Raw genomic sequence first — 288,358 nt, 5'->3', positions numbered from 1 at the left:
TGTGGTACTATAGACTGTTAACGTACAGTTTTGACATGCGCATCTAGTACGAGGAATTTGGAACAGAGAGTTGCAGCACAAAGTGAGTGGATATTATAATAACAATGTACATATGTCTAGTAGTTAAAGATATAACTGAAATATGTACTTTTGAGATCTGCGTATTAAAATATCCTAAAAAGGATAACCCTATGCTTCTTGACTGGTTTTTGAATTCACCCTTTAATTTATTGTTAGTTTATCACTGATATTAGGATGAGAGAAAGAGCCTGATTACACACAAATACAGAAGCCTTCAGTGTCTGACAAATAACAATTTGTAAATGCCTAAAACGTGACAAATGCCACACATGAATAATGTGAAATCACTAGAGAACTCTCAGTCAAAACAAGGCCAGCACTTAGTCAGAGGCTTGTGTGCTGTTTTCAAAGAGGATCAGTGCTATTTTTCCAGTTCATGCTGCAATGGTCCAAAGAATAAGTGGAAGATCGACTGACAAATATATAACCACATTTCCTATCAGCCGACCATTTCCCAAGCTTTCCTTCCCTTCCCATATGTGTGCTGTATGAAAAATGGAAAATTCATAAGGTTGTTTTTATACAAAGCAAATCATGTACCACATATTCGGGCATATTTTGCTGGACAAACTTGTGTCCTGTGATACATGGGAGTATGAGAGTAGAGACACCAGGTGACTATGAATCAAACATTGACTAAATAATAAAATTCCACAGTGATAGCAGGATTTCCATTTAGGCCAACTTTGCTGACAACACACTCAGTCTTGCAGGGCTTCCTTTTCCCCCCTGACTTGCCGGTGACCTTTACTAGGGCAGGAATTCAGATGATTATTAATGCAATTCAGGCTTTGAGCATGTTCAAATAAGTGCATGCAACAACAGCAAGACATAAATGACTGATTATTTAAATGAAATGACTTTCATTCTGTTCCATCAAATTACAATGGTTGCCAAAGTGTCAGTTTGCCTTAAGGTATCACATTAGAAGAAAGAGGAAATGATTAAAGGAAAAAAGAATGGCATCAACTTATTTCAACAATCATGTTTAATTGACTTTTGTTTGCAACCAAGCTAGCCAAGGCCATTACTGGAGGCTAAACACCTTGATCTGATATTACAGACAGCCTGCTCACATAGTTTCAACTGTTTTTTTTAATTTTATTTATAGAATTAGGTTATTGTATTAAGTCTAATAATTAAAGTCTAAAGTTATTAGACTTTATTCTCCAAGAGCACAAGTGATATAACTTTACCTGGATCATTATAGTAAAAAAAATATTCAGTCCCTCAATCCCTCACTCTCTCAGGCCCTATTTACACCTGGTTTTAAGATACATTTTGTTCGATTGGAACACAAGTAGATGAGCGAGACACATACCTGCTTACGTCTGGTATTTTTTCTAATCTTTCAGACTTATATTGTGAAATAATCTTACACAATTTAGCATTTTCCACCTGTGATCGGATAGGGGAAAAAAAGTGCATCTTAATATCAGGTCTAAACAAAGCCTCATTCACGCATAAAGTCATAAAACTTGACATGGTGTTTGTTATTAATAACATTTGTGTGTGTGCAAGAAATGAAATTAGACATCATCATAATACACATTTGTCAGGGGGACATGAAACCATAAAATACAGTGGTGATCTTCAGGGTCATTGCCTCTGCTTTAGAAAACAGGGTTATAGTCAGACGAAGTGTCTCATTGAAATAGAACGCACAACAGACTAGGATAATCTTTGAGACTCACCAACATTGCTTTCTAGATTTGCCGTTGCCTTAAGGTTTAACTTGTCAAAGGCCTGACAAACTATTTTTCATTTAGTCTCCCCGTCTTCAGACCTCCTAGTTCTGGCCAGCAGCCACCGAGCCCCCAGCTACCTCCCAACCTGCATCTGTGCAGGGTACGCTGGGGCAGATAAACCAGATACAGTCAGCCTCCCCCGGCCTGGTGTGTGGAAGGAGGGCAGGGTGTTTGGGGGAGAGGGCCCTTACATCAGTACTATGATATTAGCTGACGGATGGCTTGTCCAGGGGTACTGACTGTGAGTAACAGACCGCCGTCCCCCCATACACAAGCACATGTGGTGTCAATTAAAAAAAAAAAAAAAAAAATTGTTTTTACCCACTGCCGGATGGAGAGGAAGGCTCTCTGGGCCATTGTTTTTTTGGCAGGACAAGTAGGCAGCAATTCAATTTCGTATCAGCGTTATGGCATTTTGATCACACCACTGTTTACTCACTTATAAACAAGTGAGTACATTAGAGGCTCAATGACGAACAACAAAAGGATGATAGGAACCGAAACGATCAAGCTTCTCTCTTCTGTATGAATATATGTATACTTTGGTTGATTTTCTGATTTTCAGTACGTTTCAATTTGTTTATACATAATAAACATACTACACGTGTTCATTTTAGTTCTGACTGGAGAAAAAAAAAAAAGGGAAATTGGTTTGTTTGCAAAGATGGAGTTCATGATACTAAGTGCATTGACAATGCCTGCCATAAACACATTAATCAGTAATCAGGTAACCAGCTGAAAATTTGTCAGCAAGTAGCGTACTTTACAAACTATGAGCTTGAATTTTAAAATATGAATTTAGAGAGGAGATGCTTTTTCTAGAGTGTATGAACTTTCAATCACGTTTTGCAGTTAAAGTTTGGGTAACTACTGAAGGCTATTGAGACCAATACTGTCTCTCTTCTAAATAATAGAAAGTCTGACATCCCAAAACAAATGACTAGTGATTCTTCCAAAAGCAACCGATTCATCACTTCCAATAATTGCTGATGTTTTCAATGGCCTTTTCATACGCAATAAAAAGTGGGAGTCACTGCTGTTCACATGTGCAAATATAGCACCTGTAAACATCAGGGGAAGTCCTTTACGCCGTTGTTAAATGAACCCACTCTTTTTCTTCACGGAGGCCTTGACAAGGGCTTAAATGTTTGGGAAACACTTCTGTCTTGTTGATACATAATGTATCACAACACATTGTAGGGTTCAGTGTGTTATTTGCGATGTTCGGTTACAGAAATCTGATATGGAAACAACCTCATGTTCTCCACTGTGCATGAGGGAATGAGCCAAGCTCATGGAAAGCACAGTTCTGCTCTTGAGCTTGTTTTGGTCATGAACTGGTGCCTGTAGGGCTCAGTTTATTGCACTGATTACCAATTCACATCGAGCAAATTTTATGTGGCAAATTAAGACAAAACAGAGGCTAAACGTTTCCGGGAAACTCTTTTTGTCCCGCGGTATTTATGGTGATATGGCAGGGAAGTCTTTCTGGATAATCTAAATTAAGCTTACAGTACTTGTCTCCCAAGTATTTGAGCATGAGCAAAATGTAGTTGAATTGGAGTGGCTAATAGTAAGCAATTTGTTTGCTTTGGAAACATATGAAATATGTTTGCCAAAGCTGTTCTTTCTTGGTTTTCAAATGCTGTTACGCATCTCAAATGGGAAAATATGATCACCGCAAACCATGTCAAATCACAGAAGTCTTAAAGTTACAGCAAAGTTGGACCTGAATCTAAGCCGACAGGTTATTTTTTATTTATTTTTTGAGTGTGTCAGTTAGGTCAAAATCTGAGGTCACACCTCTAGTCCAACTTCATAACAAAATATAATATATTGCGAACCACAAATCCACACCATTATAGGCTGAGGCACATCAATCAAAGGTCTGGCTCGTGAGGTAGGGTGGCTCCTCTGGTGTTCTGAGAATAAGGTAATGGAAACACCAACCCATGACGCAGACAGAAACGTCCTTGATGTAAGCGAAAGCCAGTTGTTCTGCCGCTCTGAACAGCTTTGCAATGAAAGGGCAGTGGGAGCCGAGTTGTTATTTTCTTGCACCAATGAGTGATTTGGTCATGGACCGATAAGATCTTTGGGACACTGCGATGGTTGAGTTGAGAAGATTTGAGAAACGAAGAGCTGAACCGTTTCTTCCACAAAGAATTGTGTTGTTCAAACCAAATATTACTCCACATTGGAAGCTTGGGAGACGGCGGTGGTCTAATGCTTACTTTCAGACAGCCTTCCTCTGTGAATGAAAACCCATGACGCAGGTAATAAGACTTTCCCTAACGCAAAACTGCATCCCCCTCCCCCTTCATGCTTTCCATCTGTTTTTCAGACTCTATTTCAAACTTGTTTAATTCAAGTTTGAGTGCAGGTTCATCAAGGAAAAAGTTCATGACCATTTCAGATCTTCCAACGCATGGTATATTTCTAGCAGCCTGGGCTTCATCTCCAAGTAAAACCAGGTTTGTGATGAATTCAAGCCAGTTGAGGAAAACATTGGAAAGGTTATTGAACATTCTGTAATCCACTCCCTTTATTTATCATGTGAAGGTCATTTGCAACTAAATAGACTTTGAAACGTGTAATGCAATGTAACGTGTTGATGTAATGTGAAGGTCAGAGCAATCTTTTATGAAACATATTTCAAACATTTCTTTTATTATAACACAGACGGGGCATTGCTTCAGAAAGAAAGCAAAAGAAACTGAATAGGTTAAATAAACCAAATTCCCTGATTCAAGGGGGAAAAAAATCCAATGGGTAGTTTCCATGGAAACAGTGTAAATAAGTTCCATTTCATTACCACTCTATGGCGAGGGAGACTTTCCTAGAGAGCACATGAGTGGAGCCGCCAGTTTTCAGTTCAAAAGGACTTACAGAATCTTGTGCCCTTCCCTCCTACGCTAACCTCTCCTGATGACACACCGTCTGTCATGACCTCATATTTTATTGACCACCTGCTTTGTTCAGGTCAACAGTCAAATGGTGACATTTGTGATATTTCTGTCCACGCCACCTGCAGTGGAGAAGAGGAAGTCGGGAATGATGGCCTCGCTCCTCGCTCATTCATCTAGTGCACCTTCCTCAGTTAGTTGTGAGCCAGCTCTGGGTCAAGGAAGTGCCCTGAAATCCAGTCTGTCCACCCAGCAAGAATGTAAAAAACAAGGAAAGGTCTCTGTCTGGGAGTGTGCCTGTAACTTTGCTTTGACACACTCTGATAACCTCCAGTCGAGAACTCTGAAAACAACAGCTGGGGTCAGATATTATTATATTATTATATTGTTATTTGAAAGAAGTCTTATATGATCGCCCAATCTAAATTCATTTAGTAAAAAATACAGTCAGTTTCTCTATTATTATATATTTTAAAATGTAATCTATTCCTGTGATGGAAAAGCGGAAATTGCAGGATGCTATGATGAATAGAATGTTCTTTATTGGAAGTCTCTATCTTTTTTTAGATTTGACTTGATTTACATTATATAATTCTTTAGTGTCACTTTTGATCAATCACTTTTGTAAAGTAAAAAGTAAACTTTTTGAACAGCGCTGAGCAAAAAATGTGAATGGGGTTATCATTTTTTTCTGATCATTTAATATTTTTGTTAAAAGCAAATTACTATTAAGATGTTTCTGATGTGAAGTGTTTGCCAAAATTCTGATTTTAAGAACCGGCAGCTTTTCAGTTCACTAGTGTAAACAAAGCACAAGACAGAAGATCAATGATCTGTCTGTGTGTCTGCCAAAATTTAAAAGCCAGAAAAAAGGGATACGATGTATTGCCATAATAATATTAATAATATGGTATGTCAAGCAGGTAATGCATGGCAAATATATTATGAAGCCTAATGTGTGGAGCAGGTAAAAAGACAACCCCAGGGGTCATTGACCGCTAGTACTACTGTACATCAATGCCTTTATCTGTACAGAGCACATTCTCCTCTGTGCCAAATCAAACACAGTCTCCCCCACCTCCGCATATACGGTACATAAAAAGAGAACTGTTCAAGCCCTCCACCTGCACTGCCATTCACTCTCATGCTGGAGGAACAGGGTCTGCCTAAAAACAATGAATCAGGTTGCAGTGCCTCAGGCTTGTATTGTTCCTACTAAATATGGGCCAATTCTTCAATTTTCAATTCGTCTTCTAAAATACTAAACCGACAAAAGCGCCCACTCTCAAATTCTGCTAGCTATTATGACCATGCATTGTCCGCACCCTGAAACACACATTGACACACAAACAGGCACACGCCCTCATACAGACACTCTAATTTTCACAACAAATGAAAGGGGACATCTTGCAGAGAAACTCTCTCACACATTCACACACATACAGTATACTGTTTTTATCCGTATAAAGGATATTGAGACTTGAATGGATTTTCACATCAGAGCGTTCAATCGAATGAAAAACGTCATGGTAAACGTGACGTCTCAAATGCATAAATAAACAAAAGACATTCACTGCGTTCATTGAAGTCAAACAGGCTACGTGGGATGAAACTAAACCTGACTATACAAAACAACAGTTAACAGATTAGTTGGGTTGAATCTCCCATTTCAAGACAATCATAGAGGGCCATAAAAGTCTATTATATAGGCATACTTCCATTGAATTTATGAACACGATCAGATTTTCACAAACCCTTTGAAATTCGATTTAGTAATGCCATCCTTCAAACACAGCTCAGTTGTTTGAAAAAGTAGGCTAAGTAAAGCACATGACCCAAAGTCCTCAGAGAGTCTTTTGTAGAAGATGAGAAAATATTGGTTCGAATTAAAATGAAAAGCAATCTTAACAATTTTCATACACCACCAAACTTTCACAGAACACCAAGTATTCAGCATGTCCACAAAACTTGTTCACTATGTTTGAAGTAATTAACATTACAATTTACAATGCCTAGTAACTTTTAAACATACTGTATAAATGTTTTTGGTGTTCCCCTTTTTCTTCTCATTCCATTTACTTTCAGTGATTCATTTTATGTGATCTGCTGTTATTTCTCTTTCCTTGAATGGATTTTATTTGTATGTTGGATAATACAAGGCAATAAGATACTCAGAAACAGGTAAAAGAACAAAAGAAAAGGCGTAGCCCTTGCCCCCCTCACTCCAGTGCGTTGCTTTTCACCAGAGACAGCAAATCCCCTCAGAAAAACAGACTTATGTAACCGCACGACACACCTGCAGAGAAAGCTTGAAAGCAATGTTTGAATGGCTGGACTTAAAAGACGACCTACACAAACTAAAATAATATGTAAATCAATATGGCCATGATCTATAATTCAAATAATTATAGATAATGATTTATAATTAAATCATCTATAATTGTTCAGAATGGACCTCTTCCATCGATTCTGTCATCAGTTTTGAGTTTATTTCAATGACCGTGAAAATAAAATAAAAAACTCTGGATTGTAACCTTGTATGCTTCATTCACTATAAGGGAATGTCTCATCTAGCAATGATGAAAGCCAAGCCAGCATAAAAAGAACAGAAGGGAAACACTCATGCAACCCTTTGACCCTTCAGTGTGTCCACATGTTGGACGTTGAGGTTATATGTGGTAATGCATTTAGCTTGGAATTTCTTGCCATCTAGTGGACAAAAAGGGACCTACTGCAAATGAAATACAACTATGAAGTCACAAGTGCACAGACAATAAAACTACTATTGTATATAAATTATGTATATAAAAGCTATTGTATATATTGTAGCAGTGAACATGCAGCATTAATGGTAAATAATTATAATAGTAAGATTCTCCTGATTCTTCTTCATTGAAACAAACTATAGTCTATTGTATAAGTCTAGTATCTATTTTTTATGCATTTTACAGTTTTCTTGATTGCTAGCATGAAATAGCATTAAATAATTCACAATTTTCTCACAATTATAAACACTATCTCAAAACTACACACCAGCTTGTACAAACCTCAAACTTTAATATTTTATTCCAAAGCAAATTTTATTTTGTTATAATCAAACTTCAGCTTCATTAAACACACAAAACCTAATGAATATGCAGACTACTACACTGCCTAAAGAATACTAGTGGGATCCATTTAAAAACTTGTGTATGAAGTTTTGTATAAACCGTAAACTGTGCAACTGCCTTTGTTAAGGCGACATTGCAGCTCTATTGAAAAACCTAGTTCCATTCTGATACTTCACTCGTACTGCGGCGCTAGACGCTATGGGGGAAAAACTCCTCTTTCTCAGAGGACTGAAGCCTTTACAATCAGACAGTGTAACTGCATGCACATTGGTTCATTCAGAAAATAATAAAACGAACCAGAGCTGCATGAGCCTATGGTGACGAAGCCCTTGCACCCTCCTGTTTTCTTCCTCCCAGGGATCTGTGAGGTAAAAAAAGCGGACTAAGCGCTCGGGGCAGTATAGCTCTAGAAGCTACTGTGAATACTGGGCCCGTTCCAAAAGCACCCTCACAAACAGCTGCTGTTATAGGGACAAAAATAAAAACATTTTCAAAAAGACAGCGCATTTCCCCTTCCAGTTATCACGATTGCATGGCTACTCAACACCTGAACTAATCCAACCCCTCGCCACACAGGCCGGGGCCCTGGCAGACCATCCCAGGAGTGTCAGACTGGGTTCTGGGGATTATAAAACAAAGATTCTCACTCCAGTTCGATCGAAGACCCCTGCAGTTCTGCGGCATGGTTTCCACCTCAGTGCAGGGCAAGAACAATCACATCTTGTGATCCGAGGTAAAAAAATTACTGGCAAAATGAGTTGTAGAGACGGTTCCAGCTCAGAGCAAATCAGGCTTCTACAGCCTTTACTTCCTCATCCCCAAAAAGGATGGTGGCTTCCGGCCCATCCTTGATCTCAGACACATGAACCGTGCCCTCATGAAACAGCCACTCAGAATGACTGCACTGAAGCAGATTCTCTCGCAAATATTTCCAAAGGACTGGTTATTTTCTCTGGATCTGAAAGATGCTTACATTCACATCCAGGTAGCTCACCATCACAGACGATTCTTGAGATTCGCCTTCGAGGGAGTGGCAAATCAGAATACTGTCCTGCCCTTCGGACTGTCCCTGGCTCCACGCACTTTTATGACGTGCATGGATGCAACCCTCTCCCATCTGAGGCAGGTAGGAGTCCACATTCTAAATTACCTCAGTGACTGGATCATCTTAGCCATGTCAGATGCCAAGCTAATATACCACAGGTGCCTCCTCCTCAGCCGAATAGAATGCCTGGGACTCAGGGTCAATTTTGCCAAGAGCTCTCTGTCTCCTAGCCAACAAACTTAGTTCCTGGAAGCAGTTTTCGCCTCAGTCCACATGAGGGCGCCAGAATGTGCACTGTCCATACAACAGCTCTCTGCATCTTTTTTAAATCTGAGCCTCTTGCCCTCTCTCTCAAGACGTTTCAAAAGATGCTTGGCCTCATTGCCTCTGCATTGCCAGTACTACAGCTGGGCCTGCTCCACATGAGACCCCTTCAGTACTGGCTGAAACCTCAGGGTCAGGGTGACCCAGGCCTGTGCAACAGCTCTGGCCCCTTGGAAAAACCCACAAGTGGTTCAAGCAAGATGTTACTATGGGCTTTATTCACAAAAGGAATGTTGTCTCGGTGGATGCATCGAACACGGGTTGGGGAGCTCTCTGTGAAAGCAGACTGACCTGCAGAAGGCTGGCTACACATCAACTGCCATTAGATGATAGCAGTATGTTGAGCCCTTCCTTACCGGACATGAAAAGAAAACATCACATGCTAGTCCGCTCAGACAGCATGACAGTGGTGTCCTAAATAAATTGTGTGGGTGTGCTCACCTTGAGCCACTACAGTCTGCAGACTTGAAAACCCTGTAGTTGATAACCGCTCTGCTACTTGCTTTTGCAACAGTTAAACAAGTTGGTGACTTGCAGGCTCTCTCAGTAAAACCTGCCTGTCTTGAGTTTGGGCCTAACGACTCCAAAGTCATCCTAAAACCAAGACATATACATTTCTAAGGTGCTCTACTCCACGTGCCAGGTTATTCCTCTCTCTCTATTACCTCCTTCTGAGATGGACCAGAAGTTTAACTTTCACTGCCCGGTTAGGGCACTGAAAATTTACATTGAGCATTCTGTCCCATTTTGGCAGTCGTAACAACATTTTGTATGTTTAAGTGGCCACACCAAAGGGTCCCTGGTCACAACGCAGAGGATCTCGATGGTTAGTTGATGCTATCGTGCTAGTGATTGAAGATGAGCTGCACCTGCGCCCCACCGCCAGCATCGAGTCCCACATAGGAGATGGAAGGATATAAAACTGGAGCGACGACCGTGAAGGACGAGAGAGGACCAGGCCTGGGACATTATTTAATGTGTTTGCTTTTTATTTATGCGCACCAGTTGTCCGTGAGGGGCTGGTGCGCCGTTTTGTATTTATTTTTGAATTATTAAAGTGTTTTGATTGTGCGCTGGTTCCCGCCTCCTTCTTCCCGATGATTACGAACGCAATATCGTTACACCCACCCATTCTGGTGTGCTCCAGCAGGCTTTGTTTTTTATTAACTGAATGAACCAATGGCCATGCAGTTACACTGCGTGATTGTAAAGGCTTCAGTCCGCAGAGAAAAAGGAGTTTTTCCCCCATAGCGTCGAGTGATGCAGTACTCGCTTGTTCCCGTATCCGAAGTTACGTAAATAACCTAGTATGTTATTGTGTCAGTTAACTGGCCAATGCAACCAATATGAATGGAAAAATTCAAAACATGTAAACAGAAAGATTTTGATGGATGGCTTTGCATGTAATGATTTACATGAAGAAAGAACGTAAAGAAGCTGTGAAAAGCTATGTCAATTTCACTGAGAATCAGCTCATCAGTTTTGAGCAAATAGTGTATTTCAAATTAGTAAACGTAATTTAATATATTATGTTCAATATTTAAAAAGTTTTTCTCAGTCGATTTGGTGCATTTCTCGAGTCATCCTTATTGTAAAACCCATCAGTTAGGCTACATTATCACGCAATCACCAACAGAGGGCAAAATTGCACTACTTTTCTGTTCGATTTGTTGACATCAGACATCTGTCTGTCTTTTTTTGCCTGCTTGTACCATATCCAGAATTTAACAATTCGTACAAACAGCACCACACAATGGATTACCTGCAAAACCTTAATAGAACTATTCAGAATTGTTAGTTAATCTCTCAAAAGTAAGTTATTATGTCAATGAACATATCAGGGCCATCAGAATAAAAAGCCCTTGTGTCATAATATTGTTCACAAACAAGATATTTAGTCAATAATAACACTCTGTTAGTATTACCTGATGTAAACTATGGCAGCAGTTTGGATGACAGTTACTGTATTGAAATACTGTATTGAAAAAAAACACACATTACTGTATGTGGGATATTGATTGAAAGAGACTGGATAGGATTCACAGTTAAACTTTACTAGTGGTCTGACAGACAGAAAACACCCCTTAGGTAGAACTTTACTTTTGCAAACAGCACCTCCAGAAGTGCCAGTCAGTCAGCCAACAGATTCTCATCTAATTCTCATCTTGCAGTGCAACATCAAGTGAATCATCTCCCAACTTCATATATGTGGATGAGGCTGGCTTCAACCTGACCAAAAGCAGAAGGCATGGTCAAAATGTCATCGGATCAGCCACAGAGCTACTGTTGTTTTGCCAGGCCAACAGGGAAGAAATACCCATTGTCAGACAAAGAGTAATAGACATTTGTAGAAAATATGCTTGGCAGTTTATGACAACTAGATCAACCATTTTGCATTTAATGACTTATACAATTAACTAATGCCTAGATGTTTTGGGAGTAAGACTGTTACACAGATAACTATAGTACATTTTGAGCAACATGACTTTAGCAACTGATGTAGGAAAGCGCAGACAAAAGTACATAGGCTAATCAACTGAATTTATGCACTAAAGCAATCGCATAATATCCTTTAGACACTGAGAGGTGCAGAGATGCGCTTGCTCAGTAGATGCCTATCAGTCACCATTTGGTAGTTTGTCACGTGACCTACCCTGCCAGTAGCGGTCCAATCTTTCCCTGGATGACACTGGCAGATCACGTGACCAGCTGCCAGCCAGAATCGAACTGTACAAGGCTGCTACAGTCTGTGCGCTCTGACGTGCTGCTTTGCTCTCCTCTCCATGCTGTTACATGCAGCTATTGTATTCGCCACGGGATTTTAGCGATTCGCTTCACTTTACCTCCCATGTTTCCAGCGACGAAGGAATGAAGAGCCTTTGCAATAAACGGTAATATATAAATATTTATATATATTTTCTATTTATAGGATTTTTTTACCCCCGGAATTCATTATAATGACATTCGATTTTGTTTTTTTCTTCCTGCTTCTGAATGTTGCATACCATAACAGTGATATTACGCAAGATCCAATGAACTGAAACGACACAACAGTGTCATTTTTAGGTGACTCACATAATGAACTAGGCCTATATGTATGATAAAGAAGTGTATTATAAATTTAAAGCTCGACTGACAGGGATTTCAAAAACCCACCATATTTAACAACATCTCTGTTATTTATGTCTTGTCGTTTGTTTTAATTTAGTCGACGCAAATCAAAATGCTCGTAAATTTGGTAGTTATTTTAAGAACCAGTTCATGAAAATGCAGGAGAGAAAGCAACAGAGCTCTTTCACTTTCAGCGGATCTTTTTTATTAGTTTATGGAATCTCCATATTCCAGAAACACATCTCCTATGTTTTCCTTTGTGACTGCATTTATAATTTTCATTTTCTTCTTTCTTAATGGCCATGTTTACATGCATATTTGCTTTTAATGATTTTTTATTTGGTGCTTATATGGTTTCTTTATTCTGCTTTAATGTTTGGAGGTATAAGAGAAGCACTCATTCATTATAGTGGAATATTCTGATTTTAGAGGAATATAATTCAGAATATTATGAACAAATTCCTATTATTTGGAGGTACTAGAAATGCACTCATTCTTAAACTAAAAGAGCGGTATAAATTGCTATAAGTAGAATGTAGAAAAACTTTAGTAGGCTATTGGCTTAAAGTGGTTGTGCATTTATACACATAACACTTACAGTGCATATTCAGATTCTGATAGGTTAATTGCAGTGAAATCAGGTGTTCTTAAGAATATCCACCATAACTGAATGTTTATATTGTTGCAATCAAAAAAAGTAACTGGTCAATATACAAAGATGGAGAGAAGCCAAGAGGAATTCACATTATGTGGTCTCATGGCTTACATTTTGCAATTAAATAATATCCAAACTTAATAAAATACAGAGGCATAAATAATCTCTTTTTGTCATAACATGCACACATATTTAGGAGTAAATAATGCTGTTTTGCCTTTCAGCACACAGATGTTCAGTAGATGGAAGTAGACCAATGACAGATCTCTGTGTAAGCTTTTGGGTGGGCTTCTTTATATATGTATTTAACAGTCATTTTTCCCGTATAGTACTCATTGTCAAACCCCAGGACTGTAAGTTGTGTTTTTATCCCCCATGTGCTCTGTGTGACCCAGTTTTCTGTTTATGGCTAATTGTCATTTGGTTTAGATGTGTCTTGTTAACTATCCTCATTCACCAATGTATAAGTTCATTCCTGTGTTTTCTTGTCCGGTCTACTTCATCCTTATGTGTGTCTCCTGCCTGTTCTGTCCTGGATTTACCCTTGTGTGGATTTATTAAACACTATTTCATTCATCTTCATCTTTGTGCTTTTATCTCACTGTAGCGCAAAACTCATACTGGCCTATCTCATTTACAGTAACTGTAGGTCAGAGCAGAAGAACTACAGTAAACAAACATTTCTGCTCTCAGCCTCAATTGTAACCTGTAAATTAGTGCATGCTGTTTATAATCCTTTAGTTAATTTTCCAAAATTTTTGTATTATCTTGTATTTTAAAATATGGGATACACCTTTTCAGTGATGTTCAGAAGAGAGATTTTACTGAACTGTATCCAGTATTACTGAAGCGTTGAGCGTTCATCTCAGGATTTGTACTCTGTTTATGGATTGTTGAGCCACTAAATATAACACTGCTCATCTTGCAGATGAATAAAGTGGTCACTGATAGGTGTACTGGTATGCAGACAGACTATTGACTATGGTGTAATGTCTGGTCCACATTGCAATCTGTTCAAAAACTGTTCAAGAGAGAATACAGAAAAATATCTGACTTTCTGAGTGAGGACAAAACATGATATAACTCTACTTTTTTTCTAGATTTTAACTGGTGATTTCAGTCATTTTTGGGTGCAATATGTATCAGAAACTCAGTGAACATATATATATATATATATATATTATTTTTTTTTTTAATAAATAAATAAACAAATAAATTCAAACACTGGCCAAAAATGAATACTGTCATAATTTACTCGCCCTCATTTAATTCCAAATTAATTCCACTTACAGTTGCTGGTCATACTGTATAATTATAAAATCATCAAAAAGTTTATTTATTTCACTAATTACATTCAAAAAGTTAAACTTTTATATTATATTCATTGATTTCACACAGACTGATATATTTCAGATGTTTATTTCTTTTAATTTTAATGATTATAACTGACAACTAAGGAAAATCCCAAATTCATTATCTCAGAAAATTAGAATATAACAAAAGGATTTTTAGAAATCTTGTCCAACTAAAAAGTATGAACATGAAAAGTATGAGCATGTACAGGACTCAATACTTAGTTGAGGCTCCTTTTGCCTGAATTACTGCACCAATGTTGCGTGGCATGGAGTCGATCAGTCTGTGGCACTGCTCAGGTGTTATGAGAGACCAGGCTGCTCTGATAGAACATAACTTTGGACCACTCAGCAGCAGTCCAGTCCTTTTTGAATTGAGATGCTTCTGACACTGTCTGTTGTTCAATAGTGTCTTGACACAAGGATTGCGACAGCTGAAACCCATGTCTTGCATTCGTCTGTGTGTAGTGGTTCTTGAAGCACTGACTCCAGCTGCAGTCCACTCTTTGTGAATCTCCCCCACATTTTTTAATGGGTTTTGTTTCACAATCCTCTCCAGGGTGCGGTTAACCCTATTGCTTGTACACTTTTTTTCTACCACATCTTTTCTTCCCTTCGCCTCTCTATTAATGTGCTTGGACACAGAGCTCTGTGAACAGCCAGCCTCTTTTGCAATGACCTTTTGTGTCTTACCTTCCTTGTGCAAGGTGTCAATGGTCATCTTTTGGACAACTGTCAAGTCAGCAGTCTTCCCCATGATTGTGTAGCCTACAGAACCAGACTGAGAGAAAATGTAAAGGCTTTGCAAGTGTTTTGAGTTAATTAGCTGATTAGAGTGTGGCACCAGGTGTCTTCGATATTGAACCTTTTCACACTATTCTAATTTTCTGAGATACTGAATTAGGTATTTTGCTTAGTTGTCAGTTATAAACATCAAAATTAAAAGAAATAAACATTTTGGATATATCAGTCTGTGTGTAACGAATGAATATAATATACAAGTTTCAATTATTGAATGGAATTAGTAAAATAAATCAACTTTTTGATGATTTTCTAATTATATGACCAGCACCTGTATTTTTCACCTTCGATATAAAAATAAAGATATTTTTTAATGAAATTTTAATGAAAGATTTCTGTTCCTCCTTTGAAGTCAATTCCACCAAAACTTTGGCGTTTCAGAAAGTTCATAAAGACATCATAAAAGTATCAATATGAATCAGTTGATTCATGTCTTTTGAAGAAATTCTATCTTGTTATGAACAGATTTAATTTAGTCTTTTTTTTTTACAAATAATCACTTGTCAATACTCATACAAATTTGAGCTCATCAAATATCATCAACACAGTAGCTCAACCGTACTCGATTGATACATGATAACAAATCTTATGGAAGCTCAAAAGTGAAATAGACTTTCAACTGAAGGACAGAAATTACTCCTGAGTATTGCTAAAAAATATATTTGTGTTTTGAAGAGGAACAAAAGTCATACAAGTTTGGAAGGACATGGTGGTGAGTAAATAAACATAGACTAGGCCTTTAAGTCAAAAAAAATATGTTTTTAAGCACCACATTTTTCTGCTGTTGAATTATACACTGCTGATAATCTACTCTGATGTCAGACCCCATTAAACTAAACATTTCCTAAAGGCAAAGAGAGCTCTGTGGATATATATTATAACTGTATATAATTGTAAATTAAAAATGAATTAATAAATGCTGTATATAAGCTTTTTATCCACCACCATCTATTTATTTAAAGGGGTGATTTTCACTTTTTTAACGTTAGTTAGTTTGTAATGTTGCTGTTTGAGCATAAACATTATCTGCAAAGTTGCAGCGCTGAAAGTTCAAAGCAAACAGAGATATATTCTTTTAAAATTCTGGCAGTTTAATGGCTACAGAAACGACTGGTAAGGGACTACAACGAGCTTCTTCCGAGGTTCGTTATGTCACAAACCCAGATAAACCCCGCCCCCGGATTACACGCAACAAAGGGGGCGAGACCATGTTCTGCTGCTTTAAAGAAGAGCAAGAGAAAACTATGGGTGCACGTTAAAATCGGTGCATATATGATTTGCGATTCTGTCTTCTAATGCATTCACAAGTTTCAACACCAATATTCTCAAGCAGCGGTTCTCAATCCTGTTCCTCGCGTCCCCCTGGTCTGCATCTCTCTCTCTCTCTCTCTCTCTCTGTCTATCATTCAGATCGTCAGATCAGCCCCAACAAACTGTTCATTTATACACTTATTTTCACAAAGCAACGAAAAGCATTATATATGGATGAGCATATGGTTGCTGTGCTGTATTAAAGCTTTAATCAGAATAAAACCGTATATTAAAAGCTAGCAGAAGCAGTAGCATTTACAAACAACAGGGCATCTAAAAGTAAGAGACAACGACAAACAAACATACCATTAAGAGCCGTGCATGCACAGGTTCTGTGCGATCCTCTTCATTAATATTCTTTGCCTCTCAATCGGGCTCAAGTTGATAAGCAATATAGAGGACGTCATCGTTTACAATACAACTCGAGGCGGTTTAGCGAATCACTACACACTGAGCCAGCTGAACAATCTCAGCCGTCACGTATTTCTGTGGGAGGGGCTTCATAATAACAGGAAATAAATCGAGGCATTTGTCAGAGAAGGGACAGATTGGTGTGGAATAAAGGTTAATTATGTAAAAAATAATGCATTTTAAAAAAAACGTACCATGAACACATGTTAGACTGCACCCTATAAACAGGTTGAAATTACTCTTCTCCCTGTTTCAAATTCATCATACTCGAACTTGCATCCTCAGAATGAACAACATAGCTCAGTGCATTGGCTGCTGGGCCATGATTCTGACCTCTCTTTTTAATTCACTAAAGTGATTACTTTGTGAGTTTGCTGTATAGATGTCACACAAGGGTTGGTGCTGAATAACGCAGTGAATAGCCTTCTGTAGAAGCAAAGAGACAGTTACTGTAGGACACTGATATGCTTACTGACGGGGTTGCTCTTGACAGTACTGAAAAATAACTGAAGCAAAAATATCTGTGGAGTATGGATTGGTATCTCATATAATATATTACACCTGGTCAATTTAAAAAAAAACAAAAAAAAAAAACACACATAATCAGAGTTATTTTTGTGAAGGCTGCTCTCATGATTTGTTTTATACAAATACTGCTTCCATTGAATTTGGAAGCATAATGCATTTATTGAATAATAATAAGAAAAAAACAGGATTTCTCTTAACTTTATATGATTATACTAAAAACAAAACAAAAAAGTTAAATAAGTTAGTACACTTATGTTAATAGTCATCCTATAGTTTAAACAATATAGAGCGTGCTAGCTTTGCCAAGGGGTCATGGGTTTGATTCCAAGGGAAAACAATACAAAGATGTAAGTAAAATTAATGCAGTGTTGATGAAAAAAAACGCATCTGCCAAGTGTGTTAGTATAAATGCAATGTAAATGAATTAATTTACATTGCACCGCTCGAGCAGCCAGGGACAGGAATTAGCCAATTTTCCACATGATTGGCCTGTTCAACAGGTCATCAGCATGGAAGTTGTTTACTGCGAGTGATGAAGACACAAAGTTCGCAATTTGTAATACATGTAGGCCAAAGTAAACTGTAGGAGAACCACAGGGCTCCATTAACGCTTGTCTGGGACAAGTTGATTTTTTAAACGGGCAAGTGTGAGAGAGTTTTACTTGTCCAACCAGACAAGAATCCTGATTAAAGGGCACCTATTATGCCCCTTTTTACAAGAATTTCCCCAGAATGTGTCTGTGAAGTTTCAGCTTAAAATACCAAAGAGATAATTTATGATATAATTTTCAAAATGCCTCTTTTGAGTGCAAGAAGAAACATGCCATTTTCGTGCCTGTATATTTAAATGCAAATTTAAAGGTGCCCTTTAAAATGTCAGTAACAAATGTAACTAGGGATGCACTGAAAATTGGCCCCCAAAAATTTTTGCACAAGGATGGTTGTGATTTTATTGCAAAAATTACTCGGTTATTAAGGTTGGGGGGAAATGTCATGCAGACAACACATATGCAATCATGCAGACATAAATCATTGCTTCAAACAAGCAGCTCTGTCCCTCACACACATGCAAACCTGTATCACATAATGTGGTAAATTTATTCATAGCATATGCTGTTTTAATTTTTTTTTAGCATGTGCGACACACATGCTGCACTTTACAGCCCTGTTATAAGTTGTCTAACTGCATTATTTTGTGTAGAATCCGGCTGTACCAATATTACATATAGAGGAAATGAATTTACTACTAGGACATGGCTTCAAAATGAGAGATAGTTTTCATTAAAGTTTGGTTCATTTGAATGTAGGTATTGCATATGTGTTTCATTCGACCACTTAAAGTATTACCAGATGCTTTTTGCATGCTTTCTTTTGGAGATCCTTAGCATTTCCTCTCCAGGATTTTGCTTTACATGAAAGCTATATATTCTTTCCTCAGACCTCTGTGGGGAGGTGTTCATATTATATATATATATATATATATATATATATATATATATATATATATATATATATATATATATATATATATATATATATATATATATTTTTTTTTTTTTTTTTTGTTGTTGTTGTTGTTGTTGATGTTGTTGTTGTTTTGTTTTTATGTATTTTATATTCTGTATAAACACTTGTTACTACCGTATGCTTGTGCCCAAACAACTTGCCACATTAATGATTGGTCTCAGTGTTGCCTACACTGTATTCGTGTGTGTGCGTTTTTGTGACATATCAGGACACAAAATTGCATAATGACAAGGGTATGGCATAGGTATTACAAGGAGAGGGTGACTGTTCAGCAGATTACCCCATGTCCCCATTTTTCAAAATGCATATAAATCACACAGAATGGAGTATACTGAAAATCTGAAATAGCAAAAAGTTTCCTGTGAGGGTTAGGGTTAGGTGTAGGGTGATAGAATATACAGTTTCTACAGTATAAAAACCATTACGCTTATGGGATGTCCCCACTTTTCACAAAAACAAACCTGTGCATGTGTTTGCGTGTGTGTAAGAGAAAACTCTCAGTCAGGACAAGGCTCCCCTCAGTGTGTTGAAGTGCTCTACATCTGTGAGCAAGTACGAGGCAGTGACGGCCCACCCAGATGGCGGTGCGAGTGATGCCAGTTGTCCTTGCTCAGACACTGACAACTGCTCTCCCCCTGACGACTGTTACTCTCCCCAGCTCTAAATGTTTAACTTCTTTCTCCCTTTCACGTCAGAATAGTAAATGTCAGCAGAGCAGACCTATATGATTATCCAAATTAGAACTCTTTCCTCAAACCAAAAACTTCATACCGTCCAGTCTTGGCTTTGCTTAAACCTTGACCTCTTTGTTTTTTTGCATAAAGGGAGCCAGTCTCTGTAGTCTTTTTTCCATAACCACACTATACTTAGTTTGGTCTTTAGGTTTCGGTGCACACCCAGGAGACTGGCCACCAAGGCCTGATGGTATAGTTGGAAATGAGTCTCGAAGGTGTAGTGCAATGTTTTGAGAATGAGAACTATTCGAGCCAATGTGATTGTTAAGCTCCTCCGCCAAACTAACACAATGAATATGTGACAAGCCTTAAAAAACAAGCTTCTGCCTACAGCTCTTGGCCAGGAAGCTGTTAAAATTGATTGACAAGTTATCAAATAGCATTCTTTCACATTTTTAGACACTTGTAATAAAGGTAGTATGATAATAACTAAAAGTAATGGTTTTTAGATATAAATATTATTATTAATAATAATAATTTCACACAAATATATAAAGAAAAATTTATTTTTACTTTCAAAACTGCCCTGGGGATGTCAAAAAGCTCAAAAGTCATGCGTGCATACTGCTCTTTAAAAATGCTGAAGACCCCTCTTATTATGTAAGTTTGCCAACAAACATAGTCCTCCTTCAGCACACATGAATAATTCATAGCTTCAGCCCACAGTGATCTACTCATGTTTACTGCAATATCATACAAGTTATTGTGTTCTTTTACCAAGATATTCTTTGAGTAAACAACAAACATCACTGTGACATCACTGCATGCTAACACTGATTCCAAATTGACATTTTATAATAACTGTATCATATAAACAAAGATTATTACATTTCATTATACTGTGTAATGTACAGCAGAATATGGATTTCAATGTTAATGTTAATGACATATTAATTCACTATTTGGAACTTTTCAAGTTAACATGTTGTAAAACATCTCACTGTTCTAAAACATACTTTAGGTTTTGTGAGAATCTGTTCTCTTCTCATATCGTTGGAGGCCAGTGGGTAGTGATTCCTAGGTCAGGCATGGAGTTTCACATCCAGCTGGGAAGACATTCAGCAGAAGGGCTGTCATTCCATATGCTGGTGAGAACTGAGACGATTGGAAAGCCAGTGTTTAGACTCTGGCTCACTAGAGAAATGGCTATTTATGGCACCTGGTGTAAGTGTAAACAGAGTTGGAAGAGATCGGCAGTCAGGCCTAAAATGGAAGTCCAGATGAATTAAATAGGCACTTTTACACTGACACAAGCGATCGAAATAAAATCCCCACCCAGTCTCCATTCAAACGAGAACATAATGGCCTAATTTCTGCCATTGTTCTTCAGGAAAAACTGAAACTAAACCAATTGATCCAATGAATTCAGCAACTTACCGCATTAGATTTTCAGGCTTCTGTTGTTTCAACAAATGTTGTTCATATTTTCATATTAACTATAATATATAATGATATGGATTATGATTATAGTATGAAGCTTATAACAGTATGTAATGCAAATGTTTTAGTTTACAAATTATCATTTTTAATTAAATGAAAATATGCCCCGTAAACATTTACAATTTGCATGGTCATTTCATTTGGAAATTGAAGGGAAATGTACTGATATGAATTTGGAGTGCAAAAGTGTAGGTAGCGGTACTTTCTTCCAATAAGACTATAAGTTGGATCTTATTGAAATCTCACTTGAATGAACAGATATCACACATGCAAAAGCACTACAGTGTTTCTGTAGCTCAATTGGTAGTGCATTGTGATATCAAGCGTAAGTTGTGGGTTCGATTCCCCGGGAACACATGATGGGTAAAAATTGATAGCCTGAATGCACTGTAAGTTGCTTTGGATAAAAGCTTCTGCTAAATGCATACATTTTTAATTTAATTTACCAGTAATTTAATTTAATTTTAATTTACTACAGGGGATACAATCCAGCAGGAAAATGTCCCTTATTGTACTTTGTACTTTTTAAAAATAGTGTTCTATAAAGTACAGCAGAATGTATTTGTGTGAAATAGTTTTGATGAAGTACTGTCAGCTGATTGGTCTGTATGAAATGCTTGCTCATCATTGTCCCCCTCTCTCTCTATCTGCCCTTGAAAGGGGATTGGTATGCAAACCGACCAACGGAGCTACTAAACCACAGTTTTTCTTCTCTCAGTCTCAAGTCAAATGCAGCAGCCCAAACTTAAACAGCAGATACTTTCCACATGTCAAAACTTTATATTAAAGATTATTTCAATAAAATGGCAGCAAGGTTCTTCTGAGGGTCTCTTGTCCCTCATTTTGTGGACTGTCATTTCAGTCATTTCATTTGTCAATCAAAAAGTCCCTAAAGCTCCTCAGAAAACAACTGCCAAAAGATTAAAAAAGGTGTTTTAATTATAAGATGTTTAATTATATTTTTTAATAAGAAACAAACAAACAAACAAAACCATAATTTAATCATTTAGGCCAAAGAGAGAGAGAGAGAGGGTGGAAAATAATTCAGTGGATGTCAAGGGAAAAAGTATGATGTGATCCCTTTAAGGCATACACAGATGGATGTAGAGGCAATGATGAATATAAGATATGAGAATAAAGCAAGGCTGAGTCTCTGTGACATGCGTAACATATTAGACTAACATAAAATACACACAAACTGAGGTTTGGAGAGGAAATACCTCACATAATTCAGATTTTCTGTTGGGTAGCTCTTAATTAATCTAAATTAGCACATGTTATGTATATGTTATAGTGTATATGGTATGACTGATGGGATCATTACATGTAAATATTTTCAGAAATGCACTGTTCTGAGCACTTTGTTCTGAATGACAGTCTTGAGGTTTATAATCTGAGTTTTCATCAAAGACTGCATAACCTAATCCTTTTGCCTTGTTTACTGCAAGGGTGACAGATGACGACACTGACTTCCTACGGAAGAGAAAAGGATTCTTTCTGATACTTATCCTTATGGAAGTGGATTATAGTGGAAGTGGAAAATGTTTGACTTCTTGGTTTATTTATGTAATTTTGGGATAAGGCCAGTTTTATTCAGTTTTCAGATCAGTTTTTTTGAAGGTGACCCTTTTGTGTACGGGTTGGCAAAAATCAGCAAAACTAGTTATACACAGAAATTATTTTACCGAAAATAAGTTTTCATTTATCCAAAAATATCAGCCCTTGTAACCATTTTTATTTATTTATATTCTTTAACTGGCATAGACAGATTTTAGTGAGAGGATATATAGTATAATATAATGGCAGTGGGTGATGAGAGAAAATGCTTAGTAAAGTCTTTTGTTTTTCTTCAGTTTTACAAACCGTGGTTTGGGGTTTTGAGCAAATTATTTTCTCATTGAGTAGTACAAAATTCATAAGCACAAAATAATTTCCTGTGGTTCTGCTGTTTTGCAAGCCATGGAAGCACAGTCTCTCTCAAACTATGTGTGCCTGAAGATGCCTATAAACACTTATTATACTTTTTCTATTCTTTTTTACGGGAAAAACCTCAGATTCTCTGTTCACTTGTAATCCTTGTGACGGTACTTTTGACAGCTTTATGATATGAGTAGGCTTCAAGAGACAGTGAGAGTGATGGAAAAATTGGGAAAGGGACATATAAGAAATATTATTCTGTGTAAATACACCAGGAAATGTCATCAGTGGTATACAAACACAACAAATGCACTTGTTAATTTGGCAGTGAGGGCAAGTGACTTTTAATTCAAAGAAATACAGCACTGTGATTTTAGTCTCTCCTGTTTAGTGAAGTTTTAAATGTCATACAGTATGGCATGATTTTTTTGATGGGCTGGAAATATTGAATATGACACATGTTGGTGTGTCATGCAGGGCTGTGTCCCACGGTGAGGGGATTCTAGTTGTGTGTGTAACAGACTCAGCAGACACACAGTGCTCTCAGACAGTTGAAGCCTGGCGGGAAGCTTTGTTCCCTTCTTTTGCCTCTGTGGTTCCCATGGGACTAATGTTTCTGAGACAGTCAAGGCCTTCATATGACCAACAGGATCTTCAAAACATTATGAGAGCTCAGGTTACCCAGTGCCAACAAGAGCTGATTTTGGACCAGTTTCTCAGTCTGAATGTGATGAATATGTTGCACTCAAGACCCGTGTCTGCTTTTTTTCCTGTGTTGCTGAGCTATCTTCAAATGACAAAGCAACTGTTTAATATTCATCTGTGCAAATGTATAGTCCTTAACAGAACATGAAATCTGTCTTCCAGATTGTTTAGCTTTTTGTCAGCATTCATTTCTCTCTTTGTCATTAATTGTTCTTTGTGTGATGTATTTCTAGATATTGACATGAAGAAGGACATTGAGGTGCTGATAGCAGAGGAACGTGCTGAGATCATCTCTAAATATAATAAGGTAAATTGTGCCATTTACCTTCACACTTTGGGCAGATATTCACTGAAATAGTATAGATCCTGTCATACATACTGTAACTTATTCAAGTTTGCCTATTTCCTTTAATGTATACCTTCAGGTAATGAATTATTTGTGCTAGAATTGGTATACTATAAAAGTTTTAAGAAATTAATACTTAAATTCAGCAAGGATGTATTAACACAGCCTTAGGGTGCTGTATACCTAAAACGCCAACGGGTAAATTTTACCCACGTACATATCAACTGTATTTATATGGCTAAAGAACATATTATTTCACTGTATTATGTTACTGTCTTCACAAAAAAGTGTCTAGAGTCATGAAATGATTATGTCTAGTCATCAACTATATTTTTGTCCTGTTGCTTTATGTAAAAAAAACAAAAATGTATGCAGGCTACACTATTCACTTTTCATAACAGTCAGTATTAAGCTAAACAAGCCAGCACTGACAACGAGAATTAAAAGGAAGTAAATAGATATTTGGGTGGTGTAATAAGCTATAATATATTGTCATTAATCAATATTTTAAAGATAACCTATGTTTTTTAAAATAAAAAATAGCCTTTGAGCAATTAATAATTCACCACATTGCATAGGATGATGCCATGACAGCCTCACCTAATTCATTATTATTTTGTTTAAAAAAATTATATAATTTATCATTTGAATTATACAAGAAGAACATCAAATAAACTTTGGGTAAAAGAGAAAAAGATAGAGAGAGAGAGAGAAAGAGAGAGAGAGAGAGAGAGAGAGAGAGAGAGAGAGAGAGAGAGAGAGAGAGAGGTTTTATTTCTTACATCAGATTTTTCTTCTTCAGGAAACAGGCAGACTAGAATAAAAAGCAACACAGAAGCGAACATTGACCAATAGAAATGGCAAAACAAAAAGTTAATCATTAATCAAAATGTTGAACAATTATGAGTAACATTAGGATAAAACGTCTAAATATGAAATATTGATCGCCGTCAGATGTTGAACTGACAGGACGCTCGTTACTTATCTCCCCACCATCAGACTCTCCGTCGCTCATGGCATTAAGTGCTTCTTCTTCAGCATTCATAAATCGCCTTCTTTTACTCATTTTGTCTTTATTTATGAAACTGATAACTGCCAATTCAGTGAGTGAAAGGCGTTGCCTAGCAATGTACTGTTTAAAACACAAGCGGCACGAAAATGACTGCACGATCATACAACCATTATATAGCGGGTAAATTTGACCCGCGCTGGCGCTTACAGGTATAAATACCCCGTTTTGCCTTCTGGTTTTATCTAAACAGTTTTAAACAAAAGGGGATCGTAAATCACACAATTTCAGTAAAAGTCAGTGACTGAGATACTTGAATGTTTTAATAAAAATATTTTATGTACGTTTTAAAAACTGCCACGGGGAAAATTTACCCCGTGGCGGTTCTAGTGATAAATTGATCAAAAGTCAAAAAAACAATGTTCTTTTTACCTTCATATTCATCAAAGAATGTGTCACGTTTTCATAAATAAATAAATGGTTCAAGTCAGCATATTAGAAAATTCAGCTTTGCCATCACAGGAAAAAATTACATTAAAAAAAATATTAATAAAGAAAGCTGTTATTTTAAATTGTAATACTATTTGACTGTTTTACTGAATTTTAATTGAATAAATGCAGCTTTGGTGAGCAACACCAACCTTTTCAATCGTAGTGTATGTACATAATGTTGATCATTAGCCTATTCTTATCATTAGCAGGGGAAAAACTGTCACGGATCACTGCTTTCTTTCCACTCTTCTCTCCACCATGGGGTTGAGAAGAGGACAGGAGAGCCGTGGCCATCCCCCGTTAGGGAATCAATCCACACCAACTGAAAAAAGCTTTTAAACTTCCGCTGTACTGTCAGGGTGCAAATTATGTTAAATAAGTGCTGAGCATTTAAATGTAAAGGCCCAAATTACAGCTATATATCATTGGATGTATAACGGGGTTAGGACACATTTGTTTGCATTTTGTAGTTTCACTAGAATGGTTAGCAGGCCACAGAAAATCGAAAGGGTAATGTGGAGAGCTGTGTGCCGGAGAGAACATTGCTGCTGACACTTTCCATAACTAAATCAGCCACTCAGCAACACATTGAAAATCAGTTTCAGCAGAGAACTTCCATTTATAACTCACAGACCAAATTAAAGCTTCTGCTCGACCATTGGAAATGCGTCCAGTATTACAGTAGATGCATCACTGGAGTGGGATATAGACAAAATCAGTCATGGCAAAAGTGATGGGGACGTTGATCCAGGTCACTGAAGTACACATGATAATGTGGATATTCAGACAACTACATCTGAAGACATTTAACTGCTTCCATTCAACAAAAATGTGTTGTTTTCATATATTTATTTGTGTAATTCAACTTCTTTTTTTAGTTTATAAAAATCTGCAACTTAGCCAAGTGCATAACCTTATTATTATTAAGATGTACATATTATTATTTTATAATTATATAGCATAGCATAACATACCATATATTATTATATTACCATTAGGCTCATGAAAATCAAATCTGATTCAGAGCTGCTACATTTAAAGTTGCTTCAGATTTGCCTGGAACTGGATGATGTGTGGCACCTTTGATAAACTCTGCATGATTTCTGTTCAGATGAGTCAAATGAAGTGTTCACTTGTGTATATTTCAGGGTAGAGACGCAGGAGTTCAGATCGATCCTTGGGAGGATGCAGACTACAGCATATACAGAGTCACAGATCGCTTTGGATTTCTTCAGTAAGTTGGCATGTTGGCAGGGGAAGGATGCATTTGTTCATTTGCTTTCAAAGCCCTCTTTTATTTTGTCTGAACAGTCACTCATGATGACAGTGTCTTTCTTTCATTGTATTATTATTATTTATTTATTTTTATCAGCATGGATTGTCTATCAACACATTTAATCATATGAAACAATCTGATTTTAGGAGTGAGCTATTGGAACTGAATTAGTTTTCACTGTCAAGGTTAGGTACAGTAAATTTGGGTACAGATGTACACTACTATCCAAAAGTGTCAGGTCTGTAAGATAGATAGATAGATAGATAGATAGATAGATAGATAGATAGATAGATAGATAGATAGATAGATAGATAGATAGATAGATAGATAGATAGATAGAGATCAAATCTTTGAATGGTAGTGTACACTGTGTGTTTGAATTAAGTCTTCAACTTATTTGTTTTTTTCCCACAGTGAAGAAGAATTACCCACACCCAGTGCCCTTGAAGAGAAGGTAATAAAGACACTCAAATGAAGCATAGCACGTGAATATACTATTCAAATAATATTTAGTAAAATCACAGACAAAAACACAAAAGAAGTCACAAAGGATCACAGATTGAATCAGTTGCAGTGTGGAGACTCTTACACTGAAAAAAATCTTATGTTGAATTTACTTAATTTTATTACGTCAAGGGGTTGCACGAAATAAATGTATCTAAATCCAGATACATTTTTTAAGTTGAGTGAACTTATATTTTATAAGTTGAGTTTACTTATATTTTATAAATTGGTTGTACTTATATTTTATACATTGAGTTTATTAATCTCTTTCAGTAATTTCAGATTAATTATATTCATAATTTTAGCTAAACTTTTTTGAGTAGAATTTACTCAAATTAATTGTGCAACCAGATCAATTTAATCGTTTAATTTCTACATAGTAAAATTAATTAGTATAGTCTCTTTCATTAATATTCAGACAAATAAAGCAAACCCAACATTTTCAACTCTAACTTTATTTTTCTGACCCAAGACATATTTTTGCTCTCCCAAACAAGAATGCCTGTAATGTAACTCAGTAGTCACCATTTCTCAGAGACCTCAATACATGGTACACCACACACAATGACGGTAACAATCAGTGAATAGTGTTTGAGTATAAATGGGTCATTTTGAGTAAAAAATGAACTTCAGGCGTCACAAAAATGAATGTCACTAAAACTAACATCAAAAGCAACCATAAAACTGTGTAAATACAACTCGAAAACTTAACATTTTTAATTATTCATGCCCCAGTGCATGATGGGAAATACACTGAAAAAAATGATTCATTGAATTTACTAAAAAAATTTTATGGTGGTTTAAGTGGTTGCAATCAATTTATTTTAGCTATATTTAAATAAACACAATTATTATCACCAAAATATAAAATTAACTTTCAGCTAAATTTGTTCAACTTAATATTTTCAAACTGAATTTAATTAATTCACATGGCTTGGATATAACACACGTGTAATTTGTTTAAAACCAATTAATATTTATTAATTAAAATCAAAAACTAAATTTAAATGGATTAAACTAGCACAATTGAATTACGCTTAATTTAATTGGGTCCATAATCATTTTTTTCAGTGTATGGTCTAACGGGCTTATGGTGACCTTCAGACACAGAGTATACATGAGTGTGTGGCAGACACAGCTGGGCTGTCTGGAGGTGTGCTCTCATGTCACATATTCATAGCTTGATGGCTGATGCATTTTCCTGCTGACATTTGTGCAGTTGTGTTGTAGCTCTTAAAGGTTGAAGACTAGGGGTGGAAAGAGTGAAAACTGTCCTCAGAACAGATGTTAACAGCAGCAGGGTGATCTGAATGCCTGTTCTGCATCTAATCCCAGAGTACTTGTACAAATGAGGAAAGAAATATTTCTTCCTTAGACAAAAACACAAGAGGGGTTTTTTTGTGTCGTATAGCTCATATTTATAATTGACTTTGAGGATTGTATGCGCTTGTGTGATATGCACCATATTCTTTCAGCTTTTTTCTATTAATTACTAATTAATCATCACTCATCCGAATTTTCATCTGTTTTTTTCTGTGTAGCAAAAACTGGTGGAGATTGAGAGGGTGCAGAAATGGTTGAAGATGCTGAAGAACTGGAGCAAGTACAGGAACAGTGACCGGGTGAGCTTCACCTGGAGAGGTTGTTTCTCACTGTTATGTAGCTCCATGGAGAACCAGAGTGATGCTTAAAACATTCATTTCCACTTACTCCTGGTGTCTTTGTGTAGATGATTAAGAGGGTGTATAAAGGCATCCCACTACAGCTGAGAGGACAGACCTGGGCCCTGCTACTGGATGTCGAGAAAGTCAAGAGCGACAATGCAGGAAAATATGAGGTACAGCATAAAAACAAGCATATATACACATTCACAACAAACTTATGGTCACTGTGTCGCCGCAAGTCTCCGCTGGCCTGTTTGGTGAGAGTGGGATTACTGGAGTGTTATTGGGATAGAGCTTTTTCAAAGGGATTAGTGTGTGATCTGAAAACAGACAGATGGCTGACACAAGGCATCGAAAGAGATAAAAGAGAACAAAACACAAGCAAATCAAACCTTCAGAGCCTCTGAGATTTTACAACAAGCAAAGAGGATTAGTAGCATCCACCTTGTCCCTAAGAAAGGTGCCCTGGTGGTGATATCCTTTATTGAATGTTTTACAGAAGTGGTTGTAAATGGATTACAAAGCAATTTAGATGGACTTGATTTGATTGGTCTCTCTCTCTCTCTCTCTCTTTCTCTCTTTCTTTACCTGACTACTGTAGATGTATTTTTAAAGAAAAAAATAGTTTTATTCATCATAGACACATTGAATTGATCCAAAGTGTCAGTAGACATTTGTAATGTTACTAAATAATTATATTTCCAAATATATGTTGTTATTTTAAACTTTTAATCTGACCCAGGTAGTGTATATATCATGAGCAGAAAAAAAAAATCATAAGAGAATAAAAGTAGTTACAGTATATAATAAACGAGATACTGTGAAGTCAGCTGTTCATTTTGGCAAAATAAACCCACTAAGTATTGTAGGTATAATATTACATAAATCTAGAAATGGTTGTCTTCTAATATCATTTTGTAATGCACGGTAGCTTGTCAGTATTTTGATTAGGTCATTTGTTTGATTGACAGAGAATGAAGGAGCAAGCCCAGCTGTACTCTCCAGAAATCAAACAGATTGACCTTGACATCAACAGGACCTTTCGAAACCACATCATGTTTATGGATCGATTCGGTGTAAAGTAAGTAACATATGCATGCATTAAATGTTCTATAATTAAATAAATGTAATTATGTGCCTTGTTGCATTGCAGCTCTGCAATAAAATTCATAGAAATAAAAATGACAGATACAATGTGTGTTCTACAGATACTTGTGCTAAACATCACTTGCTGCTTCTACTCTTGATTTGTTCCTCTTCTACATGTGCAACAAAAAACACTATTGTCTGTAAGCACGCTAACAAATAACCACAATTGGAACAGATTCTTCTGACATGCTTTCAGGCTTACTTTTTACCTGTTGAAGTCATTCAGCTGTTGAAGTTTCACATGACAGTAATGGCTCATATAACCTGTAACAAACTGCCCACTTCCACTTTTTGTCTGTTAGTGAGTATATGGATTTTATTGTCTTCCTATGACATTTTCATATATTGGTCATGTAGGAAACGTTGTCCTTGGACTGATTTTAGAAGTTTTTTATGCTATTGTAATTTACACAGTGTAAATGTATCTGTGTAAATACATCTAAATGCCACTTCAGATGCAGCTTGAGTACCACTTCTAGAGTGCAAAGATGTTGATAAAGTATTTTGTTGATACTGATTTCATTTGAATGGCAATAGTCCTATAGTGTCTTACTTTTATAATTGCATTTATTCAAAAATATATATGAATTTACATATATATAAATTCGATGTGTACATATGGTGAGGTTCGAAAATTTGCCCTTATAAATCACTTAATAAATCACCCCCATGTCGTTCCAAACCAGTAAAAGCTTTGTTCATTTTCGGAACCCAATTCAAGATATTTTGGATGAAAACCGGGAGGCTTGTGACTTGTCCCATTGACTGCTAAGTAACTTACACTGTCAAGGTCCAGAAAAATGAGGAAAGACATTGTCAGAATAGTCCATCTGCCACCAGTGGTTCAACCGTAGTGTTATGAAGCGTTGAGAATATTTTTTGTACACAAAGAAAACAAAAATAACAACTTTATTCAACAATTTGTCTCCTCTGTTTCTCTACCATAGTACCATTTTTGGAGAATATCCACTGGACTGCGTACACTTTTCTGTGTCTATGATGTCTTTCATACTTTTCTGAACCTTGACAGTGTAATTTCCTTGGCAGTAAATGGACAGTCACAAGCCTCTCGGTTTTCATCCAAAATATCTTAAATTGTGTTCCGAAAGACGAACTAAGCTTTTACGGCTTTGGAACAACATGGGGTAAGTGATTAATGACAAAATGTTTATTTTGGGGTGGAGTATCCCTTTAAACTTACCCCATACCTAAACTTTTAACTACCTTATTAACTACTAATAAACAGCAAATTAGGACTTTACTGGAGAAAAAGTCCCCAAACTAAAGTGTGACCGATATGACCATAAAATACAGAAACACATTTACAGAACCAGCACATGTACAGTACATTTGTTTATTGCTAAATTCAAAGATTTAGTCTATCAGCCTGTGTATGTGCTTAGGGTAGGTTCATCAACATCTTAGTCTCTCTTCACTGCTTCTGCCGATAGTCTCCAGAGCCGCTTTCTCAATTTTGATAGCTTGTTCCCCAAGCAGGCCAGAAAAGGGAGTGAGGATTTAATAGATTGCAGGCCTTAGAGAGCCAAGTGGAAAGTTTCGCTCATCTGTAGGGTGTCATTAATGCTCACACGTGAAGGGAGGGGCTCAACTTTAAATTGAAAGAACGAGTGCATCTTTGTGAAAAAAATATGGATGTTTGCTTCATGTGTTGCTGATGTGAGTTTGTTTCAGTGTGTACTTTCAGTAAAAGACAGAGTTTGAGCCTGACAACATTTTCTTCTCTTAACAGGCAACAGTCTTTGTTCCATGTGCTCTCTGCGTACTCTGTTTACAATACGGTAAGTGTGCAATCACATCCATTCTTAATGAAGAGAAGTTACGTAATTGCTGACTTTGTCTATTCTTTCCACAGGAAGTGAGTTACTGTCAGGGCATGAGTCAGATTGCTGCCATACTGTTAATGTTCATGAATGAAGAAGAAGCATTCTGGGCTTTGTCACAGCTCTTAACCAATCAGAAACATGCCATGCATGGTGAGCCCTCCTCATTTATTCTGCTTCTGGCTATGAGTTTTAATGTTTATTTGATTTATTTTAACATATTATATATGCTTCATGAGCATATGAGCATTTTTTAAGAAAGGCTACATTCATTTTGATAAAAAAAATACAGTTAAAAAGTTAAATTGAGAAATATCATTACAATTTAAAAAAAACTGTTACACAATTGATTCATGTAATGGCAGCAGCCATTACTCCAGGCTTCAGCGTCACATGATCCTTCAGAAATCATTATAATATGCTAATTTGCTGCTCAAGAAACATTTATTATTATTATAAAAGTTGAAAAGAGTCATGCTGATTCATTTTTTTTCACGATTATTAGATGAATAGAACATTTAAAATATTTTTTTAAGGATTTATTTGGAGAAAAAAAATCTTTCTAACATTTGAAATGCCTTTACTGTCACTTTTAAACAATTGATTTATTTCAAGACTAAAAGTCTTACCGAGTCCAGACTTTCTGAATGGTAGTGTACAGAACACTTGTGTATTTAACACAGGTTATTGTTGTAGTTCTAGTATTGGGAAACACGTGACACTGACATTTTCAACCCATGACAGGATTCTTTGTTCCTGGTTTTCCCAAACTTCAGCGTTTCCAAAACCACCACGACCAGATTCTCTCCAAACTTTTACCCAAACTAAAGAAGCATTTGGTAAGATTGCTGTGGCCACACAAGACTGCCAAATGAACTCAGAACCTATAAGATTAGCTAAGTTACTGTGAATATAGCTATTAGCTTCACGTGTGTCCATTTCTCTAATGCTGAGTTTTCTTCCCTTCTCATTCCTCAGGATAAGGAGCAGATGTTCAGTGGGATTTACAGCACGAAATGGTTCCTTCAATGTTTTATTGACCGGGTAAGTGTTTGATCTGAACAGATGCATTGTAACCAAACTGACAAGGGTGTTATTTAAGCAGTCATTAGTAGATAGGTAGAAATGATCAATCATATGCTTAGCTTAGATCTCAAAGCCAAAGAAATGATACATGAGCTGTGTGTTTTATAGTGTTGGTTCAGGTCACTGCAGACAATCCTAAAAGTGGTGATTCATGAGCTGAATGAAGGTGGAGTTTTGGCTTTCTTTGAATATAATTGTTGAGTCAGCTGTTGTGTAACTGTGATTATGTTCAACCATCGAGGGATGAAGCACTTCTGGATCTGCTCAAGTGAGAGGTGTTTATATGAAGAGATCCTGGCAGCTAAAAACTCCAAGAGGGTCTGGCTGCAGACTTGCACTTGCATTCTCAGACTTGCACTCTCAGACACTTGCACTTCCGCTAGTGACGTCACTTGCAGTCTTTATTTTTTATTTTATATATTTTTTTTAAACTTTTTGTTTGAATTTCCCAACACTTTATAACAGTAGCCAGGTGGCGAAGACAAGAAAAAAATAAACTAAATTACAATGTCACTTGCAATCGCTACTTGCACTCTCTGCTACCTGAGACACTTGCAATCGACACAAATCGTGCTTGTTGCCAACGGAGACTAGACGCTATGGTGGTGGATAAGTTTCGCGTTAAACATTTTTCCATATAGAATAAACTGTCTGCAAATCGTTTATTTCACACCATTAAGCTACATTATGCGTTTTATTTATAATGATTTTCTATAGGAGGAAAACGTTTAATGTATAATTTAACACACTGCGTTCTGTACTCGTCTGCTTGCATGCACGGAGCTGATCCTTTTAAAATCACTTAATGCATTTCATAATGCACGTTCATATTTGTTGGTCTGTATACGTTGAGTCAACAACATATAGGCTATGCCTGCTGAATTGTCTTTAACATCTTAGTCTGCTATTAGGCCACATTAAGCGTTCACATTGTGTTCATAGCCATATGCTTGTCTTGTTGTACATTAAATAATAACTATATATCGAATTTGGTCTTTTAATTGAACTTAACGTATCCTAATACATTATGCCATATTAAGTGTTTGTTTTTTTCTACAGGATGAAAACGCTTAACGAAAGACTTTGTGTAGTAGGCCTACTAATTTAGTTTTAATCGTTTAATCACCACGACAGCATCTTGTCTCCATTGGCAACATACACGATTTGTGTAGATTGCAAGTGACGTCACAGGTAGCGGAGAGTGCAAGTAGCGATTGTAAGTGACATTGTATTTTAGATTCTTTTTTCGTGTCTTCACCACCTGGCTACTGTTGTAAAATGTTGAAAGATTCAAACAAAAAGTTATCAATAAATAGAAGAAAATAATAATAACAATACAGACTGCAAGTGACGTCGCTAGCGGAAGCACAAGTGTCTGAGAATGCAAGTCTGAGAGTGCAAGTGCAAGTCTGCAGCCAGACCCTTCTCAAAAACTTTATCTTGAGGTGTTGAGTGGACATTCAGGTTTATTCAGGCAGAGATTTTGACTTGTATTTTAGTTGTGGACACAGAAGGGGGAACTGGGAATGGATGTCATCCGCAAAGCACCGATAAGAGTTTAATATAAAAGATCAGGTGTAGATACAGAAGAGTCTGAAGCCAAGCACTGATCATTGTAAGAGGCACCTGTAAGTAAAGAAACTGCTTACCTGGAGAAACTATAATATACAGTATGACCGTCTCTGCTAGCTTTGAGCTTTTATTAATTTTTTTTATTATTAATTTTTTTTTTACATTGGGTGTTTCTTCATATATAACACACTTTTCACACTCTCACTAGTTTATTTAAATAGACTAGGCATATATACAGTACAGACCAAAAGTTTGGAAACATTACTATTTTTTTATGTTTTTGAAAGAAGTTTTTTCTGCTCATCAAGCCTGCATTTATTTGATCAAAAATACAGAAAAAAAACAGTAATATTGTGAAATATTATTTCAACTTAAAATAACAGTTTTCTATTTGAATATACTTTAAAAACAAATTATTCCCATGATGCAAACCTGAATTTTCAGCATCATTACTCTAGCCTTCAGTGTCACATGTAACACCCAGTCTATCACATGATCATTTAGAAATCATTCTAATATTCTGATTTATTATGAGTGTTGGAAACAGTTCTGCTGTCTTATATATTTGATGAATAAAAGGTTAAAAAGAACTGCATTAATTCAAAAAAAAAAAAAAAATCTAATAATATATATTCTAATAATTTTTTTCCTGACTATCAATTTAACACATCCTTGCTGAATAAAAGTATTGATTTTATTTTAAAAAAGAAAGAAAAAGAAAAATTACTGACCCCAAATTACTGACCAGTAGTGTATATTGTTATTACAAAATATTTATATTTTAAAAACATAGCTTCTTTTATTATTATTTTAATTATTATTTTAAATTTATTTTATTTAATTTATTCATCAAAGTATCGTAAAAAAGTATCACATGTTCTGAAAAAATATTAAGCAGCAGAACTGTTTCCAACTTTGATAATGAATCATCATATTAGAATGATTTCTAAAGGATCATGTGATAATGATCCTAAAAATTCAGCTTTGCATTACAGAAATAAATGGTAATTTAAAGTATAATAAATTTAAAAACAATTATTTTAATTTGTAATAATGTATCACAACAATATACATTTTTTTTCTGTATTTTTGATCAAATAAATTCTGTATTTTTGATCAAATAAATGCAGGCTTGATGAGCAGAAGAAACTTCTTTCAAAAATATTAAAAATAGTAATGTTTCCAAACTTTTGGTCTGTACTGTATATATATAAATATATATATATATGTATATATATATATATATATATATATATATATATATATATATATATATATATATATATATATATATATATATATATATATATATATATATATATATATATTACATTCTTCAAAATGTCTTCTTCATACATAAGTAATTTATATGTTTTGTAAAATTATATAATTGTATTAAAATGTCTTTGTAATTGCTATTATATAATATAATTATAAATAAACTGAAATTATTCAGCCTTATTTGACCTATTTTTAGAATATTTCTATCTTTAATCATATTATTTTACAGTATTAAAGTTATTGAATATAAAGGTAAAATCCATAAACAGTAAAAATTGGTAAAATAAAGGGTGAAGGCATGGTAAATAGTTTCCAGTAGTTTAAATAGTTTAAAAGTTCTTCTTCTTCACTCTTTCTTTGTCAGTGACTCTTGAAAGAGGGAGCAGTGTGCAATTAGCAGGCAGACAAGGGTGTTTCAAAGTTAACTCTGCGCATACACACAATCCTGTGGGTTTGGACACTGTCAGCACTGCAGAATTTTGTCCAGCTCAGTTTCAGAGCTGTGCTTGTGGCCTGGCAGCAGTCTCGCTGAGGGACATTAGCTTTAGACCAGCAGAGGCCCTGGTTTAAATCTACAGTAGATTTGAGGATTAAAATCTTCTACACATTTATGTTTTCTTTATGCTGTGAGGACCTTTGTGCTGAGCAGTCGGTTTTAGTTTATCTACTTATTTGTCACCTTTTCCAGACCCCATTCACTCTGACCTTACGTCTGTGGGACGTCTTCATCCTAGAGGGTGAGAAAGTTCTGACAGCCATGGCTTACAACATCCTTCAGCTCCACAAAAGTGAGTTCCTCTTTTTACAATACTGAAATTAACAATAATTTAATCCAATAATTTACTTAATCTACACCATGTATAATGACAGCCTCACAGTGCCATTTAACTCAAAAGCGAATAGGCTTGATTGCCTTGGCATAAATGAAACCCTCTCAGCACATTATAGAAATCTGTTGACTGTAACTGAAGTTAATCATGTTCAGAACGACTGCTTAAGATGTCTCTGGAGGACCTGAGAGAGTTCCTGCAGGAGAAGATAGGAGAGTCCATCTACCTCAATGATGACATTGTCATAGAGCAACTTAAGGTTTCCATGTCTGAACTTCGCAAAATGAAGCTTGACCTCCCACCACCAGGTTCGGCCATTTTATTTGCATGATACTGTATGTTACTGAATGAAGCTGTATGAGTGTGATGTTATTTGAATTCTTCAGTCATTTAGGAAATCTCACTGTGAATCATTCTATGAAACAGCCCCTTTGTATCCCACATATGCATATGAAATTACTTAAACATTTTTTTTTTTTATTTTAGTTGACATAATTTTATAAGATAATAATGAATGATACAATACTTTTTTTAAGGAATACTTTTATTCAACAAGGACTCATTCGATCAAAATTAACAGTAATGACATTTATAATGTTACAAAAGATTTTAATTTTAAATACATGATGTTATTTGTAGCTTTCTATGAATCCTGAAAAAAAAAAAAAAAACTAGCTCAACTGTTTTCACTGTTAATAATAGTTTCCCATGCACCAAAATCAGCATAATATAATGATTTCTGAAAAATCATGTGAGACTGCAGTAATGGCTGCTAAAAAGTCAGTTTTGCATGACAGGGATAAATTATATTTTAAAACATAAAAATAGAAAAGAGTTATTTCAAATTGCAATAATATTTCACAATAATACTATTATTATTTTATTTATTTTTCAAATAATTTGATAAACATTAGAGACTTCTTGCTATTAAATTCTCTTTCTTATAAACATTTATTATTATACAACAGAAGTGTCAAATTAACTGTCTAACCTTTTTTAAGACAAGGCATAAACATATCACAACATTAGTAAAATGCAGTATTTTTTTGATGGCAATTTATTAGCACTTAAACAAATTGTTTACCTAATAAACTTGTTCTGAAATTAATTCTAAAATCAAGTCCAAAGTGCACCTGTGTCATAGAATGGCCAATTATAGTTGATCATTTTAACAGTAAAATACTCATTACTTCATTATTCATACTGTATATTTACATATTAAAACATATGCAGTGCTCCATCCACCTCAAAGCATAAATTATATATTTTTGGCCACAGCTAATGAGTTCATGTAAGGTCACCTACATTCTCAGTCCAGTCGAATTCATTATTTGTGTATTCACAGCTAAGCCTGATGAGTTTCCACGGAAGCCTCTGGGTCTGGAGCTGCCTGTCGTTCTGACTCCGGTCAGACGCCCCAAACCGAGCCCCTCAGGAGATACGCCCAACAAAGCCCAGCTCATCAAACGGCCACCTGCCTCTCTGCACATCTCTCTACAGCAGGAGTCCATCACGCTGGATGACAGCCTTTCACAGGAAAAGAAGCCTTACAAAGATGGAGGGACTGACAGCATGTCTCCCCTCCCCTCACCCGACCCCATTCTAGTGCACAGCCAGATTCCCCTCACACCTGATGGAATGATAGGAGCCCCTGAGGACGGCGGAGAATGGCCTCCTCCATATGAACCTCCTGTACCTGAGCCTAATGAGACCCACAACCAACGAGAGATGTATGACCCCACTTCACCTCCAATTGTGGATGATAAGAAGCCTTCACAAACATCTCAGAACTTGGAGCAGGACACTTCAGAGACAGCTGGAGGCAGTGTGGCGGGTGATTTACCATCACACAATTTCAAATCTGTTTCAGTGCAGCCTTTTGCCGTTTCCGGTTCTGAAAATTATGGGGATGTTGAAAGTCAAAATATGGACAGTTTTTCAAAGAGACTCTCCATATCATGTGAGATCTCCTCAACAGCGCGTGAGCTGTCAGAGTTACCAGCCAAACGAATCCCCACAGTGCATTCAGACCCTCTGTTTCAGCACCCGCCTCATTCCAGCCGGCACATGCCCAAATCAGAGACATTTTAAGATGCCAATTGACTTTTATTAAAACTGCCTGCCACATTTGACAGAGATAAAGTCTTCATAACAAAAGTGAGCTGGCTCACTGCTTAATACACAACTCCGCAACCGCCTTGCAACTTTTCTCTCGCACTCTTAGGGTTTGTACAGGACCGCCACTCAATTACACCACAACACCACTGATGTCTTTGCAATTTCTGTCTCCAAATTTAAGGAAATAGCTGTAATGAAAAAAGTATGATATGATAAGATATGTTTTGAACCACGCTATGCAATATGACTGATTTTCATTACAGCGATTTTCCACATTCAAATTCAAATCAACCATCAGTTAATATGCTATGGCTTGACAGAATATTGTCATTATTTGTTAATATCACAAACCACTCCGTGTTAAATAATACACTAGCTTATCCTTTCTGATTAGAAGGTAGAGAGATGTAGTCTGTGGTAATTTGAATGGTCATGATCAAAGTAGGCTCCGTTTGTCATGTGAATTGTTTATTGATACCAGCTTTATGGTAGGATGCCAAATTTGTCTACAAGCAAATATTTATTATTCTGATAGAAAAAAAAAATCACTTAATAGTTTAATGGAATGTGCAGCAGTTTGTCAGAGTAAGTTCATCTCAAAACGATTTGGCACAGTTTCATTGAGACAGCTGCAGTGTCTTTGTGATGGCAGCTGATGGCAATATTAAACATGGCTTTTAATAAGATTAAAGGGGGGGTGAAATGCTCGCTTTCACACAATATCCTGTTAATCTTGAGTACCTATAGAGTAGTACTGCATCCTTCAGAAGCTGTGACTTTACCATGAGGGAAAACAAACCATGTCTAACAGTCAGATTCAGCGTATATTTATGATCCAGAATCAGATCCAGAGGCTGAAATTTAACAAGAGCAGCATCAGCAACAACGTCTCTATGTGGTATGTACTGAAACTGTATATATTTGCTTAGCGGTTTTGGAAAATGAGTAAGTTCCACTTTGTCGTCTTTTTTTTTTTTTTTTTTAAGCTCTACATGTGGAAAGTGCAATTTGATGACAACATCGCATGTTGTTTACTTGATGTGCTTACGCGCCGATAGCTAAGTTAACAACACAGAGATATTTGAAGCAGTTTTACTCACCGCATGCGGTTCCAACACACGATCGTGGCCCTTTTTCGTGGGGACTGCATTATCCTTAAGAAATAAACGATGTGCAAATGCTCTCAGTGCTCTGCTATACTGGAGTGCGCGCTCTTCCGGCAGACGTGCCCTCAGGACCCATAAAAGGAAATTCCGCTCCATCTAACGTCACACAAAGCCATACTCGAAAAAAATTTCCGAAACTTGTGACAAACCGGAAAGGAGTATTTTTGGAACAGAAATACTCCTTCAAACGTACAACTTAATTTTTGAAACTTTGTCCATGTTTAGCATGGGAATCCAACTCTTTAACAGTGTAAAAAACTCAGTATGCATGAAATAGCATTTCACCCCCCCCCCCCCCCCCCCCCTAAACAATATTTTCCTGGTTGATTCTTAACACAACCTTCTGTACATTTGGCTTTTGTACTTGTTTTTCATTTGTGTAAACATTTTGTACATTTTGCTTTTTTGAGTATTTTATTTTAATGCTTATTCTAATGCTGTATTTGTATAAATGACTTAAATATCAGATTTGCTTTCTGATGGTCGCATCTAGCATAGGTTTACTTTTTTATAAACAGTTAACTGATCTTAGAAAGCTGTGCCTAGGAAGTGCTCCAGGTTTACTATTTCAAATGGTTTGACAGATTCAGATTCTGCTTTGAGGTGAGACGCAAATTGTTTTGCCAAACCATGTTTTTTATTACTGTAAACCAGTACAATTCTAATCTAAAAGAGAATAGCTTAGAAACAGTGAAAATAAGTATTCTTAACAGGTAATTATAAATTAATTACTTAACACATCTTTAAACAGGTTATCTAGGCATGTTTTCAAGCACTTTTATTGTCTCTCAGAATAACAGTGTAGACTGTAAGTTGAGCACTGTATTGCTATTATGCCATTGTAAGACATTGATGGTTTTAAATTCTGTTACAGTATGGACTCTGTCAGATGCCTCTGTAATGTCATGGTTATCAGCGCAGTATTTGAGTTATGGACAGTGTATATTCCTTTTTAAGGAGTTTTGAGAACTCCAACCAAAAGGCTTTGGTTTTATTCAGTATGTATATATTAAATATGGGCTATACCTATTTACATTGTTATTCTATGTTTAATTTAGATTTGCATAAATATAAGTTTTCTAATCTTCCTTGGACTGTAGAGATTTATTTAGAAAAACATACGACACAACAAATCAAGGCAATGCTCCGTTTGACCACAAGAGGGCTCTGTATACACACCGTTTGTTTTCAATAGATCTTTTGGTGTGTAAATGTCATTCATAAAAAAATAGACTACCTTTCAGTATACAGCAGACTCTGAAGTTTAGAATATCATTGTTGAAAGACATGCTCACCAAGAAATCAGTTTTTAGGTGTTCATTAGAAAGTCTGAATCTGTTCTTATCTGGAAACTGTTATCTGTATTGTTAGTGTGAAACATCATTTCAATATCATCTAGCTGTACAAAGATCAGTGCTGAAGGGGCACAAGTCTGTTGTTGATGTTGCTGTGATGAGGATGCGCTTTCCTCTGAAGAAGATCCGCAAGCAGTTCAAACTCCTTCTGCTGCTTGTTTTGCTTATGTTTGCCATTGGGTTCACGTATCTTCACATCAACCAAGGCAAAGACATCAAACTTCACTTCAACTATGAGAAAGGTCAGTATTAACTGCCCTAGCCTTGAATGGAGCATGGCACATTTCTCATCGAAGGACTGTAATGTCTACTGAAGCCTTAATAAACATATCTCTGATAGCTTTAAATGGGATTATGCACAAATATTCAATTGTGCGAAGTTGACTATGAAAATAAGACTATTCTTGCATATAAATTTTCTCTTTCTATCTGGTTTCAGAAGCAGGTTAATGAGCAAAGCAGTGCAGTAAAATTGAGCTGTCCATTGCTAAAGTGTATGATCTAAATTATGATTTTTCCTTTAGGTTACAGTTTAATTATCACTTATTTCTGCCCAGCTGACTGATAATTATTACTAAACTAATTTGTGGTCTGGTTTGTACAGCCATTAGTACTCCAGATAAGACTCAAAGCGGCTCTGTGCAAAGATGATTTACCTTTATGCCTTTTGAAGAGGAATTAAGTCTAACCCACTGGCACAATTTGATGAATAGTACCAATTCAGTGACGAGAGTTCCTCTTCCTTTAATTACTGTCAGGAATTATCACTTACCACACACAATTCTAAGAGAACAAGTGGCCTTTTACACATTTTCCTGATATACTTGTTTGTGTGTGTGTGTGTGTGTGTGTGTGTGTGTGTGTGTGTGTGTGTGATTTTGTGCTCTTGTTTTTGTGACATATCAGGACACAACTCATGTATAATGACATGGGTATGACACAGGTATTACAAGGAGAGGGTGATTTATGAGGATATAACCCATGTACTCATTTTTCAAAACGCTTATAAATCATACAGAATGAGTTTTTTTTTAAGAAAGTAAAAATGCACAAAGTTTCCTGTGAGGGTTAGGGTTAGGTGTAGGGTTGGTGAAGGGTGATAGAATATACAGTTTCTACAGTATAAAAACCATTACGCCTATGGGATGTCCCCACTTTTTACAAAAACAAACGTGTGTGTGTGTGTGTGTGTGTATGCGCGCACTGGAGAGGTTGATGTAAAATGCTTTTTACTTGTCCACAGTGTTATTCATACATAAATTCAATAATATGCATAAAATATCTACCATATAGTTAGAAATAATGTATTTCAGTACTCAGAGATTTTTATCTCTCGACTGAATAACACTGCCTTAACCTTGAAAAAAGATGTTTCAACAACAGTATTTAGATGTTAAATCCAATGTTCAGTTTAATACAGATGTTGAACTGGACAAGTTATGATATGCTGGTTCTCAAATAAACAGCACATTCACTAATTAATAAACTTAATCAAAAGCTCAGTTAAGTTTGCATGACCAAAGACCACACCCATATCCTCTCTAATGCCTCTCTAATACCTCATGCTTGCTCTGAGGAATTTTTTTACTTCTAATTTAGCTTTCTAGTCCAACTAATTTTTTTTTTAATCATTGCCTCTCATTAACTTTTACCTTGAGGCTCTATGTCCTTTGTTATAGAGGTGAAGTAATTATTGCAGATTAGGTGATTAACCATGACTGTATTTGAGAGAGGAATACATTTGTATATTTCTAATTATAGCATAAAGGCTCAAGGTTTTCTCCCCTTTGGTTTTCCACTGATTAAGATTTAAAAATGGAAGGTAGTTGCTTTGAATTGTGTGGCAGAAGTTGACAGGGAGAGAAATTACGGGTGCAGACTCTTTTAATCAATACATTAAAGAAATTTGTGTTAAGCTACTCGCAACACACAAGCTTATGCAAATGGGTGTTTTGGACATATGCCACTTGTTATCTGAAGTTTGACATTCTATAGGTGGGAAGTAAGAGCTGAGCTCTCAAATCTCTGTGGACAAAGGTCTTTTGGAGACACATTTGTTGTTACACTGAAAAACATCTTGGTTACGTATGTAATCCTCGTTCCCTGAAGGAGGCAATGGAGACGTTACGGATGGGATCTCGCCCGAGAGCCCAATCACCTTTGAGTGGTACAAAACAAGCCAATGGTACACAAAGTACCTTGGTCTGCGGAATTTGCATCGTGAGCTCCGCCCCGCAGAGTGGGTATATAAGGAGCAACGCAAGCAACTCGCATTCAAGTCTTCGCTGAGGTACCCTCTGAGGTACCCAGCCCGCAGGGTGGAAGTTTCAACGACAGAGCTGGCAAGGGGCTTGCCAAGGGGAAAGACACATGGTGCGGAGAGACTTACTGTGGACATACACACGTGGGATTACCCAGAAAAGGGAATCACAACACATGGAGGCACCTAGTCCCACACATGGCTAACCAAAGGGCATGTACGCAAGTGTTGGACATCAACAGTGCTGGAGGAACCCAGGGTTCTGACTGAGGAACTCACCTGAGGGGAATAGCGCACGCATCCAGTCCGCTGAGTGGAATGGCGCAGCAAGCGGATTGACACCGAGCAGGTCCTTACTGGCCCGAAGGGGCGAGTACCCGGGAGGACACGGGCTCTACACGGAGATTGTGTTAAGTGTCGCCCAGCCCGCAGCTCTACAGATGTCTGCTAGCAAGGCGCCATGTACCAGCGCCCAGGAGGAAGCTACGCTCCTAGTTGAATGAGCTCTCACCCATATGGGGCATGGCAGGTCTTGAGCCTGAAAAGCCAGGACAATAGCATCCACTATCCAGTGGGATAACCTCTGCTTGGAGACAGCCTTTCCCTTCTTCTGGCCTCCGTAACAGACAAAGAGCTGGTCTGAGATCCTAAGGCACCGAGTTCTGTCCACGTAGGTGCGGAGCGCACGTACTGGACAGAGCAGCGCCAGGGCTGGGTCTGCCTCCTCCAGGGGCAGCGCTTGCAAGTTCACCACCTGATCCCTAAAAGGAGTGGTGGGAACTTTGGGCAAGTACCCAGGCCGGGGTCTCAAGATATTGTGAGAGTTAGCCGGCCCGAATTCCAGGCATGCTTCATCAACTGAAAATGCCTGCAGGTCCCCAACCCTCTTCACTGAAGCCAAAGCCATCAGGAGCGCAGTTTTCAAAGATAGAAACTTTAGCTCTACTGAGAGCAAGGGTTCGAAGGGAGCTCTCTGCAGTGCTGATAGAACCACTGCGAGGTCTCAAGAGGGGACTTACTGAGGGCGAGGTGGATTGAGCCTCCTTGCTCCTCTCAGGAACCTGATGATCAGATCGTGCCTCCCAAGAGACTTACCTTCAACAGGGTCATGAGTGACAGCTGCTGCTGACGACAATTAACAGAGACGCCCGCAAACTAATCAGTGCAGACTCGAAACACACAGACTTGAGTGCAAAACACCTACAAAGTGCAAAACCCAGAGATCACGGTTTACCAACCATGACTGTTCCCCCCCCCCCACCTCTAAGAACGCCTCCTGGAGTTCCCAGAAGGGCCTACCTACTGATTGTAATAATCAATAAGGGAGTGATCCAATATGTCCCTAGCAGGTACCCAACTCCTCTCCTCCGGACCGTAACCTTCCCAGTCCACCAGGTACTGGAATCCTCGCCCCCTCCATCTCGAGTCCAGAATGCGATTAAACGAATATGTTGGTTCCCCATCTACGAGACACGGCGGCGGGGGAACCGGAGTAGGCGGATTAATACGTGCATAAAACACGGGTTTAATTTTGGACACATGAAAGGCGGGATTTATCCTCCTGTATGCTGGAGGTAGTTTGAGGCAGACTGTCACCGGACTAATGAATTTGGTGATAGTAAATGACCCAATAAATTTGGGAGCTAACTTGTTAGATACGGATCGCAGAGGAATGTTATTGATAGAAAGTCACACTTTTTAACCCACGATGTAAATGGGAGGCTTTAACCGGTGGCGATCGTCCTTGGCCTTAGTGCGCTCCCTCACTCGGAGCAGAGTCTCGCGGGCTCTGGTCCAGGTGCGGTGGCACCTCTGGACAAACGTGTGAGATGAGGGGACCGCGACTTCAGATTCCAGACTGGGAAAAACTGGTGGCTGGTAACCTAAGTTGCACTGAAATGGAGAAAGGCCCGTGGCTGACACTGGTAACAAATTGTGAGCGTACTCCACCATAGAGAGTTGTTGGCTCCAGGAAGACGGGTTCTTGGAGACCAAACATTGCAACGTCCTCTCTAAATCTTGGTTGACTCGCTCAGACTGCCCATTAATCTGGGGATGATACCCCGAAGACAGGCTAACCGACGCTCCTAGCAGCTTACAAAATTCTTTATAAATTGAGAACCCCTGTCAGAAACCACGTATACAGGGAGGCCATGAAGCCGAAAGATGTGATCTAGGACAGTGACCGCTGTCTCCTTGGCTGTCAGTAATTTAGGCAAGGAAATGAAATGTGCCCCCTTCGAGAACCAGTCCACTAGGGTAAAAACGACCGTCATGCCATTAGAGGGCGGGAGGGCGGTAACAAAATCTAGTGCGATGTGGGACCAGGGTCTCGAAGGGACAGACATCGGTTGAAGGAACCCATTAGGAGGTCGGTTAGATGACTTACCACTGGCACAAACTGAGCAAGCCAAAACAAAATCGTGGATGTCACGAGCCATAAGTGGCCACCAGAATCGTTGTTTAACTAACCCATTAGTTCGACTTATCCCTGGATGACGAGCAACGTTAGAGCAGTGACCCTACTGAATGACTTCGGTGGTCAACCGGGCGGAGGCATTACCCCTTCTAAGGCCGTCTTGACCTTCGACTCGACACTGCTCCTACCCCCACCTCTGATGCGTCAACCTCCACCACGAACTGCCATGTGGGGTCAGGGGCCACAAGGATGGGGGCCGAAATGAAGCGGCTTTTGAGGTTAGTTAACGCAGTCTCAGCTGTGTTTGACCACCTGAAAGGAGTACTGGGAGAGGTCAAGGCCGTCAGAGGTGAGGCTAGTTGGCTGAAATTGCGAATGAAACGCTGATAGAAATTGGCGAACCCCAGAAACCGCTATAGGGCTTTACGGGAATCTGGAGATGGCCTATCTATCACAGCCTTAACCTTGTCAGGGTCCATACGTATTCCCTCGGACGAGACGATATACCCTAGGAAGGGAACAGACTGTGCATGGAATACGCATTTCTCTGCCTTGACAAAAAGCTCATTCTCAAGTAATCTCTGGAGCACTCGTCTGACGTGTTGAACGTGTTCCTGGAGAGATGAAGAAAAAATCAGTATGCCATGCAGGTAAACATATATAAACTGATCTACCATATCTCTCAACACGTCATTAACGAGTGCTTGGAAAAATCCTGGCGAGTTGGAGAGCCTGAACGGCATCACCAAGTATTCAAAGTGCCCTCTAGGAGTGTTAAAGGCGGCTTTCCATTCATCCCCCTTCCTGGTGCGGACCAAATGATAAGCATTATGTAAATCAAATTTTGTGAATACGGATGCTCCCTGTAACCTTTCAAAAGCTGAAGACATAAGTGGCAATGGATAGGTGTTCTTTATCGTAATGTTGTTCAGCTCTCGGTAGTCAATACAAGGTCACAGAGAACCATCCTTCTTCCCACAAAAAAGAATCCCGGCCCCGCTGGAGAGGAGGAAGGGTGGATGAACCTAGATGCCAAGGAATCAGAAATGTATTTCTCCATGGCCTCCCTCTCCGGAATAGAAAGAGAGTATAGTTTGCCTTTAGGTGGAGACTTACCTGGCACTAAGTCTGCAGGACAGTCGTAGGGACGATGCAGAGGAAGAGTAGCAGCACGGGACTTACTGAACACCTCCTTCAGGTCCAGATACTCTGGGGGAATGTTTGATAATACCATGTTCTCCTTCTGAAAGATAGAGACAGGGACAACAGGACAAGCAGAAACCAGACAAGACTCATGACAACTTTCACTCCACAATGCGACAGTGTTGGAACCCCAATCCACTCGTGGATTATGTTTAATTAACCAGGGGTGACCTAAGACAATGGGAGCTACGGGGGAGTCCATGAGAAAAAAGGATATGGTTTCGCAATGATTGCCTGATGTGAGCAGAGTGATGGGTTCAGTATAGTGGGTGACGTGGGGCAGTTCCTGGCCATTGAGTGCGGTGACATGGATGGGAAGAGACACAGACAGGACAGGAATGTTCAGGTGATGTTCAAGGAGTGAGTTGATGAAATTACCTTCGGCTCCAGGAGTCCAGAAGGGTGTGACAGTCGTGAATGTGATTCTCCCACCGCAGTTTCAACAGAAGGAGAGTCGATTATGTTGTTGAGGACTTCCCAGCAGAGATCCCACCCGATAGTAGCCTCATTTTTACTACCAGGCTGGTTCTTTTACCGGGCAGGAATAGATGGAATGTCCTGAGCCTCCGCAATATAAACACAGTCCTTGGGACCTCCGCTGCTCTCTCTCCCTCCGGGACAGCCGATCTCTTCCCACCTGCATGGGTTCGTGGTCATCGACTGGACCGACCGTGTTCTCTCGAATCGAGCAGCCCCTTTTCCGGAGAGATGGGATGGCGTGTAGGACTGGTCTGTCTACCCAGACGTTTAAACCGGGCATCAACTCGAAGAGCCAGGTCGATAAGGCCGTTGAGTGTAGGGGGCAGCTTGAGGAGGTAGATCTCCTTCTGAATACGGTCGGCCATCCCATGCAGGAATCGATCCCACTGCAAAGCCTCGTTCCACTGGCACGCGGCCACCAGGGTGCGGAACTGGATGGAATAATCAGTGACTGAAGATCTCCCTTGATGCAGGTCTGAGAGCTGGTGGGCGGCTTCCCTGCCGGCCGCGGCTCGATCGAAGACCCGTTTCATTTTCTCCGAGAGGGTGCGGAACGAGGCTCAACACGGATGTTGGTTCTCCCACAATGCCGCCCCCATAGGGCGGCTTTGCCGGATAGTAAAGTCAGGGTAAACGCAACTTTCGACTCCTTGGTAGCGAAGGTGCGGGGCTGTAAAGCAAAGTTTATGTAATACTTAAGGAAAGTCTTGCAGAAATTTGGCTCACCGGAATAATTCTCTGGCGCCGGAAGTCATGGCTCTGGCCAGAAGTGATCCTGAAAGGTCTCCCGGGGGACGGGCAGTGCAGGCGGTGCGATGGGCGCAGTGGGAGAGGTGAGCTGGTGGATCTGCTGGATGAGCTCGGACACCTGTGTCACCAGCGCTTGGACAGTGCGTCCGGTGCTTGTGATGCTCTCCTGCTGCTGATCCATACGATTGACACTGTGGTGGATAAAGTCAGACAAGGAGGTGGTGCTCGCTGCTTCCATGATGTGAGAGCGTTTTGTGACGACTGGGTGAAGGAGAATCTGGAAGCAAGTGCGAGTATGAACAAAGTTTTAATTAAAGACAGAAACCAAACAAAGTGGACAACAAACAACGCGGGAAGAAGACACAATCCAAGATTGTGGAAGGCGGTGAGGAATCCAGATGGTGGTGGTGAGTTGGCAGCAGGAGAGGGTGGCACAAGAACTGCGGGGAATCGAGCTGAAGGTAAGTATTGATGCTTGTGATGGTTGCGATGAGTTGACGAGGTTCCGGGGGAAGACACGGACATCCAAACGCAGAACAACACAGAAAGCAAAGCACAGTAAACCGACATGAAACAACGCTCTCACAAACACAAGACGTGAGACAAGCCATTATATAGAGGGAGAGTAATTAGTGACAGCTGCTGCTGACGACAATTAACGGAGACGTCCACAAACTAATCAGTGCAGACGCGAAACACAGACTTCACCCACAAAGTGCAAAACCCAGAGATCACGGTTTACCAACTGTGACAGACAGTTGTTCAAGAAAAATGGACATCATCTGGTGTGAAAATTATAGATAATTAAAATCTTTTATATAAAAAAAAAACTTTATAGAAGCACATTATTAAGTCAAAATAAACTGTTGCATCTCGGATGCATTCTGCAGTAAAAACCCAACAAAGAACTGCATCTACAACTGCATATATATACATATATTATTTATTGTGCTGCTACAGGCAGGGTACATCCCTTTCCTGCTATTAAAAAAATTATCACATGTGGAAAAAACTAAACAAAAGAATTCACACAGGATTTATAATGGCTTCCAACAATTACCATTACAGACATTACAACCATCAACTTTTAACCATTAAATCCTTGAAAATGTTTTTCTGTAGTGTTTTGGGACATATTCCATTAGGATTTAGTGGTTTTATCAAGACACCAACCGAAGCCGACTAATTCCCAACAGAGACCAATAGACACAATTACAGTCTCCATAAAAACCAATACAATTTTTATTATAACCAGTAAAACTATTACAAATTCTATAAAGGTTTCTGTTTTTTGGTTGTTTTTTCAGCAGGGTAGTTTGATTTTCAGTTTGTTGAGTCTGGTGGATGAAAGCACAAATAAAGTTCAAATGTACATTCAGTTTCTGTTCAGAAGCTCAAAAACCACCAGAAGCCCCACCCTTCTTTACCTTCAACCTTTACCCTACCAAGAAGTGACTAGTCTTATGATTTCTGCCATTTCACACTGAAAGCTAAAGAGTCAGTATTTTGGAGATCAGTAGATGACACTGTAAATGAGGATTTTGGGGAAGTGTATTGAACAGAACACGTTTGATTTTTATTGTAATTGTAATTTACTTTTCAAAGTCAGAAAGTGAAAGTAAATTGAAGATCGTTGCAGCTTTTACAAGAACAGGAAATGTATTCAAAATCTGTGGAAGAGCTTTCTTGTCCTGTGTGCTGTGAAATCTTCAAGGATCCTGTTCTTCTGTCCTGCAGTCACAGTTTCTGTAAAGAGTGTCTTCAACAGTTCTGGAGAACCAAGAAAACTCAGGAGTGTCCCGTCTGCAGAAGAAGATCGTCAAGAGCAGAGCCTCCAAGTAATCTAGTATTAAAAAACTTGTGTGATTCACTGATAAAGGAGAGGAACGAGGGGCGCTCTTCAGGATCTGAGGAGATCTGCAGTTTACACAGTGAAAAACTCAAACTCTTCTGTCTGGAGGACACACAGCCGGTGTGTTTAGTGTGCAGAGACTCAGAGAAACATGTCAATCACACATTCAGACCCATCAGAGAAGCGGTCTCATCTCACAAGGTACGAGCAGAAAATGACTTTTATTTCATATGCTAAGCACAGTGCTTTGCTAGAAATATTTCCATATATTTATCCTTTACAAGTTCTTAATTATTAGCTACTTAAGTTTCACAGATTTGCTTCTTAACTTGTAGGAGGAAGTATATACAGCGCTGACATCTTTACAAAGCAAGCTCAAACATGCAGAAGAAATGAAAGCAGAGTGTGATAAAACCGTTCAACACATCAAGGTGAGGATATCGAGTAAAGACTCAAACATTCAGTTTATGATGGACATTAGTGGAGTGAGTGTTAATGCAGAGCTGACTGAAGTGAATGTGATGTGATTTCAGTCTCAAGCTGAGCACACCGAGCGTTAGATTAAAGAGGAGTTTGAGAAGCTTCATCAGTTTCTCAGAGATGAAGAAGAAGATAGAATCACTGCACTGAGGGAGGAAGAGGAGCAGAAGCAGCAGATGATGAAGGAGAAGCTGGAGGAGATGAACAGACACATCTCTGCTCTTTCACACACAATCAAAGACACGGAGCAGATGATGAAGGACAGTGATGCCTGCTTTCTGAAAGTGACAACTGAACACAAAACAACAATCATTTACCCAACTAATGATCAAATGATCAAATTCTATATGACAGGAAACCTGTTAAAAGTGTTTGATGAGATATTAAAAACTCTCTTGTTTTCCAGAACTTCAGCATAACGATGGAAAGGTGGATCTGAAATCAAGTCCAGTGCAGTTCTGATCCTGAATGTCCTTCCAGAGTCCAGATCTCATCACAGCCGGATCCACAGATGAGCTCTGGAGCTTTGATTCATGTGCCACATTACTTAAATAACCCGCGCTTCAGAGTCTGGAGGAAGATGCAGGAAACTCTCCAACACAGTGAGTCTCTAGAAAATCTGGCACCAGTACAAACGATTAAATACTGCAGATATAAACAAAGACAGAATGATTAACATTTGATAGAAATACATCTAATAATCACTGTAAGTACTATGAAATTTGTGGTGAATTTGAACTGTATTTCGTAAGATTATAGGATCATAATGCAAACTCATAATGAGTCTGTTCTTCAAGGTGTTTTTGTAAATAGGTTTGTATTTCTAATCCCATAATATTTTATCATCTTATCTGATTTCATTCTCTTTGCAGCTCCAATGACTCTAGATCCGAACACAGCAGGTTATTTCCTTACTCTCTCTTCTGATTTGACCAGTGTGTCTTACAGTGATGTACGTCAAAATCTTCCTGATAATCCAGAGAGGTTTGATAGGTATCCATGTGTTCTGGGATCTGAGGGCTTTAGCTCAGGAACACACTGCTGGGATGTGGAGGTTAGAGACACCACGTACTGGAGTGTTGGAATAACCACAGCATAAAACCAAAGGAAGGGAAAGGTTTTCTTTAACTATAATGTCTGGCGTGTGCGGTACAAGAACAGCAAATACAGCTCACAATCCCCAGATGAACCCTTCACTGGCTTAACAGTTAAAGAGAAGCTGCAGCGTGTGAGAGTTCAGCTGGACTGTGACAGAGGAAAGGTGTCCTTCTCTGATCCTCGAACTAACATCTGTCTCTGCTTATTCACAACAACCTTCACAGAGACTGTCTTTCCTTTCTTATATAATCGCTGCAAAACGTCCCCTCTGAGGATATTACCAGTTAAACTGATCGTAAGAACAGAAAATCACAGTTAAATCACATTCTTCTTTTAGATCAATTAAGGTACAATAATTAGTTGTTTACATTGTTTTGCATTTTATGATTCAATACTGGATATTCTGTATTAGGGAAACGAATGGATATTAAACGACACATATCTGAATATATATGAAATTATATTTTAAGGTAAATAACATACAAGCAAACTAACAGAAGTAGCAACAGATTTTTCTTTCTTCTGAATATAGACCTGCCCTGCGCAACATTTTTTCATTGTATTTTTGAAAAAGTACAAAAGTAGGGCAGGGCTTTGTTCTGTTCATCCGTTGTTGACTGGATCTTGAGTGATTTTTGGATTTGATTGATTGTGATTGGTATTACACTCAAATATGAATGTGATTGTAGTGTAGAGGAGTGACTGAGTAGAGGATCCAAACAGAATCAGGTCAAGATCCCAGCTCCATCACACCTGTCTGTAATGTTCCAGTAAACCTGAACGTCTAGAGGAGATTATTATAACTGTTTAATTACAGGAGTTAAACTCTGCACTAGACCTCCAGAACTTCAGGCGAAGGCACTCTGTGTGTGTTACAAACTTCTTACTTTCACAGTAATTTCATAGCTAGTCACAAATTAAATGTTTGAATTTGTCACACATCTGACATGACTAGATCAGAAATTTGGATATGAATATACAAGGTCCAAGGACCCAAACAAATGGGATCAACAATCACCAGGATGATGACTTCAAAACAATTAAACAAGTACATTTCTGACAGTTTCTGTTTGTTTGAACTCAGAGGGAGTGTCAGCCACACTAAAAAAGTTAACAGCTTAAGTCATTTGTGGATTAATGCGTATTAGAGATGCGAACCATTTAAAATGATTCAGTTCGATTTGGTGAAATGGTTCAAAAAGATCCGGTTACATCGAATGATTCGTTCGCGAACCGGATATCACAAAATGCTTTGTTTTGAACTCTCTCTCACAACAGACCCGGAAGAGAAGACAATGCTGAGTAAAGTCGTAGTTTTTGCTATTTTTGGACCAAAATGTATGTTCGATGCTTCAAAAATTCTAACCGACCCTCTGATGTCACATGGACTACTTTGATGATGTTTTTCTTACCTTTCTGGACATGGACAGTATACCGTACACACAAACTTTCAATGGAGGGACTGAGAGCTCTCTGACTAAATCTTAAATATCTTAAACTGTGTTCTCAAGATAAACGGAGATTTCACGGGTTTGGAACAACATGAGGGTGAGTTATTAATGACATAATTATGATTTTTGGGTGAACTAACCCTTTAATACATAAATGAACAGATGATCATGGCCATCACTCTTTGGAATTGATATGTAGATTTGGCTTCTATAAGTACATAAAAATGGATGAGGAGGAGGATGACCAGCCTGTTTTCTTCCTCAAGCCTTATGGTCTGTGTGCAGCTGGGATCTTAATAACAGATAAGAATTCAGCAGCTGTCTGCTCTCTTTAAAATCTCACCATCTGTAATGAGCCAAGCGACAAATGTCGCCCAGGGTTCAAAATTAACACAAACCAGACACCAAATGTAAGCAGAAATGGGCTTTGAGAAGTAAATTAAACATTTGGCCGCCAACTTTATTAGGATCATTATTACATGGTTAAGGCTACACTATTATTAAAATAGGCCTAGTGTTTGATTGTCACTTACAAAAAGACACATTTTCACTAAACATGGCCAAAATAATAAACAATAATGATTTACATTTATGCATTTTAGCAGACACTTTTATCCAAAGCGACTTATTTTCAGGCTATAATTATTATTATTTTTTACCAGTATGCATGTTCCCTAGGAATCAGACCCACTACTTTTGTGCTGCTAACACAATGCTCTACCACTGAGCCACAGGAACATGTTACTGGAAAATTGTGTCAGTGTAAAGTTCACATTGGACTATGTGGCAAATAGTTGATTTTGGACCTTGTCTGTTCATTTGGACAGCTGCAACATCCTGTGTGTAAAGGCTGGAATGGAAGTCCTGGAGATGATAATGATTAGCCGTAGATTTCCATCAACACTGCAGCAGCCTCACTGACTCTTCAATCATGTCATTAAGCAATTCCTGTTTCAGATTACCTGATTAATTTAAAAGGCTTTGGTTTTATGGGACTTAACTCTTCTGATAGATTTCCTGGAGGAGGAGGAAGGTGTCGACCCAGAGGAAACAATCAATCCCAGCAACCGACCAGTCAAGAGGATTAGTCCACCCTATCAAACGTCAAGAATTACAGCGTCCACTAGCCCCTCAAAGCCTGATAAATTAGACAGGGGTTCAAAGAGCTACATCTTTCAGCAGGGAAAGCAATTTGTTCAGTTAAAAGAGCAAGATGCAAGTAAAAGAACGAAAGAGGGAAGGTTTTATAAACACTCTCTGGTGGTTTATGATAAAATGACAGAAATAAGACAAAGGCTTAGGGTAAAGGCAAAGAGTCTCAGAGTGGGTCTCTAAATGAACAGATGGGAGGGAATGATGAGCAAGGGGGATCCCAAACACTTGCTCTGGTTCAGAGAGGGCGTTCTTTAACATGGCTTCTGCCTGACCCAGGACTGCCAGACAAGATTAAACTGACAAAAACTGCTAGCCCACATGTGAAAGGAAGAATCCACCTTTAAGCTTCCTCAAAAGTCCTCTCTCTATGTTTTGGCTAATCAGAATTTAGGTAATGCAGGCAAACCTTTGGTTGGGATCAGTTTGGAGAAAGAGATGTATGACAATTTTCAGAGATGTGTGACTAACACTAAAACCCATCCACCAGTAAGCAGACCAAAACCTTCTGTGAAAGTTTTTCCTGGTGTCTTCCTTTATCAATCTAGAAAGACCAAGAGGCTTGTGGAGTTGAGTTCAAAATGGAGGTCCTTAAAAACACAAACAGTTGCTTCTTTCCCCTGGCAGTTCCCCTTAATGGGCCTTAAAGGCACAATAAGTAACTTTTTGGGTATTTTATTATCTAAAATCAATATTTTTATTCATAAATATGCCCTCAATGGTGTACAAATACCTATGCCAATGTTTAAACTAATCCTTGTAAATGAAGAATTTATATACATGGGACGGGTAGGTCGACGGAGGCTTCCATGTAGTTCCGCCATCTTGCAAAACTATAATAGCAGAGAGGGACAAAAAGTACTAGCGCGTTTTCGGTCAGAGCCAGAAACGCAGGTGCAGAGCAGTGAGAGGCACTTGAAACTGCACCGGCAAGTTTAAAAGTCTGGATTGCATTCTTATTATGGACCATACATATGCCGCGCCACAGGAGAAGAAAACATAGTCGCCAAAACAGTCAAAAATAGAACGTAAAAGGAAACGTGACCGTAGATTACAGAAAACAAGAGTTAATGTCGGGGAAGCTTTTTCTAGGTGGAAAGAGCTAATGCTTGATAAAGATTTCAAAAGAGACGCTGAAGTGGCCAGTTTTCTTCTCGACAGGTAAGTCAGTGTTACAATCTATATTATAATATTTTTTTTTATATCTAACAATGCATATAATTCAGAAAATATAACGAATAAAGAAGACATAACTACTAATTACAATATTTCATGTTTTCCACAGTCAGTAATTCAAACTGTAACATTCGTTTGTTAGTTGTCATGTTGCAGTTTGTTTGAAATAACACACCTGTTCACCTGAAGGAAAACTCAACGAAGTGCTATTAGAAGACATCCTGTCAAAGCTTTTTGGTACATATCGCCTACCGTAGATGCAACGCGCATTTGAAAAAGCGAGGCGCTGGAGAGCAAAATTAGTTTGAATGCAAAATACAATTTCACCACTAGATGGGAGTAATTCCTACTTACTGTCCCTTTAAGAATTCCACCCAATCTGCCTTGTTAAAGCACAGTTATCCTTCCTTTCCTACAGAGCCTGGGCCTCTTAATAAGGGTGACCCTACTGCCTCTATATCAGATCCAGACAGCTTGCCCCCTTCAAGCTCAGAAAAGAGAGACCACCCTGGGTCAAACTCGTCTGAGAGAAGCGGGTCTCCGGAGGTGCAGTCAACAAAGGTCTTAGAGATTCTGGAGGGATCGGACAAGGCTCCTCAGAGCAGAGGCCTTGAAGAAGAAGAGGTGTAAGAGTATAGTTATGAGGAGGCTGAAGTGAGGCCACACTTGTCAGAAAAAGCCATAAATTGGCAGCGTACCTTCAGTGTGAACCATGTGGACTTTGAGGTGCTGAGGTCAGACTGGAATGACCTGAGATGTAACGTCTCGGGAAACCTTCAGCTCTCAGAGAACGAGGTCATTGACGTGATCTCACAGTACATGGAAAGGCTGAATGGGTGAAATGGAGGGTCGGTGAGATCTTAAAATGCAAATGAGGATATTTAAATGGCTAGTTGTAAAGTTGTACACCCAAAAATGTAAATTCTGTCATTATTTACCCCTTCTCGTGTTGATCCAAACCAGTATAATTTTCTTTGTATGATTTAATACCAGTATACTGCATATATTGTCAGTGCATTATAATATAATGTTTTCAAAATAAAAAAAATTTTTCTACCATAAACATTGACCATATTAATTATACACTCTCTCTCTCTCTCTCTCTCTCTCTCTATGAAGCCTTACAGTAATTGTTTATTTTTTATATATATTTTGATGACTTTACCCTCAGTGGGTTGTTAACCGCTATGACTGGATCAATGGCTCAATGAGTTGAACTTTGTGTGTGTGTGTGTGTGCTGGATCAACCAAGAACAAATTGTTCACAAATCGGACATGCATAGAAAGAGTTTACATTGAGTAAGGTTAAAGAGACAGCAGGAAAAACAGCCTTTTTAATACTATGAATAATTATAGATAAGGCAGAAAATAAATAAATAAATAAATATTTTAGGTGTAGACAGCTTATAATATGGACCACAGTGAAAGAAAAAAATGAATATGACCCCTTTAAATATATTTGTGGGTTTTTCCTGCTGAGCCTGCAGCTCAAGTGTAGAGCTATCTTTTCATTCTAACCCTGTACTGAAACATTGTTTTATTATAACAAATGGGAACGCTTTTTTTACTCCTGACACAACTAGAATATGAATATGTGAATATTCCACATTGTCTTCTTTAAATGCACTCTATTTACAGCAACTTTTTTTCCATTTTTGCCCACTGTTTCTTACCTCTCTATCGGGATCTACACTCTGGTCCGTATTGTAAGAGAAGCGGAGAGATTCAGCCAGGGGCAAACATTATTTGATGGAGCTGTTGTTGATGGAGGGATGGAAAAGAATGCTGTGCCTATCTGACTACATCTATGTGCTGTTGCAACGCAGTCGATATGAGGACAGAATTGAGAGCATCATACACCCTCCAAAAACCCACCCCTCAGCGGCTCTAGTACCCAAACACACACCACCACACCCTGGAGCACCAGCTGGGCCAAACCCCTGCTCTGCCAGCCATCCATGTTAGAATGGAGACATGATGTGATGGTACACTTTGTAGTACCAGGTATTTAAAACTAAGGCCAGGGCACGTCCAGGAAAAAAAGAAGACATATGTTCACCCTAAGCTTGAATGCAGTTTAACAAGTTTGATTAACGAGTTCACATCTACGTATATTAATGCAGTAAGGTTATGCGTATTTGGCGTGCTGTCCGGGTGGAGGGCTCCGAGCTCGGGATGTGGCCCGAACCCGGAGTACTCCCCCCCGGTTGTGGTAAGAGTAGATGGATCTATAAGTGAGGAGAAATGGGGTGGATGCGTAATGCTGAAAACTGTCAATGAACAGAGGTAGGTTCTGCTGTTATTTATACCTTGTCACAAGTTGATTACTGATTGGTCTCCACTTGTGTTAATCAGGTTAATGAACTGCGACTGCTCCTCCAGAACTTTGTTATAAAACAGCATTTTGTGAGTAGCATGGCAATGGCAGATTCATTTGAGTTGTCTTCTGTGAGAGTAAAGAATCAGGCTTACTGGGTGCAGCAGTTAATCTCAGATATGGAGCTCCTGCACCGTGAGACCAAAAATGAGAATTTCAGCGTGATCATCCTAGACTTCCATAGTGATGACATGGATGTGGAGAAGGCACTGAAGGAGAGCATTGTCCCCAGGTGAATACTGAGTTCTTGTGTCTTTCCACTTTTAGCCAAGTAACTGCAGAGCACAGTCCTTGCATACATCTTCACAAGAGGATTCCTCCATGAGAAGCTCTTCCCTCATGTGAGTCCTGTTTTTGGGCTCCCATACTGTTTGTACCTGAGGAAAGCAATCTTTTTCTTGGCTCTGTGTGTAGTAGGTATGAGTATTTGAGACGAAGGGCACTTCGAGAGATCTCCTGGTTTACAGACTCCATAGAGGTGTGAGAACATTAAAAGATAAAGCATTTATTTGTGAGTTTTCATTTCATTTTTGAGTTTTTAAATGGTACTTTTCTGTTGTAAATATGCACGATACCTGCGGTGATCAATGTTTGATAACAATATTTTTAAGTTATTGTGGAGCTCCCTAAAAAATTTGATTCCGTTGCCTTGATAAGTTTAATGAACAATAGTGCATTTTTTATAGTTGATTGATGAGCTCTCTTTTCCAGAATGGGAGCTTGTCTAAAAGGTGTTATTTGTTTTTAGTGTGTGGAGTTTTTAGACATTGAAAATTGACAACAACAACAAAAACATTTAAAGCATAACTGTAATTTAATAAGTCAAATATTTACACATTTTTGCCAAAAAGAAATTGGTTGCACAAAGCAAAACTCAGTATAAAGTATTTTGATCAGACAGTTGCTTAGACTGTGATCTGTCCTGTGACAAACAACTGTGGCTTAACTATAATTCAGAGAATGTGTCATTTAATAGCAATCCAATCAAGTCTCAGTTTCAGTGTTTGTGTAACTACCGTGTTTTGCCTCTCTCTGTCACATCTTATCTCAGGGTTCTACAGAACGTTCTAGAGGTAGAAAGGCTGCGACTGAGGAACTTTTACCACTATTTCCACTCCAAACGGGGCATGTGGAACATTCCTATTAAAAGCATAGTGCGAACTACGGGGGAGCTAGGGGGAGCTCAGCTCCCCTTAATAAGACATGGGCTCCCCTGAAAACGAGAAATGTGAAATTTTGGGGGGTCCCAAAAAATATTGACAATATGAATATTTTGAAGTGCAATTTCAGTTGTGCAATGTGATCATGATGGATTATTAAGTGTAAAATAGCAAAATATTATTCAATCATGCATGACGGCGATTAAAACCTAATTTACTTCAATAAAGATTACTATACATGCTATTCTTGTAATGAGCATCAATGTGTGGGGGCGCTGCGCTGCAAATTACCCGTTAGTACGTCATATATTCGTAGAAAAAAAATAAACGTTGGAGGCCATTTATCACGCGCAAAGTCCTTAATTCATTCTGCAGTTATAGCATCATAGCAATGGTAAAAAGAAAACAAGGCAGTTTAATTAATTTTGGTTTTTTTTTAAGAAATTGTGTAGTGATGACATTATAATAGCACGACTGATTCACTTGCTGCAAACACTTATTAGACCTCCCGCCGTGCGCCCACTGTGACAACCAAGAAGTTATCTCTGGCTGTAGATGGTAATAGCCAGTCAGAGGCCGGTGTAGCAGTCGATTCTGTTCCCCTCGAAATGTCTGTTTCCCCTCGGGTTGCCAGGTCCGTGTAATAAACCCAACCATATAGTTAATCAAACATTTTCCCAAAGTACTAGCATAAATTCCGCGGATTTGGCAACACTCCCGCATTCAAACCCACCGAACACACCTGGATGTAAGGAAAGCAAAAAGCGACACATTTCTTGCTACACTACAACATAGTAAAATGATTCTCACACTCTATTTTCTTATTCATCTTGCAGTTGTTCCGTCTTAACCTCTCGTCTTAAATTTATTTTCAAGTTTAGGATTTAGGACGGTACTTTTAACTATTTGACTTTCCGTACATCCAGTCATGCTTCTTGCGCACGCTAGTTCTGATCGTACGTATAGTAACTCGGCAACTACGCAAGAATTGTAGTATGTTTGCGTAAAGGGGAACAGAATCGACTGCTACACCGTTCACTATCCTAACCCCTCTTGCTCCGAGTCCTCATTCCCGTTAAACTGGAACAGCCAGCAGTGGAGAGACTGTAAGAACCGATATACATGGCTGTTTGTTAAAGATTGAAGCTTGAGGTGCATCTCTTGTAGGGATGCAAAAAACCTTCTTATGTCTGAAAAGTTACCTGGCACGCACTTGTTTGAGGAGTGGATTAATGGGGAAATAAGCAGCGCTGCTCAGAACAAGTTGCGAAAAAATATATATAAACAAAAAGGCTTTTTGTGGGTGGCTGTTTGTTTGCTGTCTGACCTATCAATTTGTGTCGATAAAGTATATACATATACAGTAATGCATATACAGTTGTAGCTGTTATGTATCTTTGTAAGTCAGTGTAAGTCCTTTTTTGAGGCACTCGTGTCGATAAAATATAATAATAGTGCATACACTTGTAGCTGTCCTTATTTGAGGCACACGCAAGCGCACAACCCCCCCCCCCCCAAAAAAAAAGTGGGCTCCCCCAGAGGACACGGTATAGCTCGAACACTGATTAAAAGACCATCTCAAGGATAACAGAAGAGCACAGAGGACCCTGTTGTTGTTTCTGGCTGGCTTAGTGTGCGTGGTGGCCATTTCTGCCCCACTCAGGGGGAACATGGACCTGCCACACTGTGTATGAAATGAGCATTGAAGTTTGATGAACAAAATTCTCTTAAGGGACTAACAGTGGATAATTGAAGGCACATGCACAAGAGACATTTTAAAATGCTTCATATATTCTGCAGTTTATCTCTTTATTTCCATCTTACTGAGTAGTTTAGAATAGAAGAGGTTTATTCAAAGTACTTATAATAAAGAGTTCCAAAATATAAAGAGTGATAGACTTATACAGTAATATAGAGAAGTTTTGATGAAGGAATTATTTCTGTGAAATTGTTTGTAGAGGTTTAGGTATGTACTTTTCCCTGTTAAAATTTCTGGTTTTGAAGAATAAATAAGGTGCATTAAAATGAATCTTGGTCAGATATTATTACAGCATAATCCCTCCCTACCACCACACGAGGGCATACTAACTACTAACAGGTGCTGGAATATTTCTCTAGTATTAGTATACCACTTTCTGGCCCATACTTAAAGTAAGCTGCTATTGTCTTTTAACCCAGTACTAGTCAGGGTCATTAATTATAACATGGTCCGCACAAGTTATGGCATTCCAAACACATGCACACACACACACACACACACACACACACAAACACACATGTTGGTATATGTGGTTTATGGGGACTCTCCATAGGCGTAATGGGTTTTATTCTGTACAAACTTTATTTTCTATTGCCCTACCCCAACCCTACACCTACTGTAAACCTAACCCTCACAGGAAACTTTTTGCATTTTTGGATTCTCAAAATAACTAATTCTGTATGATTTATAAGCATTTTGAATTAAGGGGACACTAAAAATGTCCTCATAAACCACCTCCTCATTGTAATACCTGTGTCATACCTATGTCATTATACAAATTTGTATAATGCACCCCCTGGCGCTCCCGAGGGAGGGATCTGGTGGTTCCGAAGGAAATCATCAATGAGAGAGCAATCCAAGACGTCCCGGGAGGGAACCCAGCTTCTCTCCCCAGGACCGTAACCCTCCCAATCCACTAGGAATTGATGGCCACGACGACGCATATCAAGAATCTTGCGTACAGTGTAGACTGATGTGCCAACGGCCTGAATAGGAGGAACGGAAATACAAGAAGGAGCGCGTACAACTGACTTTATGCAGGAAACGTGAAAAACCGGGTGAATCCGCCGGAGCTTAGGAGGTAGCCTCAATTTTACCGTGACAGGATTGATGACCTTGGAAATCTGAAAAGGTCCGATAAAGCTGGGAGCTAATTTACGAAACGGTGCCTGAAGAGGCAAATTGATAGTGGAAAGCCACACTCTTTGACCACACACGTACCTAGAACTCTTGACACAACGTTTATTTGCATTTCTTAGAACGCGAACCCTTGAACGACACAGAGATGCTCTCACCCGTCTCCAAGTACATTTACAGCGTTTAATAAAAGCCTGAACGGAAGGAACGTTGGACTCGGTCTCTTGCGAGGAGAATAGGGGGGGTTGGTATCCCAGACAACAGTGAAACGGCGACAGACGGGAGGACGGGAGCAAATTGTGAGCATATACATCCCAAGGTAATTGTTCGACCCACGAAGAGGGGTTCCGAAACGCCAGGCTGCACAAAAGTCGACCGATTATCTGGTTGGAGAAAATAGGAGGTTCTTATTAACGTTACACGGAGCGGATGAATAGGACAGAGCGCGCTTTACGAGCCTCTCAATACCCCAGACAGCGGTACCAATTATCATTATCTCCCGGGGCGTGGGGATGGCGTCTGAGGAGTCGAATAGGCGAGACAAGGAGTCTGGCTTAAATGTTTTTAGAGCCAGGTCGATAAGAGATCGTAAAATCGAAATGAGCGAAAACAATGACCAGCGTGCCTGACGTATTAAGTCTTTTGGCAGAACGAATGTATTCCAGATTTCTATGATCTGTCCAGACTATAAACGGAAAGGTAGAGCCCTCTAACCATTGTCTCCACTGGCCTAGAGCCAAACGGATGGCAAGGAGTTCATGATCCCCCACATCATAATTACGTTCCGCAGGCGAGAGGTGGCGAGAAAAAAAACGTGCACGGGTGAATTCTATTATCTGAGTCTGAATGCTGGGAGAGGACGCCCCCAACGCCCATCTCCGATGCATCACCCTCGACAATGAACTGTTTGGATACATCAGGAGTCATGAGAAAAGGCGCAGATGTAAATAAATGTTTTGAATGGTCAAAAGCCCGCTGAGCAGACTCTGTCTACCTAAAACTTGATTTGACCGAAGTGAGAGCAGTGAGAGGCGCGGCTATTTGGCTGAAATTGCGTATAAAGCGCCGATAGAAATTGGCGAACCCCAGAAAACATTGTAACGCTACTCGAGACTCAGGAATGGGCCACTCAGTAACGGCTTGTACCTTAACGGGATCCATGGTTATTCCCCCCGCAGAGATTACGGAACAAAGAAAGGTAATGGAGTGGGCATGAAACGTGCATATCTCGGCTTTTACGAACAGACAGTTCCCCATGAGGCGCTGGAGAACATGGCAAACATGTTGGACATGAACCCGGAGAGACGGAGAGAAAATTAGAATATCGTCTAAATAAACGAAGACGAAAACGTTAAGCATAGCTCTCAGTACATCGTTGACTAATGCCTGAAAGACTGCAGGTGCGTTTACAAGGCCGAACGGAAAAACCTGATATTCAATGTGCCCAAGTGGGGTATTGAAAGCAGTCTTCCATTTGTCCCCTTCCTTAATGCGGATCAGATGATACGCATTACGCAAATCTAACTTAGTGAAGATCCTCGCTCCCTGTAAAAGCTCGAACGTGGATGCCATAAGCGGCAAAGGATAACGATTTTTAACAGTAATCTTGTTAAGCCCCCGCTAATCGATGCAGGGTCATAGAGCGCCGTCTTTCTTCTTCACAAAGAAAAACCCCGCACCTGCAAGCGAAGAAGAGGCGACAATGGTTCCTGCAGCTAACGAATCTGACAGATAACTCTCAAGTGCTTTGCGTTCAGGACCAGATAGAGAATACAAACTACCACGAGGGGGCGAAGTACCGGGTAACAGATCAATACTGCAATCATAGGGACGGTGTGGAGGGAGAGAAGCAGCCCGGGACCGACTAAAGACCGCCCTCAGATCATGATATTCCTCCGGAACCCCAGTCATATCGGCTGGCTCCTCCTGAAAAACAGAGACAGGGGAGACAGAAGGGTTAGCGGATAACAGACAATTGTCATGACAAGACAGGCTCCACGAAAGAATACTATTACTAGACCAATCGAAGTGGGGATTGTATCTGCGTAACCAGGGGTGACCTAGAACTACCGGGGAGTAAGGGGAGTGAAAAACTAAAAAGGAAAGAGTCTCATGATGGTTACCTGAAACAGTTAGAGCTAACGGGATAGACTGAAGATCGATACTGGGCAGGGGGCTACCATCTAAGGCAAAAAGGAGTGTGGTCTGTTTACGGCTCCTCAAAGGAATACCTTGTTTACGAGCCCAAGCTTCGTCAAGGAAATTCTCCTCAGCGCCTGAGTCTATTAAAGCCTTGCATGAAACGGTGTTACCAACCCAGCTTAAGGTGATAGAAATGGTTGTGCAGGACGTGGACGAGGAGATCAAGGAAGTTGCGCTCGCCAGTACCCCCTCTTCTACTGGCAAGCGTTGGCTTTTACGGGGCAGTTCAAAACAAAGTGGTTGGCCGCTCCGCAGTACAGGCAATCCAGAGTCGATGGATTAGGCGCCATTCTCTCTCCTTTGCAGATATACGCAGACCGCCGAGCTGCATTGGCTCTGGAACAGGAATGGAGATGGGAGGAGACGACGCTGCAACCGTAGAAGAGGAGGTGGAGTCAGCGCCTCTGACGTGGCGACATAGTTCAAATCTCTTCTCCACGCGGATAGCGAGATCAATGAATGGGTCGAGACTCATAGGCAGCTCGCGGGCTATGACCTCATCCTTGACATGACCGCTAAGTCCCTCCAGGAAGCGTGCCGCAAGGGCTTTTTCGTTCCAACCGCAGATGGTCGAGAGTACGGAACTCTGTGGAGTAATCCACCACGGATCGTCCTCCCTGACGGAGTAAGGAAAGCAGGCGGGAAGCCTCCTCACCATGGGCTGAACGGTCGAATACCCGTAACATCTCATCCTTGAAAGTATCGAAGCGCATGGTATATTCCGCCCTTGCTTCCCACGCAGCTGCTCCCCAATTGCGGGCACGCCCAGTCAAAAGTGAAATGACATAGGCAACCCGGGCTCGCTCATGGGCATAGGTGACTGGTTGGAGGGAAAAAAACACCTCACATTGTGTGAGGAACGGACGACATTGAGTGGGCTGGTTAGCGGAACTTAGACTTCTCGTCCCCACGTACTGAGTGGCTGGAATGCACTGAGCACAGCTCAGGGAGATCGTCGACAGCGGAAGGGCTGGACATAGTAGAAGAGAGTTTAATAGGCAGTGATATGGTGTAGCTGACCTGAACCAGACTGTGACAGACTCTGACGAAATAATCCGGCAACTGGCAGGAAAGCAGAGGACATTAAATAGCAAGCAGGTTAGAGGGAGGAACAGGTGAAACGGATCAGCGAGAAAGTAACTAATGAGACACAGCTGAAGAGGGAAAAGTAAAGAATGAGGCACTAATCAGCGGAGGGAGGGAAAAGGAAAGGAAAAGCCAGAGAGAAGAACCAGGCTCATAACACAGAATGCAACTTATTAATCAATTAATCAATTGTGTGTCATCACATCAATTACAAAGAGTGATTTAATTAGCAGTATGTGTTTGCCTTGAGTCTTGACATCCATCATGTTTTATGGATAAGCTCTGGATGATTAATGTTAAAATGCCATCTCTCCTCAACATATCCCATACTTAACAAACCCTCCAACTTTGATTACTACTGCAATATGTCAAGCTAAATTACATTAAAATCCTATTCAGTGATAACCCTGTTAGTCTGCAAAGCCCGGTTAATAGTCTTTAAAGTAATTAAGCTTTCATCAGAAAGAGATTGTGTCCTCCATTCAACTCCCATATCAGTAAATCCACTTTATAGCCATGACATGTTTTGAAAAACTGCTACAAAAATACTTTGCAAATAACTGCCTCGGTGGAAACTGGCTCAGAGGTTTATGGGTGAGAGAAGCGGGTAGATGGAGCGCTGAATTAGCATAGTTCTGTTTTTCCCAAGAATGAGACTTCAGAGTGAATACTTGGCTTTATATTGTAGCTGTCACACAAGCCACTCTTATTCAGACCAGGCTGCTTGTCACTTTGTTTTAGTTATGGCTTGAAGTTGCAAGTGATGTCAAATGGCTAAATTGAGAGGTTGTGATGAGTAACCTGTCTGTCAGTCACAACTTGAGATCAGTAACTTGTCTGTCAGTCACAACTTGAGATCAAAACTAAATGAAGACACTGTTGTCCTCTGTAGAGCTGTTTGTTTCATAATTGGTGAATTTTGAAATATCAAAACTGTTATTGAACTGAATTAAATCATCATTGATCTGAAGCTGAATAACAACCCAGTTGTCTTCTATAGAACTGCTTGCAGTTGAATTTAACGTTTCATAATTGATGAACTTCTCAAATTTATTGAACAAAACTGAATCAAAACTGAACTGACGGAGCTAAATAATCACACTGTTTTCTTTTTAGAGCTAATTTACCTCAAGTTTGTCTCATTTGAAAAGAAAACTGTCTATATTGTATAAAGTGCTATATAAATAAAGATGACTTGACCCATTTTATATTATGAAGTCAATTGGTATTAATATGTGCAATTTAAATTAAAAATTAAGTTAAATTTTAATTTAATTGCCCCTAATTGAAAAATCATCCTTATATTCTGTGAAGCTGAGCTGAATAATGGGTGTTTTGGCAGTAGCGTGCTGGTGTTGCTCTTGAAGTTGAGTATTTGAAAACCTGGAATAGCGGCATCATGCAAAAATCAGCATGATGTATAACTTCTGATTAGGAAGACTGTTAAACTCCAGGAGCTTCTCATTCACAGAAGATCTAGAAGGTTCTATTGCACTCAGGTTATTGCCACAAGAGCCATTTGCTTTATGAGCCGCCCACTGTTTCAATTATATTAGTGAGTACGTTCTCTTTTTTTCTGGATATGGTGTAAACTTTAAATGACATATTACAAAGAGAAGAAAATTAGGCCACACTTTTTTCATATTTTCCTGTTGACTTGATTTGTGAAAGCAAAAGCTCTTCCACTTAGTTGAGCATTGTGTCTTAAATTAAGAGACGAATGGGATGCAGGAAGTTGTTATTATCATCACTCTGTGGTCTAACCTCTGGAGAGGGGAAGTCTTGGCAGAAATGGTCCATGTGCACAGTCACACACAACTAACAGGGCACCTCCCCTTTAGTTAGACATAGCAGTCAGCGCTCCATGTCCTCAATCAACAACCACTTCCAGTCCAGCACCTAGTAACACAAGGGCTGACTGACTCTGGCTCTTCAGCACACTCGTGCCATTGTGCCCTTTGTAAAATGATTGTATTGTGGAGCATGTGTCAGAGTTACTAGACCATTGTGTTCACACCATGTTAAATGAGCTAGGTTGATCACTCACTCATTAAGCAAATTAGTGTGGCTTCAATCAGGCTTGCAATTGAAAGGTTTATTTCAGCAGTTTCTTACGCTATTTTTTCTCTGTTGGAGAACACTTTTGAAAAAAAGAAATTGCCAGTTATTGAACACAACAAATGGATAATAAATCTTGAAGTTAAACAATGTGAACTGGTATTAAAGCTAGAGTTAGGTCATTTTAACTTTGCAAAGCAATGGCGTAAAGCTAATTGTTCTTTCTGGGAACTACTGTATAGATGATTTTTAAAGGTTTATTTAATATTTAATTTTATGTTTAGATATCTTTCTGTTTTTTGATGATTTTCTACAGTACACACGTGAACACTTTAGTAGAGGTCCATTGTATAGATGCAATTTACCCTACCAGGTACTCTTGAATTCCCCTCAGCAAATATTGCTTCAACATGCTCATCTCATTTTTAAGAGTATTTTGTGCCACATCTCCCAGAGCTTCTCTCTCTCCTTCTTTTTCATTGGCAGTGTTACGTCTTGTCAGGCCTATCACATTTGTATGGATTTCCCAGTCTCCCATCAGTGGTGTGCAGGAGCTCAGTTTCTCTACATAATGGCAGGGCACACACATTCCCCTCTTCCTCAGTCCGTAATGATGGTAGCAGATGAGAGCGTATGTTCATGGATGTGTGTCCATGGGAGCGTGCAGCTGCTTATGACGCATGCCATAGCCTCTCGGCTGCCAGTATATACATGGTTAGCTGTGGAAAAGGGAACTATAGCTCACCCGTACCCATATACAAACCCATCTGGCTGCAAAGCCAAAACTGAACAGCCACAGAGCTCCTAAACATCCATACCTGCCTTAGATTTGGGGTCTCTATAAAGACATATTTCTGTGTTTTTATACTGCACTATATTAGCTAATAATATGATCTGTAGCACATGTGAAATAACCTCAATTATACCAGACTGCCTCAGTTCAGGGCATATTCGTATGTGGTTATAAACATGTAGTTACATATATTCTGATTAGACTCAGTACTAGAAAAGTGCAAAAAAATATTGTTCAATAAACTGCTATTGATTGCTCTGAAGATCCCTCTTTTGTGTTTAGTAGGCAGTGGTAACAAACTAAGCTGAGAATCTGCTGCCGTAGCAAAAACAGTACATTGGCAGTGGTTCGAGCAAGCCATGGTTCACTTGACTGCATAAAGTGGCTATACAATGAGTTTGTTCACCCAAATAGCTCTAAGAGAAATACAGTTCAGGAACAATGTTATAAAAATGGCCCCAAAAAATCAGATGGCCAACATCTGGAGAGATATTTTGAGTCATCGTGGCACATATGAATGTGTTTACTGTACCTTATTAATGGTTTATCATTTAACTTGATGGAAAAAAAACATAAAAAAATAAATAAATAAATCAACACATCCTTTCTGATACCCAGTGAAAGAGAGATCCAGGGGTAAGGCATGGATTTTAAATCAAATAAAAAAAGAGGCGAAAAACCTCCTTCATCTGGGCTTGATAAATCAGTTGCCAAACATATGATATGCTCATTATTTTTACTGACTATCATCTTGCACTTTGTGTCTGAACGCTTGGCAAAGTATCAGTTCTGCATTTAAGATAAAACAGATAATATTTTATAACTCTGTGGGGATTTGTATATTCTTTATGAATTATACTGTACTTATGCTGTGGTGAGAAGAAATAGGTCACCCTTCAGTTGAGAGCCATGCATTTCAAATGACAACCTGCATGAGAATGTGCCAGCATTAGAGAAGTCATAGCTGAAAAAAAAAATCATGCTTATTGTAACATTAGAATTAAAACTTAATCAGCAAAAGATCGTCTTTAGGACTATAACTGACAATAAGAGAAAAGAAAAGCAATAAGCATAAATAGTTTAAATAATTGATCAAGGAAGACAAGATATTTTATATAATTTTTGCTTAAAATTCAAATGTGTGTGTGTGTGTCTCCTCCAGGTGACTTGGTCTTCCGTGGAATGCACCATATGCAGCGTTTAGATTCAGCAAGTCCCAGTCTTAGTCCAGGACGTTCCTTTCTGCCTGCAGTCCATCTCTTGGTCTTCAGACGCTCTTCACACACTCTGTTACTACCTACGCAGTCCACAGATGGAGTCACTGGAGAACCCCAACCTTGAGCCACCCAGGATAGCCCTCAGCAAAGAAAGGTGAGAACAATCGACCAAAACTTCTTTGAATCTTTTTTCCTTGAATAAATGCTGTTTTATGTACACTATTATTATTATTTTTTTTTTTAATAAATGAATACTTTTATATATAAATAAAATGAAAAATAAAAAATAAATCTTTTGGAAATAAATGCTGTTCTTTTGAATTTTTTTTTTTTTCAAAGAATCCTAAATAATTGTATTATGGTTTCCACAAACATATTAAGCAGCACAACTCTCTACCTCATTGATAATAATAAAAAATGCCTTCTGCACCAAATCGGCATATTTAAGGATTTCTGAAATAGTGACTGTTGAAACTCACCTTTGCCATCACAGGAATAAGTTCCATTTGAAAATTTATAAAAATAGAAAATTATTATAAAACTATAATTATATTTACTGTTTTCACTCTTATTTGATCAAATAAATGGAGACTTGGTGTGCATTTTTTTCAAAAAACATTACAAATCTTTACCAAACCTAAAATTTGAAAGGAATTACATTAGATTTCTACACAGTACAGCAGTTGTGAAAGCAAAGCAAACCTAATTAATTAGTCATCCTTGACTGACATGACTGGCATTTCTTTTATCCGGTCTTCTTTTTCTGGTGTTCTATCAGTAGTGATATTTTCTTTGAAATGAACCTTTTTCCCCCTACAGAATATAGACACACTGAATTTTACCTTCAGGTCTTTTTGAGGCGACTCTTACTCTGTGTGGAACCCTTGGTCTGGTTTCATGTCAGCTAATAAATACTAATGTTTTTAGCAGGTGGACACTTATGGTTGTGAGCATGCTTCACAATCACTGAGCTCCTGGCACAGATCCTTGAGAAGAAGAAAACCGTATTCCTTCTGTAATATCACACTGATTTGAATTCCAGCGAGACTGTGTCTGTTGAAGACAGCAGATGCTGTTAGACAAATTGTGATTAAGAATGAAATGCCAGGCTTGTTTTTTTTGTGGTGAAGAAAGACAGGATTGAAAGAGGCTGTGGCGGGCCAAATTCAGCAGCCTTTGTAATTTCACTGTCCTCATTTCTCTATGATCCAGTTTTGTGCCGCTGTTGATCTCCCCTGACCTTTGTTAGATTTAAGTGTGATTGTGTCTGTGCATTTTGACAAAGAGAAAGAGAGAGAGGTGAAGTGAGAGATGTTGGTAAATAACTGAGTCATACTGTCTCTCTCAGGCCTTTCCCACTTCTTCCTCCTCTGATGGAATGGATGCGAGTCGCTATGGTCCATGCGGAGCATCGCCGGAGCCTGTTAGTGGACAGTGATGATGTGAGACAGACGGCCAGACAGTTAACTCCCTGGACTGGACTGTGAACCTCGACAGCTCAAGTAAGATGCTCTTGTAGCTCAATTTGGTAGAGCATATTGCTGGCAACACCAAGGTCAAGGGTTTAATTTCCTCATACTGACAAAAATACTTCATATGTTAATTTGCTTTGGATATTGTAAATTAAGAAAAATAAAAATAATATATACATATACCGCAGCAACATGTCCAAAATTTCTGCTTCTCTCCATCTCTACCCAGGTTAACTTTGTACTTTTTAACTCTCCACCTCTCAGAGAATTTTGCAAAGTTATTGCCATATTTTTACTCACATTTTTAATATATATATATATATATATATATATATATATATATATATATATATATATATATATATATATATAATGAACTCTACATTCTTTTTCTCAGGCCAGAGTGCTGTTTCACCTCCTTTAAACGTCTAGATTCAAAGGCTGCCGCAGACAATTTTAATCTGGATCTTAGCTTTCGCACGTTCAACTGTGGCCGCACTGATCTGATTGGTCAGGCCATCCAGCTTCTGGGCCCAGATGGGGTGAACACGATGGATGACCAGGTGAACCCATAAAACCTGAACTTCTGAATTATACCGGAAATGTCTGACTTATAAGGATAGTTCACCCCAAAATTTTTTTATTTACTCAACCTCAAGTTGTTCCAAACCTGAATGTTTCTTTATTCTTTTGGAAACAAAAGATATTTTGAAGAATGTTGGTAACCAGTTTTTAGGTTTTTTTGTAGGTTTTTAACTTCTAGGTTTTTACAATAATAAAACTAACAGTCAAAAGAGAACATAAAAAGATAATGCATGATTTAATATTATAATATGAATGATGTTTCTAAATACTTCTCTTGATGATAATACTTTTTCTCTCTGTGTGGGTGTGTAGGGCATGACTCTCTGCAGGGGACGATGCTCTGGTGCATATGCTCAATGAAGCTGGAGCAAACCTGGACGAAGCGGTAATGACACTGTAGTGACTGTACTCCTTCAGTGTCTTTTTCACCTATTTATCTATACCAGAGTGTCCAATCCTGTTGTGTCTTGCCCCCCCCCCCCCCCCCCCCCCCACACACACACACCTGGAAATATGTCTAATTTTGTAGAAATTTATTAGCTAGTTCAGGTGTGTTTGATTAGGACTGAAACTGCACTCTGCAGGATATTGGCCCTCCAGGAGCAGGATAGGGCACTATTGATCTCTTACCTGTGGGCTCATTTAAGGTTAACACACTGTTGAATGGATGGTTTGTAGTAGTGTGTAGTAATACTCTAGGAACTCATACATATTCAGTAGCATTTTGTTGGTTTACCAAGAAATACTTGGAAAGTACTACATTTTTTCTTCTTCTCAGGTGCCCAACTGTTCACCAAAGCATCCCTCTGACCATCCTGAGAGCCGCAGTTGGGTGGCCCTTACCTTTGCTGTGCTGCATGGACACATATCTGTTTTGGAGGTGAACATGCACATTAGTTACATGCACAGTACTATTACTTAGGTACTATTTACTTTTTGCCGTGATTAAATAATAGTGTTTGTTATTACTGTAATAATACATTCATTTTAAAAATGACTTACAAAGGGGTATGTTTTGAGTTACACGCTTCTGTATTTTGACATTACAAACTGCAATTGGAGGACTATCACGATAAATGAACTTTGTTTGGCCTTTTCAGCTCCTGTTAGATGTTGGAGCAGATGTTGAGGGCACAGCCCTGAGAAACGGCCACCAAAGCTCAGCAGAAACACCCCTCCAGCTGGCATCAGCCGCAGGTGGGGAAAAACTAAATGCAAAGTCATCCTTCACACGTGCTTTCTATTACAGTTATGTTTGAATGTATTCATGACAGGGAAAACTTTAGCAGAGGCTATTTTCACCCTGGCACAAATAGTGGCAGATACCATTTGCAATGAAAATCTAAAATAATACAAACTACTATTCAAAAGTTGGGATCAGTTTTTGAGAGAAATTCATATTTTTATTCAGCTTTCTTTCATTCAGTGGATCAAAAGTAAAGACATCTGCTGTTCAAAGGACAAATGCTGTTCCTCTGAACTTCCTGTTTAACAAATATCTTGAAGAAAATGATCATGGTTTCCACAAAAATATTAAGCAGTTTTTAACCTTTATAATAATGAAAAATGTTTCTTGAGCAGCAAATCAGCATATTAGAATGATTTGTGAAGGATCATGTGACACTGAAGACTGGAGTGTGTGTGTGTGTGTGTGTGTGTTTGTGATTCAGGGAATTATGAGATGGTGAGTCTGCTGTTGTCCCGTGGCGCTGACCCAATGCTGCGGGTGCATCTGACATCATCACTCTTTGACGGCATGAACTGCTTCAGTCACGCAGCAGCGCATGGACACAAGTACTGACCCCTCAACTACTCAAACACATGCACGACAGGGAATAATACATAAAAAACTGGATGTTTTGAAGGTCTAAAAAAAACATAAAGAAACAAGTTTTCATAACTTAATGGGAATGTTAGCAAAAGATTCTAAGAACTTGTTTTTGTTCGCTGGGACTGATCAAGATTGAGTTGCATTATTATGTGATGGATGTTGTATTTTCCCTCAGGAATGTGTTGAGGAAGCTGTTGAGTCAGCCCCAGCGGCTGCAGGAGGACGTGCTTTCTCTGGAGGAGATCCTGGCAGAGGGATTTGAGGAGCAGGACAAGCAGAAAATGAAGGATGGAGAACATGCAAAGTCTGTCAGCGCTCCACGGCTGTGCAAGGGCCGTATCAGAGCCCTGCAGGAAGCCAGCCATCACAGCGCTGACCTGGACGTCACCATGGAGCTCAGGGCAATGGGTACACTCTGACCCATAAACAGTGAGATAGTTTTGGCATGTGCACAGCAAAGTGAGTTGATATCGATGATTACATGCTCAGTCAGCCCACAGAAAGAGATTTTTATTAGTGAACCTTTGATTAACATGCAATTTTTAGGCACTAAACAGAGGTCCTCTACTAAGATATCTAATACTAGGAACTTTTTCACCATTACAGCACAAGCACCAGTAGTTTTTAAAATAATAGTTGTGGTTTAACTTCAGTAGAATCATTTATTCTGAACCACTGGGATATATAATAGTGTAAAAAATTTAAGACAGAATTTGAAAGGAAGAAATTAATATTTTCATTCAGTATGGATGCATTAAATGGATCTAGAGTGACAGTAAAACATGTATAATGTTACATATTACATAAACATTTATAATGTGACATTTATATCTGATAAATGCTGCTCTTTTGAATGCTCTACCAATTAAAAAATCCTGATTTCCATAAAAATATTAAGCATCACAACTGTTTTCAACATTGATAATAAGAAGAATTGTTTCTTGGACACCAAATCAGCATATTTGAATGGTTTCATATGACAATGAAGACTGGAGTAATGGCTGCCATCACAGGAATAAAATATATTAACATAGAAAACAGTGCTTTTATTTTGTAATAATATTTCCCAATATTTCTGATTTTACTTTATTTTTTATCAAATAAACAGCCTTGGTGATCATATTAGACTTTAAAAACCTTAAACCCCAAACGTTAGGCTTTTGAGCGGTAGTTGCAATGAGATAATAAGTTTGTTTTAAGAAGCTTCTTGCTCTTTCTCAGGAGTGCCGTGGAAGCCACATGTATGGCTGGAGTCAGTGCGCAGTGGCCAGCTCCAGTCCAGGACTGATCTCACGCTTTCTCTCCTTAAAGACTTCACCATTATTGGGGCCAACTGAAAATATTGTATTTGAAATGTGTTTTCTTTAATACAGATTAAGAATATCCGTAAGCAGCTGGCAGTCATCTTCAGCCACTGTGTTTGCTCTACAGCCGCCCCATTTATTCTGGCAGTAAAGTACACATCTACAGCTCAGCTGGGTAATGCAGATACTTTACTTACATGCACACTATGTACTTTTGGAGTTGGTAAGATTCAATGTTTTGAATTTTTTTCTTTCTAACACTTACCAAGGCTGCATTTATTTGATGCAAAATTCAGTAAAAATGATATTTCTGAAATATTATTAAAATGTAAAAAACTGTTTTCTGTTTGAATTTTATTTTAAACTGTACTTTTTTTTTCAATGTTATTCAATGTTGCCCATCAACTGTTTAGATAATAAAATTTTTCATAATATCATCTTTTTTGTTCAAAAGAAGAAAGAAACCCTTACAGGTTTGGAAGAAGTGGAGGGAGAGTAAATGATGACAGAATTTTCATTCTGAAAGTGAACTTCTCCCTTAATTTTTGTAGAAACCGTGATTTTTTTTTTCAAGATTCTTGAAGAATAGACATTTCAAAAGAATATTTATTTTTTGTACATCAGTCAATCCTTGGGGAATAAGAGTATTCCATGCTGTCATAAAATTACTAGTAGCATACTATACGCAATTCAGCATCAACAAGTCTATGATTGTGAATATGTATCATGTCACCCTTACAGATGCTCATTTTCTGAATAACGCTGAGATGTCTGATGTGGTATTTGTGGTGAAGGGAAGGCCGTTTTATGCCCACAAAGTTCCGCTCATGTCTGCTTCACAGAGGTGGGTCTCTTACTGATTTGAATGTAGTACCTTATAATCAATTCTGTGATTGGTTATGCTGTATATATGCTCTTCTTTTTTCATATTAGTTTCAGAGGCTTGCTGAGCCTCTACAGATGTAATGGCACATCAGACAACATGGGCATTGAAATCACAGACATAAAATACAGCACCTTCCAAGTAATCAACAAACTTTGTTCTGAATATATGCAAGACAAACATATATGACGTAATGCCATTAAAATAGCTTCTCAATGCTTATTTCAGATGATGATGGCACATCTTTACTGTGGAAGAACCGGATGTTTAGACATGTCTGTGTCGGATTTGCTGGAGGTAGGAAAGACATGGATATATAGTACATTACTGTTTAAATATATTTCTGTAATCAAATTCAAACTGCTGGCTTTAAAATTGAAAATGAAACGGTCAACTTAAACTGGGATGCACTCGGTTATATCCTGTCCAGCTTCTGCCAGTGGCCCACTCATTCCAGCTTCCAGTTTTGAAGAGATACTGTGAAATCCTCTGCTCAGAGAGAATTAACCTCAACAACGTTGTGAGCATCTACCAGGCTTCCAAAGTATGTGCATACAGCTTACATAAACATATTCATAGTTCCAGCATCAAGCTTTAGTCCTCTGATGTCATCTGTTTGGTTGTGTGTTAAGGGGCAGGTGAGTGAGGCGGTGGAGCTGGCAGCGTTCTGTGAAGGCTTCTTCCTGCAGAAGATGGTTGATCTTCTGGACTGTGAGCAGTTTGAGGAGCTGCTGCTGGATCCCGATCCTCTGGATGGGCTTCAGTCTACACTGGCCTCACGGTTGCAGTCACTCTGTGGCCCGCATCGAGCTTGAGTGTATGAGGAAAACCATTACAGATGTGGCTTAAATGCTGATGGAAAACATGGTTAACAAAGCTCAGGTGTGCAGGCAGGCATGTGAAGCCCCACAGTGTTTAGAGATTTGTTAACCTTCATATTTCCTATTTTGTGTCAGTGGCAATGTTTCAATGGGATGTGTGAGCTGTTTATTAGTTTTAGTCTTAATTGGTAACATAATGTATAAAATAGTTTCCTAATTCCTTTTTTGGTCACAGATAATTAACTTATATGTGGATTTATAAGGTGTTTGACCATAACCCTGTATAGACTATTTTACAATCTACTTGAAGTGCCCATGTGCTTCAGAGAGGAAGTGTTGTAAACTGCAGTATTAGCGCCCTGCAGTGGTAAAAAGAGTCCTGCGCATTCATACGAATATTTCCACAAAATATGTACATACACGTAGTATTGTAGATAGTTTTATATTCTCACATCACTTTAAAGTGTAAATATATTTCTAATATTCAGTAAGGCAATGGTACGCAGAAAAATAAATTATTTTATATAACATCTTTCATGGAACAACTGAATGGCTAATAAACATGAAAAAATCATTTGTATTCTTTTGTGATCCTTGACATTTGTATGTAACATATTTAAAGATATTAAATAAGATATTTTGAACAGGTAGCATTTAAAATTAAAGCAAGCGAGCTGTGGAAGAAACACAGACCGTTTCTCAAGCATATAGACAGTAAAAGAATCGGACACAGCGACCCCATTGGATTCAATGGAGACAAATTAAGTCAATTAGAAGCACGCACTTGCTGGGGGACAAGCGTACTGGCAGACTCAAACAGAGCTTGATGAGGTAGATGTCACGTGAGCAACCTGTACGCCTTCTAATCGCTGTGCCAAGATAAATCTGAATCACCCACCGAATCAGAATTGTTTACGTGTGATGTTAACTCGGTAGTAGAGGAGGTTCTCACAATTCTGCACTGTTTTACCATGCCTGGAAGTTACTGCTGCGTTAAAAACTGCTCCAGTACCTCTCATGACACATATGGAAAACATAGGAACACAGTTTTTTTTTATGTTACACCAAGCGCAAAACAGCGGTATTTGGAGAAGCTCTCAAGCATCCAAAATATCGACCCACACGAGCTCCCTGCAGCAGCACAGAGACCTGGACCATTTACCTCCATGCACACATATGGACATTGGGAATTATATTGTTTTTGGTTTAAGTTACTACACAATGCAGGAGTTTAAAAGCCACAAGTCTTTGTAAAGTTACGAGGCTTTCTGCTGTGGCTGGGTCCATCTACAGCAGGTGAAGAAAACAGTGTTGTACTGGCCAAAGTAAGTTTATTCACATACGTTTTAGTGTATTGTAATTACATTGCATTTAGAATGCACTTCTTGACCAAAATGACAAAGTAATTAACTGCGACTGTTTCGTAAAGACTAGATTGTAACGAGATGTTCAATGTACACAAACATTTCCAACATGTTTTGATGTAGGCTAAAGCTCTGTATGTTTAGTTATAATTTGATTTTACTAGGTTTTTGTGTTGGGGGCTGCAAAGTGGACAAACCAGTTCTGGGTTAGCTAGGGTAGTTAAATGTGTGATTGCAAGATGTAAATGTCCTGGATAGATTAAAGCCATTACCAGCGTGAATGCAAGGTGACTCACATGGTAAACAATATAATCCCCAATGTCCATATGTGTGCACAGAGGTAAATTGTTCAGGTCTCTGTGCCACTGCAGGGAGCTCGTATGGGTCGATATTTTGGATGGATGCCTGAGAGCTTCTGAAGGCATTGGCCCTGGCAACCGATAGCGTATCCTACCATCATGGCCGACCGGCTCAGACCCCTCCCAAATCAACCCAAATCGCCACGTGACTCCTCACTCTCAATAAAATATGAAACCTTACCCCCATGGATTCAACGGAGACAAGTGAAGTCGATTAGAGGCACGCACTTCCTGGGGGTTTAGCGTACAACGCAGACTCAAACTGAGCTTGATAGTCGATGTGACGTGAGCAACCTCTCTGACAATTGTAAGTCTTCTAATAGCTGTGCAAAGAGAAATCTGAATCACCCACCAGAGCTTGCAAAGACGGCGAGCGTGAACGGGAGCAAATTTTTATGGACTCTATGGACTTCTCCCTTGACTTTATGCCTCCACGTCCCCCCGATAGCCCCATAGACAGTAAAAGATTGCCTGCGAGCTTCACCTCCTGTCCATATGGTAATTTCTCTACTGTGCGACAGAGAGTCGCAGGTTATGACGCAATCGTTAGCCTATTTTTACCATAACGTAAGATATAAGGTAATGGAGCCTTTCATACATTTTCGTGTTTCTTTAGAAATAATGAATGGACAAACGGAGTCTTTAAACGCCTCAGATGTAAAGTTATTTGCCGTCAAAATGACGCCAAAATGAATGGGAGTCAATGGAATGCTAACAGCAGGTGGGGGTCCGCCCAGGGGTGCTTCAAAAAAAGATGAAACCCTGCCCACGAACAAAGGTGTTTCATTCATTCATAACTCAGTTTGGACAAATTTTTCCTGTAGTTCATAGCTCCATACGTTCACAATGGAGCACTTCATAATTTTATTTTGATATATAGATTAGAATAAAGTATGTTTTGTTATAGCTTTTGGACCTTTCAAGGTCATCTTCCTCCATTTCAATACAAGTTGTTTTCCAAATTTAAAGAAATGCTTATATTACTGCACTGGCCATCGGAGGGAACCAACCGTGACATCACACGTGGTGGTACTGCAAGACGGCAGCGGCCTTGCTCCAGAAGCTATAAAAAAACATATTTTTTTCTTTAAAATTCTTACATTACGTAAGAATAATATATCACTTAATGTATCACGTTTGTTATATATGTTTTAATCGTTCTGACTCCTTCACTTTCACTTTAAGGTACGGTTTAAATCTAAAATGGTTATTTTACTTAAAGGTGGGGTAAGTGATTTCTGGAAGCCAATGTTGATATTTAAAATCACCAAACAAACATGCCCCTACCCCAAAAGGGTCTAGCCCCTATTTTGATAGCTCCACTCCACACATTATGAAGGAATCTGCTGTATTAAACTGTCGTCTGTCGTCTCACTATAAACACATGAACTTTATCTTTAGAACTACTCTGAGAGTTACTTCACCAGCAATTCACCATTTCTTTTGAGAGAACTATAGTCACATCACACACACACAAACATTCACAAACACACACAGAGAGAAGCTCAAAGTTCTTCATGAAATATCGAATGGAATCATGGCAGAACATCAACTACACTCTGAGTGTCTAAACAGGACAAATCAAGTTGGAAAGCTGCTCGCCATCTGCCATAGGGAGAGTTAACAGGGAAATAACCTGGGTTCTTAATGGAGTTGAGCGCACCTTAGGTACATAACTGCTTTGTGGTTGTAGAATGACTTTACAATCGTTAGCCCCAAGTAACTTACTCGTTTGACCGATGTTAAGGCAGAAAGAAGAGCAGTTTTGAGTGACATGGGTCACAGGACTGCCATTTGAAGTGTCTCTTGAGGGCCCTCAGGACTATGCAGGTGCATCTCAATAAATTAGAATGTTGTGGAAAAGTTAATTTATTTCAGTAATTCAACTCAAATTGTGAAACTCGTTTATTAAATAAATTCAATGAACACAGACTGACATAGTTTAAGTCTTTGGTTCTTTTAATTGTGATAATTTTTTGCACACATTTAGCAAAAATTCACTATTCCAACGAATTAAAATATGGTTATATGCCAATCAGAATGATTTGTCGCGATGACTGCCACATAAATCTTGAGTGTGGAAGGGGTATGGCCCTTGTCCAAAAACTCCTGAAGGAAGGTTAGCATGTGGGACACGTCACAAGAATATGGATCCAAACTTTGTGCTAAACACCAATCACAGGAGACTGACCATTTAAGGGAATAAAGACGTCTTGTAGACGGAGCTCTAGCCTCTAGAATGGTATTAGTGACTCTCATGGGGAGCTGGCTAGATTCTCGTTGAGGGACCAAATATGAAGACTCCACAGCTGCAGCTTGCGAGAGAGGGTCTCTCTTCAGTGGTATTGGCCACGGGCTGCAGACAGCAGCTGAATCAGTTCTGGGAACCAGCTCTTTCCTGAGTAGGGCCACTATGAGGAGTGAGCATTAATTCATTTAAATAGAATTTTCATAGGAATGAACTGAAAATGCTCGCTCTGCCAGCGGACATACACCGTTAGCCACAATAACATTCCTGTGTGTAATGCAGGTCACCTTCACCAAATGTGTTGATGACACCAAGGGTTGATGTTTCTTGTGAAGGTCCATATTTAACATGTTTTGGCTGTTGCACAGTCTGACATTAATGACAACTGAGATCCTACAGTGCAACATGAGGATCATGTCCTTGCAGTCTGACAAGCAACAATCATAAAGGACTATTATAAATCGCACAGTGCTTGCCTGGCTTTATGGTGTCCATCTTAATGTTACTTTTATTATTATTATGGCAGTTTGGATCCTGCCTCACTTGTGAAGCCTTCAGATGATGGCAATATATACAAAGACTTCAGATGACAGCAACTATAGAAAGACATGCAAAACTGCCAGATATTATTTATTGGGTCACACTTTATTTTAATGTCCAATTCTCACTATTAACTAACCATTAACTATGACTTTTGCCTCAATTAACTCCTAATTTGCTGCTTATTAATAGTTTATAAGGTAGTTGTTAAGTTTAGGGTATTGGGTATTATGGATGTCATGCATTATATGTACTTTATAAGCACTAATAAACAGCCAATATAGGCATGCTAATAAGCAACTAGTTATTAGTGAGAATCGGACCCTATACTAAAGTGTTACCATTTATTGTAGTCATTGCCTTAAAGCATTATTTAAAGCAGGTTATTTTCCACCTGCTTTGTATCGCTACTATGATGGTAATATATGTGAAAAAACAATGTTTACTGTAGTCCTGAGTATATAAAAAAGACAGGCCCCTTCATATTTTGAACTGTGTAAAGACTGTTGTCTGGAAACAAAGATAAGTATTTTGTCATTAACTTGCATTACTGGATTGCACAGTGTTCTGTGTAAATATGTTGTTAAACTCAGGTTCGCCAGCAGAGGGCAACCAAGCTTTACACTACGCATCAGTAACTGACTAATAGAACTGAAGTAGCATTCAGTAGGTGACTAGAGTGTCGGTGTGGTGTACACGCAACGGAGAGCGCTCCTTGTTAAACCTGTGTTTTTCATGTTATTTTAACAGGTAAGCTGACATTAATCATTACTGTAGTAATGCACAACAGTACTCTGTTCTCATAGAGTCGTAGTTCGCACCTGAGAAATTAAGAAATGTTAACTTTTACCGTGAATAATTGTGTCATACATAAAATGGTGGATGAGAGTATCAAGAAAGACTGCTAAATTTAAATTTAAGCAGGAGCAAAGTGATAAGTAAATGTCTAAAAACACATAGTTGAGTTGAGAATTCAAAATGAGGGATGATTCTGAATCAAGATGCCTACGAACATTAATTAGTTGTGTGTAGTGAGTGACATACAGCTTGAGTTCAGATAACACACGTGTCTGTGATAACTGTCGCCGTGATTTTGCCAAGTACGACATGCTCCTGGATCAACATCTTTTGTTGACCCTGGATCAACATTATTATTAAAAATATAGATTTAACCCAAACCCTACCCCTAAACCTAACCCTACCCATAATTTATTCCTAAAAGCAGTGGGAAATTATAGCTGATTAACAAGAGTGTAGAAGTACCTAACCCTGACTTTAAGCCTAAAACAGATATTTCCAGTAAAGTTATATCAGAATTCTGACTGGTTGATTGAAATGTTGATTCAGGATCAACAAGGATGTTGATTCATGAACATGTTGTACTTGGTGAAATCAGGCTCACCCTGTGATAACACATTAGCATAGTAAACCTTCATGTAGCATCACTCTGTCAGCCATTTAATAGAAAAATTAATTCAGTTTGTACTGTTAATAAGAATTCAAGTAAGATTCGGTGGTAAAATGTTTTATTAATAGTTTTGTCAGATTGTTATGGAAAACTTTGGTAAAATATAGTTCATGAACTAAAGTCAGTTCATTAGCATATTTCATAGAAGGTTAAAAGCTTTGATTAAAAATAATGAAAACAGTGATTTAAAATACAGTTTCATAAATAGTTATGTTTGAGTGTATACGTCACTTGCTTGCACTCCTTTTAAAGGAGTTAGTGATACTTTAGTGATGTTATTCATCCTATCTTTTATTTATACTTTGTGAGAGTTTTGTTACAATGTTAGTGGATTTATAGCAGGTATTGCTTGATAATTGAGTGGTATAGAGTGTAATGTGTCCGTTGCCATGTATCTGTGTAAACATTTGCGCTATCAGACATGTTGTTTATGATAGTCTGTTAAGGTAGCTGATTAATAGAACAGAAGTAGCATTGTGTCATCGTACGAACATCGCATCCTTCTTAAAAGTGTAACATTTACTCTTTCGGAGTTACGTATACTGAGATATGCCCATGTATTTGTCAGCAAAATTCTGCCAGATGATGCAAAACTGCAGATTTTAACTTAAAAAAAAAAAAACTTACCGCAATATATCGACATTGCCAGATGTCGTCAGTCACCTCTGCATATTTAAAGGATATTTTGGGATTGTAACCTTGAAACATGATTTTTCTGTCAACCTGCTTTGAAATGATATGTAATCATGACTGTAGTAATCGTTTTTTTTTTTTTTTTCAAACCATGGTTTCCATTTCTACTACAGTAGTAATATAGTAATGCTGGAGTAAAACTGTGGATAGTAGTTACTATGGTTTACTACTATGATGTACAGTCGTGGCAAAAAGTTTTGAGAATTACATAAATATTAGTTTTCATAAAGTTTGCTGCTAAACAGCTTTTAGATCTTTGTTTCAGTTGTTTCTGTGATGTACTGAAATATAATGACAAGTTCTTCATACGTTTCAAAGGCTTTTATCGACAATTATATGACATTTATGCAAAGAGTCAGTATTTGCAGTGTTGGCCCTTCTTTTTCAGGACCTCTGCAATTCGACTGGCCATGCTCTCAATCAACTTCTGGGCCAAATCCTGACTGATAGCAACCCATTCTTTCATAATCATTTCTTGGAGTTTGTCAGAATTAGTGGGTTTTTGTTTGTCCACCTGCCTCTTGAGGATTGACCACAAGTTCTCAATGTGATTAAGATCTGGGGAGTTTCCAGGCCATGGACCCAAAATTTCAACATTCTGGTCCCCGAGCCACTTAGTTATCACTTTTGCATTATGGCACAGTGCTCCATCGTGCTGGAAAATGCATTGTTCTTCACCAAACTGTTGTTGGAAGAAGTTGCTGTTGGAGGGTGTTTTGGTACCCTTCTTTATTCATGGCTGTGTTTTTGGGCAGAAATGTGAGTGAGCCCACTCCCTTGGATGAGAAGCAACCCCACACATGAATGGTGTCAGGATGCTTTTGTTGGATGACACAGGACTGATGGTAGCGCTCACCTTTTCTTCTCCGGACAAGCCTTTTTCCAGATGCCCCAAACAATCGGAAAGGGGCTTCTTCATCTGAGAATATGACTTTGCCCCAGTCCTCAGCAGTCCATTCATTATACTTTCTGCAGAAGATCAATCTGTCCCTGATGTTTTGTTTTGGAGAGAAGTGGCTTCTTTGCTGCCCTTCTTGACACCAGGCCATCTTCCAAAAGTCTTGGCCTCACTGTGCGTGCAGATGCGCTCACACCTGCCTGCTGCCATTCCTGAGCAAGCTCTGCACTGGTGGCACTCCGATCCCGCAGCTGAATCCTCTTTAGGAGACGATCCTGGCGCTGGACTTTCTTGGACGCCCTGAAGCCTTCTTTACAAGAATTGAACCTTTTTCCTTGAAGTTCTTGATGATCCTATAAATTGTTGATTTAGGTGCAATCTTAGTAGCCACAATATCCTTGCCTGTGAAGCCATTTTTATGCAACGCAATGATGGCTGCATGCGTTCCTTTGCAGGTCACCATGGTTAACAATGGAAGAACAATGATTTCAAGCATCACCCTCCTTTTAACATGTCAAGTCTGCCATTCTAACCCAATCAGCCTGACATAATGATCTCCAGCCTTGTGCTCGTCATCATTCTCACCGGAGTTAACAAGACGATTACTGAAATGATCTCAGCAGGTCATTTAATGACAGCAATGAATTGCGGAGGAAAGGTTTTTTGGGGATTAAGTTAATTTTAATGGAAAAAAGGACTTTGCAATTAATCTCTCTTCATAACATTCTGGAGTATATGTAAATTGCTATTATAAAACTTAAGCAGCAACTTTTACAATTTCCAATATTTATGTAATTCTCAAAACTTTTGGCAACGACTGTAGTAAGACTCAGTTATTTGGTTACTGTGGATTACTCCAGCTATCATAGTTAATCCATGTTTATTGTAGTAAAGCACACATTTTTTTTGTGAGAGAATGCAAAATATTTGAACCATATTTTTTCCACTTCGGAGCCCCTAAAGGGCCATGGAGTAAAGTACATCTCACATGTGGAATTATTAAATAATAACCCCAACAACCATCTTACACCAAAGGTTCTAATTTCATCTTTATATATTGTTACTCAAGTAATCTAAAAACATTAAAGTGTCCATAAATTTCTCATTAGGGACAAACTTTATATTTAACATAAAATCACAAATTTTCTAGAGAAAATACAATTATTATTTTCCAGAGATCACTTATCCTCAACTGTTTTGACTGATAATCTTACAAATGTTGATATTTAGATGAATAAATACATAAATGAATAAATACATAAAATAAATAGTCCATTCATCATGTGTTAAGAAATAAAACATAAGCTATAGGGGGTCATCTTGCCCCATCGCAGCCTACGTTTAAGAGAAAACAGCAACAAAAACAAAAAAAGTAAATCCCAAAGTCAATGGATTTATTTCTGTTGCAGTGAAGTTGTTCACAGTATAGTTACAAGGGGATACAATAGTGGCAATTCTATTTTTCCCACCCTGTATTAATCAAATCTGTAATACATTACAATCCAGCTTTGCTCCTTTTTTCTCCCGAAGTACAAAATAGGAAGGACAACAATGTGTATTGCTTAGAGTTCATCTCCGCTTATTCTCCATGCTGTATGTTCCCATAAGTGATCATGATATGAAATCCCAGAACCCCAGAGCATGATGCTGCAGAGCATGTGGCCAGATAGTGTTCACGTTAAGGGAGATAAGGGAAAAACAACCAACTGAAAATTAAGGCATGATAATGGGGGAAACAAGTCGATGATGAAAAATGTGAAGGGGAGGAGAAATTTAACATCCACATCATCATGCAAATTAAAGCTGAATGTCAGACATGCAATACGAGAGATAGTCAGGAGCAGCAGGATCCCCTTGATGGTTTTAAGAAAGTCTTTGTCCAAAGTTATCTATTTACAAAGTGATTTGAGCTCATCTACCTGTTTTAGACACACAATGAGATGAGTGACAAATATCAATACTTAATTATCCCTCACCTCCACTCTAAAGAGGCTAGTCTACATTCTTAGGGGCCATTTACATGACAACGTTTTCAGCCAAAAATGGGAAACTTTTTATGTGTTTTGACCGTTCGTTTACACAACAGCAGTGTTTTGTAAATGGACCGAAAACAGGTTTTAAAGTGCTTGTTCATGAAAACGTCACACTTATAGTTAGGGGTGCACAGATCGGCCGATCGTCAATGCACATCTTGTCAGTAAAGCCGGTTCTCTAATCGGCAGTAAATTCCCAAATAAACGCTGAAAATGAACGTGGATTTGCGCAGCTTCTCTGTTAACAAAGGCTCCATGTAGTAACAGCTGCTCTATGTGAAATCACGCACCTGAGGGAATTTACAGCTGATTAGAGAACCGGCTTTACTGACGAGATGCGCATAACGATCGGCCGATCGTGTTCGGTGCACCCCTACTTATAGCATGGGATATTTAATGTGCATCTTGTTAGTAAAGCCGGTCTGTAATCAGCGGTAAATCTCCATCACGTGTGGGTTTTCGCATGGAGCAGCATTTACTACACAGAGCCGTTATTCACTGTCAAGATACACGAAACGTGCAAAATATGATCGTAAACAATGGCTCTGTGTAGTTAATGCTGCTTCATGTGAAAGCACGTGATGGAGATTTACTGCTGATTACAGAACCGTCTTTACTGACAAGATGTGCATTAATATTGCATGTGATTTATTGTGTAGCCCTAGCGGACATGCATCATATACAACATATAATTGTCACTTCCCTAGAGGTACGGTTTACTAACAAGGCCTGGCATACGTACAGTAATAGTGTTTTGGCCTGTTTTCGCAGATGTGTAAATGCGTATCATTTTGAAAATGTTGTCATGTATACGTGAAACTTTTAAAAAATGCAAGGAAAATTTTGACAAATGACAAATTTTCCATTTTCGTTGTCATGTTAATGTATCCTTAAATTACTAGTAAATAATTTAACATATAACACAAGCTCTTTAATCGGTTCAAAGCCAGGAAAGAAAGAGTGCTTCATTCACAAAATCGGATAAGTGTTATGATCCTTCAAACAATCTGATAAGTCGCCCTGATGCAGACAATAAAATCTCCACCACCCAGTTCTGTATATATAAATATTCCAAACTGAATAAATAAAAAATGACAAAAACACATAAATAAGTTACAAAAAAAGGTAAGAGGTCTCTGAATCCTGCAGATGTTTCTCAATAAAAAGTAAACACAAAATAAATACAAATTGAAATTACATTAAACACAATCGTCATTCAAAACTAACATTTCATGAACGTTACATGAAAAAAAAAAGGATGTGGCAACACAATTCATCCAAGCAATGTCATTTATAGACATTTGTTACATAAGGAATATTTTCAGTCTGTACAACAGAATAGATCATTTACTGATGCCCCCCTCCCACCCGTGTCCCAGTCCACAGCCCACCCCAAAGTTCATCCCCACCATTTTTCAAATAGGTTATCCAGATCTTGTACAGCAATGACACTGAGTCCATAAAATGTTTTAAATTCTTAATTTCACAGAGAAAGAATATATTGAAAAGAATACAATCCAACCACGGTCCTCGAGGGCATCCAGAGTTCCATTCGCCATTTGTAACGATGTCCGGTTTTACTTCTGTTTATTTGTGTGTGCATCAGCAGAGGGAAGGAAAAAAGACGAGCAAGGGTAAAAACAAAACAAAAAAAGTATGTTTAAATGAAAAGTTGAATTGTGGGTTAGCTTAGTGAGAATTCATAAACCTCTTTATTTTAAGGCTTCACTCCAAATCCTCGGACATATGTGGCTGTATGTACAGTAGCTGCAGAAGGAAGGAGTTGAGGAATAGGTTGGAGCTCTTGTTGGTGTTTGGGGTGTTTAGATGCATCATAATGAGGAGTTTCCCTCAGCTGCTTGTACTGAACTTCCTGTGTAATGTGCCCTCCATCAATGTGCCATACATGAATCTTGTTGTGCAAGAGAAGGACTTGGGGCTTTAACACGTTTTCTGGATAATTCCTGGTAGCAGAAATAAATAAAGGCATCATAAAACAGAACATAACGAAACACAGTGAAGAACAAACAACACTGGAGAAAAAAAAATAGGCATGTGTCTCTGTAATTGCTTTTTATGAAGTGTCGGGTCAGTACAGTACTTCAATGTTCAATCCATAATATAAAACTTTGTAGAGGCTTGGTTAAAACCAGCTTGAGTCAACAACATTCTTTCAGTATCCTTTCACCATGACTGGATTATTTTATTCAATTTTATTTATTTTAAAACTAGTAATCTAGTATTTCTCCTGGTTTTAAGGCTGTTCCTGTGTCCCAACTGATGGTGCCATCTTGGCTTTGTCTTGGCCAGATGGGCATTTGGAGTCATTAGGCTCAGGGTCAAGTCTCTTGCTGTTGGCATGCTTGGGCGTGCCGTGTGGATGGGACACCTGCCCGTTCTTCTCGTCTGAAAAGAGCTGTTTAATTACGTCAAAGAAGTTACTCAATGGGCTGCCTGGGTGCATAGATGGGAGAAGAACAAGAAAACGAGAGAGACAGAGAACAAATACATGAACAATGAGGATCACAGACGAGGCAAGGTGAGATGATGAGAGGCAGAATGAGACTGCATTAACTGGAGACAATAAGCCATGTATTGGAACACACTGACACAAACACAGCACACATCTGCAGGCATGTTCAACTGTTTGAAAGTACAGTTGTATTATTGTTCAAAGGTCTTATTGGCTATCTGTGATTGAGTATCTGTGGCTGAACAGTCTCTATCTGATCTGTGATCATCACTGGATGGAATGGAATGGGTGTTGATTCATTACAAACAAAATCAAGGAAGATGGTCAAAGACTAGTTCTGAATTAGACATCATACCTCAAATTTAGGATATATATACCAAATTGTGTACATATACATAACTGGAGGATTTAGCAGATACTTTAAGCTATTTATACATTAGGGGTGTAAAAATGCATTGGTACACCTGATTGATTCAAAATGTGAATTGGACTACTCTGGTCATGCTGTGTGTACCTTAAAATAACTGTTGTTTTTTTTAAGAACAAACTTCATGCTGTATGTTTTTGTGAAGAACTGGTTCAGAGGAAACATTTTTTTTAGCAACTCTGACTTCTCTGGTCATGCTCTATTATTTTGATTCCATTTGTGAATAGGACTATACTGGCTGGATTGTATTTTTTTGACTAACTAAAAATAATCTCTTTATGAGAATCATTAGTTTGTAAATCTAACAACACTAGTCATGATATATGCTTTTTACTCACTTTAAAGAACTAGTTTATAATAGTCATTTATTCAGCAATCAGACTGCACTCTTGCACTGTTTTCAAATAAATTCAAAGGGATAGTTCACCCACAAAAGAAAATTCTGTCATTTATTACTCACCCTCATGTCGTTCCAAATCAGTAAGACATTCATTCATCTTCAGAACTCAAATTAAGATATTCTTTATGAAATCTGAGTGCTTTCTGTCCCTTCATAGAGAGCAAGAGAACAACCATATTCAAGGCCAAGAAAGCTACCAAGAATACAAAATAGTGCATATCAGTGGTTCAAATGTAATTTTATGTAGATATAATAATACTTTTTGTGCGCAAAGAAACAAAAAAAGTCTCAAGGTTAACGCATGTAACCATGGTTCCTCGAGGGAATGAGAAGCTGCGTCAAAATGCTGCAGGGGAACACATTTAGCGTGAGCGACTCTGAATATCGTGTGTAATCTATCCATTGGAAGAGCATGACATCACTGGCAGGGTTACGTAAGCGACCAGGAAGCTATAAAAGCACGTGCCACGCAGCTGATGCAGTGTCTCGTTCCCTTGAGGAACCGTGGTTCCATGCGTAACCTTGAGACATTCCTCTACAGGAACTCGAGCTGCGTCGAAATGCTACAGGGAACGAGGTGCCCACGCTGCCAGTCTACCAAATCCCTGTCTAGTGTGTATCCGAAGAGCACAGCTTGGGACGAGAGAACAGAAGAGCCGGGCGTGGCTTGCATATCTAGACCATAGAGTCTCACGAAAGTGGAGGGTGTGGACCACCCCGCAACATTGCAGATGTCCAGCATGGACGCACCTGCTAAGAAGACCTTGGAGGCTGTCATACCCTGTGTGGAGTGAGCCTTGCCTCCCATCAGCGAGGGAGACCAGAGGACTCATAGGTTACGTTGATAGTCTCAACTATCTATCAACATATGAAATGAGTAGGGGCCTGTGGATCTCCAACTCTCCTCAAAGAGGTAATAGCCAACAGGAAGGCAGTTTTAAGGGTCAGATGTCTATCTGTATCTGTATATCGAATGGAGCATTACAGAGCCTCTAACAGCACAACCAAGATCCAGGGGGGGGACACGGGACATTACTGGAGGCCTCGGCGCGGAGGAAACGTGACCGTAGGGACTGTCTTCCCACTGATTGTCCACCAAGAGGGACATGGTAGGCCGCAATGGCCGCCACGTAAACCTTTAAGTTGGAGTGGGTCAACCCTGCAGAAAACCTTCGCTTGTAGAAACTCCAGAACTGTACTGACTGGGCAGTTAGCTGGGTCAAGCTGGTGGTCTCTGCACCAAGAGGTGAAGAGTTTCCACCTCAGTGCGTGCAGTTTCCTCATTGAGGCCACACCCATAGTGTTCATAACTCCGGGGGAGGGTGAACTATCGTGCCCTGCGGCTGAGAGAGTAGATCGGTCCTGATCGAAATCTCCCATGGAGAGCCGTCGAGGAGATTAGATCTGTGAGCCATATTCAGCCCAGCCAAAGTGAGATAAAATGTGTGATACAATTCATATTGAAAATTATACAATTCATATTGAAAATGATATATTTAACTTCTCATAGTCAGATAAACACTGAATTTAATTCATCAGAATTAAATGCAGCTAAACAACCAGACAAGTAAACACGATCTGGCATGGTAAGATTCAGATAAAGAATCAACAAATTCTATATCTAACTTCTCATAGTCAGATAAACACTGAATTTAATTCCTCAAAATGGAGCCAAACAAGCAGACAAGTAAACACAGTCTGGCTAGTGATACAATTCATATCTAACTTCTCAAAGTCAGATAAATAATGAATTTAATTCGACAGAATTGAATGCAGCTAACCAATCAGACAAGTAAACATGGTCTGGTGTGGTAAGATTCACATCAAAACTGAAAATGATGTAATACACGCGTGTTCTCAGCAGCGTGCGAGCCGCTTAGTCACACAAACAATATTAATCTCCTCGGATATAAATAGCTGCAGCCGCAAGTTCACAGTCAGAGGGGGAAGGAACCGCAAGGCTTCTGAGCCTTGAGAATGAACTCTAGATCAAGGGAACACGGGTGGAGATAGGAAAAGCCGTCTCCAGCCCGTCCTCAGATATGCGGAGAAGCACAATCAGCCCCCTTTTTTTTCTGAGAGCTGACTGCGCGTGCTGCGCTCCTCATTTATGCTGTTTGTTATAATATTTAGGCATAATATGCTTGTGAAACTGATGCTTGTGCAACTGATGTTTTGCAGCAAGAAAGGTTGTGCGTCGCGGTCGTTACTTGGGGGAAGGACCGCAGCTCTGGCTTCCAAACCCAGAGATCGGGCAGATCTAGCGGGTGAGGTAGGAGATGGGGATGCGCCTGTCTCCATCCCCTCCAACAGATCTCTCTGCGAACCCAGCGAATGCTGGCGCCACTCCGCCTCAGCGAAAGAGGGACCTGCACCGCAAGGAATGCTGGCGAAGACTCCCTCTCGAGGAGAGCTCTCCGGGATCAAAGCATCCGCATTGCCAATTGTACACAGTGCAGGCAGTCAGCTCCCTTAAGAACCGAATCAGCGTGCTTCGATCCCAGGCAGACTACACACACCGACTGTGTGCATTCCCACTTGTCAAGTAGCGAGGACAGGGAGGAACACACAATCTGAAACGCTATCTTAGCTTTGCTCTTTAACAAACTATTGCTCACTTTTTAAGGAGCTAATAGCGACAAACAGCAATAAATAAGACTGACAGGACAGATGCACACACAGAGCGCATGCTGAAAGACACAAAGCTGACGTCAGCTGCGCGGCACGTGCTTTTATAGCTTCCTGGTCACTTGTGTTACCCCGCCCGTGACGTCATGCTTTTCCAATGGACAGATTACACACAATATTCAGAGTTGCTCATGCTAAACACGTTCCCCCGTAGCATTTCGACGCAGCTCAAGTTCCTGAAGAGGAACTTTATTTACTTACTCCCAATAATGGTAGTAGATGGTAACTTGGGGGAGATGAACTGTTAAATAAAGTTATATTTATTTTCTTCATGCACCAAAAGTATTCTCCTAGCTTTGTAAAATTACGGTTGAACCACTGATGTCACATTGACCATTTTAACAATGTTCTAACTACATTTCTGTGCCTTGACCGTGGAAAGACCCTTGCTGTCTATGGAGGGTCAGAAAGCTCTCGGATTTCAACATTTCGTAATTATTTTTCAGAATCGTCATTTTTGGGTGAAGTATCCCTTTAAAAGAACAGGTTCATAAGAATCTATCAATAAGAATGTATGTTTCTGATTCACTTTTAAAGAATTGGCTCATAAAAATCATTCGTTCATCAGATAGAACTACAAGTTGTATGTTTTCATTCACTTGAAAGAATAGGTTTAATTATGGGTTTGCCAATCTGACTACACTGGTAGTGCTGTATGTTTTTTAACCCACTTAAAAGATCTGGTTAATAATAGCCATTTGTTCAGTAATCATTTTGTGCCATATGTTAGACCCTATAAATGTTGAAATTAATGCAATCATGAACAAATTTTATGATGTTTTGCACAATTTAGTAACGAATCATGATTATATAAAATCAGTGTCACTTAATATATTTACACCCTGGTATATGTATACAGCTAAATATATGCATGCTAAATTCATCATTTCTGATTCATATCAAAGGCCAAAAATGAAATCTCATAAATGGACTAAAATTTAGAGGTACAAATTGTTGCAGATTCTGAATACACCTGACAGCTGGCCCAGAAGGATTAACTACACACCATATTTGACACCAACACAGGCTTGCAAACCATCACCTCTTTTTCCAATTTCATAAGTGACTGAGCAGCAGCGGCCTGATAGCACGAGCAGTAACACGGCAGACTGGCCTGAACACTAGAGAGTAGACTGCCTTAGTTTCAGAGCTTGTCTCGGAGTCTCTCAATACAATCTGGACTCCTCTCAACATCATGACTGAAAGCTCAAAACTGCTGTTTCTCTAGAAAACAGGCTGATTTTCCACAACTTAAGAGACTATCAAAGAGACATGACAGCTGTAGCAGCTTTGAGACACACAGGACACTGCTTCAGCATTTTTACTGTGAGTCACTGCAAATGTTCATCTCTGTTTAGATTTATGCTGGGTAAACAGACACAGAAGACTACCAGTACAGCATGGCTATTTTTCTCTTATGAGACGTGTGCTGAGCTCCAGTGAAATAGCTCTGGGCTAAAGACAATGGATTTATGTCTAACACTAGATAAAATACAAATTATAGCTACAATATTTCTGAATTTAACCCCACTAGGTTTGTCAATCTGAACCAACATAAATATTAAGATCCGAAGCTATGAAATCTAATAGCCTCTAATAGCCTTGAAGTTCTTGTGTGTGTTAGTGAGATTGTGACAAATAATTATTAATAATGACAGTTTTTCTTCTAAATCATTATTAATCTAAGAGCAAACACATACAAGGCTGTTGCTTGTTTTAATGCTCATATTGTGTTTATAGGGCCCTACATAAGTAGGTAACACTCATCTAGTCTCATTAGAATTCTGCCACTCATTATACAGTGATTCTACAGAGGATTACTTCTATTGTAAAAGTCCCAAATGATCAACATGAAAGAAAAGTTCAGAGAAAAGAGGTGCTGAGATACATGTTGGCATAAAAGCTCAGACATCACCTTTAAATTAAAAACCTGGTTGAACAGATTCATACGTGCTGCAGATTAAATGTTTAAATAAATGAAGCCTTTCACAAAAGTGATTCAGATGCAACAATTGACCTACAAAAACAAAGTAAAATGATGCAAGAATTGAATACAGAGATAAAAACAAGATGACAAAATGTATAAAGTGTTTTCACTCTTGAGAATTAAAAATTTGAGATCATGCACACACACACATCTCTGCGTGTTTCAAATTTAAAGGGATATTTCATCCAAAAATTACATTTCTATCATCAATTACTCTCCCTACTGTCGTTTCTAACTCATAAGATTTTTAATTCATCTTCAAAATACAAATGAAGATTTTTTTTTAATGAAAAGTTTAATACAACTCTTCTGAAGAGACAAGAAAGCCTAAATTAAATCTGTTCATTTTGCCGCCTCTTCTGTTCTCCGATGCATTAAAGTTTTGTTAGCATAGTCCAAAAATAGAGGGAGAAAAAACCTTCAGGTGTTATTAAAAAATATCTTTATTTGTGATTCAAAGATCAATGAAAGTCTTATGGATTTGGAATGACACAAGGCTGAGTAAAGAATGACAGAAATTTCATTTTTGGGTGAACTATCCCTTTAAAAGGTCTCGTGTTTAATTGCCACGCATTGAACAGCGTGTGAATGATAAAGTGACGTACACTGTGGCAGAAGAGTTGAAAAAGACCTCTTACCACCCTTTGAATGCTTTCCTGTCAAAGGAACATGACATATTACTGTAACATGTTCAATCAAATCAAATATTCAGCCTAAAATTACATTTTTAATGCACCCCACAGTAACAACATGAACTCAGTGATTCAACCTGCTTGCACAGATGTTTATTACATGGCCACATCTGTTGAGAGAGTGAAGCATGCTGGTGCTCACTGCTGTGCAGGTCTGCTCATGGTCAGTAAGGACACTCAAGCTCTCATGTCCATTCACTCAACAGCCGTGGGAGAGCAGGGGGTGAAGGGCAAAGCCGTGGGAAGGGAAGGCAGTGATTGACAGGGTGAGAAGATGGCACATCTTAAAAGCTACACTGGTGGTGGGTCATGATCCTGATAACAGCTCTTTTCTTTAAGACAGTCCAAATGCAGAATACGAGTAATTACATCCTGATTTATCAATATTTTAGAATGAGGCATTGAGAGATGTCATACTGAAAGGCTAATATATATATATATTTTTTTTTGCAGAATGTAGGTTATTCTGTGCACAATAATTTTCTGCATGTACCATGAAATACATGGATGACCTGTCTGTCAAAATATAAATGCAGTATAATACCAGAGCACACTGTATGAGGTATTGCACTGTACCTCACAAAAAAAGTCAAAATTTACCTTACTTATCAAGAGTAAAACATGAATACTAGCACATTAACTAGCACAGAAAACAGTGTATTATGGGCACAGACTTTTTTCGCTTCTGACAATGATTCAGTTGAAGGACATCTTGCGTTTATAATATGACACAATTTGAAAACACATGCAACAACGCACGTTTCTGCATGAGTTTGTTTTCCAAACTACTGAAGATACTAGAGTTGTATAGTGCATTCCAGCCTTTATTCAGCTCTAAACATTACAGTCAATTAATTAAATCATTTAGAATTTCTGAACTAAATCTGTAGTTAATGCTTTATTTTTTTAAGAAATAACTTAATCAGATGAATCAAATATATATACTAGATAGATTCCCTTTGTGTATTTCAACACACTGGAAATGGAAAACATTGCATTGTGGGATATGGTGCAGTATGCACTGGCATTTTGAGTCAGTCATCCAGGTATTTTATGCACATGGAAAACGTGCTAATTGTGCACAGTAGACATAATGCAGAATGATATTACGGTATTATGAAATGCCAAACTTCCTTTTCTGTATTACTCAGTGATATTGCATTTGGACATTAACAGTTTGGGGCTGTCCAGCAGAGGGAGCTGTAACAGGCTCTTCACTATGGCAGAAAAACCCATGTGAGAAGGTTTTCTGTTTCTTTTTTTTTTTTTTTTCCGTCTCCAGTTGGAACCACAGTCTAGCCCATCACATTTCTGCTCTAGAATGAACAGTCTGAAGCCAGATCATTTACTTGGGACACAGGTTTGATTTAAGTATCTGCAAGAAACTTCTGGGATATGTATATAAACCCTTGTTAATACACGCGAGTGTGCTCTAACATGCTCTGTGAGTGTGTGTGACTGCTAAGGAGAGTGTGTGCATGTGTGCCAGTGCCTTGCAATGCAATTCAGTGCAATGTGCTTTGACAAGGTCAAATATGTATTTCCAGAACCTTTAGATTAAACATCACCTCTGGCATTAATGCAACAGTGGATTCATTGTATTTCATCCTGTGAGAAGTTTGTTTTCATATTAACAATCTGATGGCCTGCAAATGTCTTTGAAACCACCTCTAACAACACTGGAAAGACTCATTTGACCTTGATAGGTGTTTGCAGCTTTCTGTGCTCTGCCAGGGAGGGCTAGGCGCCATGCATGTTTAGATGCTGTGTAAGAGAGCAGAAAGAGAAAGAGATGTGTCCGTGGAGTAACTGGCCACTCACCAGACAGCTGCTGGACACCAGGCTGGTCATGTGTACTTAACAACTGAGTCTGAATCGTCTCCACCACCCGTTTGAAGCGTCGGCTGGGACCTGCCCGGGACACACACACACACAGAAGCCCATTTAAATGTTTTGCAATGATCCTGTACAAACTGGTACATGCGTGTCTTTTGAAATGAATGTACATTTATGCTGACACATCCTGGGTTTATTCCCCCTAGCGGCAGCCTCATAAAGTCTGATGGGATGAGGCTGATTTTTATGGTGCATTCGGCCCACGTCTGAGTTTATGACACGTGCACACACACACACACACACTTTGAAATGTGTGACTGTAAGAACAAGATCCGATCCCCTTTGTGGAGTAACGGCACCAGCAGCGCAAGATCTTTTTGGATTGTCCTTTGAAACACAGCAGGTTGAAAATGCATAGTGATTACCAGGAGGCTAAAAAGGCCTCTTTTAGTATCATTTTTTTCCATTACCCCCTAGAGCAGTTTGTCTATTTTCAGCATCTTTGTAAGAGAGGGGGAGTGTAATGGAGGAGAGGATTGCTAGCGGAATGAGAGAAAGGGAGAGAAAGAAATGCTCTCAGCACTGCAAGGGACAAAGTTCAACATCATCAACCCGCCTCTCCATCACCCACACATACCCCTCTGCATTTCTATTGGCTGTCAGCGAGTTTATTACATCAAAATGGGCTTCTCACTGTCGGCATGGTTACCTGAGAGCAGTGTGAAAGTGACAGAGTAGATGCCGTTCTCCTTGGTGGCAGCTGTGCTTTCGGTGTAGGTGATGTCCACCTGGAACTTCACTGGTTTTTGGAACACAGTGGGGCCAGCTGTGGATTTGTATTCTGCCCGGAAACTCGTCTGAGACACCACGCTGTGGCTGAGGCTGGGAATCTGAGACAAAAAGAATGTCTTAAATGAATCCTTCACCCCAAAATGAATATTAAATGAACTCATTTATTCATGAGTTAAGCAATATCAGACTGGCCAGTGAATCTACTTTAAATGAGATCTTTTCAGTCAATTGATACAGTTAAAAAAAACAGGTCTGAATGATTTGTTCAACTCGGTTGAGCTGACAGACTTAGTGATTCGGTCCACAGCACACTAGAGTGGAAGATTATCAGTGAATAACTTCAATACTGGTCTGTTGTCACACGGCGTAATAGCTTAGCTTTAGAAGACTTTTTCATTTTTATTTTTGAAACTTAAAAAGCCTCAAGAATTTAAAAAAAATTGAACAGGTTTGGAATAACATGAGGGTGAGTAACTGTTGAAAGAATTCACATTCATTGGAGACTTACAGAGAGAAAGGCGTGCACAATATCTGCTTTGATGGAGCTCAGAGGCTTGTCCCGAATCACCACAAAGATCTGCTCCTCCTTCTCCAGGTTAATAAAATTTCCAAACCAAGACTTTTTGGCAAGTCTGTGAAGAAGAGAAGCATGAGTAAACAAGAAAACAAAATACATTCATACATCACTCAAGTCACATACTATGCATAAAACAAGTATAGGTCTCAATAACACTGCGTGCTGTCACGTTCTCAAGAACACATTATCTGCTCTTCATATATGCCATATTATCACACACCACACAAATGTTTACATGTTTGGTTTCTGTAAGGTTTTATTTATGTCTTTGAAAGAAGTGTCTTATGCTAACCAAGGCTTCACTTTAATGATAAAAAAAATATAGCAAACAGTAATATTATGAAATATTATTACAAAAATAACTGTTTTCTAATTGAATCTATTTGGCAATGTAATTTATTCCTGTGATAGCAAAGCTGAATTTTCAGCAGACATTACTCAATGTCACATTATCCTTCAGAAAACATTCTAATATGCTGATTTGCTACTCAAGAAACATTTCTAATTATTATCAGTGGTGAAAATTGTTGGCTGCTTAATATTTTTATGGAAACCATGAGTTTTCAGAATTTATAATGAAAAGACAATTAAAAATAACAGAAAATATTTTAAATATAAATATTTTGTGACCTTATAAATATATACTGTCAGTTTTGATCAATGTAAGGCAGAGCTTCACCAGTATAGAAGAACAGTTGGCAGTTGAATTTCATACCATCAAAATACAAGTTCCATTTCAAAAGTGTTGGTTCACAAAAATCCTAATGTTGGAAGCTCCCCTTACAGTTCCTGGCTAAAGTAAATAAAGCATTTTTAAAAAAATGAACTTAAAAAAATAAAAATAAAAAATAAGAAGAAAACAAGTTTCCACCCTGGTGCTGCTTTGCAGTCCGGTGAAGCTAAGTGGAAATAAAACTCTGAATTATACATGATGAGTTATTCCCTGATAAAGTCTTCAACCACAAACCAGGCTAATGAGGCGAGGGACAGTGTGTGGAACAACCACATTAACTTTAGCTGCACAGTTTTCAGAGCTCCTTTCAAATCATAATCAAATTTGGAGAAAAAGGAAAAAGCAAAAGTTAAGTGTCTTAATTAAGCAAGCTTTAACTGAGTTTGGGTGATTTAACTCTCAACAGCTCAGGTTAAATGAATAATACAAAACGTGATACATTTAGCCTTACACCTAGCAGAATAATGAGTACTGATATAACATTTATTTTTATTAAATAATTATTCAATAAATTTCTTTCATACTCTGGAGTTTAATAAAACTGCATAATTGACTTGATTGTCTTAGAAAATAGCTAATACTTACTCGGGAGAAGACTCTGGTGTTAGGCTGGACATTTCCTCTTGTGTGGGAACTGAAAATAGACAAAGCGAACAATCCTCAGTGGAATTTGCATCATACTCTATATCCTGAGAGATTAGACATTCACAACCCGAGGAGGGGAATGCTGATTAACCACAACTAATTACTCCAAACCTGCAGAGATTAAGAGTAATTTAACCAAGGAACAGCTGGAGGTGAGGGGGGACGCTTGTGCCTTTTTCATTATCATTGCTAGATATATCAGAAGATATAGCTGGTAATGGAGTAGCATTGAGTTTATTACCCAGCAATCTGTAAATCTGTCCTTGATAATATCCCTAACTAAGAGGGAAACCGAAAACCGTTATAAAAAAGGATTAGCAAGCATTGTTCCTTCACCTAAATGCTTTTTACTAGACATGCACATAGGCTATGGTTATGGTGTTTAATATTTAAAATCACTAACAATTTGTTAAATGTGGTCTTTTGCAATTTAAAAATGATTTTCTATTTTTCTTACAGTTCATTATAATGTAATAAATTCACTTACCTAATTTAAAATAATTAAATTTAGTTTCTTTAAGTTTCTTACACAAAAGAAATGTAGTGTATATTTTTTTTAAATCTGTCGTCATGTATAAACTAACCCAGATTTTTGTTTTGTTTTAATAAGTTATTCCCTAGTTTATTTAATCAGAGACATTACATATTAGTAAAAAAAACTTCAATGTAAATGTGCCCGATTTAGTCAAAATCACCCATTTTCATCTGCAATTCCGGGGCAAATTGATGTTAAAGGTTAAAAAACTATTTTGAGATGTATCTAGCACTGCTGGTACCTTGCATTTTCCTGCGGTGGAAGCGTGGTGAGCCAAGGAAGTTGTTCTTAATGGAGTTGAGGCGTGTTCTCCACGGCATGCCTCCAATAGAGGGGCTGGGGGGTGGCGTAGGGCTAGGGGTTCCTGCTGGGCTCTCCTTAGGCGTGTGCACCGGCGTTCCTTTTGGAGTTGGCAATGGGCTGCCCCTGGGGGAGGGGTGGGGCGTAACCTGTAAGGTGGGGATAGATTTGCCGTTGTGATCAGTCCCGGCCAGCGGGTGAAGGTGGTGAAGCCGGATGGGTGAAAGTGGGGAAAGGGGAACAGAGAGCTTGGGCGGCACCGTGAGCAGTGGCCGGCGCACTTTCGGGCTGCCGGGCATCGGCGGGAGCAGGGGTTGGCAGGGCATAGAAGGTTCTGACTTGGCTGTAGATGGCACTTGCGTCGTGTTAGGGAGTGGGTTGGACCTGGTGGCCTGAAGGGGCTTGTCTGCAACTTTGGGCTTGGCTGGTAGGGTCTGGGTTTTGTTGTTGGGCTGATGGGCAATTGTCTTTGGTTGAAAGGATTTGGGGGAGTGGGGGCCTGTGCCGTTTACCCGGGACACAGGCAAGTGAGTGGGGCTGTGGTTGGGCGACTGTGTGAGTTCTGCGGATTGTGGAGGAACGGCAAACCGCCGCATGGGCTGTAAGAGCACATGCATAGAGCCAGCAGCATAAAAACAGCCAACGCACCCCATACACACAACACACGGCCCCGTAGTCAACAGGCATAATGGCACAGGCGCACATACACACCGACACCAAACATGAAAAGATGGTGAACAAGCCACCGGTGATGAGAAGTGAGGGAGAAAATGCAGAAAGAAAGAAAGAAAGAAAAAAAACATGCCATTAGCACAACCAGCAAAGAGACAACAAGACAGTGGAAATAAAATGTTCCCAAATCAGTGTTGCCAAAACAAAGCAAAATCAGCAACAGAAATTAGCAACAAAAAAGCTCTGGGTTGTTGTTGGGATGAACTTAAAAGAGGTGTGGACAGCACTAAGCAAGCAGGAAATTTGTGCAAGGCAAATGAGCTTTGCTTTAAAGGGCGCTATTGTCAGAATGCCTCATATTAATTGAAATAATCATCATAAATGAGGTAGAAATTACTTTTGATACAAGTCACAGAAATATATACTGCCTCAATTAACGAGTTTTTCAAGACAATAGCGCCAATTGGCTAGTGGAAATAATATCAGTTGACCATTAAACAGAGCATAGAGTACAATGCTGCTGTTGGAGGTATGATATGAGGATGCTGTTTGACAGATGACGCTAATAATAATAATAATTGGGTCAGAAACAGGACTGATTCAATACAGGCCACTAAAAGTGTAGAGTGTGATTACAATCAGTAAAGAGAAAGCTCATCAAGCTTATTGTAAAATCAAAACAAATACAATGGAGTGTTAACTGTACCAGCTGCAACCGTAGCACGGCATAAAGAAGAATACAAATGCAATAAAATGGATTTTCAAAGCTCTTTCGTACTGCTGGGAAGATTCTTCCATGACAAACCTTTAAGTCTGTGTCGGAGCAGTAAAACTAATCTCAAATGAGCCGTATCAAGGACTTCTTCACAGACTAAATCAAAAGACTTCCACCAAGCCTGTTCTCTACGAGAGCCATTTTCATCAGTGAGAGGGCAACACTGCAGACGTTCTCCAAGTGTAGAACATTTCAAACTGCAGAATAGTTGATCAGGTCGGATTCAGAATTGACTTTGGGTTGAATACTGTAGGGAATTCCTTGATGTAACTCAAGAACTGCCTATTGGGAGGTCTTAGTAGTGGATTTGTAATCGGTTAGCCTCTTTAAACAAATCAACTGTAAAAACTGGCTTCATTCAAATGCTTCACAGTTAGTAAGGAACTAGGGATTTTAACAAGTCATTAGTAACTTGGGCTTCAAATATTTGAAGGCAACAAGCCTGTGAATAGGGCATAGATTAGCAGCAATTATGCCAAGCTTGGTAGACTGACTGGGCTTAAAGCAGTGGATCAGTAAGGACAGACAGCAATGATGCTGCAGTATTTCGTCTTATAGGCAATATAAATGTATCTGTTTTGTTTAACAAAGCTAAAAATATACATAATTATCATTAATGCTCCATCATCACGAACAATTCCGAGAATTAATCTTGCACATTGCATTATGTCAGTGGTCTTTAAGGACTCCTTTGTTGGACAGAAAGACAAAGCACGGTCCTCTTGTTACATATTTTATACATTTTAGTGTTACACTTTAAACCATGTCTAATAATAACAATGCATATGGTACCATATTAATCTATTCAAATATTTTAATAAACATGCATTAACATTCAAAAATGTGGGCTTCTTAATGTTTTGAAAGTAGCTCACCAGGGCTGCTTTCATTTGATTAAAAATACAGTAAATATTATGATAATATTGTAATATACTGTATTATTGCCAATTCAAATAAGTTTTACATACAAATTTAATTTAAAATGTATTCTACTCCTGTGATGACAAAGCTGAAGTTTCGGCATTACTCCAGTCTTCAGTGCCGCATGATCCTTCAGAAATCATTCTAATATGCTGATTTGGTGTTTAAGACACATTTCTTGTTGTTATCTATGTTTAAAACAGATGTGATGCTTAATATTTTTTTTTTGTTAAAGCCACAATTAATTTTGGTGAATAGAACCTTTAAAAGAACTGCACCATTTTGAAATAGAAAGCTTTTGTAACAATATAAGTCTTTACGGTCACTTTTGATCAATTCAATGCAGTCTTGTTGACAAAAAAAAAAACACAAAGTACTTACGCCAAACTGTTGAAGGATTCTGAACTGTTGAATTTACATTCTTTTACAACTCCCAAAAGTACTACCTGTTAAAGACCCCTTCATTATGCAATCTAATCTTTTATTCATGCTGAATGTCTATAGATGCGGCTTCTGCTATGAGTTTCTCACAGATGCATATTCTGCAGATAGATTCCAAACCAGCTGGCTAAGGGTTTCAACACAACCAGACTCTCTGTGTAAAACTAAAAGACTGAGTATGGATGGAAGGCTTACCCGAGGACTGCTGAGGGGACTAGTGGACAGACCAGAAGAGGCTCCGCTGATGGACCTGGACCTAAAGTTACAAAACATACATAGTGAAGACGTTTCTGCCTCATGTATAGCAACCTGTCACAACTCTATAGGAGTTTCAGAATGTTGTGCGGGTGAAACATGATTAATTAATTGAATTTATACTTGGAAAGAGAAAGCAGTATAACACCAGTCCTCTATGTTTCACTATAAATCTTGCAAATTTTGTTAATTATATGTCAAATGTCTATTTAAGCCTATAAGTCTTTTTGTTGATTATGCTATTTTTAAATTTTGAGTTGCTATTAAATTTTAGCAATTTATCATTTCTTATCCTAAGAATGTTAAAGGCCATCACAACCTTTTACGAGGTTCTGTATGAGACTCTTGAGTTCTTCTGGACCTCATTGTGTATTAGATGGTAAGCTTCAGTAGTTCTCCAGTAAATGATTGGGATTTAATTGACTGTGGACACGATGGGTTTTGTCATCAAGGCAAATTGAAACAGTAAATCATCCTTAATGGTGTCAACATTCAGACTCACACGATTTGACTCCAGGAAGGATTTGATCCATAAACTGATCAATTGCTTTTTCAAATGCTACATAGATGAATCATGCGGTGGTCTCAAATTGTCTCTCATCACTCAAGCGTTAAAATTTCAATGCCACACATGCCACGGCCTGATTCGGCGCAATGCTGATGTTCATTATATGCCTCTTGCATTCAGCTAATTAGCTTAGCCAAAACACATAGAGCTCTTTATGTGTGTAATAAATGACTATGGAATAAAGTAATTAATGGGATGAAAGGACAGGCACTAGGGGACAGTAACTGTACGAGGTAACATTTCTACGGTTTAGGAAATTGTACAGTATTTGTGAAGATTTTATATGTAATGCATCATTAATATGAAGCTATAGCTATATTAAGATAACTACTGCTTGTAAAACTGCTGTTTAAAATTGTATAAAAGATGCAGGGGAGCTTTTTGGTTGAATAAAGTCATTACATTTTTAATTGTAAACATGCATTAACATATTTTTGATCCATGTAGTCTGTCAGTAAAATATTCATTTACCAACACCTAATTCAATTCACCTCTATTTGATGCATTGATTAAATAAAAATAAATAAAATGAAGAATATATAAAGAAATATTCAAGGCCCATTTTATAATCTGGCAGACCAAACAGTGTCAATGAATGCAGATGTAGGACAGGACTGTGAAACTCAAGGTCGAAGAAAAATGCCTGAACAGATGAACACACACTGTCAGATAACTTCTATCTCTCACCTACTGTAAATGCTCACATCACTCTAAAAATCAAAAAAGCGTGAAGGCAAAACAAGAACAAGGGAAAGAAATTAACAATCTTGGATCTACCAAGGGACAAAAATGCCAGACATCAAAGGAAACATGAAAGGCAAAATAAGGGAGATAAGATGCTTTTGATGTGTGTGGAGGGAGCCAGAGGGCCGCTTCTTTACCAAAACTGAGGGGACAAACTGGGATGAAAAAAACTTGATTTACACGTGCAACCTCCTTTTTTTTTTTTTTATTCCTTCTCAAGCAAACTGAGCTCTTAAGATCTTAAATGTCAGTAGCTGAAATAACAGGGCAGTGCTCTCTGTGGCATGTTTTAAGTGTTAAAAACCCCACTGCATCTTCAGAACGGAGAAAAAAAAAAGCATGGCGGTGGTTTATACCTCTCCTCCTTGCTTTGCAGTATGGGGTTGGCATCTGAGATATCCAAGCTTTTACTGAAAACAGATTTACTACAGTAAGAGAGAGTAAAGTTAGAGTAAATTTACAAAAGTAATCATGAAGTTGAGCCAAAGCATCTACACAGGGAAAGGACACGGGGCTGATGAAATGGATCACAATGGACATGAAAAAGAAGTAAAAGGAATTTGTAATCAAATGTGTCAAAGATACAGAAAAATGAAAGGCACATTAGCAATCCCATTGTTCCCCTTAAAACCAATTAGAGAAGTCAAAATTCCCCATATGGCACATTCAGCATGCTGCTCGACTAGCTGAGAAATGGATTTTCAGAGAATAGTAAAGCACTCCTTTTACAAAGAATTAAGCTGAGCTCATTGATCATATGTCTTTTACTCTTCATGTGCAAGTTAAAATGCATTTCAAAGCTAGTATAAAGCTTCTGTAAACTGTAAACTTCATTTTGACAATCCAAAGTTTATTTATTGGTCGATTGATTTTTAACATTCATCATCCTCAATTTTCCCTTTCAAGGGTCCACAAAATGTGACATCCCTTCAGACATTTTTACTGTGGCACTCACTGCTCCAATTGTAGAGATTCATAAATAATAGAGTAGCGAGAGATCCGTTGCTGTACCTCTGTCCGTGTTGTGCCATGTCGATGGCACGTCTCACAGGAACAGGAGACCCGCCCTCTGTCACGCTCAGTACCTCCATAGACTTGCGTTCTGGCCTCCTCTTGTTGTGCCTTGTCAAGAGCGGAGAGTCCACTCGCTTCCTGGGAGGATCTGAAGAGACCAGCATATGATGAATTCAATGATCCCTGACACATGAAAACAGCCCATTATGCCTGGGGAGTTCATAATGGGGAAAAACGAACAGTGAATATTTTTCATTATGTCTCTCAGCCCTCTAAAGCATGTAATTTTTTTTTTTTTTTTAAGAAGAAAAACAAGAATTCATTAAATCAATAAAAAAGTGACAGCAAAGACATTTATAAAGTTACAAATGATTTCTGTTTCAAATGAATGCTGTTCTTTTGAAATCTCCAAATAAATGTTAAAAACACGGTTTCCACAAAAAAAAAAAAATGAAGCATTTTTAACATTAATTTCCTTGCAGATCCTCTCCAGTTCTGTCAGGTTGGATGGTAAACGTTGATGGACAGCCATTTTCAGGTCTCTCCAGAGTCTCAATTGGGACTCTAATTTCTCAAAATAAGAAATGTTTCTTCAGCACTGAATCAGTAAATTAGAATGATTTCTGAGCGAATTTGTGATGATGATTAAAGGGTAACGGCTAATATATATATATATATATATATATATATATATATATATATATATATATATATATATATATATATATATATATATATATATATATTTTTTTTTTATATATATATTTTTTTTTATATATATATTTGTATGTAAATGTATTTTGATCAAATAAATGCAGCATCAGAGACTTTTTCTCACAAACATTAAAAACTCTTACTGAACCCAAACCTTAGTTTAAATTAAAATTGGCCCACTGATTTTAATAAATGCCCCTGTTTTTTATTGCGTATGATTCATCAGTAAACACATTGTTCTATAAAAAATTATTTTCATGTTATTTCATCATAATGCTGTTTTCTGGCTTTTAAACAACTTTTGGTGTCTACTGGTGTATCCAAGGCTGTGTGGGTGAGGAAATGATGTCACATCACAGAGCTGCTGTGAATGCCATTTCATGTTATCATTAACAAGGAAATATAAATGAACAGATTAAATAAATAACTAATAAACTGACTGAACTGTTCTTACCAATCTCATTTCTGGGTGGTAGATTCTGATCCTCCTGGCAAGGATATCTCTCTTTACGGTCCAGCAGGAGGAAGTAGATCATCTTTTCCTGGTTATCACTGGAGGTTGAGAGGGCATGGAGAAACAAAACGTGTGTGGTCATGACAGGTGTCTGATATTCAGTACAATCTCTAGAATAATCCTCAGCTCAGGCTGATTAACTTCATTAGTTAAAGAGCAAAGAGTAGCATGCACCTCATTCCCAGAGAGCTAAAAGACATCCTGCAGAGATCACAGGATATCTCTTATTTCATTAACGATTCATGAAGACAAAACATATCCGACAAGATTTTGGGCGAGTTCAAAAAGTCTTCGCATTCTCCCAGCAAGAGGCCCGGTGTTGAATTTTTCTGCTGCGGACCACACAGTGGGAAGTAAATATCACCGGTCTTTATTGCAGGCGCCATCTGAATTGTTTAAATGCTAGGCAACAGAAAAGAAAGAGTATGCAATATTTTAGGAGGGAACACCCAAGCCATCTATCAGTTGGGCTAACGAAGTGATCGCACACAGCGAAGCGTGCAGGCGGTAATTGTGCAAGTACAGGAGATGACAGATGAACGAGAGGGAATGGATTTCTCTAATAGCCCGCAGCCAAGATGCTGTACTGTGTGTTTACTAACCCTAAGAAACAAGGATGTAAAATAATATACACTCACATATGGTTCCCAAAAACAAAAGCAGTCTTGTCTAATCATGGGCAAAAAAACTTTGGTATCATGGGAAGCAACCTTTCTTAGTTACTCACTCGTCTGACAGCAGGTCTTTCATCAGTTTGTTCTTGTCTCGGAAGCAGCCGAGCGAGTGCATGCTTTCAAGCACATCTGGGTCGATGTCCTCAGTAGAGGGTAGTGTGCGGATCGCTACTTTCCGTGGCACAGGTTGTTCTGGTTCAGGCTCATTCTTCCCTCCTCTGAATAAAAGATCAGAACAAGCGCATGTGAAATAATCTAGTGTTCCTGTTTATTTTTCATTATTGAGCACACATGGTAATCGCCTCCGGTGTGTTCTAGGACCCTTGCTGGTACAAGTCACAAACAGGCCCACATCCAATCTGCGCCCACAGAAACTGGAGAATTATTAACACCCATCATTCTACAAATGAGCCACCTTCCGGAGTGTTTGTTTATTAAATATTTTGGTAAATTTGATTAACATTTTCTTCTACCAATAAGAGTGTAGTATTACTTAATATAGTGTATTATATAATATATTTTCATATTTAAATCCATTCACAATATTTCAGTAATTCAATATGTCCGGAGAGATACTATAAAAAAAAAGTCCACATACACTGTTTTGGACCCAGCAGTGTTATCATGTATGAAAACTAAAAAAAAAAAAAAAAAAAAAAAATATATATATATATTAAAGCTGGGCAAGTTAACTTTTTATTATCATGTTAATGCATTAATTCATTAACACCGACGATTATTTTATCGCACGTTAATGAAGTTTTTTATTATTATGAAAGTCCATTGCTCACAGGCTCGTGAGCACAGTGAAGACAGCAGAGAAGCGCTCTCTCTCAACACAGTGGATTGAATCGTTTTGTTAACTATGTGGATTATTATTTTGAGTCGTATGTGATGTGGTTACACACGTCCCTCTCACAATATATTGCTTTAGAGCTATTGCTTTTGCCATTTAAAAATATTCACGCAACCGCTACCATGTAAAAGGAATACTGCTATAAAAAGCATCTTATTTTTTTTAAGTGTTTTAAAACCAAATGTTATAACACTCTTGTTCATTCTTTTAAATGAAAAAGTGCACAATTCACTACTTTTTAATGCATTATTAGTTTTGTGCATAACAATGTGATTAATTGCGATTTATAGCAGACAGTGATATTTTTAATCGCGTAAAAAAAAAAAAAAAAAATATATATATATATATATATATATATATATATATATATATATATCATTGCCCAGCACTAATATATATTAGTGGGTACAGAAAGTATTCAGACCCCATTAGATTTGTCACTCTTTGTTATATTGCAGCCATTTGCTAAAGTGATTTAAGTGGGGGGGGGGTTTCCGTTAATGTACACACAGCACCCCATATTGACAGAAAAACACAGAATTGTTGACATTTTTGCAGATTTATTAAAAAAGAAAAGCTTAAATATCACATGGTCCTAAGTATTCAGACCTGCTGTGACACTTAACTCAGGTGCTGTCCCTTTCTTCTGATCATCCATGAGATGGTTCTACACCTTCATTTGAGTCCAGCTGTGTTTGATTAAACTTAGGAAAGCCACACACCTGTCTATATAAGATATATATATATATAAGTCTATATAAGACCTTACAGCTCACAGTGCATGTCAGAACAAATGAGAATCATGAGGTCAAAGGAACTGCCTGAAGAGCTCATAGACAGAATTGTGGCAAGGCACAGATCTGGCCACGGTTACAAAAAATTCTGCTGCACTTAAGGTTCCTAAGTGGCCTCCATAATCCTTAAATGGAAGATGTTTGGGACGACCAGAACCCTTCCTAGAGCTGGCCATCCTGTCAAACTGAGCTATCAGGGGAGAAGAGCCTTGCTGAGAGAGGTAAAGAAGAACCCAAAGTCGGGAGGTGGGAGAAAGTTGTAAAAAGTCAACCATCACTGCAGCTGTCCACCAGTCGGGGATTATTGTAGAGTGGCCCGACGGAAGCCTCTCCTCAGTGCAAGACACATGAAAGCCCCCATGGAGTTTGCTAAAAAAGACCTGAAGGATTCTCTGGTCTGATGGGACCAAGATAGAACTCTCTGGCCTTAATTCTAAGTGGTATGTGTGGAGAAAACCAGGCACTGCTGATCACCTGTCCAATACAGTCCCAACAGGGAAGCATGGTGGTGGCAGCATCATGCCGTGGGGGTGTTTTTCAGCTGCAGGGACAGAAAAACTGGTTGCAATCGAGGGAAAGATGAATGCAACCAAGTACAGGGATATCCTGGAAGAAAACCTTCTCCAGAGTGCTCAGGACCTCAGACTGGGCCGAAGGTTCACCTTCCAACAAGACAATGACCCTAAGCATACAGCTAAAATAACGAAGGAGTGGCTTCACAACAACTCCGTGACTGTTCTTGAATGGCCCAGCCAGAGCCCTGACTTAAACCCAATTGAGCATCTCTGGAGAGACCTGAAAATGGCTGTCCATCAACGTTTACCATCCAACCTGACAGAACTGGAGAAAATCTGCGAGGAAGAATGGCAGAGGATCCCCAAATATCCAGGTCTGAAAAACTTGTTGCATCTTTCCCAAAAAGCTGTATTCGTGGCTGTATTCGATCAAAAGGGTGCTTCTACTAAATACTGAGCAAAGGGTCTGAATACTTGTGATATTTCAGTGATTGTGATATTTTTAGACCATGTGATATTTCAGTTTTTCTTTTTTAATAAATATGCAAAAATGTCAACAATTCTGTGTTTTTCTGTCAATATGGGGTGCTGTGTGTATATGAGGGGAAAAAAATTACCCACTGTATATTAGTGATGGCAGGAAATGCAATTTCTTTTTTAAAAGTTCTGAACCTCAGTTCTCAGGTTATTGCAGTGAGGTCTGAGGAGACACACAGGTTTACAGGACACATATACAGTATGTACATACATAGACACAAACACACAAACAGATACTGAGCAAAAACAACCATATGACGATAAACAAAGTTTATACTCACATGTACCATGTGTGCTTCTGTATCTGTTCTAACTGTAAAGAGAGGAAAACACATAAGCCAATCCATTATCTAGTCATTAACAGTGCCAAAGTAGAGTATGACAGTAAAAGCAATGAATCCATCTCTAAACGTCAGGCAGTTTCCAGCTGGCTCTAATCTCTCTCTCTTGTGCCGCATCCTCTGATCTCCCCAGGTTTAAAATGTGGAAGCTACAAAGACATGTACGTTTCAGCAGCCAGCCAATTAAAACTGTCGCCCACAAAACAAGAACAACAGCCTTAACAGCAGTGTCTGTTCATGTAATACCAACAGGAATATCTTTACTGAACTGAAATCAGTATCTATAGTTTTAAGTAGCAGATTTGAGTCTGGTGTGTCTTTTCAGAAGCTACAAACATTCAGCACTTGACCTGATCAAGAAACTGTAAGGAATTAAACACCGACTGAACCGAAATGTTCAAAACTAAAATGCTTGCTCGCGGTTGATAGTAAAAAGTATTTTACAGCACTTCTGGACACAGTATTTTGGTGCAAAAAGAGGGCCTCAGCAGAATTCCAAAGAGCTTTAAGATGACTCGCAACAGAGTTTCTACGTAGATAGCTAGCTATTTGAACAAGACCACCTCCAAGTCATTCCCAGAGTTCAAGACGGCAAGTATTGTGTCGACACATCCTACATAAGAGATTATTATTGATTCTGATTAAACGGAATATTTTTTATTACTTTATTTACTTGTCAACATAATTCAGGAAACCTGTTAGCCTACATTTTTTACTTTAATAATTAAAAAAGATTTAGAAACACGAGATGTTTGGATCTTCTATCAATGCACATATTCTATCCCACACTTTCAATCGTTGATGCCAGCAGTAAAATCGAATGATGATGAAATGATTACGATCAGCAATACAGCTGCAAGAATTGAAGTTATACATAAATTGTGCTATGCAAACTGTATTTAGCACAGATTTGGGCCTTTAAATTCCTTTAGAGAATCAGGTGCTACAACAAAACAGACAGTATGTGCAGATAAGCGGTGCCATTATTCTTTGTGCTCTCCCCCCGAATGTGTGCTGACGTGACAATAATGATACATTGTTCAGATCAGTATTTCCCAACATTTTGTCTGTCGTGGCACAGTTTTGATAGTTAAAAAAAACACACACACACACAAAAAAAAAAAAACATTAGCCTATACAGACTTGGTGTTTCTTGAATAAAGAAAATGCTGTACTTATTCGATCATCAGTTCATTTAACCTTGCACTGCAAAAGAGTAAATGGAGGTGGGGTGGAGTTACGAGGTTTCGCTGACAGTTTGAGGATCCAATGGAGTTACGGCGTTCTGTCACAAGCTCTTTTGAATGCTTTTCATTGGTTAAATGTTTGTAAAACCAACAAACAGACATAAGGATGACCAACAGAACTGATTTAAAATAATATTAATAATAATAATGAAATATAATAGTGATAGGATGTAATGTTAATATTCCACAACATATCTGACAACCTGTCACAACTCAGTGGTTGGGAAACACTGGTCCAGATGTCAAACAGTAGTACTTTTTGTACTCTGCAATACCCTATTGGATTGTTTTAATTGGATCTATAAGATAATATTTCAAACTGGCAATAAAAGAGTATCAATTTCCTTCCCACTCTGGAATTATTTAAAAGATCTCTTTTATATAACTGACAAACCGCACAGGAAATGGGCTATGTTTGGATCCTTCCTAGGCGAGCGCTATTGTTTTCAATCACTGAGATACGTAGGCAGTGAAGAGAGTGATCTGTTTTCTCTGGAAAGAAAAATAGGAAACTGGAGCATTTCAAAGAATTGGAAACCTCTCATCACCCCAGCATGTTATAAGACAAAGGAAAAAGCCGAAGGTTTTGCACCGACGCAAAACAATGAAAATAGTAGCTGAGGGACAAGAGCAGAGAAACGAGGAGGCCATGAGAAGAGAGAAAGAAAGAAAGAGACAGACAGAAGCGCAGACACGCAAGCATTTTGAAGCTGATGTGTGTGATCCGGACAGACAGGGTGGTGATTAGTTCTGCTCTGTGTTGACCTGGAGTGTCAGTTTAAAAGCAGAGGAGCTCTTGGACACATAACGCTCTTTAATAGAAATCAGCTTAATATACTGTAAAAGCCAACCAGCTTCTGTAGACAGTGTAGTGCAGGTGCAATGCTGTCACCACCTTAGGCCACATGAGCCATTTAAGAGATAATTCATCTTTTTTGGTATCAGGTTTTACTAGATCTGAATGATGTTGGTATAAGATAAAACTGTTAATCTGAGTGTGATGATGCTGGACCCTGACCGTGAATCGTTTGGTGGCGTCCACCTCGATCATCCCCCTCAGTAGGTTCTGGCAGTCTGGAGGAATGAAATGGGGCATGTGAAAGACCCCAAGCTTCACTTTCTCCAGCAAGTTCCTCAGGTTATCGTCGTCAAATGGCAAAGCACCCTGACAGAGAGAAGTATTACATTTCAGAACTGTAATCAATTATATATACTGTGTGGGACAAAATCCCCCCAATATTCAGAATAATGCCAACCAATATGTATATTTCAATGGCTAATTCTTAATTTATGTTTGGTCCCCCTAGTCCTGAACACTACTGTTCAAAAGTTTGGAGTTGATAAGATTTTTAAAAATCTTTTATGCTCACCACGTCTGCATTTACGTGTATTTTTATATTGAAATATTGTGAAATATTATTACCATTCAAAATAACTGTTTTCCATTCTAACATATTTTAAAATGTAATTTATCCTGTGTTGGCAAAGCTGAATTTTCATTAGCCATTACATTCAGCATCACATCATCTTTCAGTAATCATTCCAATCTGATTCATTGGTGCTCAAGAAACATTTCTGGTTGTCAATGCTGAAAACGATTGTGCTACCTCAGTAGAGTTTTTTCCAGGATTGTTTGATGAATCAAAAGAGCAGGAATTATTTGATGCATATACTATAATTTGATCTGTATGAACTTGTAGCCATCAGAGGAGTGATGCATTCTTTGCTAAAAATAAAACACCCCCACCATATTTTAGAGAGTTTCATGAAGGATATCCACACAGGAAGTAGGGTGCAAAATAAATCAAGAAATGGCTGACAAAGAGAGATGATTGTGCTTTGAAAATTATCTTTGTTTTGTGCCAGATACACTTCATCTTTTTCACATCAGAGCATCCCATCAGAGCCCCTGACACTACTGAGATGTCAGCGCTTGATAAATGATGCAAATATACAATGACTAACGACAGGGCCACGTAATAGATGACATAATCAAGCAAAAACTAGCAATCTAGAGAGATTATAAATAAAGAAGGATACAGATCTCATCTCTAATGAAAGGTCTTCGAGCATTGATAAATCAAAGAACAAGTTCCTGGTTCCTAATGTTGACCAGCAGCTTGGTGTAAGCAGGCATTTTTTTACACGTTATTGTCTTTAATTCAGATATATATGTTTTATGCTTTCATTTTAGCTAGGTTAGCAAAAGTGTATATTGTATGTAAACTTTGGCAATTCAGAATCAAATGCATTTATTGTATAATGCAATGTATATTGTAACTAATGTACACTATTTATTATGTATTACTGTTTTTAACTGTAAGAACAATAAGAAATGTTTTTGAGCACCAAATCAGCATCATGTGACACTGAAGACTAGAGTAATGGCTGTTGAAAATTCAGCTTTGCAATCACAGGAATAAGTTCTTCAATCACAATTTATTTAAAAAAAGAAACAATTATTTTAAATTATAATAATACGTCAATATTACAATATTTACATTTTTATTGTAATTTTTTTAACAAATAAATGCAGCCTTGGTAAGCACAAAACAAATCATCAAAAATCCAGCCAAACCCAATATATATATAATAAACTTGATATTTAAATATATGTCAAGAACATGTCACTTGAATTTCAGTTTAATTCCCTCCTCTAAGAGCTCGAAGTCTTTTGCAGTCTAAGTAAGGAAGAGTAAGAAGATGAAAGTGGATTCATAAAGCGCTCAGCATGATGAATAAAAAGAGCTGATCTCACTCTGATCATGTCTGATATTCACCAGCTGGAGTGAGAAACCATGGTGGAGCTCAGGTGTCGTCAATCTTTTGAGCTCTGACTACAGAGCCGGTATAACACCTTGATTCTCTTAAAGCCTTTTCTCTTTTCTCTTTTAAAAATTCTCTTGCTTAGCGCAGCACTGAAATATCCTTGTTTTGGATTCCCCCACATCCTTTAATAGACTTTCATTCAAACACAGGGGATTTCGTTTTTCCAGTGCATGCTGCTGAGAGAGACTGTGGCTCACATTTGACATACTGTAAGGGCAGAGGGCCACATCACGTCAGAATTATATGACACAGAATGAAGCCTTTGCCACGAAAAGCTTTCACTCACCACTAAAAGTGCAAAGAGAATGACTCCACAGCTCCATACATCAGCTTTCCTGCCATCATATTTCTCCCCCTACCAGAGAGAGAGAAGTTAGAAGTGTGGGGGAAAAAAAAGCGATTCAGAGGAAGTCCCATCATGAGAGATGGCACTGAGAGCACGTACTTACCCTTATGACCTCTGGGCAGGCATAGTGAGGGGATCTGAAAGAAAACAGGACAATATGTCATCATCATCCTCACCCAATCTTGGCTTATACACTGCGGAAGCAAGCAGTACACTAATTCAGTAATAGCTCCTTGTATTTGCATGAGGATCTTCACACCATCTTTTCTGACAAACAGCCTGTACATGCTGTTGTCAAATGATCCAATAATACAACATTAAATTGTAACGACTCTCTCCTGGGAGTGTGTAAAACAGATCTGTAATCATCTGAATTGTGTAATGTATTTTAACGGCATGGCACATCATCAGAAGCAGATCACTATTTTTCAACACCAATTTTCTATAAAGGCCTGTTTCCTTGCAGGTGTCATATACCATTGTGTTAAATAAGTCTGTATTGATAATATATTAATTTATATTGGTTTAATTTCTCTGCTTTAAAAAAATAACTACTGCTCACTGTAGAGAAAGCTATTATTGCTGTTTTCCGACACCAAATTGCAAGGTTTTTATGTTAAATTAAGTGGTTAATGCAACATGCTCTCGCTCAGTAATTTCAGTGCTTCTGTGGCCGTTTTACACATAGCAGGTGCCTCAATCATTCTGAGTGGAAAAGTTGCATTTATAAACAACGTTAAACAACTTGCTATATGCTAAATGCTAAAAAAAATGTATTACTAAATGTATAAATTAATATTAACTTATATAATGATAATAATAATTGCTTATTGTTAGTTCATGATACCTAATGTATTACTATTAACATAGTAACATGAATTTAAAATGCATTGTAAAGTGTTACCAAACAATCTACTCCATATTTAGCAACAAATGTTAAAAATGTTAAACAAGTTAACAAGTTTATCCTTACTGTTAAGTGTTACCATTTTTTTGTAATATTGCAGTCAATAATGAAGCCCGATTTCTGTATGTGTACCCTAAAAATGTTTATAAGATCATATTGAGAAATTCACGTGTGCACTATAAACAGATCCAGTACTCTCCACCTCATAATCTTACAAATTAAACCACAATCACATTTCCAGCACTGAAATAAGAATATTTCTGCAGAAGCCTGATTTCTGTATGTGTGTCATGAATATCCCCTATGATAGGAACATGAGGAAGAATTAATAAAGCAAATCAGGGAAGCCACAGGAGGTGATTAAGCCGTTGTGAAAAGACCCTGATGGAGAGGAAGATGCGGTTTATGATTTTTGAAAATATATTTTCTGTTATTCCTCAAGCGCTGTAGCTCGGACTAGGGGCAATTTGGTTAAAAAGTAAAAAAAAAAAGTGAAATAAACTTTTTCTTTTACATTAGCATGGTTTTCACTGTGAGCTAATCTGAACTTTGTGCTAGTTAGCTAGTGCTGGTTATGCCTCAGAGAACTGAAGTGGCAAAGAAAGGTTTATTTGATGTTATTTTCAAACTGGCAAGCTCGGGGACCCAGAATAATCGCCCAAATAGGGCCAGTGGTAGTCAAAGTCAAAGTCAAAGTCACCTTTATTTATATAGCGCTTTAAACAAAATACATTGTGTCAAAGCAACTGAACAACATTCATTAGGAAAACAGTGTGTCAATAATGCAAAAAAAAAAAAAAATAGTAGGGAATTTTGCACTGTATTGTGGGTAATCTAGTTTCACTTGAATGAAGGTTCTGGAGGGGGATCTAGAGAGCCTTGGACTTAGTCACCACTGATAAGCTACTACTAAAGATATAGAAACTAAATTTTCAGTAAAGCTGCTTTGCATCATGAAAAGCGCTATACAAATAAACTTGAAACTTGAATTGAAAAATTTTAAATCGTACCTGTGCCTACAGATGGGAAAGTTGCAATCAATTATAAAATGCCTTCATTGAAGGAAAACATCAAAGACGCGGCACAATTTTAGTGATGGCTAATAGGAGCAGAAACACACAGATTGAAGTCAAAGCTATGGTCTGGTCACTCTGGGCAGATCTGAAAAAGCCTTGATTAATCCCCATCTATAATATGCTCTGCTCTGCGGCACCTAGCCCTCTCATTTTCATTGATAATGGGGCCTCTAATGGCATGCATTACACATTCACAGCGACTCTAAAAGCCTAAGTGAGGTCAGGCCATCATCTTCATGATTTTCACTAATAGTAGCAGTTCAGGAAGTGCTTCAGTAGCAGCAGGCCCAGCCGAGTGTTTCAATGCAAGACCTAGTCCTTCAGATATAGATATCAGTTGTTAATATAGAGCCATTTCTCCAGACTTTTCTAAATGAAGCATGCAAATAAAACAACAGGCGCATTTGTGCGTAAGACTATTAATGGGAGCTATTTTGCTAGTTTTTTAACTCATGCATTCTCCAGATAATTAATCTTAATATCCTCTCAAGATGACGCTATTCTTCTCAATGGCCATTTAATGTGATGGGATTGTCTATGCAAGTCAAACCTTATGCTTTAATTGGTATTTTGATCCAAATAGAATCAAACAATTGCATGAGCATGCACAGTTTTTAGCTAAATTAAGCAAAATTGTACCAGATTATGAACTGTAAGAAGTGTATTTAAACATCAGAGGCAGTTTTACCTTGTTTTTTGAGAAACTTTCACATATACTGGTAATTGTTGTAGGAAGACAGAGTATGACTCACCCACAGCTGGTTTCTAAGAGACTGTCTCCAACCTGTAGAGAAGCCATGCCAAAGTCTGCTATCCTGATGTTATTCTTCTCATCCAGCAGCAGGTTCTCTGGCTTCAGGTCTCTGTGGCTACAAAACAAAATGCTTACATTATAAACCTCTACACATTAGCAGCTTTCTTAAGTGTCTCTACTAGTTAATGGTATCAGGGTAAATGGCATGTTATGTTTTTTTTATTTATTTAATGTATTATAATGTATTTATAATACACTGAAAATGCAATTCATTCAAATTACTTGAATACACCTCTGTGAGGAACATGTATTACATTTATTTAACAATCCTTAAAAATAAGTTGATGTGCAGTAAGTTTCATTATTATTTCTCAGAAAATACTTTTAAACAAAGTGCATCGCTGCTTATTAATATTTGGAGGGGAAAATTTTATTTGAAAAACTAAACTCATAGTTGTTGAAATTTAAACCTCCAATGAAATTGTGTGTATTTTATTATTATTATTTTTAAATAATCGAGCTTAATTAAATTTCTTATTACTCATTTAAGCGGTCAGTATCAGACTTAGCCCCAAATCTCTTGATCAGACATCAGGGGAAACATCTTGATTCCCTCTACCATTGTGAAATCCTCTGATCTGAAGATAGAAATTCAGAGCTTCCTTTGCCAGTGTCAAGAAGCGAAGACTCTTTCATCCAAAGTGATCGAGGGACACAAGACTATTTTCTGCCCAAGAGATCAAAAAGCAGCTTGTACATCAAGTATCTTTCGAAAGACGGCTGTTCGTGACCTGTGAGCCAATGTGCATTTACTGAAGCTCATCATTTGGGATGATTTGGCAACAACATTATGGCTAATAATTGTTGGGACAGAAACATGACTTGAACCAGAAATACTGTCCTCCTCTTTTTGCCGCAATAACTACTAGTGCATCAAAGCAACCCTAACCGTTCTGGGAACTCATCAACCATCTGCAACCATTGTGAACAACATCAGAAATGAAAACATCTGCCAGGCACCTAATTACTTGATCTCAAGATAGAAAGACAGTCAGTACATAATGTTGGAGAATGCTGGAAGCACCAGCTATAAAAGACCTGGTGTCTACTCACCCGGCCATAAGTTATTGCACAGTTTAAACACAGACCAGCAATAAAGTTCTTTAGTCTTTACTACAGCGATTGATTCATCTTTCCCATACCAAGGAAACCAAGCAGAAGGAGGAGCTCAGGGTAATGGAAAGATAGCATGCGGGTCCCCGGTCAATACCTGTGTGTGTTTACTGAGAGTCTCTTCTGATTAGCTGCCAGCAAGAGACTGAATGTGTGGAGCAGGACTGACTGAATGATCTCTGGATATCAGGGACTGCAAGTATTGCCAGACACAATCATAAACATCCTATAAAAAAATAAACTCATCAGCTTGTTTTAAACACAGTAACCAGGTGCTGTACAATTCAAGCCTGCAAATATTCTATAAAAACATGAAGTACTCCTATAAAAGCACCTAACCCCCAACTCTAAAGCCATTTTGCTGCTTCCTTCTTTCATAATGCCTGAAGTGTGAGCAAGCATCATTATTCAGTGTCTAATTATGAGGCATCAAAATGAAAGTGAACGGCTTTACCAGCAATCAACTTTATTCTGACCTGGTTTGAGAGATCGATATAAAAAAACAAAAACAAGGAGAGGACATTGATTTGATTTGATAAATTTATTATATTCCATAACCTTCCTCAAAAACCCCAAACGCTAAGCTCTTGCCCCCTTATTGAAGTGCACATGGCATTTAACATCTCAGTGGTTTCTGGAAACTAAAGTGTCCAGCCAAGCTTCCATTAGTGCGCTTTCTCTCTGGTCCTCCATCATTACACTTAACATAGGTATGGAGCTGTGTCAAATGGATGGTCATTATCTTCCCTGACAAAGTAGAAGTTCATGAAACCAATAAACACAGTATCATCTTGAGGAGAAAACTAGTGTCCCCACTGTGAGGTTGCTGTTATAGTTCCTATAGTTCCTATATATATATATATATATATATATATATATATGAGCATGGGAAATCTGTTGAAATTTAAGAAACTTCAGAAATATTTATAGACCGAATTATGCTACACCACTGTCTGCAGCATTTTCACACACAGATGAAACTTACTAGAGAAGTGTGAAGTGTGACATAATATACCTCTGTAAATAAATACAATTTAAATTTGCATCTTGCACATTTTAATGCCCTTTGAATGGAACATACACTCCCATCGAGCTGGAATCATATACAGCAGATTATACGGTACTGTGAAGTCCACTTTGCAGGGCACTTATTGTAAGGTGAACAAATGTGCCATTATCCAGGACAGGTCCTGTCATGGCCAGGGTTTCTATATTGCCTAAAATATCCATATGCTTGCTGAAGGTAATGACTGAAAAGTAGTTTGACCAATAACATGCAGGCCTTGTATGTAATCGATCAATCGAGGCACGTGAGAAGGTGGGATCCCTAGAGAAGGGTCAAAGCAATCTAAATACGCATACAGATTAGGTGTGGTAGAGCTGCACAGACCAATCACAAGGATCAGTCTGCTCTCTATAGTTCTCATGCTAATTTGATGTTATACAATAATTAGTCTGCACAGCACAAACAAAGCCAAAACCTGGGTATATTAGACAATATAGAAATCCTGGCCAGGTTGTGTGCCAGAAAAAAATGGCACGTATGGTCACCCGAACTTACAGTCAAATAGAACAAACATCTGAAGTGATAAGAGATACATGTCCAGAACAGGGGGTCACAAGGACTGGAATTGAGAACCACTGCTTTAGAAGGAAAGATATTATAGATTCTGTACATATGTCTGCTTGAAAAAAAAGCTTGTGAGACTGTTAGGAAAAGACATCAATCTGTCCAACCTGAGATACTGTATACCTGGTGCTGACAAAAATATGTCTTTCTAAATTTTAACCCCAATATAACCATGTGACAGAAACACAGCTCAAAGCATCGTTTTAATTCACATCAAATTAAATATGGTATCTACCCTGACTGAGGTCCATCTGGTGAGGTTTCACTGGTCACCAATATCTCTCTTTGCCTTTTCATATCTCTGTGTGTTGTCCTAATTTCTATGCCCCTGGAATTGCACATTCATCTCTGTACACACAGCCCATATTTTAAAGCATTGAAATATGCCAACCAATAACTATTGCCATAAAAAAAAGCTGTTCATCTTGGAACCAAAGTTAAGAAATCGCAGTATTCTACAGTTTCTTTTGCAGTTCATCACAACCTATATAGGCTACTCATTAAATATGACCCCAATATGCACTTCAGACTGCACTGCTGAGCTCTGCATCTGTCAGATGCATTCCTCATAAAATACAGCAAAAAGATATCAGTCTTCCCATCCAGACACTGGGAACTGCTTACATAAACAGAGAAAGCCCATGTGAGGTTCAGGCCCAGTTACTTAGACTTCAGTTAACTTGGTTCAACTCTTTTCCTCTTCCTGTCTAACGACCTTGTGTACCTGACAGCGCTTGTAATATTTATAAAGCTGAAGAATTTGACAGCCTTGATTCAGACTTTAGTCTTTCTGCCTGTTGTCACAGTGGGGCCAGAAAGCCATAATTTTATCCCTGTGAACACAGTGGTAGCAGAAGGATATACAGCACATTATCTGTGTGCAGGTTTCAAACCCCAGAGAGGAAGCTAGCTGTGAACGAGCAGAAAGAGAAAACGAGCGATGCCTCCCTGCTATGCTGTTTATTCAGTGCTTTCCATCAGCTTTCAAGAAAGGCCTTCAAACTATCCATCAGCTGAGCTGTGCTGGAAGCATGCGGCAGTCTTCATTAGGCTGTGTGTCTGCTGAAGCGCATGGTAAACAGATGCAAATATTGTGCTAATGTCTGGTCTTTCAGTGCATTAGTATATTAGCATATGAAGAGAATATGGTCAGGAGGATTCAAAATGGAAACATTATTAGCATTAGCGATAGCTCTTAAAATTAAAGCGAACTTCTCTTAAATAAAAGTCCAACTGTCTGGTTTGTCACTGTTCTGATGGATAATTTATTAATTTCTGTAAAGTAATACTATGTTCACTGGACGGGTTCAAACTTATTGAAAAGGGATCATTTTAATTTACACAATATTTAAGTAAACATTTTCCAACACAATGCAAGATGCAAGATCCTAAAGTCACGAAATAAAATCTTACTAGGAGAATTTTCATTAAGGATTGCTATATAATAATCAATATGAAAACAGTATGAAAATTGACCACGTTATTTAAACATTATTTCAGAATTTTAAAGAATTGTCTTTTTGTGAAAAGTTAACCTTTTATTCCATTTCCAGTTCAAAAATGAATTAACTGCGGTGTAAACAAAATAAACACTTTAAAGCATCATAAAGAAAAAAATTATGTTTGTTGTTTCAAGTAATGCATGTTGTTTTAAAAGATCTAATGGTAAATAAATAAAAAATGGTAATACAAACACTGATTAATAAAGAAGGAGAGTAAACCCAGTGCAACTATTGGCTGCTTCTTTTTAATTATTAATTTTTTTATTTAATCTTGATCCATTGGCAAGACAAGCTCAAGCATGATGAATAGTTTTTTCATTAACAAAACTTAACTAAATTAGTTTTAAATACCTCTGTAAAATGCCCCCATTATTCGTGTTTTTGGGGTAGGTCACCTCATTACCATACTACGCCTTATAATTACTGAAACTGCACTACAGTAAAGATAAAGGATTTGTTTCTCAGTATTTCAACTGAAAATTGGTTTAAAATCTCGGGATCTGTATATGAAGGCAAAAACTTTCATTGTTTTCTTAACTGAAACCCTTTTGGCCCAAGAGTCAGAAAAGACAGAGAGAAAGCATACAGGGAAAATGTGAGCACATTTTTCATGTACTGTATATCTCAAAGATCTGGAGAGAAAGGCCTGAGGATACACTCTGTGATAAAAACGATACTTTTCTGTAGTTGCACTGGAAGGGCGCTATCAATCTTTGACCCAGAAAGTATGTATGAGTGTCTGGCTGGAAACTTGTGAAAAATGTGAAAAACATTAATATGTAATTATATTTAGCATATTCACAACAGTGCTTAGCAATGAGTGAAAACTGCTTCACTGGAGGTGGTTTTCACCATACATAATAAATGAGACAACAGCAGTACAACTCGCCTGACAACAACATGATGTATGAAAACAGTAGCAGCAACAAAACCAACACATTTGACTTGTTGAACCAGACTAAAGAGAGTGTGCCAAGATTTTAACACAGCAATGATGTCTAAAAGTATTACCATATAGAGTGACTGTGGCAGAAGTCCAGCGCTGAGATGATCTGTCTGAAGAACTTCCTGGCCTCTTTGGGTGTTAACCTGCCCTTCTTTACCAAGTAGTCAAACAGCTCTCCACCTGACACATGCTCTAGAACCAAATATCTGTGGAAGATAAGCAGTAGGAGTAAGAAATCCTGACATTCTTGAAACTCCCAGGACAAATCTACTACCATGCCAATGTACAATATACACCATAGTTTAAAAGTTTGCGGTCAGTAATGTTCTTATATGCTCATCAAGGCTTCATTTTCGTCAAAAAACATATTAAAAGGAAAAACACAATAAAACAATAATACTGTGAAATATTATTGCATTTTAAAATTGCAATTTAATTCTATTTTAATATATTTGAAAATTTAATTTATTCCTATGATGACAAATCTTTGGTTTTTCAGAAGTCATTACTCCAGTCTTCAGTGTCACATGATCCTTTAGAAATCATTCTAATATGTTGATTTAGTGCTCTAGAAGCTTGAGACATTTCTTATTATTGTCAGTGTCAAAACAGCTGTGCTGCATAATATTTATGTGGAACTTGTGATATATTTTTTCCCTTTGAAGTAGAATTGTTACTTAAAAAAAATAAATAAATTGTAGAAATGAAAAGTCTTCATCAGATTTGACCAATTTAAAGCATCCTTCCTGAATAAAATTATCAGTTTCTTAAATGAATAAATAAAAAGTACTGTCCCCAAACAGGGAACTCTAATAGTCTGAAACCACTCGTGAATATGCTTCTATTTTGTATTTTTTTTTTTAAACCTAAATTGTTCATTATAACATATATTATGAATAAAACAACTTGAGTAAAAGTCAAATTGAATAATGTCATTTATTTAAATAATCTATTAAACACTAGTGCTGTCACTTTTGTGAAAAAAATCATTTTAGATTTTTAAGACATATGTGTTCATTGAATCAAAGATCTGGATTTTCCATGTCTAAAAAAAGACGTTTCCTTTTTCAACGTCAAATAATGGACGAACGTAAAGAGAGCACTGGAAATGCACAAGTCAGTAATATTTCTTATTTATTGGCATTAAGTTTCATGAAGAATAACAAACAGCAACAGGAGTGCAACATTCTCGAAAAAATATATATATGCAGAGGGGACGGCTGCCATAACAAAAGAAAAACATCACTGCAGGCTTCAACCCGGCTGCATTTATGATTTAGGCAATACAAAAATCTCCAAGATTATTTTAAATAATGATCAATCCATTTCAAACAACTGTTCGAAAAAATGAACTTTAATTAGCTTGAGAACAGGCCATGTGTGGTTTTTTTATTGAATGTAACCGACACTTAGGCTAGGCGGCACTAGGCAGGCATGCGCAAAAAGGCTAGGGCCATTACAAATTTATTGGAAAGGAAAACAAGTCGATCAACATTTTCGGGGTCCAGAGCAGAGTGTTTTTTATTCACTATATGTCCAGCTGTTGAGAAGACGCGCTCAGACCGCACTGATGTCCCAGGGACACTCAGGTACAGCTGCGTAAGGTGGGGGTATTACTGCCAATTTTCCACCACAAAAGCCGGTCGCTGTCAGCTTGCAATGGTCCTTTTCATAACTCAGAATCTCCTGTAACTAGATGTGCGAATGAGGCCAATTCGCATCTACCGCGCCGCGAGACCTCCAAACACGCGTAAACGCATCATTACATTGACTTAACATTGAAATCATTCGAGCCAGACGCTCTATTTGCTTTTGGTGTGAACGCAGCATAAGAGCTCGCTTTCGACGTCACTGGGTCTTATAGGCGTGTGTTTTCTGTCTAGCTTTCGCAAGGCATACTGCACTTTCGGAATTCTTTATTTTCTTTTTCTGCTTGTTTGTGAATTTTGTTACATGTATATTTTTTAATTGTTTAATTACTTTAAAATTAATAGTGTACATATTTGGTTAAAATCGATTCCCTATTTTCATTTTCGAAACTTTTTTTGGTTGGTCCGATCGATTGTGCAATCAATTTTCGAACTAAAAGTGACAGCCCTATTAAACACCATAATGTTTAAAATTACCAAATCTTTTGGTACACTGCATACCATAAATCAAAAATATACATGCATTTCCCACATTTTCAATGAAGTCTCAGAATACTCGACTCCACTGCATTTGAGTGAATGTGTAAATGTGTGCAAAATATCTTCCTGCAATTGGCCTCTCTGATGGGCAAACACATTTATGGCATACTCACACATTCATGTATTCATGAGACACATGCAGACTCCCATTCACACACAGTCACATTTGAACACACACACAAACACTCACTGACACACCAGACGTCTGATTTATTAGTCGATTAAAGGATTTTCTCCTGCGATTACCTGTCAAGAGATATTCAAATTAAGGATTGATTCATACTTGATTTGTGTGTGTAAGGATGTTCATAGGCAAATACTTTACGAGCATGCGGCTCATACATCTGTGTCATCTGAATATTAAGAAAACAAATTCCTCAGCTGCATGGTGGCTCCTTTATCAATTATTGAAAACTACATTAAGCCCAGCCACTGGAGCGCATGCACATATCCAGCAATATCGGTGCGTCTGCTTTTCCGACACTCGTTTAAAGCATTGCATGGTGCATGGAGAAAAAAAAGTGGTGTATACTCACAAATATTTCTTATTTTCATAGACATCGTGCAACTTCAAAACATGTGGGTGTTCTATGAGCTTCAGAATAGCTATTTCTCTTTCCACCTGTAAAGACAGAGAAAAAACGATTAGAAATGTTTGAGTTTTACAACATGAGGTCAGATGAAACACAAGGAGACAGCCTCTGGTTAGTCTGTGCTCACAGAATGCCTAGCCATGCCTAATTAGCATCCCACCACTTTCATTAAGTGGTTAACCTGTTAATCACTTTTTGGCAAGTAGAAAATAAACAGAAGACAATGGCTGGCGGAAATACACTAGTGCAAGTGGCTGGCCTCATAACAAGATGCCTATGATGAAGAGTTCAGCTGAACTAGAAGTGGACAGGACACTAATTGCATTAGTCTTTGGAAAGGGATAGAGTAGCAGGACAGGTTGATGCATCATCACAGCTGTCATGAAGCATGTCACATTAGATATTGAAATTGTATTCTTGTGTAGTTTTAGGGAGTGTACATACACTCCTGCTGCTGCAGGAAAATCCATCTCTTGTTGCTTTGGGGGAGCACCAGAAATAATTAGACTTCATCATTATCAGTGGGAATATGGGAACAGCTAATAAGGATAATCCCACACTAATGAAAGTTGCATTGCTGAAGTCGACGCTCACTGCATGATGTCTGCCATCATACAGCTGCTCAGAGACTAACCTTGTACAGTGTCCAAGTGAGCCACAATCCTATTAGACTCAGCCAATCAATACTCTACGGAGCAAACAATTACAGGAGCAGAGGTGTTATAAACAGAAAGGGGAATATTTCGGCCAGGGCAGATGAATGTAAACATCAGAATTTGTTGATTTGTAGAAAATAATCATATTTTTACAGGTCACACAGTCTGTTTTCAGGTCAATAACACACACTTGTCCTGACTTCTTTTAGGTTAAAAGATCACAGCAGCAGTCAAATGTTTTCTCCTTCCTTAACTATTACTACTGTCCATATTTATGAATAACAGAAGTTCCATAGAGCTTCATACGCACTGAATATGCACCTGTCATACGGCTGTTATACAATACTGTACATTTAAAAAAACTGAAGGAGGTCTCACATATAATGGACACTTGTTAGCTACAATTTATTAAAAATGTTATCCAATTGTATGTTTTCTAGTAAAGAAATGCATCCATAGGGCATAGGCACAGTTTGTTTCTCTGCAAAACTAATTTCAAGCCTTGAAGGCAAAACGTAAGATCATGACAATCATAAATTGAGTCAAGTGACTCTTGACTGGTGGGATACATTAACACCAACAAAAACATCTAATTCAGTACATTTACAGATAGAGTCAGACTCAGATCCAAGAGCAGAAGCACAAACACACACAAGGCTTTCTTTGGGCTCAATCAACATGTCCCATACAAACACGATCTCTCTAACCATGTGGCTGCAGCATTTCTTCTCCACATCTATTATGTCACTTCAAAACTAGAACACGGCCGACCCAAGTAAAGGGAGAGAGATAGAGAGAGAGAGAGAGACATGTCAATTTATCGCCATCAAAGCCCCAGTTCTTCAAAGGTCTATCACCTGGACCTTTGCAACGGAGCAAAAAATAAAAAAAAATAATATAATGAAATATTTCCTTCTTTAATCTGTGTCTTACTGACTGCCTTACATATCAATCCCTGCCATGGCAACCTTCTCTCAACATTTCTCTCTAGTTCTCATATTCTTCCAATGTTTTCTTCTTTATTTAGCAGATGGCTTTGAGCTCAGCTTTCATGAACTATAGAGAGAGAGAGAGCTTCTACCTGATCTATCACAGCACATGATCTTTCTCACTGGGTTTACACAAGCACTGTAATCATTCATGTGCAGGATGCTTGTTTCTGCTCCGGGCAGAGTCTTTGATTATTCCCTGTGATGCCACCACTAGTCTCACCTGCATTATGTGTCCTTGGTAATTTGGAAAGAACAAACTGCTTATGAAGCATCTTCTGTGCTGAGACCCAAAATTAATATGTGCTCGAATTGATTGCAAAGGTGAAAAAATGCTTAATGATCACATATTAAATCAAATGGACTCAGATTTATCCCGCAGGCTATTCTTGGCCTATGTCAGAGCTGCTTTTTCATGTTAATGGTAGGATATACTCCTCCAGTGTTAGCCCTTAGAATAACATGACCTTTTCTTAATGAATACGTAGCAAGCCCAACAAATAATGAGCAATGACAGAGCTCAAGTGTGTGAGTATATTTGTGTTCTGAACAGGTTTGGTCAGTGTGTTTATTAAGCTGCTTTCTTTATCAGTGTCAGTTATTTCAGGTTTTACTACGCTCATGCGGACATTTGGGTCTCACAATGTAGGACAAAGGTGACCCACACACACATACACACACTCTCATCTGTCTGTGGCAGGTGTAAAGCTGTGCTGTGCTGGCATAGACAGGATGAGGGACATCCAAACACACAACATTTACCTGTATTTTAGAACTCTGCCAAACAGCACCTGTGATCATATGACAATGGAGACTTCATCTTATCAACAGACTCCAGGTATCCAGACTGAATCCATATGAGTTCAATCAAACTCTAACACTTACTACAAGTCAAATAAAGAGAGACAGCAGCGGCAAACCAGGTATTTGTTATGATTTTAATGATCCAATAAAAATACACACACTCATCTGATTATGTGAACAGATAGGAGCAGAGCAGTGATCTGCATCATTCTTCATTATAAGAAAGGAGACTGGCTCACCTCAGTGCCCTTTTTTATTGAGTTTCCATGTTTAACAATTAGCACCACTGTAAGAGCATCTTTCTTGCCAACAAAAGTGATTATCAAGTGATTAATTTCCCTAGAGAGAAAGATTTCAGTTTGGGTATGACATCAAATTACAAGGTTAAAAGTCAGTGACATTAATGACATTGATTTATTTGGTTTCAACTAATGACACGCAGGGCTTTAGACAGGAAAGAGATTTCATTTCTCAACTTTGAGCAGAGACGGAAAAATGAATGACTAATACCGGATATTAAGAGAGCAAATGGAAGAGAAAAAGAAATGTGTGAAAATGTGTGTGTCACTGAGTACTTTTTTCCCTTTGCAATTCAGATTTAATTAAGAACACTGCAGTTTAAACCAGCATATTTAACAGTGTATAATTCAACACATCCTGAACAAACAACTTTCAACCTCTGCCTTTGTTAATGGATTTAACATAATTTATTATGCTCAATTATTGTGTGATTTCAGGTTGCAGATGGTGTGTTGATGCATGCTAATAAAACTGCACTTGTGGGGATGGTCACACAACACACGACAAATGAAGGCAGACAGAGCTCATGTTCTCACAGCTGGGACTGGGACACAACTCCAGTGTATTGGAGAGGCATCAGCTTTTAACTAATAACAGCACAGTCTGTTTGTTTTGTTTAAAAGGTTTGGCTATACATTATGTGTAACTTTATGGGTGTTTGCAACTATGTGTTTTATTGGCAATTTGCAAAAGTGTGTGTGTGAAGAACTCATGAAGTGATGATGCAATGGAGGAGGAGGTGTTTGTCTCTTCTCTCCAGAGCTCTGCTGTTCTGTCCAAACTCTCAAATGCTGAGGTGTTATGGAAGTCCAGGTTTCTTTGACAGTGGCCTTCAGCTCACCTGCATTTTTTGGTCTCTTGTTCCTTATTTTCCTCTTGACAGATTCTCTATGGGGTTCAGGTCTGGTGAGTTTGCTGGCCAGTCAAGCACACCAACACCATGGTAATTTAACAAACTTTTGGTGCTTTTGGCAGTGTGGACAAGTGGCAAATCCTGCTGGAAAATGAAATCGGCATCTTCAAAAAGCTGGTCAGCAGAAGGAAGCATAAAGTGCTCCAAAATTGCATAAATTGCATCCCAAATCATCACAGACTGTGGAAACCTAACACTGGACTTCAGGTTCAGGAGTGGCTTAACAAGAGGAATATGACAACTGTAGTCAAACTCCTTGACACATTTGTATGCCTTCACCCCAGCCCCAGTCCATTACTTGTGAAGTTCACTCAAATTCTTTGAATCAATTTTGCTTGACAATACTCATAAGGCTCAGTTTCTCTCGGTTGGTTGTGCATCTTTTTCTCCCACACTTTTTCCTTCAAACTCAACTTTCTGTTAACATCAGGGATGGAAATTAGCACCCACCACCAGCCAAATGCGGGTGATTTTGTGTTGTGGCGGGTAAACTCGCTTCACCTACCGGCCACCGTGGCAGGTAAATAAAAATAGCACACGGTTTCATCTGGCCGCTGGATAAAAAAGTTAAATTCCATCCCTGGTTAACATGTTTGGATACAGCACTCTGTGAACATCCAGCTTCTTTGGCAATGAATGTTTGTGGCTTACCCTCCTTGTGGAGGGTGTTTCTAATTGTTTCGACATTCTAATTTATTGAGATGCACCTGCACATAATAAACACATGTAAACAAGAACTTTTATTTTGGATGTGTTTAACAGAGATTAATCATGTGACAGCAAGGCGCAGTGCAAGTGTGTTTGCTAGTTTCAGTCAGGCGCCATTCGCATTTTCCCATCCAGTGCCACGTCATTTAATTAGCAAATGCATTTGTGCTCATTTTTTGCGCCCATGGCCGTGCTGGACTAAAAAAAAGAGTTGTGTTCAGGCGCATTGCTATTTCAATGAGCTGAAGACAAACTGTGCCATAGACCTACTCAAACCTGGTCTAAATTCTAAAGTCAATGGCGATAAATATTTTTATTTTAGTCAATATTTTTTTTGTTATTTAAAGAGTGCATTGGTAGAAAATGCGCCTCTGGGTGGGTCCACAGTGTGTGTTGACTTTGCTTATTTCACACAGGGATGCGTATCACACAAACATATCAAATATGGAAAACAAAAGGATTACATTGTAAAAGAATATTATTGTGTAGGCTACATAAATATAAAAATGTAATGATGGATAGTCATTGCATGTATTAGAATTAGGCTATCTATTTGAAATTCAGCCTACACACACACACACACACACATATATTTACTGACTCATCGCGTGAAGCTTTGGTGGATTCCTGCTTGTCCCATAGATGACCTGCTTGCGCTCTTTAACTTCGTGCATGAGCAGAACGGTTTCTTCGCTTGAGAAGCATTCAGCTTTTCCGCCAACAAATTCCACTATGTAAATAGCGATCCGCCATGGTGCGAGTGCATCTCGCTCTTAAAGGGATTGGGAGATGACACTCTGGTTGGTTTATTGAACGTTACGCCCATTACTCATTAAGAGAATAGAGACAACCCATTCCAAAAATGGACAGTTTTACCATTGTTAAAATAGCAGAAGTGGATTTTGACACGCCCTGAGTGCACCTGTGCTGTGCGCTTTACACTTTGTGTTTAGATCATTAAAATAGGGCCCACTGTTAACTGTCTCTGCAAAAATGTCCATATCAGTGAGCAGTGACTGTCAATGGAAATGCACCACCTAATTGAACACAGCAGTGATGTAGGAACACCTTTAATCAACCAAGAGGACGGAGACTTGCTGTCCTCCAGGGTTTAGTTGCTGTCAGTGTGAGCACGACTTTAAACGTGACACAGATCACCTGTCCTTCTGTCAGTTCCCTGATCTATTTATCATTGATGCCTCTTTCCTCTAATCCATCTTAATTCCTCAAGCTCTCTCAGAACACACCAACTTCCCAGTCATAGTGATGGAAGAGCAGTAGATGAAGAAAACCCAAAAAACCAAAAAAAAAAAAAAAAAAAAGAAAAAAACTGAAAAGTGCAAGGAAAGAGTCGTGCTTATTTAATAAAGATGGAGGCTGTTCAGTAGCAGCGGTCCTCCTGGGAGATGCTGTGGCTTTGTAACTAATTAATTCAAACACATGTGGAAACAGACACTTGAGCACTTGAGGAGCAGGTTAAAGCAGCAGACCTTGACATCTCACTGAAGGCTTAGGATGCGGGATGAAGAGCACTGGGAGGCATATCATGGCTTAGCTAATACCTCCAGAGACACATTGTACAGGATATTGGTGGATATTAAACACAATTGCCATCCCTCGTTGATAGCCAATCCATCTACTCTACAGTATGTGACCAATCAGCAGCTGTGGCTCAAATCGGATCCTTATCGTGGATCTGGCAATGTTTTAATACTTTGGCTGTTGTACATATTGTGGCAGTGCTGAAATCTTAATCCTCTATCATGTTGCCACCTATACTAAACTCTAAACTGATTAAACCAAATATGACATAATTTTAGTTTGCTTCTTCAAGTCTTTAAGCTCTTTTATCAGGGTTCGTGTTTGACAGGACTCACACTCGAGTGCTGCATATGCCAAGAACAGTACTGTACAGGTGAACTACTGAACAAGTTTACTATGTCAGAAAACCCATACATATGGAACTGGTTGTGCAATGCAAATCATTTTAGCTGGAAAGTCCAATGCATTGTATGTATATGTACATCCTTGGAGTTTAGCAAAAATGTAGGTAGAGGCATGTCTTTTTTTCTTTTCTTTTTTTCTCAATGGACCTAGGTTGATTACTCCCAAATGTTTCCTAAACCGTTCAGCCACTCAGGGATGTGACCACATACATTCAGAATATGAGGGAGCAAAATGAAATAATTTCAGAATCAACAAACAACTGCAACAAAAACTAATGTGAACAATAAAGACGGTTGTCAATGATAGTTACAGCCATGATACCACCCCTTCTGCCCCTGTCTGCCATAGTCTGGTTATAAAATAACTTATACTCACTTCCGGTGGATCCACATTTTATTTAAGCAGATAAGTGCATTAACTACAATGGAAACACATTCAATACATACATTTCCAGATGCACACTAGTGTTTACAGTAACAGTTCACACAGAATGCTGTTATATTAAAGGATTAGAAAAATCTGTCATCATTCATTCACCCGCATGTTATTCCAAACCTGTATGACTTTCTTTTTTGTGCAGAACATAAAAATATATTTTTTGATTAACAGTTTTTTTTTTTTTTTACGTTAAAGACATTTGTCAAATGATTTTATGTTTCACAGAATAAATAAAGTCATAAGGGTTTGGAATGACATGAGGGTGAATAAGTGATGAAGACCTTCATTTTTTACACTCTCATTTTTACCAAAATGTGCTTATTTTTTGTATTTTGTATTTAAATAATGACTGGTTGTCCCAGTGTTCTTGATTTCTATTGGTGAAAGTAGAGGTACAGTATAACAGTAAACATACTGTAAGCAAGGCTGTGCCACACACCTTATCCCATCCTTCTAAACTCTTCCAGTCTAAAGAGCGACCTGAGTGACCTACTAAACCACTGCTGACATCCAAGAGATCTCAGCCACAGATTTCTGCCTCAGGTTTGAAAAAGCAAAATGTTTCTGCACACAATCCTGCTGGTCTTGCTCTGTCCCCTCATCTGGACCGAGCAGATAACTGCAGCTCTGTGTTTGGTACAAAGCTTTGTTCTGTTCGCAGCCAATCTGCCTCTTGACCCATGACACACACGCAGTGTTTGGTCTCACAATGATCTGCTCCCTTAAAGCCACACATGATGCACGAGTGTTAAAAATAAAACACAACTTGCTCTAAGGCCACACAAACATAACAGAGTCTGAATATTTATAACTGAAAAGTTTAATTTCACCCCTAAATTGCTTCAGGAAACCCATCTTAGAGGCGTGTGATTAGCATGTATGCTATCGAGAAATTGGATTTGGAAATAGAGTGCAGTGAGTCGGAATTTAGGATGATGTGCTGGAGGATCTACAAGGAGGAACTGTTTGCTGGGTCCACCGAAGATCACTTTCTGATAGAGTTCCTGTGAAAACGTCTCCCAGGACACTTAAACCTTGGCTTTAGTTGAGCTGAACAGTAAACATCACCTCTGTGCATATTCTACTTGTTGTAATGTTGTTGTTTCCCTTAAGTAAACTTTGCAGATTATATCTTACAGGCCAATGTCAAAACAAGAAATTCTCCTTGTCATGAATTCAAATTTATGCATGCACATTTGCATAGGAATATTGAGCGCTTTAAGAGCGCCTACCCTCAATAAACAACTGCTTTGATGCCTTTTGACCTTCCAGAAATTAGTTGCCCTGGGCTCAGTGAGGAAGAAATGTGGAAAAACATTGATTTAAATATGAAAGCAATGTGTTTTCATTGATCAAATATCCAGGGAGGCTCTTCTCTGCAAACTCAAAAATACACTGTTGGCATCTCATTGTGCTGCTTTTAACCCTCTAGCTTTAGATTCTTCTTACAGAAGAACGAACTAGGGAAGAATGCAGCCATTTCCCAAGACAAGGGAGTGGTACAGTCAATACGTTAAGTCTTCATTTTCTGTTCTTTTGGATATTGATGCATGAGACTATATACAGGGGGTGGAAAACTTTCAGCTGCGCACTGAAGAGAGAAATAAGAAAAAGTGTGTATTCTTGCAGATATGACAACGTTAAACATAAACCCAGTTCTGTGGATATAGATTTATGACAGAAGCCATTATAATCACCCTGACGTGATCGGGGACACATGCTAAAGGACTCCCGTGATCCTAGTGAAAAGTAATTATGATCCATCTTTTGCATCACTCACTCATCCTGGAGAGACAGCTTGATCTCACACACCAATCACAGCCACACATGCTGTATTTAAATCAATAGTTCAATGGCGTGGTACTAGTCACAGTTTTGTGCTGTATGGTCAAGTAAAGATTTACTGTATGAAGGAAAAACTGCCCACTGACTCCATTTTAGCTCAGAGAATCTAGAGTCCTGAACAAATGTTTAGATATCCCATAAATCATACTGTATCTTACCAATGATACAATATGTTGGACACTTACTCTGTATACTCCATTCATTTTATTTCAGCTTTATTTCAATTAATAAAAAATGTTTCTTAGTAGTGTTAGTATACTGTACAATAACAACACTGAAACAAACTAACAGACACACAACCAGTGAAACCAACTTTGTTTTTCAGCAAATTAATTAAGATTACATTATGCCATCTAATTAATTCATAAGCCAAGCTGGTTTTATAATCACTTTTCAGATCATTCTTAAGCACTGTGCATACCATGAGAGCTCTGACCTGAGAAACATTTTCTTTTTTGTGTTCCGTATTTCTGTCAAATGAACCAGCGATGAACCAGCGATGCCAATTAACCACAACAAATTCCCCTGCTTTTGAAGAGAAGACTGCTTAGTTAAACTAAATCTATTACGGCTGTCGCAAATAAAGTGAACATTTTATAAAAAGTGTTGATTGCGGCATTACATTAAGATCTTCTCATATTGCATCATATTTCTTTTTATCTGTTTTTACAGTATTGCACATTATAACCAATCACACATGATTTTGTTGAGTTTATGAGTGCAATGACCAATCAGAAGCATTCAGATGAGCTATCGCTGAAATGCCAGTGCTTTGTTAAGTGCATGTGCTTGCTAACTTGCTAATGTGCTTTTTTTTTACATGTTTGCTCGTACCCTTAGCTGAAATCCTGCAGGACTTTCATCCAAACTTTCCTTAAACGGAGTGCTAACGTTAACCTTTCAAGAAAGGTCAGCAATCTGTTATTAAGCTATAAAACTGAAACCAGTTTTTATGTGGACATGTGTGAAACCATTTTTTATGTAGACAGATCTGCTATTTAACGTCACAAAGACATCTTTCACCTTCACATCCTCTCAGGGCATCTGTGCAATCATAATCAAGGAACACAGGTGTCCACGTCAATAGATTTATCTGTCATTGTAGGCAGCAGTAGACATGAACCACAGTTATAAATCTCACATAATGGACATTTTCTCTACTGCTCCTGTCTCAGTTCAGCCATAATAACTTGGTAAGGAAGGAAGGAAGGTTAAAGGTCACTCAAGAGACCAAATGAAAAGGTAACAGCATTGCTTTATCTTCTCCTTCCTGTTTCCTGGGGGTCTTCTCCGTTTGATCAAATGACCAGTCAATGCTGATGCACCAAGCATCAGGGGAATGGGATTGTGGAAAAACACGATTGTGGCAAAAAGCATATAAACAACCATAACCATAACCATAAAGTTGATATATTATCCTCAATAAAAAATGTTACTGTTATCTATTAATTCTTAAACGGCCCCTTATATGCAGTTTATTCTTATAAATATCACTTAACAGTAGTTTATACAGATACACTACTGTTGCTACTGTTAAGTGTTACTTGAATGATTTATTCATGATTATGTGACACTGAAGAGTTATGTATGCTGAAAATTTAGCGTTTCCATCATAGGAATAAATTACATTTTTAAATACATTACAGTGTAAAGCAGTTCAAATGTTTCAATTGTAATAATATTTCACAAAATTATTGTTTTTTCAATTTTCACTGTTAAAAATCTATCCAACCCCAAACTTTTGAACTAGTCTACTTAAAACTTGGCTGATAATAAAAGGGAGGCTTTCTTATTATCCCCTGACATTTTTACAGCAATTAAGATGTTTAGATCCTTCTTATATAAGAGCAGATAAAAGAAGTGACAATGGCTTATATAGCTGAACATTCAGCTTCTGAATGGACTGAGGGAGGACAACTGAAACTTCTGAAACTCAAAGATCACAATCAAGCCTAATTAATCACCACCCACACAACTCCATTCACAAATCACATTATTACCTCTATACAATATTGCATAGCTCTCTAGAATACTTGATTCTGATAATTCTGGTCAAATTATATATTTCTATAATGAAAAAGCATATCATCAAATATAATTGACCATTGGCAGTGGTCCCAGACAACAGATTTGCTAGTGTTAGTAGTCTTTCTTTTCTCATATTAAAATAATTTCAACTCAAATCAATATTTCATGTCAATTAAATGTGAGAGCTCTCGAGCCTTTAGTGAAGGAGAAATATCGTAGCACAGTGTGTGATTTTGTTGAGATCTCTTCTAAAGCTTTAAAAAAGACAAATGTGAGAGAACCAGAGTCTCTAGCTAAGGAGAAAAATCTGAGAGCAATGTGTGATGTTGTTGATATCTTTTCTAAAGCTTTGAAGAAGCCCATTTGAAGTTGTTTTATGTAGACAGTGTTTTACTGTACAGTGATTTAACAAAGGAAACCATAACCTATATTTACATACTTGAAAAAACGGGCTGTACAAGACAAAAATGTTATACTAACAGCAAAAAAATAAATAAAAAAACACAATTGCAACTCAGACAACATGGGTTTGAATCCAAGCTAAAGGTACTTTCCTGGTCCTGTTCAATTCTCATCTGTCCAATTGTTGTCTCTACTCCTACTGTCCTTACCATTAAAGGTAAAAAACCCCATTGCAATAAAAAAGCAACCTCTGAGCAGCAAAACATTTTTATACAGACAAAAAAAGAGATCTCCCCCATTAGTTTCTCAGACGTTTATCTCTCATTGTCATTTTGGATTCCTTTCTTTCTTAACTTTCTCATGTCTCAATTGTGTCTACTTTTATCTGTCTTACTTTTATATTAAGGAGAAACATCTGAGACACTGTTGAGAATAAAATGAGAAATACATAAGAATCACAACTAAGTCTCCTGAGGTTAGAAAGAGCAAACACGGAGTAATAAAATATGCATATAATGGAGTCTTGATAGAGATTGCAGCAAGACCATAAAGATATACTGTATTCTCTGTTTCTTCCAACACATTCTCTGTTTTGACTCTTATTTTCTCAAATACTTCTAATTTCTCTTTTGTGTCTACTTCCATTTCTCCTAACGAATTTTAGGAGAAACATCTGAAATGCTGTTGATACTAAAATGAGAGACATATGAGAATCTCATCTAAGCCTCCTGAGCTTAGGAAACGCAACCACAGAGCAATACATTTTTCCTAAGGGCAATCACTATTATAATCTTGAACAAGTTTCTTCAGGACAGGTGGATCGTTCCTGCAATAACTGTGCTTTAAATATAAAAAATGATAAATGAAAAGTATAAATCAACAACCTGTACCCAATTCCTCACTCAAATATGATTTAAAAGCTCGATACAGATAAAAAGCACCTGAGATAGCCTGCATATAAAATCACAGAAAAGGCATTAACATATGTATAGAAATAAATATTCTGAGACCATATCCTACTAAAAAAGATAAATTGGATATTAATTAACCTGTCTTTTTAATTCATCTTTCGAAAAAATGATTTGCATTGATTCAAACCACATATCTGTATATTCAATGTTGATGTGAAGAGTTCCTAATGTAAATGAAATCTCCATCTGTGGATGTAACAAATGACCAGCTCTCGTATAGTGACAAAATCATTATATATCTAAGTCACTCAAGCAAAAAGAGCTCCAACAAAGTGCTGAGACTTAGGGTCAAAGCTGCACATCAATCATTTGAGAAGCAAGTGCACATGAAACTGAGAAAAGACTGATTGTACTGTAGTGTAGGAATATTGCCACACATTAGCAACAATGATTTAAAGTTAAGAAGCCTTGATGATGGATTTGTTTCTTAAAAACATGCAGCTTTTCACTTCACAAGACATGAATAGATGGACTGAAGTCGTGTGGATTACTGTGATGTTTTTATCAGATGTCTGAACTCTCATTCTGATGGCACCCATTGGTGAGCAAATTATGTAATGCTAAATTCCTCCAAATCTGTTCCAATGAATAAAACAAACTCATCTACATCTTGAATGGCATGAGAGTGAGTAGCCTAATTTGTAAATTTTTGTGGGGTTATCTATTCCTTTAATGCTGTGGGCTAGCTACAGGTATAGCTGAATTAAACATGAACATGAACAGTAATACAGGTAAAATGTATTCAGATGTACTCAGTGCCGTAAACTGAAACACATGATGTATTTTGGTCATTTGTGAAAAGAAATAAACAAAAAAATCAGATCACAGAGATTTTAGCACTTCATGTGTATTGAAGTGACATAGCAGAGAGGCACTGTTACTGAACACAGCAAAAGAGCTACCAACAATACAGTGCTCTTTTGGGTCATCAATAAACTCGAACCTTATCAAATCAGCTTGGCATCTTCAAAGAGTTATATATGCAAATTAGATGAAGATGCACCGGGCTGGAGGCAAGCGTGTGACAGCCATTTATTTTGTTTTGTGTCCCTCTCTCTGCATGCGATGAGGGAAACATCTCCCTTGAAAACAACAATCTACCGTGGAGCGAGGGAGATGCATGATCCATAATCATTTAGAGGAGAAGAGAGAGAAACGTCTACAGAGAAAATAACATCGCTGTCATCAATGGCAGGATAACAGGATTAGGGTCAGCCATCATTCATCAGCCATTCACTCTGCCTCTGTGCAGGACTGCAAATTTCATCTTTTATTCTGTTCCTGCAATAGTCCCTTTCTCCCTTTCTCTATAACTACAAGAACAAAAGCTAATGTCTCCAAAATCTATAGTAAGCTACTTTTTTATGCCTTATTTTATATAATAAATACTATATATATATATATATATATATATATATATATACACACACACACACACACACACACACACATCTACATATTTTTATTAAATGTATATTTAATTCACAGCTCAAGCAAACATGACCTGTCTGCTTCGAGATCTCTGCAAAGTACCATCACTACCTTACTGCCTCAGTGATCACATCATGAAGACCTTCATCTATCTCTTTTGCCCAGACTAAATTGCCCATGAATGTGGATTAAACAAACATTTATCTTCAAGTTCTTCAGCGCGGCGGTGGTTCAGTTGACTGAGAGATCATGGATGGAGCTGACATCACGGGGGGCAGAGCAGGATAAGTCATGCCCAGATGTGAAGCTGCGTCTCTGTGTAGGGAGTCACAGTCCATCAGCTCTTCTGGAGCACCGGTGTGAAGAGCTGACTCCATATCTCACTCACCAAAGCGTCAGTACCACACAAACACTAAAGTACTCCAGATCAGCAAGAGCTAACACACAACTCAAGATCAGGGGAGGTTAAAAAAAATAAAGTCTTTCAAGGCTCAAATATAAGGATGGCCTGGACACCAGTGTAAGTTTTGGGACATTTGACACCACAATAGCCTCTTGCCCATTTGAACCAATGCTGCACTGATTCTGGAAAATGTATATTTCTGTGTGTCTTGTACATCAGTTTTCTAACTGGCCAACATGTAGGTGAGGGTTTGTCAAAATCACAAAAATGATGATAGTCTTGAAAACGTCAATAAGAATTTGTTGAAAACTTCAAAAGCATTAATATGTTGCATAGTACATTTTATTCAATAGAAAAACAAAAACCAAGATGGATACGAAGTAAGAATTAGGACAGAGTTAAAGGGTCATGAAACCCTAAAAGATTTTTGTGTTATGTATTGTTAAACAGGTATATACTGACTGCACATACCTGGAAACAACAATAGTACTCCTTATGTCCCTCGTCCCGGGATTGATTCCGGCACTGAACCCGGGTTGGGGACCTAGTAACATTGCCGGGTTCAATCCCGGGACGAGCGATGTGTGAACAAAAGCCAGATCTAATGCCATGTCGAAGTGATCGCGCGACTCCTTTACCGGCTTTATTGAACGAAGATCAACGTTCGCTCCGAAAAATTATGTGCAAACTGTAATGAAGCAGAGATCAGTTACTTCCTCACTTTCCACGCTGACGCCGAGATCGCTCGCTTGCTTCAGTGAAAGTATAACGTGCCTTACGTTTTTGACTCGTAGATTAAACGTCACGCCCTGATGTCACGTGTCGTTACGGGACCTTTACGGGTTGTGTGTGAAAGCACGCACATATCCCGGGGAATCACTGGCAGTGTGAAAGTGCAATATCTATCTATGCATCTATAAATAAATACATGCATATTTAATGTTTATATATATATATATATATATATATATACATTTTGGTGGTGCTAGAGGTGTAGAAATTACACACTTTAGTTTCTAGATATATAGTTAAGGTTATATTCCACCTTCACTGTTTGTAACATATAATGTGTGTACTGGCACTCATCCACAGCTTGAGCTGTCTCTTCACTGCAGGGGTGTAACATGTCCCTCCTTCTCCTCAGCAGCCACTCTCCTGGGCGACGCTGGGCTTGGTTTCAGAAATGTTAGCTTTCCCCTCGGAACCCGTCTGGATTCGACACCGCACGCTGAGAGAAACTTTCACACCCACCAGCCCTCGGGCCATTTACCATTAACCACCCAAGACTTGATTAAACCGAAGAGTGATACCTTTCTGAAATGTTTACTGCAATCCACCCTGCAGTATCAAAAGACAGTCATTCATTGGGAGGGAATGGTGTTTAATGCATAGTTTGTCATGAATAGTTTTGAGAAGCCTCCCTCAAGGCAAGCCAAATGAAAAGCACACTATTTAGCATTTTAAAACAGCTTTTCCACAACACCATAAAATGAGACTGGAATGGAAACAGAGAAATAAGCTTTTCAGAGCTCTATTTTTAATCAAATTCATTAATTTTAAAAACACCACCTATCATTTTATGAAATACAATGAAAGCACACACATACAAACACATCATTCCCTTGAAAAAAAAAACATTGCTGTGAGGCAACTGCAACACATTCTCTGAGGCAAAGTAGGCCGAGGCCACTTCCTGACATAACCCTCATTAGTGTGACCGCACAGTAAGTCAAAGAGCTTTTTCTTTTCTTGTCTGAAAATGTCAGAGATGACTTCTTTAGTTCAGGAAGGGCCAGGCAGGAGCCGTGGAGTTCTCTGCGAGGAGCATGTTCTCAGATTCCAGGCTTCTGTTCTGTGCATGCCACAACCTAGCACACAACAACGCCTCTCCATAGGAGAAGACATGAACGCACAAACACACTATACACACAAATAAAACCTGACGTGCTCTGGTTGCACACATGAACACTCTTTCATATACTGTATCCCAGCGAGCACACACTGACAGGAAGTACCCGGACGAGCCCCCTGCTTTCAACATACAACCACACATGCTCTTTCACACACAGCAGCGGTGTGACAGCTGCACAACGGCTTCACACCAATCAAATACCAACCAACATGGGGTTTGCTGGAGGCTGAGGAAAGAGAAGGAGGAAGAAAACAATAGAATGACAGGTGACCTCCCATCGAATGTCTAAAATAATGCTAATGAAGTCATTATTGTTTATTTATTCCTCCAAGACTATGGTGAGGGGGGAACTCCAGAAGAAACATAGCAGCCAATGACTTGGAGACTATCCAATGAGCTGAACTGAACAGAACTCTAGTTTAAATGGGACAAATCATGGTGGAATCATGGGAAATTACACCATAGAGAAGATCAGCCAAGACTTTGGGACTCTGATGCGCAAGAACAGCAGGTTACAATCTCACTCTTTTGCCTCCATCGTTGATTCCCGTAAAAATGTTTTTTTTTTTAAAAACAGTCGCAGATACCTTGAAGTAGGCATGCAAAATCTTAATCTGTTTTTACGATAGGCATATAATTTTCTCCCCCACCTCCCTCCACAAGCCAATCATGTAAGGTTGCCATGACAACAGCCCAAGAGAAGCTAAAATAAGCTGTAGATACAATAGAATGGGTTAAAGGGTGACCTTCAGAAAAACTACTAACTATCAGTCATGGAGGCGGCTTTACTCTGATTCTATGTTGGGATCAAACCATCTGTTTGTTTTCTAAATTATATAGCCTAGTGAGGAAAGTAAAGCAAGACAAAAGAGAAACATAAAAGCTTGCGTCCACAATCAGACTCCCATAAGGCTTAGGTCTATTTCCTGCAGAGAAGCAATTTCCGCCGCACTCCAAACACCTATGAGCGGGCAGGGGGGTCTTGGGAGTGCATGTGGACCGGATGGCTGTATAGCCCACTCTCACATCCAATTACAATGAGGAACCAATCAGCTCATCTAAATTACTACTGTCCCACAATCCACCAGGAGTTAATGAGCCATTTACCATGTAATGAAATCCATACGATGCTGGATAGACACTGAGAGGAAATTACGTTGACTGGGTCAAAAGCTGAGGTGACTTTTATGTTAAAGCTCACTGAATTCATAAAGCAAATTGGCAACATCAGCACCTTCTTAAGCCCATCTTGTCAGTTTCTTTTCTTAAAAATAATACAACCGTAGCAGTTTGACAGACTTGATTATTCACTGTATAAAGCAAAGAACATCTGCTGACTTTCAGAATGTTATCGTAATCGCATAGGTATGTGACCACCATATTTGTACAGCTAAAAAACATTTTTCATTCTTATTTTGTTTTTCAGAAAGTAGATAAACATCCTTACAACCGAAGGTGCAAAATATGCACTACATAGAAGTAAAAATCAGATCTGGGGACCATCCAATAGCAGTCTCAGTGGTCCAGAAATGTTTTTAGAAAATGTCCTGAGACATGTTCTAACACTTGAACTTGATCAAAAAGGCTATTTCCATTTATACATTTTCCTTGTTGCAAATTGTTTAATTTGTGAATAGTGTGAACAGCCCACTGATTATTTGCATCTAAACCAATTTATGGAAGCCATTCATTCTTAGTGAATTTCTCCCCAATATTTGGCTTTAGCCCTATTCGGACAGGACTAGTTTTACTGGGGGTCGTTAGGGAAATCTGTTTCACAGATGTACTTGGTGATTTTAATCCCGTCCGAATCTGCCATGTGTGTGTTTTTCTTGCACAACCTCTGTGATAATTCCAGAGCAAATTACCTACCGTTTTTCAGCAAACTCAGTGATCCTCTGAGAAAACTGATCCCGTCCGAATGCAAATGTCTGTGATTGACGGTGATATTTTATTTCACGCGTTTCCTTGTGTGTTTTGGCCAACTTGAATTACAGTAGATGCTTTTACCGTGCGCATGTTTGATATATTTGCTTACCGAAAAAGAAATAATAATAAAAAATTAATACAAATAATAAAATCAAGAGCAAGATCATGTAAACTGTTAATAACGGCTATTGTAATATCAGCATCAGGTAATAGATTACTCACGTTCATTTATGCCCTCAGTTACATAATGTTTTAATTACATATGTAACTTTATGAAAATTAAACATAGGGTAGGTTTAGCCTACTACACATAAAAAAAAGGAAAACAAGTTAAACTACAGGAACCACACACTAACATGGTTTTGCTATACTAACGATTTAGTATTTATTGTGTAATAATACTAATGGCAATCATTCTGAATGAATGTAATGCATGCATACAGAGTGTGTGATCTCTGTGACGCCCAGATGCATTAATCAGACCCTCCCACTTCTGTAATAAACACGGAGATGTTAGTCTGTCTGAAAATCGCAGACGTCAGGTAGTTAGAATCGAAACTCAAACGTAGTTTAGAAAACTAGTCCCATCCGAATAGTGCTTTTTCAACAGACATAAAAGGAACTTCACATATCATGAGCTAAGGATGATGTGACAAACATATCACTTTCAGTAAAGTGTGCACCCAATTAGAGGGTCAGAGATGGAGAGCTGAAAGCGACACTGTATGATTTAAACTGGATAATGAACAATTAGCGATAACCTTAACTGAACTCCTACTAATCAATGTCTAGTCTGATAGTTGGTAGTATGCTGCTGTGAACCATTAGGCAACTACTCAAGATGGGTGTGTAATATCCTTTCATACACCCAAACAATGCCCTGAAAATATGAAAATATTCAAACCTCACCCACTACAGTGTAAATGCAACTGACAGATTTGGTACTAATAGCCATCTTGAATTCACAACTTTCAATTCCATTATAGTTCAGTGCATTACATTGAAGGAATAGCACAATCTTACCTTCATCAACACAGTCTCGCTGAGTTTCTCCCGGTTTACAATTTTTATGGCAACTTTCTGACATGTGACACAGTGGATTCCCAGCTTCACGAGGCCTGGAGCGAAAGGAAAAAAGAAAAGAGAGAAAAGAAATTCTGTTAACAAGCAAAAAAAAGTGCATCAACCAAAAAGCACTTAGATGATAAAGGACTGGTCCCAGAGTGTGTTTCATTGCGGTAAAATGAGAATTCTCCCTCTAAAGCCCCCTGGTATCCATAATGTGGCACCCAGGGGCACTTTTCATGTTGCAAAGTAAATGTCAGAGAACATAAACACAAACAAGGCCAGATCAGTGTTGGATCCCCCTCAATGAGTTTGTCATATCGACGATGAAAGACACTACGCTCAAAGGCTGACACGGGCACATATATATATCAGCAAACATATTTGGCTAAATGCCACATCTGTGCATGCCTTTATTACCCCCATACATTTTTCAGCATGCCTCTGCATATCAAACTGTTGATTTCCCTGAAGGTGTACACAGGGGGCAGAGGGGATATAAAGACCTGGAAGGTCCCAGGATCTCTTTTATATGATGTCGTTAAAGCCCAAATGGCATCTCATGCCACTTTCACGATGTCTCATTGATGTTGTATCACAGGAGAGGATGCTTCGCAGATGCAATCTACACCCTCATGCCGGGCTCGAGGGTGCAAAGAAAGCGTCCGGGGACCCAATGAATATTTCATCTTGCCGTAATTGCCTTGCGCTGAGATGAACACATACGGACATGTGTAAAATGCTATACATAGGTAATGCAATTGTGAGTCACCAGGAGAACTTTCTAGGAAGACAAATGCTTGTATCAGCATACAAAAAGATTTTTCCTGAACACTAAGAAAGGATCACTGAATTCTGATGGCAAATATCAAACCTGATGCAAAGACTAGCATGATTACTGGTCACCGGCACTAGCATCCACACACCAGGCTTCCGACTAACTAAACCAGCAGGAGTTCCTAGATCAACCAGATTAACAACACCGAAAAAATTCAGTTTGTAAACAGAGGAGCCAAAACTAGATCAGCATTAACCAAAATGACATTAGAGCAGGGGTGTTAAACATGTCCCACAGAGGTGTCAAATCCTGCCCGCAGGATGATTTAAACAATAATATAAAATAATATATAAAACATCATTTAGAAAATCAAATAGTGTTATTCGCTACTATTTTTTAAGCGGAACAAATTGCTCATTTTAGTGATGTTACGTCTTGGGAGTCGGGACACCTAACAACATTTGACCTGGAAGGGAGGACAGGCTATTTAAGGAGAAATGGAAAGAAAGGTTTTGTAATCTCAACAAAGACAGATATGTTTAATCAAAACTTGTGGCTGTGGTAAAAGTGTGCAATATTAAACGACACTGTGACGCACTGGACAGCTTCAATTAGAGAAAGTAAATGAGCGAGGAGTGTGTGATATTTATCATGTACTAATAACTGTTGTTTTAGTGATATGTGAGCTGACATATCAAACACATCATGGGAGTTTTCTGTGCCGGATGAAGGCTATCAGATTACAATATAATTCAAGATATGAGGCAAAAATGCCCTGTAAGAAATTTAGTTTTTAATATTTATTTCATGACAGTTAAGAAATGTTTAACTATAACAAGAGTGTTGGGTCCCTGAATGTCAGCGCGATCGCAGAAAAATTGATTTTATACAAAAGCTGAACAAACAAGATGCTAGTGTTAAGTGTTTTATTAGTCACAATGCTGTCTATGTCTGTTTCGGCAAGAAAAAGTTTTAAATAAAGCCAAAGTTTTTTAACAAAACTTTTTTTGTGTCAATATTGCACACACCTAAAATAACCTAGCATTATTTAATAATAATAATAAAAAAAAAATTTCCTAGATTTTTTTTTTTGTAAATTATATTGTAGTTTTTATGATTAATATTAATGTAATTGTGATAAAACCAGCGTTTAGCAAAGTCTTTAGTGTCCTTAGTGTGCCTGCTTCCCATTCAGGCAGCCCGGGTTAGAGTCTTGTTATATATATAAAAACAGTAGCATTCACTGAATATGTCAACTTTTAATTCATTCCAGAGTACTGAGGGGGGATATGGCAACAAGTAATCATGCCATACTGTATTTTCCTTTACTTTCTATTTACATGTGCACTAGTAAAAGGAAAAAGCGCAGCTTTGATACGCTAACACACACACAGCAGCATGTCATCATGTTCTCATGGCTACACAGTGGACCTGGATCCCCAGAGGCTCAGCGTGTGTCCTCAGAGACTTCCCTCATCTTCCCGCCGCAGGGCCTCAACAGATCAATAAGTAGGAGTTCATCAGTTAGAGTGTATTGCCTGCTGGTGACCTTCAGCACTAACATGCATTAGTAATCACTAGGGTTTCTCCCTTCAACCACCACCCTGTGTCAGATCTTCTCTGCTGTACTGTACTGTATGTCTCATATCTACTTTTCACATACTCTCTAGCTTTGCTATAATCAGGGGTGTAAAATATTTCTTGATTACTGTACTATAGTATTATTTTGTGGTATTTCTACTTTATCCAAGTACAATTTAAACTGACTACTTGTACTTGAGTACATTTGTGAAGAAAAACAGTGCTTTTGCATAATTTATATTTCAACTAGAACAGTTACATGTATGCGTTTTTCTTTTATTTTATGCACATTCAATATGGTAAACAGAAGCTCAAACCAATGAGGTTTGTCTTCACACATCAAGCACACACATTTGAGCTTTAACTTTCAACAGGTAAATATCTGGCTTCATGGATGGCCACTAGATGTCTGTGTGTGTAATATATTGGCTAAATGCACACAATTGAGTGCATATAAAATTAGTGATGACAATTTAAAAACAATTCATGTTTTGATGGGGATTGATTGCTTTTTTAAATTAAATGTTAAAAAAATCTCCAAAAAGTCTTTATATGAGTATTGTATGTTAATTAATTTCAAGTCAGGTTTAGTGTTGCTCTTATTTGGGAGTGGATCAATTGGTATTATGTACTGAGTAACAGTTAGGACTGTCAATTAATTATTATAATAATTATTATTTATCTAAATACTTACAGGATTTGCTCATTAATTAATCTAATCAGTCAAAAATAATTATATATCAATATTTGCTGAGAGAAAAAAAATTAAAAGATGAATTATTGTAACAGACGGGGCGTAGAAAAGACAACACAAAAAGTGGCCTTTCAAAACATTAGTGTTGTAGCTTTAAATTCTATGTTACTCTTCATTAATTCAAATATAAGTTCTTATATTATGTTTACCAATTTTTTTCTGGCCTCTGCATCACGTCTGGCTCATTAAAGGTATAGTTTATCCAAAAATGAATAGTCTCTCATGATTTACTCACCCTCACGTGCATGACTTTCTTTCTTCAGAAGAACACAAACAAAGATTTTTAGTCCATATAATATAAGAATACAGGATTGCTTCAGAAACCACACAAAGCAAAAATATTTGTATTGGGCGGGGTTCCCTTGATAAAATTTGCATTTTAGGGGCTAAACATCACGTTATTTGTTTTGGAGTCGCTTCGACCCGCGGACATGAAAAACAACCGCAGACTTGGCAACACTGGTTGGTCTTTACTACACAGAGCCGTAGTTCACAGAAAATCCATACAAAATCGATTTCAAAATCGCAGGCGATTCTTTGTCGATTTTGAAAGCGATTTTGTGTAGCTTGTCGATGGACTATGGCTCTGTGTAGTAAATGCCGCTCCACTTGAACCAATGTTGCCAAGTCCGCGGTGGTTTTTCATGTCCGCATGTTGAAGCAACCCCAATACCAATAACGTCATGTTTAGCCCCTAAAATTTATGAAGGCAACCCTGCCAAAAAACATATATTTTAACCCTGGGACGCAATTTTTTTTTTTATCAGGGAACCTCCTGGAAATACTATTGGGCTAGTTTTGGACTAGTTTTGAGAAGAAAGTGGGCAGGATTTGTTTTGAAAACCTGGCAACCCTGATCTGAACGTACGTGCTGGAGATGTACTTCTAATTACAGGAGCATCTTTATTGATGAGATGCGCATGAAAATCGCATTCAATTTTTTGCACAGCCCTAAAATTTGGCATGGCATGACATTGCAAATGTAAAGGATGGAGTTTCCCTTTAAAGGTTGCATTTATTTTATGTGTGTTAGTTCCACTATGCTGCATTTTATTGTTGTTGTTGCACTAGATAGATAGATAGATAGATAGATAGATAGATAGATAGATAGATAGATAGACAGACAGACGTTTCTCACTTTAACCATACCTTTATATTTCTCTCTGACAGAACATTTTATGCAGTTTAATTTTAAGCAATTTCACTATGCATTGAAGAGAAGAGGTTCAACAATGTGAATAAGAATCTCTCTTTCTCTTTTTTTTTTTTTTTGGCCCTATACTTGTACTTTTAATTGAAAAGTTTCACTGAGTATCTGTACTTTCACTTGAGCATATATTTTTTTGTACTTTTTACACCCCTGGCTATAATGCCCACGTTCACCCAAAGAAAGCAATCTGCAATAAAGTTCTCAAAGTTAACTATTCTGTGTCTCTACTACAAGAAATAAAATGCTACGCCTTGAGTTTTGTTTATTTTTTAGCCAGGACTCTTTTTCTTTTCTCTCTTATTTTCAAATAGCATGTAGCATGAGATTTGGCAGTAAAGTTGAGCGCACAATAGATAACCAGGGCTCATGCCAAGGCCCTGTAGTCCCACTCAGATCTATTTTTGATTAAGGTAGCAGCATCAGGGCTCCAGCACAAAAACACCACAATTATACAATGACTGAAACAAATGGAGTCAGTTTGAGGCTAAATAGAAACGGTTACTTCTGCTTTATTTATTATGCTTGTTGCTGATACAAGTATTATGTGTGTAAGTGGCTCATAAAAATCAACCTACATGTTAACCATACTTTATCCACAATCTGTAAGTTGATTGTTGACAATAATCATGCATGAAAAACAACAGTGACTTACAGTCCCCATTAACATGTTAACATAGTTCAGAACAAATATACTGTTTGACAACATTATTTGTTTTTTAAAGTGGAAACTAAAACACACATCCCCATCTATTTTATATTAATCCGTTCTAGTGAACAAGAAAATGCAAAAGAACATGCGAACAATCCTGATACACATCCACTGTTGTACAGTTTGGCTTCATTGGTTATTTGGAACTTGTTTTAAACACAAAAGAGATATCAGAGACCAGTGAGTCATGTTCAACATTGTATTCCTGTTCAATACATTTATCCACTGACCTACAAAAACCAAGAACTGACAGTGGTATGTACAAGTTCACGGGATCATTAAAACTGTTCAGCAAGTACAATTACAATATATAGATAACGACATTGCGAACAAATAAATTGCATTTCCTGGGAATCGAGCCCATGACCTTGGCTTTGACAACATCATGTTGTTTGAGCTAAAGGAGTTCAGCACAAATAAATTCTGTATTATGGACCTGAGCTCATACAATCAATTTATCAAAACCATAAAAGATCATGTTAAATTATTCTCAAATAACCAAAGTGACTTCCATGTAATAAATAGTAATGACCAGCCATTAGTATTAGCAGCACTTTATGCAAAACAAACAAAAAAACAAATGCTAAATTCAAACCTCTGACCCTCCATATACCCATTCACCCAATGTGTGCCGACTCCAAACACAGCCAGTCAAAAGTGTCTGACAGTGATTTAGGGATCTGATGAGGGCTTTGCGTCCTGTTTAGAGCAGGTCAGCAGGAGAGTCTTCAACGGTGATGAGCGCTAACCACTGAAAACAATAACACAAACTGCTCTAATAACAGCCAGAAGCTCATAAACCCTGGGAGTCAAGAATCATCTTTTATGTTTATTCTATTCTCCTCTTCTCGGTCATTGTTTGCACTGTAAAAATCCTTCAATTAGTGCTTTTATAGCTTCTGCCTGGGGGGAAAAGTGGTCTTGAGATATTTATTTTTTAGCATTTGCCACTACGGCCCCACTGAGCAGCTGGATGGAGATAAATGAGTCACATTTCAAAACACTAATTGTTTACGTGGGTTCCAGTGGTCCAGATCATCCATAGGTTTCTTTTCAGAGTGCTTATCACCTGAACCTGCTGACAGACACTCAGATACTCAAAACCTATGAATTTAACTTTAACCACAGCTTGGCCACAACTGTAAATTACTGTGCAAAGATTCCTACAAATTATTGGAAGGGACAAAAAAGGAAGTAATACTCCTCACTGTGACACTCGTGAAGGATATGAGGGTTTCAACTGTATAGATTTGATGTGGTATAGGTAAAAAGATATTTGTAAAATTGTCTGGGCCTGAAAAATTGCTGCCAGTAGGGAGCAATTTTGCATAAATTATGAAACAAGCATCTCTGTTGCTTAGATACTCACATCAGAGTCACCACACACTTCACATAAAACTTATAGTGCCTCTCCATGTCATTGGTTGTGAATTATATACATTTATGAAATACATGCTATTCTTTTTAACATATTATTCATTAAGGAATCCTTAAAAATATTACAGTTTCCACAAAAATAAATAAATAAATAAAAGACTTGAGCAATAGTCGATAAAAACTCAGCTTTAATACAGTATCTATCTATCTATCTATCTATCTATCTATCTGTGTGTGTGTGTGATATATATATATATATATATATATATATATATATATATATATATATATATATATATATATATATATATATATATGTATGTATCCTCAGTAAAAAACAACAGAAATCTCCATCACCATTAAAAAATAGCTAAATGTGTGTATGTTTTCCAGGTGACTGCTGTTTAGGGAGAAGCAATTTGGAAATGTATCAATGTGCCATCTGCGCCTGTCAAAAGCATGATTGATGATCCTAAATCTGATTATGAATCATACAGTATACAGAAAAAGTATGGAAATCAAGTTAGTTAAAGCAAAAGTGAAAAGTTACTTTAAATAGCAGTCCGTCTTGGATATGTGTAGTTAAAAGTAACACATGGGAACCAACCCCATAAGGTATTCAATAAGCAAGAAATCACTCTCTTCTTCCCATGTGACTCTTCTTTGTGAGCTTATAATGTAGATTGGTGCATTAATGAAGCGTCACTGAAACAATCCGAAACGCCATCTGCTAATTGCAAATACAGAGATATAAAAGCAGTCCCCTCACGCAGACAGACAGAAGTGATTATGGCCCAAATGTCGACCCACCATGAAGGTGGCAATACAAGTTAAGCTCAATCAACAGCATTTTGGGGTTTTTGTTGATTACCACATAAAATAACTCGTACCTCATTTTCTTATGGGGGAAAAAAGCTAGGTTACAGTGGGGCCAATGTTTAGAGGATTTAAAAGCAGAAAAATGTTCTTATAGTTTTAGAAAAGCACATGTTAATTGAGAAGTACAGAGCTGAATGGGACTGTCATAGCACTGCTACGCAAAAATGTTTGGTAGAGAGTCACTCAATATCACTCAATATTCTGTCCAGCATGCTAATTTTCTCCCCAACAAGACCAAATAAATCAATGAACTTATTTGGGCCCATGTCCAAAAGCAGTCCCATAGCTTCTACACGGGATCCCTGGAAGGGGTAAGGATTGAACAGCAGACATGTCTCCAGCTGCCCCTCCCTGAAGCACATGGTCCATGAGCATCTTGGGTCTGATTCAAATAAAAGGGCTGTGTGCCAACAGCATTAAATGTGTTTATTGCTTTTAATGAAAGCCAAGGGGAGCCAAATAAATCCTCAAAGGCTAAGCTGTCAATGCTGCCTCCTGTTGGCTGTGAAAGTGACCACGACATCCAAGAGAAGTGGACAGGAGGCGCTGATGGATGAAACAATGGACAAAAATGTTACAATGACCCGGTTATTAATCCAATCTAATCAAATCTAAGAGCAAAAGCCAATGCCAAATCCCAAAACACAATTGTTAAATTGGCAGTGGCCAACCAGAAGCACATGAAGTGCTTTGGGGGGTAGAAAGGAGGGTTTAGTGTGTTTTTTTGGGGGGCTGCATTATACCGCTCAACGTTGTAGGAGGCTGCTGACATCTCTCTCAAACACTGGCTGATTTAAGTGCTGCGTCGGTGATGGCTCGCTCATTACCCCAATGCCTACTGTATATTAACAGTCATGCGTGGGGATTTCTGCCTCTCAACACATCCTCTGCTCGCTCTTCCACTCCCGCTCATCTCACTCCTGTCCTTTTGATCCCCTCTCCTCTACATTCATTACAGATAAAGAAGCCTCCACGATGGGTCTATATGGATTGGATAAAGACAATAGAGGAGCAAGCCAGTTATTATACAAAAGAAGAATTTCTCCTGGGGAGAACGAGAGTTGTTGTTTTGATGAATGTTTGTCCATAAAATAAAAGTCACAGGCCCCATTGAGATTCACAGTGTTGTAGTGTCAGCTTTCGTCAACAAAAATTATGACTAAATATCAAAGTCAATTAACCTTTATCACATGACGAAAACAAGACGACATGCAACATAAATGCTGGTCAAGTGACGATGACTAGAAATTAAATGTATAATGCAATATTGTTGACAAAAACAAGACTTAATGTGGTTTACAAAATAAAAACTATGCTAAAATGTATTTTCATTTTCATTGACCAGAACAAGATGAAACTAAATGTTATAACGTTATTTTGTCTCGTTTAGTCACGTTATTATTATTATTATTATTATTTTGCAGTATTTCTGTTTCCTGTGTCACACTTCAGGGGCTGCATCAGGTCGCACTGCCCAGACGCAGGCGTCGTAACTTCCTCAAGCCCCACTCGTGGCATTATTTAGAAGATGACAACAAATAAAAAGTTAAGTCTGACACAGAGAAAGGGACTGATGTGTGTACTTCTAACATGTTTGGATGGTAAAATAAATGTTGTAAATTCAAATCAGAGCATCTACCGTGTCTAGAATGGATGTATTCTTTAGTCTATAAGGTAACAATAATATAAAAAGATAACTAGGATAACTAAAATGCCCCAATACCAAATGCCGATACCACACAGCATGTGATAAGTGCCATTTTCAGACAAAGAAACACAGACAACAGAACAGCAGACAGCAGAATGGAGTTATTAGAGATTAAGGTTGTCTACGTAGGATATACAGTATATGCAATGAATATAATGTAAAATATTCAGTATTAAAGCCTGTATACCTGACGTGCATGAGCTGATAAAGCACGCTGAGTGCGTGAGCTGATAAAGCTGATAAAGTGGATTGAGCGCGCGATAGTGGAGATGCAAGTACTTAAAAAAGTGGTATTGGTTCATCCCTAAAGATAACCTTGTTTGAAAAGGGTATGGCTTAAAAACAAATTTGGTTTAGTCTATACTACTACAGTTTTGTTCAAAATAATAGCAGTACAATGTGACTATCCAGAATAATCAAGGTTTTTAGTATATTTTTTATTGCTACGTGGCAAACAAGTTACCAGTAGGTTCAGTAGATTGTCAGAAAACAAACAAGACCCAGCATTCATGATATGCACGCTCTTAAGGCTGTGCAATTGGGCAATTAGTTGAAAGGGGTGTGTTCAAAAAAAATAGCAGTGTCTACCTTTGACTGTACAAACTCAAAACTATTTTGTACAAACATTTTTTTTTTTCTGGGATTTAGCAATCCTGTGAATCACTAAACTAATATTTAGTTGTACGACCACAGTTTTTTAAAACTGCTTGACATCTGTGTGGCATGGAGTCAACCAACTTGTGGCACCTCTCAGCTGTTATTCCACTCCATGATTCTTTAACATTTCACAATTCATTCACATTTCTTGGTTTTGCTTCAGAAACAGCATTTTTGATATCACCCCACAAGTTCTCAATTGGATTAAGGTCTGGAGATTGGGCTGGCCACTCCATAACATTAATTTTGTTGGTTTGGAACCAAGACTTTGCCCGTTTACTAGTGTGTTTTGGGTCATTGTCTTGTTGAAACAACCATTTCAAGGGCATGTCCTCTTCAGCATAGGGCAACATGACCTCTTCAAGTATTTTAACATATGCAATCTGATCCATGATCCCTGGTATGCGATAAATAGGCCCAACACCATAGTAGGAGAAACATGCCCATATCATGATGCTTGCACCTCCATGCTTCACTGTCTTCACTGTGTACTGTGGCTTGAATTCAGAGTTTGGGGGTCGTCTCACAAACTGCCTGTGGCCCTTGGACCCAAAAAGAACAATTTTACTCTCATCAGTCCACAAAATGTTCCTCCATTTCTCTTTAGGCCAGTTGATGTGTTCTTTGGCAAATTGTAACCTCTTCTGCACATGCCTTTTTTTTAACAGAGGGACTTTGCGGGGGATTCTTGAAAATAGATTAGCTTCACACAGACGTCTTCTAACTGTCACAGTACTTACAGGTAACTCCAGACTGTCTTTGATCATCCTGGAGGTGATCATTGGCTGAGCCTTTGCCATTCTGGTTATTCTTCTATCCATTTTGATGGTTGTCTTCCGTTTTCTTCCACGTCTCTCTGGTTTTGCTCTCCATTTTAAGGCATTGGAGATCATTTTAGCTGAACAGCCTATCATTTTTTGCACCTCTTTATAGGTTTTCCCCTCTCTAATCAACTTTTTAATCAAAGTACGCTGTTCTTCTGAACAATGTCTTGAACGACCCATTTTCCTCAGCTTTCAAATGCATGTTCAACAAGTGTTGGCTTCATCCTTAAATAGGGGCCACCTGATTCACACCTGTTTCTTCACAAAATTGATGACCTCAGTGATTGAATGCCACACTGCTATTTTTTTGAACACACCCCTTTCAACTAATTCAACTAATTGCCCAATTGCACAGCCTTAAGAGCGTGCATATCATGAATGCTGGGTCTCATTTGTTTTCTGAGAATCTACTGAACCTACTGGTAACTTGTTTGCCACGTAGCAATAAAAAAATATACGAAAAACCTTGATTATTCTGGTTAGTCACATTGTACTGCTATTATTTTGAACAATACTGTATGTACTTGTAATATATTGACTGGGTTAAATAAGATGGCATTACTAAAAAGAGACTAAAACTAGACGAAAATAGTCATGGACAGTTCGGACTAAAATAAGACTAAAATGCTCAGACTTTTAGTTGACTGAAACTTGACTAGAGTAAAAAGAGTATGAATGTGACTAAAACTAATGAAGATTTTAATGACAGCTTCACACAGAGACTAGACTAAAACTCAAATTAAAACAGGCCGCCAAAAACAACACTACTGCACTGACAAATAGCAGACATTTGTGCTTTTAGTATTATTATTATTTTCTCAAAACTTTCTCATAAAATATTTTGTGAAACAAAAATATTATGAATGCAGAATTTTCCTTTTTGGGAGAACTATCCTTTTAAAGTAAAAGCTTCCAAAATATTCTTATTACATTTCTTTTATTTTTATTTATTTCTTTTTAATTCATGCAGGCTTCCTTTCCAACATGCTACATACCATTAAAATATTATGTGCATTTGTGTCACATGATTAAGGACTGTGAGAGGGTTATTAACATCATTAACTTATTTCCACTGAAGAGCTATTGACCCACTCTGCTTTCCTTTCTTATTCTAGTTTTGACAGCTTGCTGTTACTCCTCCTCTCCAGAACTCAGCCAATCATGTCACATCGCTGAAGCTGTTACAGCCAATAGTCTATTTATTAAATGTCTTTGTTACTTCTCAAAAGAGATTTAGAACACTGTGATTGGGATCAATTCAGCAGAGGAGCAGCAGCAATAAAGATTTGTGTTTTACATATAATTTAGTTAACACATTTATCTTGCAAAATTTGAAAACAGGTTTAAATCTGTTCTGAAAGCATTAAAAGGAGTGCCATGTAAATACAAGGTTATAAGTGGCATCACTTTTCAATAAAGCTTAAATTACTTACATTAGTTAAAGCTTTAGGTATCATGAACTAACAATGAACAACATGTTTACTGCATTTATTAATCTAAGTTATCTAAATTATTTATCATCAGGAATGCACCGAGCCTAGCTGATAACTATATCCATGTTAAAGCCAAAATCGATAAATGGTCAGTATTGAAAATTCTGACCACTGAGAACAATAAAAACTAAAATTAATCGTTTTATTGCTAAGTGATTTCAGCTATCAGGGCATAATAATGTGCAGAATGAAAAAAATGGATATTCATTCTGAAATATGTTAAAGATGACAATTAACAGAAAGCTATTATTATATTATTCGTGTTTTAAAGACTTTTTTTATCAACTGATAGATTAATTAACCCTATAAATTATAAATGTACTATTATTCATTATTTATTCATGTTCATAAATAATTCACTAATGTTAACTTTTACATCAATTAACATAATCTATTTGTATATGTAGAAATTAGCATTAATCTAGATAAATGCTGCATAAAATCTGTTGATTAGTTAGTGCATGCGTTAGGGTTAGGGTTAGGAATGTTAACAAATTAAACTTTATTGAAAAGTGTTACTAAACACCAGTTGCATTTTTTTTTCTTTTTTTAAGAAATACCTTGGTACCTGCCTCAGTGTTTTTATTTGGAAGTTTTATTTTGTAGAAGTTATTGTCTGCCTCACTGGATTGGGTACTAATCTAATATATACAGTACACATGAAAAGCCCCTAGCATCCCATCAGGTGCTGTGGATGTTTTACTGCTTTCCTCATCTCTTGCACTCATTTATCTATCAGGCCTTCACAGTTGCTCTCCGGTACCAGGACACAGAATGAGAGAGAAAAAAAGAGGACTAAAGACATGCTTTCTAAAATCATGAGCATTCACACAGCATCGCATGAAGGGAAAGATGAGGACAGAGCAGTCTGTTACGCAGCACACTCACGTATAGAGTATTCCACTGAGACTGCAAAAACAGACAGACATGTACCAAGACCAGCCCTCTCTCACACATATCTTCTGTTCACACTCCGGTGTCTTATTTTTCTTGTATTCTTAACCCTTTGCCAGTCCCTTTGGGACGTGTATATGTGAGCGTTTCTCTGTGATTCTCACATCTCACTGGGGGAGTGAAATAAAGAGTCAGTTAAAACAAAGAATGGAAAGACAAAGAAAGAGACTGGGAGTAAGAGAATTGGAGTAAAAAAAGATGAGCAGGGTAAGATTGAGGGGAAAGATTCAGAACAAAGTCTCTCGCTCAAGTAGGGTTGTCTGTTCCTATTTAGGGTGGACTGTGGAAATGTCAATGAATGCTGACAGAGCAAGACCCTGAGTGCTGTTTTAAGATTAGTGTGGCGTATGGTCTGATAAAAAAAAATCTGAAAGTTTCATGATCTTAAAGTTCTTCCCAACAGAGCAGCACCCCACTGGGGCAAAAGGAGACACTGAGCGGCCCCATTCATTATTAATCAGCTAATTAAAAGAGGTTCACTCCCTTATCACACAGCAGATGATGAATGGAGAGGGAAGGACTAGAAAGCAGGACGAGTCCCCTGAGGAAGAGAAAAGAAAGTGAGAGAGACCAAATGGGGGAAGTGAGAGTCAGATGCATAAGATGTGAACAAACAGCAAAGTTTCTTCTCATCTCAAGCAACTCAATCCTTTTAAGGTTCAAAACTAGGAAGACAGGTGGCCAAGAACCATGCTGATCTGTCGGCTCTCAAATCAGTCCTTGAACAGCGATCCAGGACTGATATTGATTACTTTCTCTGAATAAGTCATTTACAATAGAAGTTTTCCAAGAAAATAAGATGCAGCAGAAGGTCTAAGGCAATAATGTTATGCACTAAAACAAAAAAAGTTTATTTTATGCTCAAAAGTTTACTGCACAAATAAATCAGTTCAGTGAACATTTTTTTAACTCTGTGTTTTTAGTTCCTTTTTGTTGTACTCAAAAATGATAAAGATTTTTATAACGTTTTATAATGCTATGTTAGATTTCTATTTAAATTTATTTTCAGAAGAGAATCCTGAAAAAAAAAAAAAATCAGTTTCCACAAAAAAATTAAGCAGCAAAACCATTTTCATCATTGATATTAATAAGAAATGTTTCTTCATCTTCAAATCAGCATATCAGAAGCATTTCTGAAGGATCAAGTGACACTAAAAACTGACGGATGCTGGAAATTCAGTTTTGTATAATTTATTTTTAAATAATGTCATATATTTAAACATATTACATATATTTACAAATATATTTTAAATGATATTGTATTTTGGATTGAATAAAGTGTGTGTGTGTGTGTGTGTGTGTGTGTGTGTGTGTGTGTGTGTGTGTGTGTGTGTGTGTGTGTGTGTGTGTGTGTGTGTGTGTGTGTGTGTGTGTTCACTGCTCTGTGTGCGTGCACTTCGGATGGGTTAAATGCAGAGCACAAATTCTGAGTATGGGTCACCATACTTGGCTGAATGTCACTTCACTTCACTAAATGCAGCTTCTTACTGACCACAAATTATGAATGGTAGTGTATATTAACAATTTCAATATTTTAAGTTGTATACTTTTACAGTAGTTAATATATTATGAACAAACATGAACACTGATTTATTTATAAAATTAACATTAACATAGATCAATACATTCTGTAAACATATTTTCATTGTGCATAAAGTTCATGGTACTTAATGCATTAACTAATGTTAACTAACTGAATTTGTTGTAAAGTGTTAGCAACATTTTTGGTAATAACATGGTACTCTTTGAAGTGGAGAGCCATGTTATTGTATAAGAATACTTCAGACTAGAAATATAATTGTTTCAGGTTGCAATATGGTACTATCACTGTACCATGGTACCACCACAGAACTTTTTTATAAGGGAACTTTGGCAAACACTGCACATAATCTTGAAACTCCAGCACTATTCCTAGATTTCTCACAATATATAGTGTGTTTGTCTGCAATTCCGCCATCATGCAAACTTTTCCCAGAGGTCCCAGAGAACTGCACATCTCCTCTTTAATTTTGAGCCTTTTATATAACACACACACACACACACACACAAACACACACACACACATACACACACACACACACAGCTCAACCTGCTTCCTCAACTTAAAAACTAATTAAGCCACAGGAGGGAGCATGCTCCAGTTTTTTCCTCCTCAGCCATGTGATTAGAGAGAGAGCGAAAGAGTCCTGGCATCTGAAGAAGAGGAAGAGAAAGAGGAGGAAGCACAGAATGTGCCCTGACACAGACATATCGCACTTTGAAATGCATATAAATCCATGTTTTATGATGGCATCATATATTGCACCCTGGGATGACCCTCAATGCACTAAAATGCTGTAACTGCAAAATAAAAAAATTTTCATCAGAGCGTCCTGAAAAAAAAAAATTTGAATTAGGCAACATCCTTGATTTCCATTGAATGCATATATGCTCCCTTTTTTTGCAACTGTTTTTTTTTCAGCTATACCTTCTTTATTCATACCACACCATTAATTACTTTACAAAGGCACTGAGTCAGCTTCATACCTACACATATATCTACAGGAACTGCATGGCTAAGAGACTAGTCAGACCAATGCCAGTCAAGTTAATTGAAACTGAGGGCATCAGAGTCGACCGATATAATGATTAGTTTATAGCACCTTTAAATATTTAAGGAGCACATTAACAGGGAAGATACCGTCAATGTATTTTCTAGACAGACAGTGCCGTAGTATCCTATGGGTGGGACGTGACCAGAACGGGTGTTAGTCTGACAGGCTGCCAGTTCTCACTATCTTCCACAGACATCCCATCATGCCTGATCTCCACATCCAGAATGGTGTCTTAAATTAGAGAAAGACTCAACATTCTTCATTCAACTTCATAATTGTCTCTAAACAGCTGTCCTCAGATTTCAATATCCCAAAATCTTAGATTCACACATGCATGCTTATACAGATAAACACATTTTGTAATCCAAAAAGACGGATTTTTCAAAGCATCTGAGAGGAGACATTGTGGGTTTGTGTAGAGATGTTCATATTATCATGCACATAAACTTGTGTTTGAAGCATTAAAGCAAATAGGTGCTATTTTACAAAACATTACACCAAATAGGTGCTATTTTACAATACATTAGCCCAAGTGTATACCTCTCAGATGTCTGAAATGAGTGCCGACCAGGGTGCCATTTGCAGGAGACATTCCTATCGTCATTAAGCCTCATACCGTAAATGCCATTAGCATGCCATTATCTCGGGCTGCCAATATCACAACTTAGGTGCCCTTGAGCAAGGCATTGAAGCCCCTAGTGCTCCCCGGCGCTGCAGCATAAATGGCTGCCCACTGGAACAGTGGGTGTGTCTTCACAGTGTGTGTGTGTGTGTGTGTGTGTGTGTGTGTTCACTGTTCTGTGTGTGTGCAGTTTGGATGGGTTAAATGCAGAGCACAAATTCTGAGAATGGGTCACCATACTTGGCTGAATGTCACTTCACTTAAACATAACTGTAAACTTTAAATTAGCTTTACATCCTTCCTTTTCTGTGTTCTGTGAGTTTCAGAGGAAATTGGCACATGACAGAAAGTGGGAAACACACAGAGTGTAACTAAAAGGTGGCCAGTATTGAGAATGAATGGGGCAGTCATTCGTCAATTACATCCATTACAAAGGTTGTGTGAGTCGCTGATCTGATTAGCAAAAACAAGTCTGGTACACATACTGAGCTTACAAAATCCCACCAACACATATAACGATAAATTCATATTTAAAATATGAAATTATGAAACTGGAAACATCCATAAAATGTGACTAGATTGAAATTGACTAGAAAATGTGATATAGATGAGTGTTCATTTCGTTAACGAAGATGACGATGAAAAATATTCGTTAACGAAAAAAAATTATGTGACTAAGACCAGACATCGACAAGCTAAAAATATTATCTGATGATGAAATGATAACGAACGAAATTTATGCTGCATCTTCGTTAACTAGACAAGATTGGACTATAATGTTATTTGAGGACTACTGGACATTCAAAATGCATCATATAGGCTATTGTCCTTCAAAATGTGCGTCCCTGTCATTGGATTGCGATCCAATATTATGAAGCTGCAGACTCGAATTGTGCAACTCGTACAATACGTACGATTTAGCAAAAATTTGTACGAGTGTGGTCGTACGAATTCATAAGAATTAGCCACCTCCTAAAATATGTATGAATTGCCATGAGATCAGGTTGCAAGGGGTCTGAGAATGCGGGACTCTTGGTGCGGGACTGTAGATGCAGCAGGCTCCGAGTCTGCATCTTCATACCACTCTTGTGATCGGATAAGGGCCATTTGCATACCCACTCAGTATAGCAGCAGAAGTGGATGGATCGACTAATAAAATTCCTCAGCTCTCACATACAGCGCACGATCAGTTCTCAGCACTCAAATACACACACAGCAGTCCAGATGTTTATCGTGTAGATTATCTCACGTAAATAAAGTAGGTTATGGATTAAGTGAACGTGAACAGGTGGGTGAAACTGAACGTGTGTCAGTATTTCATGCATGCCTTCTGTCTTAAAAGGACAGCATTCCAAATTAAATACCTGTCTATCATTAATGTTACCCAACAAAATATGTTAAATAAATGTATACATGTTAAGTAAAACCTACAGTATCTGAAAAATTAGTTTAATTTGTATCTCTATAGTATTTGTCTTATTGTGCTTATTTAAAGAAATATATATATAAGTTGCTCCTTTTTCACTTCTGTTAAAGGAATAGTTCACCCAAAATTGAAAATTGTCATCATTTATTCAAGATTTTCCAAGTTCAGTCCTTGATTCAATATTCTCATAAGCTTAATTGATTTGGTCTAAAGAGAGAAGATTGAATGATAATTTTAATTTGAAAATTACATATAAAATAGCTAAATAAATTTAGGTAACTACGGTTTGGCTAAAACTATTGACAAAGGTTGAAAATTTTTTGACAAAAATGCAATGACTTTTCGTCGACTAAAACTAGACTAAAACTATGAAAGACTCAAATGACTAAAATGTGACTAAGACTATTAAGCATTTTCGTCTCAAGATAAAGACTAAGGCCAAATCAAAAATGCCTGCCAAAATTAACACTGATCTAGATAAACAAGAGCATCCTTATTTCAGAACTTTACCACAAAATCAAATATTAAGCAGGAGAGTAAATCACAACATCTATTTTCATCTATTCAGTGAGACTACAATCAAAAAGCAAAGGTTTTAACCAGCAAATGGACAATGAACATTGTCAAATGCAATAACACATTGTCTTGCCAATCATGCTGTGACTAGGTGTGTAATAGTAAAGTCAGCACTGAATAAGATGTGCTGAGGTTTGGCTTGAGATGTAACAAAGTTCCCAGGGCTGCACTGCTCATAGTAATAGGTCATCGAGGCTGTTAGGTCTCTGCCTCCCCCCAACTAAGAACCTGCAGCCAAACAGACATACACACAAAACACTCTGAAATGGACAAGAATACTCACATAAACATGCCCACAGCAACATAAATTATTAGTAATAGAAAGGCAAACAATATAATACTTTCTCGTTTGCCTGTCAGCATTAAGCAAATATGCATTTACATAATCTAAACAAATCTTTGAATGGCTAATGAATATTTAATTTCACAAACCTAGCAAATTTAGTCGAATCCAGCTGTGAGATCTTGTGAAGTGTGCATTTTTTATCCAGCATGATAGCGTGTTCTCTGTGTGATGTTCGGTCCGTGTGAATTGAATGCTTTAAACTTTGAATTCGTGATTTCAAATTATGCTGCGCTTTATGCAGTTTCCCACGGTCACATTCATGTAATTTTGTATGTAAAATGAATGTTACCCTGGCTTTATTAGAAAAATATGATTCCCAATGCACACAATCTTCCCAGATACTAGGCTTTTCTCAATGTCAAGGATACTTCCTTGGCAGGACTGATCCTTCCAAGTCACTTCCTTCAGAGGCTAGGCGAGAGCACTGATATAGATCATTGGGCGAGACTCCTCTTTCGCATTCGGAGAACACGTAAATGGAACAGGCTAGCAAGTGCACGTAATTGCGTCATTACGTCAGTGAAAAGGTCCGTTTGAATAACACGGTGAATGGTATCATTAAATTACTTTGGACAACTTAACTAGTTATTTATAAAAGAAATGCCGATGACGCAACCAATTGTTAAATGACAGGTCCGGTTCAGTTAACCATTTGTATTTGTATAATTTTCAATATCAATATGGTAGTAATTTGTACTGGCATTTAAACGTCAAACTTTACTTATATTTACTACAGTTATAACAAATGTTTGGTAACGTAAATAAAAACCGTTAACGCTCCGACTACGCTAAAGTTCGAGATTTGAGAACGCGAAGAGCGCGAAGGATAACCATATGCATCCTTTCCTGTGTATGGGATATTCTTCGACCGAAGGACTCAGTTGAAATTCCGAGGATCCTCGACATTGGAACAGTCCTTCGACGGATGTCGATGACGTTGCATCCTCGAAATGCTGGCTTCCGAGGATCCTTCCCTGACATTGAGAAACACCCCCTGAGTGCCCTATTGGTTACAGTGTTTACTTCCTTTTAATTTTATTTTTATTAAATATTTATTTATTATAATATAAATACTTATTGAGTTTAAGTATGTTTATTTTACACATTTATTTTTTAATCCATTGTCAAATTAATTCAAATTTCTAAAAAAATTAAATATATAATATATATAAATAAAAATATAAATATATAAGTGAAAAGTTGTGACATTTGCCAAGTATGGTAACCCATACTCAGAATTGGTTCTCTGCATTTAACCCATCCAAGTTCACACACACAGCCGTGAGAAGTGAACACACCGTGAACACACACCCAGAGCAGTGGGCAGATATAGATCCAGCACCCGGGGAGCAACTGGGGGGTTCAGTGCATTGCTCAAGGGAATATTGAGGGTGGAAGAGAGCGCTGTTCATTCACAACCTCCCACCTACAACTCCTGCAGAACCAAAACTTGAACTGGTGACCTTCTGGTAACTAGACTATTAGGCCACAACTGCCCCCCCCCCAAAAAAATAATAATAATAATCCACACACACACCAGCTTTATATCCCCATCAGTTCCAAGATATCGACATTGGCATCGATGTCAAAAACACAATATCAGTCAACCACTAATTATTACATTTCAGATGAACATACTGTGGAGTTTCTATATGTATTTCTGACAGTAATGCAAACTGATTTTTATAAAACAAATGATTTAAATATGCAATTTTCTTCTATTATCAAAACTATCACACACTTTTAAGTTTAAGGTTCTTTATTGGCATCTAGGGTTCCATGAATTACCTTTAACATCCACGGAATCTTTCCACCTCACAAAAGGTTCTTCATGGTGGAAAAAAGTTCTTTAGTTTATTAAAATATGTTTCACACTGAGAAGAGAAAAAAAAATGTTTATGGCCTCATTGAGAATAACCCCTGGATCTTTATTTTTAAGAGTGCAGAACCTGAAAACCTCACTGAAACTAAAAGTTTACAACCATAAATTGCAGCATTAATTAAATAATGACACCTTATCCCTAAAGGCAGTTTAAATCTTTTACAAAGGTCGTCCACATGTTTGCCAGTTGTTTTTAAAACAACGCCCCTGTATAAAAAGCGTTTTAGAGCTGCCCGAGGCCTTACAATGCTGGTATATTAGTTATGAGAATTTCCTCATGTACAGTAACGGGCGTTCCTACTGTACTCATGCTGTGAGGGGAATTCTGGGCTTCTGTTCTTATGTAAACGGTCAAAGCCTAGAACACCTCATTACTCTATATGCTCCGAGCGAGGACCCCTCCTCGAGGATCCTTGAAGTGGGCCAAAACATCCATCATAGAGGCCCAGAGCTGAGACAAGCTCAGAGGCTCACAGGGGCCGTCCCAGGAGACCGGGGTTTCACTCCATAGTGACTCGCAGGGAGATCCAAAACCCAGCATGGAGGATGATGCCTGCTTTTTTTGCCTGGATAGTATAATGTGCATTAATTTTACCTTTGGATTTCATCAATTTCTTAAGTATTTATTCAGGGTTGCACATGGTGCTACTAAATGCTTTAAACATAAATTGAGACTCATAAATAGGCCAAAAAAAAAAAAGAATAAACAAAACTGTCCCAGTACAACTAATCATTGTTTAATGGTACAATAATTCCACCCCCGTTTTGATATTAATAAAATTGTTTGCCAAAAAAAGTAAGCACCAGATGATTTCACTGAACAGTGACCACATGCATGAATTACTGTTCTTTCATCTTGGGATGACACAGAGTTGGGCACGGTTGCAAATACTACATCCCCCGCAGCAAAGACATGTAAAGTCAGACAGTAGCTGTAGAGTAACTCTGTCACTCTAAAGACGGAGAAGATAAATGAAGGGGTAGAGCACTGTCTGTTCACATATGCGAAACAAAACTGTGCAAGAGGGACCTGGACAGTAAAGTTTCCAGATTATTCTTCTTTCAGTTCAGTTCTGAATGTATGCAGCCTTTTCTGTTATTTCTCCTGATCAGTACATAAATGACATAAATTAGCTATTTGCAGAAATACACCAAGAAATTTACTCAGAGCAGCTGAGATGATCTAATTGTGATCGAATTGGTGCACTTGTAAAGATCTCTGTAAAGATATCTGGTTATACTTTTTTTAAGTATAAATTATTAATGCAATTTAATCCAAATCATGACTTTAAAAAAATGGGAGGAGGGAACTCCATCTCTGCTTATTAATATTTGGGAGGAGTGGAGGGGGGAGCACTTGCCAAATCATTAGGTGGTCAAACTAACATGTAATAGAGGGATGAAACAATTATGTCAGAGGAGCCCTGAATACTCTAATGACTGTGACCAAACAAAATGTAATGACAGTTGTAAATTAAAAAATACATTTTATCTAAAAAACAAAAAAACAAAAACATATATATATATATATATATATATATATATATATATATATATATATATATATATATACATTCATTTATAATTAATTAATAATTAACATTTATTAATAATTCAGGAAAAAAGCCATAGGCCAGTTATTCATAGACACTTATTAGCGATCTCATATCCTTAACTGGAAAAGAGAATAGATCTGACTTCTACACTTGATCACTGATTGGGGTCTGGTGATAAATGGAGAGAGACAGCTTGAGCTCAAGAGACTGACATGCCTTCAGCCCTTGGACGGCAGCCCAGATGTTCACCACATCGAAGAGAATCACACAATTAACAACCGTCCAAGTACTCACAGATCATGATCTTTGTTGAAAGTCACCTTCTCATTTAAAACCCGTATGCTTTCCTATCACTCAGTCTGTCATGAGACATTCGGTATGATTCACAGAGCTGCTAATTAGTAGTCAGTGCGTCTTATCTAAACTTCAAACTCCTACAGCAGCACTTACTGTCAGGATTACTGACTGACCTGAGACTGGAAAAGATAAAGTAACATGGAGAAATGTGGACTGACTTGAGCTATTGATGATTAACTGATGACTACAGCGGCTTGGTGAGGAAAGATGGCTTTTTGGATATGACTCCAGCTTTTTCATGTTTTCACTAAGTATTTATCTGGTGACTGTGTGCGAATGAGCTACACGCACAAGATGGATTCAAAGCATTCAAGAGAGAATCAGAGCAACACAGAGCTGACTCTGCTCATCTTTTACTTACTTCACTCTCTCCGTCGTCTTCTCTTTCAGCTGATAGCACAAAGGCATGACCCAAATAGACAGCAGCTCTCTTCTGATTGGTTGTGATTACTCAAAGAAGCTCCTTCACATCATCAGCTTTAATAATTCATTCATTTACGCACAGACTCTCCATTACCACAAGTCCTGATTGATCAAAATCACAAACTAACTTCCACTTCTCACGGAGAGTCCTATCAGCCAGAGAAAATACAATCACAATGCAATGCATAAACATACATTATATAAATCGCAGAATGTGATCGAATTAATTCTCATGTATGAAAATAAACGATATCACATTCAGTAAGTGACGTGGCACAGGGGGGAGGGGGTTTGGGGATGCTCGAGCCCCTGCCATTTTAATCGATGGCGCGAAAGGTCCCCCAGACTGGACTGGAAAATGACTGCTTTGCCTGTGTTTTTGATCAAGTACATGCAAAAAGAAATCGGTAGTGTATTATTAAAGCATGTCAGATTATTTTGATTTTCCGATATATCTATTCCTAAACACATCCACCTATAGGCAGAATAAATGAATCTTTATGTCCTTGTGCGTAAGTATCAGACCGCAGTAACAGCTCTTTCCCACAGACCAGCAGTGATTCTATCAGCTCTCAGCTCCTCTCCAGCAGGGTACAGAGTAAGAAACCCACCTCAGACCCTCACACTGGGAAGCAGTGAAGCGGGAGTGACTGACAGATCTCTGAATGAATGCAGGACGCGGTCACCTCATTTCCCTCCAACAGAGACATGCCGCCATCCATTCAATTAGACAGCATGGTCAGTCTGAAGATTGAACAGACATGAGGGAAGAAATGAAAAAGATAAGATGCAACGGGGCCTCTTCGCAGACTGTCATGTCATGTCTCCACATAAATCTAGCAGTTATATTTATTTTAATAAAAAAAATGTACTATAGATTTATACATTTAAACCTATACTTCATGTGTTCTTACTTTGGCAGTAAATTCAATAAAACTCTGCTGTCTGAGTGTTTCTAATGCAAAGGCTGAGAAAGGGACAGCGAATTTAACACCTTTCTCTCTTTTGACCAACTTAAACTTTTTTCCTCGTTTTGGAGTCACAGAAACACTGTCTGGGATTTTTCTTTTGCTACAGAGGCAAAAAAAAAAAAAATATATACATACATATACATATATATATATATATATATATATATATATATATATATATATATATATATATATATATATATATATATATATATATATATATTTATTTATTGTTTCCATTAACCACTATAGAAATTTACTCAACTATGATGACTTCCGCTTCTGGAAAACCCGGTGGAAGAAAATATTGTAAAAACGAAAACACTGATTTATTTTATTGCTTCATTTCCTGTATAATACCCAGAAAAATCACACACACAGATGGCATGTGTAGTAGACCCCAAGGCCAAGGGCATGCCTTACAATGCAGCTGTGGTGACACAGAGTGATACAGATGAAAACAGCATGTGCACGTGTGGATTTCATTGATATACTGCAACATGCAGTGCTGCATGTCGACTGAGCTTCACCATCCTGAGCATGAGGTGTATACAAGAGCTCAGAGATCAATACAACACAGACCAGAGAGAAGATCTTTGATTAGGAGGATTCACTTACAGCCCTTATTCACTCCACACTTCACACACAGAAACTGACTACAGCAATTTTACAGGAGGACACATGCAACTGAGAGTTCCACGGATCGTCTCTAACACACACCCGGGCAGATAATCATGATCTCATATTACCACAAATGACCGGTCCGATTTTAAATGCTGCAGTAATATAAACATTTATGGTGCACATTGTCTCCTTATTACCAGTCTAGACTATGGCTTTGAACCACTAGACATACCCCCACTCCTAAGAGAGATACTCGCACACAAACACACTCAGGGCCAAGGTACCACTAGCCCACGGCAGTGTCATGTATTATAAATGCAACATCTCTAAATGCCTCCACTCTTCTCCCTCTTTTCCTCTTTCTCGCTTCTCATCTTTCTAATACTCAGAAATACATACAGACTGCCACATGATCTAAAAGCCCTTTGCTCCCATGAACCTCTCTGCTCCTGATAATCTTCCCTTTATTAGAACGCAAAATGAAAGATAACGATGAAAAGGCAACTGAAGAGACTAAACTGTAAGAGGAGAAATATCAAAACCTAAGATTTGAAAATGTTTTTGAAAGTATTTAATATAGCTGCTTTCTTGTTTAAAGGGGTCATATTGCTAAAAATAACATTATTTTGTGCATTTGGTGTAATGAAATGTGTTTATGCAGTTTAAGGTTAAAAAAAATACTGTACATTATTGTTTCACCTCTACGCCCCACATATCTGAAACGCGGCTATCCAGTGCGTTGTGATTTGCCGAATTCCTCACGCATGTAACCGAAATGTTACAATCCTTAACACATTGATGCCATGTGTCTCGGCGCGATAAGACAAAACCAATAAAACCCATCATAAACGAGGCATTTGTTGCATCCAGTGGGAACATAATTACTGATTTTAATGATTTACACTGTCTTTTCAGGCGTTGCATATCTTGCTCTGTAAATATAAAACTGGCTGCATTTGTGATCGGAGAAATTACAAACAAACTTTACATTTGTAAATGTACTTACAGCTTGTGAGTCAGAAGCGGCAGACTGTCCTTGCAAAGTTGGAATTGACCTCTTTATAGAACAGAAACAACAACATTAGCTTAGTCAAACAGAGCTAAGCTAACGTTGTTGTGGCATTACAAAAATGCACCACAGAGACACAGTGTTTACACTCTTTAGGAATACTGTACCTGCCTACAAATTGTTTCTAGATTTTTTATAAAGGGAATAAAATACACAGCACAACACTTTAACAACATGACATGAAAGTGGAACTTCATAAAGTACAGGAGTCTGAATTCTGCGAAAGCATTTGTGCGCCGATTCTGTGTAGACGAGACTGTAAATAATCGTCTGTTCTTTATCTGGGATTATACAGGAGTTTTCTCTAGACATCAGCAAGAGAGCACAGCACACAAGCAAAGAAACAGGTGCTATTTATAGATGTCCGTTTCTCTCTCTCTCTCATTCAAAACACAGACAAACCCACAGCAGCTCTCACTAGCTCTAGCAACTCTGTCACAGGACTAATTCTCCATTCTGAACTATCTCACGCACCGACGCAGGCACATGCGCACAAACGTGTGCAGACACAGACGTGGGCTTCTCCTGCAAAACACTCATATCAGTAGGCACTCTGCTCTTTCATTGCATGGAGAAGACTGTCTTCATAAAAGCACTCGTCCAATAAAAAAAGTGATTCTTAAAATAGACTCAACTCACAATGAGACGGAGAGAGTAGCCCCAGGGCAGAAATATAGAGGAGAAGACATGCGTTTAAAAGCCTCTCCAATAACATCCATCATTCCCTGAATGAGAGCTAATAAACTCACTTTTAAAGGGGAAATGCATTTAGGGCTTACCCTTCAGTGGCACTAACTGAGCACCGAATTGTGCGCCATGAACTTCGCAAAAAATATGTGATGTCTTTGCATGAGCTTTTCAAAATGTTTACCACACAGCATACATCCTGTACTTACATGTAAACTGACCAAGCTAAGAGCCTATGAAAGACAAAAATGTGTGTGCGCATCTTGTGTCTTGCATGTTTCAGAGCAAGATCAATATATGACCTTTGTGATGTAATTTATATTTATATATATCATCTGAAACCAGTTAGGCTGTCTGTTCTTTCTTAGATGATAAAACTATAGTAAAACTATAAAATAACATGAACTCAGATCAACATTTCATGTCCATACATATTTATTTAATAAGTAGCCACTGAATAATGTACAGTTAGTCAGTCATTATAAAATATAAGAAATAATACACTACCATTCAAAATTTTTCACTAAGAATTTTTTTATGTTTTTGAAAGTCTCATACTCACCAATGCTGCATTTATTAGTATAAAATATAATAAAGACAATAAAATACTTATATTGTAAAATATTCTTACAAATTAAATTATTCTAATACATTTTAAAATATTTTTTATTCCTGTGATTGCAAAGCTTACTATTCAGAATTCATTACTCCAGTCTCACATGATCCTTCAGAAATCATTTTAATATGCTGAGTTGGTGCTGACGAAACATTAATTTCTTCACGATTTTGTGATTATGGCCTTAACCAGAACAAGCGGTAAAAATATTTTAGTTTGCAATAAAAAACAGTTATGACATTTAAATATGGGTCCCACTTTATATTAGGTGGCCTTAACTACTATGTACTTACATGAAAAAATAAGTACAATGTACTTATTGTGTTCATATTGTATTGTAAAACACTTTTGCTGCTATTGAGGTGGGATAGGGGTAAGGTTAGGGAGAGGGTTGGACGTATGGGTAAGTTTAAGGGTGGGTTAAGGTGTAAAGTATGGGTCAGCAGTGTAATTATAAATGTAATTACAGAAATTAAATACAGATGTAATTACATGTCGTTTTTTTAAATATAAGTACAATGTAAAAACATGTACACAATAAGTACATTGTACTAAATTATTAATTAAAATGTAATTACATAGTAGTTAAGGCCACTTAATATAAAGTGGGTCCTAAATATGCACTCAGGGATGGGCTTGTGGTGTGTGTGTGTATGTGTTATGTGGTAGTAGTTGTGCCATGTATTTGCAGCCCTGCGTGCAGTGAAGCAAGGCCAAGCAACACCTGGTGCCACCTGAAAGTGCCCTGCACCTCATCCACACACCACAGACACCCACACACAGCACAGCAGATGGGCATGCATCCAGGAGAAGAGAATCTGTGTGAGGACCTCATGGCCAGACACATGCTGTCAACAAAAAGGAAGATTGAAAAAAAGGAAAAAGGACAAAGACGTGGTAAACTTTTCTAATGAACACATCCAAAATGCACAAAAAGCAACCTGCCTCCATCGTCCCATACCTTTTCTCATTTTTCGCATACTCCTTCCCACCTCCCTCCCTCCTCAGAGGACGTGTCTTCAGCAGAGGTCTCGTCTGCAGTCAGTCTGTCAGAACATTCTGGAAGCTGGCCAGAGTGAGTGCGGGTGACTTCACCTTGCTATTGCCTGTCACAATGCACCTCCAGCAGTCCACCACACACACACACAGACACACACACACACACACACACAGGGATGTGTGTCTGTGTGAGTGGCTGAAACCTGAAATCACCAACACTGTGGGTCCCTAGAATGAAAACAGTTTAAAGCTGGCAGGAAATGGAAATTCACCGTCTTTTTTCTTAATTTATGTTTTTGATCCCGCTCTACATTTCACGCTAATATAATTCATTCCAAGTAAATTTGTCACTATTTTCACTACACTGCGACCTTAAAAATATACTAAATAATGTCTTGAACAAAATGTAAAAAAAGTTCAAACAGGTTTGTGCAAATGTACTGTAGGGTTTTAAGGGAAATGTTGTCATCATATACTCACTCTTATGTGATTTCTCCCTCTTCCGAGAAATACAGAAGACGATATTTTGAAGAATGCTGTTAAATAAACACTTCCGTCACACAGATCAAAAATACTATGGAAGTCCATGGGAATGGACATACTAACATTCCTCAAAATATCTACTTTTGTGTTCAGCACAACTGAACTTTTGGGTGGACTTTAACTTTAACTTCAGGGAATCCAAAATATCACAAGCTCTGGATAACACAATAAAAGTCAATGGATAGTCACCATGATGGAGATATAAAAGTGTGTTGGTGTGTGTGTGTAAGACTCAGCACTGTACTCCTTTACGGGACCCCTTATATAACACTACCACCTTCCTAATTACTGTGAGCGCTCCGAGCACAGATGAAGTCTGAACATCAGTCTGGTGATACAAGCAGCCCTTTGTCTTCTTACTACAGCCAGGGGACAAAGGGAAAGAACGCAAGTGAGAGGAGAGATAAAAATGTGTCAAAGAAATGCTTAAGGGATGTAGACAGTGTGATGTAAGGGAATGAGAAGAGTTAGTGTGTGTGTGTGTGTGTGTGTGTGTGTGCTCTTGTTTTTGTGACATATCAGGACACAACTCTGTATAATGACATGGGTATGACACAGGTATTACAAGGAGAGGGTGACTTATGAGGACATAACCCATGTCCTCATTTTTCAAAATGCTTATAAATCATACAGAATGAGTTTTTTTTTTTTTTTTTTTTTTGAGAAAGGAAAAATGCACAAAGTTTCCTGTGAGGGTTAGGGTTAGGTGTAGGGCGATAGAATATACAGTTTGTACAGTATAAAAACCATTATGCCTATGGGATGTCCCCACTTTTCACAAAAACAAACGTGTGCATGCGTGCGTGCGTGCGTGCGTGCGAGCGTGCGTGTGTGTGCGTGTGTGTAGATGTGGGCATGTGAAAGGGAGCCATCTTCTCAGGCATCAGCAGAGTGATCAATAATAATGTTATTTTGCTGTAGCGTGTGAGAAGAGAGTGGAAGTTAAATGGAATGAATGACACTCGGACCATTACAGTAATATTCTCACTCACACACACGACTGTACAACAGATGCTGCTTGATCCAGCAAAGCCTGACTCCAAATTCACTTTTCAAGCTTTCTTTTTTTTTATTATTCTTCTGCAGTAGGCATCAGGTCTGGACCTCGGACCGTGCCGTGAGACATAATGACAACGGCAGCACCATTTTATCATTTCTAAAACAAAGTGAAAAGTGCTTCAAAACAACGGAGCAGTTCACACCACAAGTGCTCAGTGTTGTTTACTGTAATGATCTTTTGGTGTTATTCCCTCTAATTGCTTGTTTGTTTGTTTGTTTGTTTGTATGTTTATCTAGAGCCAAATTGGCTTCTATCAAGTATAGTTATTTCTAGCTATTGTCCATGCATTTAAAAATAAATTTCTATTTTTTAAATTGGGAAAAGTATTTGTAGATGACATGGAAAGACAACATAAACTTTAAAAATTACTAGTTAACTTTGTCTTATCCTTATGATGAGAGCGTTTTAATCATGTTTGTTTTAAGCTAAATATAAAAATGGTCCAGACTTCAAGAGAAAACCTCTGAATTAATTCAGTATCTTTTCTGTTACATGGATTTCTGATGATAAAATATCTGATCTTATGTATATATGATCATTTAGAATTTATTTTGCCTTGTTTGTTTTTTTGTTTTGTTTTGAATAGAAAAATGAATATAAATTAAAAAAAAATATATATACATGGAGAATGCAGACATGGGGAGCTCTAAGTTCAGTCAATCCACCTTCCTAAAGGAAGTGGACAGAGAGGAGAGTGGCTTTTGCTACAACAAATTGATGAGGACTTTTATGATGTCCGCTCTTTGCTTTAGAGCAGGGCCACCCCAGCAGGTCTCATATTTCCATGACCCCTTAATGGAGACAGATGACTTCAATCCTCTGAAGTGAGGGCTGGTGGGAAGAACAGAGCTCAAGAGAGAGGCAGAAATTCCAGGGTTTCCTCACATGTTGTCTTGTTCGATCTCTCTCTCTCACCATTCCCTCGCAAGGGAAATGGTGACACTGTGCCCCACTTTGTCACTCTGAAAAGAAACCTTATTAGCTGTAAATTAAAGCTCTGCCATGTCTGAAGGCTTTGAAGCGGAGTGCTTAGAGAGGATCTGGGACACACTGAGAAAAAAATTAGAGAGATTGGGAGGAGAAGTGCACAAAATTCAAAACATCTTCAGGAATAAAGCAGCTCGGTATATTCCACGTATGATCAGTCTCCTTTAACAAAAATACCATTCACAAGCATGACTCCTCCCTGATGCTGGATTTACTGGGATATTAGAATGAGAATGAGTTACATTTAAATAAACTAGCTCACCTCAAACATTCCATGTTACCAACCAACATTCTACATCAACCTACAAAATGCAGACATATCATACACCATTCCAGCATTAGAAGGAACCAAGACTGTGTTGCAGCACAACAGCAGTGGTCTAACACTGACAGTGTGGAGGCTCCACGTCACCAACAATTAACCATCAGCTGTGAGTGACACTAGACAAAGAAACAGGGGAATACTTTGTTACCAAAAGAAAAAATACACTGGCATTAAAGCTCACTTAGGGGCTTATTTTAAAAGAACATTTATTATATTTTATGTTACATTGTTAGAAACAAAATTTTTTTTAATTACTGGATCAGAGAACGAAAACACACATGCAGGCTTTGGTGTAACTGCCAAAGTCAGGCTATTGAAATACATAATAAATCGAATTCTTCGCAATCAAAACATCATATCCATGAGTAGAGGACTTATATTGATAAGCAGATCATTATTTTCAAATTACAACCAATAAAAATTTGGTCTAGATCAATTAAACACTGAAAACTGACATTTTTAAACGATCACAATATTTACATAGAAACAGATTATAGTTATGAGATTTAACTTTATTATTAAATTACTGTAAGTTTTTTTTTTTTAATAGTACTAATATTAATATAAAAATTATTTTGTTTTTAATTAGTAATATTTATAATAATGCATCTGTAGCAGTAGTAGTAGTATTAATAATAACAATAGCAATATAATGATACAAATAATAATTTGCCCCCTTAAATTATGGCAAAGGAAATGTAAATATAAATTATTAGCATGCCAGGTTTATATAAAAAAAAGAAAGAAAGAAATCAGACTGAAGGGAAAAAAACGTGGCTGCAATTGCTATGCAGAAAATCAAAAGTTCTATCACAACACAAACAGGTACAAGAGTTTATACAGCTCAGGCAATAATTATAGGAGTGAACTGCTTGTCAGATTGCATATGACGCACCCACTCATCCGGTACAGAAGTGAAATCTGAAGAAGCTTCTCTGCATTGTTCTGTTTTGATATCTCTCCATTAGCACAGTAAGGAGAGCACACTTGTTTATGCATTTATGCCTGTTAAACTCTGATGTGCAGTGTTGTGATGGGAGACAGTGAGGATGGACGAGAGCTGGCAAGCTAGCAAAAGGTCAGAAACACGTTTCTCTCAACTGCACATGTTATCTGTTTCATCTTATCATCAAATGCAGAATGTGCCTCCTCCGAACAGCTCCTATTTCTGTACAGCCCTCCCTTATATTTCTTTGCACTGTCAAATTCTAATGGGAGAAAAACTAATCTGATAACAGGAAGTGTGTTTGTGGGCGTTCGGCATCAGTAGTGGATTTCTGTGAAGGGCGTTTCGTGACTTTCATGACAAATGCTTCTCTTGTCAAAAAAAAAATGGTTGATGTCATAAATTTTACTATCAAACTTTCTAATCTTCACACATTTCATTATTTCTCTTTCCCAAATTTCAAAGTACGAGCAGTATTCACACATACAAATATCAGTGTCCTGATTTATCAGCTGCAAATCCTCTTTGCTGTTGGAATCAGAGGACGGTAAGGGTGTTTGTATTGGTGCATGTTTGTGTTATTCATCTTAACCCACTTTTAGGCAATAATCTACATAAACTCCACCATCTCCATGGAGACTGACGGCATGAGAAAAATGACAACATCAGGGTATATGTGTTTGCGAGGACACCCGCACTTATTTGTGTGCAGAAATTGTCCTTTGACAGCATTTTACAACTCTACGGAAATCCTGGCTGCCATGTAATCCGGTAGAGTTTAACGCAAAAAGAGTTGGCTGCAAATAACAGGTTTGTACACTGAAAATTGTAATCCAGTATCAGAGACAAGATTTATGATTCCCACACAACTTCTCAGGAGGTGTGATAATGACAGTTTGATTAGCTTTTAAGTGAAGACATCTCTGGCATGTCTCCTGTGGGGTTTTTGCACCTCATCCCCTATTAGCATGATTCACAACATCTGAACACATACATAAGTCACATGATTAGAGAGGATAAACACTGGTGAGAAAGCATGTGTTAAGCTACTTTAAAGTCAGCATTCCCATGCTAAGAATACATCACATCCCTCCATGGGAAAGGGAATAAAGCAAATCAATTTCTTCAACCAACAGAGAGTTAAAATGAAAAACAATTTTAGCTGGCCAGCTGTACATGCATATTGTTGGAAGTAGTATTAAAACAAATCGAGGTTTATGAAGCGATAAATGTATGTGCATAGACATGCAAGGGACACAGTCAGATTACATTCAGAATCAGAACCATGGACAGCAGCACAATTCTGGAATCACATTCACTAAAAAGAGCCTTTAAAATCTCCTCCAGCTCATCTTGGTTTCCATCTAGGCCTAATAAATCCTGGGTTATTTCAACCAAACTTTGGGTCAAATATGGACTAACCCAGCTGTTGGGTTAAATTTTGTAATTAAATTTTTAACCAAAAAGTTGGGTTAGTCCATACTTGACCTAAAGTTGGGTTAAAACAATCCAGCATTTTTTAGAATGTACTGATATCTATGCATATTTTAAATTTTGTCTTTCGTTGGCACTGCTACCATGGCCAAATTTAAATAATTATCCAACTTGAATGAGGCTGAAGTGAAAAAGTTTTTAAGCCCCATATAAACTTGTATTCAGTGTTATCAACTGAAGCTTAACTTATCAAACATAACTCAGTTGAAATAAAGCTTAAATAAAAAAGTTATATACTGATGTCATACATTATTATATATGAAATTAATATTAATATATTTATTCAATGAAAAAGTTTAACTTAAAAATAAAACTTGTATGAAATTTAGAAATGTTTCCTAAGCAACTAACTGAATTTAAAAAAAAAAAAAACTCAAATTTATTTGAAAAATAAATAAATACAAAAACACAAAATATTACATAGATATACATTAAATTAAACATGAAAAAAAGTTTAAACTGAAAATAGTATTAAATGTTGTAATAGTACTCAAATAAAATTGGTGCCGTTTCAAACAGACTGGCCAAAATGTTAATAACAGGTGTAAACTGTGTTTAAAAGTCAACAGTTGAAGTCTGTATTCTATTAGTGTTTGCAAGGCAGCAATATTATATTTGCATGTATTTATATAATTAAAGTAATAATTTGAAGATTTGCTGTAGTTGTTTTTTGTTGTTGTTGTTGATGTTGTTTGCAAACTTGATACTTTTGGTATAGGTAAAATCTGAAGATCTCCAATAATAGAATGTTCAGAATTCAAAACATAATGATGTAAACATAATATTTGCATACGGAATTCTAATTTCTTTACAAATGTCAAGAAAATCACAAATCAGCATTATTAACATCTGATCAAACAAACAAAAACAATCTCCTTCAATTGACCTTATTCTTACAATCATTTGCATACTGAACTTTGACTGTTTTAATTTGAGTGTTCCTGTAGCTCAAGTGGTAGAGCTTTGCTATATCAAGCGGAAGGTACGGGGGGTTCAATTCCCCGGGAACACGTGATAGGTAAAAATTGATAAGTTGCTTTGTATAAAAGCGTCTGCTAAATGCACACATTTTATTTTATTCTATTTCATTCAAATTTTCCTTGCATATTTTTAACCATTTCTAGCACCTTTGCACAGCACAGTGACCATGTGTTGATTCTTCCATGCAGCTGACGGACATTTCATTTATGCTGATCCAAGGCCTAAAAGCTAAGTGACCTAAAACTTTAACACTTTTGTTCTTTTGTTCCCTTGCAGGCACTGGCATTTCCTTCAGGAAATACAAATATAGTATTTCTTCATTTAATGTGATTACACAACAGCACACACAAAAATTCTTCTACTGACTTTAAAATGCAGCCACATGCCACAAAACTTCCCAGAAATCAACCAAGAAGCAGAAGCATGACAGCAACACAGGTGGCAAAAGTGACTTAATAGACGGATATTATGAATACATGAAAGGGGAAGTGTTTCTGTCTGTTCACGGTAGCATTTCCATCCCTCAGCGAAGCCCTTTCTCCAAACACAGAGACCTCGCTGGCAGATAAATGATGAAGCCGTGGAAAGAGGCATTCAGGTGGAACAGATTACATTGCAGGCGACATGGCTCACTCCTACATGAAGCACCATCACTTCCCTCTCTCCCTCCTCTCCTCTGGCCTTCACTTCTTCACGGTCACAAATGTGCGCTGATGATAATCAACAACACATCAAGAGACCTTTTTACTTTAAACGTTTAAATACTGGATGCAACACAGTGGCTTCCTTGTTGAAAGACGCTTCAAACATTTGGGTGTCCGCCTTCTTATGCATATAGTCAGCTAGTGAATTTAGATTTCAATTAAGAAATTATGCTAAAAACAATCAGAGAGCACTTGTTGAAATGAAAATTCCAGCTGTGTTTGTGATTTGAAATTCTAATGAATCTCAGTCGCATGAAACCAGAAAATTAACATTTGTCAAAACTCAAACTAAAGTCTAAACAAGCACCATTCAGATTAACCAAACTGCTGAGAGTTAAATTAGTATAAACCTCAAGATAATTTAACATGTAAATAAACATAGAATGATAACACTAGTGGGGCATATAGAGAGAACGTATCTACTGTTTATATTTTCAAGTTTACCATAGGAGACTTAACTACAATTTTCCTCTTTCACATTAATCACTTTTTTTCCAACCAGATGTGACAATGACAAGTGATGAGCAACACTGCATTTGGGCTCTATTTCTGGTTATTTCTGGTTGTATTTATCTTATTTCTGCTGTCAAAAACTCACTGGACCAAAATACCTCTCCTCATATACTGTATTATATACAACAAATTTGGACTATGAGAAACATTGTGCATTATATTATATATTAGCTACTCGAAAGGGTTGTGCCGATAGGTATTGTGTATCGATGATAGTTAGAGTCTGTGGCTGATGACTTTGACAATAGTAAGATGACTATTATTATTGTCATTATTATTATGATAGTAATACTATCTAATTAATATTAGGGCTTATTTGTTCCATCATATTTCTTTATCCCCATTTTTACAGTGTTGCACATTGTAACCAATCACACATGATACTGTTGAGATTATGAATGCAGCGTCCAATCAGAGGGGTTCAGATGAGTCATCGCTGTATCTCCAGAGTGTTGTTGTTCAGTGCTCACGCTCACTGACTAATTTCTACTCTCTCATTGTAAACAACAAAGTGCAATGTATGTGCAATGTAAGTTTAGGAAATTTTTCATCATACAGTGTAGACAGGTTCACTGATTATAACCAGAGTGTTTTTTTAAGTGCATAAACAGGCTACTTTGAGTCAGTGATGATGTTCTTTGATAATATAAATACTCTTTACTCATTTTCTGCAGCCACTGTTTGAATAACTGAGGAAACGTAAGCATTATAATTAGTAACTTAAAAATGTTTCTATTAAACTGTTATGTTAAATATAAATTCAGTCATATTAAAAATATTTTATGACATGACATCCATATGCAATTTAACTAAAAATATGTGTGTAGTTAATAGATCAAACTAACATTAAGTTGATTTTAGCCTTACCCTAGAGTTGATGCACTCTCCGGCTAAGAAACAAAGTAAATAATTCAACAAATTAGCATGAAAATATTGTGTATCGGCAATCTCACAGGCTGATGAAAAGATGATATGACTATGGAGCATACTGTCCAACACTATTACTCAGTGTCAACAACCGAGTATTTTTCAATAGTTTAAACTCTATTCTATCAAAACATTTCGGAAATGTTCCGATTGATTTATGATCAACATTTCGTTCACAATTTGTCAACGAACTCACTGCAATGTATATAAACACTCAGCAATTCAATTATTTTTTCTTACCAAGCACAAAATTGGAACGTTAGTGTACTGGCAATACTGCCCATGTATTTGGCCAACAAAAGAAAGAAGTGCAATTACCTTGTGCACCATTTAGAAAAGCCTCCACACATGGAAAGCACCTGTAATGATTTAAACTGCTGCTTAAGTAGGCAGCCCACAAGGTTTGTAAAAAGAGCTACAGTGTCTTAGTTACTGAGGTGGTTAAGGTCAGTGTAAAGTCAGAGGTTGGAGATTTCAGAGAGCGTCTATAGCACAGCAGCCCTTTCTCCAACTCAGCATGGGTCTCTGCTCCAATCACAGTTTTCCCTGCTGTGGGAGATAATGAAGGCAGGCGGCCCCCTCTAATCAGACGACCTATCAGCATCACAGAGGTATAATCAGCACAGGCAACCCCCTCCCAGCTCGCACACAAATTATTCAACCCATGTCTCACATTCCACTGCTAACCTCTCTCATTCGTCTCCCTGCTAGTCCATCATTGATTTCTTCGGCAGCTTTCCCCATGCACCTCCACGCTTGCGGCTGGTACGTGATGCGCTTGTGATTTCACTAGCATGTTGGTTGCTCGGGTGAAAAAAGTGGCACGTTGTGTGTCAACTTGACATTTGTTCACCCCGTGAAGCATATTAGCCTGGTGCCAGTGGGACAGCAAACGGGATAACTGGCCATTTCTGAGGCAGTGTTGTTTTTACGACCCGCTGCACATCAGGACCTTCGCATGAAGTAACCCTGAGCAATGCTCAAATCATAGACTGCAGTCCAATAGGATGTTCGCACTTGAACATTTGCATAAATGCCTCTGAGACATCACAGTGCCTCAGATGTAAACTATGCTTGAATTCCTCCCACTCAGAGTAGGGAATCGATTCATGAGTGATGCTTAACGATGTGCAGAGCAAACCAGCCTGAATCAGGAGGAGGAGGAGGAGGAGGAGGTCTGGGATTGCGTGTCTTCCTGTCTGTGCGGCCTACTCAGACAACCTCTTACTTGTTCTCTGTGCAACGCAGCTGATACACCACCACACTGCTCAACTGAGGAGAATTTTAAGTTTTTACAAAGCTTTAGTGCTGATACACTAGTGATATTCTGATTTATTAAGTACAACCACATTCAATTACACCAAACTCTTCACTGACTAGAAATTAAAAGCATAAATGAATTATTTCTTTTAATGAATTTTTTCACCATAACCATGACAAATATGACAAAATCTTTACAATATGCTTTGGGGAATCGTCTGCACTTACTGGTTTGGGGGGAAAAAAAACATACAGTATTGTTCAAAATAATAGCAGTACAATGTGACTTACCAGAATAATCAAGGTTTTTAGTATATTTTTTATTGCTACGTGGCAAACAAGTTACCAGTAGGTTCAGTAGATTGTCAGAAAACAAACAAGACCCAGCATTCATGATATGCACGCTCTTAAGGCTGTGCAATTGGGCAATTAGTTGAAAGGGGTGTGTTCAAAAAAATAGCAGTGTCTACCTTTGACTGTACAAACTCAAAACTATTTTGTACAAACATTTTTTTTTTCTGGGATTTAGCAATCCTGTGAATCACTAAACTAATATTTAGTTGTACGACCACAGTTTTTTAAAACTGCTTGACATCTGTGTGGCATGGAGTCAACCAACTTGTGGCACCTCTCAGCTGTTATTCCACTCCATGATTCTTTAACAACATTCCACAATTCATTCACATTTCTTGGTTTTGCTTCAGAAACAGCATTTTTGATATCACCCCACAAGTTCTCAATTGGATTAAGGTCTGGAGATTGGGCTGGCCACTCCATAACATTAATTTTGTTGGTTTGGAACCAAGACTTTGCCCGTTTACTAGTGTGTTTTGGGTCATTGTCTTGTTGAAACAACCATTTCAAGGGCATGTCCTCTTCAGCATAGGGCAACATGACCTCTTCAAGTATTTTAACATATGCAAACTGATCCCTGGTATGCGATAAATAGGCCCAACACCATAGTAGGAGAAAAATGCCCATATCATGATGCTTGCACCTCCATGCTTCACTGTCTTCACTGTGTACTGTGGCTTGAATTCAGAGTTTGGGGGTCGTCTCACAAACTGCCTGTGGCCCTTGGACCCAAAAAGAACAATTTTACTCTCATCAGTCCACAAAATGTTCCTCCATTTCTCTTTAGGCCAGTTGATGTGTTCTTTGGCAAATTGTAACCTCTTCTGCACATGCCTTTTTTTTAACAGAGGGACTTTGCGGGGGATTCTTGAAAATAGATTAGCTTCACACAGACGTCTTCTAACTGTCACAGGTCTTACAGGTAACTCCAGACTGTCTTTGATCATCCTGGAGGTGATCATTGGCTGAGCCTTTGCCATTCTGGTTATTCTTCTATCCATTTTGATGGTTGTCTTCCATTTTCTTCCACGTCTCTCTGGTTTTGCTCTCCATTTTAAGGCATTGGAGATCATTTTAGCTGAACAGCCTATCATTTTTTGCACCTCTTTATAGGTTTTCCCCTCTCTAATCAACTTTTTAATCAAAGTACGCTGTTCTTCTGAACAATGTCTTGAACGACCCATTTTTCTCAGCTTTCAAATGCATGTTCAACAAGTGTTGGCTTCATCCTTAAATAGGGGCCACCTGATTCACACCTGTTTCTTCACAAAATTGATGACCTCAGTGATTGAATGCCACACTGCTATTTTTTTGAACACATCCCTTTCAACTAATTCAACTAATTGCCCAATTGCACAGCCTTAAGAGCGTGCATATCATGAATGCTGGGTCTCATTAGTTTTCTGAGAATCTACTGAACCTACTGGTAACTTGTTTGCCACGTAGCAATAAAAAATATACGAAAAACTTTGATTATTCTGGTTAGTCACATTGTACTGCTATTATTTTGAACAATACTGTACATAAAATTCACACTCATCTACAGAAGCCAAAAGGCATGACTCATTAAATTTGGTCTGTTTCTCACAAAAATACATTGCGTACCTGCAGAAGACTTATAAAAAATATAGTGTACAAGTCATATCAATCACTTTTAATTATTATTTTTTTCTTATTATATTAAACGTATTATATGGAAATGGATATTTTCTTCAAAAAAACCTTTTATGTGATCAACAAAAGAAAGTCAGTCATATGGGTTTGAAGCAAGATGAAGGTTTCTATAATACAGAATATTCACTTTTAAAGACACCACAAATTTCAAAGACCTGTTATTACATAAGGTCATTCTGCAGCCATGCTGAGCTTCTGTTTTATTAAAAAACATTGAAGTGTTCAGTGCACATGACAGAGGACACCCCTTGTGTGTACTGGCTTTAGAGGCCAAGGCACTGTTTCCCCTGCGTAAGCAAAACACACTGATTGAATTGCAGCAGAATGCCAATGCAAAGCTGTTTGGGGAAGCACGAGTCTAATGACAACAAACACTGCATACATATGCGAGGGCCTGGGCCCTAAAGACAAGCCTCATGCATACTGCATGACTAAACTCATAACACACACACAAATAATGAGGTGAGTGCGAGTACGTGGAAGACTGAGGTGGACAGACCGTGTCTGCGCATGCAGCCCTCTCAGGAAAGCACAACAAAATTATCTTTGGATTACATCTAGAGCAAAGAGGAGGAGGTGAGATGTTAAGGGTTAAGTCCTCATTGCTCTACATATTAGAGCTCAAATTTGGGAAGCAGAAGCACGGCAGAGGGAGAGAAGGGGGCTTAATCCATTATGATCCCTCTCCACTCCACCAAGCAAACCCCACAAACAAAGGCATGGCCAAAAAAATATCACATCCACAAACTGTAGGGCTGGGAAATATGGCCAGAAAAAAACAATAATCTTATCTCGATATACGGTATATCTCTCATTATTTTCTACATTTTCTATTTGGATTTAAACATATTATTTATTTATTTAATCCTGCCCAATTTTGTCCAATGAATCAATCTTTATTAAAGACAATGAATATATAGTTAAAAGTAACCATGTAGGCTATGGGTTATTTACGTGCAAAAAAGGGGGCTGAAATAACATTACATTGTAACATTACAATCTAAAAATAACAACAAAAAAAATGCTTTTTAAAGCAGAAGTTAAATTCACTAAACTAAAAATGAAAAGAAACCAAAACAAAAAGAACAAATTAATTGAATTATATTTTGATTACACCAATACAATAGTCACTTTACAGTTACTGCTATCATAAAAAACGCTTATTTCTAGGTTTAAAATTCTACGCAAGGCACATTTATTGATAAATATTTTTGCAAAATGTATACTATAGTCTGAATTATTGCACTCTCATTTTATTGTGCTCTGTCTGTTCGTGGCGCTTGTTTATTGAAGTCTGTGAAGTTTAGCAGGGCTACATCCACCTCTGCTACAGAGAACTCAAATGCAGGCACAGGATGGGCTCCTCAGCATGGTCATTTCCATTAAGCTAACTAACTTACTAGATCATATAGTGCCTCACTTATAATAAGTGAGTGAAGTGAAAGTGAAAGTGACATACAGCAAAGTATGGTGACCCATACTCAGAATTCGTGCTCTGCATTTAACCCATCCAAAGTGCACACACACAGCAGTGAACACACACATGAAGCAGTGGGCAGCCATTTATGCTGCGGCGCCCGGGGAGCAGTTGGGGGTTCGGTGCCATGCTCAAGGGCACCAAAGTCGTGGTATTGCCGGCCCAAGACTTGAGCCCATAACTTTAGGGTTAGGAGACAAACTCTCTAACCACTAGGCCATGACTTCCCCAGACAAATGCTCAGACAAATGCTAAGACAAAGCATAAAACACTCTTTGTGGATTCTTTGAAGAAAGCAAATGGGTCTAATCTTTTGCCAACAATGCTTTGGGAAAGTCATCTGGGGACTCAATGTGCGTCAATGATGGCATGCCTGTTCCTTTTATTACTGCAAGAATTGGGCTTTCTTCTTATTAAGTGGCTCATGGTGTTTCTCTCCAAACTCTGGAAGTTGTGAGGGCACATGTATCTGCAGAGCCACTCAGATGGACTCAGACAGACAGTTCAGGTCCTCGGCTCATTACTGCAATAAAACCGCAGAGCAGCGAAATCCTCTTTTGGCCCTTTGTAAATCCTCCACAATCGCACCAAATTATATCTGCAGAACGCTATATGACAAATACCCAAGAGAGCTAGAGAGAAGGAAAAGAGGACGGCCAGTGACACAGAGGGATAAAGGAGCTGATAAGAGCGCTCGGTTCAAGTGACCTTTACATCTCATGGCACGGTCATCTCATCAGACATGCAGCACAGAGGAGGATGCTGGGATTGGCGCAACACCCACCGACGTGTGCGCCTGAGTGTTCTCTGGATGGGACACCAGATCAGAGAGACCAGTGTGAAGGCAAACAACAACAACAAAAACTCTTGCCTGAAGGCTCTTTTATGAGGTAATTTAAAGTCAGCATGAGCTGTCCTTCACTACAAGAGTCATTACTCAAATAACCACAGAGAAAGTGAACTCATATAAGGATGTCAAAAGAAGAGAAAAATAGTCTCAGACTTTCAATCCGGCTCAATCTATCAATGGGACGAAATAGTCTCTAACCTAATTTAATGAGAAAAATAGAATGGAAATAGAAAAGGTTGTGAGAAGACACGACTGAGCGTGAATGAATATGAATAGAGAGAGAGCAGTCATATTCTGAAGGACTTATCCTACCCACTCAAAACTGCGGACCAGCACAGTGTCCCAAAGACAGTCTCAAAAGTGTGTTTTCAGATAGCTCATTTACTATTCCTACCATTACAAACATGTAACCAATCCTGTCTTTGGTTCAAATATTTATGGCTAAATTAATTCAATATTGCCACTTACGGTCTTTAGGTGACTAAGTCAAAGTGGAGCAGAGTCTGAGTCTGTGAGATGGAGTGGAGGTGGGAACTAATTTGCATATTAACCCTTTCGAGTCGATTAACGCATATATGCGTATACTACATGAAGTAAGAGTGCAGAGCAGGGGTGTCAGACATGCAAGCCACAGAGGTGTCCAGTCTGGCCTGCAAGATGATTATAACAATAATTTAAAATAATAAATAAAACATCATTTTGAAAATTAAATAAAGTGTATTCGCTACAATATTTTATTTTGAATTTAAAAGCGGAAACAAATTGCTCACTTACGTTGATATTATGCTTTGGGAGTCAGGACACCTAACATGCAGCTTAAAAGAGGTGCCAGAATCTCGAGCAGCATGAGGATATGATGATAGCGGTGTTGTAACTGATGTTTGTGAGGCAATTTTCTGGTGATTTTAAACATGTCCAAAAGAAGACATTTGAAGGCGGACAGGATATTTAAAGAGAAATGGAAAAAAATCTCAACGCTGCAGGTATGTTTAATCACAACTCTAACTAATATTAAACGAAACAGTGACGCACTGGACAGCTTCAATTAGAGAAAGTAAATGAGCGAGGAGTGTGTGATATTTATCATGTACTAATATCTTAACTGTTGTTTTAAATGATATGCAAGCTGATATTTTGTAACTTTACAAAAACAAAACAAAAAAACACATCATGGGAGTTTTCAGTGCCGGATGAAGGCTATCAGATTACAACATAATTCAAGATATGAGGCAAAAATGCCCTGTAAGAAATTTAGTTTGTAATATTTATGTCATGACAGTTAAGTAATGTCTACCTATAGCAAGAGTGTTGGGTCCCTGAATGTCAGCGCTATCGCAGAAGAATTTATTTTATACAAAACTGAACAAACAAGATGCTAGTGTTAAGTGTTTTATTAGTCACAATTCTGTCTATGTCTGTTTCGGCAAGAAAAAGTTTTTAACAAAGTCAAAGTAAAAACAATTGTGCATCTCCGAGCAGAACTGAGTATTTTGTTATTGAATGAATCATTTGAGTCAATGATTCAGTGGACAATCACTAGTTGTTTCTAAACGAATCAGCCGCTTTGGATCGAGTCAGTGAATCACTCATAAAGACAGAGACTTTCTGCCACCTATTGGCAGCTTTATTGTTTTTTGTAATTTATATTGTAGTTTTTATGGTTAATATTAATGTAATTGTAAGGTTTAACAAAAGATAATTTGGCCCGCAAAAGGGGACATTTTTTCTGATCCGGCACTCAGCCTTTAAAGAGTTTGACACTCCTGGTGTAGAGTTATCTTCAAGCCATTTTAATGCTTGAAAAAAATATTTCCACTGGAATATTTCATTTTGATTATCAAAGAGATTTCATTTGTCTTGAGAGACAAAACTGAAACTGACTGCTTCACCATCATGCTTAGTATACATAGAGACAGAAGTGGGTCAGTAAAAATCACTCCGCAGTGCTTTATGTTGTCAATGAGATGCAGAGCTCGCTACAGACACAAAGTGGAGGGGAAGGATTATGTCTTAATACACTGGCTCTTGTATTTATCGACAAACACACACTTGTCAAGCTGAAACCTCACACCAAACCAGCCGTAATGTCCTCCCAGTGATCTAGTGAGAGGTGAAAGTGCTAAAGGGGTAGGGTTTGCTTTGAAATCACCCAGTATTCCCTTCTCTAAAAGATCAATTTGCTCTTTTGAAAGTGGAGAGGTCCAGCCTTCTTTTGTCTCTGAAAAGTGAAGCAATGGACAAGTGTGGCAGGGGAGTGAACCGTGAAACACAACCTCCAAAACAATACAAGCGACTGCTCGCAACTACACATGGCTTCATGCCAAGAAGAGATACCATTGATCCAAAGCCTGAGGTTTCCACCGTATATGCATTAATATGTATATGAATGAATTTGTGTGTAGATATAAAACCACTTTTTTTGGTAAATAAAAAAATGTGATCACTTATTTTTCCACTGTAAAAAAAGAATAAAAAATGAAAAAAGAAATACATTTTAATAAATAAATGTATGCATTTAGAATATGTTTTTATCCAAAGCGACTTTCAGTGCATTCAGGCAAAAAAAATTACCTAACATGTGTTCCCTGGGAATCAAACCCACAAACTTGCACTGCTCTACCACTTGAGCCACAGGAACACAAGAGAAAGCAACAAACAATAATGAACAGTCAATTACAGCTGAAAAAAAATTAGACATTATTAAGATAATATGTAAGGACAAAAAAAAAAAAGTGTATGAGTGTCATGGCAAAAAGTGGTAAAAGTGTCATGGCTGTCTGCATTTGGCAAAGAAATGTGAAAGGGAAAATAATTAAGAAAATCACAGAGTACTTATCAACAAGAAAGAACGGATAGACATCAGCAGAAAAGTAATTTCGCCGTTCCTGATTGTGTCCCAAGTCCTTATGGGGTTGGCAGAGTGTTAAATACTTCCTCTTGAGCAGTCAGCAATTTCCTGCGTGCTCGGTTGACCTTGCGTTTGGGAATGGGTGACTGTGTGCAAGCTGGGATCAAAGACTGCATAACATCTAGAATGACGTCAAATGTTAATCACTCAAAGTTTTGACTGGTGTTTTGCTTAGACAAGATTGAGTATCAAGAACCTTCTGGAGTTAGTATTTGCGTGTCATCAATTTCAATAGGTAATAGTGGACTTTCAAAAGGAACTGCAGAAAGACCATGTTCACATCTGGCAAGTTGGCAGGGTGAACTTACTTCTTTTCGGAGTTTATTAGATATAGAAAGCCTCTGCTATATGGTTTTTCTATTTCCACTTCACCTGAGAGGGAATAAGTCCAAAAACACCTGATGCTGTTGATCTGAGCAAACATATATTTTGGTTTAGATTAAAAAACAAGAGCATCCAAGAGACATTACATTGCTAGTCTTTTTTCATCTATGGCTTATATATAGGCAAATGATTTGATCTATTTGAGTCGTCAAATTGACATGGCTTTTCCAGGGAACAAATCTAGAGCAGTGATTCTCAAATATTTTACATGGCATACTACAAAAATTACCGATTATATAAATACAAAAGTACACAGTTTTCTTATTCGTATTTTCTTATTTCAATTTTAGCTGACGAACCTAAATCGGCCAACTGATTGCTAGCTAGAAAGCTGGACCAAAAACTTTTAGACACTTAAGGGGTAGTCGCGTTAACTTTTGATTGGTAAATTTTCACAGGGGAAATGCAATCATTACAATAAATCGCACAACATGAAATTTTGCATAAGAGAGAAATCCTCCACAGGTCATCAGTGGATTGATCCACAGTTTGAGAACCACTGATCTACAGCAACGAAAGCTTGATTGAAGGGCTGGAAATAGGAAATATCAAAGCATACAAAGTCCTACAAAAGGAGCATCCCACATCTCACACAACACACACTTTTCAGTGTGTCAACGCACGAGCTCCGTGCATCACAGGGTTTGGACAGCACTACTATTATACTGGGATTATACACTTTGTATAAGGGATCAAACGTCACGAACAGGCTTCCATTGTTATTGCATTGCTGTAATCATTACGCGTGTGAAGTGTCAAGCCAACGAGAGTGATGAGAAGCACTATGACATCATACATTAGAGATAATTGAAACGCAGCTACTGTGGTGTGCCAATAATTGCATGTCTTGCTGGTACATTTCCTCACACTGGATTTCTGCGACACCACCATCCATCTATAACATGAACCTTGGGGATTCAAAAAGGAATCCACGGTTCCTGGAGGCATCTACGAAATAACATTATTACTGTGTAAGCCATTGAATTCAGATGCAGATACTGTATACCCACAGACAAAGCTATAGTACCTGATTACCACGGGCAGCAGACAGCAGTGGGTTAAATCCATAAGCTCCATAAGAAGAAAAAATCCATATTCAAGGGTCTTTTGATCATACTGCATAATATCGTCCAAAATCTACTAGTCCCTGAAGGCATGATTTTAAGTATTTAGATTTTCCTTTTCCATTTTCATTTTCATATGACTGCCAAGTTAAAACCCACTATTATTAACCTGCAGGCTACATAATCAAATCAGTGCATTTTAATTGACTAGCCCGAGTAGAAGGGCCAAAATGGCTTTTTAGATGTTTTTTAAACAGTAAATGAATTTCATTCCCATTTTTAAGATGTTCAATGACTAGAAGTTTCTTTAAGCTAATGCTATAATAGCATCCCCCATCAGAGAACATATGCCCTGTGATTCAACATCTCTCTCAGCTCAGTCTCTCATGGTCTGCTGTTGATGTTTCTCACTCTCTTCAAAATCACTGAAACCTGACAGTCTCCCTCCTTATTCCTGCCAAAGTCACACATTCACCATGAAATGGCTTTATTCTTCACAGACCCTGACAGAGGCGTTAACGTACGACCATGAATGCTATTTGTAAAGAACGCTCATTCTTCAGCAATCTTTCACTCTGGGTCCTTCTTCCTTTCTCAGAGGTGTTGCTTCAGAGTGATTGTTTTTATGCTTTTTTTTACATTTGCTTGGATAAGTTTTAATTTGTGTGGCAGGTGTATAACAGAAGAACGCTGAGGCAAGAATATGTCATGATAACCATCAAATACAGAGAATCAGGCAGAAAATATTATTTCAGAGGAACAAACGTCTAGTTATTTCAAATGAAGCAGTATGGAATTATATCTAATGGTGACCCACAACATGTAATTATTCATCATGTCAAATATTGAATTATGTATTGCGTCATGTATTATAAAGTCTATAGTTCAACTAAAACCTCAAAGGTAAAAAAAAAAAATGCTGCAGCTCTATGTCATATCTATGTATATTAATGTACGACTGAAAATGCTAACTTAAGATTCAACCAAAAGTTCATCTAGACAATTGCAGGTTGATATATAATCAACAGAGAAAAACCCCAGCCTTAAATGCTATAAATCCTGAAGGTTAATGCTAGCGGCTAAATGACAAAACAGATTAACAGCCCTATAAAAGTGGGATGCTTTCCTTCTTGGTCATAGATTCCCATTCCCTTTTTTCAACAGAACCTTGTAAAAATACACTTAAGCATACTTTTTAAAATTATGCGTCCTGTGCTGTCAAAATGAGGCGGTAATTTTGAGCTTCAGACAAAAAAAATAAAATAAATAAAATAGATTTTGGTTGATTTTTTGGTTTTTACAAAAATGAATGACATGCGTATCAAGCTCATAAAGGCACTTCTGACATTGTGCAATCCTGATACGTGCACATACTGTATACAGTATGTATTACAGTATTTAAGCAGCCTATTTTCGCAAAAACAATCTGTTATGTCTTAAGTGAATGTTCACTCTTGGGGAAAAACATCTGATGTGTAACATTATATTAGATCGATGCATCACAGTAGATGTTAATATATTGACCATCTGTCTTATTAATGTTAACAATAAAAGAAAAGATCACTTGCTACTCGACTGAACAGTTTTTTGTTTTTTTTTAGTTTTAATAATCAATTTACTTGTAATGAACACACTGAAGTGATTTTTACATATTTGTCTTACTTGAATGCTTTTGTTTAGATGTAAAATGAAAAAAGTAATGCACTATTTGTTTCTTATATTCAAATATAATATACTTTTAAAGAATATACTTAAGTGTTGACAGAATTGAATATTTTAAAACACTTAGTTGCATGTTACTTGCAATTAAATGAAAATGTATCCCAGGTTTAAATTTACATTAAGTGCAATGTTTACTTGTATTTTTAAATACATTTATAATTTCACAATTGTAATGGAAGAAGTGGTAATATAGTACATTTAAAATATATTTACTTTGAAATGTAATTTAAATTTACAATGTAATCAAATTATAATCACGTACCTTACTTGTGTTTTAATGTTAATAAACACATCAACACAACAAGTTTACTTCTTCAAACCAAGACAAAAGATTATTAAAACAATTATATATTTTTATTTTATTTGGACATTTATACTTTTTAAAAGTGTACTTAAGTGTGTTAAGAAACAGTTCCATATAAGTTTCAAAACTTAATTTCTTTAATTTCAGTCAAATATTATTTGCAAGTGTTTTTTTTTTAAATATACTATTAAGATTTGAAGTACCCTACAATTACGCATTCAATACAATTAAGCATACTTCATTTTCACAAGTGTAACCATCCACTAAAAGTGCTTTTCATTGTTTTACATATTTACCATATTGTCTAATTTTGAGCATAAGAAGTATGAAGAAGAACAAAAAAAAAAACATTTGCTGCTTTCCAGCTTGTGTAGGGCCTAGTGTTTTAGTACGCTTTGTAAAAGGTCTATAGCTCTTTGACGAGAGAGCAATTCAAGCATACTCTACCTTGTATGTCCATAAAAACAGCTTTGTGGAAATCCACCATAAGCAAATTATGACTGACCGGCCACAAGGGGAATTAAACATCAATGGTACTTCTGGCTCACCATTTGCTTAAATTGAGGCCACTCTCGCTGCAGGGGCTGATAGTCAGAGGAGGGGCTCACTGGGGTACAGCAGGTGGTAAAAACTCCTAATGGCTTAAAACAGCAGCTTCATCATTGTTCATGATTGTTGCATATCCATGCATAAAATATGCCCCATTTTGCTAAATCTACTTACACTGCATTTGTTCCACACTACTTTTGGGAGGTGCAAGACGGCGACACAAAGAAAAATGGGGAGGGCAGCACAGCACGCCGCAATCACAGCCTATGATAATCGCCTTTAATCCAAGACTGAGTTTAGTCGAACAATGAAAGAAGGAAGTAGAGAAAGTAAGAGAGAGTGAAGCATGAGAGCCAAACCATGTCGAAAGTGTAAAGGTCAAAAAGCAAGAGTCGTTTCTGTCACAATATGGACTTCCTTTTTCAGTTTCTCATCACTGCAACGGCAACAATTGATCACAAAGAATGAATCACAAAGTTGTTTCTAAAACAGTCCGAGATGTAAAACACCAAAGCTCAAGCATCCTGACATTTATTCCCATGATCCTGCTCCGCGATCTTTAAATGAGCGCCAAGCACCTGTTAAATGATGCTACGAGAAATGTGCTTCATGAGTTTTCATATTCCTCACAGGAAGCACCATGGCACAGGGGTGAATCAGTGCTAAAAATACAGTCCTGCTCTACTATGAGTCATAGACCCCCTCTAGCAGGCATGCTCTCCAGCCAAACACAAAGGAAGCGCTGGGAGAAAGATGGAGGGAGAACGAGAAACAGACAAAGAGGGAGATGGAAAGCTGGGGGTGGGGTGCTTTTACAGGGGTCTTCAGAAATCTGGGATGTCATCCAAGAAAAAAAATAAATACATGACGTAATCTGCAAACTGTTACCTCCTTAGACTTTGATTATTCTGTAAATATGGCCAATCGTCCATCAAGTGCTGGCGGTGTGATGCTTGCTCAGCGAGAGAGGTCAGACTCATACCGCCAGTTCAGTTTCAACACCACAGGCCATTTCTGAAATACGCACGGCATATTCATGCAAGCTGGCGAAAGAAAATAATGAATAATATTTCATTATGTTCTCATCATTACAGAACATCCAATGCATTGCTGTACTTGATTTGCTAAACACGATCAGCTAAATTATGGAATAATGTCATTCACCCTTTTTCCAATTCAATTAATGTGGGCTCGTTGGAACAACAAAATGATCATTATGTCTATAACCAACAAATTTAACGTGGAACATTTGCAAATGATCGTCATTTTGTTGTGGTAGAGTATGATAAATATTTCAGAGATGGTTCACACAAAACAAGCCTTTTATACTTCATGGTCTGGAAGATTCATAGCGGACACATCAAAGGTGCGAGGGTGGCTTCTGTGTGATGAGTGAATCTGACCCCTCACCTCATCCAGCACTCTGACGCCCTTGAATCGGTTTGGCGTTGAGCCACAGGCAAAGTCACACTGCCCAAGCTCAGAGCGTCTGCTGAGTGTCTCTGAGAGCCGGCCACAGATCAGTCAAACAGAGGATGTGCAATCAAATCATTACATAATCATGCAACATGAATAATGGAGATAAGAGTTGTGTATACCACAATGTCACAACGATGCTTCTGTCATATGTTGTGTGTTTGTACTTGTGTGTTATGGTGGTGGGGGTGACTGCCTTAACATGCAGACGGCCATCTGTTCTACTCAGGGCTGTGGCTGCAGCTGTGGGGGGCCTGACTAATCCCCAAGCCCCCTCATCTGGTCAGCTGGTTACACAGTGGGGCAACATGACCTGCTTTCAGCCAGATACCCAACTAAACATGCCTAATAAATCACCCACTCTAAATCAGCATCAACATTACCATCGACCTGGTCACATGCCTTTCATTTACAGGTCAACATTTTGGTTTACATTGGAATCACATTGTAATATTGCTTTATACATGTAATCAGAATATTCGGAATAATGCACATTCTTTTCCCCCTCTACTTGTGAAAATACTGCTCATTCATGCCCTCTATTTCAATAAAGTAACTTTTCATTCATGTTATAATACAGTATGTTACAGTGTTCATTTCTAACCTGTCTCCTCCTTGATCTCCTTTGATCTGTCTAGACATGATTCTTCAGAAATCATTCTAATATGATGATTTGTTACTATATAGAACATTTCTTATTATTATCAATGTTGAAAATAGTTGTGCAGCTTAATTTTTTTTTTTTTTTTTTTTTTTGAGACACTTTTTCTGGATTTTTTGATGGATAGAAAGTTCAAAACAACAGCATTTATTTGAGGAGGAAATCTTTTGTAACATCATAAATGACGATTTTATGTGCCCTTGCTAAATAAAACAATAAGTATAAATAAGACTACTGGCATAAGCAGTCTACATGACGCAGTTAATATCAACATATACCCCAAAATTCTGACCTAAATTTTCCTGTGCATAGTCATAGAAACAAAAACAAAAGTCAATAGAGCTTCCATTTTCTATAACAGGCTAAACCAATCAGTCAATATTTAGAACTGTAAATTGTATTTGCACTGCTTAACGTGCCATTTTTTGTTTTGCTGTTATTCAATGACAATCCCAATCCATTAAACACATAAAATCAAAACATTCACATGCACTCATATCGTCAAACACTGCTGTAACCATAGTGATGGAGCTGAAAGCAGAGGAAGATGTCCACATGTAATGTCCTGAAATAAAGGGTTTTTCTTCCTCAGCATAAACCGTACAGCTGAAAATAGTATATTTATAAGCACTCTGTGGCTAATTTAAGGAGGAAATGATGCCAAACTGCACAAGCAGAATATGGGTAATATAAAACCACGCAAAAAAGCAATAAAAGCACTCGCATTCCAGAGCCGCGCAACCTTATGAAACTACATATCAGCAACACAGCAGATAAGAAGAAACACTATTCACCAATCTAATCACAATTGACATCAATAATATAGGTTAAACAATTCAGGGTTTAATGAGTCAATTTGTCAACAATAAAACGACACAACAAGGGCCTAAATTAGATCAGTATATCAATCACTGCTCGACTCTCAGTGTGAACGGAGCTCAGAAATGACTACAGAAGAGGAAGCAGATCTGCATTCAGTGTGAGGGGTAAAACCTGAGCACAGAGCAGGCCCTGACCCCTCCTTGCGACGGTCTGCAGGGCTGTGTGATGCTGTTGCCATGCTGAACCAGGCAGCACTCGGCCAAGCCAGATGTGCTCAGAATGTGTGCCGCACCATCTCCACGGAGACACGTCTGGCAACAGTTGCTGTGCTGTAATGCAGTAACACAGCCTCACTCCTTGAGCCGCCTCAGTCCAGACTCCAGAGCACAACTACATTAGAAAGACCCCAGTGTGCTCACACACACACACACACACACACACACACACACACAGGACTTAGCTTGCAACCAAGCGGTCTCTCTCTCAATGCGCCTGTGGAAGGCAGTACCTGTCATTATTGCAGTCAAAGTGAAAATAATGTCTGTTCACCCACTCCCCACCTCCCCACCTCCCTAATCTGATTATGCCAATTGATCAGAAGCCTGCGCAGATGCTAAAAGCTGTGGAGAATCTCACGCACGGACACGAGAGCACATGCGGATACGCACGAGCAGTTGCGGGGCCATCTGTGTGTATCCTACGGGGTGTGAGGGCTTGACATCATGGAAAGATCACAACCCCAGTGTTGCCGGAGGCGGTGCTCTGCAATCTCTTGTAGTTTTCTTTTTAACATTTTTTTAACAGATGCAGAATGAACGAGTTCCTAAGTGTATGTGTGTGATACTCTAATATGTGGGTGGATTTCTAGTTATGCTACGGATGGATTATTTTAGTTTCTAATAGGGGTAAATGGGTCTCTGAACTGTATGCCCTGCCTGGTATGATGCACCAGGCAACATCAAAAACAATGATTCATGTTGATACAGTTATCTAGTTAGCGAGACCTCTCATTGGCCATGTCCGGGCCATATGGATATGAAGGACAGTTCACATGATGTCAATTACAACACGAAGTTCATTCAGTCATGAGAAAGTCACTACAGGAGCAAAGCTACTTTAAATGGAAACGGATGAATACTTTATTGTCAATTGCACAAATTATTACAGGTTATTAACTTTCATAGCTCAAATAAAGCAAGTCTGGTGACATGTAACATTACGGTGTCCATGTTGTAATTAATTTCAGTAGTAGAACATGAACACTTCAGATTTTAAAGAGTGACAGAATCGTACAAACGTATTAAAAAAAAAACTGTTAGGGCTTGGTAATATTGATTTTACTTATAAGCCAGGTCTTTTTAGAAAATCTAAATTGTGACTACTAGTATAGTCCAATTGCCAAAACAAACTACTTTTATAAGCAGGTTGTTTGAATGAATAGTTCAAAATGGCCAGAGTGAATCAGACCTGAGAAATTATTTCATATGCAAGAAAATTGGAATCAAATTTAATAGTCCATGTATCAGAACTTAATCTGAAGTGAATCAGGAAGCTGTCATTACCCAGTCCTAATAATAATTTAAATAAAGAAAAGCAGTAAAAGCTAACGACTTGTTCAATCCACACAAGAAATAAGCAAAAAAAGAGAGAGTATTATTAAACCAGTTACAGCAAGTTTCCACATTTTCATGTAATGTGGAATGAAACTGCACAGAATTACTATACAATGCGTCAATGTAACTGTTCTCCATATCTTGTGAATCTATCTACAAGCTCTGTGACTTCTATCTCAGGACAGACTTGCTGTGGAGGCAACCAAAGCTTGCTATTAAATGAGTTTGATTTCAGTGTCCTAAAGAAAACATGCTGGCTGATTCTCTTACAATCCTTTACTCGTTGCTTTAAACCAATATAGCTCAGCACTGATCATGTGCCCAACATGAACCTGTAAACCCATTTACCACATTCAAATTTGTAATAATGATGGAAAACGGCTATGGTGTGTGAACTGTGTGTGTGATTGATCCCTGTAGAGCAACAAACCTCATACATTCCTCAAGGAGAAACGGCCGAATATTTCATTACAACTATATTAACCATGAGCTACACTTAAAGGCAGAGAATTAATGAGGCAGTGCCACAGCCAAACTAATGAAAGTACTGGAAAATAACGTGCTTAACCTGCATTTGCTCAGAGAAACATTCAAAGAAGTGTTGGAAAGGAATGCTTACATTATAAATAACTCTTCATCCCTCTGTCTCCCTCTCCCTGTATTGTGTTGGTGTCAAAATAAGCAGCCTCTGTTCTGATTTTCCACTGATTTCTAAATTGTATCTCTGAAAACACTTTTGCCATTTATTTCAGTCCTTCTAAAGGCTACTCAATCCCAATAATGTGCTCATTTTTCTTTCAGGTTTAGTTTATTTAAAGGTGCACTTTTGCAGTGATAGACACACTTGTATTTTTTGCAGTATAGCCTTACAGACTCAGTTCACCCAAAAAAATGGAAACTCCACTATCATGTACTCTTCTCATGTTGCTCCAAACGTTACATTATGTTCTCTTTTTCTGTGGAATAAAAGTATTTTGAAGAATCCTGTGGTCCAAACACATATTGTCTCTATATGGACCATTTTTGTTCAACAAAAGAAAATCATCATGCAATAATTCGTTAATTTCTCAAGGGAACGGGTCCTATAACCAAGCAGTTACCAAGATAAAGCGAATAGTATTTGGCTGGTCATGTGATCTCAACACCCTGCCCCCATGAGATGACTCGCTACATGTAAAATAAAACTGTGATTATTAGACTGATATGCCAGCATGACAGATGAACATGCACAATTCTCTCAGTGCCACAAAGTATGAAAGCATCTTAACACATTATAGGGAAAAAAATTAAATTCAGGTCTTCCAGCCACTGTAGATGTTTACAGACAAAGATAACCAAGAACCATTAAACTGTATGTTCAGTTCAGGAACCTTGGCCCAGCCATTAGGTGTGAAATTATGAGCTTACAGATAATATCAGACAAGGCCAATGCTCAAATTCAGCCTTGAAAGGCATTATTCAACAGACATTAAGGGATGGGGGAGATCCTCATTCACATTCTAATAGCTCAGGCAGAGAAGCTACAATCAATAGCTGGACCCTCCAGGCAAGGCCGAGGAGCCATGCGGCACAGCCGTCCAGAAAACAGATGTATAAAATTGCATGGAGCCTCCCCCGGTTTCCATAGAAACCCTCAACTTCTCTTAGACAGAAGGAAAAAGAGGTGTGTGGCTATTATTTTATTGCTGGGTTAGTGCTGCACATGCAGCGATTGGTTGAAAAGATGTAGTACTGCCACACTATTAATAATTATCAAATTGGTGGTCTATAAGCTGGGTGTTTCTCTCAAACCCGGTTCATTTTCACCTGTAAATTCTTTCTTCTTATTTACTCTCAAGTAAGACAAAGCTGAAGCCATTCGGTTACGAATAAAGGGGCCATTAAGCATCAGCAACCACCTGACTATTGACCAAACCCCACCATCTGGACAGGATATTCAGCCCTTGTGGGTTCTTCACCAATCAATCATGCGTACAAAAAGACATGCCACCTCATTTCATTCATACAGTACTAGCACAATGGCACCCAAAGAAAATAATGAATGAATATATTTTTATTGTGATGCCGTCTTATTTTTATTTTCAGCGTGCTTTGTGATAAAATTGCTGGTCTAGCCTTCAGTCAATTGTAACTGGGTGAGTCTGACATGTTCTTTTGAGAGGTGTGCTTGAATATGTGCCATCTTTTTGCAGTAATGCAAACAGTCAGTTTGTTGAAAAAAACTGTTCACCTAAAAATGAATTCTGTTGTTGCTTCCTCACCCTTATTTCATTCAAAATTTGCTTCGCTTTCTTTCTTGTGTGGAATGTAACAGGTACATTTCTGAAGTATACACTGAACACTATTCAAAATGATTATGTATCTAGTAAATGAGGGCTGGGACTATCAGGCTTCAAAATGACCATAAAGATGATTCATATTTCTTGTGCACTTTGTTCCAAGTTTTCTGTAGAATAGGTATATGACATGAGAGAAACATAAGAGAAAGTGTCAATGTTTGTTTAATGAATGAATCATTCATGGGAGCTGGATCCTTGTAATGAGTCAGAGAACCAGTTCACAAAATGTTCACAAACTGGACTGATCTAGTTCTGGACCATGACCCAGAAAACTTTTAACAGCTCAGCAGAGCAGAAGATGATCAGTGAATGAAATTTTGATCTGTTGGTATTCAGTCATTAAGACTGGTCAACGCACATATGTTGAGCTTCTATTCACCAGATATGATGTGCTCGAACATGCCTGATTCGCAACAAGCACTTTGAGCTTCAGCTTACCTTATTTGATTAGCGTCCATCAGTGTTTTATTTGAATTAGGGCTGTCAAAAATAGTGCGTTAACGACGTTAATTAGTTGTTTGTTGTTAATCACGTCAAATTTTTTAACGCATTTCATGCATGCGCAGTGTGACAAATTATTCAGGTCAGGAAAGTCTCGTCGATCTTTGAATTCTCAAGATAGTAAAAAACAGCGGCGAGCGCCGCGCCAAGCTCGATAAACAGAGACGACTTTGGTAGTTGATACGCTGGAGCTTCTTCTTGTTATAGCGTCCTGTGTTTCACACTGCGCATGCGCAGAACGCCTACATGCAATGCAGCGAAAATGACAGCTGTTTGGAAAAGCATTTGCATTTTTACTTGGTTTAACTGGCACTTGAAGCCTTCAGAACGTGAAAATATCGATCCTAAAGTATTGTGGCAGAGCAAATGAACACCTCCCAAAAACAAGGGTGCCCAGAGTGCTGCTTATGTGATGGTGGCGCATGTTTGTGTTTCTGAGTTCATTCTTTTGAGTTTCTCTATGCATAATTTCATAGATATGTGGCTATATTTAACCACTGGTTCACCTAAAACTCTTACACTATCTGTAGTTAAATGGCATGGTTTGATATAGTGCTCAGGTAAATTTGATCTAAGTAAATGTTAAACTTTTGAAATTCAGAAAAAAAGAACCACATATTGATGAATCAATACATGAAAATTATGTATCTGTGTCCTGTTATTTATCTTTTGGTATGCATTTCAGAAAAAAAAAATGGTTAGGATTCAGGTGTAATTGCAAATAGTGATTAATCCTGATTAATCCACTGAAAATTCTGATTAATTTGATTAAAAATTGTAATCATTTGACAGCCCTAATTTGAATAAAAGCCTAAATTTAATATCTTCAGCCTATAAAGTGATCATGTCTTTTCAGAAGACTAGGATTGATCTACTCCTAAGCTTGTAGCTTCATGAACAAAGAGTGAGCAGGTCCATCACACTACTTCAAATTTCCTTTTGTCTTTGTTTGTTTTACTCAAGGCAGAAAATCCAACGAGTTTGATAGGACATGAGTGTGAGCAGGGGCTCTGGACTGGGGGTAAAACCAGTACTGATTACCAGGGCCCCAAAGGAAGAAAGGGCCCTTGAAAAGTCTGGAATATATATTTTCAAGGGGAGGGGGGCCCATTAGGACTGCCTATGCATAGGGCCCAGGATCTTGTGCAGCGCCCCTGAGTGTGAGCAAATGCTAAAAGATTTTTCTTGGGGTGAACTATCCCTTTAAACTATTTCTCTCTCCCTCTTGTACACTGTATGTTTATCTCCCCTCCCTTTTCAAGTTCTCTACGATCTATTCCACTCAAACTCTTTCATACTACTCTGTCCTTCCTCATCTATTTCTGTACCTTTCACTTATTTCACCCCTTCTCTCTCTCTCTCCCTGTCCATGAAGTATCAGTATTCCCATTAATCTGTGTTCACAGGCTCTGGTTTGACTTGAACTTTCACATACGCATGAGAGCACTTTACATGGGCTACAGGCTAAACATCTCTCCTAATTAAACCCAGAATTCGTCCATCTGTTGAGCCGTTACCCACCACTGTTTGGACTTCTGTGTCACTTCAGATGTACTGGTAGCATTTCAGGATACTTATATACACAACAATCCACAGTCAGATTGATAGTTGGGTAATTATTGCTCCTGGATGTCCCATTTCTAATCAGATGCTTTTTTACAAGGCAAGTCAAGTCACATCAGAACTGCCCAAAGAGTAGAGTAAGAGAGATACCAGACACAGCATTCACTGCAAGGCAGTAAAGGTAGAAGAGGCTGCTGACAGGGATGGTGTGATGGAGATAGAGAGAGGAACATGGAAGGGACAACACCAGGCTTCACATAAAAGGCTTCACAGCTGCTTCAGGCACTAGGGTGCAATTTTCTGCAGTGGGGAAAGGGGAGGGGACCCACAAAACTACGCAATACTATGTACATCACCTTCCACAGACTATGTAAGCAGCATAAATGTGTTTTGAGGTCAAAAGCTAGTGTACTTTTACTTTTGGCAAACTTACACATTTAAGGTTAGTCTTTCTATTCTGGAAAACACTGACTAGTCGTCCTTCACTAATACAGATTTTAGTCCAATCAAACACTCTCTAGAAAATGAATGCCCCTTCCCCTAACTAGCAAATTCAATAGGAAATACACAGGAAAGAAAATAACACTTGTCGTGCAATTTCATTATGTTACGGCTCAATTTGACCCATTTAAGTTTTGGAGTTGATGGAAATACTGGTGGTTTATGTTTTTCAGTCCATACATGTTCAGTTGGCTGGGAATTAAACCCGCGATCTTGGCAATGCTGCTATCACCATAATCGATCTGTTTTTCCACATTCCACACAAAAACTGTTACATTATGTTTACAATATTCACAGTTGTTGTTTTTTTCATAATCATACCCAAAAATACAAGGGTGAAGACATACCAAAGTTACTATTAATTAGTGTGTTACATCTGCCAAACGATGAGCCCATCTGTGTTCTTTTGCTGTTTTTGGTCTTCATATACAGTACATTCTCAACACCATTTAATCTACAACAACACTAGTAGCACACCTAATTATATATTTCTCACCATCAAAATGTTTGGCCACAAAACTCTCGCAGGGAAAACATGGAATCTCTCTAAAATGCTCCTCAGGCTCAAGAAGAAGGACACAGCAGAAATAAAATTAATGAAGAATGACAAGAATGAGCAATAAACCACTAAATATACAATATATTTATATAATTGCTAGTCAACAAGGAACAAAATGTTGGAAATTCTTTCCAGCCTTAAATGAGAAATATATCTAATCCCACATGAGAGGCCATCAGATGGAATCAGCTTTGCTCTACCAATCATCCCAGCTCATATTTTACTGTAGGAATCGTTTCTTGCGTATGACGTAAAGACTGCGTATTCCTTTAAAGATTCCTGTGTACGTCTCCCAGTGTTAATAGCGGAGAATGAATGTAATCTAGATTAAATCAATGGTGGGAAAGAGCGGCTACATGGACTGTTGCTGTCTGCCTCTGATCTCTAAGATGGAAAGCATGGCCATTGTGAGAAAAGGCTTGTGGGAAGGGGGTGCAGCCATGACAACCAACCACTGCTATCCGCCACTTACTAAATGAGAGCCAACTGAAGGCTGGAATATGTCTGCGAGACTGAAACCCCCTCAGACAAAAACACACCGACAAATTGTCCACAAAGTCAGCCCAGCAAGACAGTCAAGAGCTGACATTTCAAACAGGCTTTTCAGGCTAAAACACAAAACATTCTTTGTGGTGATGAAGATGTTTCTTAGAGCGTAATTTAATTTTCCCCTCCTAACTATATTAAACAGTAACTTCACTCAATTAATCAAAGAAACCAATTAGATAATACAGGTCCATTTTTATATTACAGACCACTGTGTTTAAAGTGACAGATCACCCAGAAATGATTTCGCACCAATGCATCATTCCAAACATGTATGACTTTCTTCTAAGAAACAGAAAAGAAGATATTTTGAAAAATGTTTTAATGCTTTTTCTTTTTTTTGGCCCATACACTGAAAGTCAATAGGGAGGGACCCATCTGTTTATTATTGTATGAACAAAAACAGTTTAAACATTATTTAATATATCTTGATGTTCATGTCATGCTTAAGAAAGAAAGTTAAGTCATACAGGTCTAAAACATCAGGGTGAGCAAATGATGTCAGAATATATATTTGTGGGTGAACTATGCCTTTAAATTGGAGAAGTATATAATATATAAATATTTCAACAACAAAAAAAGCATTACTTGCATATTCTAAATTCCATAGTATATGACGCTGGCTTAAAATTATGCTAAATATCCCCCATCCCAAGTAAGACATTCATAGGCTATTGATAGAGTTGTTTCAAAAAACATATTAAAACTTCACTGCTTGAGCGTATCAACCAATTCTGGCACAGCAACATTGGCTTAAACAAGAGCATGAGTTTAGGGCTTCTTTTTGTTCCAGCAATTGTAGACATCATTTTCACACTTCTGTTTAGTGTCTCTATCTAGCCCTATGCTAAAACTCTGTTTTAGATACTGGCAAAGAGGAGCAATGGTGTCCCACATGTGGAAGCATTAACTTGGATTGAAATGAACCCTACGTGCACTGCAGCAAAATAACCATACTTTATGTGGTTCTGCTGGCGGCTCTTCATATCTGCCTTGCACCAGCACCTCTGCAGTAACAGACACCCACTGCCTCTGAGAGAGTGTGTATATACATGTATACAGCAGCTTGATTATCTCCATGTCCATGCTGGAAGTGCAGTGGAGGCCTGGGGCTCTAACACCACTCTGCATGGAGCCTGCCCATACAATCCATCTAACCCTGACCCAGCAAGAGGGCTCCGTTTCTGCCCGTGATTCAGGTACTTCGTCACTTCATTAACAGACCTCCTTTGGGATGCCCTGATGGGGTGAGAGAAGGAGAAGACGAGGGTACTAACAGAGTAGTGCAGATGTGAACAGAACGAAATACACAGCGACTGAACGACTCTCATAAAGCAGGTTTTGTTGCAACATTATTGTTTTGCAGTAATCTGTCTCAGCCTGTGATTTCTCCTGTAATCCTCCTTCGCTTTTACTTTCAGCTGACTCAAGCAGCGAGGATGCTACGTGAGACGGCTAAAGCATCACAAAAAAACAGGGCAGGCAAAAATACAGGCACGTACATCCGTTTTGATTTGGGGAGTTTAGGAAGGGGGTAAATTAAACTAGAGTGTCCTTTTTACTGTTTCCCGTGGGGGTCCTGCTTTAGCTCTGAGAACTCTCTCTCTCTCTCTCTCTCCCTCATCCCATAAACCACCCCCCCTTCCCATCCATCCCTCCCCTCCCCCAAGCTCCTCTTTCTCAGTGTGAGTCTCTCTCATGACATATGGGCTCTCCTCTGCAGCGGCAGCACTGGGAAGCGGTGTTTATTGTGCAGCATTCTCTCAGCAGCCATGCCAACGGCGGCAGAACAAGCAGGAATACCCTCCGCTAACTAGTCAGAAGCACCCGGATCTTCAAACCACGGGCTACACAAGGATTTATTTTAAGAGTTGGAGCCAATAGTTTATTTGCTGACAGAGCGTTCTATTCGCAAATGGACAATGTGTGCCGTCTCGTCTGTTGAACAACAAGCGATGCATGCATTTACATTCATCACACATCATATAAACACATTGCCAACACTGGTTGCATATTATGGTTAACTGAGAAATGAGTGTTGTTGTTTTTTTAAAAGGGATAATTCAGCTAAACACTCAAATTCTTTGATCATTTACTCACTCTCATGTCATTCCAAAATATTTTTTTTTCTGAGGCACACAAAAGATATTATAAAGAATGGTGGTAAGCAGACCATTTTATACACACACACAAAAAAAACACTGAGACATGTTTCAAAAAATTGACTGCAGTCAGTTGTACAGTTTTCTAATGACATGAGAGTGAGTAAATGATGACAGAATTATCAGTTTTGGGTGAACCATCTCTTTAAAACCCAATGAAATGACTTGATGATTGCAGTATATTTTCCTGTGACAACGTATTTTTGTATTTAAATTGGAAGTTGGGGCAAGACATATTGAGGGGTTGATTATCTGACTATTGTTGTATAACCAAAACCTTTTAGTTTCCACCACAGCTATGACCCATGATCTTCTAACAGCTGTTGCTAGACAGAAGCAGGTGGTCAGGGAGATTCTTACTGGATAAAGAGTGCAAGGTGAGTCATCAATAATTTTGGCTCATTTTCTCACAAAAGAAAAAAAAAGAAGCTCTGTCACAGTACTGAATTAATGTACTAAATGTAGTCCTCAACCGTTGATGAATTGTGTACTTCAAGTATGCAGGTCTATAGAATGCATATATTCCTTGATATACGAACACACACCATGTTAGCTCTCTCCGATCACCTGTATTTTATTTGACTTGCAACATTCAAACAGCAATCACAGAAATCATTACTCAAGTATTGTTAAGTACAACGTTCCTGGTATCTCTAGCACCAGAAAAGATCCACCAGCCTCACATTTCTGCCTTTTTCAAATCTGACAGCTCCTCAGCTACAACGGACCTCAGAATCTCAGTGGACACGGTACACCATCCACAAATTATTTTCCTACTGTTAACAGACATGTGTATTCAGAGAGATTCAATGTACTGCTTTGCTTTAGTATATTTGGACACATTAAGAGACTGCAAATTTTAAACATTGAAAGTTAATTTTGACGTGAAATGACGACATAAATGGCTTTTAAAAGCTAACAGACACAAACTATAAGCCATAACACTAAAATTACAATTTCATTAACTATAATAATCAATGATAAATTGTCAACAACTCATCTGAATGCCAAAGTTATGACTTGCACAGAGTTCAGCCAATGCTGGTTACAGGAAACATGAGAACTTGAAGACCAGACTACCAAGACCTCTGGCCTCAGTGTTCTTCAAAACAGTCAATCTATACTCTTAACAGTTGCAGTTCATGTGTTGCATAATAACAGCTGCAGGCACTTGACTTGGATCCATCTGGCCAGGGATATCGACTCAGTAACTATTCAAGCCACACCAGAAGAGGCCACTGGCCACAGAACACAGAGTAGAAAAAAACTGCCACCAGATCAATACCTCTTCCACACTCCCATGTCTTACAGCCATTCTCAGCTATAAGAACATAAGAATAACCTTTTTGTCATGCATTATATGGTCATATCAACTTGGATGATTATGGTATTGATTTTTAAAACGGCACAAATCAGCCAACAGCTTTTCAGTGGCCTTCAGCAGAACTAAAGCAAGCCTGCTTTCCCCTTATAGGTTACCTCAAAGTTCAGCACTGTACTTCAGCACCACCGGAGTGCAGAGAGAGTCAGGTTGAACACATGGTGCACGACGGATGCAACAAAACTGTCCGAGGGCCACCGGTACCCTGATGTCTAACATTCAATTCTAGATCTTGCACAAGACAAACAGATTCAGCAGTGAGACCTACAAGTACAACCAACCACATCCCGTTGTCTGACAAATCTGGATTAACGGCATTAGCCAGAAGCAAAGCGGAGCCGCAAAGCCAAACTGTCATTTGCGATGACCAAGTTCCTTTTATATGAAAAAATACAAACGCTTGCCAACTTGTTCCACCCAAAAAGCATTCTGCAACTGATAAGAGCTCACCGGAAGGTCAGAAAAGTAGGCAATAATGTCCTCAATCTGCGGAAAACCTCTCTACACAATGACATGTCAGCACTCACAGACACGCATCATATTTAGTGAGCAGCGCGTGTCATCATCCCTGATCTCAAACACACAAAAGGACAAACCTGTCTGTCCTTTGCCGAGCGTCTTTTCCAGGCGATACGGTCCCACGTAATTCGCATGCTGGGAGCTGTTGTCTTTTCCCGACGATGACATTTTGCTTTACACGGACGAAGTTGCGATGCCGACCAATTTCTGCAGTTCGGCAATGAAGTATTTCTTCAGTACCGCAGTTATTTCCCCGCCCAGCTCTTGCTCCAGACGCTGCCTCTCTCTCTCTCTCTCTCCCTCTCTCTCTTTTTCGCTTGAGAATCGCTGGGGCTGCTGCTCTAGTCTCCTCCGTGTCTCCCTCTTTCTCTCTCTCTCTTTCTGCTGCCGAGCGCTCTGATAATCTCACAGCAGTCAGTGTGTGTGTGTGTGTGTGTGTGCGCGCGCGCGCGCGTGTGATGCTCAGCCTGCGCCTGCGTGTGTGCGCGCTTAACACACGTTTCTCATATAATAGACACTCAAGAGTTTATTAATAATAATAATAATAATAATTAGCGTCGTAATACTGCATCATACGAGACATTATAAACCTTGATTTTAAAGGATGCGTTGTGCTTATAATGATTTTTTTAAAGCTAGAGAATGTAACTGAATTTATAATTAATCTATTTATACTTTCAATTTAGTAGATATTGCATGAAGAATTAGAGGCACGGTGAATCTCAAGTTTGTGAGACATATTAGATGTGTTTGATAAACTATTAGCTGACATGAAATTAACCTGGCATATAAATTAGGGCTATCTTAGTTTTAAACACGTCACGTGTCGGGTAAATGTTCCTCCCACTAAGGTTCAGATGTCAAAGCGCAAATGTCTTGACCTTCTGCATCAATTTAAATAATACGACCATCAATAATTGTGACATAACCTTTTGAATCAGCATAAACAAAATAAAAATACATAGCCTGTCTCATTTTTCATAACATTAATCATATTTTGCATGCAACTCTGTTGATCAGTTCGATATTACACATAACTAATAAATAAATAAATAAATGATTTGGACCCTTTCTACAGCATTGGGAATGTAGGCCTTAACCTCATTACATTTTCTCAATGTTTACACAAATTGAGTTGACTGTGTCAGCCATTCATTCAGTTTTATTGATTTTATGTTTACTGCAAAAAAAATTGCTAAATCACATAAACAAGATTTTAAGATATGTATTTCCCAAAATTTAGTAAAAGGGCTCTCAGACTTTATAGAAAATTAATGAAAAACAGTTCATACCCTATCTAAATAGTTTCACCCGACAGTCAAACATTTTGAAGTGTAAGCAGTTTGTTTCAATCACAATGTGTTTTAATTTATTACATTTTTATAGTCTTCTTTTTTTAACACTTAACACATATTTTTAACACTTAACACGTATTTTTAAATATATACACTTTTTACAAGCAGGTAGGCTACTTCAAATATTTGGTCAAAAGAAAAGAAAAGTAATGATTTGGGTTCTAACATTATCTGTAAATTGCCATTTTGTCATGCTTTTCCAATCACATGGATTAAAAAAAAAAAAACACACACAAAAACACATTTTTGCTTTGACCTAGTCACGTGACTCCTAGCTACTCTTTGAGAATCAGGTGCCACTGAGATTTTGGCCTTGTTTCAATATATTCCCAGGTAACTTACTTCAGAGCTTCTTCAAGACTTTGAAGTCACTCAGAACACCTGGCCAGGCTGTATCTAATCATCTCATCCTCTCACCCTCCCTTTCTCCATTCTTTTTCCTTTTAACTCTCTTGTTGAGAGTGCCACTTGTAAACTGCATCTGTCTCTCTATGAACAGATAAGAGCTATGCAGAACTGAGTTCATTTTTCTAGGTAACCCAAAACATCATGTGACTTGTACGATTGTTTTAGTGGTTATTACAACAGTAAACCCCTGCACTCTGAGAGAACCCTCTGATGTGATTAAATCAGAGGTCAAATGTGGTTGTGACCATCTGCTTTTATTTTTTCACAGATGCTGGAGATGTAGTGAAAAGGCAGATGAGGCTGACCTTTAAATATCTCTCTCGCACACAGAAAGACACTTGGTCTATACAGGCAGACTAGGGCTGGAGGTTTTACAATCACAAATTTCTGTTAATTAATTGCATCCCCTACCCCTGTTTCATTTAGGCCACTGTCTAAGCTGTTAAAGCCATGAACAGACAGCTTAATCAATCAACATTTTCTTTTGTCATTTAGCAATTGCTCACACAATAGGAAATCTGTTCAGGCCAGGGTTAAACATTACATAAACTACCCCACTCCTGTGGAATCAGGTAATTATCCGTTCCATCCATTGAAAATATTCTGAAGTTTAAGTTTGTTTTAAAGGGGGAAATAGAAATGGCAGGGTGGGTAATTCTCTTTACTCAGTCTGAAATGAAGGCTGGACACGCTCAGTGCTCAAAGAAAATCAAATACATTAAAGGACTGGAAGAGATGTGTACACTAAAGCTCCATCTCTTTGAATAATGAGTACCTGCATGAAGTTTGATTAGTTTGGAACTTTTTTTCCAGTAGAACTTAAAAAGACTTTGCCTTAGACTTATAATTTTTGAATTATTATGAAACATGATGTGATTAAAAGTCATCATACCTATACTAACTTATCTATTTTGTCAAATCTAATGGCTATTGACATCATCTGCTGTAAACTGTTGTGAGAGTCCCAGATAAATAATTGCATTAAACAAGACTCAAGACTATTTGTGAATGTCTCGCTTCTTGTATGAAATTACTGACTTCTGCATTTCATATTCACTCACTCATTCACTCAAATGAGAGGGATGATGGGAAGAATATTAGGCTAATGTTCTTCTATTAATTGTTGATATATTGGCTAATGTCGCATCTAAATATATTCCCTCGGAAGCAGATTTTGGCTACCAAGCAAGGGCCATTAATGATAAATTAGTTCTGAATTTCTTTACGTTCAGTATATAATATTAATTTCAACATAAATAAGAAATGATACAGAAAGCTAATCTTTCTCTCTTTCACTGTTCCACTCTATTTCTTTAGTTTCATTCACCTTCCAATTTAATGATTAACCTTTAGCACAGATAAGGTGACTTTCACTAGAAGTGGTGTCGTTTTTTGCAATAAAGAAATTCTATAGGGAAATATAATAAAGGTGTACAAAACCTCTCTTAACTGAAGTGGGATTGCACGTCCTGTGTATCTGGACGCAGCAGCTGCAGCTGGGTTTGATAACTCCTCATGCAGGACCAAGGCAGGCTGTGCTTTTGAGCTTGTGACACTGCTGCAATGCCCTCTTCAGGACACATCTGTAACAGGACACACACATCTGCAATCTGCACTCATCTTCCGGTTCCCAACAGTTAGCAGAAGTGAGAAAAAAGTGTTTATTACGTTTGAAATCGGGATAATTATCCTACAAAACGAAGATGGATTCGCTACAGGGGGTCTTTATTCACCCCCCCGGAGCCGTGTGAGGGACGTTTTATAACAGATGCGCGCACTTTATTTCACGTCTGTTGACAACAAACACCCGCTTACCCATTTAAAGGATTGGAAGAGCAAGTACAATTTTTAATATAACTTTGATTGGATTATTCTGAAAAAGGAAAGCCACACACACCTAGGATGCTTCGAGGGTGAGTAGAAGATGGACGAATTTTCATTCTTGGGTGAACTAACCCTTTAAGATAGCACTTTAAAAAGAATAGTTCACCTAAAAATGAAAATTTGCTGAAAATTCATTCACCCTCAGGCCATTCAAGATGTAACTGAATTTGTTTCTTCATGGGAACAGATTTGGAGAAATTTTGCATTATATCACTTACCAATGCTTACCAATGGATCTTCTGCAGTGAATGGGTGCTGTCAGAATAAGAGTCCAAACAGCTGATAAAAACATTAAAATAATCCACACGAATCCAGTCCATTAAATTAACATTGTGATGTGAAGTGAAGTAAAAAGTTGCATTTCATGCAAGAAACAAATCCATTAAAAAGGCATCAGTACCATGGTGTATTTCCTACAGTGACATGCTAACAAAATCTCCATTGCAAAACCTCATATTCAGTCTTGCTCATACACTAGATAAACACCATTTAAATACCATTTAAAAACCTGCTCGCCTTTTCTGTCTTTCTGTCAGTTTACACACAGTCCTACCTGGTTGCCAAGCAGAGGTATGTGAATCTAAGGTACATTACTCCGATTCGAAAATAAAGAGCAAGAGAGAGAAAAACTTTTCATCTGCTCATTAAGATACCACTACATAAATTAGGCTAAGAAGACAATAAATATATACTACTCATCCTTAATTATAATTAGAGAGAGATGTTTCTGGGGTAAATAATTATTACATACAGTAAGGTGGAAATTGTTAGTAATTAGGAGGAGACTCTGGTGCAAGCAGAGATAATTAAGTCTGCACTGCTTAAATAATTGCACAGTGGTTAACGTAGAATGCTGTGTTGCAATTGTAGTCCCTTCAAATCAATGTAATTACATTAACCCAAGCAACACAGTTAACCCCTAACGTAATGTAGAACACAACTCCTTTACCCATTATTATCTGCTTGTTCTTAAAGCGTGGGCGTGGGTGATTTGATACTTTATGTCATTTGTTTTTATCATTCTCTATTACAACTGTGGTTTTGCAATGCTTTATCTGTCTGCTCATTTGATTAAGTAAAACATTTATTCAGCAGTTAGGGCTGTATCCAAAATCACTCCCATTTAAAATTCCCAGTGTAAGTCCACTAATATATTTCACTTGAAGGAGTAAATGAAAAATAATTGAGGCAATTTGGATATCGAGTGCATTTCATTCAGGAATTTCATGTGAGGACAAAAGAATTCGCCACACAGATTTCACAATGGGTTCAAGAAACAAAAAAAAACAAAAAAAGACCCACCTGCTTGGTTTGAAAATGTCTTCTGTGTGATCATACATCACTACACTGTTGACTATTTTTACTTGTGAAATTTTGTGAATATGACACTTTTATTGGATTATGTGTGATCTGTCAACTAGGACCCTCAACAAGGGAGGGAATTAAATGTCATGTCTTTCATATCAGACCACAGAATTGCTTGCTTCTATTTCATATAAACGCAACTGCCACCAAATCAGATGCAGTAAAAACTAATATTTCAGTGTTCGTCTTGTTATTAGGAGCATTGTTTCTTTTTGGAAGCATCAAGATAACATACAGGGAAAGTTATAAATAGTCTGCGATGGAATGGCCATCCATTCAGGTCATCCGTGAGATTCATAACATGCAGCATCCCCGTGACCCTACCCAGAGGACGAGCAGAGCATAAGCAGTTTGGAGAACTTTACATTTTAAGGTGCTGTATGTAGGATTGTCACCAAGTGGTGGAACAAGGTATTGCAGTCCAATTTCAAAATATTGGAGATGGCTTTTTCATCCGGCCCCTCCTCCTCATTCTTGATGCACGAGCTGGTTTCCAATTGATAATGAATGAAATGAAATACGCTGTGATTTCTGCCAACTGGCAACACGAGGTGACGAAGTACAATTGGGTAAACTAGAAGTGGCAAGGGTTTCAAAAAACAAAACAGAGACTGATATTCTGGTATTTTTATGCTTTAGTAGTGTAAAAGAACTTACATACAGCACCTTTAAATCATTATTTCATGTCCAACTATTTACATGAAGTGGCCCTGATCACAATATATATATATATCGTCGCTGTCCGATGAAAACCACGTATGTCCATTTTGCCGATTTTGAGATTTTTTGACGGATTGAATGTCCAGGTTCATTTCCGTATACAGTATGCTTCACATATCTAAATGGCCAATGAAAAGTTGTGAAATCATGTCATCTGATTTTCACGTATATCCATTTGGTGTCAAAGCTGTCAATCACGCCGCGTATCTCCCGCCCTGTGGAAGCATCTCGCCGGTCTCGTAAAGTTTCATCGAAGCTCAGCACTGGATAGCCGAATAACACCGTGAGGTAAAGTAAATAAACATAGCCTGGTGAGACAATGACTTTCCTTCATCGAGGTAAACGTTTCCCCCCTGACGCCAGACGTACGTACGGTGTACATTTTAGGACATCCTCAGACCTCAGTCATCAAATGAAAAGGCGTCATGCCACAGACTAAAAGGCTTCAGTCATCGGACAAAACGGCATCGCGTCTCTGACTGAAAAGCTTCAGGTCTCAGGAAAAACGACGTCAGGTGTCAGGTGTCATACAATTAACGTTAACATCAGACGAAACAGACTCAGAAAAAAAGTCATCAGACAAAACGGACTCGGACAAAGTGTCATCAGACGAAACGGACTCAGACAAAAAGTCATCAAACGAAAAGGACTCAGGTGGAGAATCGCGTTGCCCCGCCCCATGTGACGTCACACGCACGCCGTTCACAGGAAGTAGTAATGGTTGATTGATGGCAAAAGGAGGTAAGCAGCGTCTGATATTTTATATTTTATTCAAATGTTACACTAATTAAGTTATATAGGGAAGAGAACATGCTTTTCGAGAGTATTGTGTGCACGTTTAAGAAGTTAGTTAGCCATATTGCAACTAGCCAGCTTTTATTTTGGCCAAGTAGTAAAATTACCCTTACGAAAAAAAACATGATTTTACTATCAAAAACCACAAATAAATAAATAAATAAATAAATAAAACACATGGTCGATATAGTTAAATCATGGTATCCACAGATTAACCATGGTTTTGCTACTCACCATAGTTTAACCATGGTGTTTGTAGTAAAACTGTGGTTATACAAATGGTACGTTAATCATTACACTAAAAAAACAATGTTACTACACTTTTACTATAATAAAACCACAATGCATTAAATATAGAAAAACTGTTGTTTCATCTCATAAATAATTATAACAATTATACGTATAAAACTTATACTTATTTAACTTTATAATGGTTTATAAGTCTTATATCGTGACATTATTTATTTAAAATATATACAGTATCTTACTATCTTATTGATATTACAATAAATATTGTTAAAATTAAAAGTGCCATATTACACATTCATCTAATCAGATATTTGATATGTTGGTTGTTTAAGGAAAAATAATATTTTTATTTTCATTATTATTGTTGTAATTATGTATAGTGGTATTTGCCTGCTTTGAGTAAAGTAACAAAACAATAATGCCAAGATATGAGACTTGTATTATATCTAAGGGAAACATTCTATTGTAAGTTAAGTGGATGCATTATATTCATTGCGTATTATAAATCATAATCTTAAATGCTATAACCACAAATAAGTAAACATTATAACACATTAAAACTGTTGTTATGATTACTCATGAGATGATATGACATATTACAAAGTTTTTTTTCTAATACATTATGCATTCATCATAATGCCATAAGAATTCTCTTATAATTTGTTTTAAATACGGGCTTCATAGGAAGTGTTACCGTTAAGTTTAATCGATAATGTACTTCTTCACTGATGTTATACAATATCCTTATACAAATGGAAAAAAAATGTTTACAGCATCTAATGCTTTTATCTTGGAGTGAAACACAACTAAGAAGATGAATAAAATCAAGTGAGCCACAGAGATGGCATCGTCCAAGAGCACAGGCATGTATTTTTCTTTTTTCTGCATTGGTAAGAAAACTATTAACTCAAAGAAAGTATATGTAAACATTTAAACATCATATACTAATAATGAACAAGAGTGCAGATTAAGTAACAAATATATAAATGAAAACCACCCAAGATCAGTAAACAATCTTTAACTATTACTGTATTCATTTTACATTAAGGGAGTTCATCCAGAGGCAGCGAGTGAACTTTGTGTCCTGAAACCAGAATCAGTTGGGAAGAATGGAACCAAGTCTACCCAATTAAAAGGCTTACACAGGTAATTCACAACTCTGTTTGTGTGTGTGTGTGTGCGCACAGCTATAGCTTAATGTCTTCATGACTCATCATTTGTGTTCATTTCTTTAGGTCCCCTTCCAGATGCTGATGTCTTGGCTTCTGGTGCAAAACTACGTCAGATTAATCCCAAGCCTTTGCTGCCGCAAATACTTGAGGGCATGTCAAAAGTAGAGTTGTACCTCTTGGCAGTCCACTTTCATTCCAGTGTCCCCGTATAGCTGCAGGTGTTCCTGATCTTAATTTCCCCCCACTACCTGTGCTTGGTTTTCAGTTTGGCTGTAATTTTAAATTTGGCCAGACGGACGAGTGCATGATCCATCTGAAACATTCGTTTGGACTAGTGGAGGTAAAAAGCACCTCTGCTGAAAACATTGCTCAGGTTCCATTTATGAAAATTCAAAGAGGACTAGCCAAACTTAAAGAGACCCATAAGTACTACTGGCAGGTACAAGGTCAGACTGCAGTGACTGGTCTACACTGGTGTGACTTTGTGACTGACACACAATCAGATTTCATAATACAGATGATCTGGCGAGATGATGCCTTCATAACATCAATGAAAGTACTGTTATAACGTTTATCTGGATGTGTATCTTTCAGTGGTATGAATGGACAGATTCTGTTCATATTATAGTATGAACCTAAGATTTATTTTTACATTCATAGTAAATATATACTTTATGTAGTTGAGTAGTATGTAGCATATTTTGTAGTAGATCTTTGATAACATATTAGATACATCACAAATTATAACAATAAATATATTGTACTTGCTATTAATTAGATAAATGTACATACCAAGGTGAATACTTTTTGTATGAAATCTTCTGTAATGTATATGATATGCATATTCTTTTACTACTTGCGTATATTTACATTTGATACATTGTGTGATATAACAAAGAAGATTTTTTTCATGAGTTTTTATAAAAATACTTTTCATTGTCAACTATTTCATTGTGTCTGTGAAATTATTTTCAGGGACATTTTATTTAAATAATTTCATTATACAAAATATACAATTTTACATTACAATAAAAAAAGGAAAAACACATTTAATGGTGGTAGGTATGCATTGCAACTAACTGAAAAGGTAAAAAAATGTAATAAATAAAAAACTACTATCAAATGTTAACACTGTAACACTACTATTGTAATAATATAGATTCACTGCTCAAGAAACATTGGTCCCTGATAATAAACCATAAAACAGCAATTATGCCAGATCTGATTAATTCTTCCTGACAAGGTGAGTGGCACAACAGAATCCCAGATGTGTATTTCCTTGACCCTTCGAATCACTCTTTCCACCAGAAGTCTGAGGCGTGCAGTGGTCCTGTGTTTTTTCACAGTCCTGTTTGCTGAACTGCTTGGCACATTTGAAAGGTGGAATGATCCGTCTAGCACCAATACTGGAGAGCATATATTCAATAGTGAACCCCTTGTCTGCCATAACCACATCTCCACTGCACCACACAGAGCTACCCCAACCAGACCTTTGAATGTGGTAGTGCACTTATAACTTCAGAGTGGAGTTTCAGTGATGTAGGGCTTTCACAGCAGATTTCTGTACAGTCCAGGATGACATGCAGGTTTTGATTGAACGAACAGTAATTCTCTGGCATGGAGGAGCTTATTTGTTGCCTGGAAATCTAAATGGGTAGTGAATCCAGGTAATCGTCCTGCTCAGCATAGCCACGCTTACCCAGAAAATGTCAGCGATAACTTGATTGACTGAAACAAACAAATATATATTTAATTATAAGACAGAACCATTGTATTTACAAAATCATTTAATTCAACAACTGGTGTTAGACTCATACAGGTATGTTATAATTAGACCAAGATTTCAATCTAATAACTTGAAAGAATTTGCTTTACCAAGACGTAAAGTGACCATGGTTTTATTATAGTAAAAGTGTAGTAACATGTTTTTTTAGTGTAATGATTAACGTACCATTTGTATACACACAGTTTTACCACAAACACCATGGTTAAACTATGGTGAGTAGCAAAACCATGGTTAATCTGTGGATACCATGATTTAATTTTGTGTGTGTGTGGTTTTTTTTATATATAGTAAAATCATGTTTTTTTCGTAAGGGTAATTTTACTACTTGGCCAAAATAAAAGCTGGCTAGTTGCAATATGGCTAACTAACTTTTTAAACGTGCACACAAGACTCTCGAAAAGCATGTTCTCTTTCCTATATAACTTAATTAGTGTAACATTTGAATAAAACTGTTAAAATATAAAATATCAGACGCTGCTTACCTCCTTTTGCCATCAATCAACCATTACTACTTCCTGTGAACGGCGTGCGTGTGACGTCACATGGGGCGGGGCAACGCGATACTCCACCTGAGTCCTTTTCGTTTGATGACTTTTTGTCTGAGTCCGTTTCGTCTGATGACTTTTTTTCTGAGTCTGTTTCGTCTGATGCCTAACGTTAATTGTATGAGACCTGACACCTGACGTCGTTTTTCCTGAGACCTGAAGCTTTTCAGTCAGAGACGCGATGCCGTTTTGTCCGATGACTGAAGCCTTTTAGTCTGAGGCATGACGCCTTTTCATTTGATGACTGAGATCTGAGGATGTCCTAAAATGTACACCGTACGTACGTCTAGGAGTGACAAAATTACGGTAGGACTGTGCAAACAAAGTATCTGTCTAGCATTACCATGTCAGTGTTAGGGGTGTGACGGTTAGTATATAACCGTGAGTTGAACACCGTCATTAGAACTTTATAACCGCCAAAACCGTGTCACTAAAATATTTTTTACAAACATTTTTTATCAAAAATTATTTTCATTTTTTAGATAGGATCATCAGATGCGCAATATATCGGGAGACATGGTTTTTACCACTTAATGAAGTTTTGTAAATCGTCAGACATGATATTTACCACTTCATTTAATTTTGCTTTGTAGAAAACCTTTCTTAAAAACGAATTTCGTTTTGAACAAATTTTATCTTAATTTTAATAGATGTTTCATCAACCAATTGCATGTATTTTAATAAATAAAAAGCAAATATAGCAGACAATGATAACCGTGACATGGAAGCACTGTGAACTAGAGCGCATCTCATTGTAAATGAAATTCAGCGTAGGCCTATGCCTCATACTCTAGCATTAAATGTTTTTGCTGCATCTTTTCCAGAACAGACAATTGCTTTTTTTTTTTTTTTGCGGCTCGCATCAGCAAAGCATAGACCGCAAAACAATCAGCGGATGGCGGGCGGGTGCGGCTTTGAAATTTGCTAAAAAAAACTTTGGCTCGGATGATGAGTTTTGTGACAGATCTCCTTAATAAACGGAGGTCTGAAATCTCTGCCCCTTTACCGATCAGAGCGCGCGCTGAAACGGAGTTAACCCGCTATCTCCAAGATCAACCAATTGACTCTACGGCAGATCCACTAGCATGGTGGCGAGACAATATGAAACAAAATGAAACACGCTATGCCCCCCCCCCCCCCCCCCCCCCCGACGGTTATGTTATGAACCGTCACATTTGACTCACGTCATAACTGTCATCACCAATTCTGAAACCGGCACACCCCTAGTCAGTGTATTGATTCATTGTCACTTCATAGTTTGCAAGAGACATTTAATAAATTTATAATTAATATTAAATAAACTAAGCGTATTTAATAAACTAAGACGTAGGCTATTTAATAAACTGAGCGTATTCATCTGTCAATATGAAACGTGACTTGGCCATTCTAATTAATGATCGGAAGAACGCGTATCGACCACCATTACTGTAAAATATGCACGTATGTCCATTTAAACTCAATTTTGGTCAAATGTGGATTATATCATTACACTGGCAAGAATATGGTTACATGTAAAGATGCCGTACCAAGTATGACAACGCTACATTCAACTGCTTTTGAAATACAGTGTTTTTTTCACTTCCTGAAAAGTAACCGTTTTGGACATACGTGAGTTTCATCGGGCAGCGACGATATATATATATATATATATATATATATATAATAAACAGTTGACTAAAATATCTTTCACTTATTTGCTTTATATTTTGGATAAAGTGTACCTTAAACAACCTTGTTTCGGAATTAAATTAGTACATCTTACTCAAACTCATATAAAACTCTACTTATAAGAATTCAAAATTTAAAAAAATTGCAAATATGACCTTCAACCACTAGTATGGGCAAATGTCAATGGCTTTCTGTCAGTCCAAACTGTCTTTCATTGTTTGGAGGGTGGATTTCAAATCCTGAGGCCTTCACGTGCAGGATATTTCCACTCGGTGTTCCCAGATATAGATGCTTTCGGGATCCACACTGGTCAGTTCAATCAAACCCTTGTGCCCTGGGTTTTGCCCAGAGAGCTTTCTTAAAATAAGGTCAGCAGACCGTCAGAAAGAACAAAACCTATAGCATTCCCATACAATGGGGCTTCCGCCGGACAGACCATCAATGTTTCAGCTTTGTCTTGTCACTGCAGGCTAGGACCGCAACTCCAGCTGAGAGCAGCGGCAATGACCTGACAGCCAATAAACACTTTCACCAGTTTCCTCTGCCAGTACAATGCTAAGGTGACGCATTAAGCCCCATAAAATATTTGTAGGCTCTGTGTGCTTTTTAACAAGCATTTTGAGTGTTAACAGGCCTGATCTGAGATACTACATCAAATACATGGTACACTAAATCAAACGTGACTTTTGTCACCTTTCAGATAAAACACACAGAGAAGGGTTGTAATCTGTTCGGTTAAAAAATGACATGAGAAGGTTATCAGTCGGTGCAGTACCGCCTCAAGCAATCGAGAAAAATAAAAAGAATTTATAGAAGCAAAAGTCTGAATTTGAACCAAGATTGTGAAAAGGCAGAGAGGGGTGGTTTAAAAGGAGAACAGGCTGTTATGAAGGTTAGTGATTGAGGTTAGCAACTATGACAGGCCTATTAGCTCTAACATCTCCACCTGCTGACACATCACTGCCTAGCAGCAGTGAGTGAATTAGATTTAACATCACATCCAGCTGCCACACACCTCCCGTCCCCCTCAACCCAAACCTGAATTATGAAGAGCACAGGTTCCAGCAGCGGCAGGCTGTTTCTTTCTCCCGTGTGCAATAAAAGCTGATTAGAGTTGAAACAGTTGACCGGTCCTACCCTCTTTCACAGCTGCTGGATTAGAGGCTGAAGCCCATCATCTGTGAAATGAAATTTCAGACGGTCGAACAGGGACAGTCTGAGGTGCGGAGTGTATGCATGCTAGTGTTAGAGGGTTAAAGGGGCCACCAAAACACAATACGCAAGGTCACACATCACAGCTAAAACGTTCATATGAAGACGATATCATTTATCAGCCATGCGGTAACAGGACACACTCTGCAAGGTATGAATCCCAGTTCTTACATGGGTCCGAATCACACAAATATGAAGATCCAGCATTTTGCTAACTGCTGGTTTTAGAGCATCAGGCAATGGAAAACACCAATAGATTTACATTTAAACCAAACTTAAAATCAATGTTCCTCAACTAATTTCACAGAAATTGCTAGTAAATTTCAAACAATTACAAAGAAACGGCAAGTAACACTGAATTAAACATGGAAGTAGACGAACTGAAATAGTGTTTCCTTGTAAAACGTACTTCAATCACGTTTTACTGATGACTTCAAAAAAAAAAAAGTGACAAAAGTGAACAAAGTACAGAAAACATAGTAAGTCTACTCTTGAAATGTCAACATAATTTAAACCTAATGCTTCAGATTTACCAATGGACAAGTGCTACACTGTAAAAAATGACTGTGATTTTAACGGTAAAAAACTGTGAAAATGCTGCAGTACAAACCCGTTTACTGGTTAACGGTAATTTCCTGTAAACTTTACAGGGAAAAACCGTAAACTTACGCTCCCAGAATTCTCTGCGTTGCATTTTTGAATTTGATGTTTTTTCTTTGAAATAACTATGTTTCTTCTTAATTTTTTCTCATCTGTTATGTTTATTAGGTTTGTATGTTACATAAAATGTTGTTAAATTAATGTTTATTGCATATTTCAGTTTAATGAGTCTCACCATGATGGTGTTTAGTGCTTGTGTGAATGACACTGTGCACCTTCTATGTATCTTATTATTTAAAAGCTGCTTGTGATGGGCTTTGTTTTACCATGTGACTCTCTCATCACCACCTGCTTTTGGTGGTTACCAGTGTAATACAAAGGTACAAAACAGATTTCAGTGCTTCAGTAAGTTCCTATACTAACATTATATCAGTTAAATTATGGTAGTGATGGGATTTATGGCTCTTTGAGGGGATCCGGATCTTCGCGATCCGTTCCTTTCAAAGAGCCGTTCAAAAGAATGGCTCTTTTGGCTCTTTTTAAATATTTAGTCAGTTTTAAGAAGCCAGCTTGGGAGCATCTCAGTTTATCCTGGAAATAATCACTGGGAGGTATTATGAGGTGAGATTTGTAGTCAAATAATTAAACCTCAGATATCACACACCAATATCTGAGTTTGAATTATTCTGAAATATTGATTATTACCTCATTTCTCATGTGTCGACTATATTCCATAGGGTTGCACAAATCCCTCTGCTTAGACAGTGACATCATTATTTTGATTTACCTTTAGTACAAAGTGTGTGTGTGTGTGTGTGTGTGTGTGTGTAAAACTACGTTGACTTATGTTATTCATACAATACCTACTCACAAATAAACATAAAAAACAAAGCCGGCTGCAATGAATTTCTGTGCAAAACAGCTTTTACTACAAACACTTCCACACAAGAACATTGTTATCACACAAGAACATTTTGATAGAAAACTAATTTTTTTTTTAAGTAGATAAAATTAGAATAAATAAAATGGAAATGTCTACATACTACATACTATTACTACTGTAAACTTTGCAAATAGGACATCAGCCCCTTCAAGTCAATGAACAATAACAAAGTGGGCTGCAATGAATGTCTGTGGAAAACAGCTTTTAGTGAAACATTTCTATACAAGTACAGTATCACAAAAGAACATTTTTAATGATTTTAAAATAAGTTTTAAATGAACACAAAATGCAATGTAAATGCATGCACAACTAATAACTAATATCATCACGCTATAAAGGGTTGGCCTGCGCTGGGTGCGCCCCTCCCCCTATAACTGTTCTGTCTCCTGGCGGAGCTCATTTGTATGAACACGCATAGGAAAAAAGAACGATAGAAAGAACGGCTCCTCTCCAGTCGCGACTCGGCTCCCATCGTTCATGTTTATGAGCCGTTCAAAAGAATCGGTTCGTTCGCGAACTGTATAAAGTATAATATAAAGTAAAACCGTTAAACCTACAACAGTGTAACTGTATTTTTTACGGTATAAAACCGTTAAACCAAAAATGGTTTTACCATATTTTTTACGGTATAATTCTGGCAACCACAGCTGCTGGTTTTTTACCTTATATTTTACGGAATATTTTTAACAGTGTAAAACATGAACGGATGACAGCTGCAGGGTTGCCAGATCTGCACATCAAAAATCTAAAATTGTCCTATACCAAATATAAAAACTTTAAATATGACATGCACACTCTACTACTGTCACTGTTATGTATTACATACAACTGGAATACACTGTGCGGCTGTATACAGTATGTTTTCCTAATATCTTGACAGCAGATGAACAAATTCCTTCGGTGGGGATGGCAATCTTTTATTTTAGAACCATTTCAAAATTAACTATTTACAGATTATAATCTAAAATTTGAATTTCATCGCTGGCCTGTAGATGACATCATACTTTTTAATAACTAGCAGCAATTAGAGACCAGTCAAACTGTTACCATGGAAATGAAAGCAGACAGGCTCCTTTGTCCCAGTTTTTATAAAACTCTCCTTTCTCATTATCAAGCACAGTTTTGTCATTGGTAGAATATACATTGGATGTAATGAAATACTGTATTTCTATAGAAGCATTTTTGTCAAATATAATTGAGACATTTAACCTGTGGGTAAAAAAAGAAACCTGTGACAATAGTTTAATAGTAGCCCATTTTCTATAGGAAAACAGAAAATTTGTCAACCTAAGACAGTTGTTCAGTGTCTCTTATTATCTTCCACATTGAACCACTAAACTTCAATAACGAAACTTTGCAACAGAAGATTTGCGAAAGAAAAATAAATGAAAATAAACAGTTTGAAATTGCACTAAATTATTAAAGGCTTTACTTTTTTAAAATCTAAACATCTAGTGTAATAATGTAAAACATTTAGTTAATCGGACCCAGATTTAAGAGTTTTTCTTGTTTTATTTCAGATATTTTTTTTTTTTTTTAAGTATACTGCACAATCAGTGTGTTATTCCACATTTCCCTTGATTGTAAGCTTCATCCATGATGCATCACATCTTAAATAGATATACAAGTTCAATATCAAAATTTCAGCATATTTTTGTAATTAAATTTGCATTAATACCGAGCACATTCTTGTAAACTAACTGCATAACAACTGTAAATAAGAATGTTATAACTGACAACACATGAATAAATCACAAGCAGGACTGCAAAAGTGTGTTATGTAGTGGACAGTGATAATGAGGAAGCATTCATAATGATCCAATTAGATTCTGAGATGTTAAGAAAACTGATTTACAAACTTGCTGATTTTGAGATAATTATTCAGTACATGCACATATTTGGAGATTAAACAATATAAAAATAAGGCATTTAGGTTGAGCATATTGAAAGCAATACTCAAAAATATTTCCCTTTACTCTATATCTGAAAAGACACTTTAAAAGAATATGAGGCACAAGTTACATAAAGTGCAACAGTTGCTCTTTTTATAAGTCTATGCTAAACTCCATAGCTGAGGAAAAATCTGTTGCAAATGCTTGATTTCCTTTTATCGTTTCTTTTTCTGCAAAGGTAAGAACCTCAAAGGTCACTTCATTTTTTTATTATAAAGACATTCAATGCACTTGTTATCTGTAATAATGATGATATGAATGTATACTTGAGTATTTTGGCCCTGGGTGTATTAGTCACCTTTCACATCTTTCTGTACTTAGAAAGACTGTGATTTGAGGAAAGGAGGGTCCCAAACCTCCTGTTTTTGGATAAAAGGTAGGGTGCTTGCCATAAAGTGCATTGTGTAATAACTGAGAGGGGGAATGATTTATTTGGGCAGGTCAGTACAGGTCACTGAGGCCTGCTATTTTCCGGGCCTTCTGCATCAGGGCTCTCAACTGGAACTGTTTTCTGGAGAGAAGGCGCACATGCTGCACACAACAGAATACTCTGTTAATATAAATATTCAAATACTGTGCTTTACACAATGCTTAACAAAATAATGCAGTCGAGACCAACCTTAAGAAAGACATCCAAGTCAATGACATCTTTGCGTAATGCTTCACCCAAGTAGAAGATTGTGTCTTCGATGGCGTTTTCTTCAGCGTAGAGGTTCAGAATCTGCTTATAAAGGGGAGCAGTGGGCACAATCACATCATCAATGTCATTGTTCTCAGACTGCTTCTCCATTTTTCCCAGAGCAACAGTCAGCTCCTCATCTCTCTGCTTAAGGAGATCAATGTTTTTGTCCACGTCAGCCTGCAATTCAACGGAAAGAACATCATTAATGTTATGTATCTTATAAAACATTAAAAACATTGCTTCCAGGCCTTGTTAAAAACAGTGACTTACTAGAGAGCATGAGTCATGATTAGCTCAAGTATCAACAAGAAAACAGGGTATAATTCAAAATGTTACAAAGTGTCTCTTGTACCATCTCCAGGTCTAGTCTGTTCACCATCTCCTCCAGCTTCTGGTGGCCTCTCTTTAGGTCCTCCTCTGTCCTCTTCAGAGCGTCCAGCTCCGCCTGTGCTCGATCCATCTCTTCTTTCATCCGCCGGCGCAGCTTGTCACTGACTGCAGACACCAAAGACGCACGGATTGTGTCCTCCCCGATGGTACCATCACGGGTGGGTCCTGAAACACACCCAAAATGTTTGCAGGTGTTCCAAAGTACAGTTTTTATGTACACTACTGTTTAAAATCTTGGTCAGTAAATTTTCCAGTATCCAGTGCTCACTAAGGCTGCATCAAAACTACAGTAATAACAGTAATAGTGTCAAATATTTTTACTATTTAAAATAACCGTTTTCTTTTTTAATATGTTATTTTATATATTTCTTCCTGCATTAAATCTCTTGATCATTACTCCAGTCCAAAGTATCACATGATCCTTCAGAAATCTTTCTAATAAACTGATTTGGTGCTAAAGGAACATTTCTTATTATCACTGTTAAAAACAGTTGTGATGCTTAAAGGGATCATCGAACTGAAACTTGTGTTGGCAGTGTGTGTACACAACCACCCTATAATGATAAAAATGCTCACCCACTGTAGTGATAGAAGACACTGGGGTGTAGGGAGAGGAGCCTGAGGTAGTGGGGTATCCTTGGACTGCTGCAGAATAAGGGTAGCCCTGAAATCCACTGACAGACAGAAATTATATATATATATATATATATATATATATATATATATATATATATATATATATATTAGTAAAATCTCTTTTTTTTTTTTTTGTAAAATTTCTTTACACAGCAAGGTTTAACACAATATTCTGTCCCATCTCTTTATATACACTTCAGTCACAAGCCTGTTAGTGATCTAGCATAGTTATAACTTTTCATTAGTAGTAAAAGTGTTGTTAAACTGGACAAATATGACTCATTTTACATGTCCTTTATCCTAGTAATATCTAAAAAATATCACAAGAATGCAATTAATTCTTCAAAGAAGGAAAACACAATTTTATTCATGATTGTATTCATTATAGGAACTCTCATTACTCTTGCATGAGCACCTCCAAGTGACAATTTCTAACTAGATCTATCCTGATTATATTCTGGCTAAGCCTTCATTCCAAAAAAAAAAAAAGATTGAATGCATTAGATTGTACATCTATTAAGAAAATGTATTGCGAATGAAAGACATGTTCGTTTTTTCCTCCTATTCTCTTGTGTAAATGCTGGAGATATTCACTCAAACCAGTGAATATTTATGCTAATTCTGCTTAATAAAACATTTCTACACACATCCTTCACATTGTTTCATATACGCACAAAACTAGGTTTTATTTTCACGACAAACTTGTGGTGCTTTTACCTGTACTTAGATTTACAGAATGCTGCCTAGTATACAAATAAATGTCTCTTTGCAGAAAAATATATAAATATATATATATATATATATATATATATATATATATATATATATATATTTTTTTTTTTTTACAAAAATACAGTAAAAAGAGTAATAGTTGAATAAAACAACCGTTTTCTGTTTTAATTAAAAAAAACAAAAACAAAAAAAAACATACTGCTTTTGAATGTTAGTGTCTGTATGTAAGAATTGAGTTGATCACATGGCCAAGATTTGTGCTTGGCACACTGAAAGCACTTACCCTGGATTGGAAGAGTGACCTTGACCATAAGGCAACCCTGGTGTGTTTGGCATGTAAGAAGCTGGAAAAATGTTTATACAAATGTTGCATAAACTTTAAAACGAGATCAAAAATATTGCATTGAATCAAAAACATCAGACGCAAGTCTACGCTCACAATTAGGTGGGCCTGCTGCTGGGAATGCTGGGTAAGATGCCTGAGTGGTGGGCCGTGAGAAAACTGGTGGTTCCTCTCCAAACACAACAATCATCACCTGGATCAGTCCTAACAAATCAGACTGGAGCTAAAAAAAAGAAAAACAAAACAAAAAAGGGTGGTTTATGTCATCCTACATTAAACAGACAAAGACAAAAAAAATTATAATAATAATAAATCACACAGGTTTCCATTCATGCAGGTATGGGAGGTAAATCTTTCCATTGGCATCAACATGTTTCCCTGTTTTTATCATCATGGCACTTGTGGGTTTGACAAAACAGATGGGAGGGTTGTAGGGATACGTGTCCAGAAGCCACAGGCAGATGGGAATGTTGTACACATTTCCTATTGAAGAGAAAAATATTAAATAGGAAAAAGGGTCCAACATAAAGAAATGACTCATCTGGAAACAGCTGGATTGCTAAATGGGTCTGAGGAATGAAGAAACTCAAACACTTCTTGAAAGCAGTGCTGTCTATACCTCTGAAGCTTACTGGCACTGTTCCTGTGAGACTCAACAGCTCTTTGGTGGAGCCATCATTGAACACTGAAATAAAGAAAACTGAATGAGTGCAGGGCAATTACATGCCTGTATATTTACAGTACGATGGAACTGATATCATTCAGAAAAATCAGAGGACAAGACACAACATTTACACAGCTTGTGGCAGAGTTTATTCATAACACAAAGCCATTTAAAGCAATCATGTGGATTATTGTGATGTTTGAATTCTCATTCTGATAGCACCCAATCACTGCAGAGGATCCATTGGTGAACAAGAGATGTGATGCAAACCTACATCTTGGATGGCCTGAGGATGAGTATATTTTCGGCAATTTTTTCATTTTTGGGTGAATTATGCCATTAAGTAAAGCACATGTTTAAAAAAAAAAAAAAAAGAGCCCCACCGATACATAGGTTTGCCTATATTATCGGCCAATATTAGCCTGCCTGAGATATATCGGTATCAGCGAATATGCCGATATGACAATTTTCTTCTTTTTTTTAACAGAACATTTAATACAGATTAAATGCTTCTGAGTTGTGTAATTACTTAGTATGTCCAGCAGAGCGCGCTGCATTGTTTGCTACTGGTTTTAGGCCCTTGTCCCAAATGGCACACTCCAGACTTGTGGACTTCCTCAGAGTCCTCACTTTGGTGACATCATGTAGTGCATAGCTATAGGGCATATAGTCCACAAGGGGGCATATAGAGGTATTTTTGGGACAGACTCGATCGTCACGCCGGAAATAACGGTTTGGTATGATCTGGTTGCTTTTGCTTATGCCACCTGGGCATTAGACCAAAAGTCCACATGAAGTGCGCCATTTGGAACAGGGCCTTAGTGTAGATATGCGCGGATGAGGTTAAACTTCACATGAGTCCGCAGCTGCAATTAAATTATCTGCTATATATATATAAATTGTTATATTTGTGTTTCTTAGGTTATTAAGAATAAGTGAATTTTACTGTTAAGTGCACTTATGTCAGACTCATTTTGAATAATAAAAGTTTGTTAAATTGTTAAATACCCTGCCGCCATTACATAGGCCTATGTTTGTCACATCTTTATAAGTGTTTGAGCACATTTGAGTTATCATTGCAATGTATATACTGTATTCTATTCTATATACAGTACAAGTCAAAAGTGAAGTATGTCCAAACTTTTGAATACACAGTACTATAATATAATATAGCCTACATATCATACATACACAAGAATATCATCCGAAATATACTGATATCGGTCTTTTTTACTCCCTAATATCGGTATCACCCCCCAAAAAATACATATTGGTCAGGCTCTAAAAAAAATAAATCAGGGAAGAGTGGGGTAAGTTGTGTCATGTCAAGGGGTAAACTGAGACCTTAGGGGGGAAAAACACTATGACATTCCGGGTCTTGCTTGGCAGCACAATTTTCTGTTTCTTCAACAGATCTATAAAACAGTCATAAGAAGGTGTAATATTCACAATACTTCAAAGCGGTGCAATATATATTTATGCATTTTTTTTTGTTGAAGGAATACTATTCTGTTTTTGAAGTATCACAAACTTCTTTAATACATAAATTTGTGGGGGAAATCCTTCATAATTTACTTTGAAATGTGGGGTTCGTTTTGAAAGTACTCCATATTCTTAAAACATCAAGGTACAATGAGACTTATGTAACATTATTTCCTTTCTCAAGCATCTGACACATTTCTCTACAGCCACCACTTTAGTAAATATGCGGTATTTAATAATTCATAACCAGTATCTCAAATAATTGATTAAACTTTGCTTTGAAATAAAAAATATTTTAATGTGGCATGTAAAAAATACATTGACATGTCAAACTTTTTTTTTTCTCCTTTTATTTAAAACAAGCTCATCACTTTTCATGCATCTCTAACACATGACGTGTTTGATGTGAACTGTATAGATAAAGCCATATGAAAAATAAGCAGGTTTGCTAGATTAAACCCATCTCCCTCACCTACTGTGCATCCAAACATTACAATGGTTAAAAAAAGTAGCTAGTTTAGGTTTGGAGGCAGGTGAAGTCTTACCGTAGTTGTCCATCACAGGTTTAAGATCTTTATAGTGAGACGCGACGCTTGTTATGTCGCGTGCGGTCAGATCCCTGTATTTATAAACCTGTTTACACAGAAAAACATAACACATATATAACATTACTTTGTAAACAGCTTCTCTAGTATGCAAGTATTAAACGTACCTTCGACAGCATTTTCCGTAGGGAACTTTCGTTGATTGCCGCCATAAAAAGACTATGAACTAAACCGACTGCACAGCGTTTATAAGCTGAATTATGCAGTTGTTGTTAAGGACGTAAATTAAAAAAAATATAACCATCGCATGCATACATAAACAAGGAAATCACGGCTAAAATACACGAAGTCTCTTCCGGTCAGATGACTAATGACGCAGCACTTTACAGCAATTACTGCTAGAATAATTTTTACACTTTATAAATTCATCTTCACGATACAGTAACCAAGTAATATGTGATTAAAAAAAAAAAAGTTTAAATGTGCAAATGTAAAATTGATGCTCAGGTAATCAAAACAACCTCTTTATTTGATTTTCTTCCTAACACAATAATAATGGTAACCACAGATCTATAACATATTGTTAAAATGAAATCCATTGTTGTCTTCACACACTAAAGACACAAAAATAAATACAAGTTATTAAAAATACTCATATTTTTAAGTGTTATTTGCTGCAAAAACCAATATGATTATTTAATACCAGAACAGACGCAGCCTTTTGGAATGCTAGCGCTGAGTTCTACAAATTCTTTTCAATAAAAAAAGAAAGAAAACATACAAATTATTTAGCAGCAGCAGTTGGCGGACGACAAGTTCAAAACAGAATAACATTGGACAGGTCACGTGTTTGTGGATTATTTTACATAATGTTAATCAGAGTGTTACGGAAAATGGCCACAACAGTATTGATGTACCGTAAAACAATATTCGGTAAGTGGCAGCAGTCTCTCCACCTGATAAACCCACATTATTCAGAGGCAGCATAGACAGTAAACCTATCAAAAAGATCTGAATGCCCACAGTATTCTGACAGAATCCCCTGAAGGTCATATCCATAGCTACTGACTTGTGATTTAAAGGGAGAATCAAAGCCGCCCATGTATGTCCTTGAGAACAATCAATAAGACTGTCTGGGAATAAAACACCAGAATCCTTACAGAAAAATCATCCAGTTTCAACCAGAAAGAGAATACACTCACTAGTCAAATGTCTACTTTACTGACATGTCAGTAAATCTGATCTAAGTAAATTAACTAGAAAGATCTTTGTTGAGATTTAAAATCTGTACTATGCAAGGAGACATGAGCTACTTTCAAGCAATCAAAAAGAGAAAGTCCAGATTGTTGCTCTTCCCTGCAATTACAAGGCCATATGTTGCCTATGAACATATAACTTAAGGTTCCCCCATATGATAATTTACAGTAAGGGTATACAGTTTTTTTCACTTTCATTTGAATTCCAGATTTAAACCTACATCTTCACTCCCTAATGGCACAAACATGGAATATTTACCTCAGAAGGGCAGAAGGGAAACATGCAGTTGATGAGTGGATAATATGGTATACGTGTAAAAGTTTCAAGCTTATGCCCTGAACATAGGAACAGCACAGTGCTTGGCAAGAATATCAACAAGGCTTTCCAGTCCAAGCTTTTATAGTAGCTTTGCATTCATTTTCCAACAAATATGAATATTCTTTGAAAAGATCTTCGTCAATCTGTCTTAAGCCAATGCGATTACCTGCAATGCATTTGTCCAATATCGAAAAATAAAAAGCATCCCATCCGGATATCTAATCAAGCCACAATTCAAAGACCCTGAGGGCCATTCAAAACCAAAAGCTAACAAAGAATAAAGTCCTTCGTTTTTCCAACCCCTTGTGCAAATCAAAGACTTAAAGGAGGTGTACCTTCTAATGGCAATCTATTGCACCTTAACCTCTGATAAACACACTGCATAAGACTAAAAGTCCTCTTTGCAAGAGAAAGCCATGAATGGTGTACATTTTATTTGCTTAGACTTGCTCTAAGCAACAAATCTAGATGTATGCTAATATAACTGATGTAGTGTTTCTCATCTCCAATCTCGTAAAGTATTTTTCTAACATCCACATTTGACAAAGCAATATGAGAGGTTATTTTCTGAGCTATTACTTCCAGTTAAGAGTAGATAGTTTTGTTTAATGTGAATATATTTAGGTGTGACAGCTTGATCCAGTTGTAGAAACTCCAGTGTTGAGACTGTTAAAATGAGGTACAACTTATTTCATCTCCAATAAAGGAGCGAAACGGGAGCATCCAAAAGAAGAAGGGCTGCCACAATAAAGAGTTCCCTTTTACACAGTCTGCTCTAAACGTCCAGCATCTGTGTTGCAGTGTTTGTGGTCTGGAAGGCTGCAGCACTCTAAAAGCCTCGTCATGCACATTCACTGCAAAGACAAGTGAAGAACGGAGTACACATGAGCAGCAGTACACAATGGCTTAGTTATCCTGGAATACTCAAAGGTTTCATTTATTGAGAACCGTACGAATATATACTAGGTTAACAAGCTTACAGGATAAAAATGTTTACCAGGTCATGACACCACACAGCGGCAGTTCATACAGCCTTGGCCATTATCATCAGGCGGGTTCAGTTTCCTCAGCTTATGCTGCCTGATTTCACGGACAAGAGTGTAAAAGGCATCTTCCACTCCCTGAATAGAAACACACACACACACACACACACACACACACACACACTAATTAGAGCTTTTCTTCTTACATTCTGGCTGTTGGTTATAGTTTATCCTGAGCTATACATGCCACCACACTCGTATAAATAAAAAGGTCCAAATGTTATTATTTTTATTTATTTTTGTGATGCAATATAAGAACCAGTTCTTAAAAGGGACATCGGCTGCCTGTTTTCCACAAGTTGGCATGATTCTTTAGAGTCTTCATGAAATGTCTGAAACATAATTTGATGAAAATTCCTCAATGGCCGTGTAAAACAACACCCTTTTTTCCTTGGCAAAAACAGCTCTGTTGACAGCGCGTCGTTTAGGAGAATGTCTCTTTATATGATAATGAGCTACTGCTCACCCCGCCCCTCTCTTCTGTGGAATGGCCTTGGGCTCCATATATGGCTTGGAGGTGGTCTTATTCAAATAGCTAGCTATCTATATAGAAACCGGCTACAAACTGAAACAGCTCGCTGGATGACAATGCTTGAGCCATAACAAACTGGCTGTGTGTTTTCAGCTTTTCTAACCTAAACCTAACTAAATGCAAAAAAAAAAAAAAATAATAATCTAAAAGAGTGAAAATGTAATCCGATGTCCTGTTTATAAAAAAATCATTTGCTCTTAGCATGAAAAACATTTGAACCTGTTGTGCAATGGAAAGATTCCACAGATTTTAGAAAAGGTTCTTCATGAAACCACAGATGCCAGAGAACCCAAAATACATAAAGAGTGCAATGCACAAAATGAAACGAGGGCAGCTTGATACTTGACAGAATTTTATAATAAGATGTTATAAAAAAATGTTTCTAACCTGTCTCGTCTTGGCTGAGGTTTCAATGTAGGGTATACCGTAGCTACGGGCGAGTTCCTGGGCTTGTCTCGTGTCCACGGTGTGCGCTGGTAAGTCACATTTATTACCCACAAGCACCATAGGCACATCATCGGAGTCTTTAACCCTCTTAATCTGTTCCCTTTTAAAAGCAACGGAAACAAAGACACACACACATGTAAATATATATATATATATATATATATATATATATAAATGTATTGTTGTACTTATACAGTTTTCATTCATTTAACCTGTACTGATGAATGTCCTCAAAAGACTTGGTATTGTTGATGGCAAAGACACAGAGAAAGCCCTCTCCGGTCCTCATGTACTGGTCTCTCATTGCACTATACTCTTCCTGACCTGCAGTATCCAGGATATCCAACAGACACGTCTCTCCATCAATCACCACCTGTTTCCTATACGAGTCCTGTGAGGAGGAACAATGCAGAAATATCCCATGTCTGTGAATTCCCTCACTGCTAAATTGATATTGCAGCAAATAATTAAATTAATCCCGTTACTGATAAAAGAAAGTGGGAACTGCAGCCTGTTTGGCCGAAACAGTGCAAATGTTTTCCATTCAGACGACATTTAGATGTTTCATGTTCATATAATATATTTGAAATTAGGGAACTTTATTCTGAACTGAGGTCTACTGAATTAAAAATCAATCAATCAATATAATAAATAAACAAATACTTATTAAATGATTAAATATGAGACAAAGGTAAATGACAGAAAATACCATGCTGATATTTGGTTTACCTCAATGGTTGGGTCGTATTCATCCACAAAGTGGTTCTGGATGAGCTGGATGGTCAGAGCACTCTTGCCCACACCACCTGCACCAACCACCACTAACTTATATTCCGTCATTATTACCTGCTACCGTGTCAGAAGCTGAGGGAAAACAAGGAACAAGGAAATTTGAGAAAAGGCAGAATTTGGGGAAATTCTGAATAAAATCATTACAGGCCTTACACTTGAAACACTGTTGGACAAATGAAAATGAGCTGACAAGGAAATAAAACATTTAAGTGAAAACAGTAAAAAAAGGGAAGCCAGTCAACATCAAGAGTTTCCTGGAGTGAAGCACTCATCCTGCCGAAAGTATTTAAAACAGATGAAATTACCCTTGTGTCGTGTGACACAGGACAAAAAGAAGAGCTATTTTAGGCTGCCAGGGGAAACTTACACAGGACTTTTCCTGAAAGTTATCTATTTGTGTTATTAGTTTCAAATGCTTTTCAAATTTCATTCCTACCAGACTTATTAGACAACCTAAAAATATCGATCCTCAGGAGAAGAGGAACTTCAAATAATCTACATATAATAGATGACCATCTATTGATATTTCCTAAACAATTTTGTTAATATTTCCTCATACATATGGAGCAGATAACATACCTATATTTAAATAACCAAAAATTGAGTACAAAAAAAGGTTATTAAACAGGTTATTATTTGCTATGGAGATCAAAAGGAATAATGGGTCATCTGAATCATTGTGAACTATTTAAAAAATAGTCAAGCCATTAGGTTCAGCTGAGCTGTATGGACACAGCATCAAGTACTGCAGTTGAAAATCTATTTTTAGCTCTTCCAACTATCATGTAGCCTTACCTGTGATTTTTTTTTTTTTTTTTTCGTTTTTACAACTTTTATAATCACTTTTATGCATCAGGTCATGCTTTGAATTTGGATTAACTAAAATCTAAAGTGTTAAAATTAGTGATCATAGGCTACTGTACCAAGGATGTCACCCTTTAAAGACGTTCACAACGCACATACACCCATACTAATACACACACACACAAACATATATATATATATATATATATATATATATATATATATATATATATATATATATATATATAAAAATATTTATATTTTTATAAATAGAAAAAAATATTCATTATCATATTTATTTTCCCATTATTGCTGGAATAATGACATCACCTTTATTGATTTGTCAGACGATGGGTAATGTAAACAACGTGGTCCTCTGGATGAGATGATCTCTGCTAGCCTTACAATAGCCTACACATAATGACAACCAAATCTATGTGATAATAAGTTTCAAAAATGTCCCTAAACAAAACCCATTAGAGAACAAAAACTAGACTTAGTCAAACGTCTCTGTTTCTTTTGGTTTAAATGCACTCACATCTCCTGAATCGACCATTATCCAAGCAGAACCCCGCTGTATATGAGTAACTGATAACCGCACAGCTCGCTACAATGTAACAAAATAGAGATGAAGTGAAGTCAGACGCGCTCACTGGTTTGACGCATTTGCTTCGTTTTTCGTGTTCACTACTGTAGTAGTAGTTCTCCAGTTTCTAGATGTTGGTGAAATGGTTTATGTCCTGACGCCAACAAAATGTTCCGTCCAGCGTCTGCAGGGCACATTTTGTTGCTGCTGTTATTCCTGCGAGACACACAGCATAGAAAGACAGCGGCTGATACTTACCGAACACACGTACGGCGCTGTTCGCTCGTCTCGACGACAGACACGCAGCACAACATGAGCACAACTCAATAATATGTCGACATCCTTCCCGCTGCTCCTCTCACACAGCGCGCGTTCTTCTTCTTCTCGCGCGGTGCAGATTCACGCAAGCAGATGCGAGCAACACAAACACTGAACAACGAGCAGCTGGTGTGGGTCGACTGATGGCCAAGCAGAGAGAGAGAGAGAGAGAGAGTGTGTGGGTGTTGTGTGTGTGTGTGTGTGTGTGTGTGTGTGTGTGTAGGGGGAAGAAAGAAGAAGAGGGCGCTTACAGCCACCGCACACGCCCAAACCCTGAGTGTCTCAGGACACACACACACACACACACACACACACACACACACACACACACACACACACACACACACACACACACACACACACTTTCTCAGCCTTACTTACAGGTGGGCTGTCTTATGTTGCAAAACACACACAAAAAAAACATCTGCTTCTCTCTTTCTTAAACAAACAAACAATCAAACTGTATTCAAAAACAAACAAAAACACTTATACATTTTGTAAATCCTACTTTGATTTATTACACAACATTGCCTATATATATATATATATATATATATATATATATATATATGACATCACCTTTATATTATATATATATATATATAAATTTCCCACGAGAAAACAGTCGATTAATGACACCCCTCCCCCAATTTAGTGTAATAATTTATTTCATCTGTATCATTATTAAATAAAAATGCCCATATAGTCAAGTTGTTGCTGTTTTTCATTTCTGTTTTTAAGTGTCTTATATAGCCTACATTGCTTTCACACATTTCAAGATAATACAGAGTGCTAAGCATGTGCGTGACAGGCTATAAATGTGTCAGTACAATGGATAGTGATTTCTTCTATTTTCATAATGTACTTAATTAAAGTAAATATTTCTCATGGCTGATGCACTGAGTGATTTATTATTTCAAAATACTCTAAGACAGTGAATACGCTTCATTTTCAAAATAGAGGTCTACTGAGGTAATTCTCCAAATGGTCCACAAGGTGGCTCTCTTTCATCTCCGTAGCCTTCAGGCTCACACTTCCAGTCGCAATATAAGCTCAAATATATTACAGACATCTATTATAGTAATGGGACTGCAGTCATCGTAAAAACAGAGTCAAAAAGGTGTAAAGAAGAATCATACAGCTGTCATTCCCACGCTAACTATCCTTGGTCTTCTTGTCTCCTCCTGCTGAACAGCAGCCAGAGTCACATGGCCTTTTGTATGACGACCAGCGCGCGTTTCATTGGCTGATTTGCTTGAAAAAGCATCCGTCGTCAAGACAACCAAGAGCCGCAGTCCCACTTCACTTGTCTGATGAGGCCTTGACAAAGTCACACAGATCCTGTTTTACCTTCCTCTTCTTGTTTCGCTCTCTCCTCTCCTGTGCATCTCAAGAGTTTATCAGAGGTAAGTCAATAGCTGTACATGTAGTGCGTTGTTAAAAACATTTTCTTGCAATGAATTGTTCTTGTTATGAAAGCTGCAGACAGGATCACACATGATGAGGGGCCCCATAAACACAATGCATGACATTTTATAATTATTTTACATGTTGCATCAGGTAAGTTAAAATGTATTTCTTTGCTTGTGCTTGATCAGCTAACAAAGTATGCGATCAAAGAATATAAATGGAAGAGTTTACTTGAATAATGGTGAACGAGTTGCTACAATTCTTTATCTCTTAAGAGGTTTGGTTTGTTAAATGCATTGTGCTTGGAGCAATTCATCTCCTCGTTTGTTTCATCCCAGTGTTCATCACTTTCAGGTTTATGCGTACCATGTCTAACAAGTGCAAGATGTTCCATTATAGATAACGGTGGCTTTAGCCGCAGGAGTGATGTGAGCCTGTTCCCTTCTCTGTCATGTAAATTAAGATGGAGTCATCAACGTGGCCATGTTGATAGTGAAAGCCTAAAATAAAGGCAAATGTATCTCTTCGGTCCTTCTCTATCACCTATGCAAGAAGTTGGTTTTACATCTTTCAAATATGAAAAGCACCAGAAAGTTTGCTTGTGTAGCATATGCAGAAAAGACATTGTATGTAAATGATTTCTGTAAGCTATGTTGCATTAAATATTATACATATATTGGCCAAAGAGCTGTAAGGTGCTTTTTTTTTGTTTAGGGAGTTATTTAAATCGAGGGTTTCTGGTCTTTCATGTGTTCTTGTAATAGTTTGATAGGTCATGCATGCATGCAAAACACTTCTAGCATAAATGTAGTGTTACTAGTTTACGTCTTCTTTTTTAGCATCAGTCGTGCTACAGAGAAGAATGGAATTGTTCGACTTGTTGAGGGAAGGCTTTCACATTTCTAAATGATCAGACATTAAACTGATCATACCCTAAACATTTGTTTCTCACCTAGACGTTATTAAAAGCAAAAAGACTTAAATGAAGGAGTCCCGATTATCATTTCAGATTATCATAGGGGTTTAGGGTTGGGCTCTTTTGACTTGGGCCAGTAGGCAATTGCCTAGCAACCAGCCAAAACACTTTATCAACCTCATTGCAACATGTTACAAGACACACAGCAGGCTGAAAATACAGCAGCAATCTTTACATGGGAAAGCACCACCTGTGTTTTGTTTTCCAGAATACGTGAACATCTATTTTTTTGTTGTTTTATTCTGACATTTGAACTGTTGCAGGTAGCAGAATAATGTTCTCAGTTTTCAGTGAAAAAGTGGGAGAATATTAATCTTAAGATACAATCCAGAGCACTAGCAAGCACTCATAACTCATAATTTGAGCTAGCAACTGCTCAAAAACACTCACACAGCACCTCATACACCTTGTCATAACTGGCCACAACACCCTGTTATTGTCACACCATACACATTTTCTTACAGACAGGTATCATTTGGAAAGCTATTAGAAGGCTCTTATTCAGTTTATAGAGGAAGTCAAAGTATGCCACATAAATACAATGACAGGCCGTGGAATTAAAAATAAATAAATCAAGCACTCACTACTGTCTTAACTCTGCCAGTTTTACAAGCTGCTCTAAGATCTTTGACAAAATAATGACAGAGAGCGAGAGCGGGACAGAGACAGAGAGAGATAAGTGTTACCTGTGGAAGGGGAGGAGCATGGGAGGGCTGTGGTATGTGTTAGCATTGTGGAGAGCGGAAAGAGAGAGTCACTTTCAACAGACGAAAAGAGTAGTGCGCCATTAATCCTGCTCCTGTAGATACCGGAAAAACAGCACCTGTTGGACACCAGCCTCTGTGTTACAGGTTACCTCTTTGATTTAACATTAGACGCGTTAATGAATTTACTTTTTGAAATATATCCAACATGGTAACCAGGAAGGAGGACACACAGAAGCAGGCTTTCAACTCTAAGGTAAATACAGCTTTCCTTCTGACCAGCAGGTTTGTCTAATGAGGCTACGGACTTGACAGTAAAATGTGCCAAATTCTAGCCAGGTGTTTCCATCCTGTCTGGAAAGGAAAGCAGCTTAAACAAGGGGAAGCGGTTGATGTTTAGTTCAGACTATGCCCTTGATTATAATCAGAAGCAAGGAAATAGTTTAAAAAAATATCAGTAATTAGTAGAAAATAGTTTACTGCAACCTGGAGCGTAGAATAGGTTTTTTTCAATATGGAAAAGTCTGTTAAAACAAAATAAATGAATAATTGAGGTTACCAGGATTTGTAAAACCTGCTTTTATTCATGAAAAATGCCTGAAGGGAATTAGTCATAATGGTTTAGTCATCTTAGTTCTAGTGTGTACTATCAATGCATGTATTTTGCTTGCCGGTTGGACTGTGTGGATTGTCCGATATCTCTCAGTAAACTGCAGCCGTCAGATTCTTTGACTCATCCCATCACTTTTACTGCGTAAAAATGCCTGGGTAGATTATTACTGTTTGTCAATCCGTTTGGGAATTGGGCTGTATTTTTATTTTATTTTTTTGACAAGTTTTTCTGACCATACTAATTAACTGTTCCCTGGAAATATAAAACTAAAATATGAGAGTCTGGAAAATTGAAATGAAACAAGATGTATCTTTTTACGAACGTTTTGAATATTTGATATTTAGTTTAATTTAATTCAATAAATAAATAAATAGAATAGAATAGAAAATGAATCATTTGTAAAGTCTGGAATCAGGCATCCAGATTAAAAACAATCTGAAACAATTTCAGTTTTTTTGATACTTCGTTGGCAGGTCTGACTGTCAGGTAAATCTTTGTAATATGCTCATGTGCCCAACATAAACAGGGTCAGAGCTACAGCAGTTTACCTTGATGTTATTTACACAGCCCTACTACTTCTACTCCACAATCTTTCACCTAAATCATTTAAGGAAATATCTGATTTAGCAAATTCCATTTAAATTCTTCTGCATTTCATTCACCTGACAATGTGATGTCGCTTTATTTGGATATGCAAAACGAACTACAGTCACATCTACTGCTGTTCACAAGCTATGCCGGAGAGGGCAAACGCCTGATTTCACATAACCGACTACCTGCAGGTTAGAAAGGTGAACTTTAATCGATGCAGTTTAAATTATGGATCTTTAAACATGTTTGAAAAACCATAGTGATGAAATCAAGGTGTGGAAAAAAAAAGGAAAGAAAAAGAAAGAGCAGTCTGTTGGATTAATGTTCCTGCTGCTCAAGGCTACGAATCATGTCGTAAATTTAGTGGAGTGCATGTCTCGCTCTGAGGATAGGTTGAAAGAGAGGACCACTCCCTACATTCATTGAGTTTGTGGTTATTCTTTGTGGAAATTCCAAAATATCAGAGATTCCCATCAGGAACATGCATAATGCAAATGGGTGCTTAGAGAGATTTAGATTTTTTGCTGCGTTAAACCTAATGTTATGTTAAAAAGGTAATCACAGTATCTCATCTAAAAAAAATTATAATGCATTCAATTCCTATGGTTTGGTGCAGTGAAGAGGTGCTTGAGCATTACTGATGACACTGTTGCTACAGAAAACAACAATTTGAGGAAACTTTGAAGTAGATGAGCTGAAATAGCGAAAAAGTGATAACATCCATCACTAGTGTCATCTAGTCATCAAGTATCATCTAGTGTTGTTTTAGTATCATTGAGATACTATTATAGTATTTTGTTATTATTTGAATTAGATTTCCACTTTCATGTTAAATTTGAAGTTTTATTGATTTTGACATTTCTATTAATGTTTTATTGTTTTTAAATGAAGTTTTAGTAATCAAGTTCAACTAGATGAAAATGAAAGTGAGAAGTTAACATTTATTTTATTCCAAGTCACGAAAATCTTTTGTGTGTGTGTGTGTGTTTATGGTTTTAGTTTACGATTGAATTATAACCCTGTTACAGACTTTTGCTTAAACTTACTACATTTTCATTTATTCAATAGGGGAGTTCTTTTTTTACACTTTTGTGTCCCTTTTTCATAAAATTTGATTGGAATTCTTTAGCCGGAAAAGCAAGGTTGATGCACCTGTAATGCTGCATACCAAAGCTATCTGACTTTCTTTGGCGATACTATTTACCTGTAGTCGGCAATGAACTCTCAGGACAGGGAGAGAGTACACTCCTCCTTTTGCACACAATGGGGAAGGTTTAGATATGCTGTTCTACGTAGGCAGCCCAGTTTCGCCCCTTTAACACAAGAAACCTAATGCCTGTGAGACAAGTCCCTGAGCCTGGTTCAACAAATGGAATTCAGCCGGGTTTAAACATTTTTCTTGGTTCTCATGGTTCACTGAGCGAGAATGCCATCAACATACGCTCTCTTGTTTAGTGCAGGTGAACTCTCAGATGACGTGTCAGGTCAAAAATAGGTACTCTATTGGTCCTTCAGCTCTCAAACATGTAGAGGTCTTATGACCACAATGGATCATCTGTCATCATCAGACGGAAGAAAGAGCATGAAACCTGTATTTCTAGTTTGCCATATGTTACTAGTAGCATGTGCCATACTCCTGTAAGCCCATGTTGACAGGGAAACACGAGAAATTGGATGTTTTTCCCAACCATATTTGCGTTTCACACCTTCAGAAACATCATATTCAAACGAATGACAATTCAAACTTACCTTTAGAAGAAACATTGTGAAACTGATGTTTAGAATATGATTTAAAGTGTAATACAGGATCCCGGGTTCATTTATAGTTTTCTATTTCATCACAGAATGCGTTACTCTAGTAAGTTGAGTCAGTTAGAACCAATGAATCTTTGATGTTCCTGCTCATGGGACTGGTTTAAGGTCAATGGTTTTAAACTTCAGGAATGAAATGTTTCAAACTAAGCTGATTTCATGGGTCTCCACACTTCATGGCAGATTTGTGTTTAGAAGACAATGAGAGAACAGAGACTCAACTATTTACTGCAGGTCTGCTGATGGAGGTGGATGGTGTATGATTACAGTCACATCATCAGTTCTGCTACAGACAGTTCACAAAGTTTGCTGAGTAATATTTAGAACAGCTGACTGAAATAGGATTTGTGGGTAACATTGCTTAGAGAGACTTGCATGTTTTTTCTCTATGACATAATTTGCACACAATCATATCCCAAATGTGAAAGTTGAAGCTACAATGAGGACCACATTTACCACAAGGATGCAAGTTTATATGCTTGATGAATCAGGCAACCATTGTCTGTGTGTAGCAGTAATAAAAATGTAACTATACAGGCTACTGTTGCATTAATTCATTGTGTTTACTGTACCATACAGCTTTTAAAGTGTATTTTAGGCCAATGATAAGACTGTACAACTGTACAACCATTGTAATGTTTTGAAGTACTGTTAATGACACATATTAGGAGCATACAGGTTTGGGCCAGTCATGTATGTATGACGACAATAACACCGTAAGTTTGCACTGTTTACAGTAAGAGTAGGTTCACACTAAACTCATATTTGTGTTCCACTCCCTGTGCTGCTTTTTAATTTATTTTCTGTGTTTACATGTACTAGAGAGCGTTGTGGTGTGCCTTCCTTTTGTGCATGAGCGGCACATTCTAAAAACGTGTTTCGAGACCTTGCCTTCTTTTCCGTTCATCAGTGCTGCAGTTGTACACAACGTGAACTTATGAGAAAATTTAACTATATTATGAGATGGCAATTTCGTATGAATTTGTACGGAAATGTACAAGTTTTAGAAAGAAAGTAAAATTTTTACCCACTTCCCAAAACCCCAAACCTAAACCTAATGTCAAATCATACAGAGGCATATGGTTAGGTTATTAAAAAAATCAAAATGTGCAACGGTTATGAACGGTAGCTAATGTTATGCAGTGTGCCATGTTTTTAAAAGCAAAAATGGATTAAACTAAAATGCACTTCTCATACAGAGTGGGTGGATAACGAAAATGAAGTAATTTCTGATTACTGACTTCACAGTTTACTAATATGTTAGAGCTGATGTGTGAAAGCTATCTTAAATTGTTTTTTAGGTTAAATCTGTCAAGGTCATTTTGCTGAAATAAGTCAATGATTACTTTTATAGTATAGCATTATGAAAAGCAAGCCATGAAACCTGAGCCATGTTCTGTGGAGACGCCAAAAGACAGACAACATATTTGTCTTAACTTCTCCCCATGTCTCTTATGGTTATTGGCATTTTGTCAAATTAAGTGATCTAGTTTGACAGGCAGAAGTGTTGTGACTGTGAGTACAGTACACACATTCTTTGAGCATGTGAGCACAGTTTCAAGGTTTACAGCAATGTGAAGGTTGGTTAATGATTGCCTCGGGACAGGAGTCAAACATTATGTGCAGGTTGAGGACATCTCTAACTCACATCATAGAGCATATTTAAAAAGGACACACAGTTTTTTTTAAGAGATTCGGTGTCTTAACCTGTTAATTTGCCAGACGAAGCTTGGACATGAGTGCTTTCTTAAAATGTACATATCAAAATGATAACTTGCAAAATAGGGCTGATTGCTGCTCTCAGAACAGGCAGGCTTGCATGGCCTACGTTTTCTGAAAAATATGCCTGGTTCATTTACAGTCTGGCTGAAGTTTAGGACTAAATCAAATCCTCATGTTCCTCATTTTGTCATGCATGCATACTTCCAGAGAAATGTGGTGTCAGGTTTAAAGTGATCATACTCTTTTGAAGCAACTTCTTTCAGTTTCATGACGTGTATATTCATCACAACACATCGCTTTGACGTAGTCTTAAAAAAAAACATTATCTAACCATGTTTTTAATTCATCGGTCTAATCCGTGGCACACTTTGTCATTATCTGACTTGTAAAGTAGCACTCCAATACATTCGGAGTCTGTTATTGCACTGACTATGTATCTCATTATAGTTTTGGTGAGTTTGTTTTGATCTATTACATTTAAGTAAATGTATACAATTTTAACAGAATCTGGAATGTTAGCAGTTTAAAGTACACAGGGCTGCTATGTTTTTGTTTTTTTAAAGGCCCAAAAAAAGACAATTCTGTCATTGCGTACTTATCCTTCATCATCAAAACACAGAAGCTATTTTTAGTCAAACTTGATAGATTTCTGTCCCTACTTGGAAAGTTCATGTAACCAAAACTTTGTTGCTTCAAAATAGAAGCCATGTAATACATGAAACAATGATGTTTGTTCATGTGCATCAAGCAAGAATGTTTTTTACCTTGATTAAATGTTCATCATATAAAGCGATTGTGTACCTTCATAAGACTTGGATTAAAACCTTTCTGATTTCAGATATTTTACATCCATGCCAGTTTCTCTCCTTACATGTTGCAAGCCTTTTTAAAGATCTCTCCTTCAATCATAGCGGAGCATCATTGTTCAGCATTTTAATTGTTGTGTCTGTTCAGCAGAGAACTGTCATGTAGAGACGCTCCTTACTGACTTTCTTACAGTCATGGAGCTGAAGGTGTGGGTGGAAGGTGTTCCACGTGTCGTCTGCGGCCTATCAGAAGAGACATCTTGCCAGGATGTAGTCATTGCCCTTGCCCAGGCTATAGGTAATTTATTTAGTCTCTAGCTTTCTCCTCTCTGCTCTTTGAACAGCTAGTGCCTTTGTATTTTAATGTTCACTCTTATTGTGCTCTCCAGGGCAAACTGGTCGTTATGTTCTTATCCAGAAACTGCGGGATAAGGAACGGCAGCTTTTGGCCAATGAACGCCCACTGGAGTCCCTGGCTAAACTGGGCCAATTAGGCAATGAAGTGCAATTCATCCTACGGCGCACCGGCCCCACAAGCAGTGAAGGCTCAGACCAAGGTCGAGCCCCACAATTACCCAGACCTCCAGATCCAGAGCCCCCCAGACACAAAGAGCCAAAAAAAACTCTTACTTTCAATCTGGGGCCCTCCGCATCACCGCAAACTCGTGTTAAACAGGTTGAAAAACCACCCAGAGACTCCCAAGCACGAGGGGTGTCCCCTTCTCTCCCCTCGTCTCTTACCCAAGCCGGTCCATCCAAAGAAACACTTTATCAGCAGATTCTACGACAACAAGGGCAGCTACAGTCTCTGCAGGGACAGCTGGAGGCTCTAGAGAGGGAGCTGGGCGTTTGGGAGCGGGCTCCTCCTCCAACCCTGTCCCCTGACGTCCTGGGGGAGATGGACCACCTACAGCAGCTTCTGAGGCAGAACGAGGCAGAGCTGGCCAGTGTGATGCACTGGGAAAATGAATTTAAGTCTGAAGTTCAAAGAGAAAAGGACATACTCCGGCAAAAAAATGAACTCCATTTAGCTCTAGACAAACACAGTCGAGGATTGCAGGACACAGCCAACCAATCAGAGCAGCTAGAGCGAGATATTACGCTGCTTTGTGAAACCAAGAGAAACGGTGTGCTTCAAACCAGACCCAGTGTTGAAGAATCTGTAGTTATAGCGAAAGAACAACTGGACAACCATCAGCATCAGGGGGCTGAACTACAGGCAACAAACGAGGAAATAGAAAAGGAGTTATGGCTGGCAGAAGAACAACTACAGGTCTGCATTTTTGTTTTTATTACTCACAATGTTATGTCCTCGTCATAGCATTATTGTTTCGCTAGAAGTTAATCTTCTAATACTCATTTGTTTATTTATTTTCATGCGTAAAACATTTAAAAGTGCATAATCAAATCAATGTGTACTCTCATATTATGAGACAATATTGCAGTCAATATGGGTTCGCTGGGTGGACAAGTGCTAGAGTCTCGATGGTACTAAAGGACAAATTATTTATACACTGCAGTCTAATATGCCTGCTTATCTACTATATAGTAAATAAAACACAGCATGTCAAAAGAGTAGTTTGTCCATATGAATAGCATTCGATTTAGGATGAAAATTAACCAGATGACCTACTACTTCGGACGAGATTCTTTACTATCCAATGAGGCCACTGAGAGGAATGACACTGAAATGGTGCAACCGACACCATAGGTCACATGACACACCCAACAGCTGATGTAGTATGCCTAGATTTCATCCATACTACACACATTCAAATTATATGTGCACCTATTGTTTTGGTGTAAGACTTTTGATTCATTAGCCACTATATAGAAGAACTGTATTATAAAATGTGCAAAGTGTAGTAAACATACGTTTTTAATGGTCCCTAAGTAAATTCTCAATCAAATCTAGTATCTACTGAGTATGCGGTTTTAGATGCAATGCTATTTATTCTGCTTTACTATTACATGGCTTGACTGGTGGTGTGATATTTTGTAACATTTGGCACTGTGGTGGCAACTTTGTATATCAGCCCGCTCACCCATTTACTCAAACGAGGGCTACTTTCATGACTCACACTCAGACTACCGGCTCATACAGTCACTACTTGAGTCTCAGTTATCAACCATGGTGAAAATGACCTTATAGGACCTTGGTGCTACTATTACTGTAATACTGTTACCATGTTTGTCTTGTTGCTACATTGTAAAGGACATTTTTTTATTAGCAAAAGCTTTGATTATATGCAGGTATGATTGTAACGTGATTTCAACTCAACATTAATGTCCAATTATTTCTGAGTCCTCATCGCTGACTGTACAGTAAATAAAACGTCTTTGTTCTAGTTGTTGACTCAAGCCGATACATTTATTGCAGTCACACGAAAGCGTGTTGTGTGCTCACTATGACTAACTGAACCTAAGGGCACCATACACAATACCTCACTATTGCTTTATTTGTTGTCTCACTCCCATTAGCAAGCGCCGTACCATATTAATTTCATCATGCAGTTTGTTGTCATTACCGACAATCCTGGTCACACCTTTAATGGTTGAAATAAAAATGCGTAAGTTTAAGGAAAACAAAACAAGACTCATCTAGTGGTGCAAAGGCAGCATATTTATGTTAAGAAAAATGTCTGTTACAACTAAGCAGGAACAACTGTACTGGCTTTATCTAACAATTATTTCCGTTAATTGTATGATAAATGACATTTAAGACATCGCTTGGACATTAGACCTCATTGTGGAGATTTACAGTGTGGGTGTTTGCCGTTTGAAAGTCACTGCTTCAGCTTTTTCCTCAAGCTCGGCACTAAATCTCTCTTACTGTATGTTCCCCTGTAGGCTAAAAGCAAGGAACTGGATGATCTGAATAAGGAGCTACGCCAGTGTAACCTGCAACAGTTCATCTTGCAAACAGGAGTCACTCCAGCACAATCCAATCAGCAGACAGAAGAGATCGATTTTGCTCTCCTCAAGCCTGATGGACAGAGTGATGAAGGTGTGTAAAGTTACAAACTGTTTTTACAAGTCACTAGTTAACGAGGTCTTTTCTAATATATGTGAGGAGAACATGTTTTCGTATAGTATAAAATATACTTTCTGGTAGTTAACCGATGCTGGCGAATTTTAAAAGTAGTTTGTGTGTGTGTGTGTGTGTGTGTGTGTTTATGACAGATTCAAATTCCTCCATCTTGGAGTTCAACCCTCGTACCACTGCCAAGCAAATCTTAGGGAACCCGCGCAGCCTCCAGGACCCACTTGTCTCCAGTCTTCATCCAGAGGGTGTGTATGTGTGACACACAGCTTGCACTCCGCTGTCCTCTGCTGGCCAATATCCTCTGCTTGTCCACCTCTACCTCTTCCTGCTTCCCAGAATGCACAGTATTTTACTGCACACCTCCTGTCCTCTCTGGTGGCTCTTTGTCTTGTCAATGGGCATTTTTCTGATCAGACAGTTCAACTGTACTGCCAACAAGAAAGATTCCAGACATTTATACTGATTAGTGTGCTATGTTTTGCTCCAGAAAACAAAAACACTTTGCTTACTTTGTCTTCTGTGGTTTCTTATAATAAGATAGCAAGCTTCTGTCTTGCTGCATGCTTATAGCGACTGTCAAGCTAGCGCAAAACATTTTTCGCTTTCCCATTTTGCTGAAGCCTGCACTGCCTTGGGGTTCTTTCATGAAGGTTCATGTGTAACATGAGCTACCAGTGTGTTTTGCTGCATTGTTCCTACCTGGAACAGGTGTTTTAATTAGAAATCAATTAAGTAGTTTTTCATTTCTATGGAACATCTTTCTATGGAATTGCCTCCAGTGGATGCTGTTCAGATTGATCATGTGGGTGTACAGAAGTGTTGCAATAGACTCGAGGTCAGGCTGTCTGACTGTGAATGGAGCATTTTGATGTTTGAGCGTATATGCTGGTGTTTTTTTTTTTAAGTTAGAGCTTATGTCTTTTCCTTTGTTTATATTTCTTCCATTCACCAGTCTTCCCTTTATCTGTTAGGTAAAACATTACCCCCCGCCAATGTGTTGCAAAACCTTTTTTAATCATCCTCCATGAAGCCCATGAGCCTCATTCCATTTTGTGTGTGTCTTGCAGTCCTGTCATCAAGAGAGACATCATGGCGATAGAGTCTGGAGCACAACCTGGAGGAATTATTCACTGTTCACTTTATATCATTTTGTCATTATGTTTTCTTTTGTATGGTATTATGTGAAATGCATTTGTGAACAAGAATAAATTTATGTAAATACAGTGCTGTCTTTGTAATTAATAAACATAAATGTTTTTGAATGCATTTGAATGATTTACATATATTTCTTTAACTAAAAACATACCAAAAAAAAAAAAAAAAAAATGAATGCAAGTTTTTAGGCTTGTTGATTTCCCACTGTAAAAATTTGGAGAGTCGAAACGCAGACATACTTTTATATTCATATTCACTACTGATCAAAAAACTTCAATAAATAAATGCTTTAACAGGTTTTACTTATTGATTTTTCAATTAAAACGTCATTACAATCATTTAGGTATTTATATTTTACAATAACATTAAAGTTTGTCTGGAAATCCTCTGTTTTGTAGATGAATTAACACCGTCATCCATCACATGAGAGTGATGATATGCTGTGTCATGGTAAATTTGGTTTTAAACCCAAATGGTAGTGGCATGGTGAATTAAATGATACACCGAAAGTCAAACTAATCAAATCACAAAATATAATAAAACGTTCCTTACTGATATACATCACTGATATACAGTTGCAGCCTTGGGCTCCCTTTCATAGGTCACTTCGATGCTGCGGTGAGTCACCGTATGGGAACACCCCTCGGTGTGACAAATGTCTGAAGCCCTATACCATCCCGCCAATCCTATTGGCCAAATAGTGCTTGGCACCACCCCACGCATGCGTACGCATCGTATACCTGGGTGCCGCGCGCTATTTCGCTCAGATTTCACAAACTGAAGAAGAATGCTATCAAGGTATGGAACGGCCGGGACCGCAGCACGTAACCGAGATGTTCCCTTTCACAGGTCACTTCGATGCTGCGGTGACGTCACCATATGGGAACCCTATACCATAATGCTGGACGTACCTGATAGCTGGGATCCAAGGAAGCATCTGCTCAAGCGGAGAGACCCCGGGAGCCAGGAGCCATCCTTACATCCAGACTGTAAAACTTGATAAAAGTGCTTGGTGAGGACCATCCTGCCACAGCACATATATCATCCATAGAAGATCCACTGAGAAAAGCTCGAGAAGAAGCCACTGCTCTCGTGGAATGAGCTCTAACTCCTAAGGGCGAAGCAAGTCCGCGCGCCTCATAGGCTAAAGATATTGCCTCCACCAGCCAATGGGACATGCGCCGTTTTGTGACAGCATGGCCTTTATCCTTGTGTCCGAAACATACAAACAGCTGGTCAGACTCACGCCATGGGGCTGTTCGATTAACATAAGTCTTTAGCGCTCTGACAGGGCAAAGACTCAGATCTCCTGACTGCGCCTCTGCAAGGGGTAAGGCCTCCAAGACCACTTGTTGAAAAGGAAAAGGGTTAGAAGCGACTTTAGGGACATAATAAGGCCTCGGTCGCAGCAATACCTTCACAGAGCCTGGTGCAAATTCCATGCATGAGGGTGAAACAGAAAGAGCCTGTAAATCCCCAACTCTCTTGAGGGAGGATAAAGCCAAAAGAAGAACTGTCTTTAGAGTCAGGATTTTATCCAGTATAGTTTCCAAGGGCTCAAACGGATGCCCTGATAAACCTTGCAACACGATGGATAAATCCCACGAAGGAACTCGCACAGGGCGGAAAGGCCTCAGCTATCGCGCACCCTGTATAAAACCAGCGGATGACGGCCCATTGAAGCACCATCTATATATACGTGGCAAGCTGAAATGGCTGCCACGTAAACTTTCAGAGTGGCTGGCGTTACTCCATCAGAGAAACGGTCCTGAAGGAACTCCAGTACTGAAGCCACTGGGAAGTAAACTGGATCCATATTACGAATTCCACACCAGGTCGTAAACAGTTTCCATTTGAAAGCATATAATCGTCTCGTAGAAGCTGCTCTAGAATTCATTATAGTCTCGGTGGTTTCAACAGAAAGACCGGGACATACTAACTCACCCCGCTCAGAGGCCTCGCCCACAGCTTCCATAGATCTGGCCTTGGGTGCCAAATCATTCCCTGTGCTTGCGATAGTAGATCCTGTCTGAGGGGAATCTCCCATGGAGAGCCCGCTAACAGACTGATCAGGTCCACAAACCACGGCTGTGTGGGCCACCACGGTGCCACCAGGAGCAGCTGCTCCACTCTGTCCAGCTGTATCCTGGATAACACTGTTGGAATTAGACGTATCGGGGGAAAAGCATACAAGCTGGTTCTGGGCCAATTGTGAGCTAACGCATCCAAGCCTAGGGGCGATGGAAGGCATAGGGAGAACCACAGCGGGCAATGCGTAGTCATGCTTGACGCAAATAAGTCCACACTCGCTTCTCCAAAAATCTGCCATAATAGGCTCACCGTTTGGGGGTGCAACCTCCATTCCCCCTGCTCCAGAGTCTGTCTGGATAGCAAATCCGCTCCGAAGTTCAAACGTCTGGGGACATGAACCGCTCGGATCGACAGAAATCTGTTCTGAGACCAAAGAAGAATATTTTTCACCAGCCTGCACAGGGGGCGAGAGCGTAATCCTCCTTGGTGATTCAGATACGATACAACCGCAACGTTGTCTGACCTGAGCAGTTCATGACAGCCGATCAGCAGATTCGAGAAGTACTGGAGAGCTAGAAAAAACGCCATTAATTCCAACCTGTTTATATGCCAACTGCGTTGTGTTGCCGTCCACACTCCGTGAGATGGGCGCCCTTGACAAATAGCTCCCCAACCGGTGAAAGACGCGTCCATCGTGACAGTCTCTTGGGAAGCACAAATCCCCAGCCGAACTCCCACTAGAAGGAATTTGGTTGACATCCACTGTTTTATTGACATAAAACACCTCTGTGTCACCGAAATCGTCCAATGCGGAAGACAACGAGGTGAAATGTTCAGACTTTTCGTCCACCACTGAAAAGGGCACATATGAAGTAATCCCAGACGGATTACAGGGGATGCCGCTACAGTTAGACCTAAAAGTCTAAGCACTATTTGGCTAATAGGATTGGCGGGATGGTATAGGGCTTCAGACATTTGTCACACCAAGGGGTGTTCCCATACGGTGACGTCACTGCAGGATCTTGTTCCCTATCGGTTACATAGGCTATCCTAACCGAAATGTTATTTAGATTCTGCGATTCTTCTGAGATAGCAACAGTCGCAGAGTTTTATAGTTTGTTTATCGCTTAATTATAAGCAGCACAGGTAGGCTACTAAACTGTGTAGTCTTTCATGGGGACTACTGAATAGACATTTAGAAGTTTATTTTAAATTCGAAATAGCCTACTGAAAATAAAAATAAAGTCCTGTAAACAAAGTGTGTCCCATCAGTTCTTGAAAAGTTCTATACACACTTGTGGTCTTTGTGCTTACTTGAACATAGGCTAAATACAGGAAATATGTCATATAGCCTGAATGGTCAAGTGCAAAGACCGAGAGTGTGGGTGTTTAGACAGGGCATTTATTTCGTTTACTCTGATAAAGTGCACTCAAATGCCATAATCTATTTAGGGATTAGTGAATGAGTGTGAGATTTCGGACACAGAGATTTTGGTGTGGCGCTCTTCTTCGTTTATTAACCTCTTTCATTTATCTATTTACTGTAGGCTACTTCATGCCACCCTGACCAACACATAATCTCTATACACACTAAATAAAAGTATATTGAAAACAATAAACAGAACTTTTTAAGTGAATAGCAACAGGTTCAAATGTTTTGAAACATGAAATGAAGATGAACTGTGCTGTCGTCATGATTCAAGGTGAGACATTTTACACCGGTTCCATTAACTTAAAGAATATCAATTTGTCCCTTCGCAGATAAAATGGCGATTCTTGAACAAGTTTTGATGCCGATAAATTTCAAAACATCTTTTAATATAATTAAACTATGACAGAACTATTTTCCACCCTTGAAATATACTTTTTAGCAGTGATCTATGTTCATTCCTAGCGTCTGTCGAATCAACGCTGTTTCACGTTTTATCCAGATGATGGCAGTACCGTCTCGTTTTTAGATGACGCGACAGACACGGAAATAGATAATGCTGCGTTTGTTTCCCAGTAAATGAAAGTAAAACTCAGCTCTGTTAAAAGTCCGTCCATACTATGTTCTGTGAGACATAAGAAAGTAGATAAGCTCCAAGACACACGGACGAGTGGAAGAGTTGGCATTCAAACACCATGCCTCTTTCAAATGGTATGTTCACAAATCTTTTTATCTTGATCTTTAAGAAATGCTACAAATATGCATGACTGTAATTGCCAAAGAAATGTGAACACCGTATATATTAATTAGTTTGCCCATAGTGATAGTGACTGTCAAGTTTTACTGTATCATTGTAGTGGATAATTGCTAATCTTGACCAACTCGTACTGAGTTTTAATTACTTTTGCTGCCTAAAAAAAAGGAAACAGTAATTTATCATTCCTGTTGAAATTTATTTCTTCGAGTCGTATATAAGAATGTTAACATGTTAGGAGTAGTATATGTTGGTTATAATATTTAAATAGTAATGATACAGACTTTGTGATGCTTTTTATTTTTTTTTAAACAATAATTACCATAGGAAATCAAAATGCCAAAAAGGAAGAAGACTTTGCTGGAAAGAAACTCCGAGCCCTTCCCCATGAGCTACTTCAGCTGGGTGGAGATGCAGTCAAGGTAGATCTACAGAAGAACAGACTCAAACAGATCACTGATATCAATCAGCTGAAAAACCTGACGGAGCTCAACCTGAGCAGGAACGAGTTCACTGATTTCCCTGTGGAAATTAGAGGGTTACACCAACTGGAGAAACTTTATATCAATCAGAACAATATCAAAACCATTCCAGAAAATGTCTTTCCATCTTTAGAGAAACTTCGGTTTCTGAAGTTGAGCACCAATCGGCTAGAAAAGCTACCCCAGGACATAAACAGGTGTCAATATCTCTACTACCTGAACTTGTCCAACAACTGCCTGAAGAAGTTGGATGCGCTCGTGGGTCTTTTAAACCTCAAAGAACTTTATGTTGAGAGGAACCAGTTAGCTGAGCTACCAGAACGTCTCTTTCTAAACAGTAGCTTAAATCTGTTCAAAGCTAATGGTAACCCTCTTAGAAAGCCCCCTCAGGAGGTCTGTGCAGGGGGATTGAGAGATATCCAGAGTTACTTTGCAATGCTTGAGGCGAACGCCCCAGACGTCTGCACTGTGAAGACTATGTTTCTCGGGAACTCCATGGCAGGGAAATCCACTCTGTGCCGCAGTCTGAAGCAGGGTCGCCCTGTATCAGTGGCCGAGGAAGACCGGACTGTAGGGATTGAAATAAGTGAAGTTGGTAGTGAGGGTGTCCGTTTTTTCTTTTGGGACTTTGCCGGACAAGAGGAATACTACATCACCCATCATGTGTTTATAACAGCTCAAGCCTTTGTTATACTTGCCATCGACCTTTCCAGGTAAAAACCTTTTATTTTTTCCTTCTAGATCTCACAGTGCAATATACGCTAACTACTAAACATATACAACTTGTTGAGAATTATTATTTTTATTTGCAAGCATCACTATTACTAAGGAATCTAAAATGGCAAAACCAGAATGTTATATAGACTTAGGGAACTTTGTTGTTCACTGTTGGGCCAGTTAACATAACAGCATTTTTATTTTTTATTATTTTCAGTTACAAAATGGATGCCCAGAGTTTCAAGGAGAAAGTGGGCTTCTGGATCAAAAATCTCCAGCTTAAGATTCCCGACTCGGTAGTTCTGCTTGTGGGCACTCATATCGACCAGTGCGTGAATGACAATGAGGTGATACAAAAGAAAAAACACATCGAAGAGCAGGTGAGGGAAATGCTTGAAACACATACAGCTAATTTGGAGCAGCGGATGAAGAACTTCCAGGAAATGGAGGACTCATCTTTGTACTATGACCAGATAAATCAAATTGAAAGACTTAATGAGTACAAACTAAAGGTAATTTGGTTTTGCAATTGCTGGCATAAAATATGCATCCAATTAAATGCGCTGCCATGATCTTCTTCGTCTCCTTTAATTTTCAGGTCGTCGATTTTATACCCATAGATTGCACTGTACAGGCAGACATTGACAAGCTCCATTCTCGCATCAAACATGAGGTTTTGAATAAAGAGACATTCCCCAGCATTGATCAGACATTACCTAGATGCTACTGTGAGGTGGAGAATGATATTCAAGAACTCCTGAAAAACGGAGACATTGCTGAGCATGGTCGGTATTATTATTTTTTTTTTAGATTACAATGTTTGTGCAAAGTGTTTGTTCTTAAATAAGTTTCTTAAGTCTGAAATTTGCTCCTATTAACAGGAATTGTGAGTCAAAGCACCCTCTTGTGTCAGCTAAAGAACAGACATGTTACTCTGGACGATGACCAGCTAAAGTTAATTCTTCAGTATCTTCACCGAATTGGCGTCATTATGTGGTACAAGGAAATCCCAGAATTGGCGGGTTCTTTATTTGTAAAACCAACATTCCTCATCTCGTTGTTCAAGGTTCATGCATCAAACATTTAAACTACAACCATTAAATGTCCTTAAACAGCCATAAACTGATCAGCGTAGAAATCCTTAATCATTTCTTTTCTTTCGATTCTGTCGCAGACTATTGTGAGACATGACCTAGTCCAGGAGCTGAACAAGATTTCCCCTGCACAGCTGAAGTCAGAAAATGCACTAGTGAAACAGAGGAAACGATGGATCAGGGACTATAAAGACAGAGCGTCCTTAAACAATGTGGCTATTAGGATCCTAGTGCGGACCGAGCTCCAGAAACATTATGGCATTACTGATGAAGAGCTAATTGAGGTGGTTGGGTCCAAAAAGAGGGAAGGAAGTCTCCTTTCACTTCTAAAGCACTTTGATGTATGTCTGCCGACCAAAAATAGCGGTCCTCTCAATCCAAAAGCCAACGAATTCTGTCCAGAAAAAAAAGACTGGGTGCCCTCAAATCCGATTGTGTATGAGCCAGATGCTTGTCTGTTCCCAAGTTTCCTGACAGACAACAGACAGGTAGAGCAACACTGGGAATCAGATGATACAGAGGACCTGAATATCCATGTTTACTTCCTACCTGAGATACCACATGGTTTCTTTCACAGGTGAATGCTTAACGCTTGTCTCTTTCCGAGAAAATAGAGAATGTCAATGAAGAACATTCCTGATTTATTCACTCTATTCGCTGTCGTGTTTTACAAAGTGTCATGAACCCCGGATATCTTGATGAATTGAATTTAAACTGACATGACTGTGAGAGATAACCTTGGATAACTAGTACTGACATGTAAAACTGGTGCTTGCTTTACAGGCTTGTGATCAGGACATGCTCCTTATACTCTCCATACTGGATCGGAAAAGACCAGTGTGTGCTGTGCTGTGGTGACAGACGGTTTCTGCTCAGAGAACGCTGTGATGAGGACCAGTTCATTGAGATCCGCTGCAAAGAGAGCGAGCGTAAGTGCCCTGTTTTATTACAACTTGTATAGCAATGATTTACATTTGTATCCTCTCAAGCATATACAGTGCTTTGAATACACATACACTACACTTCAATAGTTTGGGCTTTTTAAAGATTTATTAAAGTAGTTTCTAATGGAGACATAGCCTGCATTCATATTAATTATATATTTTTTCTATTATAAAATGATCAAATCTGTAGTTTCTTTTTTCACATTAAGAGATGATTTTTGTCTTCTTCATAAATGTATTAAATCTGCTGTATAATTAAAATATTGTACTTAATAATGCTTCTTCCTGTAGTTGAATCCTCAGAAGACATCCAGAAAGCATGGGGAGTGATGCGGGAGATTATGAAGCGGCTGAACACACTGACAGAGCAGTGGCAAGGGCTGTACCTGACTGTCCACAGTCCTTGTAAATCCAGTGACTGTGATGAATACTTTCAATGGAATGACTGGCAAGAATGGTTAGAAGATTCAGGGACAAGCAAATTTAATGTGTAAGTTGTCATGTGATCTGCCCTCTTTACATTACATATACATATTCCTTTATTACAGTATGTTTGGCACATCTTGGTTTTAAATGTATTGAAATGAATGCAGGTGATTGAATACTGTGTTTTGTCTTATAGAGGACTAGAGGAGAAACAAACTTGCCAAAATGGACACCAACGAAGGACGGAGTTGCTGTTTCCTAGAAGTAAATGCATTTGTTTACAGAGAGATACAACATGCACTTAGTCTTCTGCCCTTTATAATTCTTAAATATTCTGTTTTTCAGCTCGTGGTGCTTAGACCTAAGGAGAGGACACGTGGAACAAATAATGCAAATAAAAACTCACTTGACTGGATTGGTAAAGGCTGTTAAAGCCCCACATCAGGCTACAAATGCGTCATTGCTTAAACATTGCAAAACACAACTTGAACGTATGTTTAGGTAATTAATTAAATTTGCACAGAAAATAGCATTGTAATAGCATTACATAATATTAATGTTACATGTTTTCAACATGTTATTACACAAATTGTAATAGCTCCAAATCATTAAATGTAGCCTACATCACACTTACAATAGTTATTGTATATTTCTTGATTTATTGTGGAATGGAGAAATCTAACTTCATTTAGGGGAACATACACAAGATCTGAATGTATGAAATTGTTCGTATGTTGTCTTGTAGAAACATACTGTCGCCGCTAGGGGGAGATCTTAATACATTTACATTTTGAAATGCATTTTGTTTGAGGACTTTTTGTGGAAGGTAAAAAGTATTGCTGCTGTGGAGTCCTGGCTTGAACATGTAATGAATTGTGCAATAAAGTTATCCAGATACAAAGTTTTATGGGATTTACCAAAGTTTCTGTCTATCAGCCATACTTCGAAGTAGCTAGAAAATAAAAAGTAGGCCTACATGTTTACCTCTGCATATAAGTATCCTAACAAATTACAGTAAATACGAAGTTTAAAGTCTAAGTGATTTGGTTTCACTTTATTTTGATGGTCCCCTTTAGACATTCTGCTGACAAGAAGTATAAGGTTAGGGTCAGGGTAATGTACAGTATGTGCAATGTTACCTGTATAGAATGGTAGTTGGGGGACTGTAAAAATGAAGTATTAGTAGAAATTAAGCAGACAGTGTACTAACTACTATAATAACTGGTAGTTGACATGTAGTTACTTATAGTCAACTGAATGGCTAAAGGGGATCATCAAAATAAAAGGTTTACCAGTTATTTTTATTTTGTTGTATTTTTTATTCACACAAACTCCTTTTTTTTTTAAATCTGAAAATAGCCTCACTTAAGAGTTATTTATTTATTTATTTATTTTTATCAGAGGTTAGGAACACACACACACACACACACAAACACTGCAGAGACTTTCCATTGACTTCTGTTATGTATATATTGCGCTAATGATTTCTATCCTTAAACAAATCCCTCACACAAACAGTTCTGCTTTGTTAAATTTTTATTAAGAAAACATAGGCCTTTTTGTATTAATTTTTTCCTCATGATAACAGAATGATCCACACAAGTTTTACTTTGTACACTATATGAAATAACCGATCAACACAAACTAAATGATCAAAAAAGTCTTTAAGATTCTGGAAGAAAGAGCATGATTTCACAGAGACAGGCAGCGCGTCACACGCGTGGCGCAGTAAGGGCACAGAATAGTTTCTTTGAGTTTGTCAAAGCCACGCGCCCGGCGCGCGAAACCCGAGCAGGGGCTCCATGCAGGGGGCGGGGTCTTCCTTTGGGAGCGTGCGGCCCGAAAGAGGGAGGCGGTGTGCCGCACGTGTAGAAAAGGGAGAGCAAGATGCTTTACCCTCAAATCATTCGCCGAACAGGTGAATCGCTTCTTGCGAGGCACGCGAAAGGCACGAGAGCGACGCATTACTCGCAAACTCCCCATCCCCGCGACATGGAGGCAACTGTCATCGCTACGACGCAAATGACTCAAGATTTGTTTTACCAGCCTTTCTCGGACACCCTCGCATCTCATGCAAAGCAGGACAGTGAGTGTAAAGTGCTGAAGAGACAGCGCTCGAGCAGCCCAGAGCTGCTCAGGTGCAAGAGGAGACTGACTTTCAACGGACTCGGCTATAGCATCCCTCAGCAGCAGCCCATGGCGGTGGCCAGACGCAACGAGCGCGAAAGAAACCGCGTCAAGCAGGTGAACATGGGCTTCCAGACGCTACGCCAGCATGTGCCCAACGGAGGGGAGAACAAGAAGATGAGCAAAGTTGAGACGCTGCGCTCGGCGGTGGAGTACATCCGAGCGCTTCAGCAGCTGCTGGACGAGCACGACGCCGTGTCCGCCGTGCTGCAGTGCGGCGTGCCGTCTCCGTCGCTCTCCAACGCGTACTCGGCGGGCTCGGAGTCTCCTCATTCAGCTTACTCCTCTGATGAAGGCAGCTACGAGCATCTCAGCTCTGAGGAGCAAGAGCTACTGGACTTTACCATATGGTTCGACAGATATGAATCAGGTGGGAGCACTTTTCAAGCTTTTTTACACTTTTTCAGACCCAGTGGCCCTCAACTACGGGGCCTCCTGTTTAAAATCTATTTTTCTTTCTAACGTTTTATCATAACAGTATAAGGCTCAATAGTTGGAAAGATAGAAAATAGTTATTTGAAATTCTACATGGATTATCCTCTTTATGAGGCTTTAAGACACTCTTTTTTTCTTTCTTCTTATGACTGAATTGCAGTCATTTTATATCTACCTGTGGCTCATAACTGTTATTATTCTATTACAGCTGCTTCACTGACTACTAAAGACTGGTGCTGAAGAGACGTCCAGAGGTCCAGGTTGGTGATACGCTGCCTGCTGGTGCCCATGAAGGAATCGACTTCTTTGATTGAGCACTGGACATACAGAGGGCATTTTCCAGCAGATGCAACACTCACAAGTTTCCAGATGTTAGAACTGCATGGGACTTGAAGCATGCCAGGATGTCTGTACTGCTGACTTGTGTCTTGTCACCCCGCATTCAACATTTTTCCCTGCTGATGCAATAATGTGTGAATGCAACTGAATGAGCCAGTTTGTTCCTTCCATATTGTACAAATAACGAGGTGAACAGTTGTAGTTAAATGAATGAGGAAAAATAGTCCCAGGTCTCATATACGGCGTCTGTTATGGGATACACTAATGTTACACTAAGCCCACAGACAACCTGTATATTACAATATTTTGTGCTAGATATGCTGCAATGTTTTTGTACTGGATGAATTACTTTTGTATCAAAGTGTGCACTTGTGTGTTTTTATAAAAACTTGTGTAATATGCAATTTTTTATGAAGAGAAACCCTATTTTATGTAAAATAAAAACTTTATTTATTCATGTAATTATTTTGTGTGTGTTTAAAATCAACTAGCTAATATCAAATATTATAAAAACCTAAGTTTGACAATTAAGACTCAGAATTGCACTTTAAACCAATGTAGTTAATGAAGTACTCTATACAGTCATGGCCAAAAGTTTAGTTTACATTATGTGCTTTGTAAAGTTTGCTGCTAAAGCTGTTGTGGGATTCGTTCATATTGTTTCTAGATTATTGTGTATGTGAGTACATATTGTGAGTGATGAGATGCATTTTATATAACTGCTAAAAGCTTCATTAGGCAAAAATAAACTTTTCACAAAAAAACAAAACAAAAAAGAAACAGATCCTGACACAAAATGATCAGCTTACATCAATTGACTAATCATATCAGCAGCACATGTGAAAGTGTGTATGAGTACTAGTCAGGTTAATCACTATCATACTAATTAGATTGTAAGAGCAGACCGATATTTATAAAATTAGAGAAGAAACACTCCCAATCATTGTGTTCTTGTCAGCAGTGGTTACCTCTAAAGAAGCACGTGCAGTCAGCACCGCTTTGCATCAAAATGGTCTCACATGCAAGAAAATTGCTCCAAAGAATATCGCACCCGAAAAAGCATTTACCGGATCATCAAGAACTTCAAGGTGAGAGGTTTGACTGCAGCGAAGAAGTCTGCAGGACATCCCAGAGGAGTCAGCTACAGAATCGTGTCTCCAGCAGTGCACCACTTGCTCAGGAATGACAGCAAACATTTGGCTATGACTGTACATACTGTAATGTATAAAATACATAAGTCTGATTTACACTGAAATAACCATACAAACACTGAAAACAATAGTATAAATAATTTGTATTTAGAAATTGCTAGTCAGTTTTACAATGAATTACAAAACAAAACAAAAATGTAACACATTGAATAAAATGTGACATTTTGAAATATACATTTGAAATAGTAATTTCTTGTAAAACATATATTCCAGTAGTCTGTTTCATTTAGAGCATTTTTACCTTTCATAAAGAAGTTGCTTTGAGTTGTGTCAACATGGTTTAATTAATGGAGTCATTTACTGTATAACCACAAAGGAGGGTGGCAGGCAGCTGTTGACGGGACGCAGCCTTGGGTTACAGTATGGGAACAGTTAATTTTTAACCAACAACAAAAAGTTCAAGAGTAAAGCAATTTATAACCCCTGAATACCTTTGTGGTGTTACAAATGTGTCCGTCCTAACCTATGGAGGCTGTGAATAGACGTCAACAGAAGACTAATAGTGATGAACTAACTGTCCTGGAGGGCATCCAAAATTTCCTACCAATGTTGGTTTTCTTGTTCATTTTTTTCTTTCAGTTTTAGCATATACACAAGGCACTTATCAGCAAAGATAAGGAGTGCTGTTTAGGTTTGTGCGGTACTGACTCTCCCAATTTAGACTATGCAAAAAGCAGTCCTATTCTTACACTGTAAAAAATTTCTTGTTGTTTTTACAAAAACTTTTTGGCAGCTGTGGTTGCCAGAATAATTTTGTAAAAATACAGAAAACTGTAAACACATTTACGTCAAAAACTGTTAATTTTACAATATAAAGCTGTAATTTACAAACAAGAAAATGTGAATATAAACCAGTAAATTCAACAACACACAAAATTAAATCTGTTTTGTACCTTGAAAATACTGACAACCACCATAATAATAAAGATGGTACTGTATAAGAGAAAGCCACATGAAGTATCAAAGCTCATCACAAGTAGCTTCACCACAAGCAGAAGTATAGAAGGTGCACATTTATGGAAACACAAAACACCATCATGGTAACACACGTGATACTTAAATAATGCAAAAAACTTTCATTAAGCAACAGAAGATGTAACATAAAGCTCAAATGTACATAACTGATAACAAGAACTATTTAAAAACATGATTATTTAAACAAAATACTTTCAAACGTGGAGTGTCACGCAGGGAATTCTGGGAATATCAGTTTACAGTTTTAGACTGTAAATTATACATTGATTTGTTCTTTTTTTACTTCTAAAAGCTGTATAATTAACAGAATTTTACTGTAAATTTACATTAAATGCTTTGTTAGATCTTTTACAGTTTTTCCCTGTATATAGTACGGGAACTTACTGTTAACCTATTATCAGTTTTTTTCCGTAGCGTTTTTACAAAATTTTACAGTTAAAATTACACTTATTTTTTACAGTGTACTTCAAATGACATCCTTCAAAGTGCTCCAAAATGTGAGTCAACCAAGCACTAAGGTTCTGAGTGCATGGAAAATTAGCATTTTCTATTGTGCGTGTGAAGTTTGGATGCGCTGGAAGGCCTTTCGCCATCATCCAATCAGACAGACCCGTGCTGATTTTGAATGGCCTCTGATTTAAGTGACACAAAAGCACTTTTGTGTGAGGGCTACACCATATTCATTACACAGTGCCTTCGACATAAATCTGATTGGATGTCTTGGGCACTTTGATGTGGCTCCAGTGTACGAGTGGCATTGTGATGTCTAACTTCAGTCTGTATTGCCTATTTTCAGCACTTAGAGCTGGAGGTCCTTTTAATCCATGAAAAGTAAATTCATAAAACAAATCTCCTCTCTAATAAAACACCAGCAGAATGATTGACACTACTTTACAGAGTCCCACACAAAAGCCTAATTTGGGTCCAGTGACAAATGAAAAGGGACGGGTGCGGGCCTCTTTCAGACTAATTTTAATCTTTCACTCCTTCTGTTTTTTTTTTTTTTTTGTAGACTCTTATCTTTTTTTCTAATTCTCATTTTGGAGATTGTAAAAAAATGGGGTTTTCACAGTGATACCACATAAGGAACATTTTGGGGTCACCATTAAATCTATCAGCAAAATAATCCAAAAGGAAGAACATATTTATAGTGTAGTAAAGAACATCTTCTAAAGAACCTTTTTTCACTATAAAGAACCTGCTGAGCAGGTGAAATGTTCCATGGATGTTAACGTTTCTCCATAAAACCTATAAATAACCTTTATTTTTGAGAGTACAGGACAGTTCTCAAAGAAGAAACCTCTCAATCCCAGTCTTATCTGTGCATTTTCTATGGAAAACAACAACCCATTTGCCAAGATTTCAAGTTTATTCAATTAAAGTTCATCTGTATAGGGCTTCTTACGAAGCAACTTTAAAGAAAAGTATGTTTCTACAATATTTAGCTGTAGCTCATCAGTGGTGATTGAATAAATTATACAGCAAAATTCAGAGATACGATATTTTACAAATACAGTATTTCTCAGATTTCATGCCTCAAATTGACAAGAATCCCTTTATTCTTTACCAAAAAATTGTCTTTCCTTCTCCTTTTTCTCTCTCTTTTTGGTTGTCCATCTCTCTCTCTCTCTCTCTCTCTCGGCTCATGATTGTGTGCGGTCAGGTTGATTTAGCCTGTCTGGCTCTGCATGCTAAACGCTGTCTTAAATTGCCCAGCACCCTCCACACACACTCTTTCTTGCACACACAATAGTCATCCGTCTCGGCCGAGGGCCAAACCCCCCCCAACCGAACTTCATCACACACAAAAAACCAAACACTGCTCTGAGAACTGTACTTCACAGTCCTGCAACCCATCTGAGAGAGAAACTGTTTTATTTCACATTCACGCTTTGACTCTCTTGTTGAGAAAATTCCTTAGTGATGTTTAAAAATAGGAGATAAGAGAAAGATTAGTCCTGTAATGTACGACGATGCAACAAACAGTGATTTGGTGAACCTGTGTGTGGTCAGTAAGTATTTTCTCTGCGCTGGTGCTGGCCAGGGGCCTTGTAAGCAAATACGCTCCTGAAGTTCCTGTATCTCTCAGCCACACTTCCATTGTTGTGAGGCGTCTCATATCTCCATGGCTTCTGCTTGTTTGAGGAGCTGGTCTGATGGAGGCCCTCTTTGTGGGTGGCTTTCTGAATTTATTCAGGCCCCCAATGTAATCTAAATAATCAGCTAGCGTTCTCGACTGGGATGGAGGCTGGTGGCTGATTAGATGTTTGTGTTTCCATGTTTATTTCCTGCTGATCAGCTGTGTTGTCTTATGATGATTAGGATGATTGTTATCAGAACGCGCAGTTATGACCTCACCATTTGGTTTCATTTTGAACTGGAATTATTACTGAAGTGCCACTCTGATATTCAATCTGATATTCAAATGTTTTGATTTGTTGTAAATTATTGTTGAGAACCATTCTGCGATTCATTAGTCCGAGTTTGAACATGTTTATTTAAACTTTTTATTTACACTGCATGTAAATAATAAATGTTTGGGGTTGGTAAGATTTTTTTAATGCTCAGCATTCATTTGATCAAAAATACAATAAAAACAGATATATTTTGAAATATCATTCAAATAACTGTTTTCCATTTTATGATATTTAAGCCGAATTTTCGGCATTTTTCCTCCAGTATTCAGTGTCACATGATCCTTCAGAAATGATTCTAATATGCTGATTTGGTGCTTTATTATCAATCAATAATGTGTCCTTGCTGAATAAAATGATTAATCTGAATTATTCTGGAGTCATTTTGCAAATGCACCTTAAATCTACTCCAGTTTTTCCTAGTGCTCAAAACAACAGGTACAGTCAGTTTGAGGGCAACACAGAGTGACAGCATACAGTGATGACCCTCTGAAAGAGGTCACACAAAAGCTAGGGTGTCACTCTGGATTCCATCCATGCCATTTTAGACCTGCCCGCTGTATGCCATTCTTCTGCTGTCCCCTTGGGCCACCATGCCTCACCAGACAAATAATGATAAGACTCTCCTCCTGATAAGCTTTGCATGCTTCAAAGAATGATGGCTGTGATGGTACCCTAAAATAACGTTAAAGCATCTTCAATTTTGGTAAAATTTGTCCACATCTGCATACACATCTTTGCATTACAGCATGCAAGATGGAAATCTTGTGGCTTCAGTTGGGTCTCCAGCATTCAGTGCTCTTCATTTTTAAGTTTAATAATTTGCCTGGTGTTCTCGCCTCCTCTTATCACCTTGTGATTAACAATCTGTATGCTTAGTGTGACACTATAGTTACAAAAAGGCATAGATGTGAGACCTAAGCTCATTTATCAAAGGCCTGATGATAAGGAACATGCTCCAAACACTTTTTATGTCAATAACTAAGCAGGTGCTGGAAGCTCCTGCTGTGAAAGCCTAGTGACTCCCAACCAGGGCTACTGGGTACTTCACAATATATATATATAGTATTTTGTATTTATATATTAAATACATTTACATGCAAAGTACTGTCAGTTTGTGTTGATGTCACTAGCAGAATATACACATTCCTTTTGTTGTCCCAACAAATGTCTCAGTCAGTCAAACCAATATACAACTAAATGCAGTTATAAAATAAGACTATAGTTTATCAGACTGCTTCAGCTGGAGAAGCTTACTGTGTTTTGCAGACAACATGACCATTTTAACTTTATTTGTAATATGTGTTACAAAGAATATATTTCAGTGAAGAGTACCTGAGCATTAGGACAAAAAAAAAAAATAATAAATGCTGGGTTATCACTGTTTTCCATTCAGACTGTCATGAACATGTTTTTGTTACAGAAAATACAAGACTGTACATATTAAAACCGCAAGTTCGGAAGTTCGGAAAGAAATTAGTACTTTTATCCAGCAACGATGCATTATACTATGTAATAAGAAGTGTCAGTAACGACTTACAGTACATTGTTAAAAAAGGCTATATACAGTACAGACCAAAAGTTTGGACACAACTTCTCATTCAAAGAATTTTCTTTATTTTCATGACTATGAAAATTGTAGAGTCACACTGAAGTCATCAAGGGCTGTTTGACCAAAAAGGAGAGTGATGAGGTGCTGTGCCAGATGACCTGGCCTCCACAGTCACCGGACCTGAACCCAATTGAGATGGTTTAGGGGTGAGCTGGACCGCAGACAGAAGTCAAAAGGGCCAACAAGTGCTAAGCATCTCTCAGGGAACTCCTTCAAGACTGTTGGAAGACCATTTCAGGTGACTACCTCTTGAAGCTCATCAAGAGAATGCCAAGAGTGTGCAAAGCAGTAATCAAAGCAAAAGGTGGCTACTTTGAAGAACCTACAATATGACATATTTTCAGTTGTTTCACACTTTTTTGTTATGTATATAATTCCACATGTGTTAATTCATAGTTTTGATGCCTTCAGTGTGAATCTGAAATTTTCAACAAAGGTATGTCCAAACTTTTGGTCTGTACTATATATATATATATATATAACCTGGATAAAACATATTTCTTAATTAGTATGTCAGCATATTACAATGATTGCTGAAGGATCACATGACACTGATAACTGTAACAATGACTGCTGAAAATGCAGCTTTACATTCAAATCACAAAAAAAAGAAAAAATAAAGCATTTAAATTTTTAATATATGTCACAGTATTACCAATTTAACTTTATTTTTTATTTATTTTTATAAATGCAGTTTTGGTAAGTGTAAGGGACTTACTGACCCCAAACTTTTAAAATGAAGTGTACTTTTTTTTGTTATGATTTTTTTTTTTTTTTTAATCATCATGCTACACTTACAATAATAGTTTCACGGAGCTGTGACCAAGCACAGACTATGGGGCACATTCCCTCTTTTCACACACATGCATACACAACATATATTTATATGGACTTTTATAATGCTGGGGAGGCATAAAAGGGTGGTCTGTGTAATATGTGTTTGGTTATTGTGTGCATTTTGTCTAGTGTAAAAGTCTGTACGTTTTGTTATATTAACATTTTATTAATTTAAAATTTGAGTTTACGAATTACTACGGGACACAGTAATACAGTTTAAGTCATTTATTGATGCAAGTTCAATAGATATTCTTATTAGTTGGAGGCATTATTTGTTTAAACCGGTGCTGTTCAAACTGTGGTTTAAGTGGTCAAGACATTATGATGACAGTAGCAATCAGTAAAGGTGAAGGTCAGGTGAAAGTAGCGTGAGCGTGGTCGAAGCTCCACTGCCAGAGAAAGTGTGTGCTATTAGCAGCTATAGTCCGTTTCACAAGTTCACACTTACATATAATTAGCTGAGGTATGGTATGTGTATTTGGCGTGCTGTCCGGGAAGGGCTCCGAGCTCAGGAATGGCCCGAACCTAGAGTACCCCTCCTTCCCCGTCTATTTATAAAGTGAACTCAAAGTGAGGAGATGGAGTGGAGGAGGGATGCTGATAAACCGTCAATGGATAAAGGTAAGTCAGCGATATTTATACTGTGGGATTGATTACTTGATTATGGTCCACCTGTGTTGATTAGTATCTGACGCGCTCCTCCCGAATCTTGTTAATAAAACATCATTTAGTGCAGCAATAGATTGCTGGCTTGAACGTGTTTGCTGTAAATATTGTATAGTTTTTGATTATTTCTTACTGGGTTGTTTTTGGTTTGTAGCACTATTTTTCCTGCACTGTGGAACTTTTTACACTTCCTGCCTAATAAATTTGACTTCAATGGATTCCTGCTTGTTCTGGACGTCCTTTAATCTCCAAACACACTGTTCATCGATGACAGATCGTTTTTTATGACATTAAAGAACAGTTTTCAAGCTACTCAAATCAGAGCACTAGCCCTTCAAAGACCAATTAAACAAAGCCCAAAGAATGTGTCTGATTGTTTTTGTACAATCCGTATCTGAACTTCCAGATAGACTTTACACCCAAATGACTTTCATGATGACTCCATGGTGCCTTTCTCAAGAAAGTGTTCATGCTTGATCAAACATTTGCTTAGCTGATTATTATTCCGCGCTCATCGGTGCACTATAGCTGCTCCAAACAAATACAATGACTGTTTACACTGGTCCAGTTATTTAGAAAGCAGCAGCGCATCGCGCCAGCTAGTGTAAATTCCAAATTATTTACACAATCTTCATAATGAGAATACGAGGGGATGGATTTGATGGCGGCCCCCTAAACAAACGCACACAAACTCATTGTCAAATCTCCTAATGCAATTACATCAAGTATGTACTATGCACTTGTGAATGGCACACAACATAAAAATCTGCCCTTTTAATAAACATGCAAGTCCTGTCATTTTTCATTTCATCTTATTTACTGAGGATAAAAAGAGCTCAAATGTATACCAAGAGCAATATTTACTTCAGCATATTTGCATTGCAATGTCTGTGTGTAGACAATTTCATGTATTTTTAAATATTTAACCGTCCTTGTGAACATTCATCTGCATCTCTGCGAGGGGCTTTTGTGTTGCCAGTGCCTCACCCCATGCTCTTCTCCTCGGGTAAATTTGTCCATCATTGCAGAAAGACATAATGGAATTCAGTCTCTAATCACATCTATGCATTCTGCAGTGTTTTTGTACGCTTTCTCTCCTGCTCATTATATCAATACTCATCTCCCAGCCTTCCTGAGCCGCCCTCTGTGAGCGGAGGACAGGAACGGAGGGAGCGGGTGGGGTGTCTGAATGGGTTTATGAGGGGGGTTGGGGTTTGCTGAAGGGGTCTGAGGACTAAAGGTTTAGGGTTTTTGCTGCCCCTTCAAAAGAGCCAAACGTACCATTAAGTCTTTGTCGGAGAGCTCTTGTACTATGCAGATTTTCCCTAATTCTATTCACAGCTCTCTTCTCTCCTAGACATTGAATAAGTACACTGGTTGGGGCTGTTTTTCGAGCCATCAAAAATGTGCCTGTGTTTTGTGGTTACACGTTATTTCTCAACTTTGTATCCATTAAAAGGTTATTCTCAGAAGCTATTCGCTTAAGTGTTTGATGGGATGCTTAACTGGGGACATCCATATATTTGTCTCCATCCTGTTTTCAAGGGCAGCTCCTCACTAGGGTGCTGCTTTGAGGTTTTACTGCCTCATTCTCTTTCTTTCATTTCTTCCTTCCCTCTTTTGCTTGTTTTTAATGCATATTCCTATTGTTCAATTAGATTTCTTTGGTCTGGAGTGAAATTTGCGACCCCTCTTGAAAGTCTACCGTTATGCAAATACTTGTATTTAAAATGATTAGCTTTTTGTTGTATGCCATTTTACATGAGCTGAATGTTTATTTGGTTGAAGCTGTCTTGAAGGAATGGTTCTCACCCTCAGGTCATCCAACATGTAGATGAGTTTGTTTCTTCATCAGATCAGATCTGGAGAAATTTAGCATCACGTCGCTTGGTTACCAATGTATCCTCTGAAGTGAATGGGTGCCGTCAGATCACGAGTTGATAAAAACATCACAATAATCCACAAGTAATCCACATGACTCCAATTCATCTATAAATGTCTTGTAGAGCAAATTTTGAATGTTTGCTATAAACAAAATCACCATTAAGACGGTTAAACTTCAAACCATTGCTCCTGGCTAAATAAAAGTCCTCTAAAAAAAATAACAAAATAATCCTGTCTGAAGCAGGAGAGAAATATTCAAACATCAAGCAGTGTTTACAAGTGAAAACCAGTTCTAAACACGAGTTCTAAGCAAATATGCGAGATGACAACATGGGGTGGAGGTTTTCACTGGAGAAAGTGTTATGAATTATGGATTTTTAGCCAGTACAAAACCATAAGTGCCTCAAGTTAAAACATCTTTGTTTCTCAAAGACCCAGTTTTAGGTGAACCATTCCTTTAACAGAATGTTTCAGTGCTCTAAACTAAAACAAATTTCCATTATGTCATATTTGGACAATATATAGGCTATTATTTGTTTCTGTTTTTTCTTAAATGCATAGTCTACAAAGTTGAGTACAGGTCAGTTGTAAGCAAACTGCTGTTATGGCTGAAGAGTGACCATGAGGAACCACGCTGCAGGTCAGGACAGTAGCATGCTGAGAAAGAGAAAACAGGTGACTGAGCTTCATGTCACTTGTCCATTCCATATTCCATCCACTGTTCTCACAGGCTAAATTATCACTGTTTCTCTGAAGCCTCACTTCCTTGTCACTAACTCTGATCCTGTGCTACACAATGAATGATCTTGATCATGATGTCAGGACAGCCATATCACCCAGATATTTTGCTAAACTTTTTGCCTTAAAAATGACTACATAAATTTTAATTTAGAATTAAAAACATTAGCTAAACTTTAATATGATTATAATAACTGTTTAAATATATTTTGCATTGTTCTGTTCTGGCAACAATTAGAACAATTAGATTAAACAGTTAAACAGAACCAGTAAATGGGGATTAATCACAAGTTCAGTGGGAAAAGAGAAATAATAGATAGTTCAGTGTTAGTCAGATAAATAGATTTATTTCAATTAATATGTGTTATTTCATGTCAGCACACTGCAAAAACACCACAAATATGACAAGCAACGGTGACTCTGTGGAAAGCATGTTAAGACATTTGCCCCTGGCTCTGTTGATACTTGAGACAAAAAGTAAACCGTCGAGTAACTGCCCCTTAACATGCTGTCAGTCACTCACATGAGGGTTAGTAATGGCGCGGTCCCAACTGCGATGACTTACTATGCCATAGGTGAAAAATATACGTTATGATGGATCACTTACACTAGAAAATCAAGTCAAAATCAGGAGTATTTCATATTAAACAAATCTGTTGATTATGCACAGCCAATCAAAGATTTGGGGTTGGTACGTTTTTTGAAAGAAGTCTCTTACGCTAACCAGAGGCATTATTTTGGTGAAGAAATGCAGATAAAACTAACATTTGTAAAAGAAGTGTTTTCAATTTAAATATGTTTTAAAATGTCATTTATTCCTGTGGTCATAAAGCTGATTTTTCAGCATCATCACTCCAGTCTCCAATGTCACACGATCCTTCAGAAATCATTCTGATTTGCTGCTCAAGAAACATTTCTGATTATTGTCAATGTTGAAAAAAGTTATCCTGCTCAGTAAAAAAATACTGACCCCACACTTGGTAATACAAATGTGAATAGGTCAAGTGAAGAGTTTTGCACTCTCTTCTCCAAACTCCCTCAGAATCAGGTTGAGTGTGAATTGTCAGAGAGTGTGTGCCATTCAACATATCATCATTCTTCTGGTGAGACTGAAATGCAGAGTGACAGATCCCGAGGGAGACTTCTGTGTGTGTTTTGAAAGCTCGCTTGATTCAAGACGAATTCTGAGCCTGCCAGGCACAGCTGTACCAACCTCGTCTCACACTCACAGAACCGAAGACAGAAAACATGAAGGGAAAAGACTGGCATGATGAAATTATGTCCTATGAGAGCATGTGTGATTTATCATTTTTGTCATTTTTATTCATTTGAATAAAGTCATACAGACTAAAAATTAAAAAAAAGATGATGAATAAACCTGCAAAGGTTGGTGAATGCATGTTGTGAGACCATCAGCATCCATGGTTTTAATTTGTGTTTCTTTTTACAAAATGACTACAAAAGTCACCTAAACATGACCCAGCTTGTCCTTCACATTTTCCCACTTTTCAACTGACATGGTGTGTTTTGCTTTTCTCCTGAATGATGTCCCGTCAGTAGAATGACACACTGCACTAGGTTAGATTATGGCATTGGAGTACCTTGTTCCTTTCATTGAGGTCAAGAACACTTTAAGTCACGCTGTCTGCATGAAAACCCCTCATGCAACCGGCAGTTCACTAACTGACATACAACTGTATTTTGCCCCAGAACAAGAATTTAAAGCTTCATTTACCAGCACCATTTTTTAAAATTCAGATATTGATCTCAGCACAGTTGAGGTAGATGTCTGCACTTGTTCTCTGTGTTGAATGGTCTTTGGCCAATAGGAGATATGGAATATTCATTATGTTTTAATATTTTATGTATGTATGTATGTATGGGACAATGATACTTACACAAAACTTGAATTGTCCAATTGAAATTGTGTTTAATTCACTAAAAAGATTTTTAATAAAAAGTTTTTGTTCTAGAATTGGACCACTCTGATCCCACTGCAGGTTTCATAAAGGTCATCCTGCTGTAGATGTATTATTCGCTATATATATTAAAAAAAAAGGTCTAATAAAGGTAATTGGTTGGTGAATTGGAAAACATTGCCCCCACTGTAGGATTTTGACCCCACGATATATAGTTACAGTGAATCATATAAACTCATTTGTTCATGAATCAGACTATATTTGTTCTGCTTTATGAATTTGATTCAGAATAAAAATAAATCAATCAATGTGTGTGTGTGTGTTAATCAGACTGCATTACTCCCACTGTAGCTTAATTCTCTCTCTCAAAAAAATAAAAATAAAAATGAATAAATAAATAAAAAATGTTTATAAGGGTCATTTGTTCATGAATAAGTCTACATTGGTTCTTCTGTATGTTTTTGATTCACTGTCAAATACTGTCACATAAAAAGATATTTGTTTGTGAATCAGACCTCTCTGGTCCCACTGCATGTCTTTGATATAGAACCTAGGGTTCATGTCTTTGTGAATTGGACTATACTTATGACACTGTAGGCCTATGTTGTTCTTGCAAGCAGTCTGTGGAGTCAACTTAATAGAAATATGTTTCTTGCCATTATTCCACAACACACAACCTTTTTAATTAATCACATTCAATATAGAATGCAAACTCACATTCACAATGCAAGCAAAATATGCTTTTGTTGATAGTTTTGCTTGTGATCGAGTGTGCAGTTTCTGTGTCATTTATCACATCTGTCTAGTGCACTTATTTTGCTGGGCCCCTTCACACTTAGCAGTGGCAGATGGGGTTGGACTGCGAGGAAAGGGACTTCCTGCTGCGTATTCATTCTCATTGTTGAGTTGCGGGGTGGCAGAAATCATGTTGCATAAAAAGCCCCACGTCGCAGCACAGGGCGGAGGACTAAGCAAACAAAATCCAGATCCTTGCAGGGGACTGCTGACCAGGGGCCAGCTATTCTCGTTCACTGTAAAATGCATTCCTTCACCTCCTCCTCCTCTTCCTCCTCCTTCTTCATGCTGTCTCCCTGCACTCTCCATTTTGAGACTCCATTCATCCTCTAATCGCTCGGACAATGGACTCGGGCTTGGATTCTTGCCGTCTTTTATTGAGCTAAGAAATCACATCCTGTCAAATGTAAACCAAAGACCCGCTCAATCTGTGATAGTATGTGGGGAACGGAGGACCATCTGTCCGACACAGAAAGGTAAAGGACCTGCATCGAAAGAGATTACAGAATAGATAAGCAGTGTCTAATGCTGGCATCACATGTCATTTTTTAATGCTACATTCAAGTAAAATTAAGCTTACCAAAAAGAAATATAACCCTGTAAACCTGACTAGTAAAAAGTACAGGAATGTCAGTTCTGTGATCTTCTGTCCAAGTTCAGTTCAAAACAATCTCATGTGCCACAACCCCTCTTCCTCTTCCACTGACATTTTTTCCCTTCCTACTCTTTATACATCACTCCATTTGTGCCTAGTGTGGCCAGACCTCATACGGTCTGGATGCTGTCTGCTTTTGCCTTCTTTAAAGTCCCAGTGAATCTGCAGAGTAATGGCTATTGTGCTTCCCTATTGATCCCTGACTGGCCATATTGAGGCCCAGCAGGATTTCAAAGGGACAAAAGCAGTGTACTGCATTGTCCTGTCTTCTAAATGAAGAAGTCCGTCCTCCTACAGAGAACAGGCCCTGGAAATGTCAGCAGAGAGAAGGTCTATGGGGGAGGAAGCAAAAGGGTAAATGGTTAATGATTAACACCCCAATACAGCTCTTCAGCCATTTCTTTACTCCCTGCTCATTTCTACAATGATGATAGAATCCCTATAGATGTGCACAGATGAGACCAGGAATGGTTGTAACATAGATCATAAAAAAGCATTAAACATCGGCTAGTAATTAAAAAAAGAGATTTTTGTGAGTGTGCATGTTAGCCACTTTCACAAATGCGTTAAATGTCATCTTATACATTGAGGTTGATGTTACAATCCTCCCTGTCTGCAACTCTGGCCTGAACACCAAATCATATTAGAATAATATGTGAAGGATCATGTGACACTAAACTGTCCGCTAAAAATAAATAAATAAAGTCATCACAGAAATACATTTCAATATATAATAAAATAGAACATATTATTTTAAACTATAATAATTTAACAGTGTCAGATTATTACATCTTTCTACTGTATTTTATAATCAAATAAATATAGCCATCAGCATATTATTTGTGTGTGTGTGTGTGTGTGTGTGTATAACATAACATTGTAACCACCTTCCTAATATTGTGCTGGTCCACCTTTTGCTAGCAAATCAGCCCTGAGCAGATCTTTAAAGTCCTGTCAGTTGCGAGGTGGGGCCTCCATGGATCTGACTTGTTTGTCCAGCACATCCCACTGATACTCGACTGGATTGACATCTTGGGAATTTGGAGGCCAAGTCAACACCTCAAACTCATTGTTGGGCTTGCCTTCTTCCCATAGTGCATCCTGGTGCCATGAGTTTCCCACGTAACGGCCATCCACGTGATGTAAATGAAAACATGATTCATCAGACCAGGCCACCTCCTTCCATTGTTCTGTGGTTCAGTTCTGATGCTCACATGCTCACTGTTGCCACTTTTGACAGTGGGCAGGGGTCAGCATGGGCACTCTGACTGGTTTGTGTCTATGCAGCCCCATACGTGACAAACTGTGTATTCTGACACCTTTCCATCAGAACGGGCATTAATTTCATGAGCTACAGTAGCTTGTCTATTGGATTGGACCACAAGCGCCAGCCTTCACTCCCCACGTGCATCAATGAGCAATGGTCGCTGGTTCACCACTGTTCCTTCCTTGGACCACTTTTGATAGATATTGACCACTGCAGACCAGGAGCCCAACAAATACTGCAGTTTTGGAGATGCTCTGACCCAGTTGTCTAGCCATCACAGTTTGGCCCTTGCCAAACTCGCTCAAATCATTAGACCCATTTTTACTGCTTCTAACACATCAACTTTGAGGACAAAATGTTCCCTTGCTGCCTAATTTACACACACACACATATATACACACATAGAACAGACCAAACGTTTGGACACACCTTCTCATTCAAAGAGTTTTCTTTATTTTCATGACTATGAAAATTGCAGATTCACACTGAAGGCATCAAAACTATGAATTAACACATAACATAACAAAAAAGTGTGAAACAACTGAAAATATGTCATATTCTAGGTTTTTCAAAGTAGCCACCTTTTGCTTTGATTACTGCTTTGCACACTCTTGGCATTCTCTTGATGAGCTTCAAGAGGTAGTCACCTGAAATGGTCTTCCAACAGTCTTGAAGGAGTTCCCGAGAGATGCTTAGCACTTGTTGGCCCTTTTGCCTTCTGTGTGCGGTCCAGCTCACCCCTAAACCATCTGGATTGTGTTCAGGTCCGGTGACTGTGGAGGCCAGGTCATCTGGTGCAGCACCCCATCACTCTCCTTCTTGGTCAAATAGCCCTTGATGCCTTCAGTGTGAATCTACAATTTTCATAGTCATGAAAATAAAGAAAATTCTTTGAATGAGAAGGTGTGTCCAAACTTAGCCCCATAACAGGATATCACCACCTCAAAGCTTTATTAAATCATTCATATAATTAAAAATTTTAATCTCTAAGAATCTTTGAGATGTGTTTTGGCAAAGCTCAGTGTGGCCTTTCTTAAGGAGTGGCTTTTTTCTTGCAACTCTCTCAATACAAGCCACATTTGTGGATAATTATATATTCTATCAGGGCTTTCACCGTGTTTGTTAAGTATGCCTCCACTAGAAGAAGCAATAATTTGCTCCCAAAATAAATAATTTTATTTTATCTCTCCTATTATAACTAGAGTGTGCAAGCGAATGCCTAGTTGTGAAACACAAGTACACCAGCGGCCTTCTCTTATAAATGCTATCCCTGTGCCTGCGCTCCTCTAATGAACTTGCCCCCTCTCCTCTGGCCTAATCCCTCTTTTCAGCTGGAGGGTCATTTGGTCTAGATGCACTTCCAAGCTTTCCAAAGTTTAATTAAACATTCCCCAGTTTCAGCCAGACTGCCCTTGTCCCCGCTGGCCCATTCAGAGTATTGTGAAGAGTAATGGCTATCTTGTTTGGCTTAAACCAGTACCCCAGGCCCTGTGGCCCTTTGGTAAAGAGGATGCTGTGCTTCCTTGTAGTCAGAGGTGGTGGGGAGGTTTAATGAGTCTACGAGGCAATGATCTGCCAGGACAATGCAGGTTCATTTATGCTCTGGTGTCACATAACCACACTTGCGCTCCTTCCTGAGGTTCTTTAAAACGCCACTCTTACTGAGCTGCACTGGGCAGAATCTCAGTTTGAAATACAGATCGCTCTTGTAGAAACAGGCCTCAGTTCGTTTGGCTATAAAGCAAGGGAGGCTTTCCCTATCAGTCTTCAGTGCGAATCAAATTTCGTTATCATTTTTAAAAAGCAGTTCTTTATATATTCAAATGGCTGTAATCTCCTCGCCATCTGCCCGTGTTAATTCAATGCCTGACTATTATAGAGGTGATAAGACAAAAGTCAAGCTTTAAAGCAAAATCATTGTTGTTTTTTTATTATAAATTCAATTTCTTATCTCCCTTCACCAGCCATCTAGTGCAAAACAGATACAGCCTTTCCCTGGCCGTTTGAAGACCAGTTGTATTTGAGAGCATTTGTTTGCGGGTCAGTTAATTCACCTCTTCGCGATTGTTTGCCTCATTCTCTCTTTTACTAGATTCAATGTGTTTGCTTTTACTTTTTTTGTTTGGGGCTGGGGGGCTGACACTTGTGAAACAACCCAACTGGTACTGTGGGGGCTTTGTTTGACCGCACAGGCCTGCAAGCATATGGAAAGGGTTTGGCAATCAAATTACCTTTGTCTTCTTTGGGTAAAGAAATAAAAATGGCCTTTAACACAGACTGACTTTTCAAGGGGGCGGGCAGGGCAGGCTAATGCTGGGGTGAGATTCCATGGGTGCTAATTAGTAAATGAAATAATTATATCACCCTTCTCACATCTTTCCCAAACTGCTCAGATTAAGCTCAAAAGCAAAGAGTGATGGTATGTATAAGGGTCACAGGGACATTTTTAAGAGAAAAGAATAATCCAATAATTTCTCTGCATTATTCTGAAACTTTAAAGGGGGGTGAAATGCTATTTCAAGCATACTGAGTTTTTTACACTGTTAAAGAGTTGGATTCCCATGCTAATCATGGACAAAGTTTCAAAAATTAAGTTGTACATTTGAAGGAGTATTTCTGTTCCAAAAATACTCCTTCCGGTCAGTGTTAATTTTGACATGAAATTTTAATTTAGTTTTAGTCTTAGTCTTTTGACTATAATTCTTTTTAGTTTTAGTCAAGTTTTAGTCATCTGATTTGTTTTAATTTTAGTCTTATTTTAGTCGACTAAAATTGCTTGGTATTTTAGTCGACTAAAATAAGACTAAAATCAATAACAGATTTACTAGACAATTTTTTACAGCTGGTATAGGAAACAAACTTAACCAAAATATATAAAACACAAATTCAACTTTATTTCAACACAACGGTGTCTTTATTTCGATTCAAAAGCTTCCAGCAACAAACACTGTCATGATAATGTAAACAATAACTAGCTGCCAATTGACCATCAATAAAAGAAAAATAAAGTTAGGTCCAGGACCTTAAAGCTTACAGCTGAGCTGAACAATAAGTGCATACATTTAAAGTAACTATTTAATAAGTTGGGTGGATAAAAAAAGTAACAAGATTTTATAAGGTATTCATTTGTCTAGCAATATTGTATGTTTTAAATACTACAATATTGCTAGGTTAGTATGTATAATGATAGGATGTGAACATTCACGTTTCACATGACTAATATAGAAACATTTGTGATATTGTCAACAAGTAGAACATTATAAAATATACTAAACATTAGTATTAATCAAATGTATGTATCATAATATTACGTATTAGTATTGTGCTCTCATCTAACTTGAAGAAGGGGCTATTTTACAGTACTTTCAGTTCGTAATATTTAATGCTACAACATCTACGCACTGCAGTCTTCCAATTTTGCTTAGCTCAATAAACAAAAGAACATCGTTGTGAAATTATATTTGAGAAAATGTACGGGTGGCTCGTCTGTAAATGTCTTTTCAAATTGGTGGTGTTCTTGCCACGAATGAGCGCTCCGCGTGCTTTACGCTTTGTTTTGTTTTGTTCGTCGTCAAACGTGAAGTGAGCTGTGGACATTTTGTTGCTCTTTTAGACATCACCTCTTCGAATGCCGATTTCCCGGGAGCTCATTTAAAAACTGAAAACCTTCGCTTCACGTCTCAATAAGTCAGGCTCTGATTGGTTCTCTTCTCTCATGCAGTCTGTTCTGTTTTGCCGGTTCTTTTGTTCATTCCTCGCATCTCTCCCATATGCTGATTTGATTTTCGTCACAGTCTATTTTCGTCTCGTCCTTTATTCGTTGACGATAATGTCAATCAATTTAGTCATAGTTTTAGTCTCCATCAGTGCCTTCTTTTTTAGTTTTCGTTTTCGTCCGCAAAAATATATTGTGACGAAAATAATGACGAAAATATTTAGTCAACGAAATTAACACTGCTTCCGATTTGTCACAAGTTTCGGAAAGTTTTTTTCGAATATGGCTCTGTGTGACGTTAGATGGAACGGAATTTCCTTATATGGGTCCTGAGGGCACTTCTGCCGGAACAGCGTGTGCTCCCGTATAGCAGAGCACTGAGAGCACAACAGACTTCACTGATCAGAGCGAGAGCGTCGCGAAATGTCACAAAAGAAGTGTGTTTTTGGTTGCCAGGGCAAGACAACCCTGCACAGATTACCAAAAAAAAAACAGCATTAAGGGACCAGTGGATGGAGTTTATTTTTACAGAGCATCAACGGAGTTGTGCAAGTGTTTGTGTTTGTTCCCTGCATTTCGAAGATGCTTGTTTTACAAACAAGGTCCAGTTTGACGCCGGATTTGCACATCGTTTATTTCTTAAGGATAATGCAATCCCAACGAAAAAGGGTCACGATCGTGTGTTGGAACCGCAGGCGGTGAGTAAAACTGCTTCAAATATCTCTGTGTTGTTAACTTAGCCATCAGCGCGTAAGCACATCAAGTAAACAACATGCGATGTTGGCATCAAACTGCACTTTCCACATGTACAGCTTAAAAAAAAAAAAAAAAAAAAAAAAGACGACAAAGTGGAACTTAGTCATTTTCCAAAACCGCTAAGCAAATATATACAGTTTCAGTACATACCACATAGAGACTGATTGCTGATGCTGCTCTTGTTAAATTACAGCCTCTGGATCTGATTCTGGATCATAAATAAACGGCCGAATCTGACTGTAAGCCATGGTTTGTTTTGGATGTTTTTTTCCTCATGGTAATGTCACAGCTTCCAAACGTTCTCAACACAAAAGCCTACTGGCGCTCGTGATTCTTAAGCTCCGCCCACACGTCACGCCTCCAGCCCGTCGTGTTTTTCCGGGAAAAATCGGTACAGACTATCTTTCTCTTATGAATATAATAAAACTAAAGACTTTTTGGAGTTATGAAGGATGCAGTCCTACTCTGTAGGTACTCAAGATTAACAGGATATTGAGTGAAAACGAGCATTACACTCCCCCTTTAAAAAGTGTCAGAAGTGTTTTATCCCTTTATAAGACTGAAAATAATGCTGTAAATTCTGTATCAGGTTCTATTTAGGTTTATCAGGTTATCAGGTTTATGGGCTATTTTATAAAAGACATACACTTTGAATAGATGGGACTGTAAACTGTATTAAGAAACAGTAAAAAAAACAAAAAACAAAACAAAAAACAGATGTGTTTGTTAATAAGTTCTCAGCATATAAAAACCTTTTTTTTATTCTTGTTTTTTTGGATGAAAATGTGAAAGGTGAATATCAAAAGGCCATGTGTGGCCAGTTAGAAATGGTAAAGGGAAAGGTCTCTTTGTGTAGATGTCCCCCACCTAACTCCTCCTTTCCGCTTTGTCTATGCATCTTTATAATGCTCATACACCAATAACCCAATTACTACACAAAAAGAGAAATCAGGCAAAAAGCCTACTGAATGTCCTCTGTTTAGAAAACTAATATAGTCTTTGACACTGCAAGACCCCCAAAAACAGTTAATGCACCTGCTATATCACTGTATGGGAAGAAAAAAACTTTGTTATATAGTTTGTTACCTTTCCTCGACCCTCTTTTTTTAAATGAAAGTAGTTCATTTGGGAGGATGTGAAATAGAGCAACATCTCTGATGTCTCTGAAAGGAAGGAGATATGCATTTGATAAAGTTTGTGAAAGTTCATTAGTGATCAGTGATTTTTTTGAGGGAGTTCTGAAGGGTGTGCTCAGTATGAATAGAGCTGGGGACGTGCTCCCCAAAACCACAAATCTTTGTGTCAGCGTGGCAGTGGGCTTGACTTTGGGGGGGCTCTTTGTTGGACTGGGGACAAAGGTTCCACAGAGCAAATCCCTTCAACTACGAAGAACCTGATTAGCATGAGAAAACGTTCAGTTGAGGAACCATAGTCAGGCATGGGATGATGAAGGACTGTGGTTTTTAACAGTTCTTGAAAGACGGCATCATGCATTGGAACTTCAAAATTTCAGAATGTTTTCCTAATATTCCATGTAAAGGGATTAGTTCAGCCAAAAATGAAAATTATGTCATTAATAACTCACCCTCATATCGTTCCAAATCCGTAAGACCTCTGTTTATCTTCGTAACACAGTTTAAGATATTTAAGATTTAGTCAGAGAGCGCTCAGTCCCTCCATTGAAGCTGTGTGTACGGTATACTGTCCATGTCCAGAAAGGTAAGAAAAACATCATCAAAGTTGTCCATGTGACATCAGAGGGTCAGTTAAAATTTGTTGAAGCATCGAAAATACGTTTTGGTCAAAAAATAACAAAAATTACGACTTTATTCAGTATTGCCTTCTCTTTCTCTGACTATGGTTCCTCAACTGAACGTTTTCTCATGCTAATCAGGTTCTCCGTAGTTGAAGGGATTTGCTCTGTGGAAATTTTGTCCCCAGTCCAACAAAGATCCCCCCCAAAAATAACAAAAATTATGACTTTATTCATTATTGACTTCTCTTCCGGATCTGTTTTGAGCACGTTCACTGCACTGCAGTGGCGCTGCTGACGTGTTATCTTTGTTATTGGGCGCACATGAAAATATGTCAGCAGTGTCGTACATCAACTGTCACAGCAGTCGCACTCACAACAGACACGGAAGAGAAGACCATGTTTGAATAAAGTCGTAATTTTTGTTATTTTTGGACCAAAACGTATTTTTGATGCTTCAACAAATTCTAACCGACCCTCTGATGTCACATGGACTACTTTGATGATGTTTTTCTTCCCTTTCTGGACATGGACAGTATACCGTACACACACTTTCAATGGAGGGACTGAGAGCTCTCGGACTAAATCTAAAATATCTTAAATTGTGTTCCGACACAATGAACGAAGGTCTCACGGGTTTGGAACGACATGAGGGTGAGTTATTAATTACATAAATTTCATTTCTGGGTGAACTAACCCTTTAAGTTATGGAAACACTATTTCAGAAAGTTGTGTGTGACTTTTTTAAATGTTCTAGAAAGGCTAGCAAAATGATATGTCTTTACTAACGACAACACCACATTATGAACAGTGTATATGTGCAGTACAGTGACAGAACATGACAGAACAAGCATCTATTTTGATTATACACATAGCCATACAGAATCTATCAGGGATTTTATCTAGACTGCAAACAAACCTGTTTTACTTTCCTTAGAATCTCTCATCTACTTCAAATAAAATTCCCAAACAGGATGTTGATTGTCACTGTTTTGGTTTACAACATGTTTACTCAAGCTCACGATGAAGAACACAGGCTAGCTAAGTCTGCTAATATAAATATAACCACAATGTGCTGAATGACAAGCAACAGACCATTCATTTTTTTTTTAAGTGTTGATACCACATTAAACTTTACTCCTTCCTTCAGCCATTTTAAAGGTTAGACTATTAACCTGCCAGCCAAAAACTCAGGCCATTATTTTGTCACACAGAGGATGAAAGGCGGTTCCCCGGCGAAGCCTAACATGTTTTTCATCCCGCACTCAATGCATCCTGTGGTCTTGATGCGGTCTCCCAGCAAGTGCTCAGTCAGTAGCGGCTGTTGGGAGTACATTATCCAAAAAGACTACTGTGACTCCAATAAGAGGATTCCAAGTCCCCGAGAGCAGGATTTCAGTCCACAAGTCATGTCCCTATACCGCAGTCCTGGGATTAAGCCGGAATAGGCCTTGCTGTTCCACCTCCTGCCCTGGCCTGTCTTCCAGTCAGGAACTAAGGGACTCCCTTTTGTCCCTGATGAAGCCCTTCTCAGCTGGGGGAGCAGAGGCTCTTTGTGTGCCCATGGGCTGGAGAGAGAGGGGCCACAACTAATGAGAGATGAGAATTACGCGTCTAAAGCCTCTCATCTTTGACAAGCCCTCTTGAAACTCTCTCTCATAAGGCCTCAGCGCTCCTGCAATAAGGAGATAATTACACCGCTGTTTGGAGTGAAAGGCACCTTAGGCTCGGCCAGAGGTAAAGAGGTCATGAGATGACCCTAGCGTGCGGCCAGCGTGACCCCTCACAGTATATGCAGCTGAGATTAGTCTATGGTTTACAGCACTCAGGAGGGTTGACTTTTCCCCCTGAGGACGACATGCCACAGATACCGTTAAAATCAACCATGCCAGGGGCTACACCATTGGCCCTGAAAGATCCAACTATGTCAGCTGTTCCAGAATCAGTCTATACATTTGGAGTCTAGGCCTTTCCTGCTACAACCAATGATGAAACTGTTCAACTGAGCTTTGGGTTAAATACACACAAATGAATGCTTACTTCAGCTGCTCTGAGACTTAGATGCATAGTTACACTCTTTCAGCGTCATCACAAGTGAGTCACGCTTGTTTTCTTACATTTATCTGGAATATAAAGCATTTCAAATCATCTCACTAAATGAAGAAATATCTGGCCATTTCAAATGTCATTCCAATGTTTGTAACTCCCAGAAGTAATATAAACCTGACTTCTAATGAATAAAATTCATAATGGCAGACGGCGTGGACGGCGTTAAGCTCTCTGAGCTTTGGAAGACCACAGATGCACTGGCACCTCATTTATTATCATCAGGACCAATGGGCCTTGCTGCATTGTGCATTCAACCCCAACTGAGCCAGTGCGCTTTGCCTAGCAACATGTATCCCTGCAGGCCATTCCAGTTCAATGCTTGCCCTGGACTATGACCTCCATCACAGACACACATGCACAGAGACACCACATACAAATGTCATTTCTCAACACGCACTACAAATGTTATTCATTTTAGCTACAAAACGCACACAACCGGTCTGAACAATACGACTAGGATGTCCCCATTTATTCTTTTATTATAAAATGGATAGTTTCGGTCTTGGATTTTAATTTGTCAATTCAATATTCAAAAAAAAAAAAAAAAAAAAAAAAAAAAAAATATATATATATATATATATATATATATATATATATATAGCATAGCATAGCATAGCAAAATAGTAATAGTAATGATGGAAAACACTGGTTCACTTAACAGCTGTGAATTTGAGCAATTCCTTTATTATTTTTAACTAATAAAATAATGGCAGTGCATAAGTTCAATTTATTAATGAACATAATTATGATTATTATTAATTTAGTGTATATTCATATTATGTGTGTGTATGTTGTGTATATATATATATATATATATATATATATATAATATGAAAAAGAAAAACTAAATATGAAATATAGTAAAGCGTTTGGATAAATATCTACATACATAGGAGAGGTAGAAATAATTTCTAATCATTTAGCGTTAAATGACTCTGTCCACACTTTCTCACTCGATCATTTCTATTCATAAAAAAAGTTGACAACAAAGAGAGAAAGAGAGAAAATGAAAAATTATTAGTCCCTCTCCTCCTTTCACTCTCTCTTTTCTTCTTTATGCATTCATCACAACTGAAATCACTTTATCTTTTGCGCTCGCTCCACTAAATAATATTAGTTAATGAGAGGCGTCATGCTCTACAATGCTGAATAATATAAGCCCATCCACCCTGCTTTACCTCTGGTCCCTCAAGGCCAGTTCTTTTCACTGTGCTCGCTGTCTCTTAAAGGACAGCTGCAGCAAGACAAGACAACCATAGCAAATCCTGAAGAAAGCTTTATCAGAGTGGTCATGAAAGAGGCCAAGCTAGATTTCCCCAGCAGCCAATCATACAGCCTCACAGTTTTTACACTCACACAAACACTGAATTGCAAACAGTCCTGCTAATGCGAGTGTATGCTACTATTCTATCTGCACTCCTCCCAGCACAGCAGGGTTCTTGTATTGGGATGCAGCGTAATTTGAGGTTGTGGCCCCTGCTGTCTGAGCAGCACATGCCCGCTCAGGAAAGGGCATGAGGCTGGCGGAATCCCTGCATTCCACACTGCTGCACTTTAGCAACAGGGAGCTCTGTCTTACCATGTACTGTAGAAGGGACTAAAAACTATTGCAGTGTAGAGAGATAAAATTATATCTTAATTGTGCATTATTGTACGTATGTCAGAAATTATTTATATTTTAAATATAAAGCATATTTATTGTATATTATATTAAATATTAAATCAATGTATTATATACAAAAAAAAAAAAAAAAAAAAATCAGCTAGGGTGCATTGAATTTGTTAAAAGTCACAGTAAAGATTTTTACATTGTTACAGAAAAATACAATTTCATATAAAATTATACATTTTTCAATAATCAAAGATAAATTATCAAAGCCAAAAATATTAAGCAGCACCACTGTTTTCAAGATTGCTAATAATAAGAAATTAAAAAAATTTTCTTGAGCAGCAAAAAGCATATTTGAATGATTTCTGGAGGATCGTGTGACAATGAAGACTGGAGTAATGGCTTCTAAAAATTCAACTTTGCCAACACATGAATAAATTAAATTTTAAGATATATTAATATAAAAAACAGTTGTTTCAAATTCCAATAATAATTTACAATATACAGTATTTTTATTTTTGAACAAATGCAAGCAGCCTTAGTGAGCCTAAGAGATTTCTTTCAAAAACAGTTCAAAATATCACCGACCCCAAACTTTTGTATGGTAGTATTTAATATAATGTTATTAATATGACCAATTCATCCTGGCTTCACTATGTTGCACTAAAAAGTCATTTTAAGGGTTGAAATAACATGCCCATATTTAAGTCTAGTTTATTAGTAGTTTAATAACTACTAACTAAGTGTAGTTAATGCTAGCAGGGTTTCAGTTATTGTGTGCTTAAACCACAAAAAAGGGAACTGGAATAATAAAGCTGGATGGTGTTTTCTGTTGAATAGCCATCTTACCTTGTCTGTGTCTCAAATTTCAATAGTAATCATGAATTTGATAGAGTGCCAAAACACCACTGACTCAAGTGGGACAGCCGCACAATAACTTTCACACCGTGCTAAGAAAAGTACTTTTCTTCTAAGTTTAAGAAACTTTCAAAAGAAGCCAAAACTAAGACTCTTCAACATCAATGCATCACTTTTGTGGACGTTTTTGGATGCAGCAAAGGACAGCCACTCTGACTGTGAATGGACACCAGTTTATTGTTGTGGTATCAGTGCAATGGGGGGCAGGCCTCACCAAGCCCTCTGAGAGCCTCACACAAGAGATGCTGCTGGTGACCAGAGAGAAGAGGGCTGGTGAGGGCGGGTCCAGTGCCTCAGCCCAGACACTCCCTTTTTTTCTCTGTTTCTGCCCGGTTACATTGTGCAGGGGGCCCGGCTGGGACAGGACAAAGGGGAGCCGCGGGCCGGGCGGTTCGGACTCCATGTGAAGGTGTTTGGAGTGTGTGCTACCCCAAAATCCTCTCTTGTTTTGGGGAGAGGGCGGCCGAGGGGGGTGTCAGTGTGATGGATGGGTTGCGGGTTGCTACACTTTTGTGGATGGCGGTGTGTGTCTGAATAGGGACGTGCTGCCTCCCGCTCTGTGCGTTTCTGGAGCCTGAGGCTGGGTGTGTGGTGGGTGTAAGGGGGGATTTGATTAAGGAATAGAGAAACAAAAAAAAAAAAAGCTTCAAGCTTTTGGATTGAGGCGAGAACACAATGAGGGAGACCTGCCTAATATTAGTGTGAGGCACCGCATTAACAGCCTGCTGTGATGGGAGTATAAGACACTGGTTTCAGACTAAAACTGAAGTATCCAATAATGTTTCAAGCAGTGTTGAACTAGAAAACAACAAGATACAGTCGAGAATCTGAAGAAAGAGCTCAGAGAACTTTGTACATCACTTTAGTCTCATATTTATCTTATTTCCTGATGTGTGAACCAAAATTGTTATCATCACTTAAGTCCTAAAACTATTGAAAACATTTGTTGTTAAATGAAATAAAGCTCAAATAATTCAATGTAAACATCACAAGAATTAGAGATATTACCTTGGCACATAAGTGAAATAATTTCTAAATTTACTAGCTGAAATAAACAAAAACAAATACATTAGAAATATATATATATTATTACTAAATAATAATAATAATAATCTACTAAATAATAATCTAGTAAATTATACTAAAATAATACTGATTTCAAAAGCAATAAGAGAACCACACACAATTCATAGGGATAGTTCTGTAATTCTATAAACATTGCCTCATGTTGTTCCAAACCTGCATGACTGACTTTCCACTGTGAAACATAAAAGAAGTCATTTTTTTTGGCCAATCAATGAAAGTCAATGGGGTCCAGTGTTGTTTTGAACCCTGCTGACTTCCATTGTTTAGACAAAAATGTGTTGAAAAATCCGTCAAAATATCTTCTTTTATGCTTTCAACCTGAAGAAAAAAATCTCATGCATTCAACATGAGGATGAGTAAGTGATGCCAGAATTTTCGTTCTGTGGTGAACTGTCCCTTTTAGACTCAACTTTATTTGATATTTTGAATATACACAATGCCAAATCCTAAATTTCCATCTCAACATGGACCGTATCACATTCTACACATTTGATGCACGAACAGACAGCAGTAATGAGATAACATTCGTCTGCCTGCATATGTAATGGAGCGGTTCACAGATGAATAAGATAAGCTCCCCATTGCTTAATAAAAGAGTGCTTCTCTGGCCTTGTCCTTAGTGCAGAAGTCAATGGGAGAACACAACGGCATGCATACTAATAATGAGCCCACATCCCTGGAGCCTGGGACTGTTTTTGTTCTGGGAGCCTGAGCCACTGTTTGAGCCTCTGTGGATGTCTCTTTCTGAGGGCAGATGAAACCATCAGAAGCCCAGCGGCTCTGCAGGGATGACAGCTAACAGAGCACTTCACCTCAGACTTGTGATAGTTTGATGGGCAGACGATTAGCATTTCCTGCTTGTAATCTTTTGTGTGGCAATGAAGGGAAGGTATGTTTGCTGTTTTTTCGAGTGAAAGTGTGGCGCTCACTCACCATTCCCCTATGGGGGATCTTTAAAAGTCCTGCATGAGCTCACATACTGCACTGAGCTTGGAATACATGTTTGATGAGAGAGAGGAGTGAACTAGCAGTGAACTGGATAAGTTAATAAAGTGGCCCTCAGAAGATTTCACTGAGTAAAGTGCACAGATTAGTGACAGAGTCAAGGGTGCATTTGAGAAACTCCAGGCCTACAAACTCCCAACAGAGCAGGATGAAGCTCTTGAATACACTGATAAAAAATGAATCAAAGAAAAAAATACTGACAGTATTTCGGGTATTCAAGATGCTATGTTGTTGTCTGTACAGTATATTTCACAACTCATATCATTAAGTGATATAATGTTACTATATCAAAAATCTGCTTTTTACCTTAAAATGCACAGGTGGCACAATAGAAAGCCACATGATTTGTCAGAGATCATTGTAAGTGGCCTGTGCATAAAACATGGCCAGTACTCTATACAGTAGGTGCACACAAATCACAATCATGGACACACAAATGCAATTGACATTACTGGCATGAAAAAGGAGAAGAAAATTGGTTTAAATAAAACATAATCAATTTGTCATGCAGGGATGTTTTTACTTAAAAAAAAACATACATTTGGTTCCATTTTACAGTAAAATGACTGTTATCTCATAAAATATTATACCCTGACATTACAAATATGGCCAGGTCTGTGTGTTCCAGTTTTAGGCCTTGACAGCCCACTGAACATGGTTTGATGGGCAGGTGATTAGCATTTCTTCCTTGTTCTCTTTTGTGTAAAGGGAAAGTATGTTTGTTGTTTGGGAGAGTGAAAATGTGGTCCATACTGACTGTCCCTCGGTGGGGGGTCTTACCCATTACAATAAGCCCTGACTGAGCATATTGACTGCATTGACCACTCTTGGCACAGGG

At 38.1% G+C, this 288,358-nt stretch overlaps 7 protein-coding genes, 3 long non-coding RNA genes and 4 pseudogenes across 23 annotated transcripts; 10 read left to right on the top strand and 4 right to left on the bottom strand.

Annotated features, from left to right (window-relative positions):
- Positions 1-11,924: 11,924 nt before the first annotated feature.
- Positions 11,925-41,128, top strand: LOC128016615 (USP6 N-terminal-like protein). Its single transcript, XM_052601265.1, has 14 exons — positions 11,925-12,105; positions 23,940-24,013; positions 26,702-26,787; positions 27,244-27,283; positions 28,875-28,955; positions 29,063-29,170; positions 29,969-30,078; positions 31,897-31,945; positions 32,020-32,140; positions 32,732-32,826; positions 32,966-33,031; positions 36,615-36,714; positions 36,912-37,064; positions 38,102-41,128. Exons 2-14 carry the CDS (start codon positions 23,948-23,950, stop codon positions 38,845-38,847), a joined length of 1,821 nt encoding a protein of 606 aa, XP_052457225.1. The 5' UTR covers positions 11,925-12,105; positions 23,940-23,947; the 3' UTR covers positions 38,848-41,128.
- Positions 41,129-50,004: 8,876 nt separating this feature from the next.
- Positions 50,005-54,017, top strand: LOC128016616 (nuclear factor 7, brain-like; annotated as a pseudogene).
- On the top strand, positions 53,613-56,719 carry LOC128016401 (uncharacterized; annotated as a pseudogene).
- On the top strand, positions 56,558-59,164 carry LOC128016400 (N-acetyl-beta-glucosaminyl-glycoprotein 4-beta-N-acetylgalactosaminyltransferase 1-like; annotated as a pseudogene).
- Positions 59,165-66,027: 6,863 nt separating this feature from the next.
- LOC128016399 (ankyrin repeat and BTB/POZ domain-containing protein 2-like) lies at positions 66,028-76,982 on the top strand (annotated as a pseudogene).
- A 4,604-nt stretch (positions 76,983-81,586) lies between these two features.
- On the top strand, positions 81,587-88,680 carry LOC128016614 (uncharacterized). The gene is made up of 2 exons (XR_008184224.1): positions 81,587-81,662; positions 88,264-88,680. It is a non-coding gene; the product is annotated as an uncharacterized LOC128016614 (long non-coding RNA).
- LOC128016613 (serine/threonine-protein kinase BRSK2) lies at positions 85,345-208,161 on the bottom strand. 7 transcript variants are annotated; one of them, XM_052601258.1, is made up of 20 exons: positions 207,776-208,112; positions 144,316-144,410; positions 125,560-125,645; positions 122,900-123,040; positions 117,582-117,698; positions 114,950-114,983; positions 114,787-114,855; positions 112,690-112,836; positions 110,365-110,396; positions 107,435-107,599; positions 106,648-106,745; positions 105,477-105,627; positions 104,822-104,890; positions 103,094-103,154; positions 100,031-100,688; positions 99,195-99,243; positions 97,808-97,931; positions 97,217-97,397; positions 96,493-96,582; positions 85,345-88,458 (listed from the first exon to the last, which is right to left on the bottom strand). In XM_052601258.1, exons 1-20 carry the CDS (start codon positions 207,864-207,866, stop codon positions 88,259-88,261), a joined length of 2,658 nt encoding a protein of 885 aa, XP_052457218.1. In that variant the 5' UTR covers positions 207,867-208,112; the 3' UTR covers positions 85,345-88,258. The 7 variants fall into 7 exon arrangements, with proteins under 7 accessions (XP_052457218.1, XP_052457219.1, XP_052457221.1 ...); XM_052601259.1 differs by having other exon boundaries at positions 104,822-104,875; positions 207,776-208,111; XM_052601261.1 differs by having other exon boundaries at positions 85,345-87,968; positions 207,776-208,110.
- A 5,634-nt stretch (positions 208,162-213,795) lies between these two features.
- LOC128016611 (uncharacterized) lies at positions 213,796-216,592 on the top strand. Of its 3 annotated transcripts, none has more exons than XR_008184221.1 (4): positions 213,796-214,171; positions 215,248-215,341; positions 215,527-215,620; positions 215,710-216,592. It is a non-coding gene; the product is annotated as an uncharacterized LOC128016611 (long non-coding RNA). The 3 variants fall into 3 exon arrangements; XR_008184222.1 differs by having other exon boundaries at positions 213,797-214,171; positions 215,271-215,341; XR_008184220.1 differs by lacking the exon at positions 213,796-214,171 and having other exon boundaries at positions 214,770-215,341.
- Positions 216,593-218,251, bottom strand: LOC128016612 (uncharacterized). Its single transcript, XR_008184223.1, has 2 exons — positions 217,915-218,251; positions 216,593-217,374 (listed from the first exon to the last, which is right to left on the bottom strand). It is a non-coding gene; the product is annotated as an uncharacterized LOC128016612 (long non-coding RNA).
- Positions 218,252-223,301: 5,050 nt separating this feature from the next.
- LOC128016608 (tumor susceptibility gene 101 protein) lies at positions 223,302-230,191 on the bottom strand. Of its 2 annotated transcripts, XM_052601253.1 has the most exons (11): positions 229,994-230,054; positions 229,827-229,914; positions 228,991-229,214; positions 227,755-227,820; positions 227,455-227,618; positions 227,232-227,358; positions 227,076-227,136; positions 226,001-226,098; positions 225,387-225,589; positions 224,972-225,211; positions 223,302-224,883 (listed from the first exon to the last, which is right to left on the bottom strand). In XM_052601253.1, exons 3-11 carry the CDS (start codon positions 229,001-229,003, stop codon positions 224,794-224,796), a joined length of 1,062 nt encoding a protein of 353 aa, XP_052457213.1. In that variant the 5' UTR covers positions 229,004-229,214; positions 229,827-229,914; positions 229,994-230,054; the 3' UTR covers positions 223,302-224,793. The 2 variants fall into 2 exon arrangements, with proteins under 2 accessions (XP_052457213.1, XP_052457212.1); XM_052601252.1 differs by lacking the exon at positions 228,991-229,214 and having other exon boundaries at positions 229,994-230,191.
- A 143-nt stretch (positions 230,192-230,334) lies between these two features.
- LOC128016609 (GTPase HRas-like) lies at positions 230,335-236,185 on the bottom strand. Of its 3 annotated transcripts, XM_052601255.1 has the most exons (8): positions 235,864-236,184; positions 235,558-235,789; positions 235,350-235,430; positions 234,153-234,287; positions 233,636-233,814; positions 233,364-233,523; positions 232,399-232,522; positions 230,335-232,255 (listed from the first exon to the last, which is right to left on the bottom strand). In XM_052601255.1, exons 4-7 carry the CDS (start codon positions 234,261-234,263, stop codon positions 232,403-232,405), a joined length of 570 nt encoding a protein of 189 aa, XP_052457215.1. In that variant the 5' UTR covers positions 234,264-234,287; positions 235,350-235,430; positions 235,558-235,789; positions 235,864-236,184; the 3' UTR covers positions 230,335-232,255; positions 232,399-232,402. The 3 variants fall into 3 exon arrangements, with proteins under 3 accessions (XP_052457215.1, XP_052457216.1, XP_052457214.1); XM_052601256.1 differs by lacking the exons at positions 235,350-235,430; positions 235,558-235,789 and having other exon boundaries at positions 232,382-232,522; positions 235,864-236,185; XM_052601254.1 differs by lacking the exons at positions 235,350-235,430; positions 235,558-235,789 and having other exon boundaries at positions 235,864-236,182.
- Positions 236,186-239,041: 2,856 nt separating this feature from the next.
- Positions 239,042-248,826, top strand: LOC128016607 (ras association domain-containing protein 7). Of its 3 annotated transcripts, none has more exons than XM_052601251.1 (6): positions 239,042-239,269; positions 244,751-244,855; positions 244,947-245,830; positions 247,408-247,564; positions 247,741-247,848; positions 248,671-248,826. In XM_052601251.1, exons 2-6 carry the CDS (start codon positions 244,753-244,755, stop codon positions 248,700-248,702), a joined length of 1,284 nt encoding a protein of 427 aa, XP_052457211.1. In that variant the 5' UTR covers positions 239,042-239,269; positions 244,751-244,752; the 3' UTR covers positions 248,703-248,826. The 3 variants fall into 3 exon arrangements, with proteins under 3 accessions (XP_052457211.1, XP_052457209.1, XP_052457210.1); XM_052601249.1 differs by having other exon boundaries at positions 244,709-244,855; XM_052601250.1 differs by having other exon boundaries at positions 244,706-244,855.
- A 3,946-nt stretch (positions 248,827-252,772) lies between these two features.
- Positions 252,773-257,540, top strand: LOC128016606 (malignant fibrous histiocytoma-amplified sequence 1-like). Its single transcript, XM_052601248.1, has 10 exons — positions 252,773-252,929; positions 253,300-254,167; positions 254,389-254,683; positions 254,770-254,956; positions 255,053-255,237; positions 255,346-255,842; positions 256,049-256,194; positions 256,501-256,699; positions 256,832-256,899; positions 256,981-257,540. Exons 1-10 carry the CDS (start codon positions 252,914-252,916, stop codon positions 256,992-256,994), a joined length of 2,475 nt encoding a protein of 824 aa, XP_052457208.1. The 5' UTR covers positions 252,773-252,913; the 3' UTR covers positions 256,995-257,540.
- Positions 257,541-258,349: 809 nt separating this feature from the next.
- On the top strand, positions 258,350-260,015 carry LOC128016299 (achaete-scute homolog 1b-like). The gene is made up of 2 exons (XM_052600790.1): positions 258,350-259,192; positions 259,466-260,015. Exons 1-2 carry the CDS (start codon positions 258,523-258,525, stop codon positions 259,495-259,497), a joined length of 702 nt encoding a protein of 233 aa, XP_052456750.1. The 5' UTR covers positions 258,350-258,522; the 3' UTR covers positions 259,498-260,015.
- The last annotated feature ends 28,343 nt before the right edge of the window (positions 260,016-288,358 follow it).

This window comes from Carassius gibelio, chromosome A7 (genome assembly GCF_023724105.1).
Source record: "Carassius gibelio isolate Cgi1373 ecotype wild population from Czech Republic chromosome A7, carGib1.2-hapl.c, whole genome shotgun sequence".
Classification (NCBI taxonomy): Eukaryota; Metazoa; Chordata; class Actinopteri; order Cypriniformes; family Cyprinidae; genus Carassius; species Carassius gibelio.
Note: the sequence above shows the minus strand (reverse complement) of the source record. Positions and strands in the feature narration are given on the sequence as shown.

Excerpts from the sequence above, each read along its gene's own strand:
- LOC128016615 (XM_052601265.1), top strand. The coding sequence starts at position 23,948 with ATGAAGAAGGACATTGAGGTGCTGATAGCAGAGGAACGTGCTGAGATC. Across the intron at positions 30,079-31,896 it reads ATGGATCGATTCGGTGTAAA|GCAACAGTCTTTGTTCCATG; the intron begins GTAAGTAACATA and ends TTCTCTTAACAG. Across the intron at positions 36,715-36,911 it reads CATCCTTCAGCTCCACAAAA|AACGACTGCTTAAGATGTCT; the intron begins GTGAGTTCCTCT and ends AATCATGTTCAG.
- LOC128016299 (XM_052600790.1), top strand. The coding sequence starts at position 258,523 with ATGCTTTACCCTCAAATCATTCGCCGAACAGGTGAATCGCTTCTTGCG. Across the intron at positions 259,193-259,465 it reads GTTCGACAGATATGAATCAG|CTGCTTCACTGACTACTAAA; the intron begins GTGGGAGCACTT and ends ATTCTATTACAG.
- LOC128016609 (XM_052601256.1), bottom strand. The coding sequence starts at position 234,263 with ATGACGGAATATAAGTTAGTGGTGGTTGGTGCAGGTGGTGTGGGCAAG. Across the intron at positions 233,524-233,635 it reads GAGGACATTCATCAGTACAG|GGAACAGATTAAGAGGGTTA; the intron begins GTTAAATGAATG and ends TGCTTTTAAAAG. Across the intron at positions 232,523-233,363 it reads CCTCAGCCAAGACGAGACAG|GGAGTGGAAGATGCCTTTTA; the intron begins GTTAGAAACATT and ends GTTTCTATTCAG.
- LOC128016606 (XM_052601248.1), top strand. Across the intron at positions 254,684-254,769 it reads TTAATGAGTACAAACTAAAG|GTCGTCGATTTTATACCCAT; the intron begins GTAATTTGGTTT and ends TTTAATTTTCAG. Across the intron at positions 255,843-256,048 it reads CCACATGGTTTCTTTCACAG|GCTTGTGATCAGGACATGCT; the intron begins GTGAATGCTTAA and ends CTTGCTTTACAG.
- LOC128016608 (XM_052601252.1), bottom strand. The coding sequence starts at position 230,038 with ATGGCGGCAATCAACGAAAGTTCCCTACGGAAAATGCTGTCGAAG. Across the intron at positions 229,915-229,993 it reads TACGGAAAATGCTGTCGAAG|GTTTATAAATACAGGGATCT; the intron begins GTACGTTTAATA and ends CTGTGTAAACAG. Across the intron at positions 227,137-227,231 it reads AGCAGCAGGCCCACCTAATT|CTTCTTACATGCCAAACACA; the intron begins GTGAGCGTAGAC and ends ACATTTTTCCAG.
- LOC128016613 (XM_052601258.1), bottom strand. The coding sequence starts at position 207,866 with ATGTCATCGTCGGGAAAAGACAACAGCTCCCAGCATGCGAATTACGTG. Across the intron at positions 110,397-112,689 it reads ACGCCACCAAACGATTCACG|TTAGAACAGATACAGAAGCA; the intron begins GTCAGGGTCCAG and ends CTCTCTTTACAG. Across the intron at positions 97,398-97,807 it reads TTGTGCACGCCTTTCTCTCT|ATTCCCAGCCTCAGCCACAG; the intron begins GTAAGTCTCCAA and ends TTTTTGTCTCAG.
- LOC128016607 (XM_052601251.1), top strand. The coding sequence starts at position 244,753 with ATGGAGCTGAAGGTGTGGGTGGAAGGTGTTCCACGTGTCGTCTGCGGC. Across the intron at positions 244,856-244,946 it reads TGCCCTTGCCCAGGCTATAG|GGCAAACTGGTCGTTATGTT; the intron begins GTAATTTATTTA and ends TGTGCTCTCCAG. Across the intron at positions 247,565-247,740 it reads TGATGGACAGAGTGATGAAG|ATTCAAATTCCTCCATCTTG; the intron begins GTGTGTAAAGTT and ends TGTTTATGACAG.